General features: G+C 49.7%; 3 protein-coding genes, 1 non-coding gene and 1 pseudogene across 7 annotated transcripts; 3 read left to right on the plus strand and 2 right to left on the minus strand.

Annotated features, from left to right (window-relative positions):
* The first annotated feature begins 16,858 nt into the window (after positions 1-16,858).
* Positions 16,859-16,948, plus strand: LOC144732736 (U6 spliceosomal RNA; annotated as a pseudogene).
* A 9,058-nt stretch (positions 16,949-26,006) lies between these two features.
* LOC144732593 (ragulator complex protein LAMTOR4-like) lies at positions 26,007-94,177 on the minus strand. The gene is made up of 4 exons (XM_078614056.1): positions 94,025-94,177; positions 51,850-51,930; positions 46,433-46,550; positions 26,007-27,840 (listed from the first exon to the last, which is right to left on the minus strand). The coding sequence occupies exons 1-4, from the start codon at positions 94,025-94,027 to the stop codon at positions 27,743-27,745; spliced, it is 300 nt and encodes a 99-aa protein (XP_078470182.1). The 5' UTR covers positions 94,028-94,177; the 3' UTR covers positions 26,007-27,742.
* Positions 93,693-93,764, plus strand: TRNAP-AGG (transfer RNA proline (anticodon AGG)). Its single transcript has one exon. It is a non-coding gene; the product is annotated as a tRNA-Pro (tRNA).
* A 3,590-nt stretch (positions 94,178-97,767) lies between the features above and the next one.
* Positions 97,768-191,334, plus strand: UVRAG (UV radiation resistance associated). Its single transcript, XM_078614057.1, has 15 exons — positions 97,768-98,116; positions 100,966-101,083; positions 107,662-107,696; positions 112,273-112,434; positions 114,983-115,057; positions 117,454-117,536; positions 129,868-129,973; positions 132,918-133,044; positions 135,428-135,512; positions 139,535-139,622; positions 143,243-143,303; positions 159,576-159,741; positions 161,729-161,807; positions 182,229-182,320; positions 183,312-191,334. The coding sequence occupies exons 1-15, from the start codon at positions 98,057-98,059 to the stop codon at positions 184,135-184,137; spliced, it is 2,163 nt and encodes a 720-aa protein (XP_078470183.1). The 5' UTR covers positions 97,768-98,056; the 3' UTR covers positions 184,138-191,334.
* Positions 191,335-239,904: 48,570 nt separating this feature from the next.
* WNT11 (Wnt family member 11) lies at positions 239,905-267,781 on the minus strand. Of its 4 annotated transcripts, XM_078614059.1 has the most exons (7): positions 267,539-267,781; positions 266,183-266,242; positions 258,721-259,550; positions 246,796-247,031; positions 246,109-246,389; positions 245,233-245,525; positions 239,905-243,398 (listed from the first exon to the last, which is right to left on the minus strand). In XM_078614059.1, the coding sequence occupies exons 3-7, from the start codon at positions 258,840-258,842 to the stop codon at positions 243,224-243,226; spliced, it is 1,107 nt and encodes a 368-aa protein (XP_078470185.1). In that variant the 5' UTR covers positions 258,843-259,550; positions 266,183-266,242; positions 267,539-267,781; the 3' UTR covers positions 239,905-243,223. The 4 variants fall into 4 exon arrangements, with proteins under 4 accessions (XP_078470185.1, XP_078470188.1, XP_078470184.1 ...); XM_078614062.1 differs by lacking the exon at positions 266,183-266,242; XM_078614058.1 differs by lacking the exon at positions 267,539-267,781 and having other exon boundaries at positions 266,183-266,377.
* Between the last annotated feature and the right edge of the window lie 20,577 nt (positions 267,782-288,358).

Consider the following 288,358-nt stretch of genomic DNA (forward strand, 5'->3'; position numbering starts at 1 on the left):
GAGATGGGTGCAGCCTCAGAGAGAGAGTGCGGGGCTAGAGGTGGTCTGCCTGAGGCTGTGTAAGTGGCTATTGTAGTGTGATAGATTAGCTTGCCAATAATCAGAGCATGTCTGTTTGCATGTTCACCATAAATACGTGTGGTTGATGCAGACTTGATTCCTCGCGAAAGCTATTTATTCATTTTTATAACCTCTTAGCACCTCCTGTTTTATTGCCAGAAAGGTAAAATCTATTTTTAGTTTTCATACTATATTTTAGTTATTCTCGGTTCTTTCGGTAAAGTCACGTAGAAGGGAAATAATAATATAATATAAATATAAAACAATAAAAATTCTCACGACGTTTCGACTGTAACACAAGCAATCATCATCAGGTGTGAAATCCACAGCAAGAAAATACAATAAATGTTCTTGCTGTAGATTTCACACCTGATGATGATTGCTTGTGTTGCAGTCGAAACGTCGTGAGAATTTGTATTGTTTTATATTTATATTATTTTTATTATTTCCCTTCTACGTGACTTTACCGAAAGAATCAAGAATGTGAATCCCTGCAGTCACGAAAGCTTTAAATCAAAATTTATATTTTAATTGTTTGTTTTTATTTCTGTACCGCGGTTTTTATTTTTTATTTTGGCACCGATCGCTTACTTTAACCAGAAGTTGGGGTCTTGCCCCGGGTCGCCCGTGCAAGTGACATTTATCACTGGTCACTTGAGCCCTCACCTCCGGGGTTCAACCAAATAAACTAAACGACATTGACAACATCTTCTTGGTTCTTTTGGTAAAGCCACGTAGAAGGGAAATGATGAAATAATAAAAATAAACATTATAAAGTGAGAATTTTTGTAATGTTTTATTTTTATCATTTAATTATTTCCCGTCTACGTGACTTTACCGAAAGAACCAAGAATATGAATCCCTGCAGTCACGAAAACTTTAAATCGAGACACTGACGACATTCCGCACACTCCACGTGATTTGTTCACAGACAATAATGACAGCAGCTTAACTTTATTTTGCCGGGCGAGACCCTACGGAGAACCACATGCCGCCTTCTGCAACGTTGCAACCCAGACCTGGCTCTAGAAGTTGCGTAATGACGATGGCACAAATGGAAACACATTTAGGGGGAAAAGGGGGGTGGGAGGGGGGCAAATCGTTATTTAACCGAGGGGAAAATGAGCGTCCGCATGCGGTGATTACCATACTCCTGTCGGCTACAAGCCACCGCAGCCATTCAGAGTCAGAGCAACAACTTCACAATGTTTTATATCAACAGGTAATGCCCACAGAGCTATGTGGCTCTTATTCAGAAGCGATCTGGCCACAATTTATAGCGGCTCATCTTGTGGACATCTCTAGCAGCCACATACTCTAAACGCGTCATGTTGAGTCGAAATGTGGAGGGGAAAACCGGAGGACCCGGAGAAGAATCCACGCGACCACGGGGAGAAAGAAAGACACTTTAACTCCAAATATACAGCAGCAGGCGTCAGGGTCGGTATCGAACCCACGATCTCCTGTACATCAGGCGACGTAGTTAACATCTCCTAGCCACCGTGATGATGAGAGAGAGACACTCAAACTCCAAATATACAGCAGCAGCAGCAGGCGTCAGGGTCGGTATCGAACCCAGGACCTGCTGTGTACCAGGTGCGGTAGTTAACATCTCGTGTCCGTGGTACCCAAAATGAACGATCGACCGTACGTTCTTATTCACGGAGAGAAAATAAATAATGAGAACCGTGCTTCTAAGTGGGCGAACGTGAAAATGTTTTCCCACTTTCATCCCAAATTGGAGTGACCTCCCAATCAATCGTCACCCCCCCCACCCCATTCCTTGCCTTCTCCCTCCACTCGGCATCCCTCCTCCTCTCTCTCTGTCTCCCTCCCCTCTCTCCCTGCCTCCCCTCTCTCCGTAATTGCCAGGGCTCAGGAAGGAAGCTGTAGTGGGAAGTGTTTGGAACTGGATGTAATTTGCACGCGTGTTGCTCTCTTTTTTTTTTACGATCAGTGGAAACAAGAAAATGCTCGGTGTATTCGGCACTTTGCTTCGTTAATCATTTCGTAAAAATTTTTTTTTATTTAGCTTTATGTAAAACCCCCACCTCTCGCTCACTCTCTCGCTCACTCTCTCGCTCTCTCTCGTTCTACACGCAGCCCTTTTTGCAATCCGACGGCCTCCGACGGGCTATTTCTGCACTACATCGGGGCTCGTGTGAGGGATTGGTCCATGCGCGGTATTGATGCTTCGGCGGAGCTTAGCCAATTAAATAAATTAAAAGTGTCATCGTCGAGCCGTGTCCTGGGGAGAAATAAAAACTTGATAACCCACAACTGCTTGATTTTTAACAAATCTACACATTAAACACCACCATCATCATCGTCGTCATTACCACCACCACCATCATCACCACCACCATCATCATCATTACCACCACCATCATCACCACCACCATCATCACCACCACCATCATCATCATTACCACCACCATCATCACCCAACTACCGTGGAGAGACGAATGGACATCCGTGTATATTTTACTACAAAGACAAATATTCCCCGTATAGCCTTAACATACTGGAGGGGCAAGTGCTGTTAGCGAGCACATATGAAGGCCGGCACTGGTACACGAGGGGGTGGATGCCCAACACCACGCCCGGCGGCCTTTGTCTCCCCAGCGTCGATGTTTACACACCGCACTGGGTACTCATTTGAGGCTGAATCGACCTAGGGGAGGCCCATGACCGGTTCAGACAATCGTCACCGGTGTTGGCCGTGAGCGGGAATCGAACCTGGGTCGCCAGGTTCGCAGCGCAGCGTAGCGCTAACCACTGCACCACCGCTCCCCACTCCTCACACTGATCCACAAGCAAGGCGCAATGAGTTGCTGCTTTTTGTCAGTTGTCTCAACGATTCAGGCTGCGGCACGAAACGTTTATCGGAGGCCCCCGAAAGTGCTTCGCTCGACATGACCGCCGGCAGAAGGAAACCTCCGCCACGACCTCGAGAGGGTTTATTTGTCTTCTTGGTTCTTTCGGTAAAGTCACGTAGAAGGGAAATAATAAAATAAAAAAAATAAAACATAATAAAATAATTCTCACGACGTTTCGGCCACAACGCAAGCAGCCGTCCTCGGGTGGAGAGTAGACAGAGTCGAGTAGACAGAGTCATTCAGACAGACCTGCTCTTCACCTGAGGACGGCTGCTTGCGTTGCGGCCGAAACGTCGTGAGAATTGTATTTTATTATGTTTTATTTCTATTATTTTATTATTTCCCTTCTACGTGACTTTACCGAAAGAACCAAGAAGATGAATCCCTGCAGTCACGAAAGCTTTAAATCGAAAAAAAAGATGATGATGATGTTGATGATGTAGATGTTGATGATGTTGATGATGATGATGTTGATGATGATGTTGATGATGATGTTGATGATGATGTTGATGTTAATGATGATGATGTTGATGATGTTGATGATGTGAATGACGCTGTCTTTCCGACAGACCTGTTCTTCACCTGAAGACGGCTGCTTGCGTTGTGGCCGAAACGTCGTGAGAATTATTTTATTATCTTTTATTTCTATTATTTTATTATTTCCCTTCTACGTGACTTTACCGAAAGAACCAAGAAGATGAATCCCTGCAGTCACGAAAGAAGCTTTAAATCGAAATTTAGGGTTTATTTGGTCTACTCTTCCCCGCCGGCTTGAAGTCATCGATGAGGGTGGGTGTATTCCTCCCCACCTCACCACACCACACGTGAGATGCCGATCGACCGCTGTAGGGGTTTTGCCCCTTCGCTGCGAGACGTTCCCCACACATTTCCGTTTTGGGTGGCGAAACTTTGCAAACCTTGAAAGCCTCTTCTATCACCCACCCACCGCCTTGTGTGTGTGTCTTTTTATTTGAGTAATGCCATTCTTCTTTTTAGTTAGTTAGTTTTTTTTTAAAAGGAAGGTCCATAACTTGGCGTGCTTGGAAAATTCCTCGTTGAGTAAACAAAACAAAGTTTAAAAAAAAAGCTTAAATAAATGGAAGCGCACAGAGAAAAAATAAGCCGCAGCCTTCACCCACTCGGGATTATTTTTCTTGAAAGCTGCATCTGGCAAAAAGGTGCACCCCTAAGTGTGAGGTGTACGACACGCGTGTCAGACATTCGAAAGTCGAATCGCAATGTTAGCCGGCAAAAATAACAAACAAACAACAACAACTGTTCGCTTGCCAAGGGCTGCACGTACATCTCTGTGACAGTCGACTTCAAATGTGTGTCTTTGTGTGTCTCTGCGTGTCTCTGTGTTGCAGAGGTGGGACAAAGTCATTGTTATGCAAGTCCAAGTCGAGTCGCAAGTCATCAAATTCATGACTCGAGTCTGACTCGAGTCCAAGTCACATGACTCGAGTCCACATCTCTGCTGTGTTGTCTCTGTGTGTCTATGTTGTGTGTCTCTCTCTGTGTGTCTTTGTGTGTCTCTGTGTGTCTCTGTGGTGTCTCTGTGTGTCTATATTGTGTGTCTCTCTGTGTGTGTCTTTGTGTGTATTTGTGTGTCTCTGTGTTGTCTCTGTGTGTCTATGTTGTGTGTCTCTCTCTGTGTGTCTTTGTGTGTCTCTGTGTGTCTCTGTGTTGTCTCTTTGTGTCTATGTTGTGTGTCTCTCTCTGTGTGTCTTTGTGTGTCTCTGTGTGTCTCTGTGTTGTCTCTTTGTGTCTATGTTGTGTGTCTCTCTCTGTGTGTATTTGTGTGTCTCTGTGTTGTCTCTGTGTGTCTATGATGTGTGTCTCTCTCTGTGTGTCTCTGTGTGTCTCTGTGTTGTCTCTGTGTGTCTATGTTGTGTGTCTCTCTCTGTGTGTCTTTGTGTGTCTCTGTGTGTCTCTGTGTTGTCTCTTTGTGTCTATGTTGTGTCTCTCTCTCGGTGTGTCTCTGTGTTGTCTCTGTGTGTCTCTGTGTTGTGTGTCTCTCTCTGTGTGTCTCTGTGTGTCTATGTTGTGTGTCTCACTTTCTCTGTGTCTGTCTGTGTTGTCTCTCTCTCTGTGTCTCTGTGTTGTCTCTGTGTGTCTATGTTGTGTGTCTCTCTGTGTGTTTCTGTGTTGTCTTTGTGTGTCTATGTTGTGTGTCTCTCTCTGTGTGTCTCTGTGTTGTCTCTCTCTCTCTGCTTGTGTGTCTGTCTGTGTGTCGATGTTGTGTGTCTCTCTCTCTGTGTCTCTGTGTGTGTCTCTCTCTGCTTGTGTGTCTGTCTGTGTGTCTATGTTGTGTGTCTCTCTCTGTGTGTCTCTGTGTTGTCTCTCTCTGCTTGTGTGTCTGTCTGTGTGTCGATGTTGTGTGTCTCTCTCTGTGTGTATCTCTATGCTGTCTCTCTCTGCTTGTGTGTCTGTCTGTGTGTCTCCGTGTCTGTGTTTTGTCTCTCTCTCAAATTTAGTTCTACCTGATGACGACTGCTTGTGTTGCAATCGAAACGTCGTATTCTAATTATTTAATTTATTTTCTTACTACGTGACTTTACCGAAAGAACCAAAGAGTAATTCCTGCAGTCAGCTTCAAGTTTGTGACGAGGGTGGTTTATTGTTTTTCCCGCAGTCGGTGACGACGATCGAGCTGAAGCCGTGACCACCTCACTCACGTGTGAGATCAGGGCCGTGTTATCCAGTGGGCCACGTTAGTAGGCACGGTGCCTAGGGTCTACTCACTCACCCACTCACTCACCTACCCACTCACCCACTCACTCACCCACTCACCCACTCACTCACTCACTCACCCACTCACCCACCCACCCACTCACTCACCCACCCACCCACTCACTCACCCACTCACCCACCCACTCACCCACTCACCCACCCACTCACTCACCCACCCACCCACTCACCCACTCACCCACTCACCCAACCACTCACCCACTCACCCACTCACCCACTCACTCACCCACTCACCCACCCACAAGAGCCGTGTTATCCAGTGGGCCACAGTAGTAGACACGGTGCCGACAGCCTGGGGCTTACGCCTGCTGTTGTATATCTGGAGTCTGCGTGTCTATCTCTCATCATCATCACGGTGGCTAGGAGATGTTAACTACTTCGCCTGGTATACAGGAGGTCGTGGGTTCGACCCCGACCCTGACGCCTGCTGCTGTATATTTGGAGTCTGCGTGTCTCTCTCTATCATCATCATCACGGTGGCTAGGAGATGTTAACTACCTCGCCTGGTATACAGGAGGTCGTGGTTTTGACCCCAACCCTGATGCCTGCTGCTGTATATTTGTAGTTTGCGTGTCTCTCTCTCTCTCATCATCATCACGGTGGCTTGGAGATGTTAACTACCTCGCCTGGTATACAGGAGGTCGTGGGTTCGACCCCGACCCTGACGCCTGCTGCTGTGTATTTGGAGTTTGTGGTGTCTCTCTCTCACCGTGGTCGCGTGGATTTTTCTCCGTGGTCCCCCGGTTTTTCCCTCCACGTTTCGAATCGACATCATCACGCGAGATTTAGAGTAATTCGGCCGCTATAAATTCCCACGTGACGATAAGCCCACTTCGTTGAGCTATCATGTGTGGCCAGGTCGCTTCTGAAAACGAGCTCTATAGTAGCTCAGTGGGGTATTACTTGATCAAATAAAAAAATGTGTTTAGTTTTTAGTCGTTACAGGGCACAATTCTCTGAACAAACAGCAGCAATGCTCTGCCGTGCACCATGAGAACACCTTCCAGTCGGAATGCCTTTCATTCCCATTTGGAATACATTTGGACCTCGAGGTAATGAGCCTCTTAATTGTGACCCCCAAGGGTGCAAAGGTGTGGGAAGTTACGCCGAGAGCAAAGCCACGCGTTCACATCTGCCGCTAATGGCATCGAGGTTGTTAATGATGCTGGGTGGAAGAAAAATGAAAAAAGGGTTAAATATACCCAGAGTGAAACATGCCGTTTCACACCCGATTCGTCACCGTCGTTAATCGGTGTCTCGGACGACTGAACAACTAAACTCGTCATTTTCGGGTGGTGGTGGTAGGAGCTGTACTGCTGCTGCGAGTGTGGGTGTCTGTAAGTCGGCACTGTGGAGGCAGCAGCAGCAGCAGCGGCTGCGTTGGTGGATTACCGCACACACACACACACAAATGTTGGGGAAGTCTTTCATTGATATTCTTGGTTCTCTCGGTAAAGTCACGTAGAAGGGAAATAATAAAATAATATTAATATAAAAAATACAAATTCTCACGACGTTTCGACTGCAACACAAGCAATCGTCATCAGGTGTGAAATCAACAGCAAGGAAATTTGTTTTATATTTATATTATTAATATTATTTTAATCCCTGCAGTCACGAAAGCTTTCAATCAAAATGTAAGTCTTTAATTGATTTAATTTTTTTTACCGTGGGCGTCGAGGAGTGGGCGGAGGCGGTACAGCAACGTGCGGACTAACCTCCATCTGTCCCATGGGTACGGGATAAAGTATTGTCCCCCTCGTACTCGCGTTTTGTAGTCGGGTTTCCTATGCCTGAGCATGTTTGTCTGCATGTTCACAACAAGTACGTGCGGTGATTGCAGACTTCATTCCTCCGAAGAGGTTTTTTTTAATTTGGTGTTTGAACATCGTCACACCTCCTGTTTGATTGCCATAAAGGGTAACACGTTTTGTGATGTATTGATGCTTCCTATGTCTGTCAGCATGTTGAACTTCTTTCACACCGTACGTAGCCAACCGTGCTAATCGGAGGTGCCTGGGAAGGACAGAAAACTAAACACAAAAATCAGTTCTAAAGGAATGAGTTTGCCAATCTCGATGATGGTTTCAAAGTGCATAGCTCCGGTGGCTTCCTCGTAGCGGAAGGAAGAGCGTTCCAGACGGCCGCTGAAGCGTGCCAGAGAGCGCACGATGCGTCGACCGTCTTTGTTGGACGGCCAGCCAAAATGCATCAATACACATTCATTCAAATAGCCCCCCCCTGGGATTGGGGGCCGTCCATAAATGACGTCACGCACCTGGGGGGGGGGGGGGGGTCAGACATTTGTGACGATGTGTGACGAGGGGGGGCGGTTTGAGAAATGTGACGTCACATCAAAATGCGCAACTTTAAATAAATATAGACAACACGTTCTACTTAATTAAATAGACTTTTTAATAAATGTTTTCTCCTACAACATCAGAGTGCAGCGCCACATTAAATATGCACTACAATGACAATTGTTTAAAGCGATTTGAAGCATGTTTTATTTGGTGGGGGGGGGGGGGGGGCAGAGCTTTGTTACGTCATATTTGAGGGGGGGGTCTGACTTTTTGTGACGCCGTGTAACGATGGGGGGGGGGGGGGGGGGTAAAAAATCGTCCAAAATCGCGTGACGTCATTTATGGACGATCCCCTTGACTCCTTGTGCGGAGGTCTTCATCCAGCAGTGGCTTGGCAAATGTCTATATATTATAAACACTCATGAATCGGCTGAAAAACAACTTCATAAATATGATGAACTTCTGAGCTTGGAGCAATTGTTGGTGCTGCCTGCTCACTCCCTGGCTGCTACCTTTCCAGCTCGTGTCTGTGGTTCCTCTGCGATTGTGTGAGACGCAATTGTAGAAAACGAAAGCATCATTATTTCTGAAGAGCCCAAATAAATCCTATCGTCAACAAACGCGCATCGCCCTGAGTGCAACACAAACAGCGCGGATGAGCATATGACGAAAACCTCAAGTGGTCTTGATCATCAATTACATCAACGGCCTCTTCTTTCCTTGACAAAACCCAAAGACAAATAATTATAGGGGGGGAAAAAAAACAAATAACCACCACCACCACCACTAAGTGGTGAACGTTTTCAATCACTGCATATTACCCACACCTGGATTAGAAACACAGACAACTGACAAAGAAAATTACAGAAACCCACCACCACCGCCACCACCAACCACCACCAACAAAGACAAAGATCCCCCATATAGCCTTAACAAGACTGTTGGGGCAAGTGCTGTTAGCGAGTAGCACCCATGACCACCACCACCACCACTACGATTATAATCAATAATTTCCTTGGAATGTGGATTACAAGATCCAGATTCAACTCTTGCCGGCCGCCTGCCCTTAAGTAGCAAGCACTTTGAGAACCGTAGCAGGGCCGTGATCTTTAAATAGAGGCCAGATTGAGCGCGGCTGGAGTCAACGAGGGGCCACTGCAGATGTCTGCGACTGTAGATGCCAGACAAATGACACTGGACGAGCGGATTTCAGTCTGGCAGAGCTACGCTCCGGGTCAAACGTCATTGTGTTCGTCCAGCAAACACGACGTTGAGCCCTGCCTGGCTCCGCTGGTGAGCAAAAATAATCGAAACGATCGGTGGTGGTGGTGCTGGCGGTTGTGGCGGCAGTGGCGGTGAAGGCGGCGGTAGCGGTGGTGGTGTTGGTGGTGGCGGTGGTGGTGGTTGTGGTGGTGGCAGTGGTGGTCGTGGTAGTGCTGGCGGTGGTGGTGGTGGTGGCAATAGTGGCAATAGTGGTCATGGTGGCGTTGGTGGCGATGGTTGTGGTAGTGCTGGTGGTGCTGGCGGTGGCGGCTGTGGTGTTTGCGGTGGTGGTATTAGTGGTGGCGATGGTGGTGGTATTCGTAATGTTGTTGGATGCTCAGTGTTGTGCGGTGGTGTTGTTACGAGGAGCGGTGGCGCAGCGGTTAGCGTGCTGCACTGCGAACACCAGTGACCCGAATTCCATTCCTGCCCACGACTCGGCCTTAAATGAGAACCCAGTTGCGGTGTGTAAACTTCAGTACTGGGGCGATACGGTGTGGGGAGGTCTTCACCCAGCAGCGGCTTGGCAACGGGCTGTAATATTACGATCACTCATTAATTGGCTGAAAACAGCTTAATGTATAAAGGACTACAGAACTTGGGTGATTGTCGGTAGTGGCGACTGACCACGTGGCTGCCGCTGCTCCGTTCCCGTTCGATTGCGGATGTGAGACGCAATTTAGAACGAACCACAACTCTACGCGTATCAAACTAAACGTTATTATCATCATCCTACTCTTTGGTTCTTTCGGTAAAGTCACGTAGGTATAAAATAAAATAAATCACGACGTTTCGGGCACAACACAAGCGTACGCTTTCCCACCTGATGACGGACGTTTGTGTTGCGCCCGAAACGTCGTGATTTATTTAATTTTTATACCCACGTGACTTTACCGAAAGAACCAAAGAGTATGGATTCCTGCAGTCACGAAAGCTTCAAATCATTATCATCATCATCATCTAAATTATGAATAATACTGGGCAAGTGTCTCAAGAACCGTCACAATCAGAGTCTTTATTTATACTGGAGGAATCCGATGAGCTGCAAAGCTCTTTTGCACGGATGCCCAGGAGGGCGCTGGTTTTCCTTGGGGGTGCCTTTCAGACACATTTTTTCCAGAAGCGACATTGGCTTCTCACAAATGACAGCTCGCCGAAATGGCTCAACGTCATCAACATCGTGTGTGGAAAATGTATTGCAGCAAAACTCTCTAAACGCGTGACGTTTATTCTAAATTTTTGGGTTGACGCGAAGCAGCACCGCCCTGGCAGCAGCCTGCTGAAAAATGATTTCTTCTTCTTCCACGCGTTGGTCCCACTCACGTGGGGATGTCCTCTCTCCTTGCCAACCTTCTCCACGCTGCGCCATCTCTCTAGCCGCTCCTCGGACCCCCGTGTCCAATCGCACCACATCGCCCCCCCCCCCATTCCTCTTGATCTCTTTTCTTCCACTTGCCATCTTGTGACCCGCATCATTTTCCTGTTGTCTCTCCACAGGCTCTTCCTGGCTGTAAATATGTGAAGCCGAGCTGAATAATGTGGCATCGCAGGACCGTGTGTGTGGGGGTGGTGGCTTGGGGAGGTTTGCATCTAGCAGTTGGTTTTATTATGGCTGATGATGATGATGGTCATTTCGCGTAGGATGAAGCACCATGATTCCGTTGCCATGCGACTTAAAGCAGCGTAATGTTGTCAAGGGCTCAACTCCATCTCTGGGGTGAAAAATAATGAGCTCCAATCTGTGGCGATGCTGAAATATTCACCCCGTGTATTATTAAAAAACAAACTGTCCCCTCCCGCCCAATTGGAATGTGGAATTTCCACCTCTGGCTCAAGGTCCCGTCGATGTCGGGGCAGTGCTGCCGAATTGCTGACGTGAGCGAGAGCGGACACTACATTTGAACACTTGCGGTAAGGTTGTGAATTTTAAACGAAATTAAATGTTCGCCAAAAGTACAAAGATAAAAAAAAATCAAGACTTCAGTCGACTGGGCTCCAATGACGTTGGCAGTCGTTCAGCTGAAGCGAACGTCGTGGACTGGTTTCACGTTCTCGGCACTCATCAGCAAGCCCCGCAGTCCGTGGCGAAATTTCCACAAAGTGTTCGCACCTGGTTCGTCGTGGGCAAGGGCCAAGAGGAAAACAGTGGAGCCGTGTTTTCAAAAACCCAAGCCTCAACACCAGCAAACGGCAGGCAGTGTTTGAACCAAAAAGAAAAAAAAAACGACTCCGTCACCCCCTGATACATGCCAGTGAACCAGTATGGGCATTTGGCAGCAATTATCCCAACTGGCTCGTGTGTCAGACTGTCAGTGGTAGCGGCCCAACGTGGCCTTGAAGGTGGAATGTTGCTCATGGTGTCGACTTTGGAAGTGACGAGGGCACGCGGGCGTGACTCGGCTCGCGGCCGACGACTGCCAACGCTGGCAAAGTCTCTCTCCGCTCTCTCTCTCTCTTCTGATCGTACCGCCTGATGGTACCGCTCTGTACAGAACGAGAAAAAATATGCTGGAAGGTGACACTGATGGCTTGCTCTGTGCTTCCAGTGTTCAGAGGCCTGCTTAAGGCGCGCCATGTACCACACACATGTCGGTGATGTGCAGCGCGTCTTCTTCGAACGCTGGGGAGCCGGACAAGCCCCTCTCTGTACCAGCGTGGACGGCACCCTCGTGGTGTTCACCTTCTGAAGCGCTCGCTCGTCACCGTGGCGTGCGCGATGACCACCACCACCACCACGTGGCTTTCATTTGTGTTGTGCGCGGTGCATTTAGTGCCACAGCGCGTGGATTTGTAGCGTTTGTTTTCATTTGTTTGCTGGTGACTTTGTGTATTTCGAATCGAAATCGCCTCCAGTGCTGCTGCTGCTGGCGGCAATAAAAGTCGTTTAAAAGTCAAGTCTCTCTCTCTCTCTGATCGTACCGCCTGATTGTACCGCTCTCTCTCTTGTGATTGCGCCGATGAGCGATATCCAAACTCGTCTCACCGCCAATCCGCAATGAGCAGCGTGGCGAAGTATGGTGCAGGTAACCCACAGTGACGCTCGCGGGGAGGCCATCATCTAGCGGCCTTCTGGAACGCTCTTCCTTCCGATATTAGGATTCCACTGGAGCTATGCACTTTCAAATCATCATCATTTAGATTGGATTGGCCTCAGTGGTTCCAAAGACGAGCGGGAAGGCAGCAGCAGCCACGCGATGATGAGCCCGCACTACCAACAATTTCCCAAGCTCTGCGGTCCTCTATATGTTAAGGCGGCCAATTAAGGGGTGTTTACACGTGGGAGGAAACCGGGGCACCCGGAGAAACCCCACCCACGCGTGCGAGAGGGGGAAACACTCTATCCCATGCAGACGGAACAGATCGGGAATCGACATTTTTGCTCCACCGCCTCCTGTTGGTGAGCGAGCGGTGCGGCTTTCCCACGACGCACGCGGGAAGCATCTCCGGATCTCTGCAGTGATCCACCAACCCTCGCTGCTGGGCTACGGTCAAGGGTGCCGCGGTGGCTAGGAGATGTTAACTCCCTCGCCTGGTATACAGGAAGTCGTGGGTTCGATCCTGACTCTGATGCCTGCTGCTGTGTATTCGGAGTTTAAGTCTCTCATCATCATCACGGTGGCTATGAGATGTTAACTCCCTCGCCTGGTATACAGGAAGTCGTGGGTTCGATCCTGACTCTGATGCCTCCTGCTGTGTATTCGGAGTTTAAGTCTCTCATCATCATCACGGTGGCTATGAGATGTTAACTCCCTCGCCTGGTATACAGGAGGTCGTGAGATCGATCCCGGACCATGATGCCTGCTGTATATTTGGAGTTTGCCAGTCTCTCTCTCTCCATGGCCGCGTGGATTTTTCTCTGGGTCCTCCGATGTTTACCCTCTATCCACATCACGCGTTTAGAGAAATGTGACCGCTATACATTTTCACGCGATGAGCCACTTCGTTGAGCTATCGTTTGAAAAAAGTGCTATTGCAGCTCGGTTGTTGGGGCCTTGCCTGGTTTAACAACAAAAAAAAACCCGATAGTTTTAATAGTTTGCGGTGTTCACGCGCGCGCACGCAGCTCGCTCCCCGCTGGGCCCAATGTGCAGGGACCTTGTCCTCGTGACGGCCCAGCAACAGCTGCTCACACTGCGCGCGCCAGCCACATCGTGCCAAGTACGGGCGGAATACGTCGTAGAAAAACACACGCGCGCACGCACAGGCAAAGATCCCCCGTGTAGCCTTCAACAGACTGTCGGGGCAAGTGATGTTAGCGAGCAGCACCTATGATGAAGGTCGGAACGGTACACGAGGGGGTGGGTAGCCAGCACCACGCCCGACCGCCTTTGTCTCCCGAGTAGCGATATTTACACACCGTACCAGGTAGTCATTTGAGGCTGAGTCGACCTAGGGGATCCCCAGGACCGGTTCAGATATTCGTCACTGGTTGTCCGTGAGCGGGAATCGAACCCGGGTGGCCGGGTTCGTAGCGCAGCGCCAACTGCTTTACCACCGCTCCCCCACACACAGACAAAAGACAAAGATCCCCCGTATAGCCTTAACAGACTGTAGGGGCAAGTGCTGTTAGCGAGCACCTATGAAGGCCAGAACGGTACACGAGGGGGTGGGTGGCCAGCACCACGCCCGACCGCCTTTGTCTCCCCAGTGGCAATGTTTACACACCGCACCAGGTACTCATTTCAGGCTGAGTCGACCTAGGGGAGGCCGAGGACCGGTTAAGATAATCTTCACTGGCGTTGGCCGTGAGCGGGAATCGAACCCAAACACAGACACACACAGACACGTGCACACTCTCACACAAGTCACGCACACACAGACACACATCCTCACACGAGTTGCACAAAACACATTCTACACGATGACCCACACAATTCCCTTCCCTCTTATCACTTTTTGTTCAAAAGGAAGAAAAAAAATGACACTTTTTTATATTTTTCTCCCCTTTCCATCCTTGCCCTGAAAGAATATTTACCCTACAAACAAACGACGTAGCGATGTAACTGCTTCGATATCAGTCAACCGCGAAAACAGATGACAGTTTACATTTTTTCTCTCTCTCTCTTTGCCTTTAAACTTGACAATGAGAAATGGACGCTCCAATCGCCCTCACTTCTGCTATATTTTTGTAACGGCCTTTAATGAGTCACCCATGTGCCATTCATTTGTCGTGACCTCATCATCATCATCAGCCAAGTTCAATCCACCGCTGGATTAAAGCCACGCCTCGCTGCATCACGCGAGGAGTAACGATCCAGCCGGCAGTTGCTCAATGTCGTCGCTCCATCTCCTGGACATACGGACGCCCTCGCTCATCGATGGACGCCTTCCAAGTCCGTGGCTGGACGCCCCTTCGTCTCGAATCGAGAGGCGGCTCATCGTGACTCCCTGTGCCATCAGCGAGCCCCTCCTCGTTTTCAAATCTTGAAATCATTCGGTCGTGTCTTTTTATTATTATTAAACTCTAAAATATATTTAAAACATTCTAGGTAAGGCCCACGACTGAGTTGCGTAGCTCTTTTCTCAGAAGCGATCTGGCTGTCACAAATGATAGCTCAACGAAGTGGCTCATCATCACGTGGACATTTATAGCAGCCAAATGACTCTAAACGCGTTGATGTTGATTATAAACGTGAAGGGGAAAAACCGGGAGGACCCGGAAAAAAATCCACGCGACCACGGGGAGAGAGACACGCAAACTCCAAATATACAACAGGCATCAGATCGAGATCGAACCCACGACCTCCTGCATAGCAGGCGAGGTAGTCAACATCTCCTAGCCACCGTGATGATGATGAGAGAGAGAGAGGCACGCAAACTCCAAATATACAGCAGGCTTCACGGTCGGGATCGAATCCACGACCTCCTGCATACTAGGCGAGGTAGTCAACATCTCGCCGCCATGGCACTCCATTGTAGTGGTTACGACATTGTCGTGGTTAAACACTCGTAAAAAAAAGCATAGAGGAGTCTTTGTTTGTTTCTTATGAGTAACGTCTGATTTGAATTAGCGATACGGCAACATTTCTCTCCAACATCATTAAACCGTTATCCCTTCTCCAATGTGCAGGACACGCGCATCTTATTATCTCATTATTGCAAAGCGTATTATTTGTATTTATTAAACAAAAAAAAGTGCCTTGTGAAAAAAATACTTCGTTTAATTTTTCTTTCCCTTTAAAAACGTAACTCAATCTGCGCGAAGTTTGATGGCGAGCGCCCGATAGCGCAACCGTCGCTTCACTCTCGATCCATTCTCACCGCTTCGGGGCTAATCCGGGATTAGGACCGAACTCTGCCGCCGCTTTATTTTCGGAAAGGAATTTGAGGGCGGAAATTATTAATGTACCCTTCCATTAGGGGCGAGCCGCCAAATGACTTCGGCGACCAGAACAATTACGGCTACGCGCGCGTGCGTAACACACACGCGCGCGCACGCACGCACGCACGCGCACGCACGCGCGCGCACGCACGCGCGCGCACGCACGCGCGCGCACGCACGAAGATCCACCCCGTGTAGCCTGTAACAGACTGTCGGGGCAAGTGCTGTTAGCGAGCAGCACCTACGAAGGCCGGCACGGCACACGTTACGGGGGTGGGTGGCCAGCACCACGGCCGCCTTTGTCTCCCGAGTAGCGATGTTTACACACCGCGCCAAGTACTCATTTTAGGCTGAGTCGATCTATGGGAGACCCAGGACCGTTTCGGATATTCGCCACCGCTCCCCGTAATTATTTGGTGATTCGCCAAATGACTCCCCAAAATAACAAGTGGATATTCACATGGTGACGTTTGCGTGTACCGCACGCACACGCGCGTCAAGTTGGTGCGCATGATGTTTTGCTAAGCCCGTTCGCACCATAATAGAGTTTTTTTTGGGGGGGTTAGATCGTGTCATTAAACCCGCCACCAACAGACACGGCCAATTCGCGAGGTTTGTAACGTCAACAAAACGTGCCAATTCGTCACGGGTCCAGCACGCCGCTTGTGTGTTGGAGAGTAAAACCCACGACATCGTTTACAATTCGAGTACCGTGACAAGTTTCGCCGGTGATTACAACGACCAGCATCACCAGGCGATAGCCAGAGTTGTGGAGAAATCCTCCCGATTGGCTCTTGGATCCACCGTTCCCACAAGTCGCTCGGGATGGTGCGATTCCTTTCAACCTCGCGGGGCAAGTGCAATCGTCTGGCAATCGAGCGGCGGTGCTGGTGGCGGTGGTGGCGGTGGTGGTGGTGGCGGTGGTGGTGGTGGCGGTGGTGGCGGTGGTGGTGGTGGTCGTGGTGGCGGTGGTGGTGGTGGTGGCGGCGGTGGTGGTGATGGCGGTGGTGGTTATTTAGCCGGGCGCTCGCCACGTACCGAACGCGCCGCTCGCTCGCTTGTGACGCCTTCGGGAATCTCCGCCAACACCTCCAGCACCTCCGATTAGCATGGTTGGCTACGTACGGTGCGAACGAAGTTGAACGTACACACGTACCACTGAACGCGTCGCTGAAACATAATTCCACGGTGGCTAGGAGATGTTATACAGGAGGCCGTGGGTTCGATCCCGACCCTGATGCCTGCTGTATATTTGGAATTTTCGTGTCTCTCTCTCTCTTGTGCTCTGGCAGTACGTGTACTAAAATTGGAACGATACAGAGAAGATTGGCATGGCCTCTTCGCAAGGATGACACGCGCATTCTCTTTCTCCCCGCGGTCGCGTGGATCTTTTCTCCGGGTCCTCCGGTGTTTCCCTCTATCCGCATTTAGAATCGACATCACGCGTTAAGAGTATTTGGCTAGTATGAATTTTCCGCGTGATAAGCCACTTCGTCGAGCTATCATCGCGTGTGGCCAAGTCGCTTCTGAATAAGAGCTGTACAGCTCAGTGCGCCTTACCTGGTAAAGTAAAAATAGCGAGCTTGTAGCTACCGTGATTTCCCTGCAATTGCCGCGTACACATCTTCAGGTTTTCAGCTTTTAATTTCATCTTAAGGTCACCCCAGTCACGAGATACACCAACAACAAAGACGGTAAACAACGCTTCATGTGCTGATATACTTTCTCTATGTTTTTTTTCATACTTCCTTACCCTTTGCTTTAGTTAGTCACTCCCATTGTGTTTTTTTATATCAGTTTTGTTGTTGTTGTTGTTTCTGTAGCAACTTTCTGACCCCGTGCCCCTACTCCTGGACATCTGTGAGAATAGAGCTCTGTAGGCCCATGGGATTCCTCCTCAGTCTAAATAACGATTCCGATTCTGATGTGCGGATTCTGTCCGGCGCGCACCATCGCAGTCTGCGCGGAACGTGGGACTCGTGGCGGGTTTAGGTTTATTTTCATTTTACATATTTTTTTTAAAATTCATATTATTGATGAGTTCTTTGCTATTGACGTTGGGTGCAATGGACAAGCCACAGCTCGCCTACGCAGCGAGATCTGTTTATTGTCAGAGCGCATGCTGTTAAGCGAGCACATCTGCACGCCAGCATATCACGTGTCAGGCGGTGGTGTGGCCAGCACCAACGCCGCATACCCCAGCCGTCTTTGTCTCCCCATTGCTGCTGACATGGGCCACAACCTGCGGGTGGGGCGGGGAATTCAGAGTTTCCAATTGCCTACCCCTAAGTTTCGTAAAGGTGAACACACACGCACGCACGCACGATGTATGTATGTTGAACTTCGTTCTAACCATACGCAGTGGGTCAGGATGTGACCTGCATGGTCAACATCCTGACCTTGCAGGAGGAGTCGAACCCACGTGATGGGTACAACGCGATGTGCAATGTGGTTGTTATAGACGTGTACGTGTGTATGGCGACAGCGTGTGAGATCATCATCATCATCATCACCATCAACACACGATGAGCAGTAGCGGTGGGCATGGCCATCGTGGTGAGAGATTGAGGTCAGTCGGTCGCTCAGCTGGTAGAGCGAACGGCTCACAATCGGAATGGTCGCGAGTTCAACTATAGTTCGAGGGGTTGACTCAAGCCCATCATTCCTCCGGGGTCGATACAATGAGTACCACTCTGTGGGTTGGGGGGGGAGCCTGGAGTTGAACGTTTGCAGGCAGCCTACAGTACGGATGTCTGCGGAGAGGGAGTTGCAGCTCTCACTCCATATGATGCCGTTTTGAATATAAAAAACAGGCGACGTTTCGGACAATGACCCTTCTTTATAGCAGATAAATAGGTCAGAGTGGATAACACGAGTTGGAGACTACGCCATTGGGGCCTGATGAGAATAACATTTACAAAAAATAATAATCTGATGACACCCTTGTTTGATATCTACATTGGCATAGGGACAAAGTTACATTCATAGTAGCGACTGAGTAACAGACTAAAGCCCGATTTAAAGCTTTCGTGACTGCAGGGATTCATCTTCTTGGTTCTTTCGGTAAAGTCACGTAGAAGGGAAATAATAAAAATAAAACATAATAAAATAATACGCTCCAAGCCTGGTGGTGTTTCATTCAGACGCTGTCTCCCCGACAGACCTGGTCTTCACCTGAGGACGGCTGCTTGCGTTGTGGCCGAAACGTCGTGAGAATTAATGTTTTATTTTTATTATTTTATTATTTCCCTTCTACGTGACTTTACCGAAAGAACCAAGAAGACTAAAGCCCCCTCGATAATTATCACAAAGTTAGCGAGTCCGTTCTAAATGTCTGGGCACTCCATCCGAGGGTGTTGGGCGCTGCCAGGAGACAGCTAAATCGCCGTGAGTCAAGGCGGAGGAACAACGCCGAGTTCTGTGCCTCGACGTTCGATGAAACGCGAGACTCCGACTTGTGAGCGTTCGCATCGGCTTAGCCAGGTGGCGCGCGCGCGTGCGCGTGCACGTGTGTACGTGCGGAGCGGTTGGGCTGTGTCGGTGAGTGGGGAGCGGTGGTGCGGTGGTTAGCGCAGTGTGTGTGTAGGGAGCAGTGGTGCAGTGGTTAGCGCGCTGTGTGTGTGGGGAGCGGTGGTGCAGTGGTTAGCAGGCTGTGCGTGTAGGGAACGGTGGTGCAGTGGTTAGCAGGCTGTGCGTGTGGGGAGTGGTGGTTCAGTGATTAGCGCACTGTGTGTGTAGGGAGCGGTGGTGCAGTGGTTAGTGCATTGTGTGTGTGTGGGGAGCAGTGGTGCAGTGGTTAGCGCGCTGTGTGTGTGGGGAGTGGTGGTTCAGTGATTAGCGCACTGTGTGTGTAGGGAGCGGTGGTGCAGTGGCTAGTGCATTGTGTGTGTGGGGAGCGGTGGTGCAGTGGTTAGCGCACTGTGTATATGTACGTGTGGAGCGGTAGTGCAGTGATTAGCGCACTGTGTGTGTGGGGGGAGCGGTGGTGCAGTGGTTAGCCCACTGTGTGAGTGAAGAGCGGTGGTGCAGTGGTTAGTGCATTGTGTGTGTGGGGAGCGGTGGTGCAGTGGTTAGCGCATTGCATGTGTGTGTGGGGAGCGGTGGTGCAGTGCTTAGCGCACTGTGTGTATGTACGTGTGGAGCGGTAGTGCAGCAATTATCACGTTGCGTTACGAACCCGGCGACCCGAGCTCTATTCCCGCTCAAGGCCAACACCGGTGACTATTGTCTGAACCGGTCCTGGGCCTCCCCTATGTCGACTCAGCCTAAAATGGGTACCTGGTGCGGTGTGTTAACATCGCCACCGGGAAGACAAAGGCGGCCGGGCGTGGTGATGGCCACCCACCCCCTCGTGTGCCGTACCGGCCCTCATAGGTGCTGCTCGCAAACGACACTTGCCCCAACAGTCTGTCGAAGGCCACACGGGGGATCTTTGTCTTTGTTTGGCGTGTGTGTGCGCGTGCGCACGACACCCGAGCGTATCGCATCGCCAGCTCATTACCCTCGGCTTTGACGAGGAATTCGTCGGATCTTCAATCGGCGGTGGGAGCCGAGGAGGAATTTGCGGTCGGAGGAGAAATTTGACAGCGTTGGGGCCGCTCCGTGAGAATGACAAAGAGGGCGGCGCCAGGAGTGACCGTGGAAATTGTTAAGCCACCACCGCCTTTTATACGATGAAGAAGGGGTACATTGCCCGAAACGTCGCCTGTTCTATATTTGTTTTGAAGGCCGCACTCACACACGTATGTATATGTACGTTGAACTTCGTGTGCCCCGTACGTAGGGGGAAGGATAACAAACCTAAGCACGAAAAGCAGTTCTAAAGGAACGAGTTTTTAATCTACGTTGAAAAGTGGCCTCCTAACATCGGACGGAAGAGCGTTCCAGACGGCCACAGAAGCGCATTAATGCCTCGCGGAGCATCGCTCCGCTGAACAAAATTGTGCCGCGGTTCAGTTTGCAAGTACGAGTTTTCGTTAAAAATCAATGTCATTTTTAAAAATATATTTGTCATGGAAGCTGGTTCGTAAGTGCGGGTGTTCGTAAGCCGAGGAGTTCATGGGGTGAAATTAATAGTCTGGATAGGAGACCTGGCCACAGGACCCTTGAGTATTTACAATCCCCAACACAGATAGACAGGCGTGGTTATTCGCTATCCAGATTGCCCCCCCCCCCCCCCCACTGGGTCACGTGAGCGAGTGGGAGGCCAAGTTAGCCAGCGATTTGAAAACCCCGGTCTCCACCGCCTTGCCCTCCACGCTCTTAGTCGAACGTCAATCCGGCCAACGAGTGTACCGGTGAGGGCCACGTAGCGGCTTTGGACAAAGAGGTGCGATTAATTCGGTCGTGGGCTGTGCAATAGCGTGAGTCGCTCTTGAATACAACTGCCCTGGACAATTGGCGATGCACCATTGGAACCTCATTTGATAATTGTAAATGCTTACCCCGAGCTCTCATACTCTGATGGTGCATTGTCTTTGAGTTGTGCGCCTTTTGGCGTCATCTGGTCCAACACCCATGTGAGACTAGGCTCTAAGGAAAGCTGTCTCGGGTGTGGACCAATCAACTTCAAGGACAGTGCACATTATTAGAGTTATGTTTTTGTTTGCATTATGACTGCCGGTATTGTGGTCTATGCAAACATGACTCCTTGTAAAAAAGGTGTAAGTTTTGTTGCCAGATAAGGTAAGGTTGGTGCGGCTGAGGCTGTTGCTAGGACTGAACCTTTGTTATGTAGACTGGTATGAGCTGGGAGGTGCCAGAGTTGTTAATTGTTAATTGTTGTTAATTTTATTTTTTACCTACGTGACTTTACCGAAATAAACCTAAGAGTATGTGCTTCTTCTTCTTCTGAACCTGTGGGTGCACGCATCCACTGTGGGTGCACGCATCCACTGTGGGTGCGTGCTGATGCCGTCTCTGGGGGTGCGAGATGCTCTTTCTGACAACGAAAGAGGGTGCAAGGCTGCAGTAAATGTGAAGAGCCCCACTGGCTTAGAGCCTTCCTGGAGGCCTTGCCGCCAGCAAGCAATCACAACTCAAGAGCCCCGAGTTTGATTCCTGCCCACGGTAAAAAACATTCCCAGTTGCGGGGCGATTAATCGATCCGAATTCTGAGCCAATCCCTGGGACCAACAATGGCGTGGTGGGCGGAGCGGGGGGGGGAAGCCTTCGTCCAGCAGTGGAGTGACACGTGTGTGAGTGAATTCATGATAATGCCCCCCCCCACCCGAGTAATCGATTCGCACCCCCAGGTGATTCTTGTAGCTAAAGTGGCAAGGGGGGGGGGGGGGTGAGAACACGGCAACGATTAATAACGATCGTAATTAAAGCCAAATTGTTTGCACGGTGAAAATGATAATTAGCTTGCAGTGGAATGGGGGGATGGGGGGGGGTACGCGGATAGAGAAAGGGGGGAGGGGGGGGGAACACGTGGCCTCGGAGGGGATTATAAATAAATAAATGCAACATCAATCCCGGGGGCTGTGGTAACGGGGGCGGCACGACCGCGGTGGTGTCGCCTTGCACGCACGGCGCTCGTTAAGCCAAATTAGCGCTCGCGGCCCGACGATCCCCGGGGGGCGCCGGGCCGCGGTTTATTTTTAAGGCGCGCGCGGTGCCGCCTTGTTATACAGCGCGGCGCACCGCTGGGAAATCACGGGCTGGGGGGGGGAGGAGGTGGGGGGCGGGGGAGGTGGGGGATGGGGGGGTGGATGTGGGGGGTGGGGGGGGGCGTGAGAGGTGGTGGATGTGGGGGGGATGATGTGGGGGGGGGATGGGGGGGGGGATGTGGGGGGGGGGAGGTGGTGGATGTGGGGGGAGGTGGTGGATGTGGGGGGGCGGGGGAGGTGGTTGATGTGGGGGGAGGTGGTGGATGTGGGGGGGGGGGAGGTGGATGTGGGGGGGGGCGGGGGAGGTGGTGGATGTGGGGGGGGAGCGGGGGAGGTGGTGGATGTGGGGGGGGGCGGGGAGGTGGTGGATGTGGGGGGAGGTGGTGGATGTGGGGGGGGCGGGGGAGGTGGTGGATGTGGGGGGGGAGGTGGATGTGGGGGGGGCGGGGGAGGTGGTGGATGTGGGGGGGGAGGTGGATGTGGGGGGGGCAGGGGAGGTGGTGGGGGGGGGGCGTGGGAGGTGGTGGGGAGGCGGCGGCGGTGGTTTGGGGCGGGGATCGACAGGAACGGGAGATCACACCGGTGTTGGCCGTGAGCGGGAATCGAACTCGGGGTCTCCGGGTTCGTAGCGCAGCGCAGCGCTAACCACTACACCGCCGCTCCCCACCACACACACGGACCCACAGAAAAACACACACACACAGACACACAGACACACGCACACAGACACACACACACAGACCCACAGACAGACACACACGCACACAGACACACACACACGCATAAAGACGCACGTGCATTGGCACGTGTCTCTCTTCCTTCGCTGGGCCGACTTGCTCCCTCCACGGGCGTCGTCAACTCCGTGAACCTTTCTGCACCTCCCCGACGCCAAGAAGCTTCAGTTGTGAGCGCAGGAAAACCATCAGCTCCTTCATCACTCCACGAAACCCCTCGCCCCGAAATCCGCCCCTTTGATGTTGGAGTGGACCAGTTGTGGCGCCCAACAGATTTCATGTATTATGGGGGGGGGTGGGGGGGGGTTGTTGTTGTTTTTGTTTTGGGAAGTCGCGGGTTTCGACAGCTTTGCCGGAGCCCCGCCGCGTAACCGTGGAGACGCGAGGCCGGTGATTTGATCCACGACGGACACACAAAAATTAAACAAACAACTCCCCGAAGGTCGGCTTTGGTAGGCAACTGACGCTCCTTGGAAAGGAAGAGCGTGTTCATATAGGCGACGTTTCGGGCTACGGCCCTTCGCCACGTAGGCCAGAGATGCAAGAGTCTGGCCCGCTCGCTGTGTGCGTGTGTGTGTGCCGTGAGTGAGGATGACCATCTGCCAGAAACGTCGCCTCTTTTTCTCCGTTTTCTTTTTAGGGTCGACGTGTTTTGTTGTTGTTTTGTTGTTCTTTGTTTTCGTTTGTTGCACCGCTGTCAACGCAGCAGCGGTAGCATCGCCGGGCAAAATGTGTTGATTTTCAAACGCAGAGCAGTTTGACATTTTCGCTGTTCACGCGCAGTGCAAAGGTAACATCACCATCAGCAGCAGTGGTAACATCACCATCATCATCATCAGCAGCATCACCGTCAGCAGCAGCAACATCACCATCAGCAGCAGTGGTAACATCACCATCATCATCAGCAGCAACATCACCATCATCATCAGCAGCAACATCACCATCATCATCAGCAGCAACATCACCATCATCATCAGCAGCAACATCACCATCATCATCAGCAGCAACATCACCATCATCATCAGCAGCAACATCACCATCAGCAGCAGTGGTAACATCACCATCATCATCAGCAGCAACATCACCATCATCATCAGCAGCAACATCACCATCATCATCAGCAGCAACATCACCATCATCATCAGCAGCAACATCACCATCATCATCAGCAGCAACATCACCATCATCATCAGCAGCAACATCACCATCATCATCAGCAGCAACATCACCATCAGCAGCAGTGGTAACATCACCATCATCATCAGCAGCAACATCACCATCAGCGGCAGCAGCAACATCACCATCAGCAGCAGTGGTAACATCACCATCATCATCAGCAGCAACATCACCATCAGCGGCAGTGGTAACATCACCATCATCATCAGCAGCAACATCACCATCATCAGCAGCAACATCACCATCAGCGGCAGTGGTAACATCACCATCATCATCATCAGCAGCAACATCACCATCAGCAGCAGTGGTAACATCACCATCATCAGCAGCAACATCACCATCATCATCAGCAGCAACATCACCATCATCATCAGCAGCAACATCACCATCAGCGGCAGTGGTAACATCACCATCATCAGCAACATCACCATCAGCGGCAGTGGGTAACATCACCATCATCAGCAGCAGCAACATCATCATCAGCGGCAGTGGTAACATCACCATCAGCACAAGCAAAGGGATTTCCTTGCTGCTCAGAATTTAGCAATCGAGTCGTTGGTGCTTGTCTCCCGTTTGCAGCCCTGCTGAGTCAGTTGTGGAAATTCCACATTCCTATGGCAGGGGCGAGTTTATCCATAGGACAGCCTCCCACAGCCCTCCCCGCCCCTCCATAAAAAGTACCTATTTTATCAACCCTGGTGGAGGGATGATGGGGCCGAGTCAACCCACCAACCAGGATTTGAACTCCACACCTTCCGATTGCTAGCCGCTTGCTCTACTGCTGAGTCACCTTCGTGTCACTTCATAAAGCCAACGAACTCGCCGGCAGGCTGCCAACGTTTAAACTCTTTTACCCCTTTCACCGATTTTGAAGCCAAATATTTTACATTCCCCCCCCCCCCCCAAACATGTAAACTGATATGATTAGCTACCGCCTCAAGTATTGGCAAGTATGGTATTATTATCCTCATCAGCATCATCAGCAGCAGCACCATCAAAAGCGGTAAGAACATTTGATATTGTGCATTCTCACGGGTCCAGTCCATCACGAATGTGCATTGACCGCACATTGACGTAGCCTCTCTGAAACAACACTTTTGGCGGAACTGGCTCCTGACTCAGGGATGGATTCCCGAAACTCCGCTGATTCACCGCGGATCGTAGTCGGAGTCGATTTGGTGACCGTTGAAGCCGGGACGCACCAATCGGCGAGATAGGACGGCGCAGGTTGGTGGAGACTCTTGAAGACGAGTAGCAACATCGTCGTCGGCTGACAGAGGCAAGCGCTGTCATCATCGGCAGCATACGATGTGACTGGTATCGGCCGATCATCCCAATGCTAAATGCGACTCAATTGGGATGGCACCCAGGGCCGGATTATCCGAGTGGCACAAGTAGCTAGACATGCTACGGGCCTCGCACTTTCAAGGGCCACGCTCTAAATGCTTTCAAGCTATCAATTCCGGTTCAGTGATTCTGCACTTGCTCTATTACTATATTACTGATAGTACTATAGTACTATACCACCTTCAACTTTTACGAACGACTGGGTGTTTAAGATTAGCGATTTGTCGTATTATCTGGCTGTATAGCAAATGAAAAAATACAATTACTTTACTATGCAAGTTAAAAATGTTGTGTTTAAATATTTACGTGTTTTTTTTAATTTAGGGCCCCTTTATTAAAACATCATGCTACAGGCCCCCCACTAGCTTCATCCGGCACTGATGACACCCACACAGCAACTGCGCCCCAGACCACACGTAACCTGGCAGATCCCTCCTCGAAACTCAGCCTCGAGACTCGGTGAGACCTTGCGGGGTAAGACAAAGCCAAGCGCACGCGACATGATGTATTCATGACCGCGCCGCTCCACGCCGTTCCGAGTTTCACGAGACGACGTCGCGTTATTATCCGCGCGCATTTATTTGCAAATTTTGCGGATGTCCACGCGACGAAGGCCCACGCGCAGCGAGCCCACTTACAAATGTATTAGGACCAACGCTGCCACCGTGATCTCCCATAGAAGAAGCAGCAGCAGCAGGAGCAGCGAGTTCGAGCGAAGCTTCCCAAACGTCGCGACGCACTAACAGCGTTCGGTGCGTGGTGAGCGCACGGATGCGTGCGTGAATGCGTGGCAGGGTTCCGTGATGCGTACGTGCCCGACTGTGTTCATAGGCGCTCGCCAACAGCACTTGCCCCGAAGAGTCTGTTAAGGCTATGACGGGGGGAGTGGGATCTTTGTCTTTGTTTGTGTGCGTGCGCGTTTGCGTAACCCCGCGACCCAAGTTCGATTCCCGCTCAAGGCCAACGTCAGTGACGAACATCCGAACCGGTTCTGGGACCTCCCCCCCCTAGGTCGACTCAGCCTTAAATGGATGCCAGGCGCGGTGCTTTGACAACGGCATCGGAGCCCCGTGCTGGCCACCAACCCCTTCGCGTGCCGTTCTCGCCAACAGCACTTGCCCCAGAAGTCTGCCGAGGCTCGGGGGGGGGGGTACCTTTGCCTCTGTATTACGACGTGTGCGTCTGTGTGCGCTGACTTGTCTTGCTCTTCACACGCGCTCGTGCACGTGTGAAGCGCGCGCGTGCGTGCGTGTGTGTGCGTGCGTGTGTGTGCGTGCGTGTGTGTGCATGCGTGTGCGTGCGCGTGCGCGCGTGTGCGTGCGTGTGCGAACGTAGCGCAAAAATACTTTTCACTTTTTCAACAACTTTAGTGCGTGCACACGTGGGGCGTGCGTGGCGCGTGTGCAGCGCCGCGCGCCACGTTCAGCCCACGGGGCTCTCAAACCTGCGGGGTGCGCCCCGGTCGCCTGCCAGAGGGGGGGGGGGGGGGGGAGGGACACAGGATTCTGCGGCAGGGATACCGTGCAGGTGAAATGTTAAAAACGTGTGCGGGGAGCTTCGGCGCCGCGTCGCGGTGACAAAAACGCAGACGGATGCGCAGCGTGAAACACGTGACTTGCTAACACCACAATGACTAGGGGTGTGAATGTGTCGTAAAAATATTTGTGTGTGCTGTTCTCATCCACAATACAAGTTTGTTTGGGATAGATCGTTAAACCCGCCACCACCGACACAGCCAATTACTGGTACAGCACTAACCGGTGTGTTGGTGAGCAAAGCCACAACATTTACAATCTTGAGTACGACGTTTCACCACAAATTACAACTGGCTTAATCAATTAAGCTTGTTGTAATTACTGAAGCTAGTTGCAATTACTGGCGAAATGTCGTACTCAGATTGTAAATGTTGTGGCTTGGCTCTCCAACACACCGGTTAGTGCTGTACTAGTAACGAATTGGCCACGTTCTGTTTACGTGACAAACCTTACTAGTTGGCTGTGTCGGGTGGTGGCGGGTTTAACGACACTTTTATATATTTCCGCGATCTCACCAAAAAAAAGCCTGTATTATGGATGAGATTGGTCGCGAAAGCCGACGTGTTAATACTGGTCTCAGTATGTATATATGTTGAACTTCTTTCGCACCATACATATCCAACCGTGCTGTTCGAAGTAACTTTGGGGGGACCCTGGGAATTGTTGTCTGGATTGGGGGGCCACAACACCAACAAGGCTGGAAACTACTGGGTTTAATAACAGCCACTACCATCGGCGTGAATCGTGATGTCTCCTCGTTCTTATGCTTCCTTGGGACACGACGAAGATCTCTTCCTCTTCACCACGAAAATCTTCTGGCCGGAGACGGTCAGCAAGTAGCTGTGATCTTCAAACATCACTGGGGGAAGAGAGGGGCACAATATCAAAGTGTTACCTTACAAAGCAGTGAACCATCTTGCCGCAGCCTACATCATTTGACATTTTAACACGTAGGCTTTCGCGACCAATATTAGTCATAATTCTGGCGAATTGCCCGATGATGCTGGATGCAATTACCAGCGAAACGTCGTACTCAAATTGTAAATGTTGTGGTTTCATGCTTCAACACACCGGTGGGCTAAAGCAGTGAACTATTTGTCTTTTGTCAACGTGACACTTTTTTACTGATTGGCCGTGTCGGGTGGTGGAGGGTTACGACACATTTATAAATAACGCGATCTAAACCAAAAACGTTGATTATGAATCATTTGACATGCTGTACCCATATGTCCCCTCAAGGTCTACGGGTGACTGAGGTTTGTTCCGTGTAGCCCCCAGGCTACGGAACGCTCTTCCACGTGACATCAGATGGATCTCTCAGAGTCTGTGGACATTTTTTTAAATGCGCCTCAAAACTTATTTATACGCTTCTGCTTATTAAACTTTTAGTTCATTTAGTAAATTATTCATTAAATATATTTATATTATTGTTATGCTGAGTGTCTGCTGCTGCCGTGTCCTGGACAGAGCTTCGAGATTCTTGATGAAAAGCCGCTATATAAATGGAATTATTATGACTAATCAGAGCTCACGTGCTCACGGCAACAAGATTTAAAAGTGTGACTTGCTGCTCGGAGGAGAATTGGAACAGTGCCCCATCTCCTAGGTACACCCCTTGAGCCAGTCATGGGAATTCTTCCTTCCCATGACGGCTGCACGTAGAATAAGGCCTGGTCGTGCAGGAAGTGATGAGAAGGAAACTGGCACCATTTGAACACACGTGTAGGATGGACAACAGCAGGCAAATTAAAAGTGTGGTGTCGGGACAAATGGAAGGAACCGGACGGAGAGGAAGACCTGACATAGAATAGATTCACGGCCACGTAAGAGATTGGTGCCAGAAAGATATTGGCACAAGACAGAGGAAAGTGGGGAAAACAAATATGAAGTGTGCAGTGGATACCTACGGGGCTATCTGCCCCGTGGATCGCGATGATGATGATGATGACGGGGAAAAGTCTATCCATGGGAAAAACGTTGCATTTCCCCATAAAGTCAGTGCCGGATTATCGTAGTAGCACAAGTAGCTAGACATGCTACGGGCCACGCACTTTCAAGGGCCCCGCGCTAAATGCTTTCAAGCTATCAATTCCGGTTCAGTGATTCTGCACTTGCTCTATTACTATAGTACTATACCGCCTTCAACTTTTACGAACGACTGGGTGTTTAAGATTAGCGATTTCTCGTATCATCTGGCTGTATAGCAAATGAAAAAATACAATTACCTTACTATGCAAGTGAAAAATTTGCGTGTTTAAATATTTCCGCGTGTTTTTTTTTTATTTAGGGCCCCTTTATAACATCATGCTACAGGCCCCGCACTCGCTTCATCCGGCACTGCATAAAGTAGTACTGATTTTATCGAGTTCCCGAGGGATGATAGGGGCCGAGTCAACCCCCACACCCCCCTCCCTCCCTCCCAGCCAGGGTTTGAACTCACGACATTCGAATTACGAGCCGCTCACTATACCAGCTGAGCCGAATCGCCGGTTGAAGATCCGCAGGGGTCAATGAATTAAATTTACATGGCAGTAAAAAAAACTAAATGGAATGACATCCTGACCCTGGTAGGGTAAACAGAAAGGGTACATTTCGATTTAATGCTTTCGTGACTGCAGGGATTCATCTTCTTGGTTCTTTCGGTAAAGTCACGTAGAAGGGAAGTAATAAAATAATAAAAATAAAACATAATAAAATGATTCTCACGACGTTTCGGCCGCTTGCGTTGTGGTCGAAACGTCGTGAGAATTATTTTATCATGTTTTATTTTTATTATTTTATTACTTCCCTTCTACGTGACTTTACCGAAAGAACCAAGAAGAAAGGGTACAGGCGCAGCCCTGCAATTGCTTGGTCACGCCACTGCTGAAAAAAGTGCCTCCACTAGCCAGACCTCTAAGAGAGCCCCTCTAGAGGTTTTTGTTTTGGCCTACTCTTCCATACTTGGAAGAGGCGTGAGTAGACCACACTTTACACCTTAACCCACCACCACACGCATCCTGCCAAATCGGCTAACTGCGGTGAACCCACACAACAAAAACGATCGAAGTGCAAAGTCGATAAATGGCACAACTGCCAACCCAAATACAGTAAAACCTTGGATTGCGAGTAACTTGGTCTGCGAGTGTTTTGCAAGACGAGCACATTTTTTAAATAAATATTAATTTGATAAACGAGCGAGGTCTTGCAATACGAGTAGTACGCTTTGTCTGCCGAGCGTCACGTGATCACAACTGATGTACCAGTGCTTTGATATACGAGTGCTTTGATATACGAGTGCTTTGGATGACAAACACGTTTCCGGAACGAAAAATGCTCGCAAACCGAAGGTTTTACTGTAGTTTACCCGTATTCTTGTACAGGGAAATCAAGTTTTGAGGTTCATACGGCGTACAGCCGTTTCAATACGGGCAACACATTTAATTGTGTATTTGTTTGTGTTTCTCCCTTGCGATGGGACTTTGTAGGATGAACGTTGAGATGTATAAGGAGCACGGGCTGACCAATACGGTCTGAGTTGGTCTGTAATAAGGTACGGCACTGACAATGGGTTGACAGGTATGTAGTGTACTCTTTGGTTCTTTCGGTAAAGTCACGTAGGTAGAAAAATAAAATAAAATAAAAAATAATATATCGACCGCTTGTGTTGCGATCGAAACGTCGTGATATATTTTAATTTAATTTTCTACCCACGTGACTTTACCAAAAGAACCAAAGCGTATAGATTCCTGCAGTCACGAAAGCTTCAAATCAAGATAGGTATGTAGTGGCAAGATGCTAAACAAGAATTAAACAAATAAGAAGCCGCTGCGCACAATCGAAAACGTTCCCGCTGACGCCGCGCTTTAAACGACGGCGACGACGACGAGAGGATTGGAGCGCGGCGCCGCTGTCGGCTGGCGGATCATCGCACGCCACCTGTGGGGGGGGGGGAGACGATGATGGGGGGAATCCGCACTCTCAGAGCCGCCGCTTCAATCGCCGTCGCCGGCGCAACGCCGAACGGCGACCCTCCCCCCCAACCCCCGCTTCTCCTGCGTCGTTCGTCCGATGAAGAATACGGCTTTTAAAAAAAACAAAAGACGAACATGTTTTCGCTGTCAAGCGTTGGGCTCTCACCAAAAGCGTTGAGACTCTAAGCGCAGGGCGACAATGCTTTGGTGTTGCCGCACGCGCACGCACACGCACGTGCGCGTGAACAGTCGTTGTGACAGCGGTGAGCTAGGTCGACTCGGCCTTAAATGGGTATCTGGTGCGGTGTGTAAAAAACAACAAACACATCAGCACTCTGGAGACAAAGGCGGCCGGGCGCGGTGCTGGCCACCCACCCCCTTCATGTGCCGTGCCGCTAACAGCCACTTGCCACTACGGACTGTCAAGGCTACACCCGTTAGGATCTTTGTCTTTGTGACTGTGCAGGAAACTTCAAACGAGGCATAGTTGAGATCCTGGCTTCATCCCGGGTGGGATTTGAATCTCCGCTGTGCTGACTTCGGCATTCTGTCACTCTCTCTGAAAGCCCCCCCCACCCCCCACCCCCGCGAGCGAGAGTGGGACAATCTCAGCCACCGGCACGATATTTAACCGCGCTCAACCGTTATCCGCACGGAATCGATAGGGGTAGTTTCATTTGTTGTTGTTGTTGTTGAACCGGGTGAGAAGTCAAGAGACCAGAGGTAAGAGTGCATGCAGGGGAGTAGGGTGAGATGAGAGGGGGAAAGTGCGTGGAGGGGAGTAGAGAGATGAAAGGGGAGAGGCAGGAGAGTGTGGGGGGGGGGGGGTAGAGTGAGATGAGAGGGGAGAGGTAGGAGAGTGCGTGGGTGAGTAGAGTGAGATGAGAGGGGAGAGGTAGGAGAGTGCGTGGAGGGGAGTGGATTGAGATCAGAGGTAGGAGAGTGCGTGGAGGGGAGTGGAGTGAGATGAGAGGGGAGAGGGAGGAGAGTGCGTGGAGAGGAGTAGAGTGAGATGAGAGGGGAGAGGTAGGAGAGTGTGGGGGGGGGGGGTAGAGTGAGATGAGAAGGGAGAGATAGGAGAGTGCGTGGAGGGGAGTAGAGTGAGATGAGAGGGGAGAGGTAGGAGAGTGCGTGGAGGGGAGTGGAGTGAGATGAGAGGGGAGAGGTAGGAGAGTGCGTGGAGGGGAGTAGAGTGAGATGAGAGGGATCTTGAAGACGGCAAGGAGGGGGGTGGGGGAGGCACGAGGCTCGTCGTTCAGAGTTCAGTCGTCGCTGCTGTCTGCACCGGGCCCCCCCTCCCATGTCCCCGGTTTGCGGAACCGGATTCCGTTATCGGCGCTCGGCGCAATCTCGGCAGCTGCCACTAACGAGCCGTGACACCGAGTGGGTGGCTGGCAACGCACCACGACCCCCCCCCCACCCCCGGTGTTGTTTTGCAACATTCGATGTGGGGGTCGGGGGGGGGTGAGATAGGAGCTGGCGAGAGAGGCGGCTCGTCCCCTCCGCCGGTTGGCCATGAGCCAGCGGTGGCAACTTCCACGTTCTCATGGCGGGCGGGCGGCCAGGCTGTCCACGGTGGGCGGCTAACCGTCGACTTGATCCACCACGTGGCGCGTGATCGACCGAGTTGGGCCACAATACCGGAATCTGATTGCCAACCATTACGAACGGCCGGCTAATCGTGGCCGGTGTAGTGCCGTGCACCTCAAGCGGTCCGCCTCCTGAACCTCTTTTCGTTCCTCTCTCAAAGCCTCACCTCAAAGCCTCACTTCTCCATCCACTTCCCTGCCCCTCACCCCTCCACTCCTTCCCGTCCCTTCCCTGTAGCCCATTCGTGACTTCTGTGCGCCTTCGGACGCTCGTTCCTCAGCCCTCGCACGCCCTTGCCATCTCAATCACTCGAGTTTTTATTACGGGTTTTTGGTAGTTATGTAAAGCGATTTGAGCTAAGGCGCTCTATAAATATAAGATGAGATGATCAGGATGATGCGAGATGTTAACTCCCTCGCCTGGTATGCAGGAGGTCGTCGGTTCGATCCCGACTCTGACGCCTGCTGCTGTATATTTGGAGTTTGTGTGTCTCTCTCTCTCCACGTGGTGGTATGGATTTTTCTCAACGTAATGCGCTTAGGGTATTTGGCTGCTATACATGTCCACGTGATAAGCCACTTTGTTGAGCTATCATTTGTGGCCAGGTCGCTTCTGAAAAACAGCTGTATAGCTCAGTGTGGCCTGACCTGGTAACAAAAAAAAAAGTTTAATAGTTTAATTTTTTAACAGCGTAACGGTTGGCACAACTCTAGTCGGCCACCAGTTGGATCTCCCGGCGCGGCAGCTGAAACGACGGGGTAGGTTTCTTAAAACCCCCCGCCGCCTTTGTCCACTGGGCAGTACAAACGGGAATCACCGGCTAGGCAGGTCGCGTGCGGTTGGGTTCAAGTGTGGGTACTGCCACCTCTTCCAAGGCGGCTGGCTCTCCTTGTAAGAGATGCCCTCGGGCAGCAGTGTCGTGAGCAAGCAATTGCAGGGGCTGCACCGTTACCTGTTGATAATCTCCTCCGACAAATGACTCGTATTCTTAAATCCTTTATATTAAGTTCACTTGCTTGCTTGCGCGCTTACGACCGTGCAAATCTTTCGGTCGTTTTTTAACCCACTTCCCGTGATCCAATCGAGCTGACATTTTCCACACAGACTCGTTGTGCGTGACAAAATGTTACACTTTTTAGGACAAAAATATAATATTTAATTACCAATTGCTTAATGGTGCCATGCAATCATCTGACCCATAGGTGGCAGCCATCTCAAGCCAGAGGATGAGAGGACTCTAGCCGCCACGCATATAAAGGATTTATAGTGAAAAACTTTGTTTTTACGGGTTATACTTGTATCACTTGCAATTGAGTGGTCATTTTATTGCTGCATCGGCTGTTCCCTGTCAAAGTCTCGCCGAGGCTGAAAACACATTTGCTTTGGGTTTTCTTCATTTTGAAAATTCCCTTTTCGAGTATATTAATTTGTTTCATTGCATGCGGGTGTGTGTGTGTTGGGGGAGCAGTAGTGGAGCGTTTAGCGCGCTGCGCTATCCCCGCTCACCGCCAACACCAGTGATGATTATCTGAACCGGTCCTGGGCCTCCCCTAGGTCGACTCAGCCTCAAATGAGTACCTGGTGCGGTGTGTAAACATCGCCACTGGGGAGACAAAGGCGGTCGGGCATGGTGCTGGCCACCCACCCCTTCGTGTACCGTTCCAGCCTTCATAGGTGCTCGCTAACAGCACTTGCCCCAACATTCTATTAAAGGCTATACGGGGGGGGGGGGATCTTTGTCTTTGTTGTGAGGAATTGCAGAGAAAACCCCAGCATACGGGTGGGGGGGGCAGCACTTGAAACAACTCTGCAGCTGTGTCGGCTGCAACGACGCTGCCCTCCACACCGACCAAGCGCTGTGGTGCGCGCCAGCCTCGCCTGCACTTTGGGCTCATCAGCCACTCCAGGTGCCGCCGCTGAACCCCCACCGCCCCCCCCCCCCCCCCCGCGCAAAGCGACGCGCTTTGCTCCGTCGCTTTTACGGCAAGCGATAAAGCGACTTGGAATGATGCTCCGTGCACGTCCTACTTGATGTGCTACCGCCAGTGTGTGTGGGGGGGGGGGGGTGGCGAGGGGTGGGTTGGTGGTTGGGGCTATAATAATGGGGCGCACAAGCAGCCCGAGTGGTATCGTGTTAGGACGGTTGAAAATATTGACCTCGAGAATCGATCGTTGGCCAAACTTTTGGACGTTTCGTCATTCGCTTTCAAAGACGTGCAAACGCGTCGCAATCTCTGTTTTTCGTGCAAATTCAAAGCAATTTGCGTCCGCGTCAAACTTTCCCGTGCGCCGCGTGCCCTTTCCTCAAAGACGTCAGCAATCGTGGCGTCTCCTTCCACTTGCCTCTGTCGGCGGTGTTTGACTCGGGAACTCTGCGACGATGGATATTCCCAGCTGCGGCATCCAGTCGTTCAATTCGCTCGTTGTTACTCGATTGGCTCGTCTTCCTCCGCTGCGTGTAGCTCCTAATGTTCAATGTTCCAGTGAGTGATTGGTAAGGGATACGTTTGCAAAATGGCCAAATGGCTGAGCCGACGTTGCTGACATTTTGGGTTTGAATCTGGAATCCCGGCCCGCCTGTGATTGAGCCGGGCTCCCAAGTGCGGTGAGCTGATGGTCTACGTGCGTGATCACCGCCGACTGCACCTCCGATTAGGACGGTTGGCTACAAAACCCCGTACAACGAGTTGCTATTTCACACTCAGTGTGGCTAAAGTCCGGCTCTTGAGATTTTAAATAAAAGTTTTGGCTGCTGTGCGATGTCCACCGATCTCACAGCAGAATGCAGCGGGGGGGGGGGGGGGGGGAGCAGTACAACCCCATCTTGTGCGAGGATAAACGTCCCACTTGAAGGGTTTTCTGGAATACGTTCTGTGAAAAGCTCACGCAATGTCCCACAAAATGTATTTTTCGATTTAAAGCTTTCGTGACTGCAGGGATTCATCTTCTTGGTTCTTTCGGTAAAGTCACGTAGAATGGAAAAAAAAAATATGAAACAATAAAACATTATAAAATAAAAAATATATTATAATAATATATTTAAATAATATTCAAAAAATGTAGTATGTTTTATTTTTATTATTTTATTATTTCCATTCTACATGACTTTACCGAAAGAACCGAGAAGAAAAATGTATTTTGTCATCATTATTACCGCTACGCTTGTTTTACCCAGGAAAGCCTCGCCGAGTCTCAAGACACGCTTTCAGACAGTCCTCTCAAGCTGTTATGTGCTTCACATTTTTTCTTGCTGTTGCAAATTTGCAGCGTGACGCCCGGCACGGCAAAACGGGGCCTGCCCTCGCGATCGACGTCGCGCTGATCTTTTGACGAGTGATGCGGACGGCGCCTGGTGGCGTTATTGCGACGGTAAACGCGCAGAATTAATCAGGCCCGGGCCTGCTGGATGCGAACCTCTGCAACAACGAGCAATGTCGCCTGGGCCTCCGGGGGTCACCGCCTCCCCGAGAAAATTTTCAGAACGGATACTGCGGCTCGTGACAAAGAGCGCAACGGGGATGCAACACTTTGGGGAGAAGGGTGTGGAAAATCATCGGAGACATTTTTTCAAATCAAGAAATGTTTTTTTTTTCAAATCGAGACATTTTTGTTTCAAAACCGTTCGTTGAAGTGGCTGGGCGATGGTAAACCAAACTGCCGCACGCCCTTCAAAAAAAACAAAAAGGCAACGAAAACCAACAACAAGGACGACGTAAGATGAAGATAAGATTCCGTTTTAAAACGCTGACGTGCCCAACGTCTCTCCCTGCCGTCGTCTTACCGTGGGGGGACAAGGTCACGGACCCACCGTGCAGCTTAACCGCTACGGGAAGAAAAGTCGCGGGCGGTGAAGGATCCAAACGGCCGCCACTCTACAACCGCCCACTCCACCGCCGCCGCCGCCACCGAGATACGGAGCCACAAAAATCTGCACCGAGCGGCGTGGTGAAGAATGGCCAAACAAACAAGCACGGCTACGTACGGTGCGAAAGACGTTCTACATACGTACGTACGGCATGGAAAGGCTTCATCCAGCAGTGGATTGAGAAAACGGTGTACGTACGGTGCGTTGTCGTATCACTGAGTGTCGTCGTCATTTCAGTAAACGGCCTTTATTGAGGACAGAGGGAAGGGCGGAAAGGTTATCTTGTGTTATTTGCTTTGCCGCACGTGACGCAGGAGAATTGCCGAGTCCATTTGCATCGGGAATGAAAGCAATAGACTCACTGACAGCGGCTCAGGCCTTGACCAGCCTTGCCATCTCAACTGACAAGATCGCGAGATCCCGGTGCAGGGGTCAAAGTCGGCCGATTGCTCTCCTCCAAGGTCGAGGGTGAAGAAAAAAAAGAAGAAAGCCGGCTTTTTTTTGATAAGACAACTGCGGTTGCCCAACGGGGAGAGAGAGAACAGAGAGACCGTCCCCAATCCCCTGCCATAAAAATGTGGAGTTTCCACCAATGTCTCGGGGTGCTCGGCAGAGGCAAGCGATGCCGCCGCACGTCTTTTGACGGAGGCAGCGACATCACGGCCTCGCAGTCGAGCAGGGAGACGCGTACGTACAGCCGGGCGTGCTCGTGGTGGCGGCTACGCACGCGGTCTGTAACCCAGCGAGGGTCGGTGGATCGCACGCACGGTGCCTGCTGTGCCTGTTGGATGAACACGGCCCTGCGGGTGTAGGTTGGCGGACGCTGCTTGGCGTTGCTTCTCTTTCGTGTCGATGAGTTTTTGCTATTTCGACCCGTGCCACATTTTACGGCTCCGGAGAAAAACGACAAAAGTATATTCTTGGTTCTTTCGGTAAAGTCACGTAGAAGGGAAATAATAAAATAATATGAATATAAAACAACAAAAATTCTCACGACGTTTCGACTGCAACACAAGCAATCATCAAATGCTGTGAAATTTGAAAAAAAGTGGCGGTTTTTCCTAACGTTAGGAAAAACCGCCACTTTTTTCAAATTTTCTTGCTGTGGATTTCACACCTGATGATGATTGCTTGTGTTGCAGTCGAAACGTCGTGATAATTTTTATTGTTTCATATTAATATATTTTATTATTTCCCTTCTACGTGACTTTACCGAAAAAAACAAGAATATGAATCCCTGCAGTCACGAAATCTTTAAATCAAAACAAAAGTATACTCAAGAAACTCAATCCCTGACATCAGAGTGGGTTTTTATCTCACCTTGGTTAACATTTTGGAGGGGGGGGGGAGGGTGCAGAGGGAGTGGCGGATGGGTTGGGGACTGGAAGATAAAAAATATGAGGACAGATAAATGTACCACGGGGTGCGAGTCACTTCTCATCTCGTCGTTTTATGGTCTATTTGCTCGCTTTAACTCCAGAGGCAACAACGCGCTGAATGCCAATCTCTCTCGCCGTGCCAGTACGCTCGCGTCAATCATTGACACGCCGTTATGATACCCTGCCCAGAATACACAGGTGCATCCTATCCATTTGTTTATAAACCTGGCCATGTGATTATTTTACACGTACCTGCTATGAAGAAAAAGTAGGGCGACTGCCCGAAACGCACACTGCACTACACAATACACTACACACGCTTTACACATTCTACACGACATCCTACGCTGCACACACTTTACACCACACTATACACTACACCAGCGGTGGACAACCTGCGTCCCGCTGTGCCCCTCCGCGTGGTGGGCAGGCCTCGGTGTGTCTAGGGCGCTGCGCGGGGCCATGATGATGGGTGCACAAGCGCCGTGGCCAACTAACTCGCCTGGGTTGCACATTCACCGAATCAGGAGGGTGCAGTTACTCACACGCTCTGCTATTATTATTTGGTTCTTTCGGTTAAGTCACGTCTAAAGATAAAATAATAAATTAAATTAAATAATAAAAGACTATTATTTAATTTAATTTATTATTTTATCTTTAGACGTGACTTAACCGAAAGAACCAAATAATAATTCCTGCAGTCACGAAAGTTCTAAAATTAAGATTATTATTATTATTACTATTGCTACTACCGTGAACTCGTTGACCCAGGAAAGTCTCGCTGAGTCTCAGGACATTTTTTCAGTGTGTGTGTGTGGGGGGGGGGGGGCGATGCTGCTATGTGTAATTGCAATTTGCGGTTTTCTATCATCGCGTACGACGGCAGTACGGCTCAGGAGGTAAATGCCAATGTCTAGGTCTGCTGCTGGGCATGACGAGAGGGCTTTAGGAGAAAGAGTTTGTGTAGTTTTGGTCGAACTTCTGCGGTTTCATAATCAACGTTTTTGGGTTTAGATCGCGTTATTTATAAATGTGTCGTAACCCTCCACCACCCGACACGGCCAATCAGTAAAAAAGTGTCACGTTGACAAAAGACAAAATAGTTCACTGCTTTAGCCCACCGGTGTGTTGAAGCGTGAAACCACAACATTGACAATTTTTGAGTACGACGTTTCGCTGGTAATTGCATCCAGCATCATCGGGCAATTCGCCAGAATTCTGCGGCTTGTCCATCGATGTATCTCTGTGGGTCTCGATGAGTCTCGATGGGTTTACTGTGCGGTCCACAGTTTGGGTTGCATACCCACAGTCGCGCTACTGTGGATTATCTTGAATTTTCCATTCGACAAGGAGATGCGTGCATCAGCCCGTAGATGTTTCTGATGCGGTCGATCGTCTCACCGGTCGTCTTCGAAGAATGCCAAAGTCAGGAGGTTTGGGTGTCCAATGAGGTGTTCAAGCTGCAGGCATTAATTCTGCAATGCTGCACAGTTGACATGTGGCCCTACAAGATCTGCCCTCACAGATTCATGAAGTCATTTGAGCGAATGCCTATTTTACCCAGGAAGGCCTCACTGTATCTCTAAATATAATTTTTTTGTTAAATTGGTCCTGCCAAGTTTTCGCAATCCATGTTGTTATTCGTTATCCCAATTAAGTAATTTGCAGGGGATTAGCCGTGAACCGCCAATAATCCGCAAATTACAAGGATTTATGGATTATTGGATCGCAAATTATTGGATTTCTGCGGTAACTTTTCGTGTCGTTTGGGCCAATAGCGGTCACACCACGCCTGCGTGTGTTTAGCTATGGAGGAGGCTCGTGAAGGACGCTACTGCTGCTGGGCAGTTGGAGGTAAACGCCCTCCAGCAACAACGGTGGGCAGTGGAGCGACGCTCGCAACAACGTGCGGAGCGCCGGGCGGCTAAAACGCAGCAAGTTGGCATGGTAGGTGGCACACTTGGGTTCATCGGCCACTCATCTCAGTCAGTCGAGCCAAAGCGCCTGCTGGGTCTGTCCCGTGACCTCCTGCCAGCGGGCGTTCGACACTTCACGTGGCCTTAACGTGCACATGGCCTGGCACAAGCGCCGCGGTGACGTCACCGCCACTTATGGCGAGTGGCGGTTGTTGTTGTTGTTTAGCTACGGGAGGAAACCTAGAACCCGGAGGAAAGCCGTGCAGAATAAGAGGGAGATCATTCAGACTCCACACAGAAAGGCCATGCTCGTGTTGGGCATCAAACCCAGGATCCACTTTCTGTGAGGCACCACACCAACGCGATTGTCGTGTGACAATCTCACCGTCACAGCGTGAGAGGCTTGAATGAGCAAAGTTGCATTGCCAGTGAGCTTGCGAGTAACTATGCAATTGTTCATCATTAGACCTCCTTTGCCAGTACCAAAATATAATAATGGGGTTTTCCCCCTTTTTTTTCTGGCCACAAAACTGAAACCTTTTTACAAGGTTTAATGTCTGCATTAACCACGATACTTGCAGCCAAAATGCAAACAAAAACACACTATGATAAAAGGCCTTTTGGCGTCCTCTGGTCGAGCACCAATTGAGTCGAGGCTCAAAAGAAAGCCGTCCCTTGGTGTGGACCAATCAGTTTCAAGGACAATGCATATATTATCATAGTGTGTTTTTGTTTGCATTTTGACTGCAAATATTGTGGTTAATGCAGACCTGAATCCTTGTAAAAAAAGGTTTCAGTTTTGTTGCCAGAAAAAAGGGGGAAAACCCTATTTTTATATTTTGGTTCTGGCAAAGGAGGTCTAATGATGTAGATGTTCACCCTGAACCCTCATTACTTTGATAGTGCATTGTCTTTGAGCTGTACGCCTTTTGGCGTCCTCTGGTCTAGCACCAATTGGGTCGAGGCTCAAAAGAATGCCTTCCCTTGGTGTGGACCAATCAGTTTCAAGGACAATGCATATATTATCAGTGTTTTTTTGTTTGTATTTTGACTGCAAATATTGTGGTTAATGCAGACATGAATCCTTGTAAAAAAAGGTTTCAGTTTTGTTGCCAGAAAAAAGGGGAAAACCCTATTATTACGCAATTGTTCATTTGTGCGGGAACATCGACTCACCCGCCAGTCAACGAACGCGTTCATTTAGCTAATTCTTCTGATGATTCATTCACTGAATCGATTGCAATTTTCACAAAATCTATAAATTGCCCTACCCGCCGAAGCCCAAGTGTCTCTCGCTGGCTCATCTCCGTTGGGGGCCCTTGGTCAGCGGTGGAAATTCCCCATTCCTATGGCAAGGGTTTTCCGGCTGGACATACGGGCGCTGCCACCCTTCGGCAGGGCTGCCCCGGGGCAGCTGTTAACGCCCGGCCCACCCTCTGGTCCAGCACTCGTGATGAAAGAATGTGCGCTCGTTTATTCACTGACAGATCGATTGATTTATTGTCCGCTCAATCGATCCATCGATTAACTCTACCAATGAACAGCTTTATTTAATGAACTATCCACATCTTCGAGTCGCGTGGGCCAGGCCCTCCGTTGGGACGTTTTGTCCACTTCCGTGTGAATGGAGCGTTTGCCTCCGCGCGCGTGGGAGGGGGGGGAACCCGGAGTGCCCGGAGAAAACCCACCACGTGTACTGGGGGTGTGTGGGGTTGGAAAGCAGTCAACGGGGGGGTCGGTAATCTACTTGCTGCCCTGTCATCTCGTTTACCCTGCTTTTATGGCTTTATTTTGGTGATTTTCGAAAAGTGTTTTGGTTTGGCCATGTTTGTTTGTTGTAGTACAGAGGTAGACTGAAATTCCCCATTCCTATGGTGGTTGTTGTTGTTTGACTTGCATCCCACTGATATATTTGCACAGGGTTGGTGTACGGTGATTTTTTCTGCAATATTTTGCTGTCTTTTCTTGGATTTTCTGTTTGCACATATTCACTTTAAGATGATTTCTTGTTCATGTTTTTGTTTTTTGTTTGTTGCGGTTGCACCCGATTCAAGAGCCGAATGGCTCACAGGGCTATACCTAATAAATGAACCTTGAACTTTGAACTTTACACGGTTGTTCATTCGCGTTGCTCCCCTTTGCGTTCTCCCGTTCGTGCCACTCGTCGTCGCCGCTGCTGCTGGGCGCGGTGTCCGACGTTTCGCTCCACGTGCCGGGAGCCGCTTCTTTGGGAGGAACTCGGCTCTGCAGCAGCGACGAGCAGCATCCGCCGACGAAGGCCGCGCACTAACCGAGCGGCTATGAACGCCGGCCGCTTACTTCGGTTCCCGAAGAAGCTCCCAGGACGCGGAGCGAAACGTCGGACGTCACGCCGAACAACGACGAGCGGCACGACGCGAAATCCCTTCGCAGAGCTTCGTTGTCCGTTATTTTTCTTGTCGTCGTACGGCCGCTGATGTAGACGCAGAACAACAACTGCAATTTCACATTCAGGTGGTCAAACCCAGATAGCCGCGCTCGGAGTCTATCGCCGCGATGTCTCCTTCGTATTTGTGGATCGGGGCATTGCGTCGTTACACGTTGAACGGTCTGCTCTCGATGACCACAGTCGCACCGCTGCTACTGGAGAGTTGAACCGTCGATGAACCGGGGCGATAGACCGATTGGGGGTCCGAGTGCAAAAAAACCAACTCCGCGCCGCCCGACTTACGCACGAGCCGTGGGACAGTCCCTGCCACTCCTGCAAACCATCAGCAGAGGGTGCCCCAGGAATTCTGGGAGGATTAGCGGCCGCCCCGAGCTCGACTGGGGAGGTTTAAACAACGCCACAAATCTGAAGCAGCTGCACCCACGTCCCTCCGTCGCTCCCACTTTGGATGATTACGCCTCTCTCTCTCTCGCTTTGGCTCTCTCTTCCCTCTCTCTACACTGCTAATCCTGCTTCTTCCTTCGCACGGCTCCGCTTTGGAATCCCCCCCCCCCACCTCTCCCCCCCCCCCAAGCTGTTATAATGATAATGATAACTTTGCTCAAATCGAGAAATGTACAAGTTCACGTCGATTTACACCTTGAGGTGTTTGCTGCTGACCGCTTGGAGTTTTGGGAATTTTTTTATGGGCTTGTGCTCGGCAACTTTGATTCACAAAAATTGTATAATGTAAAACAAATCATTATTTTGATTAAGTGCCCTTGACGTCGCTTTACCCGCGATAGCAAAGTAATCGGTGAAGACGTTTACTTTTAAGGATGGCTTCAAAAACACCAGTGCGTGATGCCATCACGGTGACGTCTTGTGACAAAGGCGGAACCACCTGATCCCAAGGTAGCGCTGTTGGCAGCGCATATGGAGAGCCTGATGTTGGATGCCAGCGGTGTCCAGGTCTCTAATCTCGATTGACAAAGGGCTGTACGTGATTCATTATAATTATACGGGATCATTACTGGCCTGCACTATGTGTAGTCCCCAGACATCACAAAAGAGATACTCAAATCACATTGGTAAATATATATACAGTTATATAATTATGGAATGACTTCAAATAGAATTTCGAGAGCCCGCACTGGTGGTCACATCAAAGCGAGGACTAAAATGCGAATGCTGTTGCCATTAACAAAACATTTGAAGTCCAAACGAGTCTCTCACTGCTCAAACAGCGGGACGCCCCCTCTCATCTCCAACCGTGGCTCCGATCCAACAGCGGCAATTCCACATTCCCATGGCAGGGGCAAGTCTCTCCATAGCACAGATGAAAAAAAAACCTGTATAACCACGCAAGGGCTTTGAGAAAAACAGAACTACATACGGGGTGTTTCCAGTTTATCAGTTTTGCTTTTCAAGAATTCGTGCTGTTTGGGGTGTGAGCGGTGGTGCAGTGGTTCGCGCACTGGGTGACGAGATCGATTCCCGGTCACGTGGAAGGGAACATCGCCGGCGAGTGATGGCTGAACAACGCAGAAGATTTGATCCGGGTGTGATCTTCCACGGAGCTGCTCATGGGCCCACCCTAAATCGCATATACTGCACAAACCATGCGGTTACCCTACTGCACACATGGAAAATTAAAAACGCTCCAATGTGTGATTGTGGTCATCCAGAACAGACCACGCAGCGTATGACGACGCAATGCCCCGATTCACAAACACGAAGGAGACATCACAGCGATACGCTACTCCGCTGCTTCTGACACAGTTGTCTGGCTTGACCACCTAAATGTGAAATTGTAGTCCCTTAGCTCCGCATCTACATCAGCAGCCGTACAAAATAAGAAGACTGAACATGTCCTGCGTGCACCCCCCCCCCCCCCGCCGCCCCGCCAAATCGCAATGACCAGCATGGTGCAGTATGATCAAACTGCACTCATGGATCAACACAGTCGTTATCCAGCAGTGGATTTGACAAATCGACTGTACAGGAGGTGCTGTTTAGAACTGAGAAGAACAATAGAACAGTTTGGGAGAATGGCAAAAGTCAAAGACCGGTTCATCCGTTCAAGTATTTTCGGCCGTTCAGACATCGCAACCTCGTGCGGCCCTTCTGGAAATCCATCGCAGTGGCGTTGCCTACCCAGCATGCCGCAGGGGCCCGCGAGTCGGGCCACGAAGAGGTGGGGAGGCGGGCAATGGGAGGAGAACCCCATTTCATTCCTCGCCCCAGGGCCCATGAAAACCACGCTAGGCCACTGACTCATCGTCAGGCCGATATCAATGAAGAACGGCGCTCCGGTTCGAGGCTGGAGGTGTTGCCGGTGTTGTGGGGGGGGGGGGTTGTGGCTTGCAGGGCCCACGCTGGCGCAGTCCGGGTCCCCGAGTCCCAATCCGATCCGTCCGTCCGTCCCCATCTCGTGACGCTAACGTATTTATTCCGATAATCCGATGAACCGTGTCGTGCGTACATGTGTTACGCATTTTCCCAGAATTTAGAAGATTTCCGGAAGCCGATGAGCGGGGAGCCAGAGTGAGGTTTTTTTTTCTTTTTTTCTCCGCAAACGTCTCGTAAGGAGACCGCCGGCAGGACGGTCAGCCGGCGAAAACGACGGGAGACGGAGCGGAGGAATCGTCGGCCGCGGGCAAACCTGCCCCCCCCCCCCCCGTGGCGATCGCAGCCTCTGCTGGGGCTAGCCAGACGCAGGTTCATCTAAGGCGTCGGTTCGATTGATGCGCCGGGGGACACGCGAACGGCGCTCCCTTTAGGCGAAATAAAAGAGGTCCATTGTTTGGCAATTCAGAAGGAAGTTCTGCCGTGTCATCTGTTTGAGGGGCATTCCCTGACACAAGGTGGCGACGCCGCTAGCTGCGAAAGTTATCCGAACGGATACGTCTTCGTTTCGGTAAGAACGCGATGCAGACGGCGCAGTTTAAAACGAGGACGAAGAAACCCAGACTCGAGCTCCAGCCGAAGAGCCGCCTCTCTCGTTCCGTATAAATTCCAGCCCGCACACAGGCGTCGATTCTCGGGGCGCGTCCGCAACCGAGCAGACAGCTCGCCCGCCAAAGCCGAGTCGCCGGCGTGAGGGACGTCACTGCGACGACGAAATCTCAAGAGCCGTTTTGGTTGCTCACCCGATGGCCCGTGGCGCGGACGAGGATTCACAGACTCTCGCGGAGTCGCAACAACGCGGCGAGGAGAGAGTGGCGGGGTGGGGGGGGCCCTTTGCAGTGGCAGATCCAACGTGGGGGGGGGGGGCGGGGGGGAAAGTGTCAATGCCCACCATGCCCCCACGCCAGTTGACACCCTGACTAGCAATGGCCACGCTTTTGCGTGGGATACACGGCTCGGGGTGGAGGGTGAGTGACGGGGGGTGGGGTGGAGAGTGACGTCAGCGCGATGCACGAGCCCGGCTCAACGTCACCGCACAGATGTGCTCGGTGACGTCACCCGCGTGCCAGCCAGCCAGCCAGCAAAACTTATTTCTAATGGAGTATGACACTTACCGGAGGTAATATGTTTTTATTATTATTGAAGGGGGCCCTATTTAAAGATACTGACATTTTGGGACCCGCTCCGTGGCGGCCGTTGCTGTTTGATTCAACAATTCACTCCGATTGTTGCTCTAAATTCGTGGTTCTTTATCTTAACCCGGGGTGCACGCTGCACCCCATGGGGGAACGAGACGTGGCCAGGTTTGTTAAATCATCGAAAGCACAAACGAATCACGGGCACGTAAGCAAACAACTACTTTGCGTTATCAAACCCCTATGTGTTTATTAACCTTTAACATTTTTAATTTACGATTGAGAAACAAAGGGGCGCAAGGCTGCAGTAAAGGTGAAGAACCACTGCCCCAAATCATGTCGGTGATAGTGGAGAAGCACTGGCTGACAGCAGTTGTGACCTAACCCGATTGTCACTTCCTGCAATTTCACTTCATTTTTCATGGAGTGTGGGTTCGGAGCATTAAGCTGAACATTCACGGGTTGCAAATTATTATTCGGTTATTTTATTTATATATATAAAATTGTAATTATAATGTCATTCGTCGTTATCAAACTCGTTTGTAAAACTGATACAATGATTTTTTTTTTTATGTCTATGTACTTCCATAAAGATATAGTAGCAAACAGGATAATAGCCGTATTTCATGAACTGCATCCACCCAAACCACGGCAGCTCGAGAGAGCCCCTCGAGAGCGAGGGTATTTTGGCCTACTCTTCCAAAACTGGCCAGACGTCTTTGGGGAGAGCTGGCGGTACCCACACTCTGCCCCCACCGCCTGCGACCGACCAGCGGTGGAGTAGTAGCTCACTCACCAGACAGTCTCTTGAAGCAGGGTTCGGCCTTGTCCTCGATGGTCAGCGTCACGGCCAAGCGGAGCATCGCCACGAGCACCTTCCCCGCGCGCTCCGCGTTTTCCAGCTCGCCGCCCGACTGCGAACGCACGCGCGCAAAAAAGCACAAAGCAAAAGATCCCCCAGGAAGCCTACGTGGCCTGTTGGGGGAAAGGGCTTCAAGGCAGAGGTCGCAACCGGGTACCCGATACCCGTACCCTACCCGATACCCGTACCCAGCCGGGTACGGGTACGGGTAGCCGTTTGCGACCCTGGTGCGGCCGGGTACGGATACGGGTAGGCCGTGAGTCACTGGTGAGTAGCCGTTTGTCACTCATTTCGGGTAGGGTACGGGTAGGGAACGGCTACCCGTACCCGGCCGGGTATGGGTACGGGTACCCATTTGCGACCCTGGTGCGGCCGGGTACGGGTACGGGTAAGAAATCAAAACCCGTTTGCGACCTCTGCTTCAAGGCGAGCGAGCGCCTACGAAGGCCGGCACGGCGCACGAGCGAGCTTAGTGTACGCAATGCCCTTTTGACGACCTCGCACGTCCCTCGTAAACCGATGCAGCCCAAAGAACCGCGGTTTTCTTCCATTCAACGGTAGCTACACATGGAAGTGTTCCACCTTCTACGAGCCCCACTAATGGCCGTAGCACCTTCAGCGTGATCGTCGCCGCCAAAGTTGGCGGGCCGTCCGGGCAACGACGGTCGCCGCACCGCTTCTGCAGGCCGTCTGGAACGCTCTTCTTTTCCGATGATAGGAAGCCACTGGAACTGTGCGCTTTTAGATAATCTCGACTGAAAACTCATTTCTTTAGGAGTGTTTTTTGTGCTCGGTTTTGTTGTTCTTCCCCCGCCCCCCCCCCGCACCTCCGATTAGCGCGGTCGGCTTACGCACAGGCGCGAAAGACGTTCAACGTGCACATGCAGATAATCGCGGTGCCATCTAGCGGCGGGAGAGCTGGACCCGTTGAAGAGACTCCGGGAGTAGCTCCGTGGCATCGTCCCCCAGGGCCGATTCCATGACGTGAACGACGCGACACTCCGACGGCCGTAGAGTTTTTTTTTTAAGAAGCGACGCTCGTTTGCTCATTTCCCGAGTCTTACCGGCACGGCCAAAGTTAAAAACGATCAAGTCCAGATTACATTTCAGGCGTCTGTCTGTACGCGTAGGGAAACTCGAAACTGGAACTGAAAGGTAATTAAAAACACAATTAAGCAACTGGGCACCCCAGCAGTGGTCATTTCCGTGACATTTCCACCACGAATGGTTCCTTTGGGTGGCCAAGCAGAAGGATTTGTGTGCTTTTTTTCTCTCTTTCAAAATTAGCCGCTTGCCCGTCGTGAATCAAGGCCAGAGAACGCATTCATCCTCCATCTCCTTAAGAACCCACGCATCTCCCTCCTCCTCCTCCTTCCCTCCGCGTCTCTCCGCTCTGCACACTCCCAAGCCGGTTCCATTATCCGTCCACGTCCGTCCTTCGGTCGCCGCCGTAATCCTATTAACTCTCCACCGAGAATCCACCACTCGCATTCCTGCTTTTGAATAACTTATTGCCGTTGGAAACGCACGCAACACAAAGACAAAGATCCCCCGTATATCCTCAACAGACTCCTGGGGGAAAGTGCTGTTAGTGAGCACCTATTGGGGATGGTGTGGGCCCTAACCACGCTCCCCCCCCCGCCCCCCCTCCCCAGTGGTGATGTTTACGCACCGCACCAGGTACTCATTTGAGGCGAGAACCCAGGACTGCTTGGTCACTGGTGCTGGCCGCGAGCAGGGATCGAACTCGGGTCTTCGCGGGTCCGTAAGCGCGGTGCGGTAACTGCCGCGCTGCCGCTCCCCGCACTTCGGGCTGCCCCTGCACCCCACGCGCACTACGGACAGCGGCCTTTGTGGGAGGCTTTTTGTGTCGGGTCGTGAAAATTCTCGCTCAGACAATGCAACAAAAGGCCTCGCCGGTAATTCACGTTATTATGATTTCATAAAATCAACGTGGCCCCGCTGAGATTCTTTTCCCACAGGGGTCATTTCTAGTTCACGACCCGACGTGGATTATTTACCAATTTGTCCGTTATTTGCTTTACGAACGCGAACCAGAGAACCGAGTTTGATCTGTTGCTGAGTGGAACCAAAACCGGTCCGAGGCACTCCCATCACCCCCCTTCACCAAACCACCATGACCAGCATGGTGGAATATGGTCAAACGAGCCCCCATGACAGTGTGGTTGAGGTACTGCGTGTAGTTCTGCGCAGCACACTGTGTATATTAAAATGTACGGCCGCCATCGAACAAAGACGGAGGTTACCGCATCGCGCCGCGCTTTCGTATGCGCTTCTGCGGCCGTCTGGAACGCTCTTCCCTCCGATATTCGGACGCCACTTGAGCTATGCACTTTTAAATCTAGATTGAAAACTAATTTCTTTAGGACCACTTGTTGTGATTTCGTTTGTTGTCCTTCCCCCGCAGCTTCGATTGGCAGGGTTGTCTACGTACGGTGTGAAAAAAGTTCAACACACAAATATGTATAATCAGAATGACCCGGTAATGCTTCGTGTGCACTGTGCGATGACAACATTGCTTTACCACTGCAACCCAGCTTTTATGGTGCACAGTAGCATGGCACACGTGGCTTTCAGGGGCCTCTCCAATGACAGCGTCACAAATACATCGTGGCATCAGCTGGCAGAGTGAGCAGCTCACAAATGGAAGGTTGCAAGTTCATACCGTGGTTGTGGGGTGGGGGTTGACTCGAACCATAACCCCCTCCGGGGTCGATAAAATGACGACCCCTTTGCGACGAAGCAACAACGGCAGTCGTCCAATAGAGCGACGCGGCCTCCTGTCTCGGTAATGTGGAATTCGCGCCACTGGCTCAGGGCTGCAAACATGACGCGCGTTTGAGCATCAAATCGCCGTGACGCGTTTTTCGTCTCGATTCTGAGCCAACGGCAGTGGCGTCGCTAGGGGGGAGCGTGCGGACCGCACCGGGTGACATCACCAGAGGGGGTGACACCAAGACGACTGTCTATAACAATTTTTGTGCGGTGTTTCAGCAGAAATTAATTCTGTTTTTTTTATAAAATATCCCTGGAGTTAATTATAACATTTTTTTTTTCGTAAGCCCAGCTTACACGTACTGTATCAATACGCCTGCAAGGCTAAAACTCGATGCGAATTTACTTTTTGAACCTTCTAATGCACTCCGGCCAGAGCCGTCATTGTTACCCAACTACAGTGACGCTTCGAGTCACGTGGGTTTGTCTGCACGCGCCACAAGCACGCGCTGTTGTGTTCATCGCTGCTGGTGTCTCTATCGTCGCTGGTTTTGTCAAATTTTCTGGTGTTTTAGCTGCAATATTGTGGTAATTAGTATTTGTGAACCCATATCAATAACTTTTTTGAGAAATAAGGAGTAATTAAAGGAAATATTGTAATTTAAAGGTGTAATTTTAATTTTGCTAGGTGTTTACGTCACTACTATTGCCATTACGTTCAGTGATATACGGGATTTACGAGTAACATTAGTACAAAGAACATTCTTCTTGGTTCTTTCGGTAAAGTCACGTAGAAGGGAAATAATATAATAATAAAAATAAAACATAATACAATTTTTTTTTTATTATATGTTTCATTTTTTATTATTTTAATAAAATAAAAATGTTTATTATTTCAATAAAATAAAAATTTTCTTGTGTTTTATTTTTATTATTTCTACGTGACTTTACCGAAATAACCAAGAAGATGAATCCCTGCAGTCACGAAAGCTTTAAAACAAAGAACATTACTAAGGATTTTGTGTGGTGTGGTACGGGCGGAGGTCCATGAGGGGTGACACCACGAGTTACCGCACTGACCACGTCGTGAATTTGCAGGCGACCCCTCGGAATACATGGCGCTTCAAAAAGATGTGAACACTTCCGAGAATTTGCAACGACACCACAAGAGATGTGCCTCCGGGCTCTGGAGACCACCTAGAGAAGATACCAGGCCACGCGTTGACAACGATGGCGAACACGTGGAGACTCATATTCTTGGTTCTTTCGGTAAAGTCACGTAGAAGGGAAATAATAAAATAATACAAATAAAATTCTCACGACGTTTCGATTGCAACACAAGCAATCATCGTCAGGTGTGAAAACCACAGCAAGAACATTTGTGGTTTTCACACCTGATGATGATTGCTTGTGTTGCAATCAAAACGTCGTGAGAATTTTATTGTTTTATTTTATTATTTCCCTTCTACGTGACTTTACCGAAAGAACCAAGAATATGGATCCCTGCAGTCACGAAGCTTTAAATCGAAATTGAAGTGGAGACTCATTGACTTTTTGAAGCTATTAACATTACATTTGTTATCACGTTACCATCTATTATCTATTCTTTTTCCATTAAAAACCTGTACAGCGGCGTGCTCCGGCGAAACGAAAACGTGGTGAATGAATTAAGTGCAGCTCCACACACGCCTCACTTTGTACTCCGCAGTCGGGAACTTTCCAACTATTTGCACATCTGTTCTTCGTGGTCTCGCTTGAACCAAACCCAAATTTGACCACCAACCCCGGTTAGTTGGACTGGGAGTGAAGTTTTTTTTTTAATCAGGATTCGGCAAAGTAAGCTCGGCACTGAGATAAAAATGAGGGAAACAAAAAAAAACCCACCGACGTTAAGAGAAATTCGGAGAGGTCCGTTTAGCAATTCATGAAAGAACAGGGGGTCACCGTTGATGCTGCTGTTGTTAAAGCGACAAAGAATAAAACGGAACTGTTGCAGGAACAGCTGACGCGAGACGAGCGATGAAGCCGACGCCAGAGTGGAGACCGAGGGAGGGAAGGGAAGAGAAGACGCGGCAGTAGCAGCAGCAGCAGCGAGGCAACATCACAGATTTCGGAGCTCACGACTGGACAGGAACTGAAAAGGGAGGATTGCCGGAGAATGGGGGGGGTGGCGAAGGAGTTTTTTGCCCAGTGGCGGGAAGTTACCGGCCGACAACAACGACAGCAAGGGGGCAAGGGCACCTGCAGACGCGTGTGCGTGTGTGTATGTGTGTGTAGTCGCCCTCCAACAACAACGGAGGGCGGAGGAGCGACGCTCACAACAACGAGCGGAGCACTGGGTGGCTAAAGCACAGCAAGTTGGCACAGTAGGGGGCACAGGTGGTGCATCAGCCAGTCATCTCGGTCATCTCGGTCGGTCGACCCGTGGCACCTGCTGGGTCTGCCCTGTGAACTCCTGCCAGCGGGCGTTCGACACTTCACGTGGCAGCCTCAAGGTGCACTTGGCCTGGCACAAGCGTCGTGGTGACGTCACCGCCACTTAGTGACGAATGGCGGTTGTTGTGTGTGTATGTGTGTGTGCGTGTCAGCGGTGCGGCGTCGGAGCAAATACGCACGGCAAGGACCCCGTCGTCGGACATGACGAGGTATCCCAGCTGGTCGGGGATCTTCTCCAGGCCCTGGGTGAGCGTGTTCGCCTGCACGGGGGGGGCAAGAGAAGCGCGACAACAAATTAACTCGACGACGTTCGAACAAACAAGAGAGACAGAGAGCTGGCACAGCGCGGAGAGTTCAAGCATTTTCTTTTTTATCTTTTCCCATTCCGATGAGGTACGCGCGCGTCATCGGAATGGAACCGCAAGGAAAACTTAAGTAAGATAACTTCATGAGAACCGAGGCTCCCACAAGGCCATGCGGGAGGGAGCGTGGCACGGTTTGGCGTCAGCTCTCGTAGAGTGCGGTCGTGTCGCTACAGTTATCCGCGGTGAGTACAATGTCTTAAAAAGCAACAGCGCTACGCTTCTCGAAATAAAATGAACGCTGAACTGCTTGCGAGTTCTGACATTCAACAGTGAACGGGACCTGCACCCTACGACTTGCAGTTGTCTCGAAATGGGAAAGGGTCTTTATGACCCTTGAGCTACACCCATTTCAAACCTTTTAAAACAGTCTGCCTCAGCAGCAGACCATGCTTTCCCACCTGATGATGGACGCTTGTGTTGCGCCCGAAACGTCGTGATTTATTTTATTTTATACCTAAGTGACTTTACCGAAAGAACCAAAGAGTATGGATTCCTGCAGTCACATGATGGAAAGGGTTAAGTTGAGAGAATTAATCGACACGCGGTCGCACGCACGCGGTGCTTAGCCGTGCGACGGAACGAACCCGGAGTTCCGAGTTCGATTCCATAGCTAATGTCCGCGGCACTCGATATGAGAACCAGTTCTGAGCGCCGCCCCCTCACTCGTCACCGACCGGCGTGGTGAAGTATGGTCAAAAAAATTATCCCATGACTGACATGTGCAGAGGCCGTCATGCACTGGTGGAGTGAGAATGTCTGGAATGTTTACGGATAATTTTTCTACGTATCATTTTTAACCTTGAAACTTAAACAATAGACAGGAGGTATGTTTTGAGTCGCTCAGATCGGCTGGGACAGAATCATTTTATCCCAGAGAATGGCCCCAGAATATCACACCACAGAACCCATTTGGATTGATCCAGCTCAGAGACTTCACCAATTATTTGTACGCCACGCGACAGAACGAGGCGGTTCAAGTGGTCAGTGGACTGTAACTGTAAACTCGGCGGCCCGGGTTTGATTTCCCGGCTGTGGCTAACGTGAGCGGCGAGTGACATACAGTAGAACCTCGGAGATCGAATGCACCAGAACTCGAACAAATCGGTGTTCGAACGATGTTTCCGAACATTTTTTTCCCCGGAAACCGAACGAAATTCGGAGGTCGAACGGCCAATCGCGACTTGAAAGAACCTGTACGGCTGAGACGCGTATGGGCAGCGTGCATGACGCTTGCCCAGACAAAGGTTTTACCGGGTGAGAGGCTCAGTTAACACGTAGCTCTCACCCAGTGCAGACCCGCAAGACATCGTTCCTTAACTTTTTCGTTAATTTCCTTTATTTTAGTGTTTTTAGGTGTTTATCCATACACAATGTCTCCATTTATTTATTATGCTTCTTTTTTTTTTTACGATTTTATGCATGTAATTACTTGTAAACTTCGTGTAAAAATGCTTTATAATGAGAGCTTTCTTGTGTCTGCAACCAATTCATGTCATTTACATTCATTCTTATGGGGAAAATGAATTCGGTGTTCGAACAAATCGGTGTTCGAATGGCCTTCTGGAACGAATTCAGTTCCATCTTCGGGGTACCACTGTATCGATGGGTTGCCCGTCTCGAAAGCCGCTCCGACCAGCATGGAAAAGGGTTCGGCGAAACAACCTGCTCACAAGGCACGGGGGGGGGGGGGGGGTTTCATCCACCAGTGGATTCGCAAAGAGCTGTAGGCTAGCATTCATTATTTAATCAAGATCTGGTCGCGGTCTGGATAATGATGCCGACTGAAACGCCTGTAGCAATTATAATAATTAATAAATCTCTCAATATTCGAAGAGCTGAGTACCTGGTAGACAACTCTCATCAGATGAGCAGATGTGCAATGATATTTTCCGAAGTAATTATTCAAGACAAAGTGGTACATTCCGTTCCGTGCAAGCTGAGTCTGGAAATTCCATCTCCCGACAGCGCAACTGGAATATAATTGCAAGAAAAGTAATTTTTTTTTTAAGATTTGAAGAAAATAAAAAATGTATTATTATTATATCTTCAACATCTTTTCCATGACCTCAATCACTGCAGGCAAAGGAACAGAGAAGCCTATTAAAATCATTAGGGACTTGGTGAAAACGTGAGCTCAGAGGCGTAATTATCGCGGCGGATGAGACTTCAAAGCGACGCGCGGCCAAGCCAGGCGGTGTGCAGGTGACGGCAAGCCCAGGTGAGGAGGAGTGTGGTGGGGGCGAGGTGACCTGCCGATACGAGGGTCCGCGTGAGACTTTTCCCAGAGACCACATCGCCGGCACTGCCGACTCCGCTACGCCACACGGGGACGCCGGGCCGTTTCCAACGCTGGCTCGAAGGCTCCGGCTCATCGCCCGTGATCGCCGCGGGCTGCGATTTGCAAGCTCGTCTCCCATTGCGGTGCGTCTCCGGGCGTCGGGGGAAGTGATCGCAGGGCCAGGTGCGACGTTCGCAAAGCGGCGCGGAATCGTCGACGTGCGCAAGCATCGGGAATAAATGAAATCGAAAAACCCTGAACTGTGCTCGAGACGAGAGTCTTTCTTACGTCCACTTCGTTTGAGTTATTCACACGCCGCCTGAAGACACAGTGTGTATTTAACTTAGTGAGGAATTGTGGCTAGATGAGTAGTACTTCTGGGTGAATTGTCCTCCAACTTTGGTTGACATCATTCCAAACGACCCATTCAGTGAATCTTAATTTCATCCACCTTAATTAGAAAAAAACCTCCATCACTTACGGGTTGATAGGCAGCGGACAGACTGGCTCCTGCCACGTGAATGTGGAATTTCCACCACCTGGCTCAGAAGTAAGGCACGCTAATGCCCGGGTTGAGCCTGGAGAAGATGATTCATTTCTGCAACGGCTTTCAAGTGACAGTTCATAGATGTGTGACACTTTGACTGCTCATTGGGCAATGTGTACTTAAATGTTTAAATTTGTCTTTACTCATCGCTAAATCGGATTTGAAAATACCTTTGGTGGGTCATACATCAACACACGCCTCAGCATTAATGAATGGAAAAGGCAACTAAAATCAGGTGCCTATCAGCCAATGCGGAAAAGAAGCCCCTTGCAGTGGCTGAGCGCAATAAAATGTTGCCGGGCAGTGGTGGCTCTACACGTGGCCTGTTGGTGGATCACTGCACGAATGTTGTTGAAACTCCCTTCCCGTGGGCCTCAAAGAGACGCCGTACCCTGGCTCGCCCAGAAGGCGGTACAGCAAGTGTGGACTCCCATCTGTTCCGTCTGCATGGGATAGCGTGTTTCCCCCTCGCATGCGCAGGTTTTCTCCGGGTGTTCTGGTTTCCTCCGACATGTAAACACTCATTAATTGGTTGAAAACATCTTCGTGTATAGAGGAGAGCAGAGCTTGGGCAATTGTTGGTCGCGCCGGTGGCTCACCGGCAGGCTGATGCCTTCCCGCTCACCCCTGGTCCCTCCTTGCGTCGTCGACAGCGAGCAAATGCTGTGCGGTGCGTTACGAGTTGAAATCGTTGTTTATCATTAATTACACATCGTAATTATTAAACCATTAAAACGACAAACGCCGTTCCCATGCCAAATATATCTCACCCCGCTCCCGTGCCTGCTGAGCACGGCTAAGATGCTCACGGCGTTGGAGGACTGCCGCTGGCGGTGCCGAAGTCAGACTCAGAAATACGTATTCATACTGGAGGAATCCGATGAGCTATAAAGCTCGTTTTCACAGATGTCCAGTAGGGGCGGGTAAGGACGTCGCAACGACAAACATGACAAAAACACGACAGTACAAGAAAGGTAAACAAATCACCCAAACACAAACAAATAAACATAAACCACGCCCATCATACCAGGAAAAGCCCACTAGAGGTATTAACTTATTTTTCAGAAGCGACATGGCCATCACAAATGACAGCTCAACGAAGCAACTTATCATCACGTGGAAATGTGTAGCAGCCAAATACTCTACAAGCGCGCGTTGATTCTAAATGTGGACGGAAAAACCGGAGAAAATCCACGCGGCCACGGGAAGAGAGACACGCAGACTCAAAATATACAGCAGGCGTCAGGGTCTGGATCGAACCCACGTGCTCCTGCATACCACAGAATGCTGCGCACGGGCCAAGATTCTGCCCCCCCCAACGCCCCCCCCCCCCCGTTCTTCACGGAGTTTACAAATCAAACTGGACACGGTGTCGACTCGCGTCAGCCGCGCAATTCATATCGCGTCCGGGCGAAATTCGTAGGCAGACGTTTCGTACCAATAACAAAAAAAATGCAAAACGTGTCTATTGCACGTATCCCGTATACGCCAATGATGGGTGACGCGCGCAATCTAAATGTTCGTGCCGCTGCTCGTTTGCACGGCACGCGACGCGCGGTTTTGGTAGAAAGGTAAAAGTTACCCCTTTCGAGGTGGCTTAGTCGGGGAGCAGCCAACGGGGGTGCAGAGAACGCAGGTGGACTGGTTCAGAAGTATCGCGTGCCATTGATGTTAACCGTGACCCAAAATCGAATGAAGGTTTTTCGAGAAGTAAAAAAATAAAATTACTGTCATTTGATTTGAAAATACAAAGTGGAAAATGCCCGATGGGAGTTTTCACTTGGTACACAATAAAAAAGAGACTGATAGAGATATTGGCACTCGAAATGTATTGCTGGGCCCAAAGAGTGAACAACGTAGAAGTGAGAAAAAGTCTGCACGCAGAAGAAGACAACCTGATGATGCAGGCAGTGATGAGAAGAAAGCTGACACAAATTATACACACTTGCACTAGGATGGACAAAACAACGTAAGGAACCAGCAAGAGAGGAAGACCCAATGGAGCACGGCTTGACGACGACGACACAAGAGGTTGGTACCAGAAAGATGTGGCCACTACTTGAGCAGATTGGCACAAGACAAGAGAGGAAAGTGGAAACACATGACCAAATGTGCAGTGGACACCTACGGGGCTATCTGCCCATGGATCCTGGCGATGATGATGATGATGACGAACATCTTCTTGGTTATTTCACGTAGAAGGGAAATAATAAAATAATAAAAATAAAACGTTATAAAATAATTATTATTTTATTTTTCCCCTTCTACGTGACTTTACCGAAAGAACCAAGAAGATGAATCCCTGCAGTCACGAAAGCTTTAAATCGAAAGATGACGAACATATTTACCTTTGTACCTTTGTGACAGAAACATGGGACAAAGGAAGAGAGAACAGGACTCTGAACGCGTGCAATGAATAATCATGAACCGCAACGATCTAAATGTTTGCAGCTGGCTGCCACCCCAGACGATTCGCTCGCGAGAAGGAACCACGCAGGGCAAGCTGGGAGGGAGGACAGACGGAGCGGCAAAAGCCGGCGGGCACCAATTGGTCCCCAGGTTCCGCAGTCCTCTGTGTCGTTGCGGTGCGTTTAGCCAAGTGACGGGCGTTCGTGCGCGAAGAGAAAACCGTAGCACCTGGAAAAAGCCCCAGGATGCAACGCGAGAAATTACACCGAGAGGCGAGAAGAGGAGCGCGTGGAATTACACCGAGGCGCGGGATCAGGACATCGCGTCGAGCGGTGCGCGGTACGAGCCGAAAGCGCGTCGGAGTAACCGCTGCGAGTATGTTTCTGTTTGGTTTTTACCCTCGCGAACAAAGTTTTCAAAGTCACTCGAAACAGGCCAAGGGCGCGCCAGCACGGGCGACACAGCTACGAGGGTAAGAGCCCGTCGTCATTTTTGGGGGAAGAAAAGAAGAATAACCGCCGCCAGGGAATGAGCATCGCCGTCGTCCGGAGAGACGTCGAAAAATGAAAGGCGACCCGCGGACACCTTCATCAAGAGTGGGAAGTCTTGCACCGCTGTCATCCAGTGCACCGCGGGGATAATCTTAACTGAAGGTAGGCATCGCTCCAAAGGAAACGATGCAGCCGGTTATATGAAAATATAATTATATATTTTAGAAAATGAAGCGGAGCAGGCCGGGCTCCAGCTCCTCTCAGATGGGTGGGGGGGGGCGAGGTGGGTGGTGAAGGGGGGGGGGGCAGAAGAGCGGTTGAGTGTGGGGAGGGGGGTGACCTCCTTAGTGATATCCCCGCTAAGCAGGGTGAAACTTGGGTGGGCCGACGGGACGTTTGGTGGTACGGGGCCCCCCCCCCACGCCAACACGCTGCTTGCACCCCCCCCCACCGATACACAACGCCACGACAAGGGGGCGTGGGGGAGGGGTTGGTGTAATATAATCCCCAGTGCTGCGTTACAAATTACGCGTTACAAGGGGCTTCCAAAGAGCCGGGCCGTAATCAGCCGTGCAATTAAAACGAAATGTCTCTGCTCTTTGTGGATGCTGATGCGGTAATCTCAACTCGCCAAACCCCAATGCCAAAACAAGACATATTTCCACAAACTAAATCGGCCAATGGGAACGAACGGGCGGGGGAAATGTTGGAACTTCTTTTGCACCGTACGTAGCCAACCGTGCTAATCGGAGATGTGGGAGAAGGACAACGAACCAAACACAAAAAGTAGTTCTGAAGAAATTCGTTTTCAATCGAGTTGATTCAAAAGCGCACAACTCCAGCGGCTTCCTAACATCGGCAAGAGCGTTCCAGACGGCCGCAGGGGCGCATCTGAAAGGGCGCACGATGCGGCGACCGTCTTTGTCCGGTGGCGAGCCAACGTGGCGACGATGACGCTGAAGACGGGACGCTCTTCGTGGCCGCGAGGGCGGAGAGGATCGAGCGGTGAAACTGCACGGGCGAGGGAGGCCACAGACCGCGCGGATTCATCGACGCGGGGCTTTCGGCCTTGCCAGCCCCCCGCCGCAAGGCCTCCTCTGCTGGAAGTGAGGAAACCCCTAAACCCTTGTGGCTGCACTGACTTGACCTCCAGACCTTCTGAACAAACACTCACACAGCTGCCGTGTCGCTGGAGGTGTGTGGAACGTGCCGGCAAATGTGTAGCTTCGCTTTCCCGATTCGTCCTCGGTCCGTCCTTTGTCCAGTGACATCGGTCGAGGGGTTTTTTTTTTACTTTTTCTTTACTCTACTTCAACGCTTAGAAGCAATTCTAGATTTGAAGCTTTCGTGACTGCAAGGATTCATATTCTTAGGTTTTTTCGGTAAAGTCACGTAGGTAAAAAATTTTAAATTAATAAAAGTAAAATAAAAAGTAAAATAAAAATCACGACGTTTCGGAGGCAACACAAGCTTCCGTCTTCAGGTGGAACCGTCGCTCGCTGTATCAAGTAAATGAGAAGCAACTCGGCCGTGAGGTGATTTTGCAAACCTTGTGAGTGGAATAAAAGGGCCTCGTAGACACGCAAATTGGCGCGGTGCAGTGGCAACATTTGCTCCTCACGGCAGAAAGTTCCTGGGTTCGATGCCTACCATGTGTGCAGTTTGTATGCTGTCTCTCCCCCTGTTCCGCATGGGGTTTCTCCCGGGGTCTCTGATTTCCTCCCGTAGCTAAACATATACAAAAGTTATCGGTGTTGGCCAGACATCCCAATGTAACAGGACACCACTCTTGAAAACAAGTATGCAGACCCAGGTGGTTATCCTGGTAAATCAGTAACTTATTTCTGTATTATGAAAACAACTTTTATTTTACCAGGTAAGACCCACTGAGCTATATTACTCGTTTTAAGAAGCGACCTGCCCACAAATGATAGCTCAATGAAGTGGCTTATCAAGTGGACACTTGTAGTAGCCACATACTCTAAACGCACGTTGATTCTAAATGTGGAGGGAAAACCCGGAGGACCTGGAGAAAATTCCACGTGACCACGGGGAGAGAGACACGCAAACTCCAAACATACAGCAGGCGTCAGGGTCAGGATCGAACCCACGACCTCCTGTATACCAGGTGAGGTAGTAAACATTTCCTAGCCACCATGGTGCCCATTCTGTTATCTAATAGTGGATTGAAAATTTACTGTAATTTACCATTGTTATAGGTTAAAGGTCAACTGAGAATTTTATTCGTTATATGTTGGTAAAACGAGCACTGTACCATTTTGTGGGAAGCACATTTTTTTGGATAGACTCACCCCCGCCATAGTAATATGGAAGTTCCACGGTTAAGGGTTGAAAACTAAGAACACGATCACCACCCGAATCTCACCGTAGCAGGAGACGTGGCGGCGTCACGGCTTTGCGTTTCAAAAAAATCCAAAGAAACTGCGATCGAAACGGTGGCGAAAGTCAACGTTAAACAACATCAACATAACCCTCTCATCGCTTCCCCCCGTAAAGGTTGCATTAACCTCCGTTACTCTTGCGTAAAAACAAAAAAACACACGCAAAGAAGTCGCGTAGATTTGTTTAAACTTTGACAAATTGCTGAGACTCCCCTCCGACTTTCGCTCTTCCTCCCCATTGCTTTGTTCGCAACAACCAGTCCCGAGCAATTAAGGCATGTTTCCGTTGGCAAATTACCTCTTACCTCCCCCCGTTAAACAACCAAAATAATTACAAGACATGGGGTGACAGGCTGTCAGTGCAAAGTGACTCTTGGCAGGAGCTATTTGTTTAACTTAAATTATTTCATTTTTCAAAATTCAGGTAACCCCCCCACCACCACCCCCGAGACCCCCAAAAGCGAGGCTTGAAATGGAATTATTTATTTAAAGAACTATTTTTGTCATGTAAAGTATTTTTTTCACGGTTGTTTTGCTTACACAAACCACTGTCGACCCCTTCACTCACCGCCTAGAAAAAAAAATCATCAATAATTGTTGAAATGTCTGTAAAACACTCAAAAAGGACAAAGATCTTCCGTGTAGCCTTAAACAGACTGTAGGGACAAGTGCTGTTAGCGAGCCACCTATGAAGGCCGGCACGGCACACGATGGGGTGGGTGGCCAGCACCACGCCCGGCCGCCTTTGTCTCCATAGTAGCGATGCTTACCATGTACTCATTTGAGGCCGAGTCGACCTAGGGGAGGAGGCACCAGGACCGGTTCAGATAATCGTCACTGGTGTTGGTAGCCGTGAGCGGGAATCGAACTCGGGTCGCTGGGTTCGTAGCGCGGTGCGCTAATCACATGCGTTTTATATGAACTGCCCAGACACTGCAATCACCGTGGACTTCCCATTTGGTTCGCTCGAGGTGCATGGGTGGTTATTATGATTATTATTATAATTTTAACATCGGCATATTTTCGGGATAAAAACTGTTGAAATAAGATCGTGTTGTTTCTTAAGTGATCCGTGCAAAATGCACGCCGCTTTATCAGCTCCGAGAGGCACTTTGGGTTTCCCAGGAGGAGAATGCGATGTTGAAATTAAAGCCGCAATTGAATTTTTGTGTGCGTGTGTTTCATGTGTGGAATTTTTATAAAGTGCAAAAATAATAATATTTCAGGACAAGTTTTGTCTTGTAAAAATTGGCAGCGCCAGGGTGCATTGCAAAAGTGCTAACGAACATTTATGGTCGAGAAGAAATAAAATCACGGTAACTGTGATCCTGGACATATGACAGCGTGATGATTTTATGAGGGAAAACATCATAAAGTAGAGAACATGTAATCTTTATGAGTGTACAGCACAGAAGATACGAATACAAAGGTAATTATGGAGGTTATTGCAATCAGTACTCAGGCTTTAAGAAATTAACCCACTTGTTTGAAGTTTTTTGAAACGGTTAAATGGGTTTAACTATTGGTGTTTATGTATGAAGACATTCTAATTCAAACATTTTTGGAAGAAGATATTTAGGTGGAGTATTACCCACAATGCCCCACTACCAGCCACTCCACTACCAGCCCTACACTTCCAGCCCTACACTTCCAGCCCTACACTTCCAGCCCTACACTTCCAGCCCTACACTTCCAGCCCTACACTACCAGCCCTACACTACCAGCCCTACACTACCAGCCCTACACTACCAGCCCTACACTACCAGCCCTACACTACCAACCCTACACTACCAACCCTACACATCCAACCCTACATTAGCAGCCACCACCGCAAATGAGCACTTGTCACAAGAGACCTCCCCGTCGTCAGAGAGTGACATTCCTCTACAAGTTCGACCGAAATTTTTTTTGTCTTCAACTCGGCCAGGCAGGAGGCCCGGCACCTGCCCTGGGAACGTCCCCCCCACCCCCCGCACGCACGCGTCAACTCCTCTCTCTCCTCTCCTCTCTCTCCTCTCGTCTCTCTCCGAACCGACGCTAACAAACTCTGAGCGTCTCTTTTATTCCTCGCAGCGCTCTCAACTTTATTGGTCCCAGAGCGCGCCCGGAGCGCTAGGAGACGAGAACGCATGGCTGTCCTTTCTGCCAGAATCAAGTCGGCTGGCCCCCACACTCACCCCCACTCACCCACCCCCACTTACACCCCCCCACTCACCCCCCCCCCGACTCACCCTTTCACTCACCCCCCCACTCACCCTCTCACCCCCCCCCCCCCACATACCCCCCACTCACCCTCTCATCCCCCCATTCATCCTCCCCCCCCCCACTCACCAACTCACCCCCCCACTCACCTCCCCCACCCCCACTTACACCCCCCCCCCGGTTCACCCTCCCCCACTCACCCTTTCACTCACCCCCCACTCACCCTCTCATCCCCCCATTCATCCTCCCCCCCACTCACCCCCCCCCCACTCACCCTCCAACTCACCCACCCACTCACCCTCTAACTCACCCCCCAACTCATCCCCCTCCCCACTCACCCCCTACTCACCCTAAAACTCACCCCCTCCCCTCACCCCCCACTCACCCCCCCAACTCACCCCCCACGACGCGACTTGGAGAACGGACGTCAACCGAGCGGAGAAGTTTTGGACTTCTGGACGGATGCCGTTTTTCTGTGTTTCAGTTTTTTTTACATTTTTGGTGAAGGGTTGATGGGAGAGCGGTGGTGGTGGGGGGAGAAGCTTTCGCTATTATTTCAGTCGCACGTGCAAAGTGGTGCCCGCGTTACCGTTGAGTGGATTTTACAAGTGCTGTTAATAAACTGGAAACGGTGGCTTGTGGTGTTGTTAGCAACTACGACGTGTGTTTGTACATACGTACATGTGTACGTTTGTATGTGTGTACGTGTGTGGGTAGCGGTCAGCGCGCTGCGCTACGAACCCGGCGACCCGAGTTCGATTTCCGTTCACAGTCACCACCGGTGACGATTATCTCGACCGGTCCTGGGGTCTCTCCTAGGTCGACTCAGCCTGAAATAAGTACCTGGTGCGGAGTGCAAATATTTCTACTTGAGAGACAAAGGCGGCCCGGCGTGGTGCTGGCCACCCACCCCCTCGTGTGCCGTGCCGGCCTTTATTAGGTGCTCGCTAACAGCACTTGCCCCTACAATCTAAGGGTACACGGGGGATATTTGTGTATGTGTGCGCGTTTTGAGTGTTATTACATCGTAAAGATTCGTCACGGTCGTATTGCACCTTCGTGGACATGCAGAATCGTGGTTTCCAGTTGTTGGATCGATAACTTGACTGTGAGGTCGTGATCCAGGATCGATGATACATCGACATCACTACCATCATGAGCAGCAGAAGCATAACCTAGAGCAGGGGTCCTCAAACTATGGCCCGCGGGCCACATGCGGCCCACCGAGGACATTTATCCGGCCCATGGTCACTAATTGGGCTGCGCTTGTGAGCACTCATTGGGCTGCGGTGGCGAGCACTGATTTGGCTGCGCAGGTGAGCACTGATTGAGCTGCGGCGGTGGGCACTGATTGAGCTGTGGCGGTGGGCACTCATTGGGCTGCGCTGGTGAATGGTTCAATGGGCCAATTGACTGGAATTGCCCCCCAGGCCTAAGGCTGCCAGCCCTCCCCTGGCTGCGCTTGACTGGCTCTCCCTCCCTCAGCTTCATTAGAGCTCATGCACTAAACCACAGACAATTTCAGGAATTTCTGTCTGAGCTAAATGTTGACTATGAAGATGTTCTGTACCACACAGAAGTCCGTTGGCTGAGTCGAGGGAGAGTTTTGAAACGTTTATATGACTTACTTCCACAGATTACAGCTTTTCTGCTTTCAAAAAACAAAGAAGTACCAGAGCTCAATGATGCAGAATGGAAATGGCACCTTGCCTTTTTGACAGATGTAACAGAGCTACTCAACAGTTTCAATGTGCAACTTCAAGGAAACTGGAAGCTCATCTGTGATATGCAATCACATGTCAAAGCATTTGAAGTAAAATTAGGCCTCCTCATCAAACAAGTGAAGGAGGAAAACTTCTGCCATCTCCCCACAACTCAAAATCTGTTAGCGGAAAAACCATTGGTTGCATTCCCAAACAAAACATGTGTGGATTCACTGGAAAAATTGCAAAAGGAGTTCCAATTTAGATTTAAAGAGCTTCATCTCCATGAACAGGACATACAGCTTTTCCGTAACCCATTTTCTATTGACATTGAAAATGTGGATACAATTTACCAAATGGAACTGGCTGAACTGCAGAATTGTGACTCTCTGAAAGACGCATTCAAGTCAAGCAGCCTTCATAATTTCTATGCATCTCTCCCCTCTGAGACATATCCTCATCTCAGGAACCATGCACTCAAAATGGCAACCAGCTTTGGCAGCACTTATGTCTGTGAACAGACTTTTTCCAGAATAAGACATTTAAAATCTTCAACCAGATCTAGACTAACGGATGCACACTTGCATCACTTGTTACGACTAGCAGTGACAAATATGGAACCGGACATTGACCATCTCATTAGCCAAAAGCAGGCCCATAGTTCCCATTGAAATACCGGCAAGTTTGTTGATTTAACTTTACTTGTTCTTCATTTCAAATATTGTATTTGTTCCCGTTTTGTTTCTTCACTTCAAAATAAGATATATGCAGTGTGCATAGGAATTTGTTCATAGTTTTTTTAACTATAGTCCGGCCCTCCAACGGTCTGAGGGACAGTGAACTGGCCCCCTGTTTAAAAAGTTTGAGGACCCCTGACCTAGAGTATTGTATAGAGCTGCCATCAATCATGATATAACACTTACATCACTGGAACGTCGATAGCACTGCCTTCATCATTATCGCCATCTACTCTATGAGATTTCCATTATCCTCATAATCTATTATATAACAACGCCATCATCACCATCTACTCTCTATCTCTGCCATCACGATCATCACCAACATTACCAACACAACCAGGGTCAGTAAAGTAAGCACCAGGCTACAACACTTTGCCAAGCTTGGTGGTATACACTGCCAAATTTGGTGGTATACGCTGCCAAGCTTGGTGGTATTCATTCAGACGCTGTCTTTCCGACAGACCTGTTCTTCACCTGAGGACGGCTGCTTGCGTTGTGGCCGAAACGTCGTGAGAATTGTATTATTTTATTATGTTTTATTTTTATTATTTTATTATCTCCCTTCTACGTGACTTTACCGAAAGAACCAAGAAGAAGCTACAACACTTTGCGTGAAAGAAACCGACAGTGGTCGTTATAAAAAGAAAAAACACCCGGGACTTACTTGCCACGGGAACGTGGAATTTCCACCACCAAGAGAGGCGAGCGATGACGTCCTTTCAATGGTCTCTCATACCCGCGTGCAAGCTCCACAACCCCTTGGTACACAGCTAAAACTTAAACAATTTTTATTTTATTTTACCAGGTAAGACCCACTGAGCTAGCTATGTAGCTCTTTTTAGACGCGACCTGTCCATCACATATGATAGCTCAACAAAGTGGCTCAGCACGTGGAAATGTATAGCAGCCAAATACTCTGAAAGCGCGGTTCTAAATGTGGAGGGAAAACACCGGAGGAGCCGGAGAAAAATCCACACGACCACGGGGAGAAAAAGAGACATGCAAACTCCAAATATAAGAGGCATAAGGGTCGGGATTGAACCACACGACCTCCTGTATATCAGGAGAGGAAGCTAACATCTTGGCACTGTGGTCTAAGTCGAGTTGCATGGATTTTTTTAATAAAATTGTACGCGCAGAGCCAATTTATTACCCAAAGGAGGTTTTTTTTCTTCTCGTTGTTTAGAATTCTACAAATTTTACGTTGAGTTTTAATGTCACGCCATGATCGGCACATTTGCGCCAGAAGTGCGGCAAACGTATGCAAACAAAAAATAAAACTGACTTGAGTTTTGCTGTTCAGTCTTCGGGTTGCCGGGCTGAGCCCGCAATCTTGCTACGTACGCGCTGCTATAAATGTTCATGTGATGATACGTCGCTTTGTTGACCCATCGTTTGTGGTCAGGTCGCTTCAACAAAAGAGCCGTAAAACTCAGTGGGCCTTACCTGTTAGATAAAACAAAATTTTGTTTCGTTTAAATAGATTACACTGTGTAACATTTTTATTGTTTTTTTGTTCCTGGGTAGTGTTATTTCATAATTGCTTATGCCTCAAAAGTAGAGAAAATGGCTATTATTCCCCACAAACTCTGCATTTGTAACCATGACATTGATATTTTGAAATTGACCTATTTTCCAGAACATTCCAGATAGATTCAGTGCTGAGTAAACTTGGAGTAACTTCTAGAACATTCCAGAACTTTCCAGTCATATAAATAGTAGTATAAATACAGGGGCCTTAAGCCCACCAGTTCAGTTTAGCTCCAGCTGCCTAAGTGGATACATATCTGCATTTTTCTGACATGGCATCAAGAGGCTGCAAGCATCCGGCAGACGCATTTTGCGATGTCTGCGGCCAATTTATTAAGACAAGAGCAAAAAAGTACTCTGTGGAAGCCTCTACTAAGATGTGTGAGGCCTACAAGGCAAATTTCGGCATGCCAGTCGGGGATCAAGACAAACCCTGGGCACCTCATTTCACCTGCGAGCAATGCAAAAGAACTCTGCAAGGTAAGATGGACAATTGTTGCTCGGAATTTGATGTTATCAAATTTGTTTAAAAAAATGTTCATTAAAAGTTTTTTATTTAAAAATGTTTTACAATTTTCATTGTTATTGAAAAAATATATCATATATGAAAAATGTTGCAAGAATGTCTTACACACTAGTCATGGGTGAAATAAATGTATTTTTGTAGGATAATACAGAGGGGAAAAGACAGCCATGAAGTTCGCTATCCCACGAATTTGGTGGGAACCCACTGACCACTCAAGCAACTGCTACTTCTGCATGGTGAACCCTTCCAAACGTCGGACTGGCAAGAATGCACCTGCTGTCACGTATCCGGACCTTCCACCAAGTCCAATACCGAGCTTTTGACGTCTAGGCTCAAGCAGTGGAACTTTTTGGATGAAAGTGTGCAAGTCGCAGATCAGAGGAAGCGTCACCAACCTTTTTGCAGCTTCTTCACCCGTCAAGATGGGCTCTGCTTCTGCCACAATATGACCAGTCTGTTTGAGGCAATCGGAATCGCCTGTAACCAGAATGAGTGGCGCCTCTTCATTGACAGCTCATCCAGGAGCCTCAAAGCTCCATAATGGTAACAATTACCCGTCTCTTCCCCTGGCTCACTCGGTGCACCTCAAAGAGGATTACAACAGCATCAATACCTTGCTGGACGCCTTGAAGTATGATGAGTACAGATGGGAGGTCATCGGAGACTTCAAAATGGTGGAATTCCTGATGGGTCTCCAAGGCGGTTTTACCAAGTGTCCTTGCTATCGTTGCCTTTGGGACAGCAGGGACACCAAGGCGCACTACCACAGGCGGGACTGGCCACAGTGGACCGAGTTCTCTGTGGGGAGGAACAACGTCAAGTGGGAGCCACAGATAAAGAAGATCCTGGAGTGCAATTAATTATCCAAGAAGCTCACTAGTAAGGAGAAAGCGGCTTGGGACAGCTTTGTTGCAGTGGATCGTGGCTTCCTGGGCAATTACAAGGTAGAAAACTACGTGGTTGAGACTCTGGTGAAGAACTACGGCATAATGGGCTGTAGGATGTCCCTCAAAGTCCATATCCTTAATGCTGATCTTGATAAATTGAAGGAGAACATGGGAGCGTACTCGGAGGAGCAAGGCGAGCGCTTCCACCAGGATATACTGGAATTTGAACGCCGCTACCAAGAATAGTATAATGAGAACATGATGGGAGACAACATTTGGGGGCTGATTCGTGAAAGTGATTTACAGTATAATCGTAAATCTAGAAAAACTACTCCCTTCTAAATCTGTTCTAGTATTGTTTGTATTACTTTAGTATAAATACATGTAAACTTTGATTCATATGTTTTTTCTGACTTTATGTTAACGAAAAGACACAAATTCGCCCGTTTTCTCATTGAAAATAGGCAAATGTCTAAATATCACTGTCTTGGTCACAAAAGCAAAGTTTGTGGGGAATAATAGCCATTTTCTATACTTTTAAGGCATGAGCAATTACGAAATAACACTTACTACCCACCCAGGAACAAAAATTGTGTTGCATAGCGTCATTAACCGCAGGGTTCGAAACCGCCGATGTCTTGCGACCAGCAACGAACCGCTCCCCCCGCTCCGGACGGCCACGGCGTGGGGACGACGAGGCCCCTCGGAGCCGCCGCGGCTCAGCGTCTCGAGAAGAAAATAAACAAAAAAAATCTCAAAACTTCCAGGAGCTTGCCGTAAAGTTCTGCACCTTCGCAAACGGCGACTCGCGCCAGCGTCTGGATGCAGCCGTTATGTATTTCACGAAACCAACCGTGCCCCCCCCAACCCATCCGCCGCTCCAGCCCCCCGCCCCAACTCGCGCTATTCCTGCACGAGTGCCCACGAGAGAGTTGTAAACGGCACAATTTAAAAGAAATCTGCGTCTCCGGTTGCTCGCGGAACATTTTTCTGGAGGCAATTTTCTCGTCCACCGGTCACCTCAGCCCGTTGGAGGCTCCGGCGTCGAGCGGTGATTTTTGACGTCAGCGGGGAGAGTTTTTTTTCTTTCTTTTCCTTCCACCCGCCCGACCGACCGACCGACGGCGCGCCGAGTTGTGGGCTCCCTTCCTCTCGCGTCAGAGGACGCCGTCAGAAAAATACGCCGGCGATTTTAATTCGGCGGCAGAGCGCCCATCTGAAGTTCCCCCCATCGGCCTTCCGAAGGGACGCGGGGGCTGGCTGACAAGTTTAGGTCCAAATTCAAAGTAAAAAAAAACACTAAAAATCCAATCGAATAAAATAGCTGCGTGCAAGCTGCCAAAACCAGTCCAGCCAATGAGTCTATTATTCAACGTTGCTATGCAGAGGCCCTATAATGCAAAGCAGAGAGCAACAGTACGAGGCATGAGGTGAAAAGGTGACAAGCTTCTTGAATTAAGTCAGCTTACGCTGGGGTGGACAGATGCACGGGGATGTAAGAAAATTGCCCAGGGGGATAATGGGCGAGTTTATTTTTAACCCCCCCCACTCCCCGCCCCCACCTCTGTCCACCCAGCAGTACAAATGAACACACCCAGAGGGGTCAGCAACCTCGCAACCTGCGGATCCGGAGCCATACACACGCGGCTCTTTAAGGGCCGCTTCGTGACAGTTTTTTTTTCATTAAGGAAGCACCGTCACGTGTTCACATTGCATTGCAGCTCTTAAAATAGAACTTTTTTTTTTACCAAATTTTTTTTTTCTCTTTTCGTTACTTTGGTTTCCGACTCCTGGGCGGTGGGGTAAAGCGTGGGCATCGCCCACCTCTACCGAGATGCCCGAGCAGCGATGACAGCAAAGGAATTGCAGGGCTGCACCTGATACGAGCCGTGGAGTGTTTTCGTGAATCCAGCGACCTGAGTAAAATTCCCGGCCATGGCCAACGTCCACAGAGAGTGATATATGAACCGCTCCTGGGTGACTTCCCCGTTCACCGATGCGCACTTACCAGTGCGGTGAAGTATGGTGAACATAAACCCTCATGACCAACGTGTGGGGAAACCTTGATCCAGCAGTGGATTCAACGCCATTCTCTAAATGTTTAAGCGTTGTATATTCACCTGGCAAACACAAATCCCCGGGTTTAAATAAGTATCCGTGGAATTGCAAAAGATATTCAAACTAAATATGTAAAAAAAAAATCATCAGGCAAGGCCCACTTCAGCTTACATAGCTCTTTTTCAGAAGCGACCGGGCCCACAAATGTTCACTTTAGGTTGATTTCCAAAAAACATTTTTTTTGCTGTTTTCGTGGAGGCTCCTGCACTTGGGACGTTTTGGTCGATGCCATTGCGGGGAAACCCCACGCGGTGCGCCGACGGGGTTAGTTGCCACCCAGCACTGCCATCGCCTATTGCCCTTCTCACCGCCCCACGCTGCACTACGGTGCGAACTTTCAGTTTCCTTTTCACCCGCCGGGGCGGGAGACGGCGGGGCAAACAAAAACTAGATTTTAAAAAAATGTGAAAAAATAAAAGCGCCTCGAAGTTTTCTCATTGGCAGGCAGAGAAAAAAAAAACTTGCTCCGGTTCGTGGGACCGTTGATTTTTTTTTTGCACGAAATGCTGCAGCCCCGACATTTTGTCACAGGAGTGCAACGTCGCGACGTTGCAGTCAAAAAGATTGCAGGGTTCTTGCGGCTAATGCCGTTAGCCCATGAGTTAGGAGGGCTTGAGGGTTGAACGGCGGGAGCGTTCGTCGAAAAACACGACGAAAGGGTAATGTTGCATTTGCACCCAGAGGCGGATCCTGACATTTTCTCAGGGGAGGGGGGTGGGAGTGAGGATGGTGCGCCCATAAAATTTCAAGCAATTAAATTATAACCCTACATTAATAAAACATTCATTAAAATATAAATAAAATATAGATTTCCGGGGGGAATCAAGCCCCCCCCCCTCCCTCCTCCTCCCTCGCATCTGCTACTGAATTCAAGGTAATGTTTGCATTGTAACCCCCCTCTGAGACTGGATCTCTGGCCATACAAAAACAAAGATCCTCCGTACGGACTTAACAGACTGTTGGGGCAAGTGCTGTTCAAGAGCACCTATGAAGGTCGGCACGGCACACGAGGGGATGAGTGGTCAGCACCATGCCCGGCCCTGTTTGTCTTTCTAATGGCGATGTTTACACACCGCACCAGGTACTCATTTGAGGCTGAGTGGATCGACGAAAGGTCCAGGACCGGCTCAGATAATCGTCACTCGTGTTGGTGGCCGTGAGCGTGCTACATTTATGTATGTATATTTAAATTATTTTTGCACCGTACATAACCACACTAATTGCACGTGCGGGGGAAGGACAACAAACTAAACACAAAAAGCCGTTCCAAAGAAATACGTTTTCAATATAGATGATTTAAAAGTCCATAAATCCAGCAGCTGCCTAAAATCGGAAGAAAGAGCGTTCCAGACAGCTGCAGAAGCGCATCTGAAAGCGCGCGATGCAGTGACCGTCTTTGTTCGATGGTTAGACCAAAGTTGCTGCTGCAAGGCGGAGTTCGCATGATGATGGTTTACACTCCGAGGCATTGTGGTTAATCTGTTGCAAGCGCTTTCCGTGTAATGAGTGCGACCTTATGATGTACTCGTCCGGCAACCGGAAGCCAATGGGTACCTAACACACGCAATCTGTGGCAGACACACGGAGACGCACACAGACTCAGGGGCCCACACATGGCGCAGACACCAACAGGTCAACAACAATCACAATAAACAAGCTAACAACTCCAGTGCGCTCCCCGCCTTGCACGCCACGCTAAGAATAGGCACTTGGGCAAATTTGAAACATCCTGCAGCCGCCGCTTAACTTTTCGACCGGGGCGCTCGTTTTTGCACGGCGATTTTTTTTTCTCAATCCACGGAAATGTACATATCTATATATATAAAAGGCAAAGTTGTGATTATGTGTGTCTGTTCAAAATGTTTAGCGTACTTCCCGACATGCAACAAACTTGAAATTTGCCACGTGGGTACTTTCCAGACTGTACACCATGCAAAAATTATAAAAATAGACTTTTGTATTTTTTTGGGGGGGAGGGGGCTCAATAATGCATATATTTTTTGCACGTCAAGTGAGCTGTGACGTCACACCTGTCATGTGACCCGTGTGCGGAAACGTAACGGAGTGTGCCTGCTGATCGCGGGTGAAGTGCCATACAAACGTGTTGCAGGTCTAAGGCGTTCTTCGCGCAGCATTGCTGCTTTATTATTTCAGTCGTTTACTGCCGTACGCACCCTGAAAGTTGTGTGTGTCTGCAGCAAGCGCGTGTATGTGTACCTATGGTTAGCGCGCTGCGCTACGAACCCGGCCACCCGAGTTCGATTCCCGCTCACGGCCACCACCGGTGACGATTATTTGAACTGCTCCTGGGCCTCCCCTAGGTCGACTCAGCCTCAAATGAGTAACTGCTGTGGTGTGTGAACATCGCCACTGGGGAGACAAAGGCGGCCGGGCGTGGTGAATCCAAGAAAAGCTGGGTAGTAAAGCTAGTATGTTTATATATGCACGTACGTTTAACTTCTTTCACACCGTACGTAGCCAACCACGCTCATCGGAGGTGCGTGGGAAGGACAACAAACCAACAACACACCAAAAGACGCAGAAAAGCAGTTCAAATGGCGTCGGCTTCGAGGGAGAGTCGTCGCGATGTCACCGCGCCATGCGCGTGCGGGGACAAACTCCACTCATACCCCCAGCAGACGCGCCATCGTTGGGCCATCGCTAGTGTGCATTCGGAACCGGTCGGCCGCGACGTTGGCGCAACGTTGGCCCACGTTTGCTGGGTACGAGGCGATGTTGCGGGGAGGAGGGGGGGGCGGTGGGGTCGGAGGCATTGTTGTGGATCCGACTATCCACGGGGTTTTCCGCAATTCTCACTCCACTTTTGCCACGTTGGGTGAAATAAAATTGCGGATAACGGGATGAATTGTCTGCTCAGCTCGGCTCATCGGCAAAAGATTTAAGCAAAATTAACTACGAGTGTATGGGGCAAAAACGTGGGATAATCGCGGATGACTGGAAGATTAGCGCCGCTTGTAACAGCCCAGTGAACATGTAACGTTGGGCCAATGTTGGTCCAACGGTTGCAACCACTTGCCAACGTTGGCATTGTGAACAACGTTGGCACGTTCAGTGGGAGGAGTTTCAGTGGATTCAATGGCTCCCATGGCTAATAGGAGTTACAGGCAATAGGATAACAGATCAGGGGATTTATGAAATTGCGTGGGTTTTTATGTTTTTTTAAATCAGTGACATGCTGTGGCAAATCACGGGCTGAGCCGGGGGTGATTTTCTGGATTGGGCCACTGTCCGGCCACAACTGACATCGATTGTGAGTTGAAATCGGATCTGAACAGGTGCTCACCTCTCCCTCCCATCACCAACCAGCACTGACCAGCACGGCCAAGTAGGGTCAAACAAAAAAATACAAACCCCGGCGGGGAGGACTTCACGCGGCAGTGCATCGACAAAAAGTGGTTTGCAATGCAAACCGTTGCTTCGTCGCTCTCGTTTTGCCCAAGCGAGGGATCGCGACAATATTGGGTGGCGGGGGCAGTGCGGTTAAAAGTTTTGCGCGGAAGAACGAAATGATACATTCTTCATCCAGCGGCGATCATCCCGGGGTGTTACCCCCCCATCGCCCCAGATACAATCCCCCCTCACGACCCGCCGAGAGTCAAACCTCTCGCCAAATTCTCTCCTCGTGACTAATTCTTTTAACGTTTTCCCATGTGGCGGCTCGGACAGGGCCTGCGAGCGAGATTTATGAATCTCGGTTAATAATGTACGGGACGGAGGTGGTTATCCTCTTCTATGAATGTGGTTCGAATAAACACGGTCGGCTCCGTTCTCGAGCGCGCTTTCGAAGCCGCTTGCGACTGCTCGCCGACCCGTCCTGAGCAATCTCACCGGGTGAGATATCAGCCGCGTAAGAACATCGTACAGGTCGACGGGCACATCCCCTTCATGGATGAAAAGTCAAAGACACCAAGCCAGAGTAGCGTGATTGTGGCTAGGCCACCAAAACTATGGACCGTATAGTAAACCCATAGAGACGCACAGAGATACGTAGAGACTCATAGAGATGCACAGAGTTACATTAAAGACAAGCCACATTGGTGCCATTGTGGCCATACAACCAAAACTATGGACCACGCAGTAAAAAGATCAAAGATCCCCCCATATTGCCTTAACAGACTGTAGGGGCAAATGCTGTTAGCGAGCACCTATAAAGGCCGGCACGGCACACGAGGGGGTGGGTGGCTAACACCACGCCCGGCCGCCTTTGTCTTCCTAGCGGCGATGTTTACACATCGCACCACGTACTCATTTGAGGCTGAGTCGACCTAGGGGAGGCCCAGGACCGGTTCAAATAATCGTCACTGGTGTTTGCCGTGAGCGGGAATCGTACGCGGGTTGCCAGGTTCGTAATGCAGCGCGCTAACCGCTGCACCACCGCTCCCCATAAACCCACTGTGTCACCAAATCTCTTTCTCCCCTGAAGCCCTCTTGTCCTGGCCAGCAGCAGACCTCAAAATTGATTGTCATTTAGCTCCTGAACATATTATCATCCCTGGTTACGTGAAATCGGGCCAGGCGGCACTGTCGTTTAGATAGGCAACTCACAGTCGGAAGGTTACTGGGTCTAGTCCCGGGTGGGGGATGAACTCAACCCTTCATCCCGCCAGCTGAGAGGTTATAACAGTGGTCATCCTACGGAGAGACTAGCCCCCACACAGGGGAACGTGGAATTTCCGCCAATGGTGCAGGGTCACAAACGGAGGTGATCGCCACCCACCCCGTTGTTCGCTCGCCCGGGAGTTGCTTTGACAACTTTGTCGAAAAATTTTGCTCGAAAAAAATGTCTTGCTTCGTGTCAGAAGCGTAATATTCCAAAGTGTTTTTTTTACACTATGAGCAAAATATAGTAATAGGTTTTTACCCTTTCAACTGATGATGATAATGATATGCACTGTCCTTGAACTGTCCTTGAACTTCAAGGACGGTGCATATCATTATCATCATCAGAGTTGTTTCTTTTTGTTTGCATTTTGACTGCTTGTGTTGTGGTTATTGCAAACATGATGCCTTGTATAAAGGTGTCAGTTTTTGTACCAGTTGAAAGGGTAAAAACCTATTACTATGTGTTTTTTTCTCACGCTTATTTAAGATGCCTTCTTGCGGGACGCGTACTCATCACGTGACACGGCAAGGCAAAGTGCCCCCTGTGAACAACACCTCCGATTATCGCGGTTCGCTACGTACGATGGGAAAGCAGTTCCAACGTACGTTCGTACACACGGGAACGCGTGCGAATCTCTCCGCATAACTCCCTGTCGGGCAAGCCGTTCTCAAAACTTTTTGACCGCCCCTGTGCACAGCGAATTTTCGGCAAAAGGCCCCCGCTCACTAATATTTGAAAAACAGCGCTGCATATGGGACGTACATCTGTTTCCAATACGCGCAGCATCCGTTGTAATAACCCTCCGTGAATTTTAATTTATTTCTTTGAAATTGATACAGTTTTCCTGAATAGTTACCCTGATTTAGTATGCCCCATTAAACCATAACTTATGCCGCGAAGCTGAATTAAAGCGCACAATTTTTATATTTTTTACGGACAAAAAATGTTTTAGTTTCGTTCGGCGCAACCATTGTTTTTTTTTGTTGGGATAATTATACGCAAGACGACAACAACGATGACTTGCTCGCTTATCCATTTTAGGAGGAAATTGTTCTCGATCGCGAGCTGTGAGATGGCACCGTTAACCAAAACACGTGTTCAGTCCGCGAGGAAAAGCTATGGTGACAACAGTGGGAGACACTGACAGTCACGCTGTCCAAATATGTTCTTTATTTAACTGAAGTGCTGGGAATGATGTCAAGATTCATTATCTCCTTTGCTTGGGGAGTCTTAACTTCACATTGGGACAGTTATTGCTGTAGCTGTTGGCAACCGCAGTGTAGATAATCTTGCTATGTTGTCATACGAGAGGTAAACTTTCTCCCGCCATAGTAACGTGGACTCTATCGCTGGCATAGGACAGCCAAAGCAACCTGGTGTTGGTACGCACTGCACCTGATTGCCGCCTTTGTCTCCCCAGTGATGATGTGAAGTCTGTAATGATGGCCATGAGAAAGCCCTCAGTTTTTATTAAAACAATGATCATACTGATATTCAGTCCAGTATTCGTTGGTTCTTTCGGTAAAGTTACGTAGATAGAAAATAATACAATGAAAATAACAAAATAAATTAATAAAAAACTAAAACTCACGACGTTTCGATCGCAACACAAGCGGTTGTCATCAGGCGGAGAGAAAAGGGGGGCAAGCCTCCAACTGCAACTCTTTATAAAGGCTTGTGTTGCGATCGAAACGTCGTGAGTTTTTGTTTTTTATTAGATTTTTCAATTTTAGTATTTTTCTTTTTATAGTTTCTATCTACGTGGCTTTACCGAAAGAACCCAAGAATATCAATTCCTGCCGTCACGAAAGTTTTAAATCAAAATTAAGTCTAGTACTTTGTCAATCGACTGCTGGTTGCCGACCACGCTGGGCATTGTGGGTCAGTGAAGCGTGTGTGCCCAGGACTGCTTCAGATATTGCTCGCCACTGACAATATTTGTAGCCAGGGCCAGGAATCCAACACAGAGCACCCAGGCTCAGCACAATGTCGTCGCTCTACCACGACGTAGATATGAAACGGTCCACAATAGCCCCGATGCAGCGGACATTGGCCACACACATTGGTTAATATCATCGTACTCGCAGATTAAAAACCAACACGCGTGTGCCATGAACTGAACAAATGATCCAGGGGTCTTTTAGAATCGGCATAATTAATGAAACTCTAAACATGCAGCACAAGCCCTGTGCAGTATTAACACGCGGTGCTTGGATGCTAAAAACATGTAAGTGTGAGCCGTGCGTCTTTCTCACGTGAAATGTCCTCCCGATTTCGTGGATTTTTTTTCCCCCACGCCACCCTTCGTTGTGCCGCCGGCGATGATATTCGCGTACAAAATGTAACTAGGTTATATTTGTGACCTATGCAACCGCGACGGTAACTGAGGTCTGCCCCGTATAACATCTGCACCGTCAAAGGACGCCCATGAAAATAGGGCCTAACGGCTCATTGGGGCCTTCTTGCTGAAATAAATGAATAAAATATAGGACATTTAAATCTAGATATTACTCGGGGATAAAAAAAATTCTGGTCAAATGCCATCGCGCTTAGGCGACAAATGAGCGAACGGAGAACTCATCTTCTTGGTTCTTTCGGTAAAGTCACGTAGAAGGAAAATAATAAATAAATAAAAATAAAACATAATAAAATAATTCTCACGACGTTTCGGCTACAATGCAAGCAGCCGTCCTCCTGAGAAGAAGATGAATCCCTGCAGTCACGAAAGCTTTAAATCGAAATTGAACGGAGAACTGTCGAGAGATGCGAGGTTTGGAATTGCGCTGACAGAAATTGAAACGCACGCATCAGGGGGACGAACAAAATCAAGAGACACGATGTTGACTGTTAGGGAGAGTAAGTGGGCCTGGGCAGGATACGTCAAATGTTAGGATGTTGGCCGATAGAAGAGGATTGTGATGCAATAACAACTAAAGAGCAGAACGCATACTCTTAGTTCTTTCGGTAAAGTCACGTAGGTAAACAATGAAATAAAAATGTATAAAAATAAAACAATAAAATCACGACGTTTCGGAGGCAACACAAGTCTCTGTCATCAGGTGGGACCGTCACAGCCAGATTTGCTGCATCAAGTGAGGGAGGGATTCAAGATGCAAGCTCTTAAGTACCAGTTAAGGGGGGGAGGAGAGGGGGGGAGGGGCTTATGTGACTTTACCAAAAGAACTAAGAGTATGAATCCTTGCAGTCACGAAAGCTTCAAATCTAGCAGAACGCATCTTTGAGGACAAGCTTGATGAGATGGATCATCAGGGATGGTGACGGCGTGGGGAAGGCCTTCATCCAACAGTGGAGAGACCATGTCTGATGATTTATGTATTTAATGCTGTACTACAGATCACTGTATTTCCAATAAGAAGAAAGAATATATCAGCTTAATGAAAAAAATATGATTTCCAGCCCTTTGTCAATCCACTGCTGGATGAAGGCCTCTCCACATTCTGCCAGTCCATGGGGGGTTGTTGTCTCGTGCTTCAGCGCTGATGTTAGCCGTGGCTGGGAATCAAAGTCACATTCATGGGTTCGTAGTGCAGCTTGCCAATCACTTTTCCACCCTTCCACCCACATATACACGATGCTGTACACACGGCCGTGTGGTGCTTGAACGTTCTCCGGCCTGCAGCAAGTTGTAGCGGCTTGACAGAGCCACTTGCCTTGAAAATTGCTCGGTTTTATTTCAGGCGTAGTGAAATGTGAAACTATCGCAATTCCACTCATAACAACGCCCATCGATTATCATTACCGAATCCGAGGCGCGTTTATTTGCTTAATGTCACCATTACTTGCATTTTTTCTAATACCGGTAATTTTAGTCGATTTCTATTCCCTTCTCGGGAGGAGAAATGTGAAATTGCATGCAGTAATAAGTGCTGTTAGTGAGCGCCTATTATGTGTTGTAATGTCAGCACGAAACATGAGGGGCTTGTTGTTATAGCCAGCCCCATCCATATCCAACCACCCTTCCCTTGCTCCCGTCTACGTAGTTCATGACTATGTGTGCATGTGCCACTGTGGCGAGATGTTAATTCCCTCGCCTGGTATACAGGAGGTCGTGGGTTCAATCCCGATCCTGACGCCTATTGTATATTTGGAGTTTGCGTGTCTCTCTCTCCCCGTGGTATAAACATGCGTTTATAGTATTTGACCGCTAGAAATTTCCACGTGATAACCCACTTCGTTGAGCTATAATTTGTGGCCAGGTCGAGTTTGAAAAAGCGCTATATAGCTCAGTGGGCCTTACATGTGAAGTACCGGTGAAGACGCTGGACACCCAGGTTGAGGCACACGTATATTTATTTCAGCTTGTCGGTACAGGACAACACTAGAGGGGGTAGCGGCCCCCTCACCCGGATAACTGGGGATACCCCCTAGCTAATCTCACCTATCCCCAAGTCCTCCTCTAACGGGCTAGGGGAGGCTAACTGGCCCGACACTGGTGAGACGGGCTACGGTCTCCGGAGTCCCAGGGTCTAACCCTGGTTCACGGAACCACGCCTCTGGCTCGATCCTCTGCAGCCCTGACAAGGGCGGCGTCGAGGGGAGTCCAGGGCTCTAGCTAGAGGATCTTCACTCTTCCTCCTTCGTTCCCAGACTCAGCCCCGAGCTCTCTCTGTCCTCCCCCTTTATACCCCTCACCAGGATCCCAACCCCCCAGGCTGCCTGACGCGGACGTCGTTGCGGGCACCCCCCGTGTACTCCCGTAACTCCGCCCACTGTGTTTGTTACCCATTGGATCGTATGCACTTACAGCCCTCCCGTAACAGCCCTACATCACCCCCCCCATTACAGCTCGCAGCCGTCCCGGCTGCAACAATTCCAAATAAAGGAACATTTACCCCTCGACCCCGTGTGTGCCTCATTTTTTTTCAACAAAATGCAAATTGAAGAACAACAACAAGAACAACAACCATACCCCCGAAAGGAATGTCCGACGCACCCCCCCCCCCCCGCATAAATACGAAATCCGTAAAAGCACGTATATACAACTAGCCAGGAACTCCCCCCAGCACACACAGCACACCCACGACACACAACGCACCCACAACACACACACCGCGCCCACACAACACAACACACACAGTGTGCAAGGAGCACACCACCGACGCAGCATACAGTAACCATGACACGTGAAGGAAAATAAATAAAAAAAAAAGTTTTTTTTTCTTCTTTTTCTTCCTGCTGTATATTATAAGAGTCTGCGCATTTTAGCGCGCGTCCTTGCCGCAGGCCCGTCACACGGGGCAACCCCGGACGGCGGACCATCCGGTGGCGGCTGTCCCATTCGAGGTGAGGTCGCGATTGAAGTCGCGCGACTGTCGGCATCACCTGTGTGGGTTCCAGGGCGTGAGCCCGTCATTCCCGGTGCACCTGTGGGTGGGACAGCCGGCAACACATCAGGCGAGAGCAGCGACGGACCCTCCGAGTCGGTCGACCCCCCACATGCTTGGCCTCGCGTGCGTGGCGTGGGCCCCCGCACCGCAACAAACGGCTTCAGCCTAGAGGGGTGTACAAACCACCGGCGCCTCCCCCATTGGATTCGAACGCACTGAGGCCTCAAAACCTCAACAACCTCGACGGGGCCCCGCCACGGGCGTACGAGTTTAGAGGAGGTCGCGAGTGGTACCTGGGGACAGTGCAGCCATGCCCTGTCCCCCGGCTTCCACTGCAGCACGTGCGCGCGAGCCAGTCTGAGGCGCTCGTTCGCCTTCTGACGCCTGTCAGAATTTAGCCTCGCCGCATCCCGCGCCTCAGTCAGTTTGTCAAGGTTAAATTTAACGTGATCGTCCAATTTAGATTTGCCCAGCGGCACGGGGATCTGCAGCTGTGCCCGAACAGGTGGGTCGGGTTCGCGGCCATACATAAGAAAGAAAGGTGAAAACCCCGTCGCAGCATGGGGAGCCAATCTGTATGCCGCTAGAACCCCTTGAATTTGTAAGTCCCAATCAGCCTGTGAGTCCGAAACTTGCTGCGACAACATAGACGTGATGGTGCGATGCAGACGCTCGACCATCCCGTCCGTTTGCGGGTGATAGGGAGAGGTTCGAATTTTTTTCGTTCCTAGGAGATCACAGACTTGTTTTAGGAGTTTCCCCGAAAAATTTCTACCCTGGTCGGTCAACAACCGCTCCGGGGCACCTTTGTCCATGACATAACCTTGGACAAAGGCGTCGACGATGGCTGCTGCCGACTGATTCGCCAGGGGCCAGGCCATAGGCCAGCGCGTAAAATATTCGACCCCAGTAAGCAAATATTTATTTCCCCTGGAGGTGGCGGGGAATGGCCCCAGAATGTCCAGTGCGACCAGTTCATTTATTCTGGAGACCTGGATGGATTGCAAGGGCGGGTTCGACTCCCGTGCCGGTGGTTTGCGCTGCGCACACTGAGGGCATGCCGCCAACAGATCAGCGACATCCCTTGTCATACCCGGCCAAAAAAAATTCAGCTGGAGCAAGGCGAGTGTTTTCTGGGTACCTAGGTGGAGGAGGCGCTCATGAGCAGCCCACACCACCTTACCCCGTAGGCCAGAAGGGACCACCAGCCGGTGACGCTGGGATTTCCCGTCCCAATGCATAAGTAAGCCCGCATGGGTTTCCCATGCGTCGGCATGACCCGTCACACGCCCCCTCTCCCCGGCGCGACGACGCAACGCGAGGAGGGAGGCATCCTCCAACTGGAGGCGCCCCCATTCATCAACGGGCAATCCAAGCAGGGAATCTCTCCCCTGTTCGGCGATATCAATGGGGACTACCGTTTCATCGTCGGCGGCCGCCGCCAGGACCGGAACCATCATGTCCCCTACTGGCTTGCAACGCCCCGACCCCAGGAGGCATGCGCATTCGGAGGCGGTTGGCATCCGCGACAGAGCGTCAGCGTTGGTGTGGCGAACGCCCTTACGATAAGTGGTTTCAAAACTGAAATCCTGGAGGACCTCCAACCATCGGGACAATTGTCCCGATGGCTGTTGAACCTTCAGGGCGTACTGCAGTGCCGCATGATCTGTGCGGACGGTGAAATGCCGACCGTACAGATATGGGCGATACTGTTGGATGAAATAGACGATTGCCAACAGTTCCCTACGGGTGACACAATATCTTTGCTCCGTTGGAGACAACACCCGACTGCCGTACGCGACCACCCGTTCCACGCCGTCAACCACCTGGGAAAGCACGCCTCCAATACCTGTGTTGCTCGCGTCGGTGTCGAGCAAAAACGGCCTCGAAAAATCTGGGTAAATCAAGGGAGGAGCCTTCACCAGCGCGTCCCGAAGGGAGCAGAAAGCGGCTTCCTCATCCTGACCCCAGTGGAACCGGACCCCTTTTGATGTTAACGCGTGTAGGGGTTTTGCAATCGTTGCAAAATTAGCGACGAAGCGTCGGTAATATGATGCGAAGCCAATAAAACTCCTGACCTCTCCCACCGTGGTGGGAGTCGGCCAGGAGCTGACACACTGCGTTTTGGCGGGATCGGTAGCAATACCCGAGCGCCCTACGATGTGCCCCAGATAACGCACCGACTCGCGTAACAAATGGCATTTCTGGGGCTTAAATTTCAAATTAGCAGCCCGCATCTTTAGGAAAACCGCCCGCAATCTCTGGAGATGTTCGTCAAAAGTTTTACCAAAGACAATAACGTCATCCAAATAAATCAGGCACGACTCCCATTGCAATCCAGCCAAAACCAATTCCATCAATCGCTGGAAAGTTGCCGGCGCTGAGTGTAAGCCCATCGGCAACCGGTTGAATTGGAACAGGCCGTGCGGTGTACGGAAAGCAGTTTTAGGCTTAGAATCATCGTCCAGAGGAAGCTGCCAGAATCCCGAAAGTAAATCTAGTGTGGAGAAGAATCGCGCTCCCGCCAAGGCGTCCAGCGATTCGTCCATCCGTGGGAGCGGGTATGCGTCGGCAACCGAAATTTTATTAAGGCGCCGAAAATCCACGCAAAACCGCAACGAGCCGTCCTGTTTTTTAACCAGGACGATCGGCGCTCCCCAAGGGCTGGTGGAGGGAGAAATGATGTCGGCGGCTAACATGTCATCAACAGCCGATTTGACATGGTCCTTTTCGGCGGGACTTAACCGAAACGGATTTTGGCGAATTGGCGGGCTGTCACCCGTGTCAATATGGTGACGCAGCAGGTGAGTGCAACCCAAATCATATTTATCTCGACTGAAAACGTCGGAAAATTCCCTCAGTAGCGTTCTAAGCTGTTGGCGCTCTGAATTTGTCAGGTCCGTCGATCCCGCACAAAGCGCGTCGAGCCACCCTTCATCGCTGTCTGAATGTGGGAGCATCCGGGAAGCAGTGCCAACGTGGTTCGCGACAGGTTCCTCGCAGGGCACTGGCGTCGCGTGAGCGAGCACCGTCCCTTGAGGAACCACCACCGTCTGCGATCCCACATTGAGGACCGCGATGAAAGGGTCCCCGTCCCCTCTTACGACGGTCTGGGCCGGAATCAAATGAGGCCCATTAACCCCGGCCCTAGACGGTCCCAGCAAAACACCCTGATCCCCTATGCCCTTAGCGAAGGGCTTACGAAGTTTCAGAGGCACTAGCATTTGAGCTCCCGGCGGCACACGAACAGTTTTAACGACGAACGCCGGTACCGTCGCGAACGCCGACCGAGCCGCCGCAGGGGATGGCAGGAACGCCATGCGCCGCCCCGATGGAAGCTCAATGCATCCTTGGTCGATCAAAATACGAATGGGCATTTTACCTAAGAAATCCGTCCCCAGCAGGCACGGAACCGCCAGCGAGGAGGAAACGAAAATCGGCCCCGACAATTTGATGTCCCCAATAGAAATTTGCGCTCGAATCTGTCCCATGATGCCGAGAGAGCCCCCGTTAGCGGCATAGAATGGGACGTTAACCGGCAGTAAAGGGCGGCTTTGTACGGGCAGAATATTGTAAATTAATTCCGAAATGATTGTCGCCGATGCCCCCGTATCGACCAAGATGCGTACTTCTACCCCGTCAATGTGTCCGACCACGGCCGACGACCCTGACGACGCGGCTACCACGCGATGGGCCAACACGGACCACTGTTTGGGCTCGATTTGAGTCCCCGCAGTGATCCGCGTTGGCCCCTCGCAACGCGACATCGGCCCCCCGTTTGTTGTGGTGCGAGAGCGTGCAACGGGTAGGTGCTTTGGCCAAACATGTGTGGTGCCGCGACTCGCCGGGTCATGTTGCTGGAGCTTGGGAGGAGGAGGCCCGGCGTCCCGTCGAGGCGTCGTCCCGCGCTGTCGAGGAGAGCGGCACCCCGAGGCGACGTGGCCCCGGACGCCGCAGTTGAAACACCGCGGGAGCCCCGGTGGAGACGACGGGCGGTTGAAACGGCTTGACCCGTCCCGGGCCGACCGTACTTCTTGCGCCTGTTGCCGTCGATGGTCGACGGCGAAGAGCTCCTCCGTCGGAAGGGTGGCTGCAGCCACCGCACGCCCTGCCGATGCCCTGCTGGCTTTCCGCCGCAGGGACAGAAGGTTGGCGTGAAGGAGGCGCGCCGCCTGAAGAGAGGTCATCTCGGCGTCCTCCTGTGCGACGACAGCGATGTCCAGGTCGTCTGCCAGGAGGAGTATTTTCTCCGTGACCATCGCGTCCACGCCATCGTCGTCCATACGGGGAAAAGCCGTCTTAGCCAGCGCTAGGAGGCTCGTCCTGTATGCCAGGGGCGACTCCTTCTCACCCCGCTTGCGCTCGTAGAACTGCTCTCTGCATTCCGCTGAAGGTCCATAGACCCCGGCCAGCAGTTGTAGTGCCTTCGGCAGAGTAGACCGCTTCTCTTTCGGCGCCGATGTGAGGGCGGCGAGCGCGTCTGCGTCGAGGAGCGCCGGCAGCGCGCAGAGGGCTTCATCGTCGGACCACCTTGCCATTTCTTGGTGGGCGATGAAGCGTCGCTGGAAGCCGCCCCAGTCGCCCTCTGCACCAACAAATTCTTTCAGCGGAGGCAGCCGTTGTTGCAGCGCAGCGTTCGCCTTGGAAGTTTGTAGGCTGCTATCCCCGGGACTCGGCTGTGCGTCGGCGCGAATGGCAGATGGAATCGCCTGTCGCGGATGTGATGACGCTCCCTCCGCTGGAGATGACGCCGCTGTCCCAGCGAGAGCGGTGTCGGACCCAAGGTTGAGCCCGGCCACGCCCTCCGCAGCTGCCGTGACGATGGCGGGAAATTCAAAGTTGGAGTCTTCAGAAATGGCGGGAAGGCGCTCAGGTCGACGACTCCCCTCGCCCCGTGGTGGACCACCAGCCCCCAGCCGCGTGATGTTTTCCAGCGTGGCGGCAGCGGCGTACAGTAGCTCCGCCAGTCTCTCGTGAGCCAGCCGTAGCGCGTCTGGCTGCGGCCCCTCTTCATGCCGATGCCCCGGTAGGAACGCGTCGGCCCCCGGCTGCGCCATGTCTTGGTGAGCCGCCTCGGGCTCAACGACTTCAGCAGTGTCCTCCTCCGGTACTCTGGCTCGAGCTGTCTGACGTGTTTCCATGTCCGTAGTACTTCTGACACCAGATGAAGTACCGGTGAAGACGCTGGACACCCAGGTTGAGGCACACGTATATTTATTTCAGCTTGTCGGTACAGGACAACACTAGAGGGGGTAGCGGCCCCCTCACCCGGATAACTGGGGATACCCCCTAGCTAATCTCACCTATCCCCAAGTCCTCCTCTAACGGGCTAGGGGAGGCTAACTGGCCCGACACTGGTGAGACGGGCTACGGTCTCCGGAGTCCCAGGGTCTAACCCTGGTTCACGGAACCACGCCTCTGGCTCGATCCTCTGCAGCCCTGACAAGGGCGGCGTCGAGGGGAGTCCAGGGCTCTAGCTAGAGGATCTTCACTCTTCCTCCTTCGTTCCCAGACTCAGCCCCGAGCTCTCTCTGTCCTCCCCCTTTATACCCCTCACCAGGATCCCAACCCCCCAGGCTGCCTGACGCGGACGTCGTTGCGGGCACCCCCCGTGTACTCCCGTAACTCCGCCCACTGTGTTTGTTACCCATTGGATCGTATGCACTTACAGCCCTCCCGTAACAGCCCTACACATGGTAGAATAAAAGTTTAAGTATAGCTTGCCATTTAAAGCTTTCGTGACTGCAGGGATTCATCTTCTTGGTTCTTTCGGTAAAGTCACGTAGAAGGGAAGTAATAAAATAATAAAAATAAAACATAATAAAATAATTCTCACGACGTTTCGGCCACAACGCAAGCAGCCGTCCTCAGGTGAAACCAGGTCTGTCGAGGCGAAGCGTCGTAAGAATTATTTTATTATGTTTTATTTTTATTATTTTATTACTTCCCTTCTACGTGACTTTACCGAAAGAACCAAGAAGATATAGCTTGCCACTCGTAATCCATGGGCAGGCACAGATTCCAAGATCTTAAAATCACTGCCCCACCGTTCCTCACTGCCCCACCACTCCCATACAAAGACAAGGATCCCGCCATGGAGACAGTGGCACATCTATTGAGGGTGTAGGCAGTGCAACTGCTCCTAAGGGGCCACAAGGGCCCCAGGCTACAAAGAAGAGGGAGATTTTGTGAAAATCTAATAGGGGACCCCATTCCATTCCTTGCACTAGGGCCCACACCAGCCTTGCTACACCAACGCATACATGCTGACCGAGCAAGTGCTGTTAGCAAGCAACTATTCATGTAAAGACAAAGATCCCCCATTAGGCCTTTAACAGATTGTTAGAGCAAGTGTTGTTCGCGAGCACCTATCAAGTCGGGCAGGGCACACGAGGGGGTGGGTGGCCAGCACCACGCCGTCTTTCTCCTCCCCAGAGTGGTGATTATTTACACACCGCACCAGGTACTCATTTGAGGCTGGGTCGACCTAGGGGAGGCCCAAGACCGGTTCGAATATTCGCCACTGCCGTTGGTCGTGAGCGGGAATCGAACTCGGTTCGCAGCGTATCGCGCTGACCGTTGCGCCACCACTCCCCCACCATTCAAACACATCCACAGTGAATTTCGAGTGGATTCTCATGCCTATCCTCGGGGTGGGAGAAACTATTACAGGTGAACTCCACGGACGGGCGAGGGGGGTAATGAAACGCAGCTGTATTGCAATGCACACCTGTGACTGTGAAGGGCCAAACAATAGAGGATTGTATCCGTTTAATTAAAATGAACTGCCCCGCTCTGGGCGATTGCCGGGGCATTGAAACGCAAAGCGCGGATGTCTCCCACTCTACACCGCAGCATTTATGAGATGTACTTTTGCCAGCTTGGTGTGCATAGTAAGCTGTGCACTGTGGCCTGTTAAAGCGGTGAGGTACACTGCCAAGAGTCCACAGGGTTAAAAAAAAACCCAGACAAAGATCCTCAGTTTAGGCTTACAGGCCGTCGGGTGCGAGTGCTCTGAGCGAACACATATTGTGGCCGGCACAGCTGCATGAGGCTATTTGTGTGTGTGCGAGCGAGCCCATAACAATGCTAAACGAGACACTTTTCTCCCAAGTGTCGACGGTTCTTGACGACACAATCACGCGTAAGTTCAGGCTGAGCCAATCTGGGAGTAAGCCAAGGAAGACAACGCAAAGATTGCGATTGCCACTGTGGCGATGCGCATCACAAAACAGGATTTGGACCCGAGGTAACATGAATGAATGCACGGTGCTCATGCATGTCGTGCGATATCTCCCATGGTGTCGTTCGTTCTCGCATTAAACACCATCACGAGGTGAGAGAGTTTGCCTTTTTAACCTTGTCATGCGTGTTCTTTCAAAGATTTGGTTTCAATACGAATTGCTTTTCGGCTCACAAAATATTGTTTGGAAAATCAATAACACGGATTGAATTGTATACATCCTTCCAATGCATATGTCCTATTTACGTCCATTAGAAACCTCACTTTAATAATGAATTAACACGGCATGTAAATTATACTTTATATATTTAATTTGCATTGGATTGCAAATTAGCTACAATGTGATTAATTGTAGCACATTTCCAACATTTGCGTTGGCTGCCATTTCAGAACTAGAGCCTGAAATTTTGTTGGCCAAATTTGCTTTGTGGACTGCCTTGCTGAATTCCATTGTCAGAACTCAGGCGAAGAGCTAAGAATACATCAACAGCATCATTTTTGTTGTTTATCGAAAACATCACAGGCGACAGGAACAATAAAGGTATTATTTACGTGTCAACAACGTGGCCTTGACGCTTTTACGAGCAAAATATTACTGGGAGAGTCTTACGTGCCAAGTATTTCTGGGAAAGACCTGCCCAAGTCACGTGGTGGTAACTCGAGTATCTCAGCTAATCATAAGAAGTGCCGCTCTTGTAACTGCACTACAATACTGCAGTGATATGACTGTACCTCCGATTAGCACCTCCGATTGGCACGGTTGTCTACGTACGGTGAGAAAGAAACTCAACATGCATACATGCATGTACATCCAGTCAGACAAACAACCCTATACATTGGTCAACAACACTGCCTTGAACAGGAACACATTCCTGCGGAGGGAGCTGGTAGGAACGTTGGGTTGCTCGGTCACTGGCCAGGGTCAACGGCGGCGTGGTGTACTCCGCAAATATGCCCGACTGTGAGGGCGGGCACAAGCCGGCGTGAGTAGGTAAAACGTTGAGTTTTATAAGGGCACCACGGGGTGACCAGCCCCTCCCCACCCAGCTCCACCCCTCCCACGCCCGTGGTGCCCTTATAAAACTCAACGTTTAACCTACTCACGCCGGCTTGTGCCCGCCCTCACAGTCGGCCATATTTACGGAATACACCACGCCGCCGTTGAGCCTGGCCATTGACCGAGCAACCCAACGTTCCTACCAGCTCCCTCCGTAGGAATGTGTTTCGTGAATGGCTTGTGAAGCTCGGCAGTTGATCTTCCCGAGTGTTGTCCATGGCGCAATCGATGCCATTATTTTACCAGGTAAGGCCCACTGAGCTATGTGGTTCCTTATCAGAAGCGACTTCACCATGAATGATTGCTCAACGAAGTGGCTTATCACGTGGAAATGTATATCAGCCAAATACTCTGAACGCACGTTTCTAAATCTGGAGGGAAAAACCAGAGGACCCGGAGAAAAATCCACGCGACTACGGGGGAGAACATGCAAACTCCAAATATACAGCAGCAGGCGTCAGGGTCGGGATCGAACCCACGACCTCCTCTACACCAGGCGAGGTAGTTAACATCTCATAGCCACCGTGATGATAAGAGAGAGAGGCGCGCAAACTCCAAATATACAGCAGCAGGCGTCAGGGTCGGGATCGAACCCACGACCTCCTGTACACCAGGCGAGGTAGTTCACATCTGATGACTGTGGCGAGAGGGCTTCACGGTGACGAGATACATATAATTTATATCTACATATAATATAACTACATATAACGCAACTTCACATCTAATTCACAGTACATTTTACAGTAACCTCCTTGTCAAATCCACTGCTTTGTTGCTCATGAGGGTTGTTTGACCATACTTCACCACACTGGTCAGTGCAGGTTGGTGAAAGGTGGGAGGGGGGGGGAGACCCACTGCTAGCCATGGCCAGGAATCGAACACGGGTGACCGGGTCCATAGCACTGTGCGCTAACCACTGCGCCACCGCTCCCCCCTTACTCGACGTAAATGGAAAAATATTGAAAATGTGATTCGAATACCACTAATTTCTTCAACTTCTCAATAGGAACTCAGTGCATTGTACGCGCGCATCACTCGCGCTGCAAGGTAGCGTGATGACGAAATAGGCACATGTGAGGACAGCAAATAGAGGACAGCAGAGCTTGGGAAAGTATTGGCGCCAGCTCTCCGCCTGGCGGCTGCCTTCCAACTTGTGAGTGGTTCCTCAGCCACTATGAGATGCAAATTGCATGAACAAAGCTGTACGAAAACTCAACATCATTTGTATTACACTGGTCAACACACTTTTTCTGGCCTAAGGTATTCCAACGGTTCTAAGGTAAATTTGGGGTGCTGATTCCAAATCTGGCATCAGTTTTTGTCTATCACATCAGGTTTTTGAGATATCAAATATTGCATTTTCAATAAAAACTGCAGAAGAAAAATATTAAATAAATGTGGATATCTACATAAAATATATTATAAACACACTATCCTAAAAATACAGCACCATATTTTAACACCAAAGCAGTCACTGACTCGCAAAAACTTGCAATCGTAAGTGACAGAGTTAATTTCGGGTAAAATCAATGAAAATGGGGTATGCCGATAGCATAAAAATGAGGTGTGATAGAACAAATCTGAGATCAGATTTGGAATCAGCACCCTGAAATTAGTCTAAAACAGCTGCAAAAGTCCAGGCCAGAATTTTTTTTAATTTTTTTGTTGACCAGTGTTATCAGTGCGAAATAGACACACTGGCCAAGTGCTCATACTCGACGGGGTCCGAATCGAGTGCGGTTTCCCTGCAAACGATTCACCGGCTGTGCGCTCGAAAGTCTTGCAGCCCTTCGCGTGTGTACCGAGTCTGCAGAGAGTTTATTTTACCAGCTAAGAACTTGAGCCGACATAGCTTTTTTTTTTTACAAAGTCGACCTGGTCGAGACACTCAGCCTTTTTGCCTCCTGGTGTTCTTAAGCCACAATTGCTTTGGTAATCCGCGCGTTATCCACACAAGTATGCACACCTGAACTTTAGTATCATTGTATCTTTGTTCGAACAAGGACAAGTCGGTCGTTAGAGTCGGTGGTGGGGACATTATCGCGTCTATTTGCGATTGTTTAGCGGAGCCACGGGCAAGCTTGGTAGATTGCAGAGTGTATTTATGATATCAACAAATAAGCCATGTATATTATCTCAAATCATTTACAGTCATAGCGTAGCACGATTGCTAGTGCTCTGAGACTTTCAACCATGTGACCCATGAGTTCAAATTGAGGCCATGGTTAGCTCATCGTTGAACTTGATTTAACACTGGTTTTGAATGATAGTATTATGCATTATGTCTATAAGGTCAGTGGTTTGCCAGCATTTATTCCAGCAAGCCTGACTGCTGATGAGACACTGTGCGTTGAAACCAGTCCACAGTTTGCTCATCTTGAAATCACCGCTGCTGAAGTTACGCACTCCCAGAAGGCCAAGCAGCTAATGGGTTGTGTGTGAAATAACTTTATTTAGACGGATATATGAAGGATTTATTGTCCGCTTATTAAGTTTGTTATGTCTAAGTTTAAGTTAGTATTTTATTACGATATACTTTCAACTGTTTGGTTACAATCCACATATGACAACCATGCTTTTCCCAAGCGTGTAATGGAATTTTCCTCATAACTCCTGTTAGGTCTGTCATTTACTGCACTGCTTTCAACGGAGATCCAGATCTCGCTTGCAAAACAGTATTTTGGTCTCTGTGGGTTCTTGCTTGGTTAAATAAAGTGTTACACCACTGCATGAATGACGGAGTAGCGGCCAAATTAAGGCACGCCAGAGAGGGTCGTGTCATCCGTAGAGATGGAGCGATGAAATCAGCTCATGCGCAGGTGCCAGATGGGTCGTCGCTTCGTAAGAGGGATGGCAACAGCTTGGGGAGGCCGTCATCCAGCAGTGCACAGATCATGGCGTGATTATTATTGGCAACATACCTCTGGGGTCGGTCAATTGAGCTGCATCATTTGGTACCGACACATCAACAGCAGCTGTTAAAATGTGCTAATTAAAAATATACAGGAACGTCCTTGACTCCGTCATAGGATTGTAGAATTTGACCACTGATTTGGGACCAGCAATACGTACTGCAAATGAGAATTGACCAATACCCACAGCATGCAGTTCCCAATTATCAGTGGCACAATGTGGTCAAAGGTGGTGAAGTAACTATGACACAAAGGCATTTATATGATGGTAGATAGGGGTGTGGTTAGGTATGGGAATACTGACACTGTTTAATAGGTTAATGTTTAACCTTTTGATCAGTTATACAAAAATGCTTAAAAAGTTTAAATGCTGTCACACATGCATTGCAGGCTTTTTGGGGGGGAATCGGGCTTCACCATCTTTGATTTGAAGACCCTGATTATGGAGTGGTGGTGTGGCGAGATTTTCATTCTTTGTCATTTGTTGTGTCTACATTGTCATATACACTGTATTATAATTTCTGCATCCTGCATGCGCATGTTGGATTTCTTTCGCATCGTCCGCAGCCAACCGTGATAATCGGAGATGAGGGGGAAGGACAACAAACTAAAACACAAAATCAGTTCGAAAGCAATGAGTTTTCAATCTAGTTGATTTAAAAGTGCACATCATTTTGGCTGCAATCACTTCCTTAACCTTTTGGTCTGGCGCCTCCAGATGTGCTACATAAAGCAGATAATTGTATTCTTAGGTTCTTTCGGTAAAGTCACGTAGGTACAAAATTTAAATTAATAAAAGTTAAATAAAATATCAAGTAAACAGCAAGAGTGCTGTGACGTGTTCCACCTGAAGACGGAAGCTTGTGTTGCCTCCGAAACGTCGTGATTTTTTTTTATTTTATTTTACTTTTATTAATTTAAATTTTTTACCTACGTGACTTTACCGAAACAACCTAAGAATATGAATCCTTGCAGTCACGAAAGCTTCAAATCTAGAACAGATAATTGTAATGGAATCGAGGCCACTTGATTAAATGAGGTTTGATGCCAGCCACCAAAATAAAAGCAAAAGAACATTAATCTCTCCATCGATATCAAACTATGCAGTGCCAAAACAAAATTTAATGCAATAATGCATCCAACGACTTTGTTTTATACTCTTTGGTTCTTTCCGTAAAGTCACGTAGGTGAAAAAATAAAAATAAAAAATAAATAAATCACGACGTTTCGATTGCAACACAAGCAATCATCATCAGGTGTGTCTTTGTTTTAGTTGTGTATGTAAATCAGTGATGGCTAAATTGCCTACGATTAGTTTTTATTTTATTTTCGTCAACCTGACTGTAAGTGGATAGAAATGATCAAGCATGATGACTACTCACCAAAAATCAAAGTATGATTTTGACGAGAAGAAATTCACTACTTGTACTCTACTGCACTGTAATCTGAATGAAGACACAGGCTAAAATAATTCGGTAAGGTTATATTTTACAGCAGTGTACTGAGGAATACCAAAATTGGCATTGCAATGAGCTATAAATATACACAGTAATAAGTACAGCTTCATGGGAGTCTACAGTGGCTGGCTAATGGATTACGTCGACCCCGCCATAGTAACGTGGAATTTCCACCACTGGCTCAGGAATGTAAACAGGAGATCATCGTGATTTGAGCAGAAACTCACATGTATTCTGTTTTGCTACTTATAAGAAAACTTTAGTTGACTGATTGGCTGACCTGATATTGGTGAGTAAAAAAATAACTGCCCCTCACACCAACACATATCAACTTCGGGTGGACATTTCTGACAAACTATTTGGTGATGGTGTTGCATCGCTTGTGGTGCAAAAGCACAATTTAAAAAAATTGTACATGGCACTTTGGCCTCAAAAGGAAAAAGTATATCACATATATAATAACTTTTCGGTAAATGACCCTTCTGATGTGCTATGAAGAAGGGTCATTGCCCGAAACGTCACTGATTATATTTTTCCTTTTAAGGCCACTGTTATTGACGAACATTGCTGTTGACTACCCTTCGTCGTATGGACTCAAATAACTAAATGAAATCCAGAATGGTTTGGCTAATAATACGTTGTTGGATGCTATTAGAATGAATAACGCGATATAAACTTAAAATATTAATAAATGCTGTCGTCGACTTGACTTAAACGACTAAAATAAAATGCTGATGACATCAGCTCTGGTAAACAAGTCACTGCATGCAGCCCATTCCATCTCACTCGACAAAAAATAAGTGCAATTCAAAATTTCTGCCACCAGGGCCAAAGCCAAGTAGTTAAAAGCCTATGAGACCCAAATAAGCCATCAGAAACCCCATCACAATTTACTGGTAAATTACAAAAAATCCATCAACAATTGCCGTCAATATTCCCAGAGGGCCCACATCTTATTGTGTTACTATAGAGGCAGTGACCGGCTGGCTCGTTGGTATAGGGGGTATGATTCTCTCTTCGTGTCAGATTGTTTTTCCTCTACAAACACGAGACGCAAATAAGCTATCAGAAACCCCATCACAAATTACTGGCAAATATCCCAAAAAACCCCCATCAACAATTGCCATCAATGTCCACAGAGGGCCCAGCTCTTTTTGAGTTACTATAGGGGGAGTGAACGGCTGGCTCGTTGGTCTAGGGGTATGATTCTCGCTTAGGGTGCGAGAGGTCCCGGGTTCAAATCCCGGACGAGCCCCATGATTATATATTTTTTTTAATTTCGGTTGGTCTTTTTGTAAAAACTAATATTTACGATCGATACTCTACCTCGACGAATGTTACACACGCAGTACACGTAAAACATAAAGTAGTGAAAAGCGTAAGCTTTAAACTTGTCTCGTAAGTAGCACGGCGCTGACTCGCGTTTGTCATACCGCCTCGCTCGGGTTGACACTGTACAAGTCTCATCAAACGTCGTGTTTTTACGAGTTTTACTTACACGCGAGGCTTACTCACCATAACAGCCGAAGGAGTGGTGTAATGCGTAACCGAGGAACACACACACAAGTAGAAGGACCTTAATGTAACCGTGCGAGTATAAAATTAACTTTTCTAGCACTCCGAGCGCGCGGAGAAGGGAAGGGGGGGTGTGGATTCTGCCAACGCAGCAGAATTCGCCTCTTGTGTTTAAACAATTATATAATGTACATAATTACATAACGTAGATGTATTGTCTCGTTTGCAATAAAGGCGTGATCGTGCATGTTACTAATTAAAATGTTTTACAGCGCCTTGATTTATCCACTATTGATTACCCCCCCCCCCGTTCGATGTTGTGATCGATTAGACTTTCGTTCGATTTGATGTTATCCGTCATCGGGAATCTAATCGAAATTGTTCCGAACACAATTATAAGTGGTGTACATCATTCAGATGTATCTATTTGATACGCAGAATAGACGTAGTCGGTACACGTTCGTACAAAGTAGAGCTATTTTGAGAACAATCATAAACTAGTTCAGATCAAAGTTCACGAGAACATATCTGGAAGAGGCTGAAGTAAATAGCGCCTCCTGGTGACACCAGCCCACGGGATTATTGTGTCCGTCGTGCAGGCAGGGGCTGGGTGGGGAGGGGCTGGGTGGGGTGGGGAAGGGTGGGGCTGGGTGGGGAGGGAGAGGCTGGGTGGGGAGGGGAGGGTGGGGGGTGGGAGGGGTGGGGAGGGAGGGGCTGGGTGGGGGGTGGGAGGGAGGGGCTGGGTGGGGAGGGGCTGGGTGGGGGTGGGAGGGGTGGGGAGGGAGGGAGGGACTGGGAGGGTAGGGAGGGGCTGGGTGGGGGGTGGGAGGGAGGGGCTGGGTGGTGAGGGTGGGGCTGGGTGGGGGGAGGGAGGGAGGGGCTGGGTGGGGAGGGTGGGTGGGGCTGGTTGGGGGGTGGGAGGAGTGGGGCTGGGTGGGGAGGGGCTGGTCACCCGTGGTGCCCTTATAAAACTCAACGTTTTGTGTTGCAATCGAAACGTCGTATTCTATTATTTAATTTAATTTATTATTTTATCTTTAGACGTGACTTAACCGAAAGAACCAAATAATAATTCCTGCAGTCACGAAAGTTCTAAAATTAAGATTAAGACTCAACGTTTAACCTACTCACGCCGGCTTGTGCCCGCCCTCACAGTCGGCCATATTTGCGGAATACACCACGCCGCCGTTGACCCTGGCCATTGACCGAGCAACCCAACGTTCCTACCAGCTCCCTCCGCAGGAATGTGTTGATTCTTCACGAGGTTCCGTTTTGGAGAGTTTGGCATGTCCCATAGGAATGTGGAATTTCCACGGCTGACACAGGGCCGGCTCTCTTGACTGGCCCCTCACGAAGTCAATGCAATATAATGAATCTCACTCTAAAAAACAAATACTGTAGCTTCAAAATAAAATCGTACACACAAAATATGAACAATAACATACCTGATTTAAAGCTTTCGTGACTGCAGGGATTCAAGAAAATGTCTTGCAAGAAAATGTTCTTGCTGTGGATTTCACACCTGATGATGATTGCTTGTGTTGCAGTTGAAACGTCGTGAGAATTTTATTGTTTAATGTTTATTATTTCCCTTCTACGTGACTTTACCGAAAGAACCAAGAATATAGCAACATACCTGTTTAACGCGTAGGCTTTCACGACCAATATTGATACAGGTTTTTTTATATATATTTACGCGATCTAACTCAAAACAAACCCCTGTGTTATGGAGTAACATAGATATCAACCCATACAGATTACCCCTATTTTTGTACAGGGAAATTGAGTTGTCGGGTCCATACGGCGTACAGACGTTTCAATACGTGCAAAACATTTTTTTTTCTATTTGTAATGGGACTTTGTAGGATGGACGTTGAGATGTATAAGGGCACGGGGTGACCAATAAAGTCTGAATTGGTCTGTAATCAGGTAGGGCACTGATAAGGGGTTGACAGGAATGCAGTAATGTATTGTAAATTATAATCAGACAAAAACCGCCTTCAAATAAATGTTACCCCACAAAGAACAAAAGTATGCATACTCTTTGGCATTTTCCCGTTAAAGTCACGTAGGTATAAAATAAATAAAACACCCAAAAAGAATGGATTCCTGCAGTCACGAAAGCTTCAAATCAACAAAAGCATGTTTTATACCAGCTTTGACATTCAATGTCTCAGCAGTAAGCCTTGCTTGAACCAATACGGCTGAACTGTTGGATACTTAATAGGCAAAGACCCTGACAGGTGTGGGTCATCATGGGACCTCCTTTGCCAGTACCAAAATATACTAATAGGGTTTTTCCCCTTTTTTCTGGCAACAAAACTGACACCTTTTGCAAGGAATCATGCTTACATTAACCACAATACTTGCAGTCAAATGCAAATTATTACTCTGATAGTGCGTTGTCTTTGAACTGTGCGCCTTTTGGCGTCATCTGGTCGAACACCATATGAGACTAGGCTCTAAAGAAAGCTGTCTCTGGTGTGGACCAATCAGTGTCAAGGACAATGCATAAATTATCAGAGTATTGTTTGCATTTGACTGCAAGTATTGTGGTTAATGTAAGCATGATTCCTTGCAAAAGGTGTCAGTTTTGTTGCCAGAAAAAAGGGAAAAACCCCTATTAGTATAGGTGTGGGTCATCATTCAAAACACAAAACAAGCAGACGCAATATGTCTCCTTCCCATATCTGTGTCTCTACGAAAACTGAAAAGTGGCACAAGAAGGGATTGATGACTGATGAGAGTTATGGAGTGGCCGGCAAGGATATGGACACACGTCTGAGGAGGGATTTACTGAGATACAAGTTCAAGTTAATTTATTCGGTATAGCCCTGTGAGCCATTCGGCTCTTGAATCGGGTGCAACCGCAACAAACAAAAAACATGAACTAATAAACATCTTAAAGTGACTATGTGACTATGTGCAAATAGAAAATGCAAGAAAAGACAGCAAAATATTGCAGAAAAAGCACCGTACACCAACGCTTTGTGCAAAAATCCAGTAATGTAGCTCGCATGTACAGGTACTAAATTATTACATGGCAGGATCGTGAGATGGCATTAAACAGCAGTGGATTGATCATAGCTGATGGTGATTTGAGTTTGGCGGTAGGCATCAAGAGGATTTAGAATCAAATGCGTATTTTCTCACCATGAGGGTCATTAACATGTTATTGCCAGAAAGGGTGAAACCAATTTTTTCCATCATAATTTTGGTAGTGTACCGTCAAAAAATGGTCCCATAGATATATAACTGCTCAACCCGAGCTATTCACGCTTTTGTATTTGCATTGCCTTTGTGATATTCGCCTTTTGGCGTTCTCTGTTCTAACGCCAGTGATGATACAAGGCCATAACAAGAAAGCTGCCTCTGATGTATGCCAGTTTCAAATACAATGCGTATATAATCGAATCATGTTTATTTGCACGTTTTACTACAATCATGTGTGGTTAATGCAGACTCGATTCCCTTGCCAAGCGGTGCCTAGTTGGTGTTCGAACATCTTAAACACCTGTAGTATTGCCGTAAAGGACAAAAACGCCAATTATAATTTTTTCATCACGAAGTTTTTCATCTTCCCCGATGTTATTCCCAATTATTTCAGCGGAACGTTCCACCTCGCACTTGCGAGCCGTGTTCGCATGCAGATGTGTTTTTTTAAACACACATAGCCGTAGTAAGTGCAAATAAAATGTGTTGGGAACAGAGTATAAAGAGAACAACATCTGTTGGGGACAGGCGGGGAGGGGGGCCGTCACATGATGGGGTCTGGCCCTGCCATGGCCGCCGCCTTCTCCTCCGCAGCCTCACACCGAGGGGCGAATTAACCATCCACTTTCATCCGGCGTTAATCCGCCGTCGTTTTACTCTCAGTCGCTCTCTGTGGGGCGGCCGAGACTCCTACAAAAGCACCGACGTTAATATCTCGGCGTTTATTTACGTTATTACCTGTCGGTAGTTGGTTAAAAAACGCGTTAATTGTGCGCTGTCGGATACGGAAACGTTGGCGGCTTTGATGCCTCCGGCAAAATGAACGCGGCCGACGATAAGGTGGCCCGAAAAGTTCACGTAGAGCTCTACTCGCAGCAGGTTTGTGAGCTTTTATATTATCTATTTAAAGCGCCTCTGTGTAAAGAGAGAGAAAAAACAAACGAATTGTTAAACTGTCATGCCCAAGTGTTTATTTTTTAAAAAGTGGCGTTATTCGTATTGAGGCCTAGCTCGCGAAGTGCCTAGCGGGTTCGACTAGTTGGCTGGCCGCAGGAGGCGAGGGTTAAGCGGCGGAGGCTTCCGCCTTCTCAATGGGTCATTTTATGCTGTCATTGACAACTATTTAATGAACCACTTGCCAGGTAATATACTGCAAGGGTGTACGACAACTGTAAAGCAATGTAGGGTTACAAGAGATGTAATAAAGCAGAGTTTTGGATGTTTATAATGTATACCGCTGCCATGCATTAGAGTTATGTTTTGAATGCATTAAGTCCATTGCGTTATACTGTACTCATAAGTACTGTATATACATTTCTCGATACGACAGTATTTATTATCAAAGTGTATAACTTCACATCTATATTAACTCATGTACGCACACGCATTGCATGCAACATTGCATAACATACAGTATTGTGTAGACCGGTGTGGAGATGTATGTGTATACTGTATTGTGCAGAGTATGCAACTTAACATATCTGTAAACGTATGCGAAATTAGCACGTACTATTTACGTGAGTACATTAAATATACATGGTATACACCGTGGTGTAACTGAATGCACAGTCACAAATGCTTGGTCAGTCTTCCTTGCCCCATTATGTAACGCTGAGTTCCTTGTAGGTTTCGCAAATGTTGATTTGTAGACATCAAAAGACGAGATTGTGGACTATATGATCGGTCCTTTCCTTGTCACGTCTTGGTGTGGTGTCATGTGGGTTTCACGCTGCGAGTATAATGCACCCAACCTTGGGGGGGGGCGGGGTGGTTGTTGACCTTCAACTCAAAGGGTCAACTTTGTGGCCGGTAGTTTTGGACATCAGGAGCAATCTGACAATGTGACAACTGTATGATATTGTCCATCATGAAGGTCTTTTAATGGTAGGAACCTCCTGGTTACACCAGCCCAGAGGGGATTATTGTGTCCGTCCGTCGTGCATCATAAAATGGGAGGGGTAGGGCTGGGTGGAGAGGGGAGGGTGGGGAGGGGCTGGGTGGGGAGGGTGGGGCTGGGTGGGGGGTGGGAGGGGAGGGTGGGGAGAGGCTGGGTGGGGAGGGTGAGGCTGGGTGGGGAGGGGCTGGGTGGGGAGGGGCTGGGTGGGGAGGGGCTGGGTGGGGAGGGGCTGGTCACCCCGTGGTGCCCTTATAAAACTCAACATTTTACCTACTCACGCCGACTTGTGCCCGCCCTCACAGTCGGGCATATTTGCGGAATACACCACGCCACCGTTGACCCTGGCCATTGACCGAGCAACCCAACGTTCCTACCAGCTCCCTCCGCAGGAATGTGTTTTACTTGGGTGGGGGGGGTTCGATCGAGTGAATATAAATGTGTCGTTAAACCCGCCACCACCCGACACAGCCAATTCGTACGGTTGTCACGTAAACAAAACGTGCAAATTATTTACTACTTCAGCACATCGGTGTGTTGGAGAGTAAACCCACATCATTTACAATTCGAGTACGACGTTTAGCTGGTTATTACAACCAGGCTTCATCAGGCAACACATTTATATTTACGCGATCTAACCCAAAAAAACTTTTATTATGGATAATGTTGGTCGCGAAAGCCTACGTGTTAAACTGCACAAATCTGGTTTCATCCTTTGCACAAATCGTTAGGACTTTATAAGCCATCATAGCCTACTGCTGACATCTCTTCTGCCTTTATGTGGACAAGTCGATCCCTCCGTGGTCACTGTGGGGATAGTTTGGCACTGCTCCTCAGGGTGACAAGAAACAAATTATAACGCTTCCTTTAAATCAGACGGAAAGTTGATAACGCAAACTGCCTAGTCAGAGATTTATTCAACAGCAGCCCTGTATGCATCAGTGCGTGTATTCTGTATATACAAAAGGATCTGCCGGTGCAGCTAACACAATTGACTTAGACTCCGATTCTTGTATTGCACCAGGGTGCAGATTTTTGAAAAAAATTTCAGATTTAAAAGCCGTAACGTCGTGAGAATGTCATTATGTTTTATTTTTATTATTTTATTATTTCCCTTCTACGTGACGTTACCGAAAGATCCAAGAATATGAATCCCTGTAGTCACGAAAGCTTTAAATCGAATAAATGTTTTAAGATTTGTCAGGTTTAATGTAATTATTTTATTGGATAAGCCTGGTAGACACAGAGATTGCCCCGTGGTTGGTGATGCGGACTGGAAGTTGTTAAGCTTTTCTCTTAGCCACATCGTTCCCGTAAGTAGTTTTGGTTTTCAATATTTATGCTGTACGAACGCGATATTTTCCAGTACGGGCAGTTCATTAAAATAAAATTACATCTTACTATGTAGCTTTTCATACACACACATTTAAGAATCGCTGGAACTCATTGCTGGAACATGTTCTTTCTGCCTTCATGGTGTCATAGTTAAAAATAGTTTTAAAACCCAATTATTTCAGGTTTTCATGCTGTGGTATTACATGGCAACTGAGCAGAGTGCAGCGAATTACTGTTGTAATATACTTCTATGCTTCCAAGTTCATTCCCTACCTTCACCAACACACTCTGACAAGTACGGTGAAGGATGGTTAAATAACCTTCATCCGCCTGACATAGGGAGGCCCTCATCCAGCAGCGATTTGTATTTATTATTCTATTTCCCATGTGTGGGATAGCAATGTCAAAACCCGTCTAGGGCCTCAACACCGTCTGCACCGGTGTGCGTTGCTGCTTTTAATAATAACAAAAATTAATGATGATGATCGTTTCATTACAGCGGCGGCTGCGGCACTTGCGGAGCATCTCCGCACGGAATCTGGTGAACCCGGCCGGGAGGGCGCTCTTGGATTCGTACTTCACGCTGCACTTGTGGCACGACAGCCACATCCTACCCGGTGGGGTAATATGTCTGTGCTATTGATGTGTTATGGGTAGCGCGGTACCGTAACCTACATTTGGAGGGTTATTATTTTATTATGCGACAACCTCAGTGGTTCCCAGCCTGTCTGGATTCTCAGGAGTACTGTCAATATTCGTGGACCACCATGGAGTAAAACAGAAAAATCAGTTTTTTTTGTGAACAAAAATTGTATCGATAACAAGTTCCATCAACCACCTGCCATTGCCTTGCAGACCACAAGTTGGGAACCACTGCGTATCAGTAACAAGTTTCATCAACCACCTAGACCACAGGCTGTGAACCGCTGAGTATCGGTAACAAGTTCCATCAACTACCTGCCATGGCCTTGCAGACCACCGGTGGGAAAGGACTGCTCTACTTATTTTTTTATTAAAATATTTCACCTGGAAAATCCCTTCAGAGGAAATGTCTCGTTTGCAAGGGTCACCAGGATGTGAATTGTGACGTAGCAAACATTTTAAATCTATAAACTAATAATTTGACTGATTGGATAACATTCTTGACGGACAGTGGTAAATTATATCTGGAAAGCAATAATTCTAATTCTTTGCTAGGAATGTCTCATGGGATACTTTACAAATGCAAGTCTTGGCTGTATAGAGAAATGACACAACAAAGCTTTGCTTTAGAATCAGACCCGGGGTAAATTACAAACTGTAATTGCTTTATTTGTAATAAATTCCAATTACGGTAATAGCCCAGTTCACGTCTCCAACCTTTGACGTCGTTTTGCAAATACGTCGGCGCTTTTTAATGCCGCAACCCGCTTTTGCGACGCCTCAGCGCAACACTCGCGTCGCTGACGGCAACGTTCGGTCCGTCCTCGTCATCCGTCGCCTCTCAGCCTTCGCCTCCAGCTACCACCCTGTACATCGCTTTGATTCAAGTCGTTTCGATATTCGTCGTCGCACCTTTCAGCAACGCATCTCTGATGATAACCGGGGTATTGCTCTATTATGTAATTTTAATTTGAGGCAACGTGTACAGTCGATCATCGATTATCCGGTGGCTTCGGGGGTGTGGAGGGGGCGCCGGATTTTCAAAAACTTATTTTGAAAAATACCATCGTGATTTAAAATGGCTTATTTTTGCACATTCTTGCATTACATTTTGTTTAGGTGTTGTTATGTGTTCTTTAGTGTTTTTTTTATTTGTTTATGATTTGATATTGGCCTTAATAACATACAAATAGATACAAATAAATAACCTACTTGAAAAAGTTGCTGTATTTACTGTACCGTACTTACCACTCCGGTCTCGAAGATTCTGCATAGGGTGATGTATTTTCGTGCAGTATTTTGATTGTTTAAGTTGTATTTAGTGTATAATGTATTGCATGTAATATTTAACACTGAAATCAAGCGTAGCTACTTTTTTTTGTCACACACATGGTGCCAATCGCTGGACTGGGTGACAGCCTTTGGAGCAGTTTTTGCCGGTTTCGCCGGTTCGGCTCGATGCCGCAGGATGGGTTCTGGACCGCCGATTTATGTTGGAAGCAGCCGGATAATCGATGATCAACTGATACAGCTCCTTTCCATCAACTGCTGGTTGGGGTGGTTGGTGCCTCTCCCTCTGCCGTGCAGGTTGTGGGGATTATTTGGCCGCACTAGACCACATCGGTCAGCGGGGGTGGAGAGGTTAACATTAATCACCATTATGCCGAGCATTTTTCATCTCTGAAAAGCCATTTGACATGTTGGAAATTTATCACCCGAACTCTCACAAACCAAGGTCTGAGTTAAAGTATTTAGAAATGATGAATGTCATTTGCAAAAATGGAACAGCTACGCTGAGGTCGCATTGAAATAAAGTAACAGAAAAACAGGCGGGCTGCGGTTTACGGCTATCCACATTTACGACGGCTATACAATGCCACCGTGGATCGGTTTACGACCGCAGAAACTTGATTTACGGACGCATTTTTTGACGTGATTCCGACGAGACTCGCTCTGGATTCCGATGTCACTTGGCGCGGAGTTTTCGTTATTCATTTGTACTAATGATACCCCGTTAAATGTGGCTGATAAAATGAACAAAAACACATCCGCAAGTGATGTTTCTTCTTGTTTCTCCTGGCTATGGGAACATTGGGTCCGATTTACGACGACGGGATTTCTGGGAATGCATTGTCTCGTCGTAAAAGTGGGGACTGCCTGTGCTCAGTTTTAGGAGAGTCGTATAAAGGAGGTATGCCCTTCATAGTTATTCACAGCAACATTAGAATGTTTATCTTTTTTCTCCAAAAATACTAATGGAGAAATAAGGGCAAATGCTGGCATTGTGAGATAATTCTAACAATTAAAATGGGGGATGATTGTTGGCAGCTTGGGTTAATACGAAAACAGCAGCCACTCATGCACACAGATCACAATACAAAGCCCAGAATCGTGGCACATTGTCATTTGTTAAGATTAAATTAACCCCATGCATTAAAATATTACGTCCATAATCAGAAACATAATCAGGTAATGACAGCACGTTATTGTGAAAATGTTTTGCTTTACATGACTTGTAAAACATTAAGAAATCACTTATTTCTTTCTTCTTGGTTATTTTGGTAAAGTCACGTAGAAGGGAAATAATAAAATAAAAAAAGTAAAACATAATAAAATACATGTAATATATTTTATTATGTATTTTATACATGTATTTTATTTTATTATGTATTTTATTATGTTTTATTTTTATTATTTTATTATTTCCCTTCTACGTGACTTTACCGAACGAACCAAGAAGATGAATCCCTGCAGTCACGAAAGCTTTAAATCGAAATTGAAATAACTTATTATTATTGACTGATTACTTATTTAAAGTAACGATTCCACCAAAGCCAATGAGCAGCTTCAACCTGCGCGGAGCACAATTGAGCTCCGTCATTTGCTCTACATCAACATTGGCCAGACGGAAGAAGTTCTACAGGGCAGTGTTTAAAGTTCTTTGAGGTGGGTGGGTGCATTTCGCTGTCACTCAAACGACCAAATATGCCGGTGTTTATAGCACCGAGTCAAGCACCACTGAGTTCCAGGGTTCAAATCCGGGCAGCATCTTGTGATGAACCACTTTCTCAAGTTTAGCGAGGTTTCTAATCTATTCTAGATTTGAAGCTTTCGTGACTGCAAGGAATCATATTCTTAGGTTTTTTCGGTAAAGTCACGTAGGAAAAACATCAAAATTAATGAAAATAAAATAAAATAAAAACAAAAATCACGACGTTTCGGAGGCAACACAAGTCTCCGTCATCAGGTGGGACCGTCACAGCCGAATTAGCTGCATCAAGTACTTTTATTAATTAAAATTTTATTTTTTACCTACGTGACTTTACCGAAAAAACCTAAGAATATGGTTTCTAATCTAGTCTGGATAAAAATTACTTGTGCAACTTGCATAATTTTTTTTACAATGTGCCATTCCCAGCCACGGACAACATCAGTGGCAAGTGATTTCTAACCCAATCCTGACCCCCCAAAATCCCTTAACTAACCTACACTAACCAAAATGGTCAAACAACCCCCCTAACCGACTCGGATTGAGGAGGCCTTCATCCAGAAGTCGATTGACAAAGTCTTGTAAACTATTAATATTACTAAATTCAACATAGCCACCTCCAAATTACTAAATGTAAATGTCACATCTGATCGGAAGCAGGACTCACTCATTAAGAGGGTGGCTTAGTGGATAAGGGTTATTTCACCAGAAGAGTGGAAGAGGAGACGTGAGAGGGGCAAGAGGGAGAGAGAGGGCTTACATCAGAACAAGATATTTACATTTGTACAGCAAGGGTATTTACAGAGGCATGGGCTGCTGTCATAAACAGGACTTCTATTGGATTTTCCTGTCACCTTTAGGGTTCAAGCCAAGCTCCCATCCATATTCTCTCTGTAAACATCTCCACTCGTAAGGTCGGTGGGGGGGGGGGTTTGACTTCCCATCTTTTCTAGTAGTATGTGGAAAGGATACAAAACAGATATTTGATCGTATATTTGACGAGTCGCTGTTATTGCTGGAGGCGCTCTCGGTTTCATTTTGGCGTGGCACGCGTTAGGTTTTTGGGCGAGTCCGATCTTGCAAGGACCGCGTGTTGACTGAGCACCTGGGCGCAAGATCCACTAATCCTAACCTTTGCTACCGCAGCTGATTTCCCCCAGTACAGCCGATGTTAGGTTTTGGAAAAGGTTGGCTTTGTGCTTTTAGGAATGCCAGAAAGCAAACTCGTTTGAATCCAATTAGTGCAGTTGGCTACATACGGTGCGAAAGAAGTTAAACATACATACATACACTCCACTGAACCACGTTTGTCAACAACACTGCCCCAAAAAGAAACAGGTATATAATAATTTGGAGCTTTCGCGACTGCAGGAATTACTCTTTGGTTCTTTCGGTAAAGTCACGTATAAAGATAAAATAATAAATTAAATAATAGCAATCGAAACGTCGTATGCTATTATTTAATTTATTATTTTATCTTTATACGTGACTTTACCGAAAGAACCAAAGAGGTATATAACAGGCAACGTTTTGGGCAACGGCCCCTCCAGTTCTCCTGTTGCACATCACATGGTTAGGAGACACAGCCATAATTTATTTTCATCAATGTTGTATAATCTTCTGTTGAATAATTAAATAAGATCCTTTTCTCGTGGCCACTGCTGGCCGAACAAGGTTCTGTGCCGTTGCATTCTGCCGAATTCCACGAATGTGCAACCAATCCATTGCTCCGTCTCCTGTTTAACTTGAGTTTTGTGGACCTTCATCTTCTTGGTTTTTTCGGTAAAGTCACGGAGAAGGGAAATAATAAAGTAATACAATTAAAACATAATAAAATGCAATTCTTTATTATGTTTTATTTTTATTGTTTTATTATTTCCCTTCTACGTGACTTTACCGAAAGAACCAAGGAGATGAATCCCTGCAGTCACGAAAGCTTTAAATCGAAAAATAAAGATTTTGTGGACCTCACTTGACGAAGCTGCCACTCCACCTCCAACCGAGTGTTTTTTTTCACACAGAGCTGTTAACATGCCGGGGTAAATTATAATTACAATTACAGCAGCATTATAAGCTGACCTATGACCAACTCACCTGGAATGTGCCCGATCACATCACATATTGGAAGCTAAGCTGAGTTGAACCTGAATAGTACTAGCATGAGCGGCCACCATGCATACTAGGTGTTATAGGCTGTGGCAATATATGGTGGGTAGCAGAGGGCAGTGAAATATAATATATTGTTGGACTACTCTGTGCTCCCATGTTTGGGCGCCATGGTGGCGAGATGTTCACTACCTTGCCTGGTATACAGGAGGTCGTGGGTTCGATCCTAACCCTGACGCCTGCTGTATATTTGGAGCTTGCGCGTCTCTCTCCCCGTGGTCATGTGGATTTTTCTCCGAGTCCTCCAGATTTTTCCGTCCACAATAAGATTAAATGTGCGTTTAGAGTCTTTGGCTGCTATAAATGTCCACACGATAAGCCACTTTGTTGAGCTATCATTTGTGGCCAGGTCGCTTCTGAAAAAGAGTTGTATAGCTCAGTGGGCCTTGCCTGGTAAAATAGTTTAAATTGTTCTGTGCTCCCCAACTTCATCAAGTGACCAGTGTGGGGAAGGTTTGTCAAATAACCCCCGCGACCCCACACGGCTTGTGGAGCACCCCCCCCCCCCCATCCAGCAGTGGATTTACCGAGGGCTGTACTCACAGTTTTAACCTGAAATGACAATTACATTGCGTCTTCAACGTAATTACAAATTCATCAATTAGCCATAATCGTGTTGTGTTGTTTGTTGATGCAGCTAACTCTTGCCTTTGGAAAGCGCTCTCGTGGAACATTGGAAAATTCTCTGCCTTGTTTTTCGGAATTATTGTCGTCAAGAAATAATTCACGACAGTGGCCGTTAATTATCCATTTCGGGGGTTGATAAAATGACTACCACTTTGTTGGTAGTCAACGGTGCTTGTTTTTTGGAGGGACTGGGCACTGCCTTAGGAATATGGAAGTTCCGCCGCAAGTGGACAATGCCAATGGAGACCATCACCAGTTAAACACTCGGTTTAAGCAAAGCGACCGCTGGTGTTATTTTTATTCTCACCTGAATATTATTGCATTACAGCGGTGGAATTATTCACCTCTCCCCCAGAGGTGTGATGCATCGTCACCATTCAGGGCTCACCATTGTCGTCATCGGAGTGAATGTGGTGCCTAACTTCTAGTGGTTGCAGGGTTCACATCAACTCATTACATACAACGTATACTGTGTACAAATAAACACATTTATTCTTAAACATACAATTCCACGCATGTGATGTGGGTCTAAGAATGGATGTTAAGAGATGAATTGGTGTATTGTTCTTCCCCTACATACAGCAAAACATTCTGTATTCATCTACCATTCAGCCCAATGCCTCATCTCTCAGGACAGAGTTTGATTATGCTGAGATATTTTCAGCCTGTGTCAATGCGGCATTGCAAATTGGTGGCATGCATGTGCACGAATGAGTGGCTTTTTATGAACAAGATGTTTGATTTAATTTTGTTGCACGTTGTGTTTTTCAGAATTTTACACAAGCGAGGTCATACGCGATTCTCTGGTAAGAGAAATAGCACTCGAATAAATCGTGACGGGTTGAGAATCCAAATACAGCTCACGAATTGACTCGGTGAATCAACAGTGGTCGTCGTTTTTTGTACGATTGGCCCCTGCCATGAGAATGTGTCCATTCGGTCACTTGATCAGAACTGCCGAATGAAAATGAGCACTCAATTTTTTTTGACTTGGAGCTTATCGTTCTAAAGTCATGGCAAGAAACAATTCGTTCTCATCTCGTCGATGAGGGATAGGGCACACATGAGGTATAAGGAACATACGGCTGAGGGGCTTAATTTTGCCCACAATGTCATTTTAAGCGCCCTGTGACCACGTGAGGTCAACCACCTTTGAAACTCCCCGTGAAACTATTATGAAGTAATACGCCCTACAATTGTATGCATTGCGAAGGCATCACATACTAATTAACAGTGATTATTCCAATCTATTGTTATGTAATTGCAATAAAACCCCCCTCTTCTCTCTCAACCTGATTGGCTTAGTGATGACGTCATCTTGCAAATCGTCCGATGATACTGGATGTAATTAACAGCGAAAAGTTGCACTCAAATTGTAAATGCTGAAGTAGTAACTAATTAACACGTTTTGTTTACGTGAGAAACCTTCCTCTTTGGCTGCGTTGGGTGGTGGCGGGTGACGACACATTTATACTTATGCGATCTAACCCAAAAACCTTTATTATGAAATCGAAATGTATCTGTCACTGCAAGCATCACAGCTTCACTCATTGGATACGGAGAGGGCAATCATTTTTTGACCTGGCAACAAAATTGTCTCCAATTTAAGCGCTGTGCTATTTCAAGTAGTTCTGATCAAACGTCTGTGAAAAAGAGCTATATGGCTCATCAGATTCCTCCGGTATACAAACGTATTCCGATTCAGTTTACAGTCCTAGCGTGGTTGCTTGCCAAAGGTAGTTAAACATCTTATTCGGCCCTTGCTAAGGAGCATATCTCCCAGCCCTTTTGCCCTCTTGTAGATGCATGCTTATCAAGGCTGTCTGCGGCCTGCATAATCAGGAATAAATACTTTAGAGTTACGCTAAAGGGCACCACCTTGGCTCTCGTGATGTCACTGCTCGTGTGTATTCATACGCAGTCACGTGTCAGTGATGTCACCAGCGTTGTGCAATGGTACGCAAGATATTTTAAGGTCAATTTGATCATTAACGACACTTGGAACTCTGATATCTGACATTCTAGGATACGCAGCCGCTCTATGTACCTATTAAGATAAGAGCTCTTTTCTGGATTGGGTGACATGTTCCTTTCACAGATTTTAATCACCAAGGTGGTTATACCAATTAAACACAAAGGCTAAACATGTGCACAGAAGAAATAGAGAAATGCGCACTTGGAATTACAGCGAAAGACGGAAAGAGGAGCACGTGGATTAAAGGACAAACACATGTTAGAGACATCGTATTGACCTTTCAGATAGGCAAGCGGGCTTGGGCAGGAGATATCGCTCGAAGGGACGATGGTTCAGAATAACGATGGAGGAGGCAGCCGAGAGGACATCCGTCGAGAAGGAACTATGAAATCGACTCGAGTGCAGGTGCCAGCTGGGTTTATTTACATCGTCATATCATGAGAGGTGGCAGTGGTTTGGGGAGGCGTCATTCAATCTGGATAGATCATGGTTGTTGATGATCATGATGATGATATTAAGTGTGCACGCGGTCACGTTTGCCACACGGCGATTAGATGCGAGCCCAGAAGCAGATGGCGCTGTAGCCAAAGAATAATAATTTATTTTTCAAAACACACACACGGTGTGTGTTAACAAATAAAGCGTCCGTAAATAAAGGAGCTGACAGCCAACTGGGCATGATGATGAAGAAGCTTGGGTGGACAGTGGCTAGAGGACCTCGGACAGCTGCGTGTTTCCGGGAGGGAATGATTGACGCGTCGCACAGTGGGAAGTGACACTTTAGGGTGCGAATATTTGTTGGTGGTGGGCAGTGGGGCGGAGGGGGCATTGAGGGAGATGTTCGTTGGGTAGTAGGGGCAGCCCTTCCTGCTGCTTTCGGCCGCCCTCCCAGGGACAACCTGGAGTGAACCTGATCTCTCGCGGCAAGGCGGGGGTGCGGGGAGTGTGGTGGCACGGCGGGGGGCTGGCGGCAGCACTGTCGGGGGGGGCGAGGACGGGACCCGGGGAGTGGTGCCATGGTATGGCTGGGATGTTAGCGGCACGTGGCAGAAATTTGAAGATGATCGTGGTTCAGTAGACGTGTCCACTGACATGTAATAAAATAATGCGCATACAGGATGGGATCTGTTTCATTGCTCAAAATTCAAGTAACATTTAGGGCCCATCAATCAGTGGGCGAGTGTTTTCCGTAAGAATTCGTTTAAGCGGGCAAACCCTGGACTAGATTTCACCTTCTCGGAGTCTCATCAGCAGGGTGTGTGGCCTGTTAAATGCATCTGGTTTCTCTGATGTTATAGGCAACAGAGAGAACCTTGAACAGAGAGATCAGCAGCAGATGTTATACAGATCACAAAAGACCATAGGAGGTGGAGAGAGATGATTGCCAAAGTATGGCTGATGCCACCACAACCACCACTGTTAATGGTATGATGACGATGGTGGTGATGATAGAGGCTCAACAAAAAATGATGGGCAATGAAATAACAAACAGACAAGGATCTGTAGCATAACACGTGGTTGCCGCGGTCCATGGCTCATTAAGAAAATTGGAGGAGGGGTGGGTGGATCATGCATGAGATCTGTGACCTGGTACAGTGCAGCAAGTAGGTTTACGACCAGTTCGTCATTGTGAACATTTGAGTAAAAATAAAGGGTCTGAATTCTGGAATCGTACACAAAAAATACGTATATTTTTTAATGACCTCTTCGGTCATTAATATGAACAGGCCATTGACGAGAGTAGTGAGTTATGTTTATTGATTTCTGTGTGAAGTTTCATTGTTTCGCCTGCATTTGGCAAAGCAAACATTGCACACGATCTGCGAGTCTGGAGAAAGACCAACGGACCACTGACATCCCAGCACAAAACAATTACCGAGGCGATGGACAGCACCCAAAAGTTGTACTTTACGAGAAAATTGACTATTTTTTCGGGATATTTTATTTGCATTTTGTTGGCGCTTTTTTTTTGCTTTTCGGCCCACCGCTCGTAAATATTGCGCTCGGCTTGACGCCGCGCTGCACGGGACGAAATCGCGGCTACACGTGACTCGCATTTGGCAGAAGCTCGCGATTTACGAGCCGTGCATCGCATGCCATTGCCCGCCGGGTGGTTTGAACTCATCTCTTTAGTTAAACGTGGCCGGAGCCACATGAGAGATGGGCTTGGCCATGGAACGCCGCGGCCAGTTGTGCCCCAAACCACCCTCCCCGCTCCCTTCCCCCCCCCCCCCCGTTGCGAAAGCCGAAATGGGGTTCGGTGTTGGGCCTGACGGCACTCGGATGGCGGGGGACATTTGAATCTCGCACGCGCCGAACAACGCTGGCTACAGCGATCCTTCGTCGCAATCACTAACAACTATTCTTGGTAGGAATGCTTGTCCTGTGCTCTTGTTTGCGCGCGCGCGCCTGTGTGTGGTGGCGACGAGCATAGATGTAACTGTGTGAGGAGCAGTCGTGCGGTGGTTTGCACGCTGCCCTACGATCCTAGCTGCACGGGTTTGATTCCTGGCTATGTACATGTTCAGCAAGTGGCATCTGAACCTGATGGTGGGCCTTTCCCTAGATCAACTCAACCTTAAATGAGCATCTTTCATGGTGTGTGAGCAGTGGGAGAACACAGGCAGGCACGATTGATGCTGACCACATTAATTCCTCGAGTGCCATTCCAGCTTTAGTTGCTGCTCGCTCGCAGCACTTGCGCCTTCGGTCTCTTAAGCTGAGATGGGGAACTTTGGTCCTTTGGCGCAGATGGGGTGCATTGTTAGTGCCCTTGGCAGGTGCATTGTGCATGTTCTCCTTCAGCTGTGGTGTGATCAGGCCACGGCACTGAAGAAGCAAAAGCAGCTGGGCTTGTGTGCGTGGTACTGTCCCTACCACTCATTCGTACTTGTTCCACGCTTGCAAATAGAACTTGATTCGACGTCGTGGTTAGAACACGTGACCCACAATCTAAAATTTTACCAATTCAGCTCTTGATTTGCAATCAGCTCAGCCTTTCAACTTCACAAGGTCAATTAAAATGTTTCCCGCACCACTTCGTGAGCAGTCAAGCAGTGTTCGTCCTCTGGAGAGACTGGCCAGAGCCATGAAAATATGGAATTTCCATCACTGGCTCAGGGTCTCTAGTAGAGAGAAAAGCTCTGCCTCATTGCTCATTTGCACAGGGAGATACTTTTGTTGTTGTTGTAGTAACTCGCTGACTAGACATCTGTGAAAAAACCCTTTATAGCTCATCGGATTCCTCCAGTCCTTCCACACCTCCGATTAGCACGGTTAACTACGTGCGGTGTGAATGAAGTTTCAACATACGTACATACAAAGATTCCGATTCTTAAAAAAGCTTTGCCCACCGACGCGCAATAGATACGCGACGGAACTGTCATTTATTTTCCGTGTCCGTCCAGAACCCGACATGGTGCAGCCTGGACTTTGGGCTGATGCCAGACAACCTGGACACGTCAGTGTCGCGGCTGGTGGTGCGCGTGTACGGCGGCAGAGGGGACCGCTTCTCAGCGCTCATCGAGTGGGACGTGCATCTCGACGGCCTTCGATACGTGGGCCCCCAGGTGACGTCACCGCGCGCTGCTGTCGCGTCTCCCCCTCTCGGCTCGCGTCTGCGCCGCTACTCACCGTGGGGGGGCGTCTGTGAAAAAGAGCTTCATAGCTCATCGGATTCCTCCAGTCTTTAATTCAGATTCTGATTCTGATAATAATTGTGCTGTCAAGTGGGCTTGGATAGGACACGTCGCTTGAAGGGATGCTAAGTGATGGTCAAGGATAAGTGCTATATAAATGCAAATGATTTTTTATTCAAATTGTTTATCAGCAACATCCAGCCGCTGAGATCATTGTTCTTGCTCACTTTAATGTCCATACCTGGTCATGGCTACAAGACAGCCGCGCCACAGATTAATCTGGCCGTGCAGCTGGACTTTTTACAACCTTGAACAGTTGGGGATAACTGTGCTACTCGCACACCGAATTCTGTCTCTGATTGGCTCGGTGCCTTTGATCCGTTCTGAACTTGTGACTCAACTCCATACACAGTTGATGCTGCTGCACCAGTTGTTACATCTGACCATTGTCTGAGCACTCTAAAGTGACCCTACACACCCTCAGACGCAAACTTCACGAGGCTAATGACATTACTTGGCAATACAACAATGCTGATCTGGATGGCCTCTGTGCTTCTCTTGGCACACAACCTGCTTTTCAACAAGTGACGCGTCATCAGTAAGCGCGTCGGTTGTTGCTGATGTTACACTAGCGGGCGGTTCATGGGACACGTTCAACATGAGCCTGGTTTATAAGAAAAAGAGGAGCGAGAGCGTGGGCTGCAGTTGAATGCAGCACCTGAATTGATTGGCGTGGCTCAGAGGTCACAAACGGGTTTTGATTCCTTACCCGTACCCGGCCGCACCAGGGTCGCAAACGGGTACCCGTACCCGTATCCTACACGATACCTGGCTACCCGTACCCGGCCGGGTATCGGGTAAGGTATGGGTATCGGGTATCCGATTGCGACCTCTGCGATGAAGCCATGTTGCAGGCGCGGGTGGGTTGATTCTAGGAACTTGAATTGAGAAGAGACAAGACGTTGGGAAATGAGTGACAAACGGTTACTCACCAGTGACTCACGGCCTACCCGTATTCGTACCCGGTCGCACCAGGGTCGTAAACGGCTACCCGTACCCGGCCAGGTACGGGTAGCCGGGTATCGGGTAGGGTACAGGTATCGGGTACCCGATTGCGACCTCTGGCGTGGCTGGCAGTTGAGGACGTGGGGTGGGATTTGCATTACCGCAAGATGCAACGAGTTATTGTTGTTCTCCGAAAAAGCGCCGTATGAATGGATTTGTTATTAACGTCATGTCCGATGCCGAAATAGCAAATCGACTAGAATTCACACGATCTCTCCAAAATTCAAGGGCTAAGAAGAGTGGTTGAGCCTCGATCGCACATGGGTTGGCGACCACCGTTCACCCACCAGGTTGGTATCGGCGGCTGCGGGGCTGCACCACGTGGTTGTCCCGCAGAGATCATTGCAGCAAAAAATTGTACCGTGCTTTTATGCTCCGTCACCTTCAGCAAGCCAAACTGACCCAACGGTGGTGAATTATGGTCAAACGACTGCCACGAACCGCACTGCGACGGTAGTCCCCTCATCCAGCAGCGTATTGACAACGAGGCTCTGCTTGTTCACACGTGGGCCCGCGGTGTAAAAATCTTTCACCGCAACGCCTCAATAAACGGTGACCTACGAGAGAGGGGTGCGCGTGCGAACGCGCAAATTAACGCGCGAGTAGACGTCTCTCCCGGGGGTTGGGGAGGAGGGGGGCACCCGGCGAGCAGGGAAGAAATTCGAAGGAAAAACAATCGGTGGGAAGGAAGGAAAGAGGCGCGCTATTTTGAAGCGTAATCGCCGCGTGGAATGCACTTGGAGCCGCAGCTTGAACGCATCAGACATTCTACAGAGCGATGGGGCGTCCTTTGGTGTCTGCTCCATGCACGTGCCCCTTTTCTCTCGTTCCTTTATTTTTTTCTTCCCCTCTCTCTCTCTCTGCCACCATACGTGCAATTATCCGCGTGTGTGCACAGGTGCCGGCGTGTGCGTTTCGTCAAGGACAAGCTTTTTAAGAGCGCCGCCTGTAACAAAAGTACAACATCGCGCAGAACACGGCGCGATAACTCCCTGCTTAAATAATAAAAGGAGAAGAATTGCGCGCGCATGCAATCGCTTTGTTCGACGCCTTTTTTTTTATCGTATAATTTTCCTACGAGCGTTTCCCTCCCCCCCCCCCCCGCTGCAATTCCACGGAGGCATTTGTGCGATTTTCACGTGCGGACGGGCGGAAAGCGCCGTGCGTGTTTCTCCAATGTGTTCCTAATTATTAAAGTGGTATCCCAGCAGGACGGCTGGAAGAAATGTGACTCTATCCGTCGATGGATGGTTGCCCTCCCAGTTGCTTGATGGAGTTTCAGCCAGGTGTCCGGCCGTTTCGACGATCGCAGCTTGCGGTGTTTGTACGGGAAAAAAAAAGAAATATGATTTATATTCTTTTTTTGGTTGTCACCTACTTTATATATATATTTATATTTTTTGCACTCTTCCAGATACGGGCAGATGCGCCGAATTCCATTGTGTTCGGAATGACCGACGGTTATTACGGAACTCTGAGTAATCGCAAGGTAAGGAAGAACGCCCCTACACAACGTTTTTTTTTATTGTTGTGTCGTCATCATCATCGATGATCTATCTTCTGCTGGATGTAGACTTCCCCAAACAATGCAACAATTCAGCTACACCTACGCATTAGCTCGTTTCACATCTGCAATGGTGCAGTAGATGAACCCCTTGGGCATGTTCCCTCCATTGGATGCTATTCCCATCACAAGTCTCGACCACCGTCCAGTATCTTTGCAAGCGACAGCGCCGTGTCCTGCCCAAGTCTGTTGTGTTTGTGATGCTCCTAACTTGCGTACGTTCACTAATCATTTTGTTCTTCCTCCAGTCTCAGCGCAATTCCAAATATGCACCCCTGCATGCTTCTTAACAGTTTTCAGCGTTTTTTTTCTCTATTTTCTTTGGCTTTTTAAAACAGTATACGTTACAGCCCTTACTTTACTAAATATGAATTACTCTTTATACAGGAAAGCCTTAAGTGAACGTTGAGATTCTCTTTTTTTCAGGAGGGTCCTGGTTGAGATGTGTGATCTGATGCATTCTGGGTTTTTTTTTGTATGTGGGAGGAAACTACGGCCTTTGATTGGCTGATGCTCAAAAGCCCATGCTGGGATTTGAGCGGCTGACTTACTCTACTGACTTACTCTACTGACTTACTCTACTGCTATGCAGACGTGCTCCAGTCCTTGGCTGCCACTCCATTGTTCTCCTTGAACATTGTCAGTCATCCCTTCTTGCGAATGTGTCTTGCCCAAGCCCACCTACTTAATAGTTTAGGTGAAGTAATTAACCTTCATATGTTCTCCAATCCACGACCTTCCTCTTTCTGTTTCTCAGTGTAATCCCAAGCGCGCATCGCCCCACGCTTCTTCGTGCATTTTTAAGTTTTACTCCGCATTTTTCGATCGCGATCTTCTGTTACGGCCGCGAGTACACGCGGATTAATGATAAAGTTCACCTTTCGGCACACTGATACGTTACTTTTCATGATGAAGGACAGAAAAGCGTCATAATTAATTGGGCCCTCCGTCGTGTTGCTGTGACATCACATTTATTTCGCCATGTGACACTCGTTGTTGCTTCAACCGGATTGGCCGTAGCTCACGAATCGGGTCCACTGCCCGTCGGGAAAAAAAAACGAACAGCGTGCGATTAGCCACGACCGGCTGCCGTGATTGTGCCGCGGCTCACCCCACGACTTCTCCGACGAGACTTCGAAGTCGGGAGCAGAGCCAAGCGAGAAAAGTGCTCCCTGACAGCTGTCGCCAGCGCAAACCGATTTTACACTTCGACCTCTCTTGACCCCCCGTGGTTGTTTACACTTGTTACCTCCTGAGCTGCGGTGGTGACCCCCGTGTAAATTGTATGCATGGAATGGTTCAGCACTACCTCCCTATGAGTTGATGAATTTTCATGATTATTACCACACAATTTAACACCGGGAGGCCTCGCGAAGTCTTAAGAATCATTTTCAGGAGGGTCCTGCCAAGTGTTTGCAAGTCGTTGTTTGATGGTTTCTCTCTGCGATCCCAGTTGAGTAATTTGCGGGTAATTTTTCCAGCATTGGGTTGTTTTGGCCAATACTCAGTGACATTGGATGGGTTTTTTTTTTGCTATGGGAGTTAAACCCATGCAGAACAGGGGGAGAACATACAAACTCCATGCTGAAATGCGCCCGAGTAGGCAATGAAACCCCCCGTGTCCTTTGTGCTGTGAAGCACAAACATTGCCACGGTGCTACGCTCCCACCCAAATGATTCAATCGTCACGATTTGACTCGAGAATGAGGACTTGTTGGTCTGGTCTGCACATTCATCGCAGGATGATGCTATGATATTTTGTTTTATTTTATTGCAGTAATTTCGATTTCTTGGTTTATATGTGTTTGTTTCTGCTTTGATTTTGGCTTGCTTCATTGTTCTTTACACTTATGGACGAGGCTATCCTGGTCTCATGCGTTCTCACCCACCAAAATGAAATTAACTTTAAAAAAACTGCCTTGTTTGTAATGTCTCTTGTGTATACTCCCCGTCTCGTGTGGTTTGCCTGATCCGTCCCGTCGGTTTCGTTCTGACGGAGCTTAAAAGGAGACATTTTCACGAAATAAAAGAAAAAAAAATCTGAATGTTGAATGATCGATTTAAAGCTTTCGTGACTGCAGGGATTCATCTTCTTGGTTCTTTCGGTAAAGTCACGTAGAATTGAAATAATAAAATAATAAAAAGAAATATTATATTATATTTTATTTTTATTATTTTATTACTTCAATTCTACGCGACTTTACCGAAAGAACCAAGAAGATGAATCGATGTGGAGTTTACTTTGCGAACTTATTCGGTGCCAAGATGCTGTAGATGCTGCCGGCAATGACGGGGAGGTGCTTTCACTTTCTCTCCTGCAGAAGCTGGCAGACAGGAACCAGGGTAGCCTGCAGGTGGATGAGAATATTGTGCGGACTTCCTACAGCGTGTTCTCCCTAATCAGGTGAGCACTCGGGCGCGTTTGGAAAGCGGGGATAAACACCGCGCAAAGATCCAACGGCCGTCGTTGCTTGTGTGAAGCACATCGATGAGGCTGTGTTCCAATCGGTCCCCAATGCAAGTTAGAGCGTTGTGGACTTTCAACTCGAATTGAAAGTTACAACCACCAACCCGACTTTCAGGCTCATTACTATAGTGCTGCCTTTTTGGTTTGGCCATGTTTGTTAGTTTTAGTACAGAGTTAGACTGATGGCCTTAATCTAAGTTGTCTTGTGGTTGTTGTTGTTGTTGTTGTTTGACTTGCATCCCACTGGGATATTTGCACACAGTGTTGGTGTACGGTGCTTTTTCTGCAATATTTTGCGGTCTTTTCTTGGATTTTCTGTTTGCACTTCGTCACATATTCACTTTAAGATGTTTTCTTGTTCATATTTTTGTTTTTTGTTTGTTGCGGTTGCACCCGATTCAAGAGCCGAATGGCTCATAGGGCTATACCAAATATATGAACTTGAACTTGTTAAATCATCTGGAAATCACCCCACCTCGTCAGATCTCTTAAGCTGAGCAGGGTTGAGCTTTGATGGCGCTTCTTGGATGAGCAACGATTATGCACAACAGGTGTTATAGGCTGCTGTGGGGGCCACGTTGTGGGCAGTAGAAGACAAGTGCAGCTGCCACATCTGTGTTCCCCGCGTCACCAACTGACACTGATCAGTGTGGTGAAGTATGGTCACCCTCCAGGACGTACCTGCGCGGCAGGCAACTGGTGGTCACGCACGGACGTGGCAAGTGGTTCATGGAACGGTTGCGAATACGTGTTTTTTCTCTGCTCAAAAATAAACTGTCAAAATTTGTTTTACTACTTTTTTATTTTACCTGGTAAGGCCCCACTGAGCTATATAGCTCTTTTTCAGAAGTGACCTGGCTGTCACAAATGATAGCTCATGGAAGTGGCTTATCATCACGTGGAAATGTATAGCAGCCAAATACTCTATAACACTCTATAAACACATGCTGAATCTAAATATGGTCAGAAAAACCGGAGAAAATCTACGTGACCACGGGAAGAGAGACACGCAGACTCAAAATATACAGCGGGCGCCAGGGTCTGGATTGAACCCATGACCTCCTGTATACCAGGCGAGGTCGTTAACATCTCGCCACTGTGGCACCCCGCGACCCTGGTGGCACCACAATGTGCTGGGCATGCTGGGAGCCGCTCCACTTCGGTCTATCGAGCCAAACTCGCGGAAGGGATTTGAAATCTGCAATATTGGTCGCACATCGTTCCCAAGCCGGGAGTTGGAGTGTGACGGGTGAATTGGCGACGTATTTACAGAAACAGATGGAGTGTTTTAATGTAGCATGCAAAATAGCATCTAAAAGTATTTTTGGGGATGTGACTTTCTTTGCGAAACACCAGGCATTGTGGATCTTCCGGCTGGAAAACTTGCAGCTTAGAATGGAGGTGCTGTACATTGCACCTCCTACGAAACTTTCTTTGCCCTCGCCACTGGCGTGCCCTTGAAGTTGTGTGACGACGCGACGGAATGCCACTTGAGGAAACCCCCTTAAACATTAAAGCTGAGATTTGCGTTGTCATGTCGGTGGGGCAACCCTGGAAGATTACGCCAACAGTGTTTCCGCTTCTAGAGTCGCTGTGTTATGACAGTCTCGCGCAACACGAGAAGGCGCTCTTTCATTATTTTGTGACGATGATGGGGGTGGTAGCCTGCACTGTCGGTCATGGACCTGGCTCACTCTGCGTTGGTCATCGGCGAACACGAACAATTCTCATGAAGTGACATTGTAGAGAATGTAAATATCGTTAACAGAAAATATCCCTGCTTCCCATATCTGTCAGAAGCAGGAAAAATGAGTTGGCGTTGGTCAGGACGCGTCGCCAGAAGTATGAATTGTGAATTGACGACTCATTTACAAAAGCGGATTGATAGTGTTTTGATATAACATGGATCAGAGCATACAAATGTTTTTTTGGATGGCCGGTGGTCGAGTCTAACGATGAAGTGGCAGGCAAAGGAGGGAAAGCGCCCACTGAGGGATTGTAGCGCGATGAGATCAACTCGTGTGGGTGCAAGATGGATTGTATGTATGTACGTTGAATTTCTTTTGCACCGTACGTAGCCAACTGTGATAATTATAGGTGCGTGTTAAGGACAACAAACTAAGCACAAAAAGCAGTTCTGTTGCTGCATCGTTCGACCGTGAGTAACGGCGATAGCTTACGAAGGTCTGAACGTAGCGTCGGAGAGAGAATGACTGATGATAATGGAAGAGCATTATCGTGCGTGTACATTTTGGTCCCCAAAATTAATGAAAGCCACGGTGACCGTCGTGACACCGTGAGCCAACGTCACCTGAAACAACCTTGCTTTAATCATTGGTGGGTGAATCCCAGATTGGGGCCCAGGATCTCAGTGGTTTTGGCCCAGGCGCTCTTGCATGGCTATAATGAGAACCCCCTGAGCTATCCGCGACCACCTTGTAGAGGCCAATTTTGTTGAACCCCGAGTGGTAACCTCGAACGAAAGTATTAAATAAGTGAACTTTGATGCAAAATCATTAGTATGTTTATATTTCAATGCCTCGCAAAAGCAGTCTTCCGGTTAGGCAAAGAGCTGTCGCTCAATGGCCGGTATCGCTTGGTTATGCGGGAGAGAAAAAAACTGCGCTGTTAAAGAAAAGTGCAAGATTAATAGCAGGTCTCCACACATTCACTTTTTAACATGGACATACAATGTAGCGCAAGTGTTTTTATTGGAAGTGTTGAGCCGCCAGCTTTGGCCGGGTTAAGAGCAGTCATCTATCAAGCGGAGGGGAGCTGATGAGGTGCAAAGAATGGAAGAGAAATAACGATTAAAATTCTCGGAAATGTGAGGCTCTGCAAGGTTAGGGCGCACTAGGAAACGAATCGATCTCAATACAGCGCTTCCGTTTTTTTAAAATTTATATGCATGTTTTTTTCTTCGCAGCGTTAAGAAAAATTGCTTTCTTTCTCTCGCTCGCTCGCCCGCTCGCTTGCCCTGCACCCCACTCTCGCACCCCGTCTCTTGGTCTATCGATAATAATCTGTTTTAACAGCTGTAATCACGCTCCAGCCTCCACACAAACCTCCTTCCCCCACACTTTGTTTTACCGCCCTCCCGTCGCCCCCACACCTCCCCCCTCCAAACCACTACCCCCTCACTACTACCCCCTCACTACTACCCCCCCCACCACTACCCCCCCACCAAGCAGCCCAAACGCCCCGACCTTTTCGCCCCGACGCCTGCGGATTTTTTTTGTCTCGTCGCTTTTTTTTTTCTCGCGCCGGAGTGTAGAGTTACTTTGACACTTGTACGAACGCCAAGCGAAGGTGAACGAGAGTCTTATCGAATATCAGGGGGGGCTAGATTATCCTTGCGGTTCGCGCGATCGCCGCCGCCCACCACCGCCGAGCCGGTTCGTGCCGAGTCAACGGTTGGATTCCCGCAAAGACCCGCGGCGGTGCCCCGGTAATCAACATCGTACGCCGTTGACGGTGATGTTGGACATTAAGGAGCGGGGAAACTCTTGTCGCTGTAATTTTAAAAGACGAGGCTATTATGCGTGGGTATTTTTTCCGGCCACTCCAATTTCCTCTCCCCACTTAAAAGAAAAATACTCGGCGCAAAGAATTGGCCACTTCCAGCCAGGATCTTCAGGAATGAAGCCTAAATGTGTAGTTTGTGTACAGACAAATTACATGGATAATACGTTGATTTTTACTTTTGAAAAATTATACCGTAGCAATCATGTAATATCTAGATAGATATTTGTTGTTGTTTTGTTTGTTTCAGCAGGAAGACCTCAATAAGCTATTTGGCTCTGTTTAATGGGCATCCCGCAACAACCCACACTTCATATTGCTGTTAACGTTCACATTTTGACGGCACATTCTATTTTTATTTGCCCGCATATTTTAAACGTTGCCCCCATGTCACAGTGAAATGGAGCATAAGTGTCTGTGAATTCCACAATATGGTGTAGTCTCCAACCTGAACGTGAACCTTTTATTTTGATCCCTAGGTACCTTTAAGGTATGCAATTATTGTGGCTTAATGCCCCACCTTTGCTGCATTAAAACTCTAAGTAAAAAAAATGGTATCATCTTGAAGGTGTTTTTTTCCCCACTCAAGTGAGTGTTGGTGATGTGGCATTCTTCCAATGGTGGAGCCAGGATTTTCAGGTAGGGGGGGCAACCCCTCCAGCAATGAAAAATGATAGGAGTTGTTAGTGAGTACGGACTTGTCCCTTGCTTTTTATTGGATGCGTGTGTGGCGATGGCACAGCCATCAATCGAGGATTGAATTCGAACCGTGTGATCGACATCGCGCTCGCTGAAGGTGAATGCCTTCCGGTAAGTTGTGTACTGTATACGCAACTCCGCACAATTCTGTGAGTCACTTATAACTGCTTTGCCGTTACTTATTGCCAATTATGGACTCAGAATATTGTCCTATCATCTCATAGAGTCCCTGGCACGTAATAATATGCTACACAGTGGCAGTGGGGGGTCACAAAATTCCGATTTATTACTAATAAACCCCAATGATCCGATCGAAATTAGGGATTTCGTTCGGATCATTGGGGGGGGGGGGCACGTGCCACCCCACCCCCCCCCACTGGCTCTGCCAGTGTGTTCATCTGTCAATGCCGCCCCTGTGATCCGGCGGTGGTGGTTTCTTCATTCTTTGCTCACTCTTACGGTCCACAGGTCAATGACTGTTGACCTTCTACAAAACTTGTACTCGTGTTATTGATCTCGGAGGAATGATGCTGGGCTAAATTGACCTTGACCAAGATTGTGAGTTTGCAGATGTTTTTTTAAAAGGCACCGTTATTGACGAATGGGTTGAATTTTCTTTTCTCTCTCTTGGGTCTTTTTGTTGCCCACTTTATTTTCTCTTGCGCCCTCGGCATCATGTTATGGATAGCGTGCCATCCGTTTGTAAATCTCACGGAGAAAGTGCATCCTGTCTGTGTGTGTCGGAGAATGACCCCGGGAGAGATATTTTTTTTGACGGCTTTTTCCAGAAAAATACTTTCGGGATTTTTCATCCCTGACACACTCTGCCACGACAGTGTTTGTTGCATGACGATAGCAGTGATATTTTTTGTAAATCTCAGACTCGGAATGAGGCAAAATAGGTGCAAAAAAATTAACCCGTAAAAACATAGTTTTCCACTATAAATCCTTTATATGCGTGGCATCGGTTTTATTTTATTATTCATTTCTGTTTTTCTTGAGTAAGAGTTTCATTTTTATCACATTGGTATTTTAAATTAAATATGAAAAAAAATTTTTTTCCTAAAAAGTGGAAAATTTAGGAATTTTTTTTCACGAAAATAAATTGTCACGCACAACGAGTCTGTGTGCAAAATGTCAGCTCGATTGGATCACGGGAAGTGGGTTAAAAAACCACCGAAATATTTGCACGGTCGTAAGCGCGCAAGCAAGCAAGCAAGTGAACTTAATATAAAGGATTTAAAAACAAATTGAACGTGATATTTTTCTGAACATCCATCGGTGATCAGACTGTGCCATCGGTTTCGCCCTGCTTGAGAACCGTTTTCAATCACGGGTGGCTCAAATCTCGATTGGAAGGCAGGAGCTCAGCTGTGCTGGCTTAGCTCTCTGACCTCCGACCCACCCGGCTACCTCTGTTCCAAACTCTCGCAGCGAGCGGCGTGTCAGAAAACAACCCTGTGAAGATGCTATCGTGAGTGTCAAATAAGTATAACCCGTAAAAACAAAGTTTTTCACTATAAATCCTTTATATGCGTGGCGGCTAGAGTCCTCTCGTCCTCTGGCTTGAGATGGCTGCCACCTATGGGTCAGATGATTGTCTGGCAGCATTAAACATTTGGTAATTAAATATTTTAAAAAATTTCCCTAAACAGTGTAAAATTTTTTGACGAAAATGCATTGTCACGCACAACGAGTCTGCGTGCAAAATGTCAGCTCGATTTGATCACGGGAAGTGGGTTAAAAAACGACCGAAAGATTTGCACGGTCCTAAGCAAGCAAGCGAACTTAATATAAAGGATTTAAAAAGTGCGAGTCCTTCGCCATTCCGTCTCCCGTTTCCAGACCATTGCTACGGTGGGGTTGAGTCTTTCTTGAGGGCGACCACCGTTGGCTTCCCCAAAAAAGGGCTGCCCATTTTATTCATTCCCAGAGGGATGTCGGATTGAGTCAAATCCTTCAAGCAGGATATCACCTCGCAACCTTCTGATTGTGAGAGGACTCGCTTCTGCCGATGAGCTACACGGCCAGGATTTTTCAGTAGGAATGTGGTAGACATCGTTTCTTGTCTCTACGTTAGGGGTACGTGTTATACATTTCCTGCAATGAATAGTCATCGTATCTCAATGAAACCACGATTTTTTATTCTCATATTTGGAATTGGCCAGATGAAGTGAAGATAAAGAGCATAATGTCATTAATTTGTTTAGCAGTCATTTGTGACTTGCTTGAAACCATAACCTCACTAAACCTGAGAGCCCTGTTTTAACCATGGGGGGCTGAAACCCGGATTAGAACCCAGAATCTCATTGGTAACCAACTCACTGCTTTGGCATTGGCGTTGAGACCACGTGCAACTTGGCAAGCAGCTTTATAATAATTATCATCTCGTCAGAACTGGGGAATGCAAAGCTGGTCTCAGCAGGGGTTGCATGGGTGACCGCCATGCCGAATGCAAGTGCTGTAGGCTGCCGTGATGCTTCTTCAGCAGCAGAGGGCCTTGCAGGAAAATCCCTTTTTTTCATCTTGGTTCTTTCGGTAAAGTCACGTAGAATGGAAAAAATAAAATAATAAAAATAAAACATTAAATAATTCTCACGAGAGTTTCGGCCACAACGCAAGCAGCCGTCCTCAGGTGAAGAACAGGTCTGTCGGGGAGACAGCGTCTGAATGTCTTCTCGACAGACCTGTTCTTCACCTGAGGACGGCTGCTTGCTTTGTGGCCGAAACATCGTGAGAATTATTTTATGATGTTTTATTTTTATTATTTTATTATTTCCATTCTACGTGACTTTACCGAAAGAACCAAGAAGATGAATCCCTGCAGTCACGAAAGCTTTAAATCGAAAAGAAAATCCCTTTGTTGCATTGTGCAATGCTACAAAATCTACGCTTCCCGCCTTCACCATCCTGCAGTGACTCGGGGTGGTCATAACTCCCCCCCACCCACCACCGGCATGGCTTGGGGGAGGCCCTCATCCAGCAGTGGATTGCCTCTTGAAAGGTCTGTGCGTAATTATTGTAAGCAATCCTGGATTGCGGGGAACCTTGGCCGTGGGGGCGAGGGCCGCGCAGTCTGACCCAGACATTTAAGTGGCGCTATCGGTGATCGTGCCGCCCTCGCCGACACTCCGAGCCTAACCCCGCTGGACCCTTGTTCCCAACCGTGCGTTTATCTGCGATGGAGCGGAATGCCTGGCACTCGGTGCACGGTAACAAACTGAGATTCGACATTGGCCCTTGCCCCATCTGCCGCTCCTTTGTTGTTGTTGGTGGTGGTGGTGGGAGAGGGGAGTGGAGGGTGGTTGGGGGGGAGCGGCGCGCTGCACGATAGTGGCCACCGCTTGTCTGATCTCGGCGGCGATGAGCGCCTATCGATCGCCTGCTGTGGTCGCAACGAGCAAGGGATATCAGAATATTTCTACTGAATCCGATGAGCTATGAAGCTATTTTTCACAGATGTCATTTAGGGGCGGGTCAGATAGCTACAACAACAAACAATAAAAAAAACGATAGGAGTGAAAACTATAGGAAAGGTAAGCAAATCACAATTTTTTCTTTTATTTTACCAGGTAAGGCTCAATGAGCTATTAGTTATTTTTCAGAAGAGACCTGGCCATAAATGATAGCTCAACGATGTGGCTTATCATGAGTGCCGTGCTCATCCTGTGTGGAAAGCCTTGTGTCTGTGGTGCCAATTCTACATTTCGACATTTCATGGTGGACTACAAAGTGGTAACCATTGGATTATGAGCTTACACTCTCTTAATGGCTGCAATACCTAAAATGGAAATAACAAATCCGTGCATAAAATCACAACAAAATGGGGGGGGGGGGGGGGGGGAAGCAGCCGCCCAGGGGTCGCTGTCGATTGTGATTCCGTGGCGTCGTTAAACAAACGAAAACAAAAAATATTAATTTAACCCAGTGGTGTGAGGAGGAGAAGGGGGGGGGGAGAAGTTTAAAAAATGAAAGTTAAACTCGAGTGAAAATTTCAAAATAAATACTTTTTTACGAAACCGCAATGCAGAAACATGTTAGCTAATTGAATTAAAGTAGCATAAAAAGTGTGTTATTACATGCTCGGAGAGGCTCGGAGGAACCAGATCGTTTAAATACGAGCAGGGCCCCAAAAGGCTTCTTTTATTTCTTCCTAAACCGACAAATGTAACTTTTTGCTGGGCGCGCGCGCGCATGCTCGTACTAAGTGGAGAGACATGCCCGTTGAGTGTGTACTGGCTGCTTGGTAAGCCGAGGCTAATTTGGCACCGTGGCACATTCCTTATGCGCCACAATTCCCGGACAACGATAATTGTTGCTAATTAATTCCACGGCGGAGCTGCGGCGGGCACGCCGGCGCTGCCAACTGCGGCGGCTTGCGTTTGATTCCCGGCCGCAGCTAGCATAGGCGATGTCTGAATTGGTCGAAGAAGTGCCCCCCTCCCCTCCCCTTCCCTTCCCTCCACCATCCACACCGACCAGTGTGGTGAAGTACGGTCGAGCAACCCCCACGACCCGCACTGCGTTTGTCGGCTGCCATCCAGTATGCGTACGTAGCCGTAGGTTTCTGGTGAAGCCACTGCAGTTGATAAAAAATTGCAGCGTTTTTTCTACTACGTTGATTAAAGTGTTGTGGCTGCGACATTGAAAGTAACTTGCAAGTTTCCCCCCCTCCCCCACTCTTTTACGAAGAGTCAAACTTGTATTGGACAACCCGGTAGGATGGGGATTGTCTGGTTCTATTTGTATGCGTCTTGGTAATTTGTTTAGCTTTCTTGTACTTTTCACTGCTGTCATGTTTTTGTATTGTTTGTTGTTGTAACGTTCTTACCCCGTGCCCCGACCGAACGTCTGTGATAAAAGAGCTTTATAGCTCATCTGATTCCTCCAGGATAAATAAATATTCTGATTCTGATGAAGAGATACACCCAAAAAACGAATACCCCTGATCATGTGGTCTCACGTGTTATTTTGTAGGTGCTCCTCACCATACCTTTAAATAGGATTCTTTACATTAAGAAATCTTCACTTATGTCGATAGCCCAGGGCACTTGAACAAAGTTTATACCTGAGAAGGTGGTGGTGGTGGATGTGGCTTGGGGAGTCCTTTATCCAGCAGTGGAGTGACCATGGCTGATAATGATGATGATATCCCTGTAGGCAGTAAATTGCTCAATCCGTCCATCAGTATCAGCGTCGAGTTCGGAGGTCGATAGTCAACGTATGGCAGCACTTTTCCTCGAGAACAACCTTTCATCGCCCCCCCCACCAAGTCCCTCTTTGTCTTCCTCTTCCCAAGGACAAGGCAGCTTGGCAGTAACATTTTCCTTGGGAGCCTCAGACACCATTTCCTTCCTCCCTCGGACGAAATCCCTGCATCGTCCTTTGTTATCCCATTAATTTTAACACGTCTTCATTCGTTGATTGCTATCAAAGCGAGCTGATCCAATTGAGGGTTTGTTAGGGCCTCTTCAACGTGACATGATCATCATTCATCCCAGTGCTTGAAGCTGTACCCTCGGGAAAGGTGCAAATTGAAGGCCGATGTCCACTAAAAAAATCAACGAAATGTTGATTAAACCATTGCTCCAGGAATAAAAACGTTAATGAACCCTTTCTCGGGGGGCGGCGAGGGGGGGGGGTGGTCAAAGGTGTGGGAATAATTCTGGCCTCTTTGACAGACGTTGATATCGTTGAATGATTCCTTAGAATTAATTTGGTGGCAACGCCTAAAGAAAGACCGCGTGTGCAGGAATGTGGCACCGTGAGCCGAGTCGGTTGACAGAATTATTAAAGTTGCGGACAGACCTTTCACGGCCGGCCCTGCACGGCGTAGATTTTTGAGAGACACTCTGAGGACGGCGCGTGTTTACGTGCGACTTAGCGCCCTGTACGATTGAAACTTTGTTGCCGTCTTAAATCGGGCACACCGGGTGTAGGTGGTCGGTGGTGCGTCGCCGATGGCTTCTCGGCCTCGTTAAAATTCGCCGAGATTTCTCAGGGTGAACCTAACGCCTTGATTTCAAAAATCCCCAGACCGCGTCATTTTTCGTTTGCCGACTGACCGCGTGGAGGAGACACGAGGGTTTAAGGAGGAACGGCGCTGCAACCCGGAGATGTTGCTCCTGAGACCTTCCACAGTTCTGTCACAAATATGTTTTGTGTTTATGGGGGCATTACCCCACCCCCTGAAACCTCGAGTGCACGGGTTCCCAACCTTTTTGCTATGGCCCCCCCGCACCCCCTACCCCCCATTTGAGATCAACTCAACGCCCCCCGTTCCCCCCTCTATGCATGGCACTAGTCAACACGGTGTTAGTAAGCAAATGCGTTTCACGTTGTGCATGCGTTGTGTTACTACGGCATGTTTTTCATGTTCTATATTAGTGTGTGTTGTGTTAGTAATGCTCGTGTGTCACGTTGTGTATTAGTGCGGGTAGGGCACGTGTTTCACGTTGCGTGTTAGTGCGCGAGCGAGGGACGTGTGTCACGTTGCGTGTTAGCCTGTGTTGCGCGAGTACGGCGTGTGCGTGTTTCACGTCGTGTGGTAGCGAGTTTGTCGTCGCAACGGATCGCTGGCGTTAGCCGCGCCGTGCATTCGCCCCCATCGGGGCTTCAGAGAAGCGCCTCTTCAGCTGTTCCACCATCGCCACTTTGTGTCACGTTCGACTTTTGAGGAAAATACAACTTCCTCGCGGGGACCGGGGTAATCTCCGTCATTATTTAACGCGATTACATCCCGGCAGTTATTCGCAATGCACTGCGCCCGTCACAGTTTACGCCTTGTTACGCTTTGGCGGGCCACATTTCGTAAACAAAACAAGCGCGCACCCTAAAGCCGTACTTGCTCCCACCTCGTGTCGTGTCGAGATTTAGAACGGATTGAACAAAAGAATATTGAAAACACTTAAACCTGATAAGAGAAGTAGGTTAAGAAAACATTAATTATGTACGGTAAAAGCGTCTCCCCTTTCCTCCGCAGTTTTCTTTATTTTTAACAAAGGTTTGGCAGGTGAAGCAGCCTTCACATGGCAGTGATTATGCCTTGGCCAGAGTGCACGCGCACGCGCGCGTGTGTGTTTGTATACGCGAGTGTGAGCGTGCATGTGCATATGTGCGCGGGGAGCACTTGCACTAACAGTCTGTTGAAGCTACATGGAGGATATCTGTCTTTGGGGAGCGGTGGTGTAGCGGTTAGCGCTAAGAAGCTGGCGAACCCCGAGTTCGATTCCCGTTCACGGCCAACACCGGTGACGGTTATCTGAACCGGTCTTGGGCCTCGCCTAGGTCGACTCAACCTCATACAAGTACCTGGTGCGGTGTGTAAACATCGCCACTGTGGCGTTGGCCACCCACCCCCTCGTGTGCCCTGCCAACCTCAATAGGTGCTCAAGAGCTGCATTTGCCCCCCACTCTAAAAGTCCGTTCAAGGCTATACGGGGGGGGGGGATCTTTGTCTCTGCGTGCGGGCGCGAGCGCGGTAACGTGCGGAGCAAGCTGTGCCGATTTTAGGCGTCTGGTTGCATTGGGTTTGTAAAAAAATAAAAACATGTGCCGGGAAGAAACCAAAAAAAATCCCATCATTTGTAAGACAAGGGAGAGTAAAGTGGTGAAATTCCACTCGTTAACCAATTGTTGCTAAACCACTGCTTCGTTCCTTGTTGCGGATGCCACGAAGTCGCCTTTAATAAAGCGCAGCTTTCTTAGATTTGTGAAGTATAATTCTGTGTTTTAGAGGCAGTTGTGCGTGTGGGGAGCGGTTAGCGCGCTGATCTACAACCCCGGCGACCCGAGTTTGATTCCCACTCGCGGCCAACACCAGTGACGATTATCTGAACCGGTAGTGGGCTTCCCCTAGGTCGACTCGGCCTCAAATGAGTGCTTGGTGGAGTGTGTAAGCACATCGCCACTGGGGAGACAAAGGCGGCCGGGTGTGGAGTTGGACACTCAACCCCTCGTGTGCCGTGTCGGCCTTCATAGGTGCTCGCTAACAGCACTTGCCCCAACAGTCTTTTAAGGCTACACGGGGGATCTTTGTCTTTTCCAGGTTGCACACAGCTCAGCGCGCCATCAAGCAGACCCAGGCTACCGTCAAGAGAGTTCACAGAGACATTGAGGAGCGACTGCGCTCCAAGGCCAGCCACATACTCATGGTAAGCCTCTTCTCCCTTGCTCCACACAGCAGCAGCAGCAGAAGCATGTATGTTGAACTTCTTTCGCACCCTACGTAGCCAACCGTGCTAATCGGAGGTGCGGGGGAAGGACAACAAACTAAACACAAAAGGTAGTGGTAACGGGGGATGAAACCAGAGATTGTACGATTAGTCGATCGTTGATCAGTCAACGAAAAATTTGACAAAAATCTCCTAACATTTTTTACGTTCAATTCCTTCAGGCCATCTAAAAATTGGTGGCCGCCCCCATGTCCTGCCTCCTGAAGGTGGGAAACCCCCTTATACAAGCCACGCCCCAGCGCGAGGGGGCGCGGCTGATGATGTCACGAGCCTACGCCCATTACCTCTTGTTCAAGTGGCGCGCGTGAGATTATTGTTTTTTCACGTTAGCCTGTTGGTCGAGTAATCATGCTGATACGCGGTTGAGAAATCGATTGCTCAAATCATCGGAGAGTCCAGCTCTAGGTGAAACTATTTGTTGGCCAAGGTGGCTTGACCTGGTGGCCCTGCCAACTGTGTCACTGGGATTATGGGAAACGCCAAGAAGGCGGTTGACCCACAGTTTGCCTTGCATCAGGCTGGGAGTAAGATGTTAACTCCCTTGCCTGGTATGAAGGAGGTTGTGGGTTCGATCCCGACCCTGACGTCTGCTGTATATTTGGAGTGTGCATGTCTCTCTCTCTCTCTGCCTGTGGTTGCGTGGATTTTTTTCTGGGTCCTCTGAGGTTCCCCTCCACATTTATAATGATCAACATGCGCTTTGAGCATTTGACCGCTATACATTTCCACACGACGATAAGCCACTTTGTTGAGTTATCGTTTGTGATGGCCAGGACGCTTCTGAAAAGAGCAAAATAGCTCGGTGGGTAAAAAAAAATTATGCCCTCTGCCTACTTGGCACACTGATTTGGCGCACTGATTGGGTACTCTTGGCGTGCACGCCACCGGTTCTCCGTGCGGCTTGACGAGCTGCCCAGCAAACTGCTGTCCGCAATGCGTGGGAACTGACCAGGAGGTGGAACGAGAAGGGTGGTTGAACACGTATGACGTGACAACCACGCAAACACGTGTTTTGGATATCGAGTTATGATAGCGAAACGCAAGGAGATTAAAGTATTTTTAGCTCGTGCGTGTATCTGTTTGTGTGTGTGTATATTAAGACAAAGCAGTGGCGCGATGGTTCGCTCGCTGAACTCTGAACCCAAGAACCTGAGGTTGATTACCAGCCGCGGCTCACACGTCAGTGGCGAGTGTTATCGGAACTGGTTCTGGGCCTCCCCCTAGCTCGACTCGGCCTGAACACGCGCATCCATGCTGCGTGTGTACATTAGCACTGGGGAGACATGCATGCAGGGCATGCTGCTGACCTCACCACTGCCCCTTGCTTCATGAAACCTTTAATCGTTGCTCACTAACAGCAGCAGTTTGTTAAGGAAGCAACAATCTATAAAGGGTGTGCAATTATTTTTTTATACGTAAATACATTTGTCGGGAATGGCGGCACTGAGATTAACGCAGTGATTCACAAGAGGTTGATTTGCAGGTGTGTTACCTGGACCGGTCCCAAGGCTCCCTTGTTTCAACGTATTTACCTTATGCAGTGTGTTAACATCGGTACTGGGGAGTAAAATGGGGCTGGGCGTGGTTTTGACGACACTGCCCCATCGTGCATCGTGTTGGCCTTTATAGGTGCTTGCTCAAAAGTCTATCGTCATACAGTAAAACCTTGGATCGCGAGTAACTTGGTCTCGGAGTGTTTTGCAAGACGAGCAAACATTTTCAACAAATATTAATTTGATAAACGAGCGAGGTCTTGCAATACGAGTAGTACGTGTACACGCTTTGTCTGCCGAGCGTCACGTGATCACAACTGATGTACCAGTGCTTTGATATACGAGTGCTTTGGATTACAAACACGTTTCCGGAACGGATTATGCTCGCAATCCAAGGTTTGACTGTATATTGCGATTATCCTTCATTGTATTTAAGTGCATGGGCACAGTGATTTCACATTGCCTCTGCGAACCCGGCGACCAAAGTTCCATCCCAGGCCATGGATTATGTCACTGGCAAGTCGTATCTGAGCCTGACCTGGATTTCCCTTGCATTGAAGCGACACAATATCTGGTGTGTAATGTCAACATCAGCAAAAGGCGACCAGATGTGTTGTGCTGGCAAAACAAACTCCCTCTCGCACTCTGCCAGCCTTAATGGGTGTTCGACAACAATACTTGCGTCAACAGCTTGTCTAGCTAGCTATACACGTCATCTATGTCTGTTTGCACGTGTATCTGTGTGTTTATCTGCTACCGGTTCTGCGCCTCCACTAGATTGACTTGGCCTCAAATGAGTACCTGGCATGGTTTGTAAATATTGGCACTAGGGAGATAAAGGTGGCCGGCCGTGGATCATCCACTCCCTCATTTACCTTGCTGGCCCTAACAGCACTTGCCACAAGAGTCTGTTAATGCTATGTGGGAGATCTTTGTCTTTGCTTCAGAAAGTGCACCTAGCCTGCCACAAGCGCTGTGGCGACGTCACCGCCACTTAGTGGCGAATAGCAGCTGTTGCTTTTTTCTGGGCATGTGATTTGGGTGTTAATGTGTATGCAAGTTTCTTTGTCTCTGCATGTATGTATGTTTCTGTGTGTAAGTGTGTGTGTGTGTTTATGTCCCTGTGTGACAGCCCTTGCCCCAACATGCTGTATGGCTATAGAACACTCTTTGCTTGTACAGTGTGTGTCTGTGTGTTTTTCTATACCCAGGTGTCTGGGTATAGAACAATCTATACAATCTATAACCCTTACCCAATCCACTGCTGTATAAAGACCTCCACCATGTCGATCAAGGAGTTCGTTTGACCATACTTCACCGTTGTGGTAATAAGAATGTGTCTGTGTGTCTTTGTCTGCCTGTGACCGCAGCTGAAAGACCGTGAGCAGCTGCAGATCGGGATCTCCATGCTGCACTCGGAGCTGAAGCGACAGCGACAGGCCTTGGAGAAGCAGACAGATTTGCTGCTGCACACACAGATGGAACTCGCGCACCGAGGTCCGCATGACCAGAGGCACGCGGTTGGGGGGTCATACTGACCCCATAGCTGAAGCATCGGAAACATTACAATCGGCCCAATACCTCGCTTGCACTGTAGAACCAAACCTGACCCGCGCCGGGCACGGGTCAGGTTTTGTTTTTCCACTCGAGAAGCCGAGCCGTGCTGCCGACGTCGAGACGGAGTTTTATGCTTGTACATTTAATAGCGGCGACGGGTTTCCGACGGCAGAAAGCAACGGCTTCATTGTCGGCCGAATAAAAAATAAAATTGCCAAACACGCAGGGGCAGAATCCTCCTGAATGAGGGTCTTGAGTCTCAGCGTGGACTTCCTGCGTCAATGAAAAAATAATAATGTTATAATAAATATGTGATTGAGCGTAATTTAAATTGATTATTGAAATGAGATGAGCTTACAAGTAATTGTTGGCAATGTTGATTTGAACGCTGCGTAACGATGACTTTTCCCTTGCAATTGTTTCACCCTTGCTGTTTGGTTTTGTTAATCCGTGCATTTGTGTTTTTCATAATTAAATGAGTGCTCGCCTAGAGAAAAAGTGCGTTCTTTGCAATTGAAACATCTCCGTTCAGCGAGCAAAGAGGGAAAACAAACCGTACAGAAAACATGTTCACTGCCACGCAAGTGGGAATTGGGCACCGGGTCACACAATTTGATCCAGAAAAATTAGGAAATTAAGTAACGTTGAAAATGCTGATATATATATGTACGTTTTCTCTTAAAGCTGATGAGGATAAAGTTGTGGTTGTACCATACTTCACTCGAATATCTGATTAATCTCAATGTGGATAAGTGCAAATTATTACGCACGTTGTGCACCTTGTCCTCAGTTGAGGTACTGTGCTTACTTTGGCGTCGAGCCATCTGCGCCGTTCATGTCTTCGTTAAATTACCTGTGATTAGCGAGACTTTCTCAGAAGTTAAAACTTCATTTTAGCAACAAGAAAAATAATGCTGTAACAAAGTAAAGGGGCAACATTTGGGCCAGGCGAGGTCGGTAATAAATTCAAATTATTCCAAAGTAATACTGCAATAGAAAATGGTCATTACATTTATTTGAAATTCAAGATGCAATGCATCATTGTATTTACTACTTTATAAATCAGCACCCATTCGGTGCAGCCATATTGCAATTTTTTTTGAGCGATTTTAGGTTTATTTTAGATCATGTTTCAATTTTAACTTGATTATCGATGCTGAACCTCCTGTGAAATTTCACAGAGTAAAAAAACCGCCCCACCGTAAAACAAATCCAATCGGTCACAAGTTTGCTGATTCTCCACCTCAGTTGGGGGGGTTGAATCAGCACTCTGATTGCCAATAAACTGAATACTGCTTTGTGGGAACCTTTTCTTATGGATGGACTGACCCCAATCATGGGAATGTGGAATCTACCACCGCTGTCTCACGGTCATTTGTCGTTGTCATTTCCTTTGCGATCCTCGCTCCTCGCCAAGTCTTTGTGTGTGATTTCGATTTAAAGCTTTCGTGACTTCAGGGATTCATCTTCTTGGTTCTTTCGGTAAAGTCACTTCTACGTGACTTATAAATATCTGTATGCTGAGGGTGGAGTGTTGGCGCAGTGGTTAATGCAATGCATTGTGGACCCAGCAAACAAGCCACTTCGTTGAGCTATCATTATTGATAGCCAGGTCGCCTCTGAATAATAAGCTAATAGCTCAGTGGGCATTACCTGGTAAGGTATAAATAGTTTAGCTTTATTTGTATACATTTTAACAGTGAGTTGTTTACCTTTCCTATACTTTGCACTCCGATCGTGTCTTTTTTACTGTTCGTTGTAACATTCTGACCCGCCCAAAGTGCTTTATAGCTCATGGGATTCCTCCAGGATGAAGAAATATTCTGATCCTGACCTGAGCTTCGACTCCCAGCCATTGGTTAACCTCAGTGGGAAGTGATACTTCGACCGATCCTAAGTCCCCTCTTCGCCAGCCCGCACTGACCAGTGTGGAGAAGTATGGCCAGGCAACTCCCATGACACACGCGGGTGTAGTGAAAGGCATTAGTCCAGCAGTGGATTGATAGTGGGTTTGTAAATGATATAACTTTATTTATACATCCGCACAATTTGCGCGTCCGCTTGCCGTCGCTTAAATTAACTGGGCTGCAATTTAGAACGTATGGCTCTAATTGTTCTAAACCAAACCACAGTTGTGTTTTTTTTTTATTCCTCTACAGCTTTGCCAGAAAGCATTTATTTTATTAGCATTATTTTGAAAACGATTAGAATTTTTTTTCTTCCAGCGGATGAGTGGCTTTTAAAATACGCTAATGATAAAACGGTGCTGGGAAACCGCAGGGCTGATTGATCTCATTCTGTTTTTTTCCCCTATGGCGTGCAGCGGAAGAACTGGAGAAGAAAAGGGAATGTCTGAAGCAAGAGTGGGAGACTGTGCAGAAAAAAAGACGAAGGCAAGAAAACAAGAGGTACTCTCATCACATTTCAAGTTCAAGTTCATGTATTAGGTATAGCCCTGTGAGCCATTCGGCTCTTGAATCGGGTGCAACCGCAACAAACAAAACACAAAAACATGAACAAAAAAACATCTTAGAGTGAATATGTGACTGAGTGCAAACAGAAAATCCAAGAAAAGACAGCAAAATATTGCAGAAAAAAACACCGTACACCAACGCTGTGTGCAAAAATCCCAGTGGGATGCAAGTCAAACAACCAACAACAACCACAAGACAACTTAGATTAAAGCCATCAGTCTAACTCTGTACTACAACAAACATGGCTAAACCAATACACTTTTTGAAATCACCAAAATAAAGCCATGAAACCTTAAACCATAAAAGCCATAAATTAATGAACGAACGAACGGGCGTTTTTTTTATTGCGCTCAATCGCGGAACGAAACAATCTCGGAGCGCAGAGCCCCCCCTATTCGCTTCTGTCCCTGTGCGGCAAGCGGTGACTCCGTATCCGGCACCGACGATGGGGGCATTAGTCTGCCAGTAGGGGACAAAGATTGCTATTATGCGAGTCGTTTGTGAGTGCTTTTTTATCGTTGGAAATTTGGGCCGAGGTCGACACTGTGTGTTTTTAGTTATGGTTAGGGGGGGAGGGGAATGGAATAACCTGGAAGGAAACTCACGTGGAACAGCAGGAGAACATACAAAATCCGCACGGAGATATGCCCGAGTCTAGGAATCGAACCCAGACGCTTCTTGCTGCGAGGCACAAGTGTTATCACCGCACGCCATCCTGCTGTTTCGAATTCCAAAGCCAGTCTATTAAAAGAACAAGCACTGCTGATTTTCCGTGAAGTGGTGTGCTTTTTATCCATCCTGGAGATCCTTATACATCGTGTCACCGACTCTGCTCCCAAACGGTATTTGAACTCGCCAACCTTTTTGATTTGTGGGTCAAGCGCTGTAACCACAGCACATCCTGGCCAGATCCTTGGTCCATAGCGTAGCAACAATAGCAATGACGACCCATAAAAATGATTGGGCGGCCGCGACAGGAATTGACGAACAAGAGCCCTTGGTGAGGAGAAACGTGACGATCACAATGCATCGCGGCCAACCATTATTATTCCTTTCATTCAGTTTAGTTTGTTGGGTACTTATTTATTTATTTTCACCCAGCTTCTGTGATTTGAGACTTTTTCCTTCTTTCCGGCACGCCGACTTTCCCCCGCGCCGGCTGTCTGTGGCGTCGGCATGTGAGAGAGCACGGCCTGCGATCTCCGTGTCAGATTGCATCAGCGCAAGGAAGGCCCGGCGTGAGCCTTTAAGATTTTTTTTCATTTAAAAAAAAATTCCACCACCAACCCCCCACCAACCCCCCACCAACCCCCCCTTGTCTCCGCGCGAACGGACGCTCGGGTTACAATCACAGCGAGGCTCGCGCGTGGTTTAATTGGCTGCAGGCGTTGTCGAACGTCGATCCACAGCAAGGGGAGGAAACAAGGAAATACGCGATCACAGCAACGACCCCGACGCGCTCGTCCAAATCTCTTTCGGTTTTTTGACGTGTTTGCTTTTCTTGTTATGGTTTAGTTTTTCCCAGTCGTATTCCAATTGCGCTCTCGGTCGCCGGGCAGAAGACATTTCCATTCGGAATTCTCACAGAGATCGGTGTGTGTATGTATATATGTACGTATGCTGAACTTCTTTTGCACCGTACGTAACCAATCATGATAATCGGAGATGCGGGGGAATGACAACAAAATAGACATACACACAAAAAGTGTACTATACTTAACTCTTTTTAGTTTACCAACTAAGGCTCTTTTTAATAAGTGACCTGGCCACAAATGATAGCTCAACAAAGTGGCTTATCACGTGGGAATTTATTACAACCAAATTCTCTAAAGGAATGTTTCTAAATGTGGAGGGAAAAACCGGAGGACTCGGAGAACAATCCACGCGACCACGGGGAGAACATGCAAACTCCAAATATACAACAGGCGTCAGGGTCGGGATAGAATCTACAACCTCCTGTATACTAGGCGAGGTAGTTAACATCTCGCCACCGTGTCGCCCGACATCTTGCCACCATTGCATCTAAAAATAGCTCTGAAAAAATGACGTTCCAATGCTTGTGAATTCTGATCAGTAGTCTTTTTTTGTGTGCCCTGAAAAGGGTGTCTTGCATGGCAGTCAAACTGAAATTAGTTGTCTTCGGGATTTAAATTATCTGAAGTTTAGGGCAAACCGGATGAAGCCCCATGAACATTCTCGCTTGGGCCCACGTTTGAACGCCGCATCTCGGCGTTCATGCCGAGACGCGGCGCTCCCACGTGGCGTTACGCCGAGAGCCGCCACCCACCCAGTCATCCGCCACCGCCTCAAAAACATCTTTCACATTTCTTTCCTCGCAGACGTCGCTGGCATTAAAGATCCCCACTTTTATGCAACGGTGCAGCAGCGCAGTTGCCAGCGGGTTTTTTGCGACAGAGTGTCGTATCTTAAGAACGGAAAGTATGCTAAATTTATCCAGCCTGCGGAAGCGTTTGATGTTTGAAGGTTTTATGCAACATTGTTTTCAAATCTAGAATTGTTTTGAAACAAATGTTTTTTATCTTGTAGGAGCAATTTTGAAGTCTCCGTTTTAATTACAATGTTTTCATTCAAGCGCAGAAAAAGCATACCTTATGTCTCATGTCACTATTCATTGGAAGGCTGGCCAAGCTGCACTGTGTGAGCAACAAGGACTAGGTTTGAAGATCTTTGGCAAAGAACATTTCTGGCCATTTTTAGTTTTTACACCGAGACCTGCCAAGCTGAAATCCAACATCAGTTTGTTGTTTTTATTTTCTCATTTATTGTTTTTATGACTCGACCTTTTAAATTGGACTTTAAGCTACTGGGGAAAGGTTGTGTTTATCTGTAGCTTTGGGGAAAGTAAAAAAAATCTATTTAGACGGCAATGAAATAGATTACAAAAGTAAACGGATGATCAAACCATCTTCAATTTACCTTACGATATCAGCACCACTTAGTGTCTCCGGTGTGTGTTTATGTTGCCAAGTTGTTTTATGGTTTTTGTAAAGTTTTTTTTGCTGTTCTTTTATATTTACATTTCAAAATATACTGAATGTAATCTGGATATCTTGAAAGTTCCCAAAACACAAACATCACATAAACCAGCTTCATACATTGCCACGTGACATTTTTTGTCTGGAATCCCGGTTTGTGATTTATGACACAATCTCACATGTGAAGGGTATTATACCCAGCAATACAACAGCATCTGCTATGCGCATATGAGAGGAATTATGTGTATCTGAAACTAGTCCCAGCCCCCTTAGGTCTACTCAGCCTAAAAATACTGCCTTCGCTTCGTCGTATTAACTACCTTTACCAATAATAATAATGATTACTTTTCGATTTAAAGCTTTCGTGACTGCAGGGATTCTGGTGATCTCCCATTTAAGTGTGAACCAGACTCGGACCTGCTTATCTTCCGAGATCGGATAAGGTCGGGCGCATCGATGGTGATTTGGTTCGTGGGAAAAAGTTCCAATAATTCCCTCCGACGTGGATTGGAGACGAAGTGAGATAAAACGGCCCTTCGATGTTACGTGTGAAACTTTCCATTGATGCAGCGATGTGGTTACGAACATCGGGCCTGGGGAGAGACAAAGGTGGTCGGGAAAGTGTCGTGCTGGCCACACCACCAGCCTTCCTTGTCTCGCTAGCTCTCGGGATGCTCACGAACAGCGACGAATTCCGGCAACGTTCGTGCTCTGTTCCTCTATGCGCACAGCACCGTTGACGGGTAGCGTGTGTAGCCAGCACAGGCCCTCCGCTGAGTTGACTCGAACCACATGAGCACCTGTTGCGGTGGGCACGTCACATGAACGCCAATGTCTTGCTGGAGTATAAACAGGCGGCGGCATGGTCTCCGCATCTCGTGTGCCGCGCCAGCTTTAATAGGCGCTCACTAACAGAGGGCTTTTCTTTTTTCCGTTCATTTGTGTTTTGTTATTTCCAAGGTCCATGCTGCAGAAAACCAACGCGCAGCTCACCGTGCGCAGACGGCAGATATTTTCCGAGCTCGCTTTCATCTACCCCATCGCTGCGGTGAGTGACACACTAGCTGCTGCACAGAGCGCTTTATTAAACCGTGGCTCTCCTTGCGCACGTGCGGTGCACGGTCTGCGGCAAGCGCGGCGTGCGCAAGCGTGTCTGCGTTCTGCATACGTGTGTGTGTGTGTGCGTACGGTAGTGGTGTGGGGGGCGGTAGTGTAGCTGTTAGTGCCCGCTGCGCTACAAACCCGGCGACCCGAGATCGATGCCCACTCACGGCCAACACCAGTGACGATTATCTGAACCGGTCCTGGGCCTCCCCGAGGTCGACTCAGCCTCAAATCAGTACCTGTTGCGATGTGTTAACATCGACACTGGGGAGACAAAGGCGGCCGGGCGTGGTGCTGGCCACCCACCCCCCCTCTTGTGCTGTGCTGGCCTTCATAGGTGGTCACTAATAGCACTTGTCCCAAAAGTCTGTTAAGGCTATATGTGGATCTTTGTCTTTGTTTGGTGTGGTGAGTGGTAGTGTAGCGGTTAGTGCCTGCTGCACTACGAACCTGGCGACCCGAGTTCGATTCCCACTCACGTCTTAACACCAGTGACCATTATCTCTTCGCGTCCCCAAGGTCGACTCAGCCTTAAATGAGTACCATGCTGCATTGTGTAAACATCGCCACTGGAGAGACAATGACGGCCGTTTCAGGCGTGATTCCAGCCGCATCACACTCCCCATGCACGATGAAGACTTTAATAGGAGCTCGCTAAAATAATCTGAATATTTATACTGGAGAAATCCGTTGAGCTATAAAGTTATTTTTCACACATGTCCAGTAGGGGTGGTAAAAATAATACCAACCAATGATAGTAGTACAAGAAATATGACTCAAACAGATGCAAATTAAACTAAACCATTCAGAAGCAACCGAGCCACAAATGATAGCTCAACAAAGTGGCTTATCATTTGGACATTTATAGCAGCAAAATAACATAAATAATCTCAATGCATGATTATAAAAAGCACGTTCCCACCCTATACAGGATACAGAGGGACTCTTTGCATTTGATTTCTCAGCGTGTGTGTATCACGAAGTGCCTGAGGGTGCATATGTGTGTGAGAAGGGGGAAGAGCGATGCTAAGGGCCAATGAGCGCAGCGTCTGGCGGATTAAACACAGGTGACCTTGTGGGGCGGTGGGAGGGGGGTGTTGGTTTTGCATTTGCCATTCAGGCGGTCAGTCCAAAGCCACCTGGGTTACATCCTGTGACCGCCTACGAGTTAACGTTTAACACCGCGTACATCTTTCTAGATTTGAAGCTTTCGTGACTGCGAGGATTCATACTCTTAGGTTTTTTTCGGTAAAGTCACGTGGGTGAAAAATAAAATAGAAAATTACTAAAAGTAGAAATAAAATAAAATAATAAATCACGACGTTTCGGAGGCAACACAAGTCTCCGTCATCAGGTGGGACCGTCACAGCTAGATTTACTGTTGTGTTGCCTCCGAAACGTCGTGATTTTTTATTTTATTTCTATTATTACTTTTAGTAATTTGTAATTGTATTTTTTACCTACGTGACTTTACCGAAAAAACCTAAGAGTACTGCGTACATCATCAAAGTGCACCCAGCTTGGCTGAGTACGTTGTTCGTTCTAGATTTGAAGCTTTCGTGACTGCAAGGATTCATATTCTTAGGTTTTTTCGGTAAAGTCACGTAGGTAAAAAATTTAAATTAATAAAAGTAAAATAAAATAAAAATCACGACGTTGCCTCCGAAACGTCGTGATTTTTATTTTGTTTCACTTTTATTAATTTTTATTTTTTACCTACGTGACTTTACCGAAAAAACCTAAGAATACGTTGTTCGTGTCATCGCCACTTCCTGCTGAATGGGGGGGCGGTTGTTTTTGTTCAGTGGTTCGTACACTGAGGCTCTGATCTTGGGTGACCTCGGTTCTATCTCTCGCGGCAAGACATCGCCATCGGTGGTGGGCATCTCCTGAATCGAGTCTGCCCGTAAAATAACCACTTTCTGTTGCATTTTTTTTTCATGAACGTCACCCCTTAGGATTACGGTGGTGACGAGTCGGCTAGGCATGCGCTTGTGGTGCTTAAACAATTTCCAGCCTCCCCCTTGTGTGCCACATCCGGCCGGTTTTTTTGCGATTTGGCGGTGGCAACAAAGCGTCCCCAAGTGTTGCATCATTGCCTGGTCGACCCTCAATCTGTAATCATTGACTGTGATTAAAAAAACGCTTTCGGATATTAAGCTGAGATGTTCCTACCCCTGAATCGTAAAAACGGGCGAGTGTGAATCCACATGGTCTTTATAACCCCCTTTTCTCAACATTTCACCGTTCATTGTTCGTTTACAGGCGGGCGTGATTAATGATTTGTCATGAACAGACTTTCACACGTGATACGTATTGCCGAGGTAGTATTCTTTTTCGCCACACTGTCTAACCGCGTAAAAATAAAATCGATAAAATACCAGTTTTGCAATGGATTTCTATGTTGAACAGTAATCATATTTACTTTTTACCAAAATCAAAAATCTTTATTTAGACTGGAGGAATCGGATGAGTTGTGTTAGCTCTTTTTCACACAGATGTCCAAAAAAATTAAGTTACAACGACAAACAGTACAAGAGGAGAGAAAACGAACGACGGGAGTGAAAAAAATTAAGAAGTCGGTAAGAAAGTCACGAAAAATAAATGTTTTTAAAATTAATCTGTAAGCAAATCAGGACCAAAAAAAATAGTAAGAAATCAAAGCAAGTCACGATAAATAAATAATAAAGTATTTTACCACAAATTGCACGTAAATTCCTGCCGATTTTTGAACACTAAATGCAGGCTAGAGCAAGGCAGCAATAACTGACAATTAAGCTTAATTGAAGGAAGACACGCCTAAAAAAAAACAACTAAGTGGCTCTGGTGGACACATACCAGGGCCCGTATCTCCCGGGCTGTCCGAACAGAAGCTCGGAGCTTGACGCACGATAAACAAAAATACCACCCCAAGTCTTTAAAGATAAGGACAGGTGCCCCCCTCCTCCCCCATGCTAGCTTTGTCGTGGTGCGGCTTCAGGGTGTCTGATTTTGAAGTCCTTTTTCGTTATTAACGGAGCTTCCAACTTGTGTCAGACAGCCCCCGGGCACGCGCACACACTTGGTGTGTATCTGCAATGTGAGCGTCGTTTTGTTTCCTGGATAGTGCCTTCCTTTTAAACAACCACGCTCAAAGCGTGCAAATGCAAATACTCGTAAGGACACAATTACAGGACAAATATATACACACACAGAGATACAGGCCACACGTAGAACTCCATAAGCGGTAAAATAATGATCTTACAGCCCTTTGTCAGTACACTGCTGGATGAAGCCCTCCCCATGTCGTGCCCATCACCGGGATTGTTGGACTGTACTTCACCGTGCTGCTCAGTGCAGGTTGGTGAATGATGGGATCCGGCACAGGAGCCGGTTCAGATGTTGCTCACGGCCGATTTTTGCCCCTGGTCTGGAGTCGAACTTAGTCAATCTGCTGCTTTCAGATGATTGTGTACTAACCCACTAGTCCAATTGCCATGACTTTTCTGCAAAGCCCTGAGGTTGCATGTAGTTGTTGGATGTTCATGCGATGTCCACTGTGTGTGGTTTTTTGCTGCTGTTCAGAATGACAATGAAGAGCACTTCATCTGCCACATCAAGTTGCCCAACTCCGACAACTTCCAAGGTAGGCACGAGGCATTTCTAACGAATTGTCGTGTTTTTGTGTCGCAATTTGATTCACGAATCGGATGTCTATTACCTTGAGATGCATGGAGATTTTATGGTGACCATGAACCAGGTAAGGCCCATTGAGCTGTATAGCTCTGTTTTCAGAAGCGACCTGGCCACAAATAGCTTATCATGTGGACATGTATAGCAACGAAACACTTTAAAACACGTGTTTCTAAATGTGGAGAGGACCCGGAGAAAAATGCACGCGGCCACGGGAGAACATGCAAACTCCAAATATACAGCAGGTGTCGTGGTCGAGATCGAACCCACGACTTCCTGTATACGAGGCGAGGTAGTTAACATCTCGCCACCGCGGCACCAATCACTTACAATATCTCATCACATCACCGTCGGCCATGATCTAGCCACTGCTGGTTAAAGAGCCACTCAAGCTGTCCCCATGTCTCGCAGACCTGCGATGTTAAGATGTTTACGGTTAGCAGACTACCTGTCATGATAGGCGGATGAGAGAAACAAGGGCTTTCATCATTGCAAATGAAAGAAAGACGGAAAGTGCGTAAATGAATACGGAGAAATGCGTGCTTGGGATTACCGGTGAACGAAATAGGAACGCACAGACACGGAAAAGAACATTCACAGGTTGGACATCACTCGTACATTATATTCGATTACAAAACAATCGATCCTCTTACGCACCATCCGAGGCAAGCATTGCGAGTTCAAGGATATATATATATTTTTTATTCTACTGAATGAATCGATAAACCGTTACATGCCAAGTAAACACAGCCTCCCCGACGCCCCCACGTCGCCTTTGACGCCGTCCCCGTCACCTTTTCCACGGCGAACGACGCTAAGGGAGCAAGCAACTGTTGGCAACGTCCACGGCAAACGTCACCTCCAAACCGCGTCCGCAACTCGCCAGCAAACCGTCTCCCGCCCTCGAAAAGCGGCAAGGGAATCCCGCTTTGCGAACGTGTTTTTTTTTTGTAAGAATGCACACATTTTTTTCCCTCTTCTCTCTATTTAACTATTTTTTGTTGTTAATTCACTTGCACGCACGTGCCGGCGCGCGTTTGCCTTCGCTCCACGGTGACCCCCGCTCGCTTGACGCGTTGCAGCCGCGGTCAGCCAACTCCGGGCACAGGCAGAGGGAGTAGTATGCCCGCCCGCCCGCCCCCCCCCCTTGCTACACTGGGTGAGCAGTCGTCCTTCTCCTCCGTGTTTGTATGGACGCGCTCGTTAACGACGCAACAGAACCTGAGAACGCATGGATTGGAGAACGTACGCACGTACGTAAACAAGTTGAATAGACGAGACTGATTGTTGAGAAAAGCAAGTGGGCTTGGGTAAGACGCATCGTTTCCAACGGATGATGGCCGGTGGTCAAGCCCAACGACGGAGTGGCAGCCGAAGGAGATGAACACGCTCGAGAGTACGTTCACTGCAAGAGATGGAGCGATGCAATTGGGCGGTGTGCAGTCGCTCGACGGATCGTTTGTTGCGTCCTGAAACTGTCAGAGACCGCGATGGCTTGGGGATATATTCATCCGGCAGTAGACAGATCATAACCGATGGTGTTGAGAGCCTACTCGGGCATAGTCTCTTTTGCAGTGAAGGCCTGAAATCAAAACAAACAATGTAAAAGTGCAAGGACGGTCTGTGTACAAGAATGAGCAACGCGATCTTGAAGTCGACTGTGACGATCAAAAAAATGTCCAAACCTAAATATAATTAGGTCATTCAAGGTGCAGTATTTCTATTTTCGTAAATGTGACAAATACTTTCACAGCCCCTTATACATTCTCTGCCGGATGACGACCTCCCGCGTGCCGTGTCGTTCATCAAAGTTCGACCAAACTTCGCGCCGTTTGTCATCGCGTGTTGTTGACGGCCGACGAGTGGAGAACTCGGGCGGCGGTGGGGGACAAAACCGGTTCAGATATCACTCGCCACTCACGTTAGCCGTGGCTGGAAATCAAGCGCAAGTCGCCCGCCTGTCGGGGTCATTGTGTCGTGCGTGCCAACCAGCATGCCCCCCGTGTTATTGCCAGTTAACCCGATATTGTACATGTTCGCAGAGGAGGCAGTGTTACACAATGCATGCCATCAGGTACGGCGCAGACAATCACTGCCAACCCCCTTAGAGCCATGCATTCCACACAAATTGCAAAGTTTCATTGCTCCTGATAAAAACACTGCCCGCCACCCACCCACCCACTGCTGCCATGCTTCAGGAAGGATGACGCCAGCCATCTCCAACAATGGGTCGGAGTATATAATGTTTTCTCCATTCCATGGCTGAAGGTGTTGACTCGTTAGCTGTGCCTGTAACGCGGGGGGGGGGGGGGGCGGCACGATACATCTCGTAGCAAAGTTCTAATAAGGATAGGGGTTTGATTGAACCCATCATCTCTTCGGGGTTAATAACAGTACCGTATTGTCGAAAATCGGTGGCCTGCTCTTGCCATAGATATGTGGAATTTCCACCACTGGGTTCAAGGCCATCAATGGAGATTAGCACAACAACTCGCTAGTTTGAACACCGGCACACTTTAACATTTGTGCACAAAGCAGTGTTCCTTATTTATATTCTATCAAGAGTTTAGATTTCGGCTCTATCAAGTGTTTAATTTTCTCGTGAGTTCTGTTTTTACACAATGGATTGTCTGTAAGTGTGTTGTGTGGTATTTGTGAGGGTTTTTATTTTCCATTTGTCGCTTCGTTGTGTATTCTACATTTGTACGTTCTACTTTCCAGGCGATCTGTGCTGCATTGCGTGTTTATGTTTAGCGGCATTTTTCTTACCGTCATGTGTTTTTGACTCTATATCACTTTTTACATTTTGTTACGTGTTTAAAGTGTGTATTTCCCTGACATTTGTAGTTGGAAAAAAAGTCTTACATTTTTTTTCCCCCCTCCTATGTTTCCTCTCCCGTTTTGTTTATTTGCGTTTCGTTAACCTTTGACCCCACTCGTTGGTTTTTCTCCGCTTAAAATATTTCGTCTAATTATTTTTGACCGTTCCTTTCATCTCCTCCATTTCTCTTTTCGTTTCTTTTCATCCCCTCCTCGCCCCTCCCCCACCGCATGTCACATTTCTTTATTTATTTACACACATTCTATTTTTTTCTTTCTTTTTTGGCCGGGGAAGTTTCACGTCATGTTGCATTGGGAGACTCTGCATACGAGGCTGCACAGACGCGCGCACTCACACGTCGGGAGCGCGTATTCACGCTGCCAAAACCACGCTTTTGACCTGGGGGGGGGGAGCGGGGAGGAAAGGAGGGGGGTGGAGGTTTGAATGGGGGGCGGTGGGGAGGGGGGGTGTGGTAGGGAAGGGGCGATCGACCCGGAGTTGTGTAGGGGGGTGGGTTGTATGGATTTTGGGATTGGGGGGCACAGGGGCGTGGGTGAGAGGGTAGGGGGAGATGGTAGGGGGAGTGGAGCGGGAGAGGAAGTGGCGGGAGAGAGAGTGGGGGAAGCAAGGCCTGCGTCCTCCTCCTCCAGTGCGTCGTCTAAATATACCGCCTGACATTATGAGCGGCGCCTTCCGACGGTGAGGACTTGTTGCGTGCGCCCATCGTGCTCCGAAACGGACGCGATGCCGTTCGGTCCGAGCGACGGACTAGGCCGGCGGTGGGCTGTGCGTTTTGGGCAAGGCCGATCTGCGCAAGGTTGACCCTCCAGCAATCGATGGCATTTCTGTATGCGTCAGTCGGAGTTGGGAGGTTTTACAAACCTTGATAGATAATTCTGCTCCGGAAGATGGATGGCATGGATGCCCTTAGTGCGTAAATAAAACCCAGAAAGAAGTTGTATTGGGGAGGAAAAATCAGACTCGTGCAGTGCGAAAATCCTATATGTGGCGAGAACGATCATACTAATAATATTATACAGTTCTTTATATGGCAACTGCTGGATTAAGGCATCCTCAGGCAATATCAGGCATGAGGTTTGTTTGACCATACTTCACCACGCTTAATGGTGCGGGTTCGTGAAGATTAGTTGGCCCAGATGCGATTGAGATATCACTCACCACTGATTTTAACCATGACCAGGAATCGAACTCGGGGTCACCAGGTGTAGCGTATAGTTCACTAACCACTACACCACGATGAATTTCTCATCAAATTATTATAAAAATAATTTCACGTTGCAACATGTACTTTGTTCACTCGCCGTCAAAGAGAGAGAACGAAGAACCATAGCCGCAGCCAGGCGCTCAGCCGGTGCCAAATTCCCCCTTTCCCAAGCTCTGGGGTCCTACATATATATTAAGGTGATATCGGCCAATAAAGAGTGTTTATATGTGGTAGGAAACTGGACCACCCAGAGGAAACCCACACGTGCGAGGGGGAAACACGCTATACTGGACAGATAGAACGGGTGGAGTCCACATTTTGCTGTGCAAGAAGGGAGTTTCACAACGTCTGTGCGGTGATCCACCAACCTCCTTCACTCCCCGCCTCCTCCACACGGTGCTGGATTACAGGCCACGTGCATGGCCACCACCTCCGACCGGCTTATTGACCCTCATTGTCCTCCGCTCGTTGCTTTGCAGCGATCTGGCACCCCCCCCCCCCAACCTCCATCTCGGCACACATGCCGCCTGTCGTGGGAATCGCGGGGAGATAAAAAGTAAATTTATAATTTACCGCAATCGTGCGAGCGTTTGTTCCGGGACACACTTGTCCGTCCGTTCATCGGCGGCAGCGGCGGGCCGCGTCGACAGAAAGCAATTTGTTGATTTTTGAGGACATCCGGCCGGCGTTTGTTTACCCGCGCGCGCGTTCCCAGCTCGAGGACACGGGCCGAACGCGACGCCACATGCGCCCTCCTATTTTTAGGCGGTGGCGGCCATTGCCGCCGCTGTTTGGGATTAAATCCCCGCGCACGGAAGTGGATTGGCGGCATGGGGGACGAGGTGACCCCGTGCGTGCGTGGGTGTGCGTGCGTGCGTGTGCGTGCGTGCGTGTGTGCGTGCGTGTGTGTGTGCGTGCGTGTGTGCATGCGTGCGTGCGTGCGTGTGTGCGTGCGTGCGTGCGTGTGCGTGCGTGCGTGCGTGTGCGTACGTGCGTGTGTGCGTGCGTGTGTGTGTGCGTGCGTGCGTGTGTGCGTGCGTGCGTGTGTGCGTGCGTGCGTGCGCCGGTGGCAGTTCACCAGCAAAGAGGAGTCGTGTTGCCACTGCCAGAATGTTTGTCGTAGCATTTTTGCATCTGTCGATCTCGTGCCGTGTTTACTCGAGCGATGTCGGTGCGGGCGTTCCACCGTCACGTGCGTTTTTGATGTTTAATGTAGTTTTCATCGCGGTCTCGCTTTTCTGGGAGAGCTTGGACGGCTGCGTCGGTTTCCGCCGAGTAGAAACGGCTTGCCATCGTCTGCAGAAGCCAGGCGCCAATGGTTGTTTGATATTCATTGGTCGTTTCTCCAGTGTGTGATTGATGGTGTGCATGCATGTGTGTGGTCAATGGCAGAAAAGCCTTTTCTCAAATCCGGCTTGCACATTGGATTTCAATAATGCGACACATTTGTCAATAGCACTGCCCTTAAAGAAACAAATATATAAAAGAGTACGGACGTTTCGGGCAATCGCCCGTCTTCATTGCGGAGAGGAAGGGCCGTTGCATGGAACGTTTCAAAGTGCAGAATAATCGAGGCATCATTCCGCAACAGCGGTATTTAATTTCCGTGCAAACATTTAGTAAATACTTCTCACTCATTTTGATCCAACATCTGGTCCAATTCTTTGATGATGTCCGCAGTTACACCATCTGGCCTGGGAGCTTTTCCCAATTTTTCATGTGGCGAAGGACACCAGTTGCATCTTCAAACGTTACATTAGGAGTTATTTTATTAAATCTGGTTCGGAAGATATAAAGACGTAAACATAAAGGGAGCACCATGGGGGCACGGTTTGGTGGATAGGACAAATCACAAAACTTTGCGAGCCTCCCTTCTCGTGAGCATCGAATGAGCCATACCCTGGCTCGCCAGTAGCATAGAGTCCAACAAAGTGCGGAGTAATATCATCTGTTCCTTCTGTTCAGGGATAGAGTGTTGCCCCCTCGCATGTGTGTGTGTTTTCTTCAGGTGTTCTGGGTTCCTCTCACGTGTTTAAATAAACACCCACTAATTGGCTGAGAACATCTTAATATGTAGAGAACTGCAGAGCAATTGCTGTTGCCGGCTCACCGCCTGTCAGCCTTACAGCCTGGTCTGTGGTTCCTCCTCAGCGATCGCGAGATGCAATTTGCGTGAATGACGATGCTCTATGAAAGTGAATCATTAGGTTAGACGTCGGTTTTTGCCGAGGGCTGCCCCTTCTCAACGGCGATGGGAAATGAACGACGGGAAACGATTGCGGTACTCGAGAGAGCAGACTGCAAAGTTTGGCTGAAGATAAATGTGAGCACAAACTTTGTACGTGCGACAAGTTTCCAGGACAAAAGAACGTCATTGGTCGGGGGGGGGGGGACACACAACCGCAAACTACAACAGGATACAAATATCACGGGTAATTGTCGATGGCAGGCCGGGATCAAAGTGATGAAATGGAGACGAGAGACGGGAAGTTGAAGTGCTTTTGGAAAATTAAATTTGATGATGAAGAGCAACATAGCAATGTTCCTCCAGAGGCAATGTTTCAATCGATGCTTATCGTCTGCTTTGGCATACAGATCGGAATCGTGGGCACTGGCAGAAGATGAAACGCAAACTGTATAACGATGGAGAGATGATGCACGGAGAGATGCATGCTGGGAATTTTACGTAGAGGCAAAGTGAGGAGACGTTATGATCCGAGGGTTAAACGCAGATCGTTGACGTTTTGACCGTCGAAGGTGAGCAGAAGTTGGCTTGGGCAAGACACGTTGCTAGGAACAGCGATGGCCAATGGACGAGACCGGTAATCGAGTGGAGGGAAGTCGTCCGTGAGGGGACGACCACAGTGGAGGTGGAGCAAAGATCTGAGCGAAAAACGCGAGCGTGGGAACGGGGTGGGTCGTGTCATAGCAACGATCGTGGGGAATGGCGATAGCGTGAGAAGAGGAATTCATCCAGCAGTGGCTAGAGCATGGTTATTGATTAGCATTTAGTTATTTAAGTGTCTCGCACCCCCTGATGTTTTTGAGCAGCCTTCGGTTACAGGTGCGAGAGATTGTTGACAGTGACCGTTCCTCTGCAGTTGTTGCGAGTTCGCCGCTCGTTCCAGAGGTTCGTGGTTCGAATCCAGCGTTCGCCCTGGTTAATACTGCGAGTGCATTAACCACATAAATACTACCACAAATACTACTACTACGCACTGTCTGCTTCACAGTGGGCATTGCAGGTCCGCGCACGTCATTCGCAGGAAGAGTAGGTCATTACGTGTCGGCATCGTGCTTCACGTTTGCCAGATTTGTTAAATGACCCGCAAATCACTCCAATGGAATATAACACGGAGCAATCGTTGCACATCCCCCTCCCGGTGCCGCCACTTCGAAAGCTTGGTAGGACCCTCCTGAAGACGAGTCGGGAGACACTTCCATGCCTAATAATAATATAGTAATGGAGACCCTGCACTTAAATTTCGATTTAAAGCTTTCGTGACTGCAGGGATTCATCTTCTTGGTTCTTTCGGTAAAGTCACGTAGAAGGAAAATAATAAAATAATAAAAATTACATCTCACGACGTTTCGGCCACAACGCAAGCAGCCGTCTTTAGGTGGAGAACAGGTCTGTCCAGAAGGCACCTGAAGACGGCTGCTTGCGTTGTGGCCGAAACGTCATGAGATTTTATTATGTTTTATTTTTATTATTTTATTATTTTCCTTCTACGTGACTTTACCGAAAGAACCAAGAAGATGAAACCCTGCACTTACTCAAGTCCACTTGTCTCTGCTCTTTGAAGTGTCTTCATTGGCGTGGTACCACCACCACCATCATCACCATCAGCATGACTTCATTGTTTTGTGTTTCGCTCATGGGGGTAGAGCTGTGGAGAAGTGGTTCGTGTACTCTACTGTGAATCCGACGACCTGATGTTACGCAGAATTACTTTAAAGTATTGACATCAGCTATGGGGTAGTGTCTGCAGAAGTGTGGGGAGCGGTTAGCGCATTGCGCTGCAAACCTGGCGACCCGAGTTCGATTCCCGCTCACGGCCAACACCAGTGACGATTATCTGAACCGGTTCTGGGCCCCCTTAGGTCGTCTCAGCCTCAAATAAGTGCCTGGTAAGGTGTGTAAACATCGCTACTGGGGAGAAAAAGGCGGCCGGGTGTGGTGCTAGCCGCCCATCCCCCTAGTGTGCCGTGCCAGCCTTCATAGGTGCTCTTTAACAGCACTTGCTCCAACTGTCTGTTAAGGCTATATGGGGGTATTTGTCTTTATAGAAGACAGTACAGCAAGTTAGGTTACGAAATTATCTGTTAGCAAAGTTTTAATTGTTTTTCTCTGACAACTGCGTTTCCTCCAGGCGCTCCATTTTTTATTTCCCACACTTTAACAAAATGCGCTTGGCTGTGACCAAATCTCACTGACTGTGCCCCCCATGTTGTCATATCTCAGACGCTAAGCAGTGATTTCAGCCTGGATAACGCTCGGATAGGCGGCCACCAAAAATGCTGTAGAAAGAAGGAAGCAGCTAACCACACAAAGCAAGAGCTTCTAGAGAGAGCGTTGATACTCTGAAATGTTTCCCTCAGTAAATAGAAGAATAATAATAAGAAAACACCCTATTGTTAACCGTTATTATTTACAGAGGAAGAAGCATGTGACCGATGCGATAGAGTAACAGGAAGATTGTGAACACGGCAAGACGTGAGCAAGGCTTGTGGACCCCCGGAGCGCAAAAAAAAATACGAGCTGGAAAATAAATAAAAATTGTGATCTTCTGCATGCGTCGCCACTGAAGCTGTGATATAATGCAGGGTGCATACGGCTTGTGTGGATTTAACTCGGAATCCCGGCAGTGCTGTTTTCACCAATTTGTTGCCACCGCGTCAGGGCATGCACGGCAGCAGCTCAAACGTTGGGCCGGGTCTTTATTTGATTATTTCTCTGACATTCCTTTTGCCACAACTTGACACGCGCACCTTGGCGTATTGCATCGACGCGCCTTTGTCGACTCGAAGTGGGGAATTTTCGTCGCGAGACTCGCCCGGTCGCCATCATTCCAGATGAGAGGTTGGGTCTTTTGAGCAATTTGCCCTCCCAATTCTGACACCGTGCGAGCGAAATTTATTCATTTCCAGGTGTTGTTAAAAAATACAACGTCGCTTAGAATTAGTTAGTCATTTCGAACTGTGCCGTACAATCCTGTAGACGTTGAATGTATGTTGAACATCTTTTGCGCGGTGCGTAGAGCAACCATGCTAATCGGAGGTGCGGGGGAAGGACCACAAACGACGCTAACCTGTGAGATGTGCCTCATATTTGAACTGCAAAGTGACTGAACGAGCAAAAAAATAAAATATTCGTCTTGCAAACAACAGCCAGAAAGGACGGAAGAAGTAGACCGGAGAATGTTTGTCGAGGGGGATCTTTCAAAGAGTTCGTCTTTAAAAATAACGAAGACTGCACACAAGTTTAGCGGCGCACGCTACCAAATCACCCCTCACGGGCCCCGGCAATCACGTGACCACCACCCGCCCCCCTCCCCATCAAATATTTTTTTGGTCACGCAAAACTGGAACCGTGCAGCTAAATTCCTCTTCATATTATTACGGGTGAAATTTAAATGCCGTGCGTAATACATTCGTCTTCACGCGTAAACGCCCCGGTACCTAGGCTATCTGAAGCGCTATAGCTTAGCAGGGGGTCGACGTTCCGTGCCTGCAAATTGTTTGTCCGCTGGCAAGTAACGGATGCGTTCGTTGCAAAGTTTTAAACGCTCGCTAAGTACCCGATGCCTCAACGACGCCTTCCCTTTTGTCAAGGGGGTTCTCTTCGGGTTATTTAGAAATTCTTAAACATCGCGCACCGCTGTGCTGACATACTTCAACAAGTTAAATAGTTTTCTTTCTCAAAGTTGAACGTCGAGCACAATGCTGACGGTGCGCAGAAACCCGTGCCTCTGCTCGGGCCGTATCGCAGACACCACGCGGCGTGCGTTCGCTAAACGCGCGTGATGAATTTTGCGATGTTTTGTTTATTTTTTATTGCCGCTGTTTAATGTAAGTTTTAGTTTAAGCTCATTCTTTGCTCAAACACGAGGCCGCTTAGGTTCCGCGACACTGGATACATGGTGACCTTGTTTCGAGCGTCGATTGTAGAGAAAGTAAAAAGTAACTTTTACCCAAATACCACACTCTCTGTGGGTCATGGATCGTGGCATTTAAAGTGACGGAATACATTTAACAATGATACCCAAAGAATTTAAAGAACGCGTAAAAAATATATTTCTTGACTTTTGTGACTGCAGGAATTCATACTCTTTGGGTCTTTCAGTAAAGTTACGTTGATATTATTATTTTATCTACGTGACTTTAATGAATGACTCAAAGAGTATCAGTTGTTATTGTAATTTTTTATACAGCTACAGTACATTACAGTTAGTAATTACTTAATATGACGACACATTTTAAATACCTGCTGTGCAAATCGTATGCTATGTGAATGGTTGCGCATTGTATAGGGCACCAGTGTTTAATGACCAGGTAACCTGAGTTCGATTCCTGACCGTGGCTAACATTAATGGTGAGTGATACCTGAACCAGCTTGTAGGACCCGAAACCTATTATGTATGGGCCCGCTTGCTATTTATGATTTTACCCCGAATGCATAGAAATAGCGCTTCGTAATACGCACATAGACAGAGACACAGAGATACAAAGGTAGGGAGGACACACACAGACACAAGTACACTCACGGAGACACGGAAAATGTATTTTAAATGATTTATCATTGTACGCATAAATATATCGGATTGCACATTGTCAAATATCTACTGTTGATCGACTGAATACTCAGTGTGGACTCAATATTGCGTCGTGTGTTCAAAAATAAATTTCACATCATGAAAGTGAAAATGTGAACTCTCGCGATTTACATTCAGGATTTAAAAAAAAATATCAGCGTAGAATGTGCTTGAACATGAGATGGCGTGTTATCAGCACCAGGCCTGGCTCTCAAACGCACGAGGAGCTACCAACTGCCTCAGACTCCGCTAAACATTTACAAATTCAGATTTTTTAAAAAATCCTCCCTCTGCGCTTTTACGGAGCCGCAACTCGGCTGACACTAACCAGCGTTTTTATTAAACAGTTTCACCTGTGCCAACATTTTATTTCCTCAACTCGCACCTGCAATAACAACAAAAAACGGTGGGGGGGGGGGGTTGAGGTGGGGGGGGAGGTTCTTGAGATAGATTTAGGAAAACAAGAATCAGCGTAGGCACGCTAACTCCTTTTCTAGCTTCGCCCTTAATTTGCAATTATTGCCGTTGGTTTTATTTTTAAACCCCCGACACACGTAAAGTACCGTGTCGGGGCAGGGGGGGCTGTTGGGGGGGGGGTGGTTGCGTGCGGTTTGCATCGGCGTAGAAATGCTTCCGGACCCGCCGCGGCAACGGGCCGTCTTCTTCGTCGTCGTCGTCGTCGTCAAGGGATCTCATTTCTCGGCCGACACCGCCGCCGCCGTCGACACCGCAATTAGGCGAGCGGGGTTGGCAGGATCCGTGGCGGCAATTTCCGCCGGCTTCACGGGGGGACGAGCAGCGGTGCGGACGCTCGCGTCATCGCGCAGAGGAACGGCGGGGGCAGGATTCAGCCGAGCGTCCCCGCGCGTGCGTGCATGCGTGTGCGTGCGCGCGTGTGCGTGTTTGGCCTCGGAGTGCACCTGGCCTGGCACAAGCACCCCGCGGTGATGTCACCGCCACTTGGTGGCGAATGGCGGCATCTGTTGTGGTTTGACCTTCGTAGGTGCTCGCTATAACAGCACTTGCTCCAACAGTCTGTAAAGGCTATACGGGGGATCTTTGTATTTTCGGGGAGCCGTTTTCGCACCTCGCTACAAACCCACCAGCCCGAGTTTGATTTCCGCTCATGGCCAACACCAGTGAAGATTATCTGAACCTTTCCTGGGTCTTTCCTAGGTCGACTCAGCCTCAAATGAATACCTTGTGCGATCTGTAAACATCGCCAATAGGGAGACAAAGTCGGCCAGACTTGGTGCTGGCCACCCACCCCCTCGTGTGCCGTGCCGTCCTTTCATAGGTGCTAGCTACCAGCACTTGCCCTAAGCGTCGGTTTAAGGCTAAACAGGGGATCTTTGTCTTTGTGTGCGGCTCCGGAGCGCTGGCAATCAAATTCCACAATTACACCGAGCGAGCGCTCACGCCGTTGTGGGCGTGCGCGTTCTCCCGGGGCATGCAATGAAATCCGGATGGGGTGGGGGGGGGTGGAGCTCGCTCATTAGCGAGTGATTTTGCGTGGTGGAGGCGGTGGGCGAAGAGAGGGAGAGAGGGAGCGATTTGGGATGGGCGAGGTCGGTCGGTGGCGCGAGCGATTTCACGTGCCGGGCGCGACCAGGAAGGAGGGAAAAGGACGGAGCGAGCGATTTGGCGACGAGGATCGATGACCGCCGCGCAGGGAGTGGCGTTTGCCTGATAGCAAAGGGGTGATTAGGCGACTGTGATGATGCTTTCGGAACGGAGACAGCAACAGCTGCAGTGTGGGCTCGCTGGCAATCTTTATAATAGCCAGGGTGAAACGCTTGAGATTGGCATCTCTTTTGCAAGGTGGTCCCGACAACTTTGCAGCAGTGCATCAGTTCCACGGCAAACGTCGCCGATTGTCGGCCGTTGTCTATCCACTGCTGGATGGCGTCCTCCCTCACGTGCCGCGCGGTGCAGTGCAGGCGACCATCTGTCTCACTCCAGCACCGTGAGCTGGTCTCGTCGCTCCGTCTCCACGCTGGCCGTATTCAAGGAGGCGTCCTCTCATTTGCTTGCAATTCCGTCGTGAGTCTGGCGCTCATCGTCCGGTCCTCATGTACATTAACCTCCTTCCGTTCCTCACTTAAGGCCTCACCTCCTCTCTATTGGCCATTCTCTTCCTCATCCCTCCCCTCGACCCTCCACTCCCTCCCCGTCCCTCCCCTATACTTTCGTGATCCAAAAGTCCACCCCCTCTATTGCTGTCACTCATTCCTCAATCCTTGTCGCGTGCCGCTGCCAACCAAATCATTACATTATTCTGTCACCGGTTTGTAAGCTATGGCAAGTGCCTTGAGTGAAGGTGCTCTATAGAAAGAAATGAGATATCGCAGCACTCAAAATGTCGCTATAAAATATAATAAATTCATGAAATGATTTCACGCTCTTTTTTCGTGTGTGTGAAATTCCACGTAAAATTGTACAATGCAAGTGATTTGCAGCAGTGACTCAATGGGACAGTGGTGAGTATGCTTATAATTTCTTCGTCATGTAATTGCTAACATTGTTCGAAGGCACGACCCGATTGAATTCCAACATATCGAGCATCATTCGGCGTCTATAAACCGTGCAGAATACAACTGGAGGCTTTGTGTGGCAAAACTTTGATCACTCATCGCTAACAGCTTCACATTTCCTTACAGCGACGTGAACTCATTAATCTACAAAATCAAAACCAAACCGCTTAGAAAACGCTAAATTCAGTGACCCGCTGACCCCAAACATCACTTGACGTGTGCCAGCTGGTCACAATTCGGACGTGTCGTTTGGCATTTGCAAGGAACAGATATCGGCACTGGCGGAGCCAGTGGGAGGGGGGGTAGCACGTGTCCTCCCAATGATCCGATTGTAATCCCTAATTTCAATCGGATCATTGGGGTTTATTAGTAATAAATTGGCATTTTGCAACCCCCACTGCCACTGTGTAGCATGTTATTACTTGCCAGGGACTCTGTGAGATGATAGGACAATAGTCTGAGTCCATAATTGGCAATAAGTAACGGAAAAGCGGTTATAAGTGACTCAGAATTGTGCGCAGTTGCGTATACAGTACACGACTTCCCTGAAAGCAAACACCTTCAGCGAGCGCGATGCCGATCACACGGTTCAAATTCGACCCTCGATCGATGGCTGCGCCATCGCCGCACACGCGTCGAATAAAAAGCAAGGGACAAGTCCTTACTTACTAACAACTCCTCTATCATTTTTCATTGCTGGAGGGGTTGCCCCTCCTACCTGAAAATCCTGGCTCCGCCATTGGATATCGCGTGGGTGGCTCTTGTAGAAAAAAATATATATTTTTAAAAAATCCCAACTTCGTGATTAGTTGACTCCCGCGTGGGTTTCCATTAAAAAAAAATCGACTTCCAGAATCGCAGCATACGTCTTCAACACCGATCATGCATGTATATACATGCGGTTGGAAAAGTGGAAAATGTTTTTTAGAAAGTAATAAGACTCAATAACAAAGACTGCTGTGGTTTGACAAAGCCAGAGTTGGGCGTGGGTGGGGTGGTGGTGGTTTTGCCTGGCGCCAATGTCTTACGTTACAAAGTCCACCCGGCGTCGCTTCTGGGTCGTTGAGCGAGCGAGCGACCGATTTGGCGAGCGAGCAAATTGTTCGGCGTGCCGGCGAGCCCGCTATATGATGACGGCGGTGGCGGCTGAGAGCTGGGGTTGGTGGATCGCACAGAGATGGAGCCACGATGTCCGCGCGTGTCGCACACCTGCAGGGCAGAACGGGGCGTCGCGTGTAGGCGGCAGTGCAAGCCAGTAGGTTGGCGACGGCCGAGTGTGAAGTCTGGTTTTACGTGTGGAAATTTACTGTCGAATATCGATAGTCTGCGTTGGACCGGGGGTTGTTCGCGCACTGTCCTATGAACCTGGCCAGCTGAGTTCGATTCCTGACCACGATTAACATCCGTGATGAGTGATGCCATCCCAACCCCCCCCCCCCCCCCCCCCATTTGTGGTGAAACGAGGCATTTATTCATTCATTGATATTCATTCTACAGCTTATGATGCGAACAAGAATCAATGTACACCATTGGAACCTCATTTGCCAGTAAAAAATATGATAATTGTTTTTTTACCCTTCTATCTGGCAACAAAACTGACACCTTTTTTACAAGGAGTCATGTTTGCATAGACCACAATACCTGCAGTCATAATGGACCAGATGACGCCAAAAGGCACCTTTTGGCGTCATCTGGTCCAACCCATGTGAGACTAGGCTCTAAGGAAAGCTGTCTTGGGTGTGGACCAATCAACTTCAAGGACAGTGCATATATTATCAGAGTTATGTTTTTTGTTTGCATTATGACTGAAGGTATTGTGGTCTATGCAAACATGACTCCTTGTAAAAAAGGTGTCAGTTTTGTTGCCAGATAGAAGGGTAAAAAAACAATTATCAAGAATCAATGTGTTCCATTTGTGTGTGTGTGTTGAATGTAATGAGTTGACGTCAGCCCTTCTGCCACTAGAGGCAGCTACATTCATCACAGATGTTAAGGCCTCTGCTGCCGCGTTGTCATTAAGAAGAGTAAGCACAACCGTCATCAGGTGAAGACCAGGTCTGTCGGGGAGACAGCATCATTGAGACGCTGTCTCCCCGACAGACCTGGTCTTCACCTGATGACGGCTGCTTGTGCTGTGGCCGAAACGTCGTGAGAATTATTTTATTATGTTTTATTTTATTATTTTTATTGTTTCCATCCTACGTGACTTTACCGAAAGAACCAAGAAGATGAATCCCTGCAGTCACGAAAGCTTTAAATCGAAATTTAAGAGTAAGCGCGCTTATGCAGGACACGTCACTTGAAGGGATAAGACTTAACGATGTAGTGTGCAGGAGCTCGATTGAGTGCTGAATCGCAGGACCGTGTGAGATTGAGATGACTTGGGGGAGGCCTTCATCCAGTTGTGGATTCTGCTTCTTCTTCTTTTGGTTGGCCTAGGAGGAGCAGCTATTAGAGATTCGGTGATGAGTGATTTAATCATTTAATTTCTTTGAGAATTGGTGAACTGCAGATACACCCACCCACTTAAACACGTATGTTTGGGGCAGTGTGAAGTTACACGCTAGCTGGCGTGCAGTTTGAAGCCAGAGTCACACATAGGGCCAAGAGATAGATTATTTTTTTCTCCACTTGTGCATTTGGTATCCGCATCTCCGCATCTTCCGTGGTCAGGCGATTGTGCTTACTGTTAAGTGCTGGCCATTGCTTGATCAAGGTTGGCGATGATGATAATGGCAGCGACGATGACGATGAAAACGATGATGATGCAGAGCATAGCCATGTGCTGACGTTGCCCCGTGTCTCCGCCGTTGGCTTTGCGCCGCGTCAGCCAAGGACGAGGCGAGCGTGTCTGGCGCGCTGGGCTTCACGGCGCACCTCGTGTGCATGGTCACGCTCTTCCTGCACGTGCCGCTGCGCTACCCCGTGCTGCACCGCGGCTCCAAGTCGCGCATCCGTGACGACATCACCGACAAGCTCACCGACAAGGACCGCGAGTGAGTGGGTCTACGCACGTGCGAGCGTACATGCATATACGCGCGAGCGTACGTGTGTGTGTGTGTGCGCGTGCGCATATGTTGGGGAAAGTGCTGTTAGGTGCTCACGAACAGCACTTGCCCCAACAGTCTGTTAAGGCTATACGGGGGATCTTTCCCTGGCCTAAAGGCAACGCGGGCAATAGTGGTGCGATGGTAGGCGCATCGTGCTACGAACCCGGTGACCCGACCTCGCGAGAGTGATTCGACCAATATCTGAAAGGTTCCTGGGCATCCCCTAGGGTTCACTCGGCCTTAAATGTGTACCTGGCGGCCAGCTGTAGTTGTTGGCCATATCACCTGCTTGTGTACCCTGCAGGGCTTAATAGTTGCTCACTAACAACACTTGCCCCTGGATTGAGTGTGCCGTAATCAAGGGTCGTTGTGCGTGTGTGTTTGTGTGTACGCGAGTGTCCGTTTTTTGCGTTCAGTTGCTTTGGTTAAAGTGCATTTCTGAGGCCGGCTGGAGTAATCCCACGTTAATCTGCGCACGCTGGAAAGGGTCTCTCTGCGAGGGAGCACACACGCCCCAGCGAGCAGACACATTCCCAACAGCGGCATGGGCTGTTCCCAGCCGACGGAGATCCCTGTTTAGCCATAGAGGCTCATGCTTGAGAGTGCTGTTCGTGAGCACCTAAACATCTTCTTGGTTCTTTCGGTAAAGTCACGTAGAAGGGAAATAATAAAAATACAACATAATAAAATACAATTCTCACGACGTTTTGGCCACAACGCAAGCAGCCGTCCTCAGGTGAAGAACAGGTGAAGAACAGGTCTGTCGGAAAGACAGCGTCATTCAGACGCTGTCATTCAGACGCTGTCTTTCCGACAGACCTGTTCTTCACCTGAGGACGGCTGCTTGCGTTGTGGCCGAAACGTCGTGAGAATTGTATTTTATTATGTTTTATTTTTATTATTTTATTATTTCCCTTCTATGTGACTTTACCGAAAGAACCAAGAAGATGAATCCCTGCAGTCACGAAAGCTTTAAATCGAAATTTAGCTCCTAAACAATTTCTTTATTTTACCAGGTAAGGCCCACTGAGCCACACAGCTCTTTTTCAGAAGCGACCTGACCACACGGTATAGCTCAATTAAGTGGCTTATCATCGTGTGGAAATTCATAGTAGCCTAATGCTCTCAACGCATGCTTCTCAATGTCGAGGGGAAAATCGGAGCTCCCGGAGAAAAATCCACGTGACCACGGAGAGAACATGCAAATTCCAAATATACAGCAGGGTTGGGATCGAACCTACGACCTCCTGTATACCATGTGAGACGGTTAACATCTCACCATTGGGGCGCCCATTGAGGCGAGGCATGTCATTGGAGAGTGGGATGTGGCTAGCACCACACACTCCTGGCCACCTTCGTGACCAAACCAGGTACATCTTAGGCTCTAAGATGACTACGTATGTATGTATATTGTGTGCTTCCTCGGCCACGAATCTAACCCGGGTTGTTTGGGTCACGTCACGGTCAACAATTCATGGTGGCAACCACTGCCAAAGCTCGAAAGCACACGCGCACGTACGTACGCACGCGCGTACAGCCACACGCACACCGGCCCTGTGAAACCACAACTTCAACACTATCTGGCTCTCAAGACCCTCGCAAGTGCTGTGCAATGTAAAACTATCAGCGGGCAAAATTTACTTTCTGCTCAAGTTTCTCCACAATGAGCCCCCTGCGTGTGTTATTCTTTTGAAACACCAATGTCTTGAATGTCCACGTGTTGAATGCAAGCTTTTCAGTAATATATATTTTTCTCCCCACTTTTGCCAGGTCTAATTATTATCAGCGAAAAGCACTTCAAGTCCACAGCTCAAGCCTATCGCTGATTACTCCTTTTTGAACCACTTATCCTGCCATTAATCACCTAGGGCATGAGCGCCAACGTGATAAAGCGTCAAACTTTGTTTGTTCCTCCCCCTCCCATCCGATGCAGGTTTCCTTTGTACGCCAAAGGAAACGAGCGCTTCCATTTCGACTACGGGGTCTACCTGCTGAATAAAAACATCGCTCAGGTGAGGAGCGGGGGCTGAAACACATGCGAGCGCACGCACGGACGCACGCACGGATGCCCCACCCCCCCCGCCCCCCCCGGACCGTCCACCTGTGTGCGGGATTAACAATCAGGCCGATTGTTGACTTGAACTGCAACGCCTTGGTGGGATTGGTGGCTGTTGCCTTTGTTGTTGTTGTTTTTTGTTAATGCCTCCCGCTGTGTGTTCATTACTGGACAGCGCCCTGGCGGAGTGCCTGCAATAGTAAAGGGAGGTCCAGATGTCAGGTTAACACGCAGGAGGCTTTCGCGACCAATATCATCCATAATAGAGGTTTTTAGGGTTAGAGCGCGTAAATATATCAATGTGTCGTTAAACCCGCCGCCACCCGATACAGCCAACTAGTAAGGGTTGTAAACAGAACGTGGCCAATTCGTCACTAGTACAGCAATAGTGTGTAGTGTAGTTTATAGTGTAGTGTATAGTGTAGTGCAGGGGTCGGCAACCTGCGGCTCCGGAGCCGCATGCGGCTCTTTTGAACCTTGACCGCGGCTCCGGGGCGGATGCTAGCGAGGGGAGGAGGCGCACTGTGACACCTGCTCTGGCGTTGCCGCTGCTGACAGGTCGCCGCTCCGCTCCACACTGCCCGCCCGGTGACAGGCAATAACGTTGCCGTTGCTTTGTCACATGTTTGGAAGAAGTAAAAACCTTCCTGGGCAGCAAAGAGCTCACCTTTGCTGAGCTGGAACAGCCAGCGTGGCTGGAAAAATTACATTTTATGGTAGACATGACAGCACATCTAAACACGCTAAATACAACCCTTCAGGGGAAAGGAGGCACAGCCCTGCACATGCTGGAGGAGGTTTTGGCATTCGAGCGCAAGTTGACAGTGTTTGTCAAAGATTTACAGAGAGGTACACTGTCTCACTTTCCCTCTTTGAGAGAGTTCAAACAAAGTCATGATACGATAAATTTGGAATATTTCAAGTCTGCAATCACCACAATGCAAAGTTCGTTTGGGAAACGATTCTGTGAGTTCAGAGAGGAAAAAACGACATTATCCTTCCCTGTCACTCCCCTGGCGATCGATCCATCCCTATTGAATATGACTGCATTTGCAGGTGTAAGTCAACCTGATCTTGAGATGGAACTGGCCGATATAGCCGACAAAGATATATGGGTGTCCAAGTTCAAATGCTTGACCGCTACTCTTGAGGATGTTGCCCGTCAGAAGGCCATTCTGGCTCAGAATCATAAATGGAGTGATATTGAAAACCTTCCCAAACAGGACAAACTTGTATTCGAAACATGGAATGCCATCCCCAACACTTATATAAACATGAAAAAGTATGCATTTGGAGTCCTGTCGATCTTCGGCTCCACATATGTATGTGAGCAGGTCTTCTCCAACATGAACTATATTAAAAACAAACATCGATCATGCCTCACAGATGACAGCTTGCAAGCCTGTGTGAAAATGAAGGTGACGTCTTACAGCCCTGATGTGCAGACACTGTGCACTGAGGTTCAGGAGCAAAAATCCCATTAACCAGGTAATTTAGCTATTAATTTGCAAAAATATATTTTACATTGTTAAGTGAAAAAGTCCTTTTTTTATTCAGATTGACAGCTGACTGCACGATCCTGTATATAGCAATAAGGTAAGAAACAATATATGCAGTGTTATATTTGTTTTAAATGTTGCAATGGTTTTGCGGCTCCCAGTTTATTTTTTCCTTCGGAAACGGGTCCAAGTGGCTCTTTATGTCTTAAAGGTTGCAGACCCCTGGTGTAGTGTATAGTGTAGTGTATAGTAGTGTATAGTGTAGTGTATAGTAGTGTATAGTGTAGTGTATAGTAGTGTATAGTGTAGTAGTATAGTGTATAGTAGTGTAGTGTATAGTAGTGTAGTGTATAGTAGTGTATAGTGTAGTGTATAGTAGTGTAGTGTATTGTGTAGTGTATTGTGTAGTGTATAGTGTAGTGTACCAATACAGCACTAACCGGTGTGTTGGAGAGCCAAGCCACAACATTTACAATCTGAGTACGACGTTTCGCCAGTAATTACAACCAGCTTCATCAGGCGACAGCCAGCTGTCTTGTCAACCCCATTTAAATTTCTAAATCGTGTTTTTTATTGAGGTTTATTTTAAAACAAATGAATGTGCAAATAAGAAAAATGTTAGAGGGTCAATACATCTGGATCACCCTGTACGACGTGGTTTTATAGGGCGTCTGAAAACAGTCGAATCCCGTGACGCTGTGCAGAACACCTGCACGTAGATTTCGTAGATGGGGGCGGTCGGTCGTAGGCAGAGGGAAAAGGGAATGGGGTATTTATTGACACACCTTGTTTTTTTCTTGGAACTTTGTTATTCTTTTTTATGCCGTCATTCCTCAGTTTTACTTTCTCCCCATTGTTAGGGTAGCGGCGGGTGGCTATTGGCTGACCAGGGCCTAGCCCCCTCTGATCTGTTCTATCGGCTTGAATTTAAACACAGCTTGAACTCAAGGCGCCGCTTGCATTTAAGACTCGCGCGCCGTTGCAAATCGGCGCTCAAGCATTTTCTCCGCGAGTGATTCATCGTCTGTTGATAAACGGTTTGCTTCGATTTTTTTTATTTGCGGCAGCGATAGCGCAGTACTCCGCAGGAGTGGGATGCACGAGTTGCAGAAAGGATGAATAAAAGTGCGGGTAGGAAGATAAGTGACAAGGATAGGTAGGGAGAGGTCATGATGATGATAATAATACTACTTCAACCCGTACTGACCAGCACGGTGAAGTATGGTCAAACAGCTTCAATGGCCGTCACGGCATGGGAAGGTATTCATTCAGTAGTGGATTGAAAATGGGCTAACAATTATTGTTCGTTATTATTTTAGTAATATTAATAATAAAATTACTCCTCAAATAGCATCCCAAGGTATTTCAGAGTTAACAAACCTTGGATTCTCTTAACTGCAAGTCATGATCTACACAAGTGAAATTTGTCTTTTAAAAGTCCAAATAAATTTTCGAAAATCCACAAGCGACAACAACATTGACTCGCGAGACACGAGGATTAGCAGGAGTGGAGTGTAGGTCACGGACGAAGACGCGGAGAATAACCAGTTGCGCAACGCAATGCCTTTAAATAATTCGCTCACGTTACATATCAGGGTTTGTAACGGACAAGCAGACGAGACAGGGAGAGAAGCGAAAAGTGATTACGAGAGTCTCCTTGTTCAAACAAGCAGTGAGCCAGTGCTCAGCTCCAGTGGTGACCCTGAACCAGTGGTGGCTATTCCACATTCCCATGACAGAGGCCAAGTCGATCCAGAAGACAACCAGCTGTTGACTTCCTCGTTTTACCGACATTGGAGGAAAGTCTGCTTAATTCAACACCCAACCAGGATTTCAACTGACAACCTTTGTGTTTGTGAGTCAACCACTCCAATCACAGTTCCTACCGAACAGATTATAGATCTAACGCAAGTGAGAGGCATAGTTTTTGACCGCTAAGAAACGTAAGTTGGCCTGGGCTGCGAATTGCTTAACTATCGCTAACAGAGCTGGATTGTCTGTTCTTGAACGATGATGGCCTCATCGTATGCCCGTCATGTTTGAGTGACATGCGAGAGCTGATGTTTGGGCTCGCGTCCCGTAAAGATCTACGCAAGGCGATACACATTGCCTTGTGAGTGATGATGATGACACTGTACACCTCGCCATGTCCTTAGAAGGGCCGCACGCACGGTTTGGCACAGAAAGAGCGTTGCGCTTGGTTCGTTAGCGCTGCCGATGAGGTTGGGAGACAGATACTGGGCACGGATTCGCGCAAAGGCCCTTTGTCTTGGTGATACATCGTTGCTTATGTTAAGGATATACACACGTTGTCAGCTTCGCTTACAGCCACGCTGCTTCGCCGTGTTTGGACTGCCAACTTAACCCAAACCATCATCGTGACAAATTCTGTGCTTATTTAAATATACCGAATTTTTTAGTGCTTTTTTTTTCCTTCTTGTCCTCGACTTGCACCTATTTACACAGAGTAGTTACCCTCATACTTCCCCGCCGTTCGCAAGAGCGCCCGACAGTTGTGTGCGTGGGCGATTGAACGGAACCGTCTGCTACGGTTGTGCAATCCGCTTGAATAATGGTATCGCCTCGGCTGCGGTTCTTTCCTGCGGCCTACGGGGCGTGCCAATGTACGTCCGACTGGTGGGGCTCGGCGGGCACAACCGCCATGCAATTTCGACACAAACCGAGCGATGTCGAATTATGCGAATATCGGCTTCCATATGTTTACAAACTAGACTGGCATTTCATCGTTTAATTTAGTTTAAACATAAAGCGAAAAAATTCCGTCAGACGCGACAGATCCTCGTTTATTAAACCGACGGTGTTTATTGTCTAGAGTATGCGGGATGGCGGTAAGGAGTGTGCATTTTTCGCATATCGTATGCATATATTTTTTTATGGGAGAAAATATATAAATTATTCTCGCGCAGAGAGGTTTGTGCATTTTTTCTGCGCAAGGATGAACGATGGTTGAGTTTTGCGGCGGGGAGGGGGGGTGAGAGGGGGGGGGGGTCTGTGTGGGGGTCGGTGTGGGGGGGGGGGCGGAGGTGAGGGGGAAAAAATAATTTAACAAACAAAAACTTGAAGCAGAAACTTCCTGCAATTTTTCATCGTTTAATTTGTCCTCGCTCCACGAGCCCGACCACTCGCACCGTCAGCACACGAGAGCGAGCGCGTGCCCAACGCCCAGTCTCTTGACAGCCCTTCCTGCCCTGTTTTACCTTAGCGATATACGGTAAATAACCACCGCACGGCCCAAAAAATGTTTATGTTCCTTTTGGGGCTGTTGATTTTGGCAGTGCACCACCCCCCCCCCCTCCGTGTTGGAGAGAAGTTGTCGACAGATAGGGTAAAGACGGTTGACGGAGGGGAAAAAATTGGCGTCTTCTGCGGCGGAGATGATCCACGTGTCACGAAATTCGCTGAAAACCTCATCTGTTTGAGTGGCAGCAGTTGCGTAGTTCAATCGCGACTCCATTGCACAAAGCCATCTTTCGTGTACGGATATACATTTTTAAATGTCTCTTTTATGAGACAGTAGTAGAAGAAAAGAAAACATTGGCCTTGCCCATAATCCTACAACAATTTGTGGTCTTTTTATTTTGACGGGCATTATTTTTATTAATCTGGTGCATACGTACGATAGCAAAACCGTTTAACGTGTCCGTATGCGTCGCGCTCAAGAAGTCGAGCTACTGGTTTTACATTTTTTTCCACAGTTTAAAAATCAACTGAATTATTTTTTTAAATGTACTTTTTGTTGTTTTTTTGTTGTTTTTTGTGGCAATGAGAGCCATCTTACCAGCCAGCTACTAACCCAGGCCAGATGCCAGCCTCCTGCCAGGCCCCCACGTGCGTCTCAGTTTCGATTAAAACGGACGAAAAACATCGACGACCGGAGATCGGAGCCGACTCTGAAGTGGAGGCACGCGCCGTGCGTAACGACTCCCGCGTTCCTTCTCTCTCCGTCTTCGTGGCGTTCCTTAACGCTCCGCTGGGCTCCCTCTGCTTAATTTAGTCTCGCGTTTGGAGCGCACGCCGAGAGTAAGGTTTCGTTTGCCTTTCCAGTAGCGTTTTTTCCAATTTGTTCCCGCTGCCATTTATTAGCAAAGAGATTCCTTTCCGTCAGGTCTGCGTTATGTCCGTTTGAAGCCTTGCCTTCCTTACTCTTGTCGCGGTGCCCCGGTGCACCTATCCTGGCACCTAGGCCGCACGATGACGCCGCTAGGTGGCTACTGACGACCCGGCGGTGTGAACGAGCGTGAGCTTCTGCGGCGAAGTCACGAATATCCTCGGGTTTGTCCTCTTAACGTGTGTCCGGTGTCGTTTGGGTGCGCTCTTAAAATTGAAAGGCCGCTGGTCCCTCGCATTTCCTGACATCTCAAAGAGCCCCTCCCCGTCACGTCCACTCAACCCCACTGACCCCCCCCCCCTGACCTTCCCCGCCGTCCTCTCGACTGCAGACACAAACCGAGTGCTGAATTAACAGCCACTTGTAATACAAATGCCGGTGGCTGGAACGCTGGCTTTGATGGAGAAGTAGCGTTTAAAGTGAGGGATATGAGAAGCGAGAACCCCCCCCACCCACCCAAGCAAATAAAGACGTTAATAATAATAATTTTAGACAGTGTTGCTTGAGTTGTTGAATCGTGTCGACCTTTGACCTTGCGGCAGCTTAAAGTTCCACGGCTCAGCTCGGAAATGGAGGCTTGGGGGTTGCAAAGAGTCACATGACCCTTTTTTTTCTCTTCCTCCGATATAATCCCCAAATCCTGCGAAGCTTTGCTTTTTATTTGTCAGCTTGCTTTTAAATGCCTCTACTTATCTTTGCTTGTTCACTTTCGCTTCCATCGATGTCCAATTTTTGTCAACCGCGAGGATATATCAACATATCCGTCGAAATATACCCTGTTCCACCTTGGAAAATCGCACTCATCCGCTGGACAATTTGACCTTTCATCCGGGCATCATTTGTGGGCCCTTTGTGCGGTGCCTATTGGGGGGGGCCGCCCTTTGTGCCAGAAAAAAAAAACATGCCAAGCTTTCTTTGACACTCATTTGTCACATCATTCCCATGCCTCTTTTCGCTGTGCGCCATTGTCATAGCCAAAGAAGGCCCCAGTGCGACACTTGTGGACTGACGGACACAATGAACGTGCCCACGTGACTTATGTAAAACCACTTTTTGTTTTTTTGTCCGCGCAAGAGATAGCCGCATCTCGGTGTGCTCTCGCTCCCGTTAAAAGCACGTCTCGTTCGTACGTTTTCGTCACTTTGCCCGGGCCATGGGGGGGGCATGACGCAAATTGTTTGTCTCGCCTGCACATTCTGAGAGTCTGTTGCCTCTTAAGGGGTTAAAAAGCGAACAACAAAAATAAATAAAGCCCCCCTGCCCCTACCCCCTCCTTTAAAAGAACCCCTGAAAAAAAGAAAATATTTACAAAAGGTTGCCGTTATAGAAAGACAATGGCTTTAATATGGGCACTTAAAATGCCTACCTCCCAGCTGTCCTGTGAGCCCTGTGCTTGCGTCCAATGGAAATCCGCGGAAGGTTCCAGCTTCCGTTTCACACCAAGAACCCGGTGTAAACTTCCCGATGTCCACGTGAATGCCGCCACTTTCGACGGAAGGTGAAAAACTGGTGCCGACCCCTCGGCTCGGTTGACAGACATTCGCGCGGTGAAAAAAACGTCCAAGAAAAATCGGCAGACGGGAATATCGGCCTCCGTGAATTTCTACGAGCCGGCGGGCGCGCTCGCGCGCGCGCGTGCGTGCGCGTGCGTGCGTGTGTGTGTGTGTGGGGGGTGCGTTAGTTGCTTTGGAGTGGCGCTGGAGACAGAGTGGTGGTGGGGGCTTTGGGAAGAGCATCCCCACCACCTGTTTGGAGGGCTCATTCGTCATCCAATTAGACAAACCCGCCAAGCAGCATTGTTCATGCCCACTTAATGACCCATGGGAGAGAGGAGAGGGTAGAAATAAAAGATTATACTTTTTAAAAGGGCTGAAATTCCCCCCCCCACCACACCCCACCAATCTTTTCCGTAACAATCGCAGAGAACAAGACAGATAGATGGATCGATAAGATGACAAAGGTTACAAAGTGACGAATAAGCACGCAAGAGTCGGTCTCAACGCACAGAAAATACAGTTACATTTTTTTGTCAGTCAGCCGGTTTGAGTCGCATCAGCAGTGCCCGGCTCGTAAACAAAAATGCTGCTGAGTTTCCATTTGTTTTGGCAAAAACCTTTAGACACTATCATGACTCCTGCTCACTGCATAGCAGTACAATTGTTGCGAACTCGAGGAGTTGATAGGCGATGTCTTCTCCGTGTTCATGTGGAGGTTGGTGAGTAAGATAGTGATCCGGTGTGACGGCTGCCGGCTGCTTCAGGAGCAGCCTCGTCACGGTGATTGTCTCAAACTCTGCCGTCCCGGTGAAACGACGGTCAGTTTGCGTTACCGTGAAGTTCACAGTCTCGAGATACAGACTCGCAAGGGGGGATTCGTAGACTCCCATCGAGACCCGCCGACTTAAATCGTGGAAGCTTGCAGTGGCGTTCGATGTGCTCCCCGTGGTCTTGGGACTTGAGACAGCGATCGTCGCACTCCCAGCTCTTCTTAATCGTCCAATGGTGTTGGGATATTTATAGGTCATGAACCTCGACTGTGGCGCATAATGAGTCGCTAAATGGACAGACAGATCGAGCAGTAGCCATTGTTGATCAGCGGGTTTGTGTTAACGTCAGAGGCGAAAACAAATGCCCCGCAACAAAGAAAATACCCTGTGCGCAATAAAAAATTCTAAAATTGCCATAAACGCCGGCGTTTCCCCGAACATCGCTCGAGGAATGCGAGGAATTGGCCCTGAAGATGCCCACGACCCACATCCAATCGTGGTCTTCATTGAATTTTACGAGTCGCCCTCCTCCTCTTCTTCCTCCTCCTCCTCCTCCTCAATTAACCATTAAGGGGGAACAACAGTGGGCTTCCAGTCAGGGGCGATGGGGAATCGTGGCTGTCATTGGGTTTTTTTGTACTCCCCCTATCTTCTCCACACTCCCTTGGACGTCTTTGTGCAGAGCGGAGTCTACGGGGCTCACTCTGCGCGGCTCAATGGTAGGGGGAGACCACCGCCCCTGACCTCTTCTCATGCCCGGCCGTCGTGGCCTCTCCGCTTTGTGCCCAGCGCTTTGTCGACGCGAGGGTGGGTGGATCGCACAGACGTGCGCGCGCGTGTGCGTGTGTGCGCGTGTGTGCGTGTGTGCGTATCTGTGGAACTCCCAAACCCCCCCGCTGGGGGAGGGCTGCGAGGTGGCCAGGAAGTAGCAGTCCAGCAAGTGGGTTCGTGAACTTATCCGCGCGGACATATCTGAGCCTCACCCCCCTTCGACCGTGCGTGAGATTTTTCCGGGTACTCCGGTTTCATCCCCCCCCCGCCCGTTCGCCCCCACCCCCGTCCTCACCCCACGTAAATCGCTTGTTAAATAGGAATTGGCCAAACATCGCAATCTTGCAACGCCGACTCTAAAAGACAATCCTGTTACGTGCGGTCGTGACAATCGGACACAACAATGGGCGAGAAAACCGAATTAAAAGTCACCCCCCCCCCCTTCGCATGCGGCCGTTTCACATCCCTACCCTGGCACATGCTTCACGTAATCGTCTTAAGCCTACAGTCGTTCTCAGCTGTCCGGGCCTAATGAACTTAATTGATGGAGGGCGCCTGCCTCGGGAGGACTGGAGAGACAAGGACGCGCTGGTGGGGATAGAAGCATCACTTCAAGGGGCTCCTCAACCGAAATAAGGGGATAATGGGCGATTTGAACTGCGGGGGGGGGGGGTGGGGGGGAGAGAGAAAAAAAACCCGCCTTTGATTTGGAGAGGGTGATTGAACTAAGTGGTGTGTTGGGTTAAAGAGGAGCTGGGGAGAGGCAGTGTGGGGAGAAGGATGAGGATGGAGGCACTGGCGGCGTTTGGGCGTCGGTGGGTCAGTGGGTGGAGGAGGAGAAGGTGGAGCGTGCATCCCGATTCAAGTTGCCACCGAGAGGCAAAAGAGGCTTTTTAGTGACTTTGGTGTGCAGCGTGTGTGTGTGTGTGTCTGTTGTGCGCCTGTTATGCTTCTATTTAAAGCTTTTGTGACTGCAGGGATTCATCTTCTTGGTTCTTTCGGTAAAGTCACGTAGAAGGGAAATAATAAATAATAAAATAATAAAAATTCCACATAATTAAATAATTCTCGGTAAGAATTATTTCATGTTTTATTTTTATTACTTTATTATTTCCCTTTTACGTGACTTTACCGAAAGAACCAAGAAGATGTTATGCTTCTGTTGTGTGCTTTTTTTTTAGTAAAGAGCGTCTGCGCAGCGGTGGGGCAACGTTTAGCACGACGAGTCCGGCAAACCCGAGTTCGGTTCCCCGCCGTGGCCAAACTGAGCGGCGAGTGATATCTGAACAGGTCCTGCTCGGCCTCCTCTGGTAGTTGGACTCGGACAGGTTCGCACACCCGGCGTGGCATGTGAACCATCGGCACTGGAGAAATAAATATAGCCGGGCGTGACGCTGGCCACACCACCCCTTCGGCCCGCGTGTTGGCATGAATCGGGGCTCACGAACAATGCTTGGAGAGTATTTTAAGTATACTGATGATGCTATGTAGTTTATACTTTAGTTTTTTACGTGGTGGTTTAGTTATTGCAGCTACATACTATTAACATTCCTTCCCTTTATTAATGCTACCCCTAACCCCTCTTTTTGGTGCTGCTAATCCTGCATAATGCACGAGCATAATATGCATTTCACAATTAGTGTACTAATCCTATATCTGCATTTCCCATAAATATGCTAAATTCCTCTTGATATGCAAATTATTTTGTCAAGGCGCCCTTACCCCCCTCCAACCCAGCTTAAATATACGCCCCAAGCCTGGTGGTGTTTCATTCAGACGCTGTCTTCCCGACAGACCTGTTCTTCACCTGAGGACGGCTTCTTGCGTTGCGGCCGAAACGTCGTGATAATTATTTTATTATGTTTTATTTTTATTATTTTATTATTTCCCTTCTACGTGACTTTACCGAAAGTACCAAGACGAAAAATGCTTGCCCAGTCTCGAAGCCTGCTGACCCACCCATACTGGACATCTGTGAAAAAGAGCCTCATAGCTCATCGGATTCCTCCCGGTCTAAATACAGACAGCTTCCGCACCGGGGAAATTTGTCTTTGTGTCTGTGTGCTTGAGAGGTGATGACGGTGACGGCGAAGCGTCGAAGTAGAGCAACCTCAGATGGATTCCCATCCACGGCGAGCATCGGTGGCAGGTGGCACCTTAGCCTGTCCTGGGCCTCTTGTACGGGTACTCAGCCCGGCCCGTATTTACGAGAATCAGGAGTGGTGTGTAAACATCGGCACTGGGAGTCAGTTTTGTTGGGGCACGCGAACGCAGACGTGTGCGCGCGTGCGTGCGTCTTATGGGGAGCCGTAGTCCAATGCTTAGCACACTGAGCTGCGTAAAAACAATTACGTCGATTTTTCAGTCGCAGGTAACAAACCAGTGGCGATTATCTGAACTGGTTCTTCCACTCCGCTACGTTGACTTAGCCTTAAATGAGTAGATGTGGCAGATGTGGACACATCGGCGCCGGGAGAGGGGATAAAGGTGGCCATGTGTGGTGTTGGCCATATGACCCACCTCGTGCTATTGGTGCTCACCAACAGCACTTGCCCTAACCATCCGTGTATAAAGATAAAGGTTCTTTGTATGTGATCCCCAGCCTATGGAGCTGGGAGTTGCCCAACAGGTGACAGGATAGGAAGTAGGTTAGTAGTTAAATATGTACTCTTTGGTTCTTTCGGTAAAGTCACGTAGGTATAAATAAAATAAATCGCGATGTTTCAGGCGCAACACAAGCGTCCGAAACGCCGTGATTTATTTTATTTTACGTGACTTTACCGAAAGAACCACAGAGCATGGATTACTGCAGTCACGAAAGCTTCAAATCAAGAGTTAAATTTGTGTCGTACATTTTTGAGTTCTCTCCTTGTATAGGCCTTTTTGCTTGGACATCCAAAACATTGAGTAAAGACTTGTCCACATCTCACAACACAGCAGGCGTTGCGTGGTTCTGGCCATGCCACCAACTTTGTACACCGTTTAAATCTTTAAAGAGTGTAATTCTAGATTTGAAGCTTTCGTGACTGCAAGGATTCATACTCTTAGTTTTTTTCCGGTAAAGTCACGTAGGTAAAAAATTAAAATTAATAAAAGTAAAATAAAAATAAAATAAAAATCACGACATTTCGGAGGCAACACAAGACCAAGTTCGATACCGGCTCACGACCAATAACAGTGGCGAATATTTGAACCGGTCCTGGACCTCCCCTAGGTCGACTCAGCCTCAAATGAATACCCAGTGTGGTGTGTAAACATCGCCATTAGGGAGACAAGGGCGGTCGGGCGTGGTGCTGGCCACCCACCCCCTCCGCGTGTGCCGTGCCGGCCTTCATAGGTGCTCGCTAACAGCACTTGCCCCAACGGTCTGCTAAGGCTATACGTCAGTGTCCACGTGCTCATGCATTGGTTTCATGGGTTCGTACCAAGTGTGTTTGTTTGTGTAAATGCCCTACATACGGACGTGTGTGTGTTCACGTGTGTGCTCGTGCCTGTGTGTGTGCGCGTGTGTGTCTGCAGCTTCCCTTGGGTCCCTCCGAGCCCCTAGCCTCGTAAATAAATGCTAAATACTTGGGTAAACTTTCCCTGGTGTTTTAAAGGGGCCTCCCAGGTTCCTTTGTGGTATTCCCCCCTGCCACTCACCCTCCTAGATCCAATTGCGTTAGTTCCCAAGCAGAAAAAATAAAGAACAATCCTCATCTCGGAAGTGCTAAATCCTGAGTAATTAATGCCCAGTTAACTCCGCATTTAATGAGTTTAGAGCCTATAAAAGCTCTCCTAACACCCTTAAATTTGGAGGAAGTGTTTGTTTTTAAAGAAAATAATTAATTCACACGACCTTCTGTAGCCTTGGATCATGCACTTAAGAACAAATGAGGTGCCTTGTGTGTGTTAGCAGTATGCATCGAGATTGTAAGCAGGTAGAAAGACAGACATTACAGCAGATCTTAGAAGCTAAGCCAGGCTGTATTCTCATCCTGGTGAGTACTTTTAGCTTACGTTTTTATTCGGTTTTATTTTGGCCTGTGGTAAAACCCAAATGGGTAACAACTGAATGTACTATTTTCAATGGGGACCTGGTTTTAGCGAAACGTGGTTACTGTGGCGAACAAACGCGAGCAAAACAACACGCACGGACAAACGGTCGCAAGGTCAAAGTTCCCAACGGCAAAGGTCGCGCATCGACATCACGGTACCACCAGTGCAAAAAGAAATAAGGGCAGCCGAGCGCGTTGCACGCAAAAAAAAACAACCCCACGTTTTTAACTTTAAAGCCTGCAAAGCAGAGCGATCAGTAGCACGTACACTGCAAAGGAAATCCGAGTTCCCGAAAAAGTGATTTAAAGTAGGGCAAGGATGGTTAAGGATGTTTTTGCTTTGTTAACCCAAACGTTCTCGCTCCGTTATTCCAGAGATGAGGGGGAACTTTGCGCAGGAGCAGGGAGGAGAGGAACTTCTTAGGCTACGGGGAATTTACCTGCGGGATCAAACGATCCAGAAGGCATTTCGCGGCCTTATTTTTGTAACCGCTTTGATGATGAAGTCGGCCCGATGCTGTTCTTCTGCGTAGATCAAGATGGGGGGCGGGGTGGAGGGGTTTGGAGTCGATGAGTTTAAGTAAAGTTCACACCGATGATGGGTTCTGTCGGCGCATTTTGTACACTCCGTTCCACGGGAACGGCGGGACTTGGCCCTGCACAGGATTGTTCACCCGACGACGCTGGCGGGAGACGAAGCCCTCTCGAGCCGCAAACAATCCGGAGCTCCCTCTCACCCCCTGCCAGCCACCGGACATCCGAAACGCGCCGAGCGTCTCGCAAATTCTTATGCCGCACCGACTCGGACTCGCCTTCCCGTAAAATAACATGAAACTGTCCCTTTACCTTTCATTTATTTTTATTTACCACTTTACTTTCTTACGGGATTCCGTTTGCCGCACGGCAGTTTATTCTGCTCGGCCGGTGCTAGCCGCTGAGGGCACGTGACGGGATTCTCTTTTCACGTTCCTGTTGGCTCCCCCCCCCCTGCCACAGAGGTCGCAACCGGGTACCCGATACCCGTACCCTACCCAATACCCGGCTACCCGTACCCAGCTGGGTACCAGGGTCGCAAACGGGTAGCCGTTTGCGACCCTGGTGCGGCCGGGTACGGGTACGGGTAGGCCGTGAGTCACTGGTGAGTCACCGTTTGTCACTCATTTCGAGTAGGGTACGGGTAGCGAACGGGAACCCGTACCCGGCCGGGTACGGGTTCCCGTTCGCTTCCCTGGTGCGGCCGGTTACGGGTGCGAGTAAGGAATCAAAACCCGTTTGCGACCTCTGCCCTGCCATAACTGTTGCCATCCCGCCATAACGTCGCACCGACGGCGCACTATATTGATGGGCTGAAAATGTCAGACTGACTGATTGTAGGGCCCCATGGACGGCAGAGAGGAGTGGGGCGATGCAACGCGTTTGTCACTCGCTCGGGCTGCACCAAGTCTTGGTAGTGGCTGTATATGGGAATTGTTGGTCCTTGTTGGCGAGATGTTAACTACCACGCCTGGTACGCAGGAGGTCGTGGGTTTGAGCCTGACCCTGACGCCTGCTGTGTATTTGGAGTTTGCGTGTCTCTCTCCCCATGGTCATGTTGATATCTCTTCGATTTTTCCCTCCACATTTAGTGTTTGGTTGCTCGAAATGTCCACGTGATAAGCCACTTCATTGAGCAATCAATTGTGGCCAGGTCGCTTCTGAAAAAGAACGATATAGCTCAGTGGGCCCGGTAAATATATATAGAATTAATGTACAGCGTTTTGGGATGCTATTAGCATGAATCTTTTTCATACGGCCGATGTAGATGCAGTGCAACAACTACAGTTTCGAATTGAGGTGGCCAAGCCCAGATAGCGACGTCAGGAGCCAGCGGAGTGTATCGCTGTGATGTCTCCTTCGTATGTGTGGATCGGGGCATTGCGTCATTATGCGTTGATGACCACAGTCGCACACTGCAGAGTGCGAATGACGCGATATAAAATGAAAGTATTATTCTTATTCATATTCTTGGTTCTTTCGGTAAAGTCACGTAGAAGGGAAATAATAAAATAAAATAAATATAAAACAATAAAATTCTCACGACGTTTCGACTGCAACATGACATCACATTGATCAAAGATGGAAATTATACTGGCTGTTAATGATTTCCAATCATAGTTGGGGTGTATTACGATGTTTATTTCTCTACTGGAAGCCAATTTTTAGCTTAATATTTTTTTTACAAATGTGATCGATGTGTGCAGCGAAAGATGGCTTGAGATTGAAGATGACACCTAGGTATTTCAACTTGCTGACAAGTTTAGTTTGTTGAGAGTCAAATGCCATACTTAGAAGAGTGACCTCCAAAGGAAGGGTCAGTTGTATTGATGCTCAGTAGAGACTCTCTCCCTCTGGGTGTCTCAGTGAGACTCTCACCCCTCTGGGTGTCTCAGTGAGTCTCTCCCCTCTGGGTGTCTCAGTGAGTCTCTCTCCCCTCTGGGTGTCTCAGTGAGTCTCTCTCCCCTCTGGGTGTCTCAGTAGATACTCTCTCCCCTCTGGGTGTCTCAGTGAGACTCTCTCCCCTCTGGGTGTCTCAGTGAGACTCTCTCCCCTCTGGGTGTCTCAGTGAGACTCTCTCCCCTCTGGGTGACTCAGTAGAGACTCTCTCCCCTCTGGGTGTCTCAGTGAGACTCTCTCCCCTCTGGGTGACTCAGTAGAGACTCTCTCCCCTCTGGGTGTCTCAGTGGAAACTCTTTCTCCTCTGGGTGTCTCAGTAGAGACTTCGCTCTGCGTTTAGTTGCATAGTTTCCCACCACATGATGAGCACATCCAGATAAGTATCTCTTGCAATGGCGATCTGGCACTATCCACTCTCTGGCACTATCCACTCTCTGGCACGATCTGGCACTATATACAAGGCAAATTGATGCATTTCATCAACACAGGATAGAGTTGAACACTCTGTGTTTCATTTCAAAATGACGCACGATTCATTTGAAGGGAGCGCGATTGATTTTGCAAGTGTGCGTTCGATTTCGATGCCGCAAACCTTTGTGAACTTATCAAATAGTTTCGGAGTGAATCACACTCATCTTTCTCAATTGGGGATTCATGATTTGGATCCCATACGTTCATTGAACCCACTCGGTCCACATCTCCTCCTTGACTCCCCTTCCCCACTCGGTGTTTGTTCAACCGACCCCATGCAGGGACAATGTGAAACACATGCGACGGAACGCGAGCGCGCTCGCATACGCGCTCACCACGCACTCGCTCGCAAGCACGTTCACCGCACTCATCACACTCGCGCACTCGCTTGCACACACGCTCACCACGCTCACCACGCACTCGCTCGCACACACGCTCACCACACACGCGCACTCGCTCGCTCACCATGCACGCGCTTGCTCGCACACACGCTCACCATGCACATGCACTCGCTTGCACGCACGCACGCTCACCACTCGGTCGCTTGTGTAAGATTACATGTTTTTAAGTATGCATAAATGTAGAATGCAACGGGTTCACTTAACTCCTCCATCCACTAGGGCTGCTACATTGACCACTTTTGAAGAAAAAAACTCTAATTTCGTTTCCCTGAATCGATACAAGTCCTCAAATCCTGTGAGGTTGTGAGGTAGCGAGTCAATTGCAACATTTAATCCGCTGAGCTTTGTAGCTCATAGGCAAGTGATGTTAGGAAGCACCTCTTAAGGCTCACGTCCATGCGCGCGTGCGCACACACGCAAGGAACACATGCACAGACCCCTGGCCAAGAAGCAATTGTAAATCTGGCATAAAGTTCAAAACACAAAATCCTATCTCAGCTGCGTGCCGTTCCACCCCCCCGTCCCCCGCTCCGCCCCGCAGCCATAAAATCACTGGGATCTGTGCTTTCCAGTGGGGCCCCCGTCACATTGGCAAAGGGGCTTGTTGATGCGTTAAGGTTCGCGTGGCGCTGGCGTGGGATTAGCTTGGCGATTCCAAACCCGTAGCCGCATCGCGATGCGCAAGCGCGGTCGTTCTCTGGGGCGTGCGCGCGCGCATTCTTTTTTTTATCTTTCTCCTCGTTATACTAATAGGGTTTTCCCCTTTTTTCTGGCAACAAAACTGACACCTTTTGCAAGGAATCATGCTTACATTAACCACAATACTTGCAGTCAAATGCAAACAAAAAACAATACTCTGATAATTTTTTGTTTGCATTTGACTGCAAGTATTGTGGTTAATGTAAGCATGATTGCTTGCAAAAGGTGTCAGTTTTGTTGCCAGAAAAAAGGGGAAAAACCCTATTAGTATATTTTGGTACTGGCAAAGGAGGTCCCATGAGATTTCTCCTCGTTATTGTGTCTCCCGTAAACAGAATTAGACGGATTTCGGAGCGTTGTGAAATGTCGCGTAAACTGTGTACAGTAAAACCTTGGATTGCGAGTAACTTGGTCTGCGAGTGTTTTGCAAGACGAGCACAATTTTTAAATAAATATTAATTTGTTAAACGACCGAGGTCTTGCAATACGAGTAGTACGCGCATACGCTTTGTCTGCCGAGCGTCACGTGATCACAACTGATATACGAGTGCTTTGATATACGAGTGCTTTGGATTTCAAACACGTTTCCAGAACGAATTATGCTCGCAATCCAAGGTTTTACTGTATGCGCAAATCTCAGCGGTGCTAAGACGGACGTTTGCACCGTTTGCCGGCGGGAATGTAACAGTTCGCCCCTTTTGCGCGGTCTGATGAGTTTGCACAATTCGGAGTGTGCGTGATTCGATCCCAAAAATAGATTAGTTAACTGGGCACATGCGTGACACTTTTCGAATCTGTCATGGCTGTGCCGGAGCAGTATGTGCACGCCGCAGCGTACGCGATCAGCCGTCGCACGTGCAATTCTATTCGAGCGTACATTTCAATCAAGGTATCGTCACATGCCAAGGTTTCGGCAGAGTGCTGTTACCCGCTGCCAATCGAAACGGTGTCACCCGGATTGGAGGCCTGAAAGATATTTCCATGCTTACTCATTGGAGTGCTAACATCGTGCTTTGCATGAACAGAGAAAAAAAAAGAGAGATGAAAAATAATAATAGGTAACTATTTTCCCCATGGTCTGTCTCGTCTGTGTCGTCTCTTAGACTTTGCTAGCCTCAGGGGTTCTTATGCGTTGTGTATACGTTGTGTAAATCATAAATAATGAATCCATTCGTGACAAGGCAGTTTAATTTCCACAGCAGAGTCAAAACGTCGGCGTTAGACCGTCATCTAAACGGTCTGCAGCCCAAAAACGTCAGAGCGATTTTCTGCTCATGAACAGAGGCGGTGCTTATCTCCTGCTGACAGTTTCTGAGCCAGTGGTGGAAATTCCACATTCCTTTGGCGGGGGTGGGGTCGGTGAGTCTATCCTTAGGGCAACCACACTTGATTTTCCCCACAAAGTGGTAATCGTTTTATCGACCCCAGAGGGATTATGGTCCGAATCAACCACCAGTGAGCGTCTCCCTCTACGCTGAGCGACCTGGCCGGTTAGAGCACAGTGCAGCTGCTACAATGAAGGCCTAGCGGAGAGCATCCCCACAGCCAACCGCTCCCATGGAGTGGCAGCCACAGCAGGGGAAGTGTCCAAAAGGACAGCGGCACGCACACACATGCACACACGCACGCACACACACACACGCACGCACACACGCACACGCACGCACACACGCACACACGCACACAAAGATCCCCCGTATAGCCTTAACAGACTGTAGGGGCAAGTGCTGTTAGCGAGCACCTATGAAGGCCGGAACGGTACACGAGGGGGTGGGTGGTCAGCACCACGCCCGACCGCCTTTGTCTCCTTAGCGACGATGTTTACACACCGCACCAGGTACTCATTTGAGGCTGAGTCGACACACGCACACACACACACACGCACGTGCACGCACGCACACGCACACACGCACACACGCACACGGGGATTGTGGGTTAAACACAAATATTCTTTATTTTACTTGTATTGCTCTCCCATCCAAACCGCTAGCCAGGGCCGCAATCCAGTTTAGCTTCTGAGGTGAGAGACATTGTCACACCCGTTGTGGTCCGAGGGCAATTGGGCAGCACGAGGAGATGTTTGAATTGGCCGGTGGCCATTCGGTCTTTGCGTCGGTGGACGGGGGAGGGGCGGTGGAGGGCGGCGTTGCTGTGTGCGGTTGTTTTTGTTTTGTGTTCTTTTTTTTTGCCGCGCGCCAAATCCCCCATCGCCTCGACTCGACCGCCGTCATTCTCATTCAGATAAATTCGACCTCCCCCCCCCGCGCCATCCCCCTCCTCCTCCTCCTCCCCCCCGCCCTCGCGATCCGACCCTCAAACTCACCCCGGTCGTCCACCCACACGAAGAGTGGAAGAAGTCGTAAATCGACCTGGGTTTTTTGTTGCTCGCGGCCGGACCGCCACGCTTAATCATCGATCGCTATTTACGCCCGGGCCCCTCTCTGTCCTGGGATCTTGAGGAACGTGCGATAAAGGGGGGGGGGGGGGGGCGGGGGGGGGGCCTTTGTGTGTGGGAAAGAGACAACCCCCCTGGTGAATGCGGAGACGACACCACATGCCTCCCGACACCCCCCAGAAACGCCTCCCCAAAGCCTCACCGTCTCTTGTTTTTTGTTTGCTGAGAGATGGTGAGCAGAGAGGCTGCTCGCACGGTGCTCCAATGCCACCCGTGCGTGTCCCGTTGTGGTCATTTGTTTGTTGGGAAAAACGAGCGGGACTTGGGTTAGACGCGGCATTATGAGGTTTGACGGCTGGTCATGCAAACGAATTATGGAGTGGCAGCCAAAAGGACACCACACGTCATCGCAAGACTTTTTTGAGATGACAATGGCTTGGGAAGGCCTTCATCCAGCAGTGGATAGATTATGTTTGATGATTCATAATGCCTTTGGGGGCAACGTGGCACAGCAGTTAGCATCCTGCGCCATGCTCAAGGGTTGCTAAACGAAAGTAAAGCGCCAACCGTTTCCAGGATCGATTATATTTATCGGTAACGAAAGGCAGGGATCTGTCGTCGATTCCAGCGGGATTTCACTGATGTCTCGCGCGGACGCACAGACGGCACGGCACGTGCAACTCCTGATTGGCCGGCGGTAGGCCAATGGGAACCTATCGGTGCTAACGATGACGTCGCGGAGTCTTTAACGTGCACATCACGTTGGACGCTTTGGTCATTTCCTACGGTGAAACTTCCCGGGCGATGGCTTCAGCAGGAAACCAAGAACGGACTCCATTCAAACGTGCTCAGTGGCAAGCACGCGGAGCGCAAGTCTTTCACGGTCACTCCCGGTGCCTCGAACCAATTAGCTCTCTTCGTCACCGCATCGTTCTTACCGTTGCCAGAACCGTGGTCGACCGCATCGCACGCTTTCAGACGCGCTTTCTGCGGCCGTCTGGAAGGCTCTTCCTTCCGACATTAGGAAGCCACTGGAGTAATGCACTTTAAATCTAGATGGCAAAACTCACTTGTTTGAAACCGCTTTTTGTGTGTTAGTTTGTTGTCCTCCCCCTCTCTCCCCCCCGGCACCTCCAATTAGCGCGGTTGGCTACGTACGGTACGAAAGAAGCTCGACGTCCGTGAGCACGGCTACGTTAATCCAGCGGCTGTTGGGACAGCCGTTCCCCTCTGCGTTGAGAGTGACGGAGCGAATGTGTGCGTCTCTCTGTGCCAGCTGCGTTACTACTGTAGCCTCAGCACCCCCGACTTGAGGCGGACCCTCTACAACCTGCGGGACCTGCTCGAGAGCAAGCTCGGGGTGCCCGCGTACGTAGCGCGCCCCTTCGTCACCACACACAGACCTCGCCGCCACCACTAGCACCACCACCACTAGCATCACCACTAGCACCACCACCACTCGCACCACCACCAGGATCACCACCACTAGCACCACCACCAGCATCACCACTATTAGCACAACCACCACTAGTATCACCACCACCACTAGCACCACCACCACTAGCATCACCACCACTAGCATCACCACCACCAGCCCCAACACTAGCATCACCACCACTAGCACCACCGCCACGAGCACCACCACCAGCAGCACCACCACTAGCACCACCACCACTCGCACCACCACCACGAGCACCACCACCAGCAGCATTACCACCACTAGTCCAATCACCACCAGCATCAAAGTCAAAGATCCCCCGTATAGCCTTAAGGGACTGTTGAGGCAAGTGCTGTTAGCGAGCACCTATGAAAGCTGGCACAGCACGCGAGGGGGTGGGTGGGCAGCACCACGCCCGACCGCCTTTGTCTCCCCAGTGGTGATGTTTACTACACACCGCATCAGGTACTCACCACAATTGTCACTGCCATCCACTAGCATCACCAGAACTATGAGCAAAAAGACAAAGATCCCCATATCGCCTTTGACAGACTGTTGGAGCAAGTGCTGTTATCATAATAACTAGCACCACCAGTACAATCATCAACGTCACCACCACCAGCACGACCACCACTCGCACCGTCACCTCCAGCAGCACCGCTGCCGCCCTCCAGCTTGGGACGGTTAACAACAAATTCACCAAAATAAAAAACGAATTAGCGGTGCGTTTAGGATAGTTGTGGAAAAGCGCAAACACCCAAGACTCGAGAGAGAGAGAGCCGAGCTGAGGCCCCCCGGAAGGGAAACACTCGCCGCTCTCGGCATGCGCGCACAGGCGCAGCAGCAGCAGCAGCAGTAGCAGCAGCAGTAGCAGCAGCAGCAGCAGCAGCCGACGCCGTCTTGTCTTTGTGCCGTCACCAGGAGCCGGCTGCGGCCCTCGGTGCCCCAGGGCTCTTCGGTGGCCTCCCCGGAATCCGGCGGCGGAGCCCGGCAGCGCGTCCTGTCCATCAGCGCTCCCCTCGGTGTCAACGGTGAGAAGGAAGGAGGGACTTCGGGCTCCGCCGCCGCCGCCACCGCCGCCGCCACCGCCGCCACCCCAAAGAAGTCGGACCGAGGCATGGTGGAGTGGATCAAGACTTTGACGGAAGCCGACAAACCCTCGGCTGACCGACCAACGGGCGCCCTCAACGGAGGCTCCGCCGATGCACACGCTGCACCCGCCACGCGGTTACACCCAGCGGATGAGGCTGACACACCACCACCAGCAGTGACGGCAGCGGTGACGACAGCGGCCTCAACAGCATCGGACACAGCAGCAGGGCCCGCAACGCCAGCAGCAGCAGCAGCAACAGCGACAGGAAGCGGCAACGTTTCGTCGTCGACGGCTGGACTCGGCAGCCCGGATACGGAAAGCGCGCGGGACAAGACGTTCCCGAAGCCGCGGCTTTACTACCACCACCCGGCGTCGCAGCGGGTGCAGGAGTTTGTGGCGACGGGCCAGGCGGAGGGAGCGTGGGCCGTCGGGCCGCACGGCGGCGGCGGCGGCGCCGGCGAAGAAGAGGAGGGGGAGGAGGTGGAGGCGGCGGTGGAGGCGGACAGCGACGAGACGGTGCTGGGCGCGCTGGACGCCGAGGAGCTGGCGCTCGTGCACTCGGAGCTCGACGAGTTCACGCGGCGCGTGCACGCGCTCAGCGTGAACGCGGCGCCGTTCCGCCGGCACCGCGGAAGCGAGGCCGCCGAGCCTTGAGCCGCGTCTCGACGGCACGTGGCGGCGAGAGGCGCCGCCGGTGGCGGTGGTCGTAACCGAGGAGCGGTCCGGTGGAGTTGGTGGCGCCCCACCGCACCGTCGCTTTGTCGTTTCTTCTTGCGCCGTCGACGGGCATTCGTTCTCGTCTGCTCTTGCAAGGCTCGTCAACGCCGTGATTTTTTGTTTTTACGTCTTCTTCTTCTTTGTACACGGTTGATTACGTCCCGCAGTCACCTCGTCCACCATCCGCGATTCGTAATTGGTTCGGCCGCGGCAACGATCTGACCAAATTTGTGTCGTCAAAACCCTCTGCCACCCGACTGCATCCCAACAGGATTAATTGTCACGTGAACGGGTTGCTTAGCGCGCCAATTGTTGTTGTTTTGGCTCGCATCGATAAGTTCAAGCACAAAGCAATTGTGGGATGCAATTCGCATGCATGATGCTATGTAAGATTAAATTATCATTAACTAGATTCTGCGTTTTGTTTGAAACTACGCCAAACAGGATAAGATTGGAGAAAGCTATAATAACTGCGTCACTTGATGGGGTTTCTTAAATAGGTACCTAAATATTGCCTTCCAATGCGTTAAGTTAATCACCTAATCCATTTTTAGACGTGACAAAGAATTCTGATATTCGGTGGGTAAACAAGCGTAATAATAATGAAAAATTTGAATCAAAGATATTCCCCCTGTTACACATTTTACACAATCTGAAAGTGCCATCACCACCATCCATGGTTAAACATTTGCTCTGCTACAGTCAACGTGTCCTACAAGGACGGTTCTTACAGTCTCATCGTCAACATATTCTGCCTCGAGTTCTTCCCCTTGGTCTCTGACCTCTGCCCTCCTCCTCCACCCTGCACACCACTCGTCCCACCCATCACCACCTCCTCCACCCAGCACACCACGTGTCCCACCCATCACCACCTCCTGCACCCTGCACACCACGCGTCCCACCCATCACTACCTCCTGCACCCTGCACACCACGTGTCCCACCCATCACCACCTCCTCCACCCTGCACACCACCCGTCCCACCCACCACCACCTCCTCCACCCTGCACACCACTCGTCCCACCCATCAACACCTCCTGCACCCTGCACACCACGTGTCCCACCCACCACCACCTCCTGCACCCTGCACACCACACGCCCCACCCATCACTACCTCCTCCACCCTGCACACCACTCGTCCCACCCACCACCTCCTGCACCCTGCACACCACTCGTCCCACCCATCACCACCTCCTCCACCCTGCACACCACTCGTCCCACCCATCACCACCTCCTCCACCCTGCACACCACTCGTCCCACCCATCACCACTTCCTGCACCCTGCACACCACTCGTCCCACCCATCACCACTTCCTGCACCCTGCACACCACTCGTCCCACCCATCACCATCTCCACCACCCTGCACACCACGCGTCCCACCCATCACCACCTCCTCCACCCTGCACACCACTCGTCCCACCCATCACCACTTCCTGCACCCTGCACACCACGCGTCCCACCCATCACAACCTCCCCCCCTCTCTGGAACACACTTTCCTACCACATTCTATTCCGAACCTCCCAAGTTGCTTACCCTATCCCACCTCCTCCACCGTGCACACCACGTGTCCCACCCATCACTACCTCCTCTCTCCAATTACATGCATAATGCAAAACTTGCCATGCTCAAATTCTCGACTTATATAAGATGCTTAGCCTATCTCGCCTGCCATGAAATTCCCAAAATCTTCCACGTGTTTCCACATTGATTTAGAAAACATTTAAACATGAATACCCGTAACATGGCCTCGCAGAGTATACAATTTACTGCAGGATGTACAAAATAATTAAAGTGTGCAAGTCGATGCACAACTAAAAAGTTTAAGGAGCTGCATCTTTCCCGTGGCTTAGGACGGCAGCAAGTCTGCTTTTAATGCGAGTGCCGAGATTTTATTGAGCCGCACGTGAAACAGAGTGGCGTATACACGCCAGTGCGCTATAATTGGGGGGGGATAACTCTGAATTGAAGAATCTACCGCTTGCGGTGTATATATGCCCAGTTCCAAGTACCCGATCACGAATGCTGTGCGCGGTGGTGTCCATCGCAGAGATATTGGGCTACGTTGATGATGTATTGTTTCGGCTAGAGCCGTCCGTGGCTGAGCTCAGGAAATTATTCAGAATATTTTATTCAGTCTTTATTTATCCTGGAGAAATCCGATGAGCTATAAAGCTCTTTTTCACAGATGCCCAGTTGTGGTGGGTGAGAAAGTTACAACAACAGACGATACAAAAAAAAAACGATTGGAGTGCAAAGTATAGGAAATGCAAGAAAATAACGAAACATAAATCTGTAAAGCTGACAAAGTGGAAAGTACAATTACAAAATAATATCAATTCCTGCCGATTTTTCAACAATAAATGCAAGCTTGGACAAGGCAGCACATCAACAGCAACAACAGTCCCAGGCCAAGGGGTGGGTGGCCAGCACCACGCCCGACCGCCTTTGTCTCCCCAGTGGCGATGTTTGCACACCGCACCAGGCACTCATTTGAGGCTGACTCGACCTAGGGGAGGCCCAAGGCACGGTAATCGTCACCGGTGTTGGCCGTGAGCGGGAGTGGAACTCGGGTCGCCGGGTTCGTAGCGCAGCGTAGCGCTAACCGCGACCCACAAACGCTCCCCACTAAAGTCACACGCAGAGACAACAAAGATCCCCCGTATAGCCTTAACAGACTGTAGGGGCAAGTGCTGTTAGCGAGCACCTATGAAGGCCAGAACGGTACACGAACGAGGGGGTGGGTGGGTGACCAGTACCACCGCACCAGGTACTCATTTAAGGCTGAGTCGACCTAGGGGAGGCCCAGGACCGGTTCAGATAATTGTCACTGGTGTTAGCCGTGAGAGGGAATCGAACCCGGGTCGCTAGGTTCATAGCGCAGCGCGCTAACCGCTACACTACCGCTCCTACGCAGAGACGCACACACAGAGACGCACACACGACGACAACAACGCCCGCCGTTCGCCACCACGGTGCGTGTGACCAGGCCTCAGTGCACGCGCTCACACACGCGCACGTACATCCGCCTGCGGAGTTGAGACGTACGAGTTGGACTTGGCAAACTGTGGGACAAGTTGGTTACCTCCCCCAAGGTACTTGTGGGCAGCGCGTTCTCCAAGCTTAACTCACGATTAATATTTCAATTTTAGCAGGTAAGGCCCCCAGTGAGTTATAGAGCTCTATTTCGGAAGCGACCTGGCCACAAATGATGGCTAAACGAAGTGGCTTATCGGGTGTAAATGTATAGCGGCCAAATGCTCTAAACGCGCGTTGGTTCAAAATGTGGAGGGGCAAACCGGAGGACCCAGAGAACTTGCAGACTCCAAATGTACAACAGGTATCGTCAGGGTCGGGATCGACCCCACGACCTCCTGTATACCGGGCGAGGTCGTTAACATCTCCTAGCCACCGTGCTCAATTCCCAAACGATGTTGGGGTGAACGAGGCTGGCGCGCAGGGCTCGCTGTGAATCGCCGTGTCAAGGAGCGGACACTTTGAGCGCGATGTTAATTTTTTGCACTCCTCCAAAACCAGGCGTTTGAGTTGACGTAACCGAAACAAGCCTCATTAGCGGGGTTGTTGGTTTGTTTGTTGTTGCTGTTGTTGTTATTGCTGTGTTCCATTACAACTGTGTACGCACACATCTGTTGATGTCAGTACACTTTTAATTTGTTTTAACCATGTAGGTATATGTCGTTTTTTTGTACTTTTCCGTAGCATGCACGCACAGAAAATTACGATTTTGACAGAGAATAATTAACGGTGGGCTTGTCCAATACATCTAGCTCAAGTAAGCGAAAGGCTTAGCGATTGTAATTTAAAAAGTAAATTCGTTTTAAGAAGTAGTATTTCTTGCTCCGTTTGTTCATCATTGCTTGACTAAATGTACTTTGTTTTCTGTACGGCGATCAAGTAGTATTCATTGATTCGATTTCTTATTTTTTTTTCTTCTGTTGGCCTCCGTCTTAACGCAGAGGGGATCGACTCTCCGGGTCTGTTGAGAATATTAATCCTTGTTCAGGATTGTGCAAAACATCGCCGCTGTTTGCACCGTGGAACTCCTAATACGATTCTCATTTGAGACGTTCACAGGTTATGTGCAGCGAGCTCAAGTGAACGCACTCTTGTGTTGAAGACGCCTTGATGACAACACAATCTGCTAGGAAATCCAAGTTAGGTTCATTGGTGCATGTGATTTCCCAACCTTCAGTGCTCTCAACCCCCACCGCAGTGCATTGAAACACAAATTAAGTTATTCTGAATTAGGCTATTACATGCTGCACACGCCTGATGATTAGTAAACATGTCCCCACACCCCGCGGAGGGAATTCATTCAGATTTGAGGAAGCCTTGTGTGCGGTTTGTACATGTGTGTACGAGGGATGAGTTTTTCATTTTACGAGAAAAAAGTACATAAGAATTCGTATGTATTTTTTTGATTTTGAAGGACATTTTTTTTATCGTGTTCAGATTTTGGGATGTTTGGATCGTTGACGTTACGTACAAATGTGAAAGGTCTTCGCGATAACAATCTTCGATAACAATCGTCGATAACAATCTGAAATAACAATCAATCATTGTCATCGATAACAATTGTTATCTATAACAATTGATGTCAATAACAATCGATAACAATCGTGACATCGCCTGGGACCACGAGGACTCCAATCTTGTACAGTCACATTCGTAATCAATGAAAATGACAACGTTCGGATCGTCCGAAATTTTCAATATCTCGGCCCCCTGTTCTTTTTTATCGGATTGATCCCAAAATCCGGAGCGCACATCCCCATCATGTACATACACGTGCCATACATACATGTGCCACGTGACGTAGAGGGCTCCGGCTCTTCAACTAGCGTCGTGTGTGTTGTAAAGCGTGTGCGCACACACGCGTGCATCCTGTGTGGTGCCGTAAGAGAGCGTCGATTGAAGTTGACATCGTCATCATTTCAATCGCTGCTCTCCTACCATCGCATCGGGAGAGGCGCGTTTAAACCCCATCCATCGGGCGAATGCAACGTGCAAGGGCTTATTTATGGATTTTAACGAGGAGGATTCATCATCGCGAGGACCGAGGCTTTTGGGAAATGGTGCATCGGCGTGTGGTGGGTCACAGCACAAAGATCCCCCCCTATAGCCTGAACAGAATTTTGGGGCAAGTGCTGTTAGCGAGCACCTATGAAGGCCGGCACAGCGCACGAAGGGGTGGGTGGCCAGCACCACGCCCGACCGCGTTTGTCACCCAAGTGCCGATGTTTACACACCGCACCCAGGTACTCGTGTTAGGCTGAGTCGACCTAGGAGAGGTCCAGGACCGATTCGGATAATCATCACCGGTGTTGGCCGTGAGCGGAAATCGAACTCGGGTCGCCGGATTCGTAGCGCAGCGTAGCGCTAACCGCTGCACCACCGCTCCCCATTTCTGCTGCCCTTCACACACACAGACACGTCTCCTGGCGACATCTTCCAAACAACACTCACAGAAGCAGGTGAAATTCGACAATGTCTACAAAAGACTGTTTCTCGTCCGGTCAGTTCAGGACAGGCCTCGAAACGGAAGTAATCTTTCGGTGTAAACAACCACTTGTTTTAGTTTTTAGCGATTTTTTTTTTCAAATCTTGGATCTGCACTTAGTGCGATTGCTGTGGACTGAATTCCGAGTGGAACGCCGACTCGGGCGTTGATCCCTTGGACCGTTCGAATCGTTGAGCACCACTTTGTGATAAATCCTCCCCACCCCCTCCCTCCCCCCCGTGTGGTCATCCTGTGGATAGACTCGCTCCCTTCCGCGAGAACGTGGAATTTCCACCACTGGCTCCAGGACCACCAGCAGAGCAGTGGTGAGCGCCGTTTTGAATCGCTCGTTTGAGCACAGGGACCGTTTGGCTCGGCTCCTTTGTTTTTTCTTCTTGGTTCTTTCGGTAAAGTCACGTAGAAGGAAAATAATAAAATAATAAAAATAAAAAATAAAATAATTCTCACGACGTTTCGGCCACAACGCAAGCAGCCGTCTTCAGGTGGAGAACAGGGCTGTCAAGTAGACAGAGTCTGAATGGCATGCTCCAGGCTTGGAGCGACTATAAATAGTCGCTGCTTGCGTTGTGGCCGAAACGTCGTGAGAATAATTTTATTGTTTTATTTTTATTATTTTATTATTTTCCTTCTACGTGACTTTACCGAAAGAACCAAGAAGATGAATCCCTGCAGTCACGAAAGCTTTAAATCCTTTGTTTTTCCTCGATTACATCGTCAGCAGCGGGATTGAAGACCTCCAAGCCATCGCGGTTATCTTCACGAGGACACATTGCTCAATCACCCTCGTGTTGAGGCCAAGATCTCCATTCCAAAAGAGGTCATCAAATTGGGCTTCTCTTAAATGCTTCACGTTCGCATTTTATATTTTATCTGCGCTCACCGCACACGGCGGATTTCTTCTCCTTATTTGCAACAACAACAAGAATAATCTAGATTTGACAGCAAGAATCCCGGGCTGGCGCTTCGTTCCAAACTGTCCCGAAGGAAACGGAGGCAGATCTATTTAACGTATTTAGCTGCCCTGGATTCTGTTTATTCAGCTTCCTGGTCGCCTATCCAAGCACTCCACAGGCCCAAATCTGTTTAAGCTTCCAAGAAGGTGTGATGGCGTCGGGTGCATAGGCGATGCACGATGCACGTTGCGTTGTGTACTAACATCGCTGCTGGACCTCCCTTGGATGGCGGGTCTGTGGATTCTTGCTTGAGCCGTTCGGGACAGTGGGAATCCTTCCGACTGACAAGCAGTCGTATTCCCAGCAGCATTGCGTGCACTCATGATTTAGTCAACGATCGTTCTCATGATGTGTGCACGCGTGTTGGAACTTCTCTCGCACCGTAATGTAGCCAACCGTGTTAATCGGGAGGTCCGGGGAAAGGGCAACAAACGAAATACAAAAAAAAATCGGTTCTGAAGAAATTAGTTTTGAACAGTATTATTATTTATGCTTACCATTGTAACTGCACACGCATAAGCACTGCTCGTCAAACTTGAATTCTATACCCTGCTTTTGATATACAACGTGGAGTGTATTGGGGCTGTGCATTTAACAAACAAACAAAAATCAAGATTAATAATAAACACCATTTTAAATGTCGGTGGTAACAGTTTGGAATGTTTTATTGTTATTGTTGCAACTTGTTTCTCTTTTGAACAAATTAAAATCCCCGTTGCTGCTGTCGTCAGAATGAGATGAGTCCTCGCGGAGCGGTCCGGCATTCAGCCGATCGCCTTCCTCTCGTCGGGAAACTGATCCCAGAGGGCCGCAGTGATGCTTCATTCAATCCCTGGCCCACGTGGCAAGGCGCCTCTCAGCCTGGCCCCGGTCAACAATAGGGGCCATCCATTGAGTACGTCCTCAGAAATCTGTCAAAACTTGACCCCTACCCCCCCTCCCTGTACGCACGCGGACTATTTACACCCCCCCCCCCACCTGCGTACGAACGCCTGACGCACACCCCCCCCCCCCCCCCCCGAATCTTATAGAACGGCCGATATTTAATCCACGCAGAAACGATCAAGGATTAATAATAGTAACGTGTTTAAGCAAACAGATAGTCCACCGCCGGACCATCTAACGTTTCCTATGCGTACGGACATTGTCACTAGACCCCTATACGCAAGTGTACGCATTTGGGTTAACCCCTTCCTCCCCCCTCCACGCGTACGTACTGAATGGATGGCCTCATGTCACTCAACTCATCCTCAACAGCGTAGCCAAGTCCGCCCGCCAGCTTGGACAGGACCGACCTCCGTAAGCGGAGAGACAAGGGCTCTCTGACTTTCAATGTGCACGGTCGTAGATTGTGTCCGTGTGTGCCAGCAAGTCTTCGACACTTGACATGGCCTCAAAGTGCACCAAGCCTGGCACAAGCGGCGTAGTTGTTTGCGCTACGAATCCGGCTACCCAAAAGTTCGATTCCCGCTCACGGCCACCTTTTGCACAAAGATGGCCACTGCATCGCGTGCTTTCAGATTTGCTTCTGCGGCCGTCTGGAACGCTCTTCCTTACGATCTTAGGCAGCCATTGGAGCTATCTAGTTGGAAAACTGCGCTTTGTGATCAGTTCTTCCCCCGCACCTCTGATCGTGCTCGGTTGGCTACATACACCAACACCTAGGCCTCCCCTAGGTCGACTCGGCCTCAAATGAATACCTGGTGCAATGTGTAAACATCACCGATAGCGAGACAAAGGCGGCCGGGCGTGGTGCTGGCCACCCACCCCCTGGTGTGCCGTGCGGGCCTTAATAGGTGCTACTCGCGAACAGCGCTTGCCTCAACAATCTGCTGCAGGCTAGACCGGGTGGTGGCCGGGGAGTTTGACTCGTGTACGTTGGCCTGGCTAAGCATGATGCTGGCCTCACTTCATCGCCCATGTGCCCGATACATTGGCCCTGGCTCGGGGAAATATGGCATCTCCACCACCACCACCAGCGTGCGAGAAGCTCCGACATTCGGTCTGCACGGTCGCGTGCGTGTGCGCCTTTTCGCACACGTGGCGCTTGTGTGTGTGTGTGTGCTGCTCACCCCCCCCCCCCCCAACATCATCAACAGTTGCATTGAACTTATTTTCTTTGTCCTTTGAAGACAGCAGAAATTCCTTCACGGGGCGCCTGGTCCACAGTCGTGGCTGTTTATTTTGATTTCACTGTTAGAGGACCATCCCCCCCCCCGCCCCCCCCCCCAATAGGGCCCTGAAAATAATAACACCTCTCAAAGTTGAGCAACATCCAAGCCTTCCCTCCCATACCTATGAATGATTTTCTGGTCGCGTGCCTCTGTATCGGTACCGGCCGCGTGCTACATTGCGTGCCCAGTGTGAGATTTGCTTTAAACCCATCGTGAAAGGTGGCCGGGTGGATTGAAAACTAATTTTGTTTAGAGCTGATTTTTGTGTTTTCGATTTGTTCTTCCCCCTCCGATTAGCGCGGTTGGCTGCGTACGGTGCAGAAGAAGTTCAACACACATTGTTGAACTTCCACCCGGCACCTCCCATTAGCGCGGTTGGCTACGTACGGTGTGAAAGAAGTTGAGCATACAGTGTCCTTAATGTAGGTTTTTTGGGTTAGATCGCGTAAATATAAATGTGTCGTTAAACCCGCCACCACCCTACACAGCCAATTAGTAAGGTTTGTCACGTAAACAATTCGTTCCGAGTACAGCACACCGGTGTGTCGGAGAGCAAATCCACAACATTTACAATCTGACCGCGACGTTTGGCGAAGGCCCCGGCACCTCCGATGAGGGCGGTTGGCTACGTACGGTGCGAAAGAGGTTCAACATATATTTATTCGGGGGGTGAGAACGCCGATCTGACACCAACCACGCAGATTCCACATTGGAATCGAGGTTTCGGCCACCCGTGCTCAGCGTGGCATTCTCACATGGGGCCACGTCAGAGGTCGCAAACGGGTTTTGATTATTTACCCGTACCCGTACCCGGCCACACCAGGGTCGCAAACGGGTACCCGTACCCTACCCGATACCCGGCTACCCGTACCCAGCCGGGTAGGGTACGGGTATCGGGCACCCGATTGCGACCTCTGGGATGAAGCCATGTTGCAGGCGCGGGTGGGTTGATTCTAGGAACCTGAATTGTGAGAAGAGACAAGACGTTGGGAAATGAGTGGCAAACGGTTACTCACCAGTGACTCACGGCCTACCCGTACCCGTACCCGGCCGCACCAGGGTCGCAAACGGGTACCCATACCTGCCCCCCCCCCACACAAACAAACAACAACAACACCCCCTCGTATTAGTTGTTGCCTCTTAAGTTGGCTCAGTTCCAGCTCTGGGAACTACAACGTCGAGGCTCAACTGCCGCGACCATCGGCGTTGCCACATGGATTTGTCGTCCTGTGCTCGTTCAAAGTTAATTTATTAGGTGTTGCCCGGTGAGCCATTCGGCTCTTGAATCGGGTGCAACCGCAACAAACAAAAAACAAAAACATGAACATAAAACATCTTAAAGTGAATATGTGACTGAGTGCAAACAGAAAATCCAAGAAAAGACAGTAAAATATTGCAGAAAATCACCGTAAACAAAAATGTGCAAAAATCCCAGTGGGATGCAAGTCAAACAACAACAACCACAAGACAACTTAGATTAAGGCCATCAGTCTAACTCTGTACTACAACAAACAAACATGGCCAAACCAAACAACTTTTCGAAAATCACCAAAATAAAGCCATAAAAGCAATGAAACAGTGGTCATAGGAATTGTGTACTACCAAACTCTGCAGCCACAGCTGGCTGCATGAGTCACTCCACAACAGCAGGAGCATCAGTCGGAGTATCAACTCGTGACGCCGTTCGTCCTGAGGGTTGCCACCTGTCCAGGTTTGACGCGGACAGTCCGGGGTATAGGCGACCTGCGTTCGGGGCGTGGCGGTAAATCTTCGTGCGCCGAGAATCTCTCGTGGCATTGTGTGGACCTTTAACTTCAAGCAGACGCGCGTGGCTTTGATAGACCTCGGCTGGCTGAGATTTACGTCTGGCTGTGTTTGTGTGGTGTAAAGATGGCAAGCCAACCCATAATGCACCCGAAATTAAATAAAAAAAATAAAAACCCCCATGAAGATGCCAAATGATATTAGTAAATAGGCTGTAGTGGTGTATAATCTGCACTGTTAAGAGTCCTAGACAACATGAAAGTGAAGTGAATGGAACGTTCCATGGGTTTCATGATATTCCCCTCTGACGCACGTGCGTTTGAACCACGGGACGGAACGCATCCGAGAGCACGTCCACCGAGACGAGATGGAGCGATGGAATCTGTCCACGTGCAAGTGCACTGTGGAGTATCGCACATTGCAGGATCGATCGCGAGAGGAGGCGGCGGATTGGGGAGGCCTCCATCCAGCAGTGGATTGACCATGGATGATGATGATCATCTGACCGGGTAGCTCCATGATAGAGCCGAGCGAGTGAGCGAGCGGCTCGCAATCTGAAGGTTGCGAATTCAAATCCTGGTTAGGGGATTGACTCAGCCCATCATATATCCGGGGGTCGATACAATAGGTACCGCTTTGTGGGGAAGTCGGCAGTCGTTGCATCATGGAGAGACTCATCCCCGCCATATAAACGTGGAATTGCCACCAATATCCTCAGAGCTCTAAAACAGACGTTGAGCGCGAGAAATCGTGTCGCTTCGCGGCTGGACATTATTTAAACCTGTCACACCATCATCATCACCATCACCACCACCATCACCACCATCACCACCACCATCACCACCATCACCACCACTATCACCACCACCATCACCACCGCCATCACCACCATCACCACCATCACCACCACCACCATAACCACCACCATCACCATAACCACCACCATAACCACCACCACCATAACCACCACCATCACCACCACCATCATCATCACCACCACCATCACCACCACCATCACCACCACCATCACCACCACCACCACCATAACCACCACCATAACCACCATCATCACCACCACCATCACCACCATAACCATCACCACCATAACCATCACCACCACCATCACCACCACCATCACCACCATCATCACCACCATCACCACCACCATCACCACCACCATAACCACCACCATCACCACCACCATCACCACCATCACCACCATCATCACCACCTCCACCATCACCACCACCATAACCACCACCATCACCACCACCATCACCACCATCACCACCATCATCACCACCTCCACCATCATCATCACCACCACCACCACCATCACCACCACCATCACCACCACCATAACCACCACCATCACCACCATCACCACCACCATCACCACCATCACCATCACCACCACCACCACCATCACCACCACCATCACCACCACCATCACCACCACCATAACCATCACACCACCATCACCACCACCATAACCACCACCATCACCACCACCATCACCACCATCACCACCACCATCACCACCATAACCACCATCATCACCACCACCACCATAACCACCATCACCACCACCACCACCATCACCACCACCATCACCACCACCATAACCATCACCATCACCACCACCACCACCATAACCATCACCACCACCACCACCACCATCACCACCACCACCACCACCATCACCACCACCATCACCACCATAACCACCATCACCACCACCATAACCATAACCACCACCATCACCACCACCACCATCACCACCATCACCACCATCACCACCATAACCACCATAACCACCATCATCACCACCACCATCACCGCGCACCTCTTTCCCTCCTCTGCCCTCGCTTCTTCCCTTGCGTCTCATTTCGCGACACGCGCGGTCAGAGACGGGGGTCAAGAACCCTTCGCCCCACGCAGGCCCCGAGTCCCACCACCGACCACCACCATCACCGACCGCCGCCGCGTCTCGCAACCCTGTTACCTGCTGCGCTTTTAAAACGACCCGACCACAATTGAGAACAGCTGTTGTTCAAAGGCGAAGTGGTCGCGAGTAAGACAATACTTCGCTCTGTGTGCTCCACCGCATGCAGATGAAGGTTGAGGTCACGGGCGGGTAAGGGAGGGGTTGGAAATGGATTTCTGTGGTTTTTTTAAATTAAAATTGCTGCGATCCCCCCCCCCCTCCTGCCTCCCCAACAACCTTTCTCCACTCGCCCCCCCCCCCCTCGTGCCCACAACACTCAAGTTAAGTCTGTCTCAAGTCAGGGCCCCCGCAGCTAAACATCTGAAGATCTGAAGACAAACCGCACCCTCTTGAAATCCTTCCCACTTACCCTTTAGACTGTGGGCGCAACGTTGCTGCTGCTGCTGTTGTTGTTAGCGAGCGCCTATTAAGGTCACAGCGCGGGCAAAGAGGCATCACCGTGTGACCGGAGATGGGATGGACCGGCGCCATGCGTGTACGCGTGCCCGTTCGTCTTTGTTTCTCCGGCGCTCGTGTTCACAGCCGCAACCGGGCGCTGTTCAGGGGCTCTTCGTCGGCCGTCGCTGCCCTCAGGGATAGTGCAGATGCGTCCGACGTTGTACAGCCTCGTGCTGTGTGAGTTGGAGATTGAAAATAATTAACCCGTAAAAACAAAGTTTTTCACTATAAATCCTTTATATGCGTGGCGGCTAGAGTCCTCTGGCTTGAGATGGCTGCCACCTATGGGTCAGATGATTGCCTGCCACCATTAAGCAATTGGTAATTAAATATAATTTTTTGTTCCCTAAAAAGTGTAAAATTTTAGAAAAAAATTTTCACGAAAATAAATTGTCACGCACAACGAGTCTGTGTGCAAAATGTCAGCTCGATTGGATCACGGGAAGTGGGTTAAAAAAAACGACCGAAAGATTTGCACGGTCGTAAGCGCGCAAGCAAGCAAGCAAGCGCGCAAGCAAGCAAGCAAGTGAACTTAATATAAAGGATTTAAAAAAGGAAATGCGCTTGTGTGTTCGCGATGTGTGTGGGGAGCGGTCGCGTTAGCGGGTTAGTGCTGCGCTGCCGGGGGACGCCTGATTCCCATTCCCGATTCCCGCTCGCGGGTCAACGCCAGTGACGTTGATCTGAACCGGTCCTGGGCCTCCCCAAGGTCGACTCGGCCTCAAATAAAGCGGTGTGCGAATATGAGACAAAGGCGGCCGGGCGTGGCGCTTGCCGCTTCCACTGTCAGGGCAGGTGGCTGTTAGCGAGCAGCACCTATGAAGGCCGACACGGCACACGAGGGGGGTGGGTGGCCAGCACCACGCCCGGCCGCCTTTGTCTCCCTGGTGGCGATGTTTACACATCGCACCAGGTACCCATTTGAGGCTGAGTCGACCCAGGGGAGGTCCATGACCGGTTCAGATAATCGTCACCGGTGTTGGCCGTGAGTGGGAATCGAACTCGGATGGTAGGGTTCGTAGCGTCGTGCTGTTCCGGCCTTTATAGGCGCTATTCGCTAACAGCACTTGCCACGGCCGTCTTATTGAGGCTATACGGGGGATCTTTGTATTTTGCTGTGTACAATACGCGTCACTTGACACCCTGGTGAACTCTTGCAAACACGAGAGATGTTGTTCATCTCACGGGGGGGGGGGGGGGGGTTACGCAAGGGAAATAATTGAATTGACAATAAAAACTAAAGAAACTACCGCACCTGGCAAGCCGGTTTCTTTTTTGGGCTGCGTCGACCTAGGGGAGAACGATCCAGGCCGACTCCGCATCGCCAACCAGCAGCTGCTGGTTGATTTATGGATTGCATCACGGCCCAGAATCAAACCCAGGTGCTTTACACTGGGAGTGGTGCGTTGCATAAACCACTGCGCCAAGAAATCAAAACCCACACATTACAAAGCAAGGCAAAGATCCCCCGTGTAGCCTCAACGGACTTTTGGGGCAAGTGCTGTTAGCGAGCACCTATGAAGGCCGACACGGCACACGAGGGGGTGGGTGGCCAGCACCACGCCTAACCGCCTTTGTCTCACAGCGTACCGGGCACTCATTTGATGCTGAGTTGACCTAGGGGAGGCCCAGGACCGGTTCAGATAATCCGTCACCGGTGTTGGCCGTGAGCGGGAATCGAACTCGGGTCGCCTAGTTCGTAGCGCAGCGTAGCGCTACCCGCTACATTACCGCTCCCCCATTACACACACACACACACGCACACACGCGCACACACGCACACCCACGCACACACACGCACACACACGCACACACGCAGGCACACACGCGCACACCCGCAGGCACACACACACACGCAGACACACGCACGCACACACACGCAGACACACACACGCACACACACGCACGCACACACACGCACGCACACACACGCAGACACACACACGCACACACACGCAGACACACACACGCACGCACACACACGCAGACACACGCACGCACACACACGCAGACACACACACGCACACACACGCACACACACACACGCACAAGCACGCACGCACGCGCGCATCCCAGGCCCCACATAACCACAATCATATTCACGGAGACTAGGGATGCTGTTGTTCTCAATACCAGAGCCTTTGATTCGCTCCGAGGTCTCGAGATCGAGTTCGTTTGATGGACACCTTCTCATCAACCACTCAATCTTCCCACGAGTCCCTTGAGCCCCCGCAGACTGTAAATCACGTATTGTTGTTATGTTCATTACAAAAAAGATACCGCCGGACAACGCACGAAGAAGAAGATGATGATGATGAAAACGAAAGAAGAATGTGTTACTCTTTGGTTAATGCGGTAAAGTCACGCAGAAAGATAAAATAATGACTTTACCGAAAGAACTAAAGAGTAATAAGAATTTGTTAGTCAACAACAACGACGACTCGTCGTTGGATTTTTTTTCTGTGTGTGTGCATCAGATCGCAGTAAGTACCAAAAAAAATGTTGTGTGTCGTACTCCCTCCTCCACCCGGCACGGCTAATTAATGAAGTCGCCTCGCGTGGAACAAACGTGGCCGATCTATTGCTGCTTGAGCAGCAGCAGCACCACCCTACCGCTTATGTCGGAGAGCAGTCTTGCGACATTTAACAATAGGGGGGTGGTGGTAGTCCGACGTTTCGCTGATAGTGCCAAACCAGCAACAGCATCAGGCGGTTGCAGGAATTGCCAATTCCGGCAACTAACCCGCGCAGCGTCCGCACGCGAACGTTGCACGTTGCTGTGGATCGCTCTTCACAAACAACAACAGAAGCAGCAGCAGCAGCACACACGCCCGTTCTATCGCGTGACAACTTAATTCATCGGCTGGGTTACGGGTGGAGGGAGCGGTGGTGTAGTGGTTAGCGCGCTGCGCTATGAACCTGGCGACCCGGGTTCGATTCCCGCTCACGGCCAACACCCAGCGACGATTATTTGAACCGGCCCTGGGCCTCCCCTAGGTCGACTCGGCCTCAAATGAGTACCTGGTGCCGTGTGTAAACATCGCCACTGGGGAGACAAAGGCGGTCGGGCGTGGTGCTGGCCACCCACCCCCTCGTGTACCGTTCCGGCCTTCATAGGTGCTCGCTAACAGCACTTGCCCCTACAGTCTGTTACAGGCTATACAGGGGGTCTTTGTCTTTATCTTTGTTGTGTGTACCACGCACGCAGACACACACACAACATCGCTCTGTTTGAAATGCTTTCTCCCGGCTACCTGACGCCGCTGGCGGGAGGGCAGGGCAGGGCAGGGTGGAGGGCGTTTGTCGGAGTCGCTGCCCTTGTGACCCGATTCTGTGGGGGGCGGGGCGGGGGGGTGGGGAAGCGGGCCGATAGTGATCGATCGCGATCGATATTGATTGAAATTCTGTACGAATCGTCATTGGGTCGCGAGAGGCTTTCCTCCCTCCGTGTTGGAGCCACAAGGAGGTTCTCGGCTGTGCGTGGATTCCCCCTTGCCCAGGCCACATCCACCACCACCATATCATCATCACGGATTGAAATCATTTGAGATGATTTTGCTGTTCTGTATTTCCACGTGATAAGCCGCTTTGTTGAGCTCTCATTTGTGGCCAGGTCGCTTATGCAAGATAAGTGAATAGCTCAAGTGGGCTTTGCCTGGTCGGATGGGGATGGTTTAGTTTGTGTTTGTGTGTGTTTTGGGGTGGTTTGTTTACCTTTCTTGTACTTTGTGCTTTTGTGTTGTTTGTTGTTGTAAAGGTATTACCCGCCTCAATTGGACATTTATGGAAAAGAGCTTTACAGCTCATCGGATTCCTCCGGTATAAACACAAATTCTGATTCTGATCATCGTCATTAGCGGCATTACCATTAACTACGGTCAATCTACTGCTGTATGAACGCTTGCACAAAAAAGTCGCCCGTCATCTCTCAGGGTCCCAAACGATGCAACCATCTACCCGGCATCCTGCAAACGAGCTTCATCTCCGCGCGAGTGTGGTACCGACGGTTCGTGGTCACCCCCTTCCCCACCCCCCACCACCGACCTTTAGCTGCCGTTCCGTTGTTACTCTTTGCCCATCGACCATCACCGCACCCCCCCCCCCCCGTGCCCCCCCTCTTCCAGCGACGCGTGCGGCCCGTGCCCTCGCGACCCTTTCTCAAGACGGCAACGATTCCCTCTTTTGGACGCGCGTACGCGGTCAGTCCTCGCTGGACGCGTGGCGGTGTTGGCGCTGGAGCGCGGATCTGACCATTCGGGGAACGCTTTTCCCACAGCGCGGAACGCCGTTATAACAGAATCAGAATGGGTTTCATTCGCCATGAAAGTTTGCACAGACAAGGAATTTACTATGGCCGGAAGGTGCATACATTCAACATGTAGGAATCTTAAAACTTAAATAAGTGGTATACAGTCTAACTATACTAAAATTACAAAGTCTGACTAATACTAAGGGGCTAAAGTATGTAAAAGTGTGTTGTTGTTGTGGAACGTGTACCGTACCGCTATAACGCGGAACGCGCTCCGTTATAACGCGGCTTCTAAAGCGGTCGACGACGAACTACTTTCTAAGCGGGACGACGCGGAGTGATACAGCAACGCGGTGCCGTGCGCGCAGCGTAACTCGCCAAACGTTGTCGCGACGTTATTCACGGGGCTCACAAAGACAAAGCTCCACCGCCCCGCGTAGCCTTAGCAGGCTTTTGGGGCGAGTGCCGTTAGCGAGCACACGCATGTTGAACTTCTTTCGCACCGTACGTAGCCGGCCGTGCCAATCGGGTGGCCGTGGGTGGCCAGAACCACGCCCGGCCGCCTTTGCCTCCCTGACGCACTCAGACAAAAAAAAACTAATAGATTCAGCCAGACATCCTCGCGCAGGATTTCTTGTGTGCATACTTCTTGAGAGTCACAGAAGTGATTTTTTTTCTTCCTGGGTAAATAAAACACGACTTTTATTATTATTATTACGTGCGTTCGATTGTTCCTTCCGCTGGGATCTCCGATTTGTTTGACACTGACCTCGTGCTGACTCGAGCAAGTCGACGGAGCTTGTCGCAGTGGATGTGCATGGCCACGTTTTCTTCCTCGTGGTGTTTGTTCTAGTCGCGTGTTATATTTATATCTCGTTTGGGTGCTGGTGGTGGTGGTGGCGGATGGGGGTTCGCTGAAAAAGTTACGTTCGTAAGTTACGTTTTTATTTTTGTTAGTTTTTTTTCCGTTTCTCCAGAGATGGTGGTGTGATGTTTTTTTTGTTGCTTAGAATAATAACTTTCCTTGGCCAGGATGGGTTCGTAAGGTCACGATTATTGCTGTTTGTTTTATTGTTTCTTTCGGTATTTTTTAAATATTTTATTTCACTAGCAGCTCGCAGGACCTGAACCAACCGCACCTGATAGCCAGGCAGCCAGCCAGCCAGCAAAACTTTTGCTAATATCGTATGATTCAGTGTAAATATGTTTTACTTGAATTAAGAATGTAGTTGACTCGTAGGGTTTTGTTGAATTGTCCTACTTGCATTTTGCAATCGAGAGTCACAAACGGGATTACATCTCGATTGCCAAATGTGGTCACATTGAACTGTAGTGGCCGCTGCAAGGTTACAGGACAATGGGACAGACAGGTCAAGTGGCCTTTAACTGTCGTCGTCATCAGCCGTGCTCTGTCCACTGTTGAATGAAAGCCCTCGTGGCCACCCCCCGCCGTCTCGCGATGCAACAGCCCGTCCTAGATCCTGCACACGAGGCGATCTCATCGCTGCCGTCTCAGCCGTGGGTGTCCTGTCGAGCGAGCAGCTCCATCCATGGGCTGCAGCTCCATCACGAGTCTTGACCACCGGCCAAGTCAAGGAAATAAATAAATAACGACCCAATAAAGACCTTCACGACGTTCGTGGTGTGGTGGGGTGTGGTGTGGCGTGGTAAGGTGTGGTGTGGTGGGGTGTGGTGTGGTATGGTGTAGTTTGGGGTGGTGTGTGGTCTGGTGGGGCCTGGTGTGCTGTGGTGTGGCGTGGTGTGATGTAGTGTGGTGTGGTATGGTGTGGTTTGGGGTGGTGTGATGTGCTGTGGTGCCGACTCTAGGAATGTCGAGGGGCAGTGCCCTGCAGCAGGGAGGCGTTGGGGGGGGGGGGTCTCAGACTTCTCTCGCGCGCTGCCTTTGAAGGGACCCCCTGCGAGGTTCGAGCAACGAGAATTGGGGGGGAACCGTGGGGGGTGTGGGTGGGGTGGGAAAGGGGAGGGAGAGACAGAGAGAGACACAGAGAGACAGAGAGAGAGACAAAGAGACACAGAGAGACAGAGAGAAAGAGGGAGCGAGACAGCGAGACAGAGACAGAGAGACACATAGACAGAGAGAGAGAGAGAGGGAGCGAGGCAGAGAGAGATGAGACAGAGAGAGAGACAGAATTTTAAACCACTTTTATTTCCGCCAGCAGCAACAGCACTGGATGCGATTCCGATATGAAATACACAAAGTCACCAGCAAACAAATGAAAATAAACGCTACAAATCCACGCGCTGTGGTGCTAATTGCACCGCGCACAACACGAAATAAAAGCCACGTGGTGGTGGTGGTGGTGGTGGTCATCGCGCACGCCACGGTGACGAGCGAGCACTTCAGAAGGTGAACACGAGGGTGCCGTCCACGCTGGTGCAGAGAGGGGCTTGTCCAGAGCGGTTAGCTCCCTAGCGTTCGAAGAAGATGCGCACATCACCGATATGTGTGTGGTACGCGTGCTCCAGCCGGAGCCGCGCCCTGAGAGAGACAGAGAGAGGAGAGCGAGCGAGGAAGATTTGCCGGGTTGCAAGTTTGACGACGAGCCGTGGTTTCTGTGCTCTTGATGGATGGACGCGCGCGATGTCCCCCCCCCCACCCCGCGCTCTTGGTGCGCTCTCGGTGGTACTGCGCAGATAACCGCGTCAGGTGACAGCGGAGTTGAATCGCCGCGATGATGTCTCCGTCGTATTTGTGGGTTGGGGCATTGCGTCGTTGTGTATGTTGTTTGTTGTTGTTGTTCTTTGGGTCGGTTCTGAATGACCACAGTCGCAGACTGGACATTTGTTGTTGTTGTTGCATGTGTAGTGTACTAATTCAGAAACACGTGTAGGAGGTACTCTCTCTTGTCTATTCCGGCTCTCACAGCCATAGGGGATAACTCCACACTGTGTCGGCACAGCCAACATGCTGCCAGACCCACAGCTCGAAGAGGCGAAGACCACAACGACAGCAGCACGACGAGTTCCACTCCAGATCGCAGCAGCCCCGACTGTGAGTCGGGGCTCGCCTTTTATCCTCCCCAACGTGGCCAGGCTCCGCCCTCGGCCACGCCCCCTTCTGGATCCCCCAGAAGGCTCCGGGCCTCGCCCACGGGTCCAACTGGCTACCAGTCTCCCAGCGCCACGTGCTGCAGTGACTCATTCAATGTCACTACACATGCGTGCATCGCGTGTGCGCATCCACTGCCCGTGCTTGGTGCAAGCGGACGCGATTTAGGGTGGACCCTCTGAGAATCGTGGAAGATCAAACCCAGAGCGATTTTCTTGCGTTGGCCCTTTCACAAGGCGCTGTGTTGATGCGAGTTCTTATTTTGAACTCAACCCAGCTCCATTCGGGGTCTTCGTCGGGGTTTTAATTCGCGTCGTCTCGGGCTAAGCGCGTGGCTGCCAAAAGGCCACGGTAACAACTAAACCTCGCGCAGAATCCCAGTTTCGTCTCGGCGACGCTGTGGCTTTTTTGTATTTGTTTTGTTTGTGAAATCGTCAGTCGCGGGCATTTCGCTCGGAAGCGACCTCTCGGATTTGGTGAGCCAAGACCCACGACGGCCAGCGTCCCGATCCGTTCCTTACGCCGGCTCCTCTCCCTGTGGACATTCCGCTTCTCCCACTCGAAGCCTCGCTCGCCTCTTCTTCCACTCTTCATCGTCTACCCCCCCCCCCTCCACTCCGTCGCGTCTCTCCCCTGGTCGCCTTTTCGTGACCCCCCCCTAGCCAGACACTCGTCCCCCCCTCCCTGTTACCGCCACTCGTTCCACTGGGACCTTGCACTGCCCCTGGCACCGACAAGGCTCTGTTTGTTGTTATCGATGTTTAAACTCCGCAAAGCGCCTCCGAGCTAAGGCGCCCGTATACAATAAATTAAGGGACTCCCTGGCCGTCTGAAGTTTTAAAAATAAAACTTTAAACGTTACCTGTTCAGTCTGGCTTTCACAGGTGAGAACTAAATACATCTTAGCAAAATGTGTGGTTGCAGATCAACCGACTGTTACTATTTGAAGTGCGCGGTTTTAAGATGTTCGTAGAGGATTATGAATTGATTGCACGGGTACACCCGCCTTTAAATCAATACATTTTGATCGATTCACATCAGGAAAACAATGCAGTTGTTCAGGAACTGCTGATGGGGGGGGGGGGGTTTGTCGCGCTCACTTTGCACAAATGTCGACTGCGTTTTACACATTTGCTGTGTCTTGCTTGAACACCACTACCGATTATTGCCGGCCTCCCCACATCGTGATGGTTTGACGGGACTGCAGAGTGGAGGGCGTGATGGGGGTGGGGGGGGGATCATCGGATCTGTTCCAACATTACTGGCCACTTGTGTTAGCCGCGGTCGGCCACGTGACCAGATTAATAGCGCGGTGAGCTAACCACGGTGCCACCGCTCCTCCCCGTGTACAATGCTGCGTTTGTCCAACGTTCACCTAATGAGGCGAGCATTGTGAACTTCGCATGATTAATTACATCATAACGATTATGACAAAGATCATGACGACGATGTCAATGATGACGTCAATGAGAATGACAGTGATGATGATAATGGTGATGATGACGTCATGCATTCGACGGGAGCTCTCAGCCCCTGGCCGTTGTATCGGAGCAATTCGAGCCCGTGACGTTTCGCGGGCGATCTCGACAAGCCGCTTGGGCAGGCGATTAGCCACAGAATTCACGCGCCCGTTCCCCCCTTGTAACCCCCCCCCCCCGCGGGGAGAGGGAGAGGGGGGGAGAGAGAGGGGGGACAGAGGGGGGGGGGCAGAGGGGGGGGGCAGAGGGGGGGGCAGAGGGAGGGGGGCAAGGGGGGGGAGAGAGAGAGGGGGGACAGGGGGGGGCAGAGGGGGGGGCAGAGGGGGGGACAGAGGAGGGGGGGGGGGCAGAGGAGGAGAGAGATGGCGGGGGGAAGAGAGAGGGGGGGAGAGAGAGGGGGGAGAAATAGGGGGGGAGAGAGGGGGAGGGGAGAGAGAGGGGGGGGGGGCAAAAGAGGGGGGGGATAGGGGGGAGAGAGGGGGGGGAAAGAGAGCGGAGAGGGGGCAGAGAGAGGGGGGGGGGGAGAGAGAGGGGGGGGAAGTCGGGGTGAGAGAGAGGAGGAGGAGGAGAGGGGGGAGGAGGGGGGTGAGAGTCCGAGGTAGGCTCCGGGCTCTCGCCGGCTCGCCGCGTCCCAGCCTGTGTATCGCCTTGCCATTCCCCGTCGCCACGGTTCATTGCCACCGAACAAAGTGCAGCGAAATTTGTTTTCATTCAGCGCGCAGGAATGCGGCTCGGGTCAGGCATCAATTTTCAGCTCCCCCGCAACACAGGGGTTCCGGTAGTGGCACTAAAAGCGATGTAAAGACCCCCCCCCCACCACCACACCCCCCACTCTGCAATTGCTCGCTCACGTCACTGCTGGTGGGTAGGGAACCCTTCACTCGAGGGGACCTCAATTATTTTGTAATGTTTTATTTTTATTTTTTTATTATTTCCATTCTACGTGACTTTACCGAAAGAACCAAGAAGATGAGTCCTACCACTAATAGAGGGTATTTGGCCTACTCTTCCACGTCTTGGATAGAGAGCTCCCGAGAGCTTCCTTTAGAGGTGGTGGTGGAGGTTGCCTTACTCTTTTCACGCGGGTTCTGATGTCTTCCAAAACAGGTTGGAGCTGCCCACCCTTTACCCCGCCACCACACACGTGACCTTACCGCCTGACTCGCTGTGACGCACCCCTTCACGCTGATGGGTGGACGTTGGATCGAACCATCGTGCTGACCGTCCCACCGCCACCACCACTGTGGCAGAGTTCCCTTCCTGGGGGTGGAGTTGGAGGGGAGCCGCGGTGGCTAGGAGATGTTGACTACCTCGCCTGGTGTGCAGGAGGTCGTGGGTTCGATCCCGACCCTGACGCCTGCTGCTGTATATTTGGAGTGTGCCTCTCTCTCTCATCATCATCACGGTGGCTAGGAGATGTTGACTACCTCGCCTGGTGTGCAGGAGGTCGTGGGTTCGATCCCGACCCTGACGCCTGCTGCTGTATATTTGGAGTGTGCCTCTCTCTCTCATCATCATCACGGTGGCTAGGAGATGTTGACTACCTCGCCTGGTGTGCAGGAGGTCGTGGGTTCGATCCCGACCCTGACGCCTGCTGCTGTATATTTGGAGTGTGCCTCTCTCTCTCATCATCATCACGGTGGCTAGGAGATGTTAATTACCTCGCCTGGTGTGCAGGAGGTCGTGGGTTCGAACCCGACTGACGACGCCTGCTGCTGTATATTTGGAGTTTGTGTGTCTCTCCCCGTGGTGAGATGTTAACTACCTCGCCTGGTGTACAGGAGGTCGTGGGTTCGAACCAGGCTCTGACGCCTGCTGTATATTTGGAGTTTGCGTGTCTCTCTCCCTCTCCCCGTGGTGAGATGTTAACTACCTCGCCTGGTGTACAGGAGGTCGTGGGTTCGAACCCGACTCTGACGACGCCTGCTGTATATTTGGAGTTTGTGTGTCTCTCTCTCTCCCCGTGGTGAGATGTTAACGACCTCGCCTGGTGTGCAGGAGGTCGTGGGTTCGAACCAGACTCTGACGAAGCCTGCCGTAGTATATTTGGAGTTTGTGTCTCTCTCTCTCCCCGTGGTGAAATGTTAACTACCTCGCCTGGTATACAGGAGGTTGTGGGTTCGAACCAGACTCTGACGATACCTGCTGTATATTTGGAGTTTGTGTGTGTGTCTCTCTCTCCCCGTGGTGAGATGTTAACTACCTCGCCTGGTGTGCACGAGGTCGTGGGTTCGAAACAGATTCTTACGATACCTGCTGTATATTTGGAGTCTGCGTGTCTCTCTTTCCCCGTGTTCTCGTGGATTTTTCTCCAGGTCCGCCGGTTTTTCCCCTCCACATTCTGAATCAACGTCACGCGTTTCGAGTATTTGTCTGCTGCTAAAAATGCCCAGACGATAAGCCCACTTGGTTGAACTATCATTTGTGGCCAGGTCGCTTCTGAAAAAGAATTATGCAGCTACTTGGTAAAATATGTAACAGGTTGGATAGAATTAAGGAGAGAGCCGTAGAAGTAATTTTTATTGTCGTGACTTCATGACCAGCCCCCTATCGGACATCTGCGACAAAGAGCTTCATGGCTCATCGGATTCTTCCAGTCGAAACAAAGATTCTGATCCTCAGTGGTGGAGCGGTTAGCGCTGCGCTACGAACCCAGCGAGCCGCCGTTTCGATTCCCGCTCACGGCCAACACCACCAGTGACGATTATCCGAACCGGTCCTGGGCCTCCCCCTAGGTCGACTCAGCCTGAAATGAGTACCTGGTGCGGTGTGTAAACATTGCTACCGGGGAGACACAAAGGCGGCCGGGCGTGGTGTTGGCCACTCACATCCTCGTGCTGCTCGCTGGACAGCAATTGCCGGTTCGCGAACCTCCCAGCGTAGTATCACGGTGGCGTGCAGCAGTAGGCGTGACACGCCTGTGTGTGTGCACGTGTACTTGGTGTCGGGCTTCGCCACACGACAGCCGCTAAACCGGTAACCGCTTCTCAGAATCGAATTTTTTTTGTTTGCCAAACGTCCGGAAGATCACGAATCGGGTTGCGGTGGAGGTTTTTTTGTGGCTTTTCTGTTTAACCGATCAATTGCATCAACTCGCACGTGCACCGATCTGCATGTGTAGCAAAAGTAGCTACGCGTGCAGTAGCTGCGCTTGCAGCAGCTGCACGTGTAGCAGCTACACGTGCAGCAGCTACACGTGCATAAGCTACACGTGTAGTAGCTACACGTGCAGTAGCTACACGTGTAGTAGCTACACGTGCAGTAGCTACACGTGCAGTAGCTACACGTGCAGTAGCTACACGTGCAGTAGCTACACGTGCAGAAGCTACACGTGTAGCAGCTACACGTGTAGCAGCTACACGTGTAGCAGCTACACGTGCAGAAGCTACACGTGCAGTAGCTACACGTGCAGTAGCTACATGTGCAGTAGCTACACGTGCAGAAGCTACACGTGCAGCAGCTACACATGTAGCAGCTACACGTGTAGCAGCTACACGTGCAGTAGCTACACGTGCAGTAGCTACACGTGCAGTAGCTACACGTGCAGAAGCTACACGTGCAGCAGCTACACATGTAGCAGCTACACGTGTAGCAGCTACACGTGCAGAAGCTACACGTGCAGTAGCTACACGTGCAGTAGCTACACGTGCAGAAGCTACACGTGCAGAAGCTACACGTGCAGTAGCTACACGTGCAGAAGCGATACGTGCAGAAGCTACACGTGCAGTAGCTACACGTGCAGAAGCTACACGTGCAGAAGCTACACGTGCAGCAGCTACACGTGCAGAAGCTACACGTGCAGAAGCTACACGTGCAGTAGCTACACGTGCAGAAGCTACACGTGCAGAAGCTACACGTGCAGCAGCTACACGTGTAGCAGCTACACGTGCAGTAGCTACACGTGCAGAAGCTACACGTGCAGAAGCTACACGTGCAGAAGCTACACGTGCAGAAGCTACACGTGCAGTAGCTACACGTGCAGTAGCTACACGTGCAGCAGCTACACGTGCAGAAGCTACACGTGCAGTAGCTACACGTGTAGCAGCTACACGTGCAGTAGCTACACGTGCAGAAGCTACACGTGCAGCAGCTACACGTGTAGCAGCTACACGTGCAGTAGCTACACGTGCAGAAGCTACACGTGCAGCAGCTACACGTGCAGAAGCTACACGTGCAGAAGCTACACGTGCAGTAGCTACACGTGCAGTAGCTACACGTGCAGTAGCTACACGTGCAGAAGCTACACGTGCAGCAGCTACACGTGCAGAAGCTACACGTGCAGTAGCTACACGTGCAGAAGCTACACGTGCAGTAGCTACACGTGCAGTAGCTACACGTGCAGAAGCTACACGTGCAGTAGCTACACGTGCAGAAGCTACACGTGCAGAAGCTACACGTGCAGAAGCTACACGTGCAGTAGCTACACGTGCAGAAGCTACACGTGTAGCTGCTACACGTGCAGAAGCTACATGTGCAGCAGCTACACGTGTAGCAGCTACACGTGCAGCAGCTACACGTGCAGAAGCTACACGTGCAGAAGCTACACGTGCAGAAGCTACACGTGCAGCAGCTACACGTGCAGAAGCTACACGTGCAGAAGCTACACGTGCAGTAGCTACACGTGCAGAAGCTACACGTGCAGAAGCTACACGTGCAGTAGCTACACGTGTAGCAGCTACACGTGCAGAAGCTACACGTATAGCAGCTACACGTGCAGTAGCTACACGTGCAGAAGCTACACGTGCAGTAGCTACACGTGCAGAAGCTACACGTGCAGAAGCTACACGTGCAGTAGCTACACGTGCAGTAGCTACACGTGCAGAAGCTACACGTGCAGAAGCTACACGTGCAGAAGCTACACGTGCAGTAGCTACACGTGCAGAAGCTACACGTGCAGAAGCTACACGTGCAGCAGCTACACGTGTAGCAGCTACACGTGCAGCAGCTACACGTGCAGAAGCTACACGTGCAGCAGCTACACGTGCATAAGCTACACGTGTAGTAGCTGCTACACGTGCAGAAGCTACACGTGTAGTAGCTGCTACACGTGCAGAAGCTACACGTGCAGTAGTTACACGTGTAGTAGCTACACGTGTAGTAGCTACGGGCCCCGCACTTTCAAGGGCCCCGCGCTAAATGCTTTCAAGCTATCAATTCCGGTTCAGTGTTTCTGCACTTGCTCTATTACTATAGTACTCTCTGGCTGTATAGCAAATACAAAAATAGAATTACTTTACTATGCAAGTAAAAAATAAAGTGTGTTTAAATATGTACGTGTTTTTTATTTTATTTAGGGCCCCTTTATAACATCATGCTAGAGATCCCGCACTAGCTTCATGCAGCCACTGCCTACCAAGTCACTGCATGGTCGTTACATTCGCCCTCGATTCTCTGTAAAAAATTAAAGTGCAGCTCCCTCTGCAGTTGCTGCTTGTTGCTGGCAGAATCGGCTCCACTGACAGTATTCATTCCGATTATTCTGCTGCTGCTGCCGAGGATGATGATGACGTTACTGCTCATGCTGATGACGCTATGGCTTCATCTTCTTGGTTCTTTCGGTAAAGTCACGTAGAAGGGAAGTAATAAAATAATACAAATAAAACATAATAAAATGAAATAATTCTCTTATGTTTTATTTTTATTATTTTATTACTTCCCTTCTACGTGACTTTACCGAAAGAACCAAGAAGATGAATCCCTGCAGTCACGAAAGCTTTAAATCGAAATTTTTACGCTATGGCTGATGAAGATGGCAATGCTGCTGCTCTGCAGTTTCCGATGATGGTGATCCTGCTGCAAATGTTACTGCTGCTGATGATGATGGTGATGAGTGTAAGTCTGTTGCTGCAAGTGTTACTGCTGCTGGTGGTGATGGTGGTGAGTGTAAGTCTGTTGCTGCAAGTGTTACTGCTGCTGGTGGTGACGGGGAATGTATTTGGGGGGAGGGGGGGGGCAGAGCTCCCCCACTGTGAGCCGCGGGGGTCGAAGGGCAAATCCTCGCAGGGGGGGGGGGGGGTTTGTTGAGCCGGGAGGCAGAAGAGGAGGAGGCGGCTGGCGGAGGATGGAGGAGATGGCGAGAGCCCCAGCGGGAGACACAATGCTGCACTACGACTAATCCTTTCAGAATGGCGCACGCCGAGCCAAACGGACGCGCGAATTCATGGCGCTGCGTCTGCCCGCCCTTGGCTCCCGCAGTGACTGTCGCCCGAGAAAGGGGGGCGTAGGGGGCTCACGATCATTGAGCTCGGTTTTGCTGGCACATGGTGGTGGTGGGGGTGAGGGTGAGAGGGGAGGAGGGGTATGGAGGAGGCGCGGTTGTGTTGAGTGGTGCACGCCAGTCGACTGGCAGTGGAGGTGCCTTGCGAACCAAGCGAAACGAGTTGAAGCTCAGGGCGCTGGTGCACCGGTGTTGGCCGTGAGCGGGAATCGAACTTGGCCAGCCGGGGTTGTAGCGCGGCGTAGCGCTAACCGTGACACCACCGCTCCCCACCGCACACACCGCCTCGTGCACCGTGCGGGCCTTCATCAGGTGCTCTTGCCCCAACAGCCTGTGGAAGCTGCACGGGGGGGCTTTGTCTTTGTTGCTCGTGTCGGTGTTTTGCGGTGAGCGAGGGGGCAAATCGAGGTTAAAAGGCACCGCCTGTTTGAAGAACTCTGAGCGAGGAGGGTGCCACAACGTGGGAAGAGAAGAACAAACTTGTAATTAAACATGCGTCCTCCTACAGATCCACTAACCCCACAACCACCCACACAACCACCACACAACCACCCGGTCACCCAACCACCCAACCACCCGGTCACCCAACCACCCAACCACCTAGCCACACAACCACCCAGCCACTCAACCACCAAATCACCCAGCAACCCAGCCACTCAACCATCCAGCTATCCAACCACTCAACCACCCAGCCACCCAACTACCCAGCCACTCAACCACCCAGCCACTCAACCACCCAACCACCCAGCCACCCAGCCACCCAACCACCCAGCCACCCAGCCACCCAACCACCCAACCACCCAGCCACTCAACCACCCAGCCACCCAACCACCCAGCCACCCAGCCACCCAACTACCCAGCCACTCAACCACCCAACCACCCAGCCACTCAACCACCCAGCCACTCAACCACCCAACCACCCAGCCACCCAGCCACTCAACCACCCAGCCACCCAACCACGCAGCCATCCAACCACTCAACCACCCAGCCACTCAACCACCCAGCCACCCAGCCACCCAACCACCCAGCCACCCAACCACCCAACCACCCAGCCACTCAACCACCCAGCCACTCAACCACCCAGCCACTCAACCACCCAGCCACCCAACCACGCAGCCATCCAACCACCCAACCACCCAACCACCCAACCACCCAGCCACCCAACCACCCAGCCACCCAACCACCCAGCCACTCATCCACCCAACCACTCAGCCACCCAGCCACCCAGCCACACAGCCACCCAACCACCCAACCACCCAACTACCCAGCCACCCAACCACCCAGCCACTCAACCACCCAACCACAGAACCACCCAGCCACTCAACCACCCAGCCACTCAACCACCCAACCACACAACCACCCAGCCACCCAACCACCCAGCCACTCAACCACCCAGCCACTCAACCACCCAGCCACTCAACCACCTAGCCACCCAGCCACTCAACCCCCCAACCACACAACCACCCAGCCACCCAACCACCCAGTCACTCAACCACCCAGCCACTCAACCACCCAGCCACCCAGCCACTCAACCACCCAACCACGCAACCACCCAGCCACCCAACCACCCAGCCACTCAACCACCCAGCCACTCAACCACCCAACCACACAACCACCCAGCCACCCAACCACCCAGCCACTCAACCACCCAGCCACCCAGCCACCCAGCCACACAAATCATGCAACTACCCAGCCACCCAACCACCCAGCCACCCAGCCACCCAACCACACAAATCATGCAACCACCCAGCCACCCAACCACCCAGCCACCCAGCCACCCAACCACACAAATCATGCAACCACCCAGCCACCCAACCACCCAGCCACCCAGCCACCCAACCACACAAATCATGCAACTACCCAACCTGGCGAGGGCAGCTGAGCAGCGTCACTCGTGGAGGGGGAGCCGCAGCTCACGGCGCCGCCCGTGACTTCACGCCCTGGCGGAGGAAACGCGATGGCCGCTAACATCAGCTGTGAACGAAAACAAAAACATCCACCCAGCCTCGTTCGTTCATTCATTCGCTCGCTCGCTCGCAAGCTCGCTCTGAGCCAAATGTTCCGTCTCGCGGCGTGTGCGTGTGCGGAGAGGGGTAGTGTAGCAGTTAGCGCACTGCAATGCGAACCCGGCGACCCGAGTTCGATGATCGATCACGGCCAACACCAGTGACGATTATTATCTGAACCGGTATTGGGCCACCCCTAGGTCGACTCAGCCTCAAATGAGTACCTAGTGCGGTGTGTAAACATCGCCACTGGGGAGACAAAGGCGGCCGGGCGTGGTGTTGGCCACCCACCCACTCGTGTGCCGTGCCGGCCTTCATAGGTGATCGCTAACGGCACTTGCCCCAACAGCCTGTCACAGGCTATAGGGGGGATCTTTGTCTTTGGAGCGGTAGTGTAGCAGTTCGTGCACCGCGCTACGAACCCGGCGACTCGAGTTCGATGACCGATCATGGCCAACACCCAGTGTGACGATAATTATCTGAACCGGTCCTGGGTCTCCCCTAGGTCGACTCAGCCTCAGACAAGTACCTGGTGCTATGTGTAAACATCGTCATCGGGAGGCAAAGGCTACCAGGGGTTGTACTGGCCAACCCGCTCCCTCGTGTGCTGTTCCGGCCTTCATAGCCGCCCACTCACAGCACTTGCCCCAACAGTCTGTTAAGGCTACACGGGGGATCTTTGTCTTAAGGTGGCGGTTCCAAGGAGGGGCAATGTTGGCGATTGCTACCCCCCTCGCCCTTCTCCGTGTGACCCGGATAATTGCTATTTTATTGACAATCACCGTAGAGCATACATTGAATGTTTGCTTATAATTATTATTCATCCAGCGGGTCCTGTGCAAAACAGCGTGACATGTTGATGAACCACCACCACCAGCAGCAGCAGCACCCCTCGCGACATTCACCTCCCCGGCACAGACAAGGGAGGAGAGGCCCTCCTGCCAGCAGCAATGGCGTGCACAGGCAATTGCAGTGCTGCGCCTTTACATTTATATTTTTTGTTGTCGTACGGCCATGCCCGTGGGTCAGCTGTGCGACCTTTGCCGGTCAGCACGCTCGCTTTTCCGATCCAAAGTTCGTTGGTTCGAATCCAGCCCCCCACCAACCGAGACGCCGCATCATAACGCTCCCACGGCTACGCTATCGCTTGTCAAACAGCCGATGATAGCGCTGCGCCGATAGTCCTGCCCGTGTGTGTGCGAAGCGAGTCCGCGTCGATATCGAGGGATGATGTTGAACTTCTTTCGCACCGTACGTAGCCAACCGTGCTAATCGATAGTCCTGCCCGTGTGTGTGTGTTTGTTCCGCTGGTTCCCCATCGTGCGCCTACCTACCTACCTGCCTATCTGTTGTCTACCTATCTACCTACCTACCTGCCTATCTACCTGCCTATCTGCTTACCTGCCTATCTACCTACCTACCTACCTGCCTATCTGCTTACCTGCCTATCCATCTACCTACCTACCTGCCTATCTGCTGTCTACCTATCTACCTACCTACCTGCCTATCTACCTACCTGCCTATCTACCTATCTACCTACCTACCTGCCTATCTACCTGCCTATCTGCTTACCTGTCTACCTATCTACCTACCTACCTGCCTATCTACCTGCCTATCTGCTTACCTGTCTACCTATCTACCTACCTACCTGCCTATCTACCTACCTGCATGCCTGCTTGCCAAACGGCGTAACCCGATTGATTCCTTCCCGATGTGCCTGTTGTGTTTGTCTCCGGCCAATAATAAAACACTCGACGCGGTCGTCCTGGAATTGCATAACGCAGCGCATGTGTTACAGGGGTGGTGCTTCAAAAAAAGTCGCCCCCCCCCCTCTCTTTCTCCAAGTTGAAATAATCGTCGTTATATATTTTGCCGCGACGAGGCGAGTGGCTGATTTGAGTCGCGTGTCTTTGTGATTTTGCGTGGAACGAGAGGACCATACGCCTGCACCTGTGACTCACTGGCATTGCACTTTAGCTGTAAATTCCTCTGCGTTGTATAATCTAAGGCCGTGCAAACAATGCGGAGAACATCACGGTTGATTGCACGCTGTTTTACTTGGGGTACTTAACAAAAAAAAGAGGAGATAAGCGTTGTAGTGCACGTGCTATTATTCCGAACAAAAAAAATTGTGAACATACGCAGCGAAATTATATTAATAAGTTACAATGTAGTTGGTTAGATCGCGTAAATATAAATGTGTCGTTAAACCGGCCACCACCCGACACAGCCAATTAGTAAGATTCGTCACGGAAACAAAACGTTGAAAATAGTGACGAGTTCAGGACTAACCGGTTGTGTTGTTGGAGAGTGAACCCACGACATTTACAATTCCAGTACCGAGACGTTTCCAGTACGAGCGGTGTGCTGGACTAGTAACGAATTGCCTTGTTGTGTTTACGTGACAAACCTTTCTAATTGGTTGTATCGGGTGGCGGCGGGTTTAACGACACATTTGTGTTTAAACTATCTAACCCAAAAAACCTGGACGATATTGGTCGCGAAAGCCTACTCCGTGTTAAATTGGACCACAGCTCCTGTCACCCTGCACCACAACTCCTGTCACCCTGCACTACAGCTCCTGTCACCCTGCACTACAGCTCCTGTCACCCTGCACTACAGCTCCTGTCACCCTGCACTACAGCTCCTGTCACCCTGCACCACAGCTCCTGTCACCCTGCACTACAGCTCCTGTCACCCTGCACCACAGCTCCTGTCACCCTGCACCACAACTCCTGTCACCCTGCACCACAACTCCTGTCACCCTGCACCACAACTCCTGTCACCCTGCACCACAACTCCTGTCACCCTGCACTACAGCTCCTGTCACCCTGCACCACAGCCCCTGTCACCCTGCACTACAGCTCCTGTCACCCTGCACCACAGCTCCTGTCACCCTGCACCACAACTCCTGTCACCCTGCACCACAGCTCCTGTCACCCTGCACCACAGCTCCTGTCACCCTGCACTACAGCTCCTGTCACCCTGCACCACAACTCCTGTCACCCTGCACCACAGCTCCTGTCACCCTGCACCACAGCTCACGGTAGAACTCTCTACAGCATTGCCACTCTGGCGAAGAGAGACATTGACATTGAAGTCTCCCATCAGCTCAGTGTTGCCACGAAACGACACGGAGCTTGGCTCTGCCCTCCTCGAGAAAAGCGCCACTGCCGGTTTACTTCTGCAGCGCTATGAATCGCTTTGTAATAATGATTCTACTCTCAGTACCGTCATCGTCCAGGAATTATAAAGTCGACACCTCGCTTTAAAATCATACAGATTGAAAACTCATTTTTTTACAACTTTTTTTTGTATTGAGTTTGTTTTGAATCAATTTTTTTGCATTGCGTTCAAGTTTGACAAGCAGTGCTTAAGCGTGTGTAGTTGCAATGGTTAAGCGTCAATAATAATCCCGTTGAAAACTCATTTCTTCAGAACTACTTTTTGAATTTCGTTTGTTGTCCCTCACCCGCACCGCACCTCCGATTAGCGCGATTGCCTAGGTACGGTGCGAAAGAAGTTCAACACGCACACAGTTCGCGTACATCCACGCTCGTAGCGGGCTTTTGTTTAACGAGTCGTCGCCGCCGCCGATGATGATGATGTAAGAATCTCGCTCGTGGCTCAGCCGTGCCGGGCTGGACCCGCTGCCGCTGCTGCTGTTCTTCTTGACTTATAGCGTCCGGATGAGCGCTCAATGGGAGGAGAACAGCTGCTGAAGCGGTTACAGAGACGGGCGGACTGCCCGCCGAGTTGCCATTAATTCAAATCTGTGAATGACGAGGCAAACCGAACCATCGTTTGGCCACACTCTGAAAAAAAATGTGTTTTTTATTTGGAGGGGGGGGGGGGTCATGGGTGGGAATGGTTGTTAACTACATCGCCTGGTATGCAGGAGGTCATGGTTCGAACCCGACCCTGACGCCTGCTGTATATTTGGAGTTTGCGTGTCTCTCTCTCCACGTGGTCGCGTGGATTTTTCTCCGGGTCCTTCAGTTTTCTCCCCTCCACATTTAGAAACATGCCTTTAGAGTAGTATTTGGCTTTCGATTTAAAGCTTTCGTGACTGCAGGGATTCATCTTCTTGGTTCTTTCGGTAAAGTAACGTAGAAGGGAAATAATAAAATAATAAAAATAAAACATTATAAAATAATTCTCACGACGTTTCGGCCACAACGCAAGCAGCCGTCCTCAGGTGAAGAACAGGTCTGTCGGAAAGACAGCGTGGCCGAAACGTCGTGAGAATTATTTTATTATGTTTTATTTTTATTATTTTATTATTTCCCTTCCACGTGACTTTACCGAAAGAACCAAGAAGATAGTATTTGGCTGCTAGAAATGTCCACATGATAGGCCATGTAAAAATTAAAAAAAATTAGTTTCGTTTTTAAAAGGACAAATGTGAGCCACGATGGAGTTCTAGATTTGAAGCTTTCGTGACTGCAAGGATTCATACTCTTAGGTTTTTTCGGTAAAGTCACGTAGGTAAAAAATAAAATTAAAATTAATAAAAGTTAAATAAAAATCACGACGTTTCGGAGGCAACACAAGCTTCCGTCTTCAGGTGGAACCGTCACAGCACGATTGCTGTATCAAGTACTTTTATTAATTAAAATTGTATTTTTTACCTACGTGACTTTACCGAAAAAACCTAAGAGCACGATGGAGTTCTTCTGAACTGGTGGTTTCGCAATAGTCGGTGTGGCTGATGAGAGCTGCGTGTGTGGTGTGGTGTGCATGTGGTTGTGTAGCGGTTTGCGCTACGAACCTGGCGACCCGAGTTCGATTCCCACTCACGGCCAACACCGGTGACGATTATCTGAACCGGTCCTGGGCCTCCCCTAAGTCGACTCAGTCTCAAATGAGTACCTGGTGCGGTGTGTGTGAACATCGCCACTGGGGGAGACAAAGGCGGCCGGGCGTGGTGTTGGCCACCCACCCCCTCGTGTGCCGTGCCGGCCTTTATAGGTGCTCGCTAACAGCACTTGCCCCTACAGTCTGTTAAGGCTACACGGGGGATCTTTGTCTTTGCCCTTGTGCATCTCCCTGAGGTTGTTGCTGCTGTAGTTGCTGCTCCTTTGCTCGTGCAGCATCACGGATCTCCCGTGTAAAATTAGCCGGGCAATCATCATAATCATCATCATCGGTGTAACAAATCAAACAAACTCGAGCTCTGCGTGGTGTTAAATATGAATGTTTTATATATATATTATAATGTATGCACAGGCTGTAGACGTTTTTAAAACTCGCCAGGGAGCAGTGGCCAGGTTATGTGGTGGTGGCAGATCGCCAGTTACGGGGTTGTACATCCACTCGTTGTCTTATTATCGTTCAACTCCGTTTAAGCCTGGAGAGTTGAACAAGGTTCAAAAGAACTCACAAACGAGACACCTTGCGAAAGACCGAACGCGGACGATCCCTTTGGGGTTTGATGTTCCAAGAGGCTCACGGTCCACCCTAAACCGCATCCACTGCACAAACCATGGCTGTAGATGCGGATACCCTGATGCGCACATTGGCGATGTTAAACTATCCAGTAGTGGCGGTGCAACTTGTGGTCATCAAGAACAGACCGTTCGACGTAGAACGACGCAACGCCTGATCCACAAAGACGAAGAAGGAGACATCGCAGCGATTATACTCGGCTACCCTTGACGCGCTTATCTGAGCTTGACCACGTGGACGCGAAATTGTAGTTTGTTGCTGTGCGTTTACATCAGCCGTACGAAAGAAGAAGATGTTACTGCGCCACCGCTCCCCACTCACTCACACCCAGTGCGCTAACCACTGTGCCACCGCTCCCCACTCACTCACACCCAGTGCGCTAACCACTGTCCCACCGCTCCCCACTCACTCACACACAGTGCGCTAACCGCTGTCCCACCGCTCCCCACTCACTCACACACAGTGCGCTAACCGCTGTCCCACCGCTCCCCACTCACTCACACTCAGTGCGCTAACCACTGTGCCACCGCCCCTACTCACTCGCACACAGTGCGCTAACCACTGTCCCACCGCTCCCCACTCACTCACACACAGCGCGCTAACCACTGTACCACCGCTCCCCACTCACACACACCCAGTGCGCTAACCAGTCTCCCCACTCACTCACACACAGTGCGCTAACCACTGCGTCACCGCTCCCCACTCACTCAGTGCGCTAACCACTGCGCCACCGCTCCCACTCACTCACACACAAGGTAGATGATGATGATTTCCCTGGGATAGGTAAATAAACAAAGGGACGAGGCGAAACCTTGCAAGTGAGAATAGCCGAGTGAGTAAACCAAATCCGTCGATTGTAAAGACGACGATAGTGGTGGGAGCAATGCGGCTTCAAGGTTACGCTGCGTGCTTTGCTATACCGGTTTAAAACGTTCGAAAGCAACGTGAACGGGACGTTCACCTCCATCTCCACGCGGGGCGAATCCCCCCCTCGGTTCCCAGCGGTGCCATAATCGCCCTCGTGCGGGGGCATCATCAACATCCTCGATAGAACGTGTACACCGCGGCCATTACAGGACATCTGCAAAAACACATAGCCGTCGTCTGTCCGTTTATTTTTTTTGTATCATTTTCAACCGACTCGCCATCCACATTCAGTGCTCGCCGAAGCTGCATTGGAACGAATACGTCATGAGGTCGCACTCATTGACAAAGACAAATATCCCCCGTGAACGCCAAAGCATAATTGCTAATTTATGCAACAAGTCACGCTGTTTTGTGTCGGTATGGGGACAATTCGGTAAAAAAAATATATTCAAATGTGTTAACAAATACAGTGGTACCCCGGAGATCGAACTTAATTCGTTCCAGAAGGCCATTCGAACACCGATTTGTTCGAACACCGAATTAATTTCCCCCATAAGAATTAATGTAAATGACATTAATTGGTTCCACACACAAGAAATCTCACGTTATAAAGCATTTTTACACGAAGTTTACAGTAATTAAATGCATAAAATCGTACAAAAAAACAAGAAACACAATAAACATTGTGTATGGATAAACACCAATAAACACTAAAATAAAGGAAATTAACGAAAAAGTTAAGGAACGATGTCTTGCGGGTCTGCACTGGGTGAGAGTTACGTGTTAACTGAGCCTCTCACACGGCAAAACCTTTGTCTGGGCAAGTGTAATGCACGCTGGCCATACGCGTCTCAGCCGTACATGTTCTTTCAAGTCGCGATTGGCCGTTCGACCTCCGAATTTCGTTCGGTTTCCGGGGCAAATTTTTTTCGGAAATATCGTTCGAACACCGATTTGTTCGAGTTCTGGTGCGTTCGATCTCCGAGGTTCTACTGTACGTCCAATCGGTTTTTCAGAAAAGCGGAGACATCTGAGTTCCTACACAAAAACAACCTGGAACTTGTAACGCACCGTTACATTGCGATCCGTTACAGATAGCGCACACATTTAACAATATCCTCTCTTACTTTCTACTACTCAAGGGGCTGATTGATACCGCGAATGCGATGGCTCCATTCCGTCCGTGTCTTGAAGAGCGGGGAGAGTTCAATCGTTTAAATGGCACGCGTAATATTGAGATCGGTCGGTGGGAGACACGAAATAACAATGGGTTTCCCCCCATGAATTATGGTTTCTCGCACTTGACTAGGGCATCAGTAAATTGATCACAGACAATTAAATATCAGTTCGGGTGTCACTCACCACTGCTGTACAACCGTGGCCGGGAATCGAACTCAGGAGATGAGGTTCATAGCGCGGTGCGCTAACCACTGCGCCACCACTCAAACCCCCACCCATGCCATTATATTTGTGAACGGACATCGTGGAGTCGATAAGAGTGTTCCATCTCAACCAGTAATGGATACCCATCGTGATTTATACGCATTCATTTATCCCCCCCCCATCCTCCTCCTCCCCCCACTGGCCTTCGCACCTGATTGGCTCACAAGTGATGACGTCACATCTACCCGGCTATTTAAGGCACGAAACGGGAGAATTTCTCCACAATTCTGGCTGTCGCCTGATGATGCTCGTTGTAATTACTGGCGAAACGTCGTACTCGAATCGTAAACGTTGTGGCTTTGCTCTCCAACACACCGGTTAGTGCTGTACTAGTAACAAACTGGCACGTTCTGTTTACGTGACAACCCTTACTGAATTGCTCTGTCGGGTGGTGGCGGGTTTAACGACACATTTATATTTACGCGATCTAACCCAAAAAACTATTGATAATATCGGTCGCGAAAGCATAAGGCGAGGGGAGGGGGAGGGGGGGAGGAGGTGGGGTTTACGCAGTTGAAATATGTTTAATCAACAACGTCGTTTCACTCACAATAACACTTACATTCCCGATCCGCTCGATCACCCACAGGAACGAGGGCACCGCGTGGAGCTATACATCAGCGCGAGACGCCCGGCGTGCTTTGCGCAGATGACCTGCAGCGCTTGTCTGGCATCGTACGGAACGTCAAAAAGACGATCCAGTGGGGGAAGGATGGGGGGGGGCAAGAGACTTCGGCCATTAACTAATTAAGCCACATCTTGATCCCATTCTACGTCGGAGGCGTTGCAAACACGCTGCGCCTTCCAGACGGAGTCAATCACTCCCCAGGTAAGCGGCATCAATCACGGCGGCGGCGGCTGCACCTACTCCCGCGGGGGCTCTGGGAATGATTAAAACTGCGTGGCCATCAATTTCACTCAACGCCGTCTCTGTGTGTGTGTGTGCGCGTGTGTAGCGTGGGGAGCGGTGGTGTAGCGGTTAGCGCGCTACGCCGCGCTACGAACCCGGCGACCCGAGTTCGATTCCCGCTCACGGCCAACACCGGTGACGATTATCTTAACCGGTCCTGGACCTCCCCTAGGTCGACTCAGCCTGAAATTAGTGCGGTGTGTAAACATCGCCACTGGGGATACAAAGGCGGTGGGGCGTGGTTCTGGCCACCCACCCCCTCGTGTACCGTACCGGCCTTCATTGGTGCCACTCGCTAACAGCAGTTGCCCCAACAGTCTGTTAAAGGCTACACGGGGGATCTTTGTCTTTCGATCTACGCGTGTGTACATGTTTTATATGTTTTATACATATGTCCGTGTTTGCAGAGCTTGTAGGGTTGAGGTATGGACAAGCTGGAGGAGTAAGTCACAACGAGGCGAGCGGCGGGGGTGGGGGAGAGTGGGGAGGAGAGAGGATTTACGAAAGAGACAGGGGGAGGTGGTACAGGGGGGGGCGAGGAGAGGGCCGGGGGGGGGCAGACGCGTTCCGTGTGGATGAGTTATAGGTGCGGTTACAACTCTTAAAAGCGTTGCCTAAAAAAAAGTCATATCTGGAGTTTGGGGAAGCGGGTGGGGTGGGGGAAAAAATTAATTTTTTTTATTTGACCCCCAGTCATCCGGATAGGAAATGGAGATCGCCTGGACACTTCCTGCAGCAGAGAAGTTCTCGTCCCAGGGATTGACTGCGTCGTTTGGTTTTCCCCTCCATCCATGATCGCTTTCTCTGCTCCGGCTATCCATACCGTTCCCTCCCCCCCCTCTTTCGCGTCCATAAACCTCAACCGTACAAAACGGTGCCTGTTGTGTTTGTAAGGCGAAGACGAATATCCCACGTGTAGCCTCAACAGACTGTCGGGGCAAGTGCCGTTGACGAGCACCTATGAAGGCTGACACTGTACAGGAGGGGGTGGATGGCCAGCACCACGCCTGGCCACATTTGTCTCCCCAGTGGCGATGTTTACACATTGCACCAGGTACTTATTTGAGGCTGAGTTGACCTATGGGGAGGCCCATGCGCTTCTGCGGCCGTCTGGAATGCTCTCTCCTTCCGATATAAGGAAGCAACTGGAGCTAAGCACTTTTAAATCTAGATTGAAAAGTAATTTATGTAGAACACCTTTTTGTGTGTTTAGTTTATTGTCCATCCCCCCGCACCTCCGACTGACACTATTTTTGTTACGTACGGTGCAAAAAAAGCTCAACATACCTACTTACAATTTGTCAGCTTTAAACACAAAATTGCGCCAATTGAGGTTTCGCTTTCTGTGCAAGATAATGGAGCGTTGTGGTTAGAATGCCTGACTCGTCATTGGAAGTTTTCGAATTAGAATCACAGCCAGCGTTTCTACTCAGCCCATTATTACCAACAACAACAACAACAACCGCCATTCGCCACTAAGTGGCGGTGACGTCACCACGACGCTTGTGCCAGGCCAAGTGCACCTTGAGGCCACGTGAAGTGTCGAACGCCCGCTGGCAGGAGGTCACGGGGCAGACCCAGGTGCCACGGGTCGACTGACCGAGATGACCGAGATGACTGAGATGACTGGCTGATGCACCACCTGTGCCCCCTACTGTGCCAACTTGCTGTGCTTTAGCCACCCGGCGCTCCGCTCGTTGTTGTGAGCGTCGCTCCTCCGCCCTCCGTTGTTGTTGGAGGGCGACTGCCTCCAACTGCCCAGTAGCGTCCTTCACGAGCCTCCTCCACTGAGGCCGATCTTGACACCGCTGGTACCAGTCATCGGCAAGTCCACTCAGCTCCACGTCCTCCTGTACCACATCACTCCATCTCTTCTCTAGCCCGTGCCGCGCCCGTTTAGCCCCCTCGATCCGGCCGAACAGAAGCTGTTTAGGCATGCGGTGGCTGGGCATGCGGGCTACATGACCCAGCCAACGCAGCCTTGCCTGCCGGAGGAGCTCACTGATGGGACTTTGCCCAGATCTTTCAAGGACTTGTGAGCTCCTCACACAATCCAGCCTGGTTAAACCCAGGATGGATCGTAGGCAGGCCAGCCTAAATGTTTCCAACCGGCGAAGATGCTCCACTAGGGGGGTCCACGTTTCGCAAGCGTAGAGAAGGGAGGGAATGACCGTGGCCGAGAAGACCTGAAGCTTCGTGCGGAGTGACAGACCAGGTAGCTTCCACACAGCGTTACGCAACCGATGAAAAGATATTGCCGCTCGACTGATTCGGAGTGAGACCTCTGCTGATAAACTGGAGCCCATTATTACCACCACCACCACCACCACCATCATCATCATCATTGTCATAATTTCCCTCGGGTTAATAAAATAAGTACCACGCAGTGCGGAAGCCCAACAGTTTTCTGTGCCTCGGTGGGACTCACCCGCACCAGAGGAACATGGAATTTCCACGTATTGACTTATAACCAGAGCCCCATGCTCATTAGAGCAGGTAGACACTTATAATTGTTTTTTTAAATACGTATTTATTAACGATTACACGATGTAACACAATTTTTGGTCCTGTGTAGTAAGTGTTATTTCCTAATTGCTTATGCTTAAAAAGTATAGAAAATGGCTATTATTCTCCACAAACTTTGCTTTTGTGACCAGGACAGTGATATTTTGAAATTTAACTATTTTCAATGAGAAAACGGGCGAATTTGTGTCTTTTCGTTAACATAAAGTCAGAAAAAAAACATATGAATCAAAATTAACATGTATTTATACTAATGTAGTATAAAAATTACTACAAAAGATTTAGAAGTAAGACGTTTTTCAAGATTTACGATTATACTGTAAATCACTTTCACGAATCAGCCCCCAAATGGAGTCTCCCATCATGTTCTCGTTATACTGTCCTTGGTAGCGGCATTCAAAGTCCAGTATATCCTGGTGGAAGCGCTCGCCTTGCTCCTCCGAGTACGCTCCCATGTTTTCCTTTAATTTATCAAGATGAGCATCATGGATATGGACTTTGAGGGACATCCGACAGCCCATTATTGGGGTAGTATGGGTCTCTCTCCTCAGCTCCACCTCTGAAATTGTCATCTGGATCTACAACGTCTTCCTCGCTCTCTGACTTGCTGCTCTCTTCTAAAGACGGCTGCTCTCTCTCTCCGGAGGAGTGGGTACGGGGAGCTTATGGCAGTGTGGCACGTGGGCGATGGATGAAGGAAGGTCCGGATACGTGACAGCAGGTGCATTCTTGCCAGTCCGACGTTTGGAAGGGTCCACCATGTAGAAGTAGCAGTTGCTTGAGTGGTCAGTGGGTTCCCGCCAAATTCTTGGGATAGCGAACTTCATGGCTCTCATTTCCCCTCTGTACCATCCTACAAAAATACATTTATTTCACCCATGACTAATGTGTAAGAGATTCTCGCAACATTTTTCATATATGATATAATTTTCAATAGCATTGAAAATTGTAAAACATTTTTTAAAAACTTTTACAGTTTTCATTTTTTAAACAAATTTCATAACATAAAATTCCGAGCAACAATTGTCCATCTTACCTTCCAGAGTTTTTTTGCATTGCTCGCAGGTGAAATGAGGTGCCCAGGGTTTGTCTTGATCCCCAACAGGCATGCCGATATATGCCTTGTAGGCCTCACACATCTTAGCAGAGGCTTCCACAGAGTACTTTTTCGCTATTGTCTTGATAAATTGGCCGCAGACATCGCAAAATGCGTCTGCCGGATGCTTGCAGCCTCTTGATGCCATGTCAGAAAAATGCAGATATGTGTCCACGTAGGCAGCTGGAACTAAACTGAACTGGTGGGCTTAAGGCCCCTGTATTTATACTACTATTTATATTACTGGAAAGTTCTAGAATGTTCTAGAAGTTTCTTCAAGTTTACTCAGCACTGAATCTATCTGGAATGTTCTGGAAAATAGGTACATTTCAAAATATCACTGTCCTGGTCACAACAGCAAAGTTTGTGGGGAATAATAGCCATTTTCTCTACTGTTAAGGCATAACCAATTAGGAAATAACATTTACTGCCCAGGAACAAAAAATGTTGTTACACAGTGTTATAATAATGTACCAGTAATTAACAACATATTTGGTTGCTGTAAAGTTGCATGTTTAAGGGATCTCCCTTTACAATAATTTTAACGAAGTTAAACAAACCAAAACAAAAAGGTTAACAAAGTTAAACAAACACACAAGATCGTTTAAAAATGTTACACCGTTTTTAAGAAGCCCCTCCCACCACCTTTGCTCGACTAAATTTCCCCAAAGTTTCACCGGCTGTCAATTGCGTTTGCCTTCGCTAACTCGGCCAACGATGTCTTCATAACAGCACATGTCACTGGCGATTTGGGGTAAACGTGTTTTATTCCAGGCGTGTGTGCACGTGCGCGCGTGTTGTAACGGCGCGCCGGATAGAGTGCACGGCCTTGTTTAAGCGCCCATGCACGCGTGCGTGGGTAACGAATCGACCATGCTACCATGGAACACAACCTAATAATGCCCCCCCCCCCCCCCCCGAGTTTCCCGGCTGGCTTCTTCTCGCCACCCCAACGACAGCTCCGTTGTTCGTGGCTGCTACTGCGGGCGGTTTTGCCACCGAAGCTAGCTGGGTAACTGGCTACACGGGATTTTCGGCGTAGCAAAGAAACATTGAGTCGAGTGGAAACGGCGCAAGACGTTAGGAAGACATTATCATAATAATACACATATAGCGACAATAAACACGTGGGATTCACGAATAGAGAAGACTGACCACGGTTCACATAATATCGCTCTAACTTTTCAATATGTGCTCCAATTAATGGAATTCTTTCACCAGAATATGGTTCACATTCTCTAAATACTTTTTTTTTACAAATTAAACGCCTCAAGCAGCGGTTAGCGCTACGCCGCGCGACGGACCCGGCGACCCGAGTCCGATTCTCGCTCACGGCCAACACCGGTGGCGATTATCTGAACCGGTGCTGGGCCTCCCCGAGGTCGACTCAGCCTCAAACGAGTACCCGGTGCGTTGTGTAAAATTGTTGGCCACTGGGGAGACAAAGGCGGCCTGGCGCGTTGCTGACCACCCTCCTCCTCGTATGCCGCACCGTCCGTCATCGTCTGCAATCACGTGATGATATTTATAGTTTGTGTATGTGAAGCGGCTGCGTCGTGCCTGCCAGCGGCGGGTGACATATGAACTGGTCTTAGGCCTCCCCTAGGTCGACTCTGGACTCAAACGATTAACTAAAAAGTGAAGAACGAGTCGGCCGTGCCGCACCACTCACTCGATGTGTGCGTGTGCGCCGTGGTGACCTTAATAGGTGCTCGCTTACAAATCTCAACGGTTTGTGTGACGACACGGAGATGGGGGGCTTTGTGTGTGTGTGTGCGTGTGTGCGTGCGTACGTATGCGTGACGTTCAAGGCTTATCGGGAAGATCTTTCTCTTTGCGCGAAGTGAATTCACCGCGCGAGTCGCCATCAGCCCGGGGTTTAAACCGATGCACATTTCAGGGTTCACTTTCCCATCAAAGCCCTCTTTTCTCATTCCATCTGTTACCCATTTGCGTCCGGCCAACTTAGCCTGAACGCTGATTAGAGTCACGACTACAAGTCGGACTCTCGTCTTCTCTTCCTTTGCGGGCGAACGCGTGGCGTGTGGCTCTGTCCATCCCCTGCCTCCGTAGGCGTCGTGTAGGCGCGCACGTGTCGCGGAGCGGTAGTGTACGAACCCCGGCCACACGAGTTCGATTCCCGCTCGCGGACAACACCAAGTGACGATTTATCTGGAACCGGTCCTGGGCGTCCCCTAGGTCGACTCAGCCCCAAATGAGTGCGGTGTGTGAACTTCGTCACTGGGGAGACAAAGGCGGCCTGGTGTGGTGCTGGGCACCCACCCCGTGCCGCCCTTCATAGATATTCGCTAACAGCACTTGCCCCAAAAGTCTGTTAAGGCTATACGGGGGATTTTTTTCCTATACATTTATGTGGGGAGCGTTGGTGCAATGCCAAGCGCGGCGTAGCGGCAACCCGGATTCTATTCCCCTTTGCATATGACGAGCATCACAAATCGGGGAGACAAAGGCGGCCGGGCGTGGTGCTGGACACCCACCCCGTCATGTGCCGTGCCGACTTTCATAGGTGTCCCACGAGTCTTCTAAAGGCTACACGGGGGACCTTTACCTTTGTTCCTGCGTTGTTGCGCGCGACGCGAGTCCCTTAACGCTATTGCACATCTCGCTACGAGAGCTTGAAACCGTAGGGACGAGAAGGAGGAGGATCGGGATGAGGATCGGGAACACGGCGAGGAATTCAAAGCACGTAACTACGGATGTAAATTAGTGTCACTTAAACCCAAGTGTCTCGTTGCGACTTGGCTGGCCGGGAGAAGCAGTCGCGTCTCAAAGTGCGAGGCACATCTCGTTTCACACGCCACGTGACCACTGGCCGACCGGTGTAACGCTGCACGATGGCATGCACGTGGTTCTTCACCCTCACTGCAGCCTTGCACCCCTTTGCATCTCAATCGATCGTAAAAAAATGTTGTTAGTAAAATACATCGGGGTTTGATGAAACAAAGTAAGTTGTTACCCTCTAAAATAAATCTGGTCATGTCTCGAACCCCTAGAAAGGGAATATCGCACCCCCAGGGGGTGCAGCGTGCAACCCAGGTCAAGAACCAATCGCGATCAATTCTATTTATTAAAAAAGGTTGCTGCTTTTTTGGGGGGGCGGGGGGAGGGGTTAGATCGCGTAAATATAAATGTGTCGTTAACCCACCACCAACACCACCATCCGACACAGCCAATTAGTAAGGGTCGTCACGTGAACAAAACGTGCACGTTAATGACTACTTCAGCACACCGGTGTGGAAAAGCAATTTACTTTGCTCCATCGCGTGCCATCGAGACGAGGAATGCATTCGGTAATCTGGCAAAGGAAGTGTCGCTGGAGATAATGGTTGCGAGTATAGAGAGATTTTTAAAAATGTATTTCCCCACGTGGCTTTTGAAAAAAACATGCCTCCTATAGTAGCTCTTTAATTTAGCACACAGCACATTATTGCTTGAATTTAGCCAAATTGTTCACGACCGCTGAGCCAGATTTAACGCTCAAGGGTCGTTTTGTGCGGTTATTAGGAACTAGAGTCATATCATCGGCTTACTACGCTGGAGATTCTGGTTAAGTGATGGGTGGATGAAAGTCGGACCGTGGATTCGAACCCGAGAAGTCAACGGTGTAAGCTCATCGATCTGACTTCTGAGCCAGCCGTTCGTCTCTACCTATGTATTGTTTCCTTAGACCGCTAAATACTATCGGACAAATTGTGCTCAAATTCACAATGTTATAATAAAATAAAAACTAGTTTACGTCAAGTCAAAGTAAATTATTATTCAGTTTTTATAGTCTTGAACCTGTGCTGGCAATTCATCATTCTTATTGCAGGGAGTTTGAGTCCAACCACAAAGTGGTAACTATTTTATCAACCCCGGATGGATGATGGGCTGAGTCAACCCCCACACCGGGCGGTGGTGTTGGCCGTCTGGGCTGGCTTCAATTCATAACTGAGGCAGGCTATGTAACCATCTGTCGATACATGATGCCATTGACTTACATGTGTTCTCGAAGAGCCAAGTATGTGCATGCGTATTTGTGAGTTCAACACAGCCCGTCACGTTTCTGTGGTTGATAACCAAAAAAAATAACACTGGTCCCACCTTTTTGAGAAAGCCAAGAGCCGGTAATAACACTTTAATTTTAATAACAAATGTTAAAGTCAAGTGAATGTTTACAGTCTTCAAGCCTTGCGGTGGAAATTCCTCTCTGTCAGTGTTATACTCAACCCGCTGGCTAAACGGAATGTGGAATTTCCACCTCTATCCCAGGACCGCCGATTTAACAAATACACGAACAATCAAACCACTCGAGCAAGGTGGTGGTGGGGGGATTCTTTGACGCTTGGTGGTGGTGGATTTTTTTTTATTTAAGACGGCACACGCGTGCTGTGACGGTCACACGTGTCAGCCGTGGAATGTAATTTTGCGTAACGCAGCCTCTAGCCTGGTGCTGGTTTCGCGTGAATCTGAGCCCACGTGTCTTCACCTTGGCAGGACCCGTTCCTGGAGAGCCGCGTTTCTCGGCCATGCGTTCAGCGGGTCCACAGTTCTTGTAATTACAGTGGTGGGAGGAGGGGGGATGAGGGTGGTTTGTTCATAGCTGTGGCCGATGCAGCAAGGATTCGATGCATGAACAGACAGTTTTCGGGCGAAGTCAAGGCACGGGTTGAGCACTTATATCTATGATACCTTTTTTGGGGGGGGGGGCAGTATCAACACGACGATTTATTTTGTAAAGAATATGCTTTATCCTCTCTGGCATAGATAAGGAGGCGTTATAAGATGTTCAAACAACCAAATAGATACCTGCTTCAAGGCATCAAGTCTGCATTAACCGCAAATACTTGTGGCAAACATGCAAACACACACGCTCTGATAATATAATATATGCATTGCTGTTTGAACATCTTAACAACCAGAAATGGTAAAGCCTATTTCTAACCCACCCCACCCCATCATTTTGCTACTGGCAAAAAAAGATCCTGTAGATATTTAACTTCTCAGTTCGAACTATTCATGCTTTGATACTTGTATCGGTGCCTTTGCGCTGTTCGCCTTTTGGCGTTCTCCGGTCTAACACCGGTGGTGAGACAATGCCATGAAAGAGGCTTTGTGTCTCTGGCGTTGGACAATCAGTGTCAAAAGCAACGCGCGCGTTATTATCAGACCACGTTCCTGTTTGCCTGTTTTGCCACAAGCACAGTGCGTGTGGGTTAATGCAGCCTTGATGCATTGCAATGAGTGTGTCCATTTGGTGTTAGAACCTCTTAACACCTCATCTTTTATTTACGCCAAGACGTAAGTCCTGGAATCAGGTTTTATTCTGTTCCTGTATTGCGCGCAGACCGGATTGCTGTAAGCAACAAATTACGCTCCGAATTTGTTTTTATACCCCCCCCAACCCCCAATTCACACAATGTTTCTCTCTTTGTAAAAACAACGGATACAATGTTGTATAAAGCCTAAAAGCTGCGTTCCCCACAACCCACGTTTCAGAATGTGACATTTCCGACAAGTTGGGTTCATTTATATATTTTTTTAAACTATAATTTAGTATTTTTTGTTTTTTTTTGTACTCTGTCGGCAGGTTTTTCTGCCAAGCTATATATTTGTTTTATTGGCAGGGGTAGTAACCATGCAATTTAGCAAGCGGCGGAGGCGGCTGGCGACGGATTAAATCCGAGGATTATAAATGATGTCAGTAGGATTACATTTGTCACTATCACAAAGGCTCAGAGGTACCCCCATTATGTTTTATTTTCTTAAACTCTGACTTGTTAATGATTTTGAGCTCATTTATCTGAGCTTTCGAAAGCTCTAAGCCGTAATTGGAGGGAAGGAGATATGTTTTAGTGCGGCATAGTTCACAAGGCTTCATTAGATGTGGCTTATTAGCCGAGGGGTATTTTCAGGGTCGTGGCTTTGTGCGTGTCAGTATCTCTGTGGTCTTTGTGTGTCTGTTGTGAAGGCGTGTGCGAGTCTGTTCAGGCTATACCGAGTGTGGGAGGGGATCTTTGTGTGCGAGTAAGTCGGCTCAGCCTAAAATGAGTACCTGGTGCGGTGTGTAAACATCGCCACTAGGGAGACAAAGGCGGTCGGACGTGGTGCTTGGCACCAATCCCCTCGTGTGCCGTGCCGGCCTTCATAGGTGCTCGCTAACAGCACTTGCCCCAACAGTCTGTTAAGGCTACTGGGGGGTGCTTTGTGTGATAACCTTTACCCGGGTTCAAAATAACCATCAGGCTCACGTTCCATTGCCGAGGGGATAAACTTTAATTCTAGATTTGAAGCTTTCGTGACTGCAAGGATTCATGCTCTTAGTTTTTTCGGTAAAGTCACGTAGGTAAAAAAATGAAATAAAAATGAATAAAATAAAAGAATAATAAAATCACATTTTTTTATTTTTATTCATTTAAATTTAATGACTTTACCGAAAAAACTAAGAGTATGAGGGGATAAACCTCAATCAACTGCTGGATGAAGGCTTTCCCACAGCGTGTCCGTCACGATATCGTCTGACCATACTTCTCCACCCTGGTCAGTGAAGGGTCAGTGAAGGGTTTTTGGGGGAGTGAGCATGGCGGTTCAGGTATCACTCGCCACTGATGTTGTCCGTGACCGGGGCGCGGGGGGGGTGTGATTTGAGACCGCGTTAAGTCACTCACCACAGTGTAGCGACATATTTTTTTTTATATTCCATTCATTCTGAGGCGCAGAGCAAACATCGAAAATCAGACGCTGATTCCATCTCAAAAGGTAACTCCGTCTAGCAGCGAGGGGGGGGGGGTGCGGGGCCCGGGGCAAACCCCACCGTGTGGGTGCTCCCATCACACCAAAGCGCGCGCGCCCCCCCAAAGTGCGGGGCCCGGGGCGATCGCTCCCCCCCCCCAGATTTGCCGTACCCCTAAGGGCGTTGGTTATCAACTGTGTTTGGCTACTACTGTTAACCCCCCCCCCCCCCCCCCCCATTCTACCGCTTGCCTGACCCAACGTGGTTATCTGAGAAATAAATGAACGTCAATATTTCTAGATTTGAAGCTTTCGTGACTGCAAGGATTCATATTTTTAGGTTTTTTTCCGGTAAAGTCACGTAGGTTATTTTATTTTACTTTCATTAATTTTAATGTTTTACCTACGTGACTTTACCGAAAAAACCTAAGAATATGAACGTCAATATTTTTACCCAATTTTCCATTCTGTGAGGTTATCTCAGCTAGCTAAGTAACTGCGCGCGAAATAAATAAAAATGCACGCGTGAGGTGATTTATTATTGCTCGCTGGTTACTCTCGGAGAGCAGCATCGTTAAAGATCAATGAGTTTAGTTAGACAGGTGTTTTTTTTTATATCGTGCTCGGTTACCGTATGCATTTAAATGTTATCACAGTTATTTTATACATCGGCAGATTCGGGCAACGTGATAATTCACCTCAATGACTCTCACGTATACGATACAATTTTTACACATTTATAATAAGCAGTACATCTCCTCACGTAACCCTCCCCCCCCCCCCGGAGAATTTGCCTTGTCTACCCCCCCCCCCTCACGACGACCCCTACCCCCTCTACCCCCCCCCCTCACGACCCCCTCTACCCCCCCCCCTCACGACCCATACCCCTCTACCCCCCCCCCTCACGACCCATACCCCTCTACCCTACACCCCCCCCCCCCTCACGACCCCCTCTACCCCCCCCCCCTCACGACCCATACCCCCTCTCGCCCCCCCCCTCACGACCCCCTCTACCCCCCCCCTCACGACCCATACCCCTCTACCCTACCCCCTCACGACCCATACCCCTCTACCCTACACCCCCCCCCCTCACGACCCCCTCTACCCCCCCCTCACGACACATACCCCCTCTGGGGTTCTGTATGGGACGGGACGAGTGTTCTGTATGGGATGGGACGAGGGTTCTGTATGGGACGGGACGAGGGTTCTGTATGGGATGGGACGAGGGTTCTGTATGGGACGGGAGGAGGGTTCTGTATGGGACGGGACGAGGGTTCTGTATGGGATGGGACGAGGGTTCTGTATGGGACGGGACGAGAGTTCTGTATGGGATGAGACAAGGGTTCTGTATGGGATGAGGGTTCTGTATGGGACGGGACGAGGGTTCTGTATGGGATGGGACGAGGGTTCTGTATGGGATGGGACGAGGGTTCTGTATGGGATGGGACGAGGGTTCTGTATGGGACGGGACGAGGGTTCTGTATGGGATGAGACAAGGGTTCTGTATGGGATGAGGGTTCTGTATGGGACGGGACGAGGGTTCTGTATGGGATGGGACGAGGGTTCTGTATGGGATGGGACGAGGGTTCTGTATGGGACGGGACGAGGGTTCTGTATGGGATGAGACAAGGGTTCTGTATGGGATGAGGGTTCTGTATGGGACGGGACGAGGGTTCTGTATGGGATGGGACGAGGGTTCTGTATGGGATGGGACGAGGGTTCTGTATGGGATGAGACGAGGGTTCTGTATGGGATGAGACGAGGGTTCTGTATGGGACGAGGGTTCTGTATGGGATGGGACGAGGGTTCTGTATGGGATGGGACGAGGATTCTGTATGGGACGAGGGTTCTGTATGGGATGGGACGAGGGTTCTGTATGGGATGGGACGAGGGTTCTGTATGGGATGAGACGAGGGTTCTGTATGGGATGAGACGAGGGTTCTGTATGGGACGAGGGTTCTGTATGGGATGGGACGAGGGTTCTGTATGGGATGGGACGAGGGTTCTGTATGGGATGGGACGAGGGTTCTGTATGGGATGGGACGAGGGTTCTGTATGGGATGGGACGAGGGTTCTGTATGGGATGGGACGAGGGTTCTGTATGGGTGTAACGTAATCCAAGCAGTGTAACGTCATCCCAGCCGTGGCATTTTCGACGAAATGCAATTCAATTACCAGTTGACTTTGATGACGCGGGGTTGTGTGCCGGGAATTGGTGTGCGTTTGCTGTTGTTGTCGTCCCCAACACGGTAATCCGATTACACAAGGAGGCTTGAGTAATAATTATAGTATTAGAGCAATTGTAATATAATTACAGTAGCATTGATTACACTATTTTGTCCGGGAGTTGTAATCTGGTTATAGCAATCCACCGTTGCCTGCAATATGTTAGTTACTCTGCAGTAGTGTCTTCTTGGTTCTTTCGGTAAAGTCACGTAGAAGGGAAATAATAAAATAATAAACATAATAAAATACAATTCTCACGACGTTTCGGGCACAACGCAAGCAGCCGTCCTCAGGTGGAGAACAGGTCTGTCGGAAAGACAGCGTCCCAATGCGCTGTCTTGGGACGCTGTCTTTCCGACAGCTCTGTTCTTCACCTGAGGACGGCTGCTTGCGTTGTGGCCGAAACGTCGTGATAATTTTGTTTTATTATGTTTTGTTTTTATTATTTTATTACTTCCCTTCTACGTGACTTTGCCGAAAGAACCAAGAAGATGAATCCCTGCAGTCACGAAAGCTTTAAATCGATAAATTCTGCGGTAGTGGTTTGTGCATTTATGGTGCTTAGAATTTCTCATCAAATATATCTCGAATTGCTCAATCAGAATATAACAAAGACGCCGGCGAAGATCTGCCGTGTAGATTGTGGGGGGGGGGGGGTAAGTGCTGTTCATGATCGCGACCAATGAAGGCCGACACGGCACACGAGGGGGTGGATGTCCAGCATCACACGCGGACGTCTTTGTGTCCCCAGTGCTGATGTTTTACACACCGCACCAGGTACGCATTCGTGTAAGGCCGAGTCGACCTAGGGGAGGTCCAGAGCCGGTTCAGATATTCGTGCAGCGGTATTGAACGCGGGTCGCCGGTTTCGTCACGTGGTGCGCTAACCACTCCACCACCGCTCCCCATTCAGCACGTATGCACACACACACGCATGCAATGCGCAAAATAAATAAATTACGAAAAGTAATCAACTGACAGCGGACGCTTAATAAATTACTGTAATCTGATTACACACTGAAAGCAGAGTAATAGAGCCGAATTACCAGCGTCTGGCCTGGGTAATCCGTTTAGTTGTAACATGTTCTCCTGTGTACGGACTTAAATGCCTACCCATTCAATTGCATTTATAGATATATCACTAAAGCCGCGGCAGGCCGACGCTCCTGCTAATGTCACCGGCCACGATCTGTCCACTGCTGGACGAAGTTTTACCCAAGCCACATCTCAAGGTCACCGCGATGGGACGATCCATCCCGTGCGCGCGGCACGCGCCGATCTGAACGCTCCACCCCAGGATCGTCCCCCCGTGGGTCGCGTGTTCCCCCTCCATCGACTTACACTCTGTCGCCAGTCTCTAACCACTCTCGCGCGGCATCGTTTCGTGGCGCCTTTCACATTTGGAGAGTTCGCGTCTCTCGGTCGCTCTCTCCCCACCCCCCCCCCCCCCCGTGGTCCCGTGTTTTTTTTTAATCTTTTATATTAAGTTCACTTGCTTGCGCACTTACGACCGTGCAAATCTTTCGGTCGTTTTTTAACCCACTTCCCGTGATCCAATCGAGCTGACATTTTGCACACAGACTCGTTGTGCGTGACAATGCTTTTTCGTAAAAATTTTTTCCAAAATTTTACACTTTTTAGGGAATTTTTTTTTATATGTAATTACCAATTGCTTAATGGTGTCAGGCAATCATCTGACCCATAGGTGGCAGCCATCTCAAGCCAGAGGACGAGAGGACTCTAGCCGCCACGCATATAAAGGATTTATAGTGAAAAACTTTGTTTTTACGGGTTAATTTTTCCCCCCCCTACACATTTCGAATCAACAATCACGCGTTTAGAGTATTTGGCTGCGACAAATTTCCACGTGGTTAATGAAGCCACTTCGTTGAGCTCTAATTTGGTGGTCGCTTCCGAAAACGATCTATAACAACTTGGCAAAATAAAATGAAAATATCGTTTAAAAATAATTGAGTTATCCTTCTAGATTTGAAGCTTTCGTGACTGCAAGTATTCATATTCTTAGGTTTTTTCGGTAAAGTCACGTAGGTAAAACATTTTAATTAATAAAAGTAAAATAAAAATAAAATAAAAATCACGACGTTTCGGAGGCAACACAAGCTTCCGTCTTCAGGTGGAACCGTCACAGCACGATTGCTGTATCAAGTAAACATTTACTTGATACATTTACTTGATACAGCAAGCGTGCTGTGACGTGTTCCACCTGAAGACGGAAGCTTGTGTTGCCTCCGAAACGTCGTGACTTTTATTTATTTTATTTTACTTTTATTACTTTTTATTTTTATTTTTTACCTACGTGACTTTACCGAAAAAACCCAAGAATATGAGTTATCCTTCTTTCGAGCGGTCAGCACGAAGTGCGGAGAGAGAGAGAGGGAGTGCACTGCGTGCCCGAGACGTCGCCTTTGCTCAAAGCTCCTCCCTCGGACCATGTGTGTCTGGGTGCGCTCACAGCGACGGTCACTGGCAGAGGAGGAAATGGAGATTAAAAGCGCGAGCCACGCGCGTTTGGACTTTTTGTTTTTATTTCCGCGGAAATGTTCTGCAATTTACCGAGGGGAGGGGAATGGGAGGGGGGTCCTCAGCCCAGCCCGAGAGACCCTGGCCAGCCCCCCCCCCACCACCACCACCGTTACATTTTATGGGAGCCCATGGCTATTATTGTTTTAGAGGCGGCAGTGCGGGGAGGGGGGGTTCTTTGTCTATTGAATCCCACTTGAGATTTTGTTTTTGACCCTTCTATCTGGCAACAAAACTGACACCTTTTTTTACAAGGAGTCATGTTTGCATTGACCACAATACCTGCAGTCGGAATGCAAACAAAAAACATAACTCTGATAATGTATGCACTGTCCTTGAAGTTGATTGGTCCACACCCGGACAGTGCATACATTATTAGAGTTATGTTTTTTGTTTGCATTCCGACTGCAGGTATTGTGGTCAATATAAACATGACTCCTTGTAAAAAAGATGTCAGTTTTGTTGCCAGATAAAAGGGTAAACAAACAATTCTTATATTTTGCTACTGGCAAATGAGGTTCCAATGGTGAATCCAATTTTTTAAACGACTATAAATCGTATCGTCGGTTGATGCAATTCATATTTTTTTTGAAGAAATTATGTTTCGCATTATAATTAATGGAATTCGGGGGAAGATATATTTTTTTAAGATTCGCACTTTAAAAAAAGTTTGCTCTTTAAAACAAAGCATACTGCAAACTAAATTCCTAATACAAACTATGCACGAAATTCTCCGTAACAAAATAAAGTAGAAACTGACACGCGCATGCATGAAGTTGAACCACTAAAGAATAGTAACAGAAATAAAATCAAAGTTAATCTGGACAGCAGAAGAATCACCAGCAGCACATTGACTTTTGTTTTTTAAGTTAAACTGTATTTACATCAGGGGGACCGTAACACATCCACATTACGATGCATTTTTTTTACCATTATCAAAAATAAACATGTGCAAAATAATACGTGCGAGTTAAAATGCGGTCCGGGGAAAATAGCGCGTTACAGTCGCACGAAAAGCGAGAGCGATGATTTTTTTTTGCCGTCGTGCGATCACTACGGTGACGAGGCTCCAACGCAAATCTCCTGCCACCATCACCACCACCGCCGCCGCTTTCCCCATAACGGGACTCGCAGAGCAAAAGCGCCGGAATTGTTCGTAAATATGGTAGGGGAAGGGCGTAAATATAAAAAAGCACACGCGACCATCTTGGGGAGGACTTCTGATCGCAATTCCATCGCCACAATTAGCGGCGGGGGGGAATGTAAATTTGTTTTCCTTCAAAGTTCTAAAAAATATATACATTAGGAGAGGGAGGGAGGGACATACATACAAACTTCCATACATCACATGCACGTACCGGTATACATATCTATTACACATACCGGTACGCAAATTACTTTTAAAAAAATTTCCACAGTTTCGGCTGCTGCACTTAAGCCGTCCCCGTGTTCAGCAATCACGGGCTATTGTGGATATTTTTGTGTTCCTGGAATAGCTTGTTTTCCTACGACTAGCCACCACCACAAGCACCGCAAGCCGTGCATGAGAAATGTTTTCGATAATTAAGCACGTGCAACAGATGGGTTTTAAGATCCACCAAGTTTTGAGAGTTGATCGTTTTTTTCTCAAATAGCTTTTCGGCCAGATTGTAGCAACGCACGCACACACACACGTATATATATAATGTACAGAAAATCTACTGGAAACTGAATACTTTTTAATAAATGCATAATGGATGTCTGTTCTGCCAAAACATGTACGGTTTATTTAACGTTTTTTTTAAAAATAGAGACAGAGAAAACGGCCCAAAAGCGAATAATAATAATAATAATTCCGACCATATTTCAATCGCCGTTGTTTCATTGGAGGGGGGGGGGAGGGGGGGTGGCTGGGGGTGGAATTCTGAAATTATTATTTTGGTGGAATTCCAAAAAGTAAGGGCACTCATCCACCCTGGGGTTCAGTGGCAGGCCTTTCAAATCCCAGCCCCAGAAACGCGAAACAGGAAACAATGCAAGTCATTTTTTTTTCATATATATTTTTTAATCCAGACCTTATCGTGACCATTTCACACTGGGTGGCTTGGAACGTTTCCCCCCTCCCCCCACCCCCGCTCTCTCTCTCGACATGCACGCACGCATGCACACGCGAGGCAAAAATGTGTAATAACAGCCAGAGATAAGAGAAAAGATTTATAAACAAGTTAGAATCCAAGATCTTTTTTTTTTTAAACCCCGCTACAAACTGGATTTTCTGTCAAATAATCTTGGTCCCCATCACTCGTCCTGGGGATTGTGGATAATCCGCCATCGGTCATCATTTCCAGGCCTGCCAATCTTCACCCATCACCGTGATTACAACCGCCGCGGATCATACGCAACTGTTGAACGTCGGGAACAATGCGCAACAACGTTGGTCATTGCCACGTTAGTACAACGTTATTGTACACTCGCACAGCGGTACTCCATCTCTCACACACACAGCGCTTTCGTCTTCATACGGAAATTGGTACCGCACCTAAAAAGAAGGTAGCGGGCGAAACGTTTCGCAGCGCTGATCGATTTACGCGGCCAATGCGAGCGAGTTACGCGACAGCCCCACCTTACCACGAGGTAAAAAAATAAAAAGAAATCGCTTCGTTGGGCCGCGTTGAGACATTTGAACCGTGAGACGTGGCAATATATATCTAGTCTGGGGGGCTCATGGCCCATCAGTCGCGCTGCCATGCCGATACTGTGCCGTGTCGAGAAGTTTTAGCAAACGAGCCGATGTTGCCGAAATTGCATCTAGATTCTCACCACGTTGTGGGGTTTGGGCCCTCCGTGAATGTAACTGATCTGGACACGTGACGTCTCAACGTTTTCGATGAGGTTATCGTCCACAGGGCATTGCATTTGGCCGGGTACATTGCGCTTGGCAGTGCAGCAGGACCATCGCACTTTCATTCTAAACAAAACCCATCGGTGAAATGTGGCGCTCGCCCACCCATGGTATCCAGAAAAACACACCAAGGCACATAATGGCCATCTCATGCCAGAAATTCTCAGAACGAGAAGAATTTGTTTTATAGATATCTCTAATTGCATTCGGTTTATTGTCAACGACCACACTTTTCGCAGGTTTAAAACAAACGTCACGGCTCGTTAATAACGGATTTACTAATCGCTCGCTCGCGTCAATTAATTCCGTTCGTTACTCTGGGACTTAAGATGATGGTAATCAATTTAAGTCCACCTCCCAATTATTTTTTGTGCTCATTTCATGCATTGAAAAATATCAAATATCAACATTTTATGATTTGGAGCCTTTTGTCGTCGATACACTGCGGCATTGGATGACGATTGCCGTTCTGCTTTTGAAGCGCACTGCGCGCACGGCTGTTGAGCACCGACCCCTGTGATATGTGGTCATATCTCACAAAGATTCCCGGAATCCAGAAAGGGTTGCATCGATTGGACACCACGAGCCGTGAAACCACCACGATCCGTTGTTCGTCACGTCCTGAAGCTCAACTTTGTTTGGGATTACCCTTAGGTCAACTGGGGCCTAAAAAAAAAAAATCAGTGACTGGGTCACAGAGCGGCATTGGACGTAGGGGAGGCCGAAAGTGGTGCTTGCCACAACGGCTCCCTACCCCCCCCCCCACCACCTTAATAGATGCTCGCTAACAGTAATCATTTCAACAGTCTGTTTGCTAAAGGATGGATATTTTTGCACACACGCGCACGCACACACCAATTCGTATGTTTACATCCATACAAAACACAAATATATTTACCAATAATTTCCGCATATATTTACACACACACTGTGTGGCAATACATATGGGGCATCCGCACCGTTGCGCACATACATACACATATACATAAATGGTACGTGTATACATACACTTATATATATATAAAATGTGGTATTAAGTTCCGTTAATCCTGCCCAGGAACAAACCAGGCTAAGTTCAAATGCAATACTGGCAGGACGAGAGAGTGGGCCTCGTACATTTGTTCCTTGCATCATTACGAATATTATAAAACATAATTACCGTGCTATTAATTATAATCAATAATTGTTAAACTGTACTGTGGGACGGCAGGGGCCATGGCAACGGACAGGGAAGTGCCCTTGCCTTGCGGACACACAACTTGGACTTTTAAACGGACGACATTCATCTTAAAAGGAGTGTTTTCTGGATTTCGTGGACTTTACATATATATATATAACAAATTTACTTGCAGGAGGAGGGAAAAAAAACCAACAAGAACATTTCATCCTCTCCAAGAGACCGAGTTGGGAGGCACGAAGAACGGTCTTGGTGGGAAGATTCCTGGCGGATAATTTCCCGGAAAGACAGACACCGATTTTGTGGCTGCCAAATCTTGCCGGCAGCCTCTTCCTCGAGTTCCAACCCCCCCCACCGCCCCCCGCTAAGAACTTTGCCACGTGGTATCACCGAGGACCGAGATCTTCCCAGCCGCTCCGTTCTTCTTCGAGATTCAGACGGCAAAAAACCTTGTTTTTCGCCAAAACTTCCGGATGATTCTCTCTCCTTGTTTTTCTTCCCCTCCTACTCTCTCTGGCGGAATTTCTTCTGTAAGCTTCTTGCACCAGGAGGCAGGTGTGCGAGAAGGGCACCGCTTTTTTTTCTCTCTCTCGGGAGGTTTTTCATTTGCTGTTGTTTTTACATCGGCAAGGCTTCCGATGGAAATCTCAAAAGCGGATTTAGTTTCGTTTTTGTTCTTAACGAAAAGGCACACGTACGTTCCGGCGTCGTAGAGCTTGCGATAGACGGGCACCTCGCGAATGAAACTTAGAGAGGGCAAAATCTCCGGAGTAGTAACGGCTGTTTGTCCGCGATGTGCACGCGTGAGTAAAGCCACGTCTGGATTTGTTTATGTTGACCGCTACTAAAACGTGCTTTCTGCTTAGGGCCTCGATGTTGGTGAAGTGTACATTTTTATAAATCTCAAACACAGACGCGTAACTTTTCGAATTTAGTTTTTTGTCGCGAGTGCCATTTTTCCGTTGGGGGGCGGGGGGGGGGGGTGCGATTCGTTGAACAATTTTCTTGCGCCCGATTATTGTCTTGCATCTTCTTGTATTATTCAGCCGGAGCAAACTTACAACATAAGTCCCGTTTTTTTTTGCTTATTTTTCTCCTCTCCCGAACCTCAAAATATTTAATTGTTAAAGTAGTTCCTTCCGCAAAGTTCCGCCCACCCCCAGCCTCCTCACCGGCGCAGCGATACCGTTTTTGTGTTGCCCACGGGTCGGCAAAGAGTTCACGGGAACGAGACGTTGACGCGCGGCGTGATTACGCCACCGTCGCCTGGACGCGAGCCGGAACTACTTGCACACGTATCGCTCCACGGTGCGCTCGCACTTCTTGCAGGTGACGTAGCAGCACCAGTGGTACTTGCAGTGGCAGCGCTCCACCAGCGTCTCCGAGTAAGGGTTGTACCCGCGGCCGCAGCACATGAGGTCGCAGCTGTCGCTCCCGGATGATGTCTTATTGCACTGCCTGAGGGGGGCGGGGAGGCAGGGAGAGACAAATGAGGCAAGCCACCAGAGACGAGGCCGAAGGTGCTGTATGTACGTTGAACTTCTCTCCTACCGTACGTAGCCAACCGTGCTAAATTAGGAGGTGTGCGGGTATGCACGCACACGTACACACGTGCGCACACACAATGCGTGCACGCACACGTACACACGTGCGCACACACAATGCGTGCACGCACACGTACACACAATGCGTGCGCGCACACGTACACGTGCGCGCACACGTACACGTGCGCGCACACGTACACACAATGCGTGCACGCACACGTACGCGTGCACGCACACGTACACGTGCGCGCACACGTACACGTGCGCACACACAATGCGTGCGCGCACACGTACACGTGCGCGCACACAATGCGTGCGCGCACACGTACACGTGCGCGCACACAATGCGTGCACGCACACGTACACGTGCGCGCACACAATGCGTGCACGCACACGTACACGTGCGCGCACACAATGCGTGCACGCACACGTACACGTGCGCGCACACAATGCGTGCACGCACACGTACACGTGCGCGCACACAATGCGTGCACGCACACGTACACGTGCGCGCACACAATGCGTGCGCGCACACAATGCGTGCACGCACACGTACACGTGCGCGCACACAATGCGTGCACGCACACGTACACGTGCGCGCACACAATGCGTGCACGCACACGTACACGTGCGCGCACACAATGCGTGCACGCACACGTACACGTGCGCGCACACAATGCGTGCACGCACACGTACACGTGCGCGCACACAATGCGTGCACGCACACGTACACGTGCGCGCACACAATGCGTGCACGCACACGTACACGTGCGCGCACACAATGCGTGCACGCACACGTACACGTGCGCGCACACAATGCGTGCACGCACACGTACACGTGCGCGCACACAATGCGTGCACGCACACGTACACGTGCGCGCACACAATGCGTGCACGCACACGTACACGTGCGCGCACACAATGCGTGCACGCACACGTACACGTGCGCGCACACAATGCGTGCACGCACACGTACACGTGCGCGCACACAATGCGTGCACGCACACGTACACGTGCGCGCACACAATGCGTGCACGCACACGTACACGTGCGCGCACACAATGCGTGCACGCACACGTACACGTGCGCGCACACAATGCGTGCACGCACACGTACACGTGCGCGCACACAATGCGTGAATGCACACGTACACGTGCGCGCACACAATGCGTGAATGCACACGTACACGTGCGCGCACACAATGCGTGCATGCACACGTACACGTGCGCGCACACAATGCGTGCATGCACACGTACACGTGCGCGCACACAATGCGTGCATGCACACGTACACACAGTACAACAACAAGACCCTACCATTTGCCACTAAATACTAGTATTTATTTTATTATTATTTTCTCTTGATACGTGACTTTACCGAAAGAACCAAAGAGTAATTTCTGCAGTCACGAAAGCTCCAAATTAAGTCCTTAACAGACTGTAGGGACAAGTGCTGTTAGCGAGCACCTATGAAGGCCGGAACGGTACACGAGGGGGTGGGTGGCCAGCACCACGCCCGACCGCCTTTGTCTCCCTAGTGGCAATGTTTACACACCGCACCAGGTACTCATTTGAGGCCGAGTCGACCTAGGGGAGGCCCAGGACCGGTTCAGATAATCGTCACTGGTGTTGGCCGTGAGCGGGTATCGAACTCATGTCGCCGGGTTCATAGCGCAGCGCGCTAACCCACCACACTTCCGCACACACACACAGCGTACACACACACAGCGTACACACACACACACGCACCTGTCCTGCGTGCCGGGCGACCCGAGCCGCTCGTTGACGGCGCAGTAGTCGGGCGAGCCCACGGTGTACACCAGCTCGTCGTCGCGCACCGGCCGGATGTCCATGTCGCGCGGCACCAGCTGGTGGCGCGTGCCCACGTGCCGGTGGGTCACCTTGCTCGCCGAGAGGTAGCGCGACTTCAGCTCGGCGGCGATGGCTGCGAGGTCGCGCGTGCCCTTCCAGCAGGTCTTCACCGAGCACGAGCCCGAGATGCCGTGGCACTTGCACTTGGTCTCCACCGAGCTGAGGAGGGCCTTGAGGAGACGGATGGGGGGGGGGGGTGAAGGAGCGATTCAGGATTCGCCAGCTAGGGCTGACCCCAGAGGGGAGAGAAGGCTTTGCTCGGTTTTGTTTGGGTGTCGCTCACGTCGATGCTCGAAGGTTCGGCACACACACACACGCTTCTGTGGCCGCGCCACGACCAAATCAAAGCCCCCCCGGCTTTGATTTCTCACCGAGAAATGTACCGCCCCCGTTGGTCGAATCGGCAGGTGACACGAGATTCCCATGTTACATCCGAGCTACCTCCGCGTTTCTAAACTATTTTTGTTTTTACATTTTACCAGGTAAAGCCCAAGAGCTGAACGGCTCTTTTTTTCAGAAGCGAGTGGCTTACCACGTGGACAAAATCGACGTGAACACTGGGAGAGAGCGACACGCAAACTCCAAATATACAGTAAGAGCGTCACGGGGTCGGGATCGAACCCACGACCTCCTGCGTACCCGGCGAGGTAGTCAACATCTTCGCCAGCGCGGCACCCACGCCACACCTCCGGCGTCGTCACCACCAACCTACCCGCCCCCCCCCCTCCCCCACCGTTCCCACCGCGTGGTTACCTGCCGGCCGACCTCGTTGTTGTGCAGGTTCATGAGCCGCGACACCTGGCCGCGCGCCGACTTCTTGGCGCGCATGGGCGCGTCGGCGAAGCGGCCTCCCACCGCCAGGCCGTGCCGCAGGTTGTCGCCGCAGCCTCCCCAGCGGAAGTCGGCCGATGGGGCCTCGGCCGGCGTGGGGGCGCAGGAGCACGAGGCGAGGTCACCGGCGGCGCAGGCCCGCGCCACCCCGTGGCTCGCGGCCGCCGCGGAGAGCGCGTACACGAAGGCGGACTCACGCGTGCCTGGTGGTGGTGGGGGGGGAGGGGCGGTAGCGTAGTGCGGTTAGCGCGACGCGTTACAAACCTCATCAACCATTGTTACACCCGCTCGTTCACACGCTCACCAACCCATCCACCCCCCCACCCCCGCTCGCTCACACGCTCACCAACCCACCCACCCACCCCCGCTCGCTCACACGCTCACCAACCCACCCACCCACCCCCACTCGCTCACACGCTCACCAACCCACCCACCCGTTCACACGCTCACCCACCCAGCCACCCAGCCCTGCCCGTTCACACGCTCACCAACCCACCCACCCGCTCGTTCACACCCACCCAACCCACCCAGCCCCGCCCGTTCACACGCTCACCCACCCACCCAGCCGCTCACTGGCCTGCCTGCCCGCCCGCGTGCCCACACACTCACCCCTCTCGAGGTCGGGAGAGAAATTGGGCGCCCGCTCTGCGGTGGAGCAGTTCCAGCGCATGTCGGCGAAGGCCTTGGTGCAGGCGCGCAGCGTGTCGCGTGCCGCCTGCGCCAGCACAGGCGCCACGTCCAGCTGGCGCCGGCACAGCTGCGTCTGCTCGCCCACGAAGCCGCCCAGCCCCCTGCACAGCCCCGTGTGGTTCCACACCTGCTCCACGGGCACCCGTGATATCGCCCTGGCGTGGTTGGCACGGGGAGGGGGGGGGGAAGAGGGCAACGTTGAAATGTTGAGAGGTACAGGATCACGCTGAACATTGCGGGAGGGGAGAGAGAGGTGGCCGCCGGTTATTGCGAAAGCCCAGCTGGACACCGCCACGGAGCGGCGTAGGGGAGAGACGGTGAGATGGAGGGGGAGAGAGAGAGGGGTGGAAGGGGTTAGAGGGAGGGAGGGGAGGTCAAAGAGGTCAAGTTAAAAATAGGAAAATTCATGATGCAGTAAACTTTTAAAAAATAGTGACATTACACAGCACTGATGACCAATACGAGACACCACTATGCAGACAGCGCTAAAGTCAGACTGAGCGGCGACACCGAGTGATGACGCGGAGCGGCGCGCCACCGTGGTAAAATCGCCCTGACGGCACGAGGCACGCCGCCGGGTGCACCGCACTAGCGGCGGGGACAAAGAAATAGCGGAACAAAAATCTGCGAAGCGCGCAAAGAAAGAAGCTCGCTTTGAATTACGCTGAGAGACAACGGGAAGGAGACGATCGCAGTGCATTAGAGGACTCACGCAGGTTAGGAGGCATCGCGTCGATTTGCAAGGGGGAGTACGCGGGCTTGGGCAGGGCACTAGTCCACAGGCCGCAGGAGGTCGTGGTACCGCCCGAGGTAGTGCACCACGAGCAGTTCCGACGAATGGGTACGGTGAAATGAGTGGATCGACCGATAACCCCACCCGTTTCGAGTGGTTTAAACCGCGTCTTTCGCGATTATTGGGGGCCACTAAAATAAATCAAAAAAAGGAATGCCACACCTCGGATGGCACTGGCAAGAGAGTGTACGTCAAGGTGATCGGACAACAACGCAGGAGCGCGAAGGAGCGGAAAGCCCTGGGGGGGGGGGGGGGGGGGTGGAGGCAACATCCGGGAGCTCCGGTGCGGAGATGGAGTTGCGAGATCGCAAGCGAGACTGAGCGAGGCTGTTGCGAGGGATAGCGACGGTGCGCAGCGGCCCGTCATCATTGGGTCCACAGCTGTTGACGACGACGAACGAGAGAGGCGGGGGATATTAGACGGTGGTGGAATATTACAGAGCGTGTGTCTGCGTGGGGGTAGCGGTAGTGCAACGGTTTGCGTGCAGAGCTACAGAAAACCCGTCGAACCGAGTTCGATTCCCCACTCGCGACCAATTAGTGGCAAATATCTGAACCAGTACTGGGCATGCCCTATGTCGACCTCGGCCTCAGACGAGTACCTGGTGCGGTGTGCAAACACTGTGGCCACCGAGGAGACGAAGGTGGCAGAGCGTGGTGCTGGCCACCCACTGCCCCCGTGCCGACCTTCATTAGGAGCACCCTAACAGCACTTGCCCCAACAGTCTGTTAAAGGCCATACGGGGGATCTTTGTATTCAAACCACGGTGCCAAACGACCACGATACTACATTACTCAGTCGGTATACAGCTTATATACATGTGTGTATGTCAAACTTCTTTCGCACCGTACGTAGCCAATCGGAGGTGCGGGGGAAGGACAACAAACTAAACACCCCATCGCGGAAAAGTTCCGAGAGCCTGCGAAGCTTCCCTGGGCAAAACAAGCGGCAGGAGACTCGTCGTGATGACGATATAGCCACGGGTGCATGTCTCATCAGCAATCGGTTCCAACGTGATCAGGATGACCATCCAGGGGCGGATAGAGAATGGATCGATGATAAGTGTCCGTGTCCATCACCCGTTGGCTCTCGTGCAGCGAGGCCTCCATTCAGCAGCGGATAGAGAATGGACGACTCGAATTTCGATCGATGGTACGTTTTACGAATATAGTTTCGTGATGATTAGACATTTGTAAAATGCTAATTATGGATAATACCCTTTGCAGCACGTGCTCAATCCGCTGCTGGATGAAGGCCTCCAACAATGTATTCCAAATGGACCTCAGCGTGTAGCATCTGCCAGCAGAGCTCAAGACCCTGATGTTTACAGAATTAATTAGCCTTAAACTAACAAAAGCAAATACATTTTCGACTTATTATTTTTTGCAAAATGTAAAAATAGGAAATAGCTTGTACAGTTCCGCATGTTTATCCTGAGCCCTACAGGATAAACAATTTGCTGTTATTATTAGTGTGTGTGTGTAAACTTTCGTTATTTTTCTAGCTTTGGGTCATTTTCCAGCACTTATACAATTAGAACATAATGCTAAGATTGATTACACAGACAAAGATCCCCCGTACAGGCCTAACAGACGGTCGGGACAAGTGCTGTTAGCGAGCACCTATGAAGACCGGCACGGCATACGAGGGGGAGGGTGGGGGGGCCAGCACCACACCCGGCCGCCTTCGTCTCCCCACTCCTGTTGCTTGCACATCGCACCACGTGATGTTGCTTGCACATCGCACCACGTGATGTTGCTTGCACATCGCACCACGTGATGATGCTTGCACATCGCACCACGTGATGTTGCTTACACATCGCACCACGTGATGTTGCTTACACATCGCACCACGTGATGTTGCTTGCACATCGCACCACGTGATGATGCTTGCACATCGCACCACGTGATGTTGCTTACACATCGCACCACGTGATGTTGCTTACACATCGCACCACGTGATGTTGCTTACACATCGCACCACGTGATGTTGCTTGCACATCGCACCACGTGATGATGCTTGCACATCGCACCACGTGATGTTGCTTGCACATCGCACCACGTGATGATGCTTACACCTCGCACCACGTGATGATGCTTGCACATCGCACCACGTGATGATGCTTGCACATCGCACCACGTGATGTTGCTTGCACATCGCACCACGTCGTGATGTTGCTTACACATCGCACCACGTGATGATGCTTACACATCGCACCACGTGATGATGCTTACACATCGCACCACGTGATGATGCTTGCACATCGCACCACGTGATGATGCTTACACATCGCACCACGTGATGATGCTTACACATCGCACCACGTGATGATGCTTACACATCGCACCACGTGATGATGCTTACACATCGCACCACGTGATGATGCTTGCACATCGCACCACGTGATGATGCTTGCACATCGCACCACGTGATGATGCTTGCACATCGCACCACGTGATGATGCTTGCACATCGCACCACGTGATGATGCTTGCACATCGCACCACGTGATGATGCTTGCACATCGCACCACGTGATGATGCTTGCACATCGCACCACGTGATGATGCTTACACATCGCACCACGTGATGATGCTTACACATCGCACCACGTGATGATGCTTGCACATCGCACCACGTGATGATGCTTGCACATCGCACCACGTGATGATGCTTACACATCGCACCACGTGATGATGCTTGCACATCGCACCACGTGATGATGCTTACACATCGCACCACGTGATGATGCTTGCACATCGCACCACGTGATGATGCTTACACATCGCACCACGTGATGATGCTTGCACATCGCACCACGTGATGCTTGCACATCGCACCACGTGATGTTGCTTACACATCGCACCACGTGATGATGCTTGCACATCGCACCGGGTACAGGAATCGTTTGAGGCCGAACCGAACTAGGAGAGTCCCAGGGACCGGTTCAGATAATCGTCACCCTGGTGTTGTCAGCGTTAGGGGGGGGGGGGGGATTTAACTCCGGGTGCGTAGCGCAGCGCGCTAACCGCTCCCCTCTAATATTTACAAGGACAAAGATTCGCCCCGTTTAGACTTTAACAGACTGTGGGGGCCAAGTGCTGTCAAAGCGAGCACCTTTATAGACACACCCGGCCGCCCTGGTCTACGCAGTCGTATCGGTTACTCACCACCCCACCCGCTAATTATTTCAGGCCGAGTGAACCTAGGTGTTGCAGGCTCCAGGAGCGCTTCGACGTCAGAAGTAATACTTCCCCGGTTTAGTTTGAAGGTGTCGGGACGGGACGGGGGGCACAGGGGGGGGGGGGTTACCCTTGGCTCCGCACCCCCCCCCCCCTTATGGACGGCCCTGTGTACACATGTAGTGTACATGTTCATATACAGTACGACACATGTTCATATACAGTACAACAATCTCAACGAATACGCCTGCAACTCCGTAGCCGTGGCCACACCACGGAAAAGGCAGCAGAATCAGAATACGTAATTATACTGGGCAGGAATCCGACGAGCTGTAAAGCTCTTATTCACGAATGTCCAGTCAGTCAGGGGCGGGTCAGGATGTTACAACAAAACATAATACAAACACACATGGGAAGAGAAGAAGGAACGCGGATGGGAATAGAGAAGAGAAATAATGGAAAGTTGGAGGGAAATGAACAAAGATAAACTTCGCCTCGGCGCGGCTGCACGGAGCAGGGTCTGTATTCACAGTGGGCGGCACCCAGAGAGGAGAAATTCTTGAGTGGGTGTGGCCTCATGGGAGTCACGTGATTTACGGGGGGGGGGGGAGGGGGGGCTCGAGCCGATTTCGATACAAGCAGTACATTGTATACACTATGGGTCATACATAGGAGGACGAGAGGAGGTTTTCACAACTCTGGCTGTCGCCTGGTGATGCTAGTTGTAATTACTGGCGAAACGTCGTACTCCGATTGTAAATGTTGTGGATTTGCTCTCCAACACAGCGGTGTGCTGTACTAGTAACGAATTGGCACGTTCTGGTGGTGGCGGCGGGTTTAACGACACATTAAAATTTAAGCGATCTAACCCAAAAAAAACATTATGGGTCATACGTAGCATACACAACGCGTTGGCGTGTCAACGACTTCACATGAGTGCTAAAAACCAAAAAAACGAGACGACGACGACGCGAGTGAACAATGGGGGGGGGGGGGGGGAATAACAACCACGTGGCTCGCGAGGCTGGGAATACGAGCGGGTGGGGGGGGGGCAGCCAAGTCCGTTTGTTGTGGCCAATGGTCGAAGGCCGCTCGTCTGGTCGCGTTACACGGGGATGAGACTATGATGACCATGCTGGCGGTAATGACTGCGGTGGCTACGTTCGGATTTAGATGGAGGTGGGTGGGATGGGGTGGGGGGGGTTGGAGAGAAATTGCAGCAGTCGCTCGCGACAACGCGAATTACCGTCGTCTCGTTTACAGCACCGTTGTCAATCCACTGCTGGATGAAGCCCTACCCCACCACCAACGCCCTGCCGTGCCCAGCGCGGTTTGGTAAAAGTGTGGGCGGTGAGGGGGTGGAGGGGGGAGGGGAGGGGGGTGATGGCGGGACCTATTTAGAAATCAGGCGCCACCCATATTAGCCGTGGCCGGGAATCTAACTCAGGTGGGCGATTTCATGTGGTGCGTGCACTTCACGATCCGACGGTGGAAGTACCGGGATTCTCTCTTCCACGACGACCGTGGGCCACGCTGAACCGCGCTCGAACACGACACGGCAGATGCGCGTGCACGTTGCATAAATGGAAGATCAAAGAATCGCCCAACTGCGACTGTGGAGAAGACCTAACCATCCAAGCACGTCGCCCATGAAATGCTCCATCCATGCACATCCTGGTGGTATCGGCGAAATCTGCACTGCGTCAACCACATCGGTGGACTGGATGAGATACCATCGCATCCATCTAAGACGATCGTTAAGAAAAATAAACTTGATTTTCACAATGGCACACGAAAAAAAGACTCCTCTCCCCCCACCCCAGACTCTAGAAGTGATTGCGCACGTGTACACAAAGACCCCCCGTAACAGACTGTTGGTGCAAGTGCTGTTAGCGAGCACCTATGAAGGCCTGAAATGGCACGTGAGCAGGTGGGTGGCCAACACCACGCCCGACAGCCGTTGTCTCAATGGTGGCGGTGTTTTTTAACATACTTCACCATTGAGGCCGAGTCGACCTAGGGGAGGGTACACAACTGAAAAACACGTAACCTCCAGCTCAAATTGAGATCGGACCTGTGTGTGTGTTGGTCACATGGGAACTTGTTTAGCAAAGTCAGACTAAGACTGCGTGTGTACCCAACGATCGGAAGGTTTGTGTCCTTAATTTAACCAGGTGATTCGCGATGGACCTTTTCAGAAAAGACCTGGGCACTTGCATAATGTTGACGTTGCACGTGCCAAATACACATCACGGAATATGCTCCGGCAATTTGACTGCTTCGACACTCTTGCGTGCACGATATACACGCGTAAAAAAATGTGTTTTGGCGCAGAGTGCCGACTATTGGAACGTAACCTGCCATAACTGCATACTTTATAAACACCCGCTGTAAATATTGATTTCATTAGCAGCTCATTAAGAGGCTCGTGGGACAGCAAATCAGCTCATGTAGCCGCTAATGCTCACAGCTTGGGACTAGCCACAGTAGGGCATTCACCTCATTCACTCGCGCCTGCAGTGGTTACAGCTCGGACTCGGGGGGGGGAGGTGGGGGGGGGTCACAAAAACCCAACCGTTGGGGTCACCAAACTAACTCGAACTTGGAGTCAAAGACTCACACGTCAGCTCATAAAAACTCGTAATTGGGGGGGGGGAGGGGTGTTATAACGTCCCAACTATTATGGGGGTGGGGGGAAGAGGTCACGAAAAAAAAATCGATCTTGGCAGGTTGCAAAAACTTGAATTAGGGGTAACCAAAAGTCACACTTGGGGTTCAGTCGGATTCGCCGAAAGCAACATTTGGAACCACAACACCAGTCGCTCATGAAACCCCTAAGTCTCAGAGTAATAAAGCGACACCACAGGCACCGTGACCCCCCACTCGTGTCACGCCGTGACCCCCCCCCACTCCTGTCGCGCGCCGTGACCCCCCCCCCCACTCCTGTGTCGCGCCGTGACCCCCCCCCCCCACTCGTGCCGCGCCGTGACCCCCGACCCGTGCCGCGCCGTGACCCCCCACTCGTGTCGCGCCGTGACCCCCCACTCGTGCAGTGCCGTGACCCCCCACTCGTGTCACGCCGTGACCCCCCACTCGTGTCACGCCGTGACACCCCACTCGTGTCACGCCGTGACCCCCCACTCGTGTCACGCCGTGACCCCCCACTCGTGTCACGCCGTGACCCCCCACTCGTGTCACGCCGTGACCCCCCACTCGTGTCACGCCGTGACCCCCCACTCGTGTCACGCCGTGACCCCCCACTCGTGTCACGCCGTGACCCCCCACTCGTGTCACGCCGTGACCCCCCACTCGTGTCACGCCGTGACCCCCCACTCGTGTCACGCCGTGACCCCCCACTCGTGTCACGCCGTGACCCCCCACTCGTGTCACGCCGTGACCCCCCACTCGTGTCACGCCGTGACCCCCCACGAGGCCCTACGATCGTTTACGAACATCGAGCAAACCGGCGCAGAACCGTCTCATCGGCACTCCCCAGGATGTCGGCAAACACCACCACCACCACCAACGAGAGCACGTTATCTTTAGGAGACACGAATATATATATACACACACACCCGGCCATGGTTAGAGCTTTTTATAATACATATATGTATTTTTAAAAGGGTAGCTACGTATGATAATTGTTTTTTTACCCTTTTATCTGGCAACAAAACTGACACCTTTTTTTTACAAGGAGTCATGTTTGCATAGACCACAATACCTGCAGTCGGAATGCAATCAAAAAATATAACTGATAATGTATGCATTGTCCTTGAAGTTGATTGGTCCACACCCGAGACAGCTTTCCTTAGAGCCTAGTCTCACATGGTCTTGGACCATTCCGACTGCAGGTATTGTGGTCTATGCAAACATGACTCCTTGTAAAAAAAAAGGTGTCAGTTTTGTTGCCAGATAAAAGGGTAAAAAACCAATTATTATATTTTTCTACTGGCAAATGAGGTTCCAATTGGGTAGCTACGTAGTATGTTTGTTTGATAGAGAATATCGTTTATGGGAGGGGGCGGGGGGGGGGGTACGAAGCGTCGACAAAATACGAACGTAAAACATCTCAAGCCGGACGGCGTGCACACAAACACTGCTGCCCCATGGTGGACGAGAAGAATTCACCACCCCAGGTGGTTCCGGGACCATCCCCTGATGCAGACCATCCCCCTCGGTTTCAATCTTCTACTGCGACGAAGCTTCTGGGACGGCAACCCCTAAACCCACATCGCCACTGCATTGCCATTGGCAGCAGCATCAGCAGATGCACTTCAACGTTGACGATGATGCACAGATGGGGGATATTAAAAATAAACTCTCCAACGGTGCCCGGAGACTGTGGTCACCCACCCAGAACGGACAACCATGGGGAGGACATGGAAAAAACCAGACTCAATGGCCGAGTTACGAATACGAAGGAGGAGGCACTGTCATCATCACCAGTCCGTTTACTCCCGACGCAATCATCTGGCTGATCAAGCCGCCTCGACGTGAAACGAGACTTCTTGTCGCTTTACATCAACATCAGCCAGGAGGAAGAGCGGGGGTGGGGGGGGGAAGACGACAGGGCTAAGACCCGCGGCCGCGCCACTTGTGGGTAATCGCGCTCAAAACGCCCGCGATGCAAAGGTCGCGTTTATCAGCGCAGCCACAGAGGGGTTCACACGTGAGAGTTTCACGATCGGCTGACTGACGTCTGGGGGAGGGGCTCAATTAAGCAAATTAGGAAGTGAATGCACACGTGTGTGTGTGTGTGCGTCTGTGTGTGTGTCTGTCTGCGTGGGGAGCCGTGTCCTTGCGGTTAGCGCGCTGCGCTACGAACCCGGCGAACCGGAGTTCGATTCCCGCTCACGGCCAACAGCAGTGACGATTATCCGAACTGGTCATGGGCTTCCCCCCTAGGTCGACTCGGCCTCAAATGAGTAATTGGTGCGGTGTGTAAAACAATCGCCACTGGGGAGACAAAGGCGGCCGGGCGTTGTGTTGGCCACCCACCCCCCCCTTCGTGTGCCGTGCCGACCTTCATTCGGCGCTCGCTAACGGCACTTTCCCCAACAGTCTGTTCAGGCTATACGGGGGTTCTTTGTCTTTGTGCGAGGGTGGCATGGCTATTACTACGAATGCACTTGACGACACACCAACAGGTTGTGTGTGGTGCTTCCGTGTCCACCGTTGATGTTGTTGTTGCTGCTGTAATAATAATAATGTTGCCTCTCGCTCACCGCCCCCCAATGTTTATTCCGCAAAACGTTTACGGATCGGCGCCAATGCCTCGAAGCGTCTTGGATTCATTCGGGGAAATTTTTTTAAAGAAATTCTCGCCGCTGGCCGCAATTGCTCGGCTGGTGTTGTGCGGAATTGTTTTAAATTCTGGGATAATATTCGTGGATAGCCAACGACAGTAGCTAGTCTATGCGCGCGTAAACATCGTGCAAAACCCTGACCGCGTGTGCCGATCTCCACCGTCGTGGCCAGGAGTTGAACCCAGGTGGACGAAAACTGTAGAAGCGCTTGGAGCGGAGTGCTCGAGACGGACAGCCGCTTTAGACACGATCACCAACACAATAATCCGATGTTCGTTTAGAACAATCACGCGCGCATATGCAGACACGGAAAGGACAAAGACTCCCCCCTTCCCTTCCCCGTTTAGCCGTACAAACCGGTGATGTTAGCAAGCACCTATGAAATCGGTGGTGTGGTCAACAACTATGCCCGGCCCGCCTTTGTATTCCCCAGTTCCGAAACCACCGCATCGGGCAATCTACTCGCTTAATGCAGAGTCGATGTCCAAATCAAGGCCCCCAATGATCATTCAAGTTCGATTTGCGATGCGCAACAAATGCAGACGTCAAATCGAACCAGAGGTTGCCGGCATTCAGCGCTAAGCATCGCACCAACGCTGCCCACACAAGAACGCACAAGACAAAGACCCCCCCACCCACCCCCCGTGTAACCTTAAGAGACTTTTGGGGAAAGTTGCCGTGAGCGAGTAACACCGTCGATTGCTCGAACGGGTAACACGAGGTGGTGGTGGGGGGGTTGTCCAAATCCACTCCCGACCACCTTTGTATCCCCAGGATACACACCGCACCAGGTGTTAAATTTGAGGCCGAGTTGACCTAGGGGAGGCCCGGAGACTTGTATTTAGACAACAGTCGATGGTGTTGGCCGTGAGCGAGAATCGAACTCGGTCCGTCGGGTTTGTAGCGTCGCGCATTAACCACTACACAAATCGTACATGCATATACACACACACATACACACACATACACACACATACACACACACATATACCATGTACACACGTCACGTACACATAAATACATACACAGATATGCGCGCGCGTCTATGTTATTATACGCACACACACATAATCACGTAAACCATATAGGAATACATCCTGTACATGAGAATGCACGCATATATTCACACATGTACCCTAGACAAATATAATGTATACATACTATATGCTGTGTGTATATAAAGATCCCCCGTATAGCCTTAACAGACTGTAGGGGCAAGTGCTGTTAGCGAGCACCTATGAAGGCCGCAACGGTACACGAGGGGGTGGGTGGCCAGCACCACGCCCGACCGCCTTTGTCTCCCCAGTGGCGATGTTTACACACCGCACCAGGTACTCATTTGAGGCTGAGTCGACCTAGGGGAGGCCCAGGACCGGTTCAGATAATCGTCACTGGGTGTTGGCCGTGAGCGGGAATCGAACCCGGGTCGCTAGATTCATAGCGCAGCGCGCTAACCGCTACACTACCGCTCCCCTACTATGTATATATATACACACACACACTATATGCCGTACACACAAAGATACTAAGACGAATAAATGCCCACGTATTAGATTAATCGAATGTTTGGGCAAATGCTAAATGCGCGCACCTACGGAATTTACAACACGCACACACATATATATGCAAACATCATAATTATATACACACACAGTATGCGTGTATACTGTCTATTTAACAACATACACGCACACACATACACAAAAACACACGAAACGCCAAACACTTCTCATATCAGCACTGGTGTTTTAGGCAAACTACCTGTTAGCGAACACCTATTAAGGCCGCATACACAGAATCAACATTCCACGCATGCATTTACACATTCCGTGTACACAACCCATCAGCGGGCAGCAAGGGGTGATTGTCGTTTCGTCCTGCGCCAAACGCCACTGAACCCACGTGGCGAAATATGGCCAAGTCCGCCGACACTATCCGCACTGCATGACGCGGCGTGGCCCTCATCCAGCAGTGGATTGGCATTCGACAGGCTCGACTCGCAAACACACAGACACCCTCGGTATGCGACGAACGGATGGTGCAATAAATGCGCGTTGCGATTAATAATACACACAACACCATGCACACACACACACTACACAATACACACTACACACTACACCCACAATACACCAGACACACTACACAATACACACTATACACACCCACAATACACACTACACACACACACTACACCATGCACACACACAACACAATATACACTACACCATTATATACACGCACACACACACACAACACAATATACACACACCATTAAATACATGCACACAACACAAATTACACACACACCATTATATACACACACACACAACAGTATACACACAATACACCATATACACACACAGTACACACAACAGACAAAGAAACCCACACTCCTATAGCCTGACCAGACTGTTGGGGCAAGTGCTGTTACCGAAGACCTATGACGGCAAACAACGGCACACGAAGCGGGGGGGGGGGGGGCGGCGGCGTGGGTATCAAAAAAACACCACGCCCGGCCGCATTTGTCTCTCCACACACAGGGCACTTGCGCTGGTACTTACAGCCATCGGATCGCGTTGCAGCAGACCACTTGAAGCACCAAGGCGCGCAGGACCCACACCAGCCACTTGCTCGCCATGCTCGCCGCGCTGGTGGAGGAGGCGAAACCTCTGCGGGAACTCATTTCCACTGATCTGCTCCGGTGCGGGTCTGGTCTCGGTCTAGCACGGGTCTGGTCCCGGGTCTAGCACGGGTCTGGTCCCGGGTCTAGCACGGGTCTGGTCCCGGGTCTAGCACGGGTCTGGTCTCGGTCTAGCACGGGTCTGGTCCCGGGTCTAGCACGGGTCTGGTCCCGGGTCTAGCACGGGTCTGGTCCCGGGTCTAGCACGGGTCTGGTCCCGGGTCTAGCACGGGTCTGGGTTGCGGTTCCCCGGTCCAAACCCCGACCAAAAAGAAACCCCACCGCACTCGGATTCGCGCTTTGACCGCAAGGAGGAGAAGTGCACAAAGCGTGGTGCGAGCACCGACGACCCCTCTCTGTGATCTGGCGGCTTCTGCGATTACTCGCGATGAGTAAGAAGATGCTGCGCTGCTCTTGATGATGCGCTGCTCTTGATGATGCGCTGCTCTTGATGATGCCGCTGCTCTTGATGCCGCCGCCGCCGCCGCAGATGTGAATCTTCTTGCGCGATGTGAATTGGAAGGAAGAAAAAAACAAGTTCACGTGCTCGATCCTAAATTCCGCGGCTCTGCGCTTGTTGTCTTAGGTTCGGGTCGTAAGACGAGCAAGTCCGCTCGGCCACCAGCCACTTGCGCGTTCTACAAAGAAAACCGGTTCGGAGTCGTCGTCGTATAAACCGGTGCCGCCGATTCCACGTCTGTTCCGAGAACCCTGCACGCGAGACACAAAAGACGACGCACAAATGAAGACCCCCTTCCCCGTTCCGCTTTCAACAACGCTGTTTTGGGGGGCAAGTGCGGTTACGCAAGCACCGGGGAGGTGGGTTGGGGGTCGACACCCACTCCCGGCCGCCTTTGTCTCCCCACCGCACCAAGGTGCACACTTGATAATCGTGTAAACACTGCGGAGGCGCGGGGCAGGTTGAGATATTCCGCGTCTGCCACTTGGTCGTGAGCGGGAATCGAACGTCGTTTTTTTTTTGTCACGCGGTGCGCTAACCATTGCGCCACCCCCCCCCTCGTACACACACGACAGACATGCAGACACACTCTCAAACGAAGCCATCCACTACAACCCCATTCAACTTTATAGCCTTCAAACCCACGAGCGACGTTATGCGGCGAGGTGCGTCTACAGGGGCACACCATTCTGAAAACCGTGGAGCAGTGTACATTTAGAAACCGTTCATGGTCCGTTCACGCACAACACGATCGCTGAACTCCCCCTTCGAATTCCAAGTCGCTCCAAAGAGAACGAGACGCAACCACAACTCGCGCCCGATGCCCGATGCGCACTTCTACAAATCCGTTTCACACAACTCGCATGCATACAACAAGACGAAGATGCTCCCCCCCCCCCCCCCGTGTTGCTTTCACAGACTGTCGGGGCAAGTGCTGTTAGCGAGCACCTATGAAGGCCGTCACGGCACACGAAGGGGTTGGGTGGGCCAGAACCACGCCCGGCCGCCTTTGTCTCCCCAGTGGCGATGTTTGTACACACCGCACCGGGTCACTAATTTAAGGCCGAGTCGGCCTAGGGGAGGTCCAGGACCGGTTCAGATAATCGTCACAGATGTTGGCCGTGAGCGGGAATCGAACTGCACCACCGCATGTATTGCACACACACGCGACACACCCGATTATAAGAATGACAGGTGGGGTGGGTGGAAAGTGCGTCTTATAATCCGAAAAAAACAACGTACATTTGTTGAGTTTTTTTTACTTACACGCGCCGTGCCGTGCAATATTATTATTTCGCCCCAACGAAATCACACGCGCGTAACAAAGTAAGCAGGCGAACACACAACAACAACAACAACACAGACACGCGCGCGCGATGTTCGATGCGCTCCAAAAATGCCACGAACGGAGGGAGAATCGCCAATTCGCAACGCGTCCACACATCACCCAACCCCCGCATGGGGCCACTCGGCCGAAACGTCCGTGCAACTCAAAGGGTCGCAGCGACATTACGACGTCGTTCGACGGCGAGCACCCAACAACGATCGAGCCGAGCTCAATTTGAAGCCGATGAAGATTGAACGTCTTCAGCGGAAATCCGTTCAAAAGCGATGCCGAGTTTCGGCCGATCTACTGAAATGGGGTCGGACCTCATCAGCGCTGCGAATGACCGAACGAACAGCGTGCGCAAACGATTCCAGACCAAACAAAAAAAGCGATTAAAATTCACGCGTAATCGGATTATCGCCTCTAATGCAAGTATATTATAGTGTTAGCGCCGTGTGAGCTGTACTTACTCGGAACGCAGCCGCGGTGTGAATGGCTAAAAGAGCGTCAATTAAAGGGACGCGACGCGTGGCGGTGGGCTCTCTCTCTCTGGGTGCTCTGCGGAGGAGGTCTCAGAGTGGAGTGAGAGGCGGGCGAGCGGACGCGGCAGAGACACTGAGCATCTGATCGCATAAGCCCAGCCTCGTTTAGCTCACACACACACCCACCCACCCACTCACACACACACACCCACCCCCACCCACTCACACACCCATATCCTTTGTGTGCGTGTGTGTTTGTATCTCTCACACACGTACACACCTCCACATAACAAAGACAAAGATCCCCGGTATAGCCTTAAAAAGGGATGGGGCAAGTGCTATTAGCGAGCACCTATTAGGTCCAGAACGGTACACTAGGGGGTGGGTGGCCAGCACCACGTCCGGCCGCCTTTGTCTCCCCAGTGGCGATGTTTTACACACCGCACCAATTACTCATTTGAGGCCGAGTCGACCAAGGGGAGGCCCAGAACAGGTTCAGATAATCGTCACCGGTGTTGGCCGTGAGCGGGGAATCGAATTCGGGTCGTTGGCTTCGTAGCGCAGCGCGCTAACCGCTGGGCCACCGCTCCCCACATTCACATACCCCCCCCCACTTTCTCCGACTTGTCCATCCTTCTCTCTCACAGACACTCAACGTCACCTACACATACGCACATCCGTCATGTGTGTCTGTATCACGCACGCACGCACGCACACTCCTCTACACACATAACCCACCACCCTTTCTCTATCTTGCCATCTTGCTTGTCCGTCTCTCTCACAGACACTCCACTTTACACACGCACACAGCCACACACACACAGGGAGGAACCAACACACACACACAAACACATTCTCATTCCCTGCCGGCGCGTCCATCTCCCACGCAGTACGCCAACGTCTCCGAACCAGTTCTGACCAGCGTGGTGAAGTACAGAGCCGTCATTGACTCGGGGCTCTTCATCCAGCAGTGGAATTACCATGCAGACACAAACTATACAAGGACGGAAAAGACCCCCCCCCCCACCACCCACAGCTTTAGCCGCAGACTGTTGGACCGCAGGCCCAACCGCCTTTGTCTCCCCACAGATATTCGTCACCGATGTTGGCCCTGATGGGGGATTGAACTAGGATCTCTCTGCTGGGTTATTAACGCAGCGCGCTAACCGCTGCGCCACCGCTCCCCACACAACGCACCCACACACCCACACCACCGTGGTACGCACAGCACTATCTTGGCAATTCAACGACCTTTAATACTCGTGTTCGACCTGAAGTGCCAATACACGAGGTGATAGCAACGGGAGGGCTTGCAGCAAGCTCAACAGCTACACAGCGCACAAACCGCGTGGCGCACGAACCGCTGTACCCATCTCAACTACAGGGTGCCTGCTTCCTAGCACATGGGGGGGGGGGGGGGGTTACATTCAGGGCGGCTACGCTCAATCAAGGGGACATCTCACGCTCAAACCTACCAGCAAACCAGGCAGAGCAGCGAGCGACACGACAGAGCCACGCAAGCCACCGTGGAATGCGACATCAAACTCGATGCTGAGTAGTATGCAAGACGTCTAATGGAGAGAATCAACGCGTCCATTCATAGGAAACGTACCGAAATAGATCGTGTTATTTAACCATAGATCTTCTTGGTTCTTTCGGTAAAGTCACGTAGAATGGAAATAATAAAATAATAATAAAAATCTACATAATAAAATAATTATTTAAATATGTTTTTTCCCCATTCTACGTGACTTTACCGAAAGAACCAAGAATATGAATCCCTGCAGTCACGAAAGCTTTAAATTGAAATGTAATCATAGATGTATACTACAGCTCGATTATAATAGAACGGTGGGGGGCGCGGGGGGTAGTTCTCTGTATCGGCTGCGTGTCTCGCCACCGATCTGATGATGAGAATAGTGGTGGTGGTGGTCACAATCCTAAATGTTTGCGAGCATCAATCGAGCAGTGACGGAGTGCTGCCACCTGCCGGAATGAGTTCTTCATCGCAACGAGGGAACAGCGCTGCTCGACGGCGTGGGCGCACTTTTCACGTGGTGTGTGTGTTGAACTTGTTTCGCACCGCGCGTAGCCGACCGTGGTAATCGGGAGGTGCGGGGGCTGGACGAACAAACGGAACACAAACAGCGATTCTAAAGAAATGGGGTTTCTATCGAGGTTTAAAGAGAGTGCATAGCTCCAGTGGCTTCCGAATAGCATAAGGAAGAGCGTTCCAGACGGCCGTAGAAGCGCATCTGAACGCCGGCGATGGTTATCTGGAATGAGGTCCTGGGCCTCCACTAGGTAGACTCAGCCTAAAATGTATATTACCTGCTGCTGTGATTGCAGTGCGATCTTAACGTCGATACATAGCAAGCGGAATCTATGGTCACATCAGAGACAAAGGTTCCCCGTATAGCCTAAACAGACTGTAGTGGCAAGTGCTGTTCGCGAGCACCTATGAAGGCCGGCACGGCACACGACGGGGTGGGTGAGTGGCCAGCACCCTGTACAGCCGCCTTTGTCACACCACCAAAGACAAAGATCCCCCGTATAGCCTTAACAGATTGTAGGGGCAAGTGCTGTTAGTGAGCACCTATGAAGGCCGGAACGGTAAACGAGGGAGTGGGGTGGCCAGCACCACGCCCGACCGCCTTTGTCTCCCCAGTGGCGATGTTTACACACCGCACCAGGTGCTCATTTCAGGCCGAGTCGACCTAGGGGAGGCCCAGGACCGGTTCAGATAATCGTCACTGGTGTTGGCTCCGTGAGCGAGAATCGAACTCGGGTCGCCGGGTTCATAGCGCAGCGTGCTAACCGCTCCACCACCACCACCACCACCGCTCATGCGTACGTTGTACCGGGTGGGGTGCCTTTAAGAGCTGCTCGCAAACTCCACGTGCCCCAACAAGCCAGCGCGTCCCGACGGGCTATACATTGTCCTTGGCAATTACCATTTGTTAAGCGAAACTCGTTGAGAGGGGCTCAAATCCTTGACTGGGTACCCAACAAAAAGTCTCAATACACACTGGCGGTGGACGTGCAGACTTCCTTTCATCCAGGCTCTGCGGGTGTCGACAAATCCCATTACGCCTGTCCCGAGCTCCAAATAGGTCTGGCGTACGGTACCGTAGCGCGAACAGCCGATATTGTCAATCCACTGCTGGATGAAGGACCTCCGGCACACCGATGAGGGTTATCTTGACCATATTTCACCACGCTCTGTTTAAATGGCGTGTTGGGGAAGGGAAGGATCGTGCCAATGCCGTGACCATTATCAGCAGCAGCAGCTGCCGTGCTCTATCCACTGCTGGATGTCGCCATCTCTTACAACAGTCTCGCCACGCAACTATACATCTACGTCGGTGCACCGGGGCAGATTTCGCCGCTCCATCTCCACCGTGGATGTCCTTGCGGGCGAGTTTCCCTCCTTTGCCTGCCATTCCGTCGTGAGTCTCCACCACCGGACCGGGCATCACGATCCCTTTCAGCATCTAAACTAGAAAACTATTTTTTTCGTTTCACCAGGTAAAGGGCCACCGAGCGAAATTAGATAGTTTTCATAAGCGAACTGGTCACAAATGATTGCTCAACGAAGGGGCCCATCGCGTGGAAATTGTTAGCAGCCAAATACTCCAAACGCACGTTGACTCTAAGTGTGTCGGGAAAACCCGGAGAACACGCAGATATACAGGCAGGCGTCAGGGTTGGGATCAAACCCACGACCTCCTGTACACTCGGCGAGGAAGTTAACATCTCTTAGCCCCCGCCACGCCCCGTGTCGTTCCCCCCCCCCCGATGCCCACGGACTTTTCGTAACATACATCGTGGAAGTAATTCCACGATTCGAAACGATGACGCTCCCGAATGGGGGAACCACTTCAGTTGAATAATGTTGCTCGCACGATTGCGATAAACTTCCCTTGTGCTCGTAAGGCGGTCACGCTTAACATCGGAGACTCGTGACAACGATACTTGAACCAACCCGAAACAAACCGGCGTGGTGAAGTATGGCGAAACAAAAAAACCCACCAACTCTTGGTGACACGACAACGCAATTGGGAAGATGTCGTGATCCAACAGTGGATGGATCATGGCCGATTAATTATTGTTAAAACACACACACACACGAGTTCAATAGGAACCAAATAGTATATAAACACACGTATTGAAATGTGGATAAGTGTTACGCCGATGAATTATTGTTAAAACACACACACACGAGTTCAATAGGAACAAAAAAGTATATAACACGCGTATTGAAAATGTGGATAAGTGTTACGCCGATGAATTATTGTTAAAACACACACACACACACGAGTTCAATAGGAACAAACTAGTATATAACACGCGTATTGAAAATGTGGATAAGTGTTACGCCGATGAATTATTGTTAAAACACACACACACGAGTTCAATAGGAACAAAATAGTATATAACACGCGTATTGCAATGTGGATAAGTGTTACGCATTAAGTGGGTCTCGCTTAAACGATCGGATGCACCGATCCTACTCGTTAAGCAGTAATCGTTTATTCTTTGCACATTTTAAATTCCACATTCGCCAAACACACTCGCTGTCAAATGCCAATTTTACAATAATCAAGTCATAATCTATACAGCTTCACGGATCATTGACGCTATGGATAGGTGTTCATCACTGCAGGCTATGGGAATAATTTCTGTTTGCGAGCGCCTATTAAAACAACTGTCGATACAAAGACATATGTGGAGCCTTTGAAGTCATGGTAGCAAATTATTGTTATAGAGCACAAAATTCGCACGAAGTAGTATGTTGAATTTATTTCGTACCGTACGTAGCCCAACCGTGCTAATCGGAGGTGATTACAAAGGTGATCTGTTCGGTATTGTAGGCTATCGGATCTAATATCTGTTAGCGAGCACCTATTAGCAAGATGTGCAGTACAAAAGGTTACTCTGTTCAACATTGTCGGACATTATTAGAAGGATGTCTGTTCGCGAGCACCTATTGAGATATCACGGCAACACACAAACACGGACCACCTTTATAGCAAGCACGTCTGACTGCGCGGTTCCTTCTGAATCGACTCACCAGCCGCCTCCGCCGTCTCTCGCCCAACAAGAAGCACCCTCCACAGGTCGGGATGCGAACCTGTGTGGATAGGGTCAGTAGGTTCTCTGTAAGCTCCACACGCAGCCAGCAATGGCACAATACACACACGCGCGCGCGTGGTTTGCGTGTGTGAGTGTGCATATGTACAGACTGTCGGACAGCCATTGGCCCATCAAGGCGACACCAAACCGCCCACACCCCCCCCCCTGCGTGTTTCCCCACCACCATCACCAGACGTTTATTCGCAAACTTGATCGCACGCCCATCCCCCCCACCCATTCCCCCCCACCAAACACCCCACCCATCCCCCCACCCATCCCCCCACCCATCCCCCCCACCAAACCCCCCACCCATCCCCCCCACCAATCCCCTCCACCAAGCCCCCCCCCCACCAAACACCCCCACCAAACCGCCCTCGCGTTTCAACTTTTTTTCCTAATTTATCCACGAAAGCCACACTCAGTCCCATGACTTTTATGCTGTAGCATCTTCCTCCTGCTGCTGCCGCTGCATTGTGCTCATATATTTTTTTTAAAAATGTTTCCAGCCAATTGATGACGATGATGAGTTGTGTTTATGATTATTGTTGTTATTAACTTAGAGAGGAGGAAACCGGAGCACCTGGAGGAAACCCACGCCTTGCGCGAGGTGGCACAACACCGAGTCCCCCTACAGATGGAAACAGATGGCGATCCGTGCTATTTTGTCAGCCCCGCAGGCTTCTCTTCTCGCCCGAGACGCCAACGGGGACCGCTCTCAACCCATCGGGGACTCAACCGAACTGCGAATCCGGCGAGGGTGCAAACCACCAGGCGATGAGTCGCTGATGGCTTGCTCACCCATTGCAACACGCTTACTCCGGTGGAACAAGTGGACTCATCTATTCAGCGACCACCCCCTCTGCTAATATGGGATTGCTCACAAGCATTAAACGCACAATTGTAGCCCTGCTGCTGCTGCGGCTTATGTTTTTTTTTAAAACGCCATATGAAATAAAACGACGTACATTATACGTGTAATATTGAAAGATATGCTTCCAAAAACTGAACTTTGTTTCTGGGTGATGCCGATAATATTACCACTACCCCATCCTTCAAACCAGCCTCTTTTTCATTTAAGCACAAAAACGAACTCCCAACACGTTGGTCAACGACACGTCGTGTGTGTGGCCTTTATATTCAAATATATATTACATAAAATAAAGAGTTTCGGGTAAATGTCTCCTTCATCAGAGCACAGATCTAGAGAGTTCCAGAGAGGTCGAATGGATACAAAAACGAGTTGAGAGTAAAAAACAAACACCACACAAATTCCCCGTTGGATTCACACACTTACCATCCTGCCAACGCGGCTATTGCTCAAGCGAACGAACTTTGCATCTGGTCCGACGGTCTGAGTTTTGTCAGCAGCAGTCGAGCATGTTAAACAAATTCTGCCGGACCTACAACAAAAGACGCGCCTTCATAAACGAGTTACTGTGTATTGTTTGATGTCAGCTCGAGTTAGACGATGCAACCGCACAAACCAGACATCCCGGTTCGCATCCCCCTTTGAACGAACGCGTTGCATTAAATACAAAGCGTCGTCCCCCTCCCTCCCTGCCGCGTGTTAATCCGACACGAGGATGCTTGAGGTTGAAAGTGCGGTTGGCGAACGTGCATCAAAGCGTGGCGCATGAAAGTGTTGCGGCACCAGGGCCGCGTTGCATATTTGATGATATGGCCTTCGTGCAGACACAAGTAGGACCTACGAAAACTATAAAAGGGCCTACGACAAAATATAAATGTGAGCACGGTTTTTGTTTGTTTGTATGATTTAAACATTTTTTTTACCAAGATATATTCTTTAATAAATATATGTATATAGCAAGGATAGACACGTAAGTTTTCGCGACCAATATTAACCATAATACAGTTTTTGGGGTTATATCGCGTAAACGTATATTGTATATGAATATTTTTACATGCAATTTTTTTTATCAATGTATAAATATATTTAGGACCGACGACAAATATTAATGTGACCATGTTTTTTGTTTGCATGATTTCAAAAAAATTAACCAAGATATCTTATTGAATAAATATATTGAAATACAAAGGATAGCCACATTGTATATACAAAGAGATAGAGTCATTTTAACACGTAGGTTATTTATATTTGTACATGCGACATTTTTTTTAAAAATAAATGTGTAGTGGGTTCACTGAGAGGCGCACACTAGCTCAGGAGGGAACACGTTTATACTGGTAGGAACCTCCTGGTTCCACCAGGGGATTATTGTGTCCGTCCGGCCGTCATGCATCCAAAAATGAGAAGGGTGGGGCTGGATGGAGAGGGGAGGCTGGGGAGGGGCTGGGTGGGGAGGGTGGGGAGGGGCTGGGTGGGGAGGGTGGGGCTGGGTGGGGGGTGGGAGGGGTGGGGCTGGGTGGGGAGGGGCTGGTCACCCGGTGGTGCCCTTATAAAACTCAACGTTTAACCTACTCACACCGGCTTGTGCCCGCCCTCACAGTCGGCCATATTTGCGGAATACACCACGCCGCCGTTGATCCTGGCCATTGACCGAGCAACCCAACGTTCCTACCAGCTCCCTCCGCAGGAATGTGTTTCTATGGACCACAACGTGATAACTACGTGAACCGCATCAGGACAGTCGGAACACTGCCTGACCCACTATGCCGAGCACGGAAACCAAAGACCCAGACCCAGGGGAAGAGGCAGCACTGAGGACTCCATTCCTGCAGACAGCCCCGACCCAGCCTCAGGACCTCTCTTTTATGCCCCCCAGCGTGGACTGGCTCTGCACTCGGACACGCCCCTTCTGGAACCTACCAGAAGGTTCTGGGCCATGCCCCACGTGTTCCTTCTGTCACCTTTGGCCCAACCGGGCTGCTACGTCCTCAGATGCCCCCTCTCTGCCAGCCACCAGCACTACGCCCCCTAGGGACCCGTTCCGTGACATTGCTTGCCCTACTGGCAGAGAGGGCTACTACACTCTCAGTAACTGGCGCTAGGCGCCGTAGTGACCCATTCTATGTCACTACAAATGTATAAATATATTTACGCGATCGATCTAACCCAAAAAAAACCTGTATTAAGCCAAAGTCATGTCAACGGTACACAACGCGCTCCCATCGAATTGGGGCACATACTAAATAATGAACGCATTATCAGCTGTAACGACGTCTGTCCAGCGGCTGGACAAAGTACCGCGTGGAAGAAGCGGAGTGACAGAGACGGTAGTAGTAGGGGGGGGCGAGGCAGCAGCGCTACAAGCTGCAGAAAGTTCTCGTTGAAGGCCTACTCTTAGGTTTTTTCGGTAAAGTCACGTAGGTAAAAATAAATAAATAATAAAAGATACATTTTTTTAAAGAAATAATACAAATAAAGTAATAAATCACGACGTTTCGGAGGCAACACAAGCTTCCGTCTTCAGGTGGAACTTACAACTGAAGACACAGCTTCAAAATATTACGGCGATCAAATGGCAGGAGGGGGGTGGTGGGTAATTGACATGACCCCATTACGTCTGTGCAGGATGGCTCGACATGGAAATATTCGCGCGCGGTGCTCCAACAAGAAGCGTGACGCGTCGCCTCCAGCAGCACGAGGTCGCGAGTTCATTGTCTCAGTCTGGGTCCACGCAATAAAACAATTGATTGATATCACTGCTCAACAAACAAAACAAATTCTGGCCTAGACTTTTGCAGCTGTTTTAGACTAATTTCAGGGTGCTGATTCCAAATCTGATTTCAGATTTGCTCTATCACATATTTTTTTATGCTATCAGCATACCCCATTTACATTGATTTTACCCGAAATTAACTGTGTCACTTATGATTGCAAGTTGTTGTTGCGAGTCAGTGACTGCTTTAGTGTTAAAATATGGTGCTGTATTTTTAGGATAGTGTGTTTATAATATAATTTTATGTAGATATCCACATTTATTTAATATTTTTCTTCTGCAGTTTTTATTGAAAATGCAATATTTGATATCTCAAAAACCTGATGTGATAGACAAAAACTGATGCCAGATTTGAAATCAGCACCCCAAAATTACCTTAAAACCGTTGGAATACCTTATGCCAGAAAAGTGTGTTTTCGCGGCTTGTAGTAGTGGAATTTATTTAACAACAACATCATTCTTGCGGTGAGCTTGGCGTACACACATTCAATTCTCTTCTTCTGCTACTGCTTCTTCTTCTTCTCCTTCTATTAAGCCAACTTCAAAGGTTGCCGGGTAAAACAACGCATTCATGCCACGGAGAAAAGGTTCACTTCACTCCCAGCGAGCGCTGCCGGAATGACTACGTACGGGGGGGGGGGGGGGGCACCGTGCGATTGTGTGGGAGGTTCGCTGATGCCCTTTGATCTGTGTTTGCGAGAGAGCGGCGGGGCAAACGTGCTCGAATTTCTTGCAAACGTCGTGTCCCTTTGCCTCTAAGTCCCTGCCCGCAAGGCACGCACTTGTTGAAATCTAAAGGAAATTGTCGCTTGAATCCAGACCTGTGTACTATCCCACACCTCCCCCCCCCCCTATTTATCTGCCGATGTTGCTGCTACTGCTCTGCTGCGTTAGCAGTGGTGGACAAATAACAAATAAATCAACAAAGACTCAGCACGTCCGTCGATTGCGCTGCTTCTTTGGAGCACGCAACAGACGGAACGGGGACCTTTGCCACGTGCGTCGACCGAGTATAGACCAACGACACAGCCCACGAGTCTACTCGTGATGACCACGACACCAGCTCGCGGTCGGGTTGGAGCGGTGGCCTTCATTGCAAGGCCCCCCCCCCCCCCGTGGGTCACTGGCGGCCCCTGGTGGCCCTTTAGTGCCCCCCCACTTTCCCCTGACAATACACAAAGAGTGAAAACACCACCCCATCATCATCATCGTGCTGCTGTCACAAACCCAACAATGGTTTAAATTGCTATGTCGGCAACAGTGCCGGATGATCCGCGTAGCACAAGTAGCTACACATGTAGTAGCTACTACACGTGTGTAGTAGCTACTACACATGTGTAGTAGCTACGGGCCCCGCACATTCAAGGGCCCACGGGCTAAATGCTTTCAAACGATCAATTCCGGTTCAGTGATTCTGCACTTGCTCTATTACTATAGTACTAGACTGCCTTCAACTTTTACAAACGACTGGGTGTTTAAGGATAGCGATTTGTCGTATTATCTGGCTGTATAGCAAATGAAAAAATACAATTACTTTACTATGCAAGTAAAACATGTATGTATTTTAATATTTATGTTTTTTTTTAATTTTTATATTTAGGGCCCCTTTATACAATATGCTACAGGCCCCCACTAGCTTAATCCGGCACTGGTCGGCACCCTCACACACTGACGATGTCTTATCGGCGAAAGTAGCACCCACACCACCCCACTACGTCTGAATGAATGAGCGAAGAACGCGGGGTTAGGGCGTGAGCAGCAATCTCGGACACAGGGGGGTGAGTACACGTAGTACAAAAACAAGCCGTGCGATTGACACGTAACTTTGGCGTTATCGTAGGAAAACCAAACAAGCAAAAAACCGCGACACGTTTGTCAATAAAGGTTGCGGTCTGAAGAAGAAAACACGTTTACAAATAGGCGACGTTTCGGGCAACGGCCCTTGTTCACAGCACATTGAGAAGCCAAGGAGGTAGGACCATCACATTGGCCAAAACGTCGCCTATTATATATTTGTGTTCCTGTTGAAGCCACACTGTGGTCATTGACGACTGCGTTGTATGTGTGTGTGTGTTATTTGTGCATCACTGCAGTAGCATCACCAGATAAGGATTCGTTTTTTGATATTTGTTCAGGAACGACTCGCTGAGATATTTTTTGTCCCAAACAAGGCCCCGTCACCCCTCTTCCCCAGCCCCCCAACCAAAGTGCGGAAGATTTCGTGAATAAAATAAGGGGGGGGGAGCGGAATAAAACAGCGCAACACTCCGCCAAAATTATTGTCCCGCTAAAAAAGATTTTCCCACCAAACATGTTTCCAATTCCCCACCCCCGCCATCAGAGCTGTCGATTGCGGACATGTTTCCACCGATAAAAAAAAAAATCGACGAAGCAAGCAAAGCGAGCGGTGGAGGGTTCTTTGGGCTACTCGGTGTGAGCCGCTGCTGGAGTCGAACTCAGGTGGCCGCCTGACGCGATCAGCGTAGGTCGCCCTCCGCTCTACGTGGTGGTGGTGGTGGTGGTGGTGATGATGGTGATGATTGAGGACGAGGAGGTGGTGGTGGTGGTGATGATGATGGTGATGATTGAGGACGAGGAGGTGGTGGTGGTGGTGGTGATGATGATGATGGTGATGATTGAGGACGAGGAGGTGGTGGTGGTGGTGATGATGATGATGGTGATGATTGAGGACGAGGAGGTGGTGGTGGTGGTGGTGGTGGTGGTGATGATGGTGATGATTGAGGACGAGGAGGTGGTGGTGGTGGTGGTGATGATGATGATGGTGATGATTGAGGACGAGGAGGTGGTGGTGGTGGTGGTGATGGTCATGATTGAGGACAAGGAGGTGGTGGTGGTGGTGATGATGATGATGGTGATGATTGAGGACGAGGAGGTGGTGGTGGTGGTGGTGGTGATGATGGTGATGATTGAGGACGAGGAGGTGGTGGTGGTGGTGGTGATGATGATGATGGTGATGATTGAGGACGAGGAGGTGGTGGTGGTGGTGGTGGTGGTGATGATGGTGATGATTGAGGACGAGGAGGTGGTGGTGGTGGTGGTGATGATGATGATGGTGATGATTGAGGACGAGGAGGTGGTGGTGGTGGTGGTGATGATGATGATGGTGATGATTGAGGACGAGGAGGTGGTGGTGGTGGTGGTGGTGGTGATGATGGTGATGATTGAGGACGAGGAGGTGGTGGTGGTGGTGGTGATGATGATGATGGTGATGATTGAGGACGAGGAGGTGGTGGTGGTGGTGGTGGTGATGATGGTGATGATTGAGGACGAGGAGGTGGTGGTGGTGGTGATGATGATGATGGTGATGATTGAGGACGAGGAGGTGGTGGTGGTGGTGATGGTGGTGGTGGTGGTGATGATGGTGATGATTGAGGACGAGGAGGTGGTGGTGGTGGTGATGATGATGATGGTGATGATTGAGGACGAGGAGGTGGTGGTGGTGGTGATGATGATGATGGTGATGATTGAGGACGAGGAGGTGGTGGTGGTGGTGGTGGTGGTGATGATGGTGATGATTGAGGAGGAGGAGGTGGTGGTGGTGATGATGATGATGGTGATGATTGAGGACGAGGAGGTGGTGGTGGTGGTGGTGGTGGTGGTGGTGGTGGTGATGATGGTGATGATTGAGGACGAGGAGGTGGTGGTGGTGGTGATGATGATGATGGTGATGATTGAGGACGAGGAGGTGGTGGTGGTGGTGGTGGTGGTGATGATGATGGTGATGGTGATGATTGAGGACGAGGAGGTGGTGGTGGTGGTGATGATGATGATGGTGATGATTGAGGACGAGGAGGTGGTGGTGGTGGTGGTGATGATGATGATGGTGATGATTGAGGACGAGGAGGTGGTGGTGGTGGTGGTGATGATGATGATGGTGATGATTGAGGACGAGGAGGTGGTGGTGGTGGTGGTGGTGATGATTGAGGAGGAGGTGGTGGTATTGGTGATGATGATGGTGGTGATTGAGGAGGTAGTGGTGGTGGTGATGATGATGGTGGTGATTGAGGAGGTGGTGGTGGTGGTGGTGATGGTGATGATTGAGGAGTAGGAGGTGGTGGTGGTGGTGGTGGTGGTGGTGGTGGTGATGATTGTGGAGAAGGTGGTGGTGATGATAATGATGATGATGATAATGATTGAGGAGGTGGTGGTGATGATGGTGATGATTGAGGAGGTGGTGGTGGTGGTGATGATTGAGGAGGAGGTGGTGGTGGTGGTGGTGATGATTGAGGAGGAGGTGGTGGTGGTGGTGGTGATGATTGAGGAGGTGGTGGTGGTGGTGGTGGTGATGATTGAGGAGGAGGTGGTGGTGGTGGTGGTGGTGATGATTGAGGAGGAGGTGGTGGTGATGATGATAATGATTGAGGAGGTGGTGGTGGTGGTGATGATTGAGGAGGAGGAGGTGGTGGTGGTGGTGGTGGTGGTGGTGATGATTGAGGAGGAGGAGGTGGTGGTGGTGGTGATGATGATAATGATTGAGGAGGTGGTGGTGATGATTGAGGAGGTGGTGGTGGTGGTGGTGGTGGTGATGATTGAGGAGGAGGTGGTGGTGGTGGTGGTGATGATTGAGGAGGAGGTGGTGGTGGTGGTGGTGGTGGTGATGATTGAGGAGGAGGAGGTGGGGGTGGTGGTGATGATGATAATGATTGAGGAGGTGGTGGTGATGATTGAGGAGGTGGTGGTGGTGGTGATGGTGATGATTGAGGAGGAGGTGGTGGTGGTGATGATTGAGGAGGAGGTGGTGGTGGTGATGATTGAGGAGGTGGTGGTGGTGGTGATGATTGAGGAGGAGGTGGTGGTGGTGGTGGTGATGATGATAATGATTGAGGAGGTGGTGGTGATGATTGAGGAGGAGGTGGTGACGGCACAGGGTAATAATCGCCTTCCCCTCGAGAGCCGCCGTGCAATAAAACCCGCAGCCTAAGTTCTATTCCCGGTGCCGTTTTTTTCATTTTCCAGTGATCCACGCCTAGGGCGACTCAGCCCGAAATGGGTTTCCTTGGTGCGATCTGCGCTTTTGGAGATCAGGGTTGGCGGATCGGCACAGGATCGTTTTTTTGTTGTGGTTGTTGTTGTTGCGGATTATCAAACGTATCAGCAGAATCATCATCATCATCATCGATCAGTGTTCACATTATAACATTGATTAAATACCCACAAATTACTAATTCCGAAAAAGAACACAACAATAGTGCCCCGCTATTGACAGACTCCTCCAGCTGCTGCTGCTGAAGTCCTCTCGTCATGGAATGAAAAATAAGAATAGTTTTTTTTTACCATTTCTGACAATAAAAACACGAGGTGTTAAGATGTTCGATCATCAAATAGATGCCTTTGTGCAAGGAATCAAGTAGCACATTCAACACACGCACAGTACTCGCGGTGAACATGGCAAACAAAACACGCTCTGATCATTATTCTATTATAAAACATTTGCATTGTCTTTGACACTGATAAGCCTATACCAGATTCCTTGCAAAAATGGTTTCTATTTGGTGTGTTTGAACATCTTGGTTCTTGGTCACGTAGAATGGAAATAATAAAATAATAAAAATAAAACACAATGAAATAATTCTCACGACGTATCGGCCACAACGCAAACAGCCGTCCTCAGGTGGAGAACAGGTCTGTCGAGAAGACAGAGTCTGAATGACACACCCCAGGCTTGGAGCGTCTATTTAAGCTGGGATGGAGGGGGGAAGAGCGCCTTGACAAAATAATTTGCATATCAAGAGGAATTTAGCATATTTATTGCCATGTAAAGGGTAAGACCGATTGCTTATTCTTGTCATTCTTTGATGCTGGTGGAAAATAAAAGAGGGTGCCTCTCTCGTCGTGGCGATTTGAACTCGACGTTCGCATCGAGCCCCGGAACAAACTGCCACCACCTTACGGACGAATAGGATCGAACCATTGATCAACTTCAATTCATTACACTGGTCAACACACTTTTTCTGGCATAAGGTATTCCAACGGTTTTAAGGTAATTTTGGGGTGCCGATTCCAAATCTGGCATCAGTTTTTGTCTATCACATCAGGTTTTTGAGATATCAAATATTGCATTTTCAATCAAAACTACATGAAGAAAAATATTAAATAAATGTGGATATCTACATAAAATGATATTATAAACACACTGTCCTAAAAAAACAGCACCATATTTTAACACTAAAGCAGTCACTGACTCGCAACAACTTGCAATCATAAGTGACAGAGTTAATTTCTGGTAAAATCAATGAAAATGGGGTATGCCGATAGCATACAAATGATGTGATAGAGCAAATCTGAGATCAGATTTGGAATCAGCACCCTGAAATTAGTCTAGAACAGCTGCAAAAGTCCAGCTCAGAATGTTTTATTTATTTTTTTGTTGACCAGTGTTATCATTGCCCTCGCCTCCATTGTCGTGAGTGGCTAACTTCGTGTTATAGTCACCGCAATGAAAACACAAGTTTTTACACTATGAGACTTCCTTTACCAGTGGCAAAATATAGTAATAGGTTTTTTACCCTTTTCAACTGGTACAAAAACTGACACCTTTATACAAGGCATCATGTTTGCAATAACCACAACACAAGCAGTCAAAATGCAAACAAAAAGAAACAACTCTGATAATGATAATGATATGCACTGTCCTTGAAGTTGATTGGCGTCATCTGGTCCAACACCAATGGAGACTAGGCTCTAAGAAAAGCTGTGTCGGGTGTGGACCAATCAACTTCAAGGACAGTGCATATCATTATCATTATCAGAGTTGCTTCTTTTTGTTTGCATTTTGACTGCTTGTGTTGTGGTTATTGCAAACATGATGCCTTGTATAAAGGTGTCAGTTTTTGTACCAGTTGAAACGGGTAAAAACCTATTACTATGAAAACACAAGTTATATATATATGAAAATGTTGTGTCGGCGAGTTTTGGGTTTATATTGGACCGTCCCCAAGTTATGACACATCGCAGCCTTTGAACGTTGCTGTTTTTTTACCTTAAGGTCTATTGTTAATACGTGTCCCGCGTGTGAGTTTATGCTGTCCACGGGACAAATGGCCATGGAACACTTGCAGATCAAAGGCTCTGGCAACAACACACTTGCGGGAATTGTATAACACACACACACATATATACCTGGGCTTTCACACACAGCACACACGCTAAGGTGTATTCCTTTATTTAACCAGGTGAGAGCCTTTTGAGTTTGAATCACCTTTCCCAGTGCTGGGCCATTGTGTGCCAAATTTTAAGATGAATTGTACATCTACAGCAATTTTCGGCAATCCACTGCTGGATGAGTGACCTCCTCCACGTCGTATGGGTTCGTGTGTGGGGGGTGGGGGGGTATTGGACCATACTGCACCACGCTGGTCAGTGCAGGTTGGTTGTGAGCATTGTGCATTACAACTGATTTTGTTGTGATTGTACTGCCCTCTGTTGCCCAGTAAGCGGCACACGGTGATCGCCTGTGCAGGCTCACACCTGCTTAGCTTCCGTGCAGGCTCACTCCTGCTTAGCTTCCGACGTCTGATGATATCACATAGTTGCGAGTTCAAATCCTGGTTGGGGGAAAGGGGGGGGAGGGTTACTCAGACCATCATCCTTTCTGGGATCGATAAAACGAGTACCACTTTGAGGTGGTGTCAACGCACCTCGGATTAGCACGGTTGGCTACGTAAGGTGCGGAATAAGGGGCCGTCCATAAATGACGTCACGCGATTTTGGACGATTTTTGACCCCCCCCCCCTCCATCATCACACGGCGTCACAAAAAGTCAGACCCCCCTTAAATATGACGTCACCAAGCTCTGCCCCCCCCCCCTCCCAAAAAAACAAAACATGCTTCAAATCGCTTTAAACTATTGTCATTGTAGTGCGTATTTAATGTGGCGCTGCACTCTGATGTTGTAGGAGAACACATTTATTAAAACGTCTATTTAATTAAGTAGAACGTGTTTATATGTATTTAAAGTTGCGCATTTTGATGTGGCGTCACATTTCTCTTTCCCCTCCCCCCCTCGTCACACATCGTCACAAATGTCTGACCCCCCCCCCCCCAGGTGCGTGACGTCATTTATGGACGGCCCCTAAGTTTAACATACACACGTTACATACAACTCCTCCGCCATCTGACTTCCATGGCTCTCGTCCTGAAGACGCTTGATGTATTCTTGATTTGAAGCTTTCGTGACAGCAAGGATTCATATTCTTAGGTTTTTTCGGTAAAGTCACGTTACTTTTATTAATTTAAATTATTAATTTAAATTTTTTACCTACGTGACTTTACCGAAAAAACCTAAGAATACGCTTGATGTAGTTTATAAGGAAACATCTTCGCGTGGAATCGCTGCTTAAACGTGAGCCGAGAGAATTGTCCTTCCAACGCATCACCGGTGCGCTGCTACGATAATAATTTCGGCGCGTCAACCGCGTGCACACGCGATGGCTTGACGACGGGAGGTTGAGATTGGTGGCGGAAAGACGTGGCACCGCTTGAGGATGCTGGCACAAGAAAGTGGAAACACCATTGGAACCTCATTTGCCAGTAAAAAAATATGATAATTGGTTTTTTACCCTTCTATCTGGCAAAACAACTGACACCTTTTTTACAAGGAGTCATGTTTACATAGACCACAATACCTGCAGTCTAAATGCAAGCAAAAAACATAACTCTGATAATGTGCACTGTCCTTGAAGTTGATTGATCCACACCCGAGACAACTTTCCTTAGAGCCTAGTCTCACATGGGTTGGACCAGATGACGCCAAAAGGCTTTTTGGCGTCATCTGGTCACATGGGTTGGACTAGGCTCTAAGGAAAGCTGTCTCGGGTGTGGACCAATCAAATTAAAGGACAGTGCACATTATCAGAATTATGTTTTTTTTTGCATTATGACTGCAGGTATTGTGGTCTATGTAAACATGACTCCTTGTAAAAAAGGTGTCAGTTCTGTTGCCAGATAGAAGGGTAAAAAACCAATTATCAAAGTGGAAACAAATAGCCAAATGTGCGGTGACACCCACGGGCTGTCTGCCCACGGATCGGGATGATGAGCATGGTGACGCGTGGAAGCGGAGTGTGCCTGGCTGCGTCGGGTGGTGAAGGGTCCGTACGACACAGCTTTGGCCGGATGAGTCCTTGGCCTAGCACAAGCGTCAATGATGCATCACGTTTGGTGATGTATTTCCGCTTCGCACGAGTTTGCTATGTAAGTGCATTCAGGCTAGCCCTGGAAGTGCCATGGTGGCTAGGAGATGTTAACTACCTCGCCTGGTATACAGGAGGTCGTGGGTTCGATCCCGACCCTGACGCCTGCTGCTGTATATTTAGAGTTTGAATGTTCTCCCCGTGGTCGTGTGGAATTTTCTCCGGGTCCTCCGTTTTTTCCCTCCGCATTTAGAAACATGCGTTTAGAATATTCGGCTACTATAGATGTCCACATGATAAGCCACTTCGTTTAGCTGTCATTGATGTTGCTTCTAAATGTGGAGGGAGGATCCGGAGAAAAATCCCCCCTACCACGGGGAGAACATGTAAATTCCTAATATACAGCAGCAGGCGTCAGTGTCGGGATCGAACCCGCGACCTCCTGTATACCAGTTGAGGTAGTTAACATCTCTTCACAATGGTGCATATTAAAAAAAAACTAAACTATTTTTTTTATTTTACTAAGTAAGGTCCCACTGAGCTATGTAGCTCTTTTTCAGTCGCGACCTGGTCATCACAAATGATAGTTCAACAAAGTTGCTTACCACGTGGAAATGTATAGCAGCCAAATACTCTAAACGCACGTTGATTCTGAATGTGGAGGGGAGAAATTGGAGGAGTCGGATATTCATTCGTGAAGCAACAACGATGGTTTCGCTCGTCCTCCCCACCATCACCTTTCACAAGGCAACAGAGAAAAGTTCAAAACAAAAGCATCGCTTTTTGATTTAAAGCTTTCGTGACTGCAGGGATTCCTTATTCTTGTTTCTTATATATTTTTATTTTGTTCTTTTATTGTTTCCCTTCTACGTGACTTTACCGAAAGAACCAAGAATATGAAAGCACAGCTGCCAACCCATACGCTTTACCCGTATTCTTGTCCAGGGGAATTGAGTTTTCAGGTCCATACGGCGTACAGCCGTTTCAACACGGGGAACAAACTACATATGTTGTCTATTTGTTTGTGTGTCTCCCTTGCGATGGGACTTTGTAGGATTAACGTTGAGATGTATAAGGGCACCACGGGGTGACCAATAAGGTGTCTGAAGTGGTCTGTAATAAGGCAGGGCACTGATAAGAGCTCTCTTCATAGGCTACAGTAATTTTGCTCGAGCAGTCACACCTGATGACGGATGCTTGTGTTGCTTCCGAAACGTCGTGATTTTATTTAGTTGTTTTATTTTCATTGTATTTTATTTTCTACCTACGTGACTTTGCCGAAAAAAGTCAACGAGTATGGATCCTTGCAGTCACGAAAACTTAAAATCTAGAATCACTGATAACATGTATGCGAAACGGATGGACGACAAGGGACTGCATGCGAGTGGCAACCTTCTTTAAAAAAACACAATTGCTCTCCAATATTCTCAGCAAGACTCCATTGTGCAAAGTGGGATTTCCCCCACCCACCATTCACTTCAGCCCCACACTCTCCCACTCAATCTCCACCTCGATCCGCGCTCTCTCTCTCTCCCTCTCCGTTTTCTCTCTCCCTTCTCTCCGTTTTCTCTCTCTCTCTCTTCCTTTTTTACGATCAGAGGAAACAAGAAGATGCTCTGTGTAGTCGGCACTTTGCTTCGTTCATCATTTAGTTTTTTGGTTTTTTTTTAATGCTTTGCTTTATGTTAACCCCCCCCCCCCTTTTTTCAAATGAAAGATTTCACGCTCTGTTCTCCTTACCCCTTCCCTCTCTCTCTACCCCCTCTCTCTACCCCCCCCTCTCTCTCTACCCCTTCTCTGCCCCCCCCTCTCTCTACCCCCTCTCTGTACCCCCTCTCTCCCTACTCCACGTCTATGTTCCCCCAATGTTTTCTATGTAATATTTGTAATATTATTAATATGATTATATATTAGTTTTTTACTACGACAAGTGCTGCATCTGCACCCAGCCCTTTTCGCAGTCCTACCCTCTCCTTTCTCTCTCTCCTCCTCTCTCTCTCCCTCCCTCGTCTCTGAAATTTGGGCCACTGCCCAAAAACATCACCCCGGCGAAATTGTAAGTCAGCGTTAATGACGTTGAGGTGAAGAGAAGTCGACTGCCCTCGTGAAGTAAACACAAGAACAATACGGCCACGGTAATTGCGGACAAGTTTGTACTCGCCCGTGAACAAAAAAAAACCCCTCCTCCTCCTCTCGCCTTCATCTCCCCCGGCACCCTTTTATCAGATTACGCGTGGCCTTTTGTGATCGTAACTGGCGCAGCAAAGTGCCGCTACCCTTCCCCGTCCTAACATCTGTTTGTGCCGCGAGCAGTAACGTCAAGGCCCTTTGAGATGAAAATTGCCCCTTTCCTGCCAGGGACATTTTTGTGTTGTTGGTGTTTGTGGAAAGAGCTAGCGGATTTTTTTTTCTCTCTCTCTCTACCCGCAAACTCCCCCCCCCTCACCCCCTCCATCCATCTCGCTCTCCCTTCTCGAAGCTTTCTGTAGTAAAAACGTAATTGAGAAGACATCCCAAGATAAAAGTATCTTGCAACGAGAGTTGTAAGTCCAATGCGATGTTTCACTTTGGTAAATAATGTATGTGTAAAGGTGTGTTTATTAGAGGGCTCCTTGTGAGTTCAACACCTGGGAAGGCTTATAACCCGCGCTATCATCATTGCCACAGCCATTACTGCCATATTCATTATAACCACCACCAGCACTATCATCATTACCACAGCCACTACCACTATCATCTTCATTGTAATCACCACCACTATCATAATAACCACCACAGTCGCCACCACTATCATCCATATAATCGCCGCCACCACTACAATCGTTACTACTGCCACCACAATTATTTTCATGATTATAATCATCGACAACAGGAGCATCATCAACAGAAGCAACATCAGTATCATCACCATCATCATAGTCATTACCTGTTGACGTTGTATCACTTGGTATGAAGTCAACAGATGTTGTCTTCTTTAGAGACTGGCCCTGGCCAAAGGAATGTGGAATTTACAGAGCGTAGGACCATCAGCAATGATTGCTGGAGCGGAGGGACACTGAAACGCAGGATGTAATATTATTACAGAAGATCAGATGAGCACATGGACGTAACATTTCCAGAATCGAGAGGTTCCTTATTATTTCAAACGCAGATAGTTGGCGTGCGATGTGGACAGTGCGGGCGAGCTTTGTGAAATTCCCAAAGGCGGTGGTGGCATTTCTTTGGACGTGCAGAATTGTTTAAAGAGACGTTATTTATTTGGCTCGCCCTCATGTGAAAGGGGTGACGCAGGGAGACAGGTTTGAAAAAATATACAGGGCTTTAATTAGCCTTGGCGGCCAATGCGACGCACATGCAACAAAAATAGGTGTGGGAAGCCACATTTTCCAACCCAGCCACACGGCAGATGTCGGCATCTGTAGAGTTAGAGCACGATTCTCGTTCTAGATTTGAAGCTTTCGTGACCGCAAGGATTCATACTCTTAGTTCTTTCGGTAAAGTCACGTAGGTAAAAAAATTTAATTAAAATTAATAAAAATAAAACAATAAAATCACGACGTTTCGGAGGCAACACAAGCTTCCGTCTTCAGGTGAAACTGTCACAGCAAAAAATCTGTATCAAGTGGAGAGAAGTCCCAAAGAGGTACGACCTTATATACTGGTTAGGGGGGGGGGAGCCAGGAAGGGCCGCGGGAGAGGAGGAGTTGTGAGATGGTCAGTACTGCACATCACAAAGGCTCAGTTCCAGCAGCACTTCTCTCCACTTGATACAGATTTTTTGCTGTGACAGTTTCACCTGAAGACGGAAGCTTGTGCTGCCTCCGAAACGTCGTGGTTTTATTGTTTTATTTTTATTAATTTAAATTTCATTTTTTTACCTACATGGTGACTTTACCGAAAGAACTAAGAACAGGATATTCGTTCTTCATTCCCTGGCAGACCGCCTGCAATGGATCCGTGAATCGCTTCGCTGCCGCGGCGATCCACGTCTTCGCCGCTTCGTGTGGTGGTCGTTGATACGACCGTGGTTTGCCTGCGAAGCATCCCATGATGAGCACGCTTGGCTACGCGCGGTCCGGAAGAAGTTCAACATACAAGAGACAAAGATCCCACCCGTATAGCATGAACAGACTGTTGGGGCAAGTGCTGTTAGCGAGCACCTATGAAGGCCGGCACGGCGCACGAGGGGGTGGGATGGCCAACACCACGCCCGGCCGCCTTTGTCTCCCTAGTGGCGATGTTTACACACCGCACAAGGTATTCATTTGAGGCCGAGTCGACCTAGGGGAGGCCCAGGACCGGTCCAAATAATCGTCACCGGTGTTGGCCGTGAGCGGGAATCGAACCCGGGTGACCAGGTTCGCAGCGCAGCGCGCTAACCGCTACACCACCGCTCCCCACTTACATACAAAGACAAAGATCCCCCATATAGCCTTAACAGACTGTAAGGGCAAGTGCTGTTAGCGAGCACCTATGAAGGCCGCAACGGTACACGAGGGGGTGGGTGGCCAGCACCACGCCCGACCGCCTTTGTCTCCCTAGTGGTGATGTTTACACACCGCACCAGGTACTCATTTGAGGCTGAGTCGACCTAGGGGAGGCCCAGGACCGGTTCAGATAATCGTCACCGGTGTTGGCAGTGAGCGGGAATCGAACCCGGGTGGCCGGGTTCATAGCGCAGCGCGCTAACCGCTACACTACCGCTCCCCACACTTACATACACACTAACACACGCACACACGCACACACACACGCACACACTCACACACACGCACGCACACACACACGCACACACACACACGCACACACTCACACACACTCACGCACACACTCACATACACGTGTAATGCGGGCGAAAGCGACCTTCCGGATGTGACGTCACGAGGAGGCGGAGCCAGGTGACGTGGGTGAAAGGTAGGGGGTCCTTAAGCGCGTAAACCGGAAGGAGAAGTCAGTCGGGGTGTGAATGGAAAGGTGTGGGGCCACGCGGGCGTACGAGCCGAGGGGGCACCGTCAGAAGCGGGAGCCAACCCTGGGAACAGTAGGGAGCTACTGGGAGGTGTAAAGCTGCAGACAGAGATAGGCAGTAAGGCTGTGTGTGAGGGGCAGCGAGGTGGCTGCCAAGAGTCGCAGGAGCAACGAGAAGGCGAGACAGCACGAGGCTGTCAGAGCTGCAGCAGGAACAGCCAAGGGAGCTGTGTGAGAGTACAGCAGCGGAGCTGCTGTGGGGCTGCAAGAGCGACAAGAACAGCAGCGGGGCTGCTGATGTGGACTGGAGTGACATCGGAACCAGCACAGAGAGACAGCCGTGTGGGAACGCAGTACGGACCGAATAAAGGACACTGAGCCAGAGATCGTGGTCAAGTCTTTTATTACACTGGTGTCAGAAGTGAAACGGCATGTCTAAGCAAGTAAGGAAGAAAATTCCCCCGGCGCCAGCATCGGCTTCTTCGTCCGACGACGACAAATTCCCTCCGACCACGGATTCTGCTGGGGTGGTGGAGGAGAGCCCTGCTGAGGGGAGCACGGGGACGGGCGTGGAAGATGTCGGCGCGATGGCGGGTCCGTCAACAACATCGGACGCTGACCAAAGATGGCAACAGGTGGCAGAACAACTGAAGACACTCAAGGACGTCCTGGCGCATCTATGTCACCTCGTTACGCCAAGGACGACGATGGAACGAGAAGGTGCTCCACGGGCCGCCACGTTGCCTGCCCTGCCGCCGCCATTGGCCACGCGGCAAGAAGACGCCATCTTGCGCGCTCCGCGGCGCCAAACCGCCATCTTGGCCACGCCGCGGGCCGACGCCATTTTGAATTTGCCTCCCGAACAACCATCATTGGAAGACGGCGTAAAGAGGAGTCGGAGTCGCCACCTTACTACAGTTAAGGAATTCTCTATCGGGGGCGATTGGAGCGCTTTCGCCTGCCGATTTTTGGCGGCGGTTCGTTCAGCAAGATGGACCGATGCGGAGGCCTTGGAAGTGTTGCCGACTCTACTGGACGACGAATCTGTTCGATTTTTCCGTTCCATAACGGCCGATAAGAAGAAAACTTTATGTGGAGTTTTTGAGGAAATGGCCGACGCCTATGAGCCACCTGACGACGCGCATCGGCGATTCGCTCAACGACAACGAGCACCCGAAGAATCGCCCGTGGCGTTCAGGGGTGCGGTGTTGGAGCTGGCCATGGCAGCATATCCTGACACGCCACAGGATCTGCTCGAGCCTCTCATATTGGGGAAAATGCTGGAGCTGTCTCGGGATCTGGGGATCCCCATGCCTGTGTGTGGGCATGAGAAGCTCACGTCCCGGGCGGCAGCAAAGTGTCTGGATGCGCAGTTTAATCTCCGTCGCTGGAAGCAAGTGGCGGCATGGACGGGTGGGCCCGTCAAGGAAGGAGGCGCGATGGGGTGGGACCCCACAAGGGCGATCTATGTGCCGGATGAGCGGGGTCCACAGGAGCTGACGGCTGCCTCCTCTCCATGGCTGGGGCCGCGCGCTACGCCATCGGGACGGGGCCGCCGGGATGCAAGACCTGCGCTTCGGCGCAACGAGGCCGATTGCTTCCACTGCGGCCGTAGGGGCCATTACGCCAAAGATTGCTGGGCCCGCTTCCCGGGTCCGCCGCAGCAGGAGCCCACAACACCGGACAAGCCGACCAAGGAACCTCCGAAACAGGCATGTCGGCACGCACCAGACACTCGGCAAGGCTTTACACCTCACCCACCACCTTTGTTGCGCGATCCTATTGTTGTTGTTAAAGAAAGGCCATCGACGGGGCCTTGTCATTCAGTTACGCAGTGGCGCAAATTGGCACGGAGAGTTGTCGCGGCCGCTACGGGTTCGTCCACTGTACCGGGGTCCATACAAGGTGTGGACGTGCGCATTTTGGTCGACTCGGGAGCGTCTGCGACTATTATATCGGATGTCATTTTCCATCTGTTGGGCATTCCGCCGGGGGCTGTGCGTCCGGTTTATGGGTCTTGCGTCGCTGCGAACGGGGGTAGTATGGGTATCGTGGGCCAGGTGGATGCTAAGATATCTATAGGGGATGTGTCGGCTTCGGGCGTTGTGTTAATATCGAGATCTTTGGCGGTTCCTTGCTTACTAGGCACGGATTTTTTGGCTAAGATGCCCATTTTGATTAAAATCAATGAGAATTGTATTGAATTGCCGGGGGGCCGTCGAATCTCGTTTCTGCCGTCGCCCTGGGGGCGACCTGCTTCGGCCGTACAGGTGCAGGCGCTGTCCGTCGCATCTGTGGACATCCCACCTGGTTCACAGATGCTTATACCCTTGCGGTATCGGAAGCCCCTGCCCAATCGGCTAGGAGCACAAGGGGTCTTGTTGTCACCATCCGCCACGATAACAACGGGATTGGCGTTAGTTGGGGCACAGACCATCGTCCGGCCGGATCAATTACCGGTTTTACAGGTGCTTAATGCGGGGGTGGAAAACATCCGTGTTCCGGCCGGTACGGTTGTGGCACATGCCACTACGGCGTTTGCGACGCACGATTGTCCGCATCGCCGGGGAGTGGTCGCTGGTGTTTCCGAGCCAAGGGGTTCGGATAATCGTTGGATCGCTACCTTATGTGACGAAAATTCTTCCCTGTCCGTGGGGCAACGTGATGCGCTGCGTAAATTGTTGCTGATGTATTCGGATGTGTTCAGCTCCGACGATTTGGATTTGGGACGCACATCGTTGCTTTCCCATCACATTGAGACGGGCGACGCTGCCCCTATTCGGTTAAATTCGCATCGGATGAGTCCAGCGGAGCGAGAACACGTTCGGGGGGCGGTGGAAGACATGTTGGCTGCGGACATTATATCGCCATCTAACAGCCCATGGGGCGCTCCTGTGGTCTTGGTTAAGAAAAAGGATGGCAACTTGCGATTTTGTGTCGATTTCCGGAAATTGAATAAGATATCGGTGGCAGATGCGTACCCCCTGCCGCGTATGGACGACTCCCTTGACGCATTGTCGGGGGCTAAGTTCTTTTCCACACTGGACCTCTCTTCGGGATTTTGGCAGCTTCCCCTTGACGAGTCCTCACGGGAGAAAACCGCATTCCGTACGCCGCAGGGGTTATTTCAATTCAACTGCCTCCCGATGGGATTGAATGCGGCCCCTGCTACATTTCAAAGATTGATGGAGCTCGTTTTGACGGGGTTGCAGTGGGAGACGTGTCTTATATATTTGGACGATATTATTGTGTTCAGCCGCACATTTGAGGAACATTTAACGCGGCTGGAGACAGTGTTCACGAGGATGCGCTCTGCCAATTTGAAATTCAAACCAAAGAAATGCCACCTACTGCAACGGTCCGTCCGTTATTTGGGGCACATTGTGAGTGCAGAGGGGGTGTCCACGGACCCGGAAAAGACGGCGTGTGTCCGGGATTGGCCGACTCCGGCCTCTGTAGGGGATGTTCGGCGGTTTTTGGAATTTGCCTCGTATTACCGAAGATTTGTGCCGGGGTTTGCGACGATTGCGAGGCCCTTGCATCTCCTTACGGGTAAAGGACGGAAATTTGTTTGGGGAGAGCCGGAAGAGGGGGCCTTTCAGAGTCTGCGTGATCTATTGGCTACGGCCCCGACATTGGATTATCCCGATTTTGATCGCCCTTTCATTCTTGATACAGACGCGAGTGACACAGGTATTGGGGCGGTATTATCACAGTCTAAAGGGGGCGTAGAGCGCGTCGTGGCGTATGGTAGCCGAGTCTTGTCGCCTGCGGAAACACGCTACTGTGTCACTCGTAGAGAACTTTTGGCGGTTGTTTTTTTCCTACGGCAATTTCGACCGTACCTTTACGGTCGTTCTTTTATTGTGCGTACGGATCATGCGGCCTTGCAATATGCACTTAAAATGGACCAGCCATCGGGACAGTGGGCACGTTGGTTGGACACGCTGCAGGAATTTTCCTTCCAAATTCAACATCGGAAGGGAGTGCGCCATGCGAACGCTGACGCACTTTCTAGATTACCAGGGCGCGCCCCTTGTAAATGTGCGTCGGGGACGCATAGGTGTTCGCCGATTCTGAACCCCCCTCAGCCGCTTACGTTGGCCGTCGGGAAGTCGGATACTCCGATGGAACCGGGACCGACTGATGGGGTTTTGAATCTGCCGCGGTCTGTCTGGATTCGGGAACAGATGATGGACGAGTCGTTGTTGTCCATGCGGAAGCGGTCTATGAGGGACAATGGGAGTCCGAGTTCGGCTGTGGGGCCGCGAACCGCTCTCCGAGATGGTCTGCTTATGTGGCAGGAAAGGTTCCAGGAAAGCTGGCGTGTGGTGGTACCAACGTCCTTGCGAT

This window comes from Lampetra planeri, chromosome 43 (assembly GCF_965212315.1).
Source record: "Lampetra planeri chromosome 43, kcLamPlan1.2.h2, whole genome shotgun sequence".
In the NCBI taxonomy this organism is placed as follows: Eukaryota; Metazoa; Chordata; class Hyperoartia; order Petromyzontiformes; family Petromyzontidae; genus Lampetra; species Lampetra planeri.

What these genes read in the sequence shown, in the direction of transcription:
- LOC144732593 (XM_078614056.1), bottom strand. An exon ending in CCGACGACGGGGTCCTTGCC is followed by an intron (nt 46,551 to 51,849) that starts GTGCGTATTTGC and finishes GTGCGTTCGCAG; the next exon opens with TCGGGCGGCGAGCTGGAAAA. An exon ending in CTGCTTCAAGAGACTGTCTG is followed by an intron (nt 27,841 to 46,432) that starts GTGAGTGAGCTA and finishes CTCTTCCCCCAG; the next exon opens with TGATGTTTGAAGATCACAGC.
- UVRAG (XM_078614057.1), top strand. Translation starts at nt 98,057, where the DNA reads ATGAACGCGGCCGACGATAAGGTGGCCCGAAAAGTTCACGTAGAGCTC. An exon ending in GAACTCTGAGTAATCGCAAG is followed by an intron (nt 115,058 to 117,453) that starts GTAAGGAAGAAC and finishes TCTCTCCTGCAG; the next exon opens with AAGCTGGCAGACAGGAACCA. An exon ending in AGCGTGTTCTCCCTAATCAG is followed by an intron (nt 117,537 to 129,867) that starts GTGAGCACTCGG and finishes TGTCTTTTCCAG; the next exon opens with GTTGCACACAGCTCAGCGCG.
- WNT11 (XM_078614062.1), bottom strand. Translation starts at nt 258,842, where the DNA reads ATGAGTTCCCGCAGAGGTTTCGCCTCCTCCACCAGCGCGGCGAGCATG. An exon ending in CTCTCCCGACCTCGAGAGGG is followed by an intron (nt 246,390 to 246,795) that starts GTGAGTGTGTGG and finishes CACCACCACCAG; the next exon opens with GCACGCGTGAGTCCGCCTTC. An exon ending in ACAACGAGGTCGGCCGGCAG is followed by an intron (nt 245,526 to 246,108) that starts GTAACCACGCGG and finishes CGTCTCCTCAAG; the next exon opens with GCCCTCCTCAGCTCGGTGGA.